This window comes from Vicugna pacos, chromosome 11, assembly GCF_048564905.1.
Source record: "Vicugna pacos chromosome 11, VicPac4, whole genome shotgun sequence".
NCBI lineage: Eukaryota > Metazoa > Chordata > Mammalia > Artiodactyla > Camelidae > Vicugna > Vicugna pacos.
The window spans coordinates 84,697,592-84,985,949 of record NC_132997.1 but is presented as its reverse complement, the minus strand read 5'-3'; the positions used below and the strand labels follow the sequence as shown (position 1 = coordinate 84,985,949).

Sequence of the window (288,358 nt, the reverse complement as noted above, 5' to 3'; positions counted from 1 at the left end):
ATCTTTCCTGCTTCCAAGCAGATCATGCTCCCTCCTACTGAATCACACACACATGCCCACACTTGCCCCAGGCACTATTCTGTCTCCATTCACGGACTCCACCCTCCAGCTGGGCATCAGAGTGAACAGAGCAAGTAGATGCTTTTGAAATGCATGGACTATTGGATTCCTATTGCTAGAAGTTCCCTCCTGGGTCTGTCCATCCTCTTCCATCCTACAGATCAAAAGATGCACACTCAAGAGCTATCCAGTCTGGCATGGATGTAACCCAGAGCCTAGTACACAGCATTAGGCAAGATAAGGTATAATGCCAAGAGAGTGTGCCACCTCCAGAAATTCACAGAATTCCAAAACCTCAACATTTAGGAAAAATTCTAGACGTAAAACTCATTTTCAAAAAAAAATCCAATTTTTGGATTAAAAATTGACTATTTTGGATGACTGTACTTGTCATCAATTGTCTTTCACACCTTGCAAAGCTCTGAGACTTCTGCCACCAAGACTCTAGAGGCCAGGTATAAGGAAGGGACTTGTTCACCAGCTCCCACAGGAAGACAGGAACAAAATCAAGACCAAATGGCATCTGGGTAAAGAGAAAGTTAAATTGGCTTTTAAAATGTACCTTGCTTCTCCAGCAAGCAGGCTCCCTGCAGAGCCAGCCTGGTCAAGAGAGGGAGAAGTTTCATGATAGTTTTAATTCAAACAATTAAGCACATACACTACTGTTCTTAATCAGTGCTGCAGAACTCCAGAGGGCAGGGGCCACATCTTATTTGTCACTGTATCCTCAGGGACTCACTCCACATTGAGTGTCTGGTGTACAGTAGACACTCAATATTTAGGGTGAATTGAGCGGAATCCACCTGAATCAAGGAAGGAAACTAGCTGAGGGTCAGCTAGGTACCAGATACCAAGCAACATGACTTATGAGTTACTTCCTCCAGTCCTTGTATTACCTCTAAGATGAGCATCCTTCCCCTTTTGCAGATGAGAAAACAGAGATTCAACAGGATTGAAAAGTGGCAGAGGCAGAGCTCAAACCCAGGTCTGATGACAGCAAAGAGAATTCTTCCAAATAGTCACTGCCCTTTTAAACTGTTCATCAATGTCACTAAACATCAGATAAATGCAAATCATAACTACAGTGAGGTATCATCTCACAGCCGTCAGAATGGCCATCATTTAAAAGTCCACAAACAATAAATGCTGGAGAGGCTGTGGAGAAAAGGGAGCCTTTTTGCACTGTTGGTGGGAATGTAATTTGGTGCAACCACTATGGAAAACAGTACGGATATTCCTTAAAAAACTAAAAATAGAGTTACCATATAATTCAGCAATCCTACTCCTGGGCATATATCTGGACAAAACTCTGATTCAAAAAGGTACATGCACCCCAATGTTCACAGAAGCACAATTTACAGTAACCCAGGTGTGAAAGCAACCTAAACGTCCATCAACAGATGATTGGATAAAGAAGTTGTGGAATACTACTCAGCCATAAAAAAAAGAATGAAAAATACCATTTGCAGCAACATGGATGAACCTAGAGATGAACATACTAAGTGAAGTAAGCCAGAAAGAGAAAGAAAAATACCATATGATATTGCTTATATGTGAAATCTAAAAAAAATGACAGAAATTAATTCTTTACAAAACAGAAACAGACTCACAGACATAGGAAGCAAACTTATGGTTACTGGGGGGAAAAGGAGAGGGGAAGGGATTAATTGGGAATTTAGGATTTGCAGATACTAACTACTACTAACTATGTAAAATAAATTAAAAGGTCCTGGTGTATAGCACAGGGAACTATGTTCAATATTTTACAATAACTTATAAATGAAAAAGAATATGAAAAGGAATATATCTATAAATGTATGACTGAATCACTATGCTGTACACTAGAAAGTAACACAGCACTGTAAATTGATTGTACTTCCATAAAAAATGTTCTAATAACATAAAGCATTAAATCCTACAAGGTACTCCAAGCTAAAAGCATTTGGGGCACTATGTAATCTGGAATGTTAAATCATTAGAAGTTGCAGTGGTTCATCCAAACGTGAGGGTACCTGGACCAAAGAAATGATGGTGAGAGTGTTTTGCAGGCTCTTGTTTGGATGATGGAAGGGCAGTTCACTCAGCAGGACTTTGGCTGGGAGAGAGTTTTCATGAACACTTGCACTTTGAAAAAGGGTCCAAGCACAGTGTCGGACACCCCTCCACGTAAATTATGGCTCAGGAGAGAAACACAACAAAGCAATTTGCCCCTGTAACTAATTCCTCTTGTCTGTAGCACTGAAGGGGCAATACTTTAGCAGCTGGTGAGCTGGATAATTGGAAATAAGGGCAACTCTCTGAGCGGGCTGACGAGGGCTGGCTTTTATCAACCTTGGACCTATTTTTTATAATGAGTGTCTATGTGCAAAGAATAAAATAAATAAATACAGAAAGGGAAATAAGCAAGACTTCCTCAGCCACCAACACAGGCAAATCTTTCTTTTTTAATGCTATCTGGAAACTCTGTTAAATGACAGTGAAACTCAACTTCTTGGCTTTGGCAGGGATCTTGGAGGTAAGGTTATCGAACTAACACTTTTGCAGATTGAGCAAAACTTTGCCAGAATCAACGTTCTCTCCGATATAGACAGAGAGGCGACCAGGCCAGGACTTTTCTGTAAGGATTTTTGTCTTCTGATTACTAAGCAAGATCGAAGCTCCTCTTTGCTTTTATAGTCACTTGCTGACTGGAAATGCTGGCAGACCTGTGTGCCCGGAGGCCCAAAAGACTGTGTGCACACACACACACACCCCTGCCTGACTCAGTCCCCTCCCCTACACGTTATCCCATACTTTTGTGATAGTAACTAATTCACATCCCAGATCAGGCCAACATCCAATCCACAGTTTAGAAGAGCATATCCTGGAGCCCCCACAGTAAGAATCTGCTTTTATACCCAAGGCAATTTCTCATCCCCCCTTCTCATCAACTCATTTCTGATCTCTGTGGCCATAGATTTTTAAGTGAAAGAGCTACAGGAAAAATGACAGACAGGAGTCTTCCCTTGGGCAAATGATGAAGGGAAACCAGTCCTGGAGCAGGGACCTTTTACTGATTAGAGATTTTACGAATAATTCAACAATTCAGGCATAAACACTGGTACTGCATATAATAGAGAGAGACAGACAGAAAATATTCCAGTCACCATAAACAAACACTGCCTTTGCTCTGAAGAAACAAACATGCTGTGAACCTGCTGAGGGCCAAGGTTAAGACTCCCAAAGCAAGCTCAACACACAAAGGTGACCAAGAAATTACTCTGCGTGAAAAAGGAGCAAGAAGTGAGAAATTTGAACTTGCTGGGGGAAATCCTGGAGCAGGAGAGAGGAGGAGAAAAGTTGATGTTGCTTGGCAAAAAGAAGGGAAAAAAGGACCCAGGTGTCAGGGTGACCATGGAGTGGGTTTAAGCAGAAAATGTCTAATGGGGAATTTTCAGCATTGACTTGCCAATTGTTCTTAATAAAATATCTGTATTATAACATGGCTTCCTGCTCACATACCTTCAGTGACTTTCTGTTGCTTCCAGGATACAATTCGAAAGCCTCCACCTGCTGTCCAGGGACCTCCCACTCCAGGCTGGTTCCAACTGTACCCCAGCTCCTGGGCCAGTACTCCATCCATGAGGATGCTGCAGGCTGATGAATCAGCACACGGGGATCCAGCCCTGGTCCAGATGCCCCTACCTTGAGCAACCACTGGGTACCTCACTCTGCTCCAGCATCAAGTGAGAGAGTCATGCAAACTGGCCTGGGAAGGCCCTTTCTTCTCCACACTCCAGGAGGGTGCCCGACTCACAGACCATCTGTTCTCACCTGCCTCTACTCTTCTCTCTCTCTCTTCTCTTATCAGTCAATCACACTATTGCTCAAATTACCTTTCCCTGCTTGCCCTCCCCCTCTTTGAGAACTACCCATCCTTTGAGTCCCAGCAGGAGTCCTACCAACTCAAAAACCCCGAGATGCTACAGCACACGGGCACCACACCCTGCTTAGAACCTCTGGGGCCGCCATCACCTGCAATGTCACTTTTTTGTTCTGCCCACCCCTTTGCATCATCACTCAACCTTACCCCATGGCAAATTCCTGCTCATCTAGATCCTAAACCCTCTGGAGGCTAAAACAATTTGATGTTATTATTCCTACCATTCTAATATCACCAACAAACTTTTGTACAACTCTGCGCACCAAATAAATACGAAATAAACCAATGAGCAAACGAATGACGTCAGTTAATTATCCTCTCTCCGCCAGGCTCAGGGGTTTTGGCTCAGATCCACGGGCTCCCTTTAACTGAGAACTTTCCCTTTAACTTTCTGGGACTCCACCTGCTGGAGAAAAACTTGGTTGCTTTTGCAGGGAGCCTGCTGGTTCCAGATCTGGGCAGCCAATATCAGCCCCTGGGCAGGTATTTATATGAGTGCAAGCAAAACAAAGGCGTGGATGTTCTTTTGCAAGCTGCTGAATAAATAGCTCATGAGAGTTAAATCACGGCTTCCAACAACAGCTAGAATCTGATGCTTTGCCCATCCTGGGGGCCACAGGAAACAGGGACGCGGTGTCTTTCTCCCTCCCCTTCACTTGGGGAATCTATGTTCTGCCCCTAGAATGAGAGCTCCTTGGGAACAGAGTCCTGGTCAGCCTGCCTCATTCACCACTGTGTCCAGCACAGATCGGCCCCTGATGTGTGGGGGGAAGGCCTGAGTTAATGAACAAGTACGAGCACACTGAGAACCCTGGAGGATGTCCACAGCCTTCTTCCTGACAGCCCCGGTCGGATGGTGGCTCTCTTGAGAGGCAGTGGGGGCAGGAGATGTTGAGCACTGGAGGATGCTCAAATTGTGCTAATTTCCTCATTAGCAAAATGCTGCAGCTGTAGGGTAGTGTTTCATGCGTGGCTGACTCCAGGCTGCAACCAGAGTGGGCTCTGAGCTCCTGCCATTTAAAGACGTTAGAAATGATGCTAGGTGACCGGGCAGCTTCCCTGCAGGCTTAGTGGGGTCCTGGGAGACCCCCATCCGTGTGGATGAGACACGGCTCCCCTTGGATCTGGAAAGGTCCCCCCTCTTCTCTCACAGGGCACAAGTGCTGAATACTAAAGTTTATCCCATTGGGGTAAACGATGACTGCTTTCATTTATACCTCTTTGCATTTCTGCTGGGAAGCACTCTCCAGGAGATGCTTCTCCACTTTGCCTCATCTGTCTCCTTCTTCCTTAATCTGCTGCCTGGTCACGTGCACAACCTAAACAAGTCTGAGAGGAACCCCCAGAAGTAACCCAGGCACCTTTTCCTCAATGAACCTCAGCCACTCAGGATGGGAGCAGCATGTGGATGGATCTCATAAGAGATAGTCTGGATGGTTCCTGAACACGTAGAGCATGTCAGGTGAGTCCCCCCACGTGCCAGGTGGTGTGCTGAAACTCACACACACACTCTATGTCATTTCAGCCCACAACAGATCAGGGTGTTACCTGTAACCCTTTGGGTACAGGTGTACAAACTGAGGCCAGGGGCTCACAAATCCTAAGAGGCTAGTATTTAAACTCTGATGAACTGGCTCACATCCCAGCCTCCTTCCTCTTCACCTTGGAGAGTGTGAGATGAAGAGGAGGCCATTTTTGAGGATGGGGAAGTAAAAGCAGGACAAGGCCAAAATGGAAAACACAAACAAGTCCGTCTCTTTGGCAAATGGATCTCATGCCTGGTCCAGCTGGTTCATATGGAGGAAGATGGAATTTTTTCACTGTGAGAAATCTTTCGGAACACTCCAAGCATGACCGATCCAGAAACCACCTGGGGAGCTGGTTAAAATGAAGATCGCTGTGTCCCATCTCAGATCAACTGAATTAAAACCTCCGGGGACCCGGAAATCTGCATTGTTTGCAAGCTTTTCCCAACCCCCAGGGATTCTGGTGTCCTCTCGAGTTTGAGAACCTCTGTCCTAGAGGCAAAGGATGAGGTCCGCTGCCCTGGAAAGACAACAGGCCCTGCAGAGGGCAGAAGGGGAGGGGACACCACATGTCCGGCTCCACAGGTGTTCCCCCAGGTGCTGCAGGAAGGCCTTGAGAGACTGGCCCAGAGAATCTTTTTCCCAATCATACCTGGCCTCCCTCTTCAGAGACGTACCAACCTTTTCTCAATGCCAGAACCACTAAATGCGCATATGCACTTCCCAAATTCAGGCTCAGGATCTCATCTTGTCTTAAATTAGAAAGATCCTGTAAACAAAAATTTCTTTTTTTTAAAGAATTTATTTTTATTTATTAATTTTTCAGGGGTGGGGCGGTTATTAGGTTTATTTATTAATTAGGTTTTTTTTTAATGGAGGTACAGAGGACTAAACCCAGGAGTATGCGCTCTACCACTGTACTATCCCCTACCTTCCAACAGAATTTTCTAGGACTAACTCTCTCTACCTGCTTGTGACCGATGGGGTTGGGGCAGGGGGCTAACTGGGAAAAGGAAAAGCGTCAATGTGTGAACTATGACTTAATGTTTCAGGGGTGGGCAGTCCTGTATCCTCCGCCAAAGAAGTTTCTTGGTGAGTCTCGATATCGGAGCGTTAGCACAGAACAGCACAGAGAGCAAGTCTCACCTAGTTCTTCTGTGGCCGCACAACTGAAATTCCAGCAAACCACGGATAACAGCCTAAGAAGTCTTTTTTTAAACTCATCCTCCAATCTTCTCACTGATTACGTCTCTCCAGCCCTGCCATCCCAGCCAGCCATCAGGCCCACCTGATGTCAAACCTGGGCACGAAGCACTTTGGCCAAAAGCATTTCTCTTTCTTCTTGCTTTGTCCGAGGGATGTAAAGGCTCGGCTTTTAAAATGTTCCCTAAGTTGAAAAATGTGGTATATAAACTCAGTATCCAGGGAAATGAAACTTGCCTTAGTGTAGATTTAGCCATTTTTTACAATTTGTGGGAAAGGCAAAGAAAAAAAAATATTGAACTTCGTACAATTTTTATCATGTCGTAAAGTGAAAAACCACTTTCCATTTATACGAGGAACTCTGGCTGGTTCCTGGGTCCCTTGGAAGAAGGCAGAAGCCAAGGAGCCAAGAACAGAGCTGAATGTTCCCTGAGCTGCATAGACAGTTTCTGGGGAAAGGAGACTGTGAGAAACTGTTTCTGCGCGAACACCGCACGGTATTTAAAAAAAAAAAAATTGCGGGCCTTTTGCTTTCTTTGGAAAATAATGTCTTACAGGTTGTCAACTGCTCTGAGATGGTGATGTTTGGATTTTCTTTTCTCTGATGCGCGTTGATCATTTAGGGATGGGAACGCGACGGTGGCAGGATTTCTTGGCCCCATCTCTCCTCTAGGACAGGGCTCCCAGGGCTTCACAAATTGAGCTGATTCAACTCATTGCCAGGTGCCAGGACCTCCACTCAGGGATAAAGAGATGCACTCCCACTTCTGGAGCCATGCTCTGTGGGCATGGGCTGGAAGCTTTGAAAAATTAACTCCCACTGGGCACACGTGCTGGTTTCTATGGCAACGGCCATCAAGGCTTGGCCAAGGTTATTGGACTTAGTGAGTCCCTACAGAGACTAATGACAACTCCCAGTCTGGTGCCTTCCCAGGGGCGATTTTTCCTCTTCCCCAACCTGGCTTCTGATATCAGGTCATCGACAACTCAGTGTAACACCCATGCTTCTGCCTCCCTGATAAATTCTATAAATTCCGACTTCCATCAGGCTGTTTTTCTGCTTCTAAACAAGACTGCATCACAATGTAGCAAGTTGCAAACACAGCATGTTTTATCTAACTCGGCTTTATTGAAATAGAGGGTTATTTACACCTGTTATTACTATGCACTACTGTTGAGTGAGCACCTGTGATATGCCAAGCACTGTCCTACCCACTCAACATGCACAATTTCATTCTTTAAAATAGTCCTACAATATCTGTCACAATCCCTATTTCATACATGATGAAACTGAGGGCCAAAGAAGCCAAGAAGCACGTCTGATGTTCCACAGTCCCATGCAGTGGATCCAAGATGGGAACCCAGCCCTTCTTGATTTCACCAAACCCATCTTACCTTTCCATCACTTTCTGCTGCCCTCCTTGGACAACAGGTACCTTTATCATTCTTCTTAGAAGATATAAGAACTTGGCAAAAGTCTTAGGGTATTTCCAAGTTTCTCCCCTGTGCTCTAAATTACATCTCCTTCGAGCATTTCTAATGAGTTACAGGTTTCTGTTCTTTCTTTATCATCCTTTCATGAACCATCTTAATTTTTCCACTTTCCTCTATTGAGAACTAAATGGGAAAAATTATCTTAATAAGACTAATGGCAGTTTTCAGATTTGTACTTTTCAATGCCACGGCCTATAAAGATCATGGCCTTCGGGATGTCTCATGCAGAATTATTTGAGTTATATCTGTTCTGACAATTATCTTTGGGGTTTCAACCTTCTTAAGGAAACAGTGGCAGGGGAGGGCCAAGGAAAGATGGGCAAAAGAACAGAGATAAATGGTCCGGAATAATTAAACATCTGATGCATCAACAGGTAGTGGAAATAAAAGGAGTCCATCTTATAAACTATTCTAAAGCAATGGATGAAGAATGCTCACTGAACATCATAATTCAATGCTAATCTATCATTGGGGATTAAGCCTGGCATCTTTAGCCACTTGCAAAATGTTGCCAAGTGCCAGCATCCCAGACCAATGATCACAGCAAATAGGCTGTCTCCTAAGTAAATTTCACACCTGCAAACTCAATTGTCTCATTTTTCAGGCATTAAGGTGCAAAAAGACTGAGAATATTAAAGCCATCTCTCAGAGCAGTGGTTACAGTGACTAGGCTGGAGCCAGTTTCAGGGTTTCTTCAGTTTTATAGAGTTTACCTTTCCCTAGGCTGTGCCTTTATTTCTTAGTCCATCCTCTTTTTATTGAGCTTGTTGGCTTTGGCTTTTGCTTACAGGTTGGCCTCCGTTTACTGGGCCCCAGCAAAGGTTGTCATCCAAGCTCCCCAGAGAAACACCACACTCCTGGACATTAAATCAGGAACACAGAAATCATCCAGTAGCTTGGGATGGTCAAGTTCTTTCTGCAAAAGACCGACTTTTCAGTTCACAAGAAGAGAGGGATGACACCAAATCAGCAACCATTTAGTCCTTGTCAGAGTCATTACATTTTTTTAAGCAGAAAATAAAATGCAGATCCCTTACCCTGCCTACCAGACACGGGGTATTCTGAATCCATCCAGTCTCTCCCATCCTCTCTTCGCTCCAAACAAAGGAGGTGCTTTGCTCTGATCTAATAACAATTAATAATTATTGAATCATTACAGTGTGCCAGGCACCGTGTGAAATGTCACTTACATGGGTTATCTGAAACTATTTCCTGCTGCAGACGAGAAAACTCACACACAAAGAGGTTGGCCCAGCACCACACAGCCCTCGAGATGCAGAGTCAGATTCCGGACCCTGGAAAGTCTGACCCCAGATGCCGAGCTCTTTACTGTGATGTCATTTTGCCTCTCAAGCCACCCAGGATAGACTGACTTTTCCCCTCCAGCCACCCAAATTTTGACCTTCAAAGCCCTGCTCCAATCCCAGTTTCATGACATCTTCTCTGTCCACTGCAAGGCCATGGCGATTCTATCTTTCTGGATCTCTTCAACTACTTGCTGTCACCATGCTGACCCTGGCAATGATGCCCTGCTGACTTCTGTTCTGGGACAGGGCAGGACAGTGGAAAGGATTGCTCTTGAATCACACAGACTTGGATTCCAAACCCACCTTGGGCACTTCCTAGCTGTGTGACTTTCTAGTCCATCAAGTATTCATTTAGCACCTAATTTGTGATAGACTCTGGGGTCTCAATGGTGAGCATAACACAGACCAAACCGTTACAACTTTCCTGGATCTTGAGCGAGTGATCTCATCTCTTTGAGCTTCAGTTTCCTTAGCTCTAGAATGGAAATAATATTACCAATCTCAAATGCTCAGTGGCGAGAAAGTATCAAAGTACCCTATAGAGTGCTGAGCACATAATAGGTGCTTAAAAAATGGTAGCTGGTGTAATAGCTACCACTAAACTACTAAATTTTCTTAGCTTCACTCTTATTTCCCTAACAAAGCTCTACCAAACACTTGCATGGCTTGAATACATGACTCCTCTCTCCCTTTCTCTCTCTCTGTCTCTCTCTCTCTTATTTCCAAATGGCAAGTCAGAATTTGGTGAAGAGAAAGAGACACTCATGGAGATGGTTGCAGTGGTGGGGCTCCTGTGACTTCCGGTAATCAAGAGTTGATTGCAGCCCATGGGGCTGCTCTTCCTTATGGGTAAGGCTGGCCCAAACCTAAAATCTTGGGGCTGCTCCAACCTGATCAGCATTTTCTATCAGCTTCTATTGGGCGGTAAGTACTCCCCAAGTCATCTCTTGGTTGACATTGTTCAAACTTTTTGTTTTAAAGGGTGAGGGCTCTCTAAGCTCCAACCATTAATCATTTAATTCACCCATAAACTCTGGGCTCCTCGTGGCCACCATTCCATGATACAGAAGTTCCCTACAGTCACAGCTAAATAGCTTAGAGGTAAGAGCATAGCTGTCCAGGCTCTGGGTTTAGACTCCAGATTAACACTGCTCCACTCAGAAACTGAAGATGCGCATGTCCACCCCAAGGCTGGCCATCTCACAGCACATGTGACTGGTCCCTAAGGAAACAGGGTGAGAGATAGGGGATTCATTTCAAACTCATCCCACCACCAGCCAACATGCTCTGCTGGTGGTAATTCATCTCCATTTGCAAGTCGTATTGAAAAAAATCAAAACATAGATGCAGGTTTGATCTAGACCTTCACATGCTCAAAGGCTTGCAACTCTCTGGAGGATAAGACCCCAGTTCCTTTGCAGGCAGCCACTGCCTTTTCTCACCCGGGCCCTGCCTTCCCTTCCGGGCTTGTTTCCTGCCAGCTCCCATCCCTCACCCTCTGCACTCAAGTGCATTCATTCCAAACCTCTGGCTGCCCCCCTCATACATTCGCTGCTTCTCTCCCCTACCTGGTAAATTCCCTGTTGGTTCAGGCTAACTTCATAAATGAAGTCCTCCTACATTCACCCTGGGGAAACTAACCACTCCCTTCCTTGGTCCTGTCCCTCTGTAATGGTTCCCACCATCCTGCAGGACACTTAGGTGAGATAGGGGAGAGGGTACCCCCAAACACATCAGATGTCAACCATATACCCCACACACCAGCAGCACTGTCTGTAAACTCACTCTGTTGTTTGCATAATCCTTCCCCGATTAGATTACAAGATAGTTGAAGGCGGGAATCACTTCCTTTTTATTACAGCATCCCTCATGCCTGGCACTTCGTAGATATCCAAGGATCTCTATAAATTTAAATTCAACTCCCAATACAGTTGACAACTGAATAATCAATGACTACTATGAAAGTGTCCAAGTGGTTACAGTTTCATGTAGTGAGACCAACAACAGAGCAGCTTCTATGCCTTCCTCCTTAGAATGAGCCCAGGAGGCCCACTTTTAAGGTCAGCTTTCAGGGCTGAGAATAACGAAAAGAAGGAAAAAAAAAATAAACAAAAAGCTCTCACTCACTGAAGTAAACAAATATCAACTGCAAAAAGAAGGCAAGAGATAAGAAACGGGTCTAAAGATTAAAGCGATGTCCTGGAGAATTCCACCCGAGCAGCCTCACTGCTGCGCTCTCCTAGCTGGATGAGCGGAGGCATAATTTATATGCCCAGACTTCATCATCTTGATTTTTTTTTTAAAGGTGATAAGTTGTTTTAATCAACCTGGCTTCTTCATTTCTCCCCATGTCTGATACAGTCGTAAGCGAGAAGGCCGTTTCCTGCAATTCCTCCTTCGATTTGGCTGATATATTATGCTCTCTTCCCAGCTTTTCTCTGGAGAGCACCCCTCTTTTATTACTTTTCTTCTCAGTTCTTATAATGAAAGTTTTGCAAAGCATGACTACTGTTTTTATTCCTGATCTAAAAGGGAGATGGTACAAAATAGAAAGAATACGAGTACAGCTGGAATGATTTTTGAGAAAAATATGGTGTTCTTAGTGGAAAAACATCATGCAAATTAGAGAAGCCAGGGGTCACTGCAATTAGGGCACAATTAATTAGGGAGAAAGTCCTAAAGAGAAACAAAATGAAACCAGGAGGCAACCTGCCCTTCACTTAGGTGATCTGTCTTCTCCTGCTGCTTTATAAATTACTGTCTTTTTTTTTTTTTTTTAATGAAGGCTGTATCCATGTTTATGCAGCACTGTGCTGGCTACACTGTCAGCACACGCTAAGGTTTTCACTTCATTAATGGTAATAATAATCATGCAATATAAGAAACTGTCAGTCAACTTCCCACAACTTTATTTATCAGCTCCTTTACATATTTTCTGAAATCACCAAAAAGAAAAAAGTCTTCATGTGCAAACACATCCACCTCTGTCTCAACCACCCTACTTTCTCTGAACACCAGATGAATTTCCCCAGAAGGCAAGGTACCAGGAGGAAAGCACAGTGGTCCTGAAGCTCTATTTAAAACACTCCTCTAATTCTGCTGCGTGTTCCTGAGCAAGTCACCCAATGTTCTAAGATGGCTCTGCCTCCTTGCCTGCAAACACGGGTCGCCACCTCTGGTCGTCTGCCCTGTCGGATGGCTCGGCCTCGGGACCAATCACACTGACCAGTGAAATAATACTGCCTTTGATGATCTTCCATGGAGTTTCTTGTACTTGTCTTCTCTCTTGCAGGAAAGGGGTTTGAAATAATGCTGGTCGTATTTGCTCACTGCATGATCAAACCAAACTACTGAATTGCTCCTCTGTGGTTAATGCATTATTCATTCCTAGAGGCTCAGCCCCACAGTCACATCTTCGCAACTTTTCTCATAGGTCCACCTTGTATTACCCACACAGATACACACCTTCTGTTTAGACCAACATTTAGACCTCAGCTTAATACTGGCTTCCTGTCTATTTCCTCCTTGAGGGCAGAGACCATGTCTTACTTATTTTGGAGTGCTTTGCAGCAACTTCATGGAGGGGTGGCTGCAAGGGTTCAAACAGTGATCGGCTGTAGAAGCCAAAAATGTTATGTACATGGGTGTCTAATTAGGTGGTGATGCCATTCAAGGGAGTTTACCTGAGCCAAGCTATGGAACAGAAGCCAGAAACTATGACATAAGACCAGATAGGAACAGAGGACCTACTGGATATTAAAACATATTCTAAAGCCTTTATGAATAAAATGTGCTTTGAATCTTTGATAGGCAGGCAGACCAATGACCCAGTAGAAAACCCCTAAATAGATCTAAGCATATATGGCAGTTTAATATCTGATAAAGGCAGTAACTCAAATAAATGGGAAAAGATAAGTTTTAATAAATGATGTTGAGGCTATTGGATAACCATTTGGAAAAAAACCAAAATATTCATTTCTCATATCATACTTTAGGATAAATTCCAAATGGAGTAGAGATTTTAAAGTTTTAAAAAATAAATGAGGAAAATCTGTCCTAGCTATGACTCAAAATCTAAAAGCAATAAAAGAAAAGATACAGAAATTTAAGGACTTTTTTTTTCTTTTTTACAAAGGCTGTTGCACAGCAAAAAAAAAAAAAAAAACAAAAAAACAAAACCTGTAAAGTCAAGAAAATGGCAAGCAGGAAAAACACTACAATGAATATCACAGACAAAAGACTAATATTCCAAATACATGAAAATCTCCTAAAATTAAGAAGAAAAAGACGAACAGCCAAATTTAAAGTAAGCAAAATATATGAACCAGCAATCAAAAAAATTTAATTTAATTAAATAAAAAGATACTTGACCTTGTTCAAAATCAGAGCAAATAAAACTACATATGTATGCTGAAAGAGTTGTCTCTAGAATAGAAAAGAATTCCTAAAATAATTGAGAAAGAGGCAAAACAATCTAATATAAAATGGGCAAAAAACCATCAACATTTCACAAAAGAAGATATTCAGATGACTATGAAAAGGTACTGAACACCATTAGTCACTGAGGAAATACAGATAGAAATCACGACGAAACTTCACTGCATAACCACCAGCATGGCTAATATTTTAAAAGCCTGATAACAAGTGTTGGCAAGGATATGGAGAAATGAGAGCTCTCATAGGCTGCTGGTGAGGCGTAATGTTGGAAAACTATTTGGCAGTGTCAGCTAACGGTGACACGTGCCTACCCCATGACCCAGAAATTCCACCTTTAAATAAATATCCGAGAGAACTACATGCATATGTCCAAAAATGATATGAACAAAATGCTCACACTAGTGTTATTCAAAAAAGCACCCACCTCCCACTAAACTGAAAAAAGCCCAAGTGCCCATCAACACAATAGCCATGTCATAATTTATCCATAAAGTAAAATATCACACAGCTGTAGAAAATAACCAACATGCTACATATAACTACATGGATGAACCTCACAGATGTTATATTGAGTGAAAGAAGCCAGAAATAAAATAATACATTTTGTGTTTTTTTTATATGAGGTAAAGGTATCCATGGTGCACAAAATCAGAATACTATTTGTACTAGCAACAATGTTGACTGAGAAAGAGCAGAAAAAGAAGGTTTCTGGATTCTGGGAATATTTTATATCTTGACAATGATGATAATTACAGACATTTATGTAAATAAAAGTATATCAAACTTTACACTAAAATTAATGTACTGTATATATTGTGCTGCTTTGCATATCGGACCTCAATAAACTTCAAGGATACCAAAAAAAAAAAAGAACTGAAATACCATTTCTCACCTATTAAATTGATAAAAATAAGTAAGTTCAACAACACTCTCTGTTGGTGAGGTTATGGTGAAATGGGCACTTCATACATCACTGGATTGCTGGTACAACTTGTACAGAGGAGAACTTGGCAATGTCTAGCAAAATCATATATTCAACTATCCTTTCACTTCACAATTACACTTCTGGGAATCATTACTGTCAAAAATACAAAATAGTGTTGTACAAAGGTGTTTAATGACAAGAGATTAGAAACAAGGTCAGTGTTCATTAACTGGGAGTTTGTTGGAAAAACAATGAAACTTCCACATGATGGAGGACCACACAGTATCAAAAGGGATATAGAATACTTTCCTGGCTATAGTCTTCCATGACAAAATGCTCTTTAGAGTATGTGATTTGTCATTTAGAGTATGTGATTTTAGAGTAGTGGTTTAAAGATAACTATGAATTCTTTCACATTCCTTTCATCCAGAATTGGGGCCTATTTTCTTTCCTTTTGAATCTGGGCTGGTTTGCAACTACTTTGACCAATAGGATATGGTGGAAATGATACTCAATCCATCAGTCCCCAGCCTTTGAACCGCCTGGCAGCTTCCACTTTACCCTCATAGAACCCTAAGCCACCACGTAGGAAGTCCTACTGCCCTGCTAATGAGACCACCTTGTGGGAAAGTCTTGAAACCACTTGGAGAAAGAGGGCGGCCCAGCTGAGCTCATATTTCAAGTCGTCCTTGCCAAGGCCTGAGGCATGTAAGTGAGCTATCTTAACTCCTCCCGGCCAGCCCGGCCAAGCCCAGCCACGACACAAGTATCATTGACACCACGTGGAGCAGAAGAATTGCATGCAGTAGGAATACATACATTGTTATTTTTAAAGTGATACATGTATTTTGTAGCAAATAATCAACTGAACTTCATTAGGAATCAGAACGTTGAAAATAAAAGAATATAAGTAAAAGAAATTAAAGAAAGACCCAGTAAAGTTAAATTTGAATGGAAAATACCAGTAAGTACTCATATTTTTTCTGTTGCTAAAAGTAAGTATTTTCTAGTTCTATTTACTGAAAAGGCCTATGACAATCCAGTGGCAATGAGCAACCCTAGTGCCTAGACTGTGCTCTCTAAATATCATTACCCACAGAAGGCACTAGGACTTCTCATAGGGAGGACTGATGCCAAGTCTGATGCTGGAAATACACAAGATGAGCCTAAGATACCTTGCTGTACCAGGAAGGCAAGGGAGCTATCAAGGACAAATAGAGTCATGCCTAAAGGTCACAGGAGCCAAATCAAAGGCTCACAGTGGCCTAAGATGACATCATGTGAGAAAAAAATGATGACTGCAATGGACTGAAACATACCAAATGTATAAAAATTAATGAGTTCATCATGATACTAAAAAAAAATCTCATTCATCACCACTGGAGGTTGCTAAGGCACCAACTTATTACTCTAAAGTTTGATAAAGTGAAAGGATCAAACATTTATTCTGCCTTTTCTGTATGAATTCTATTTCAGAATAATGAAAAGATTACTGGGGGAAAGTTCTTTAATACCGAAAAACACCCAGGTAATAAAGGCGAAAGAGTGGTGGAATTTGAATATCACCATTTGGCAACCCCATTGAACTAACAGATTTAGGCAATAACTATGAATGGATGCCAAAATTCATTAGCTCTAACGTTGATGGAGAATATTATAATGGAGAGATACCACTTAAACACACAAATCTATCTTTGCAACACTAAAAGTGGGAGAAACATACACTATATGCTTCATGATGTATTACACTGCAAAACATATAGTTCTGCCTATGAACCTATGAAATGCTTAATAATAATAATAATAATAATAATAATAATAATAATAATAATAATAATAATGACTCTGCTCAATATCTAAGCAATATAACAGGAAATACCAGGAATAGAGTAACAAGCTAAATGACATAATGAGACAGTAATCAATCAAATCAAAAATGTGGAATATTCTGCAAGCCAAACGTTCTGGTTCCTCCAACAAATAAAATGGCATAAGGCGGAGGGTAGGGGTGAGTAAGACAGTCTGATAGACATAAAAACCAAATGCAATGTGTAGATCTTCTTGAGATCCTATACAACTAACTGCAAAATGACCTGGGGGTCAGAGGAAAGCCTTTGAATTCATCAGTTTCTTAGCTGACAAAGTAAAAGTTAAACATTTACATGCCCTATGACCCGGAAATTCAATCCATAGTTATTTACCGAAGAGAAATGGATACATCCACAAAAAGACGTGTGCAAGAAAGTTGACAGTCATTTTACTCATGATAGCCAAAACGGAGGGGGGTGGGGAATGCTCATCAATAGGAGAATGGATAAACAAATTCTGGTATATTTTTACAGGGAATACCAGTTCTTAAAAAAAAGGAGTGAATTACTATATACACAACACGTTTAGAGCTCACAGATAGGCTTAATGGGAGAATCCAAACACAAAAATATTGTAGGAGCCCCTTTATATGAAGTTCTAGAATAAACGAATTTTTCATGAAAAAAGTAAGAAAACTGATTGCTTCTGAAGGAAAGTTGACTGGGGAGAAAGTTGAGTGGACTTTCAAAGGTGATGGAAATGTTCCATATCTTGACAGGGATGTGCATTACAAGAGAGCATGCACTTGTCAAAACTTGTAGAAATGTACGCTTAAGATATGCAAATGTCATTCTAAGTAATTTTTTAAAAAGAACTATAAGCAAATGTTAACTGTAGTCAACAGGTTTTCTTTTCACAGTGGTAGATATGAACAATTCTGAAACTGCTTTTGGTATATCCAGGCTTGGACAAATAAGTAAATACACTGAGGATATAACATACATTGAGGGCCAGGTTTCTCAGGTTTGGAGGATGGAGACATAAATGTGGAAACGGGAACAACCAAAAGGTACTGACTGGGACTAGAGGCATCAATGTTAAGTTACAGGTTTTAATATTTTAATTGTAATAATTTACAGTTTTGCATATACAATACCTGTGTATGCGTGTATTTCATGTCTCTGTCCACTGAGGCATCGCAGAAGGAATGAGAGAACAGCAGCAGTGAGCACCCCTAGCACCCAGAGCTTGGCTTCTAAATACTATTCTTCACTAAGAAAGGATAAGAACTTTTTGGAAAAGCTGATTCCAGATCCAGAACAGGGAAAACACAGGGGATCCTGGAACACCTCCCACCAGAAATTAAGGGGAAGTGCTCAGAGAACACAAAGCTCCCTACTGGTTACTTATTAAATAACTGTAGAGTGGAGAAGACTGGGGACACTATCTTAACCTCATGATCAAAGTCAACATCACCAAGAGTCTCCTGATATGATGCACTGAGACCAACACAACATCACCGCTTCAGTATTGCCATCAAAAATGCAGAAGTTAAATCTAATCATAAGGAAACTTCAGACAAACCCAAACTGGGGCCTTCTACAAAATAACTGGCCTGTACCCTTAAAAAAAACATGACAAAGTCAAAAAAGATTGAGAAACTTTTCCATATGAACAAGACTACAAAGATATAACAACTAAATGAGTGATTCTCAGTCAGCTCTGGACTGGAAGGAAACACCTAACTATAAAAAGAACTATTGGAAAAATTGCCACATTTTGAACGTGGACTAAGGATGGATAATGGTATTAATATCAGTGGTAACTTTCTGGCTCTTGATAATTATACTGTGGTTATATTAAAAAGTGTCTTTGCCTTCAGGAAACGCACACTGAAGTGTTCATGAATAAAGGGGTATAAGCTCCAGTATATGATCACATAATTCAGAAAAATAGATACACATCGTAAATCCAACAGAGCAAAACATAAGCGTTTGGCGAATTTAAGCAAAGGGTATAATGAGAGTTCCTTGAACTCTTCTTGCAACTTCTTTGTCAGTTTTAAATTATATATTTTTAAGGTAACAAACCAAAAAATAATTCTTTCATAAATCAGAGAAATGAATATGGACTGGGTTAGATGATCTAAAGCAATTCTTCATAATTCTGAGTCATGTGATAATGACATAGTGATTATATTTGTTTTTAAGTCTTTGCTTGTTAGAAATACATACTGAATTACTGTGGGTAATATGACATGATGTCCAAATTTGCTTTAAAATATTCCAATAAAAGCAAAAAGTGAGAGGGATAGATAAACTGGGTGATGGACATAGGGAATTTCAATTTACTATCCTCTTTCTTGTTGCACGTAATTGAAATTTCCCATTAAAAATAAAAAAGCTTGCCAGATATGTAAGGAAAGAATTCTCCAAGTAATGGAGAGGGAATTATGCCTGGGTCCCAGTTTCCACTCCGCAGTGGCCACAGCAGGAGCTGCAGCGAGGAGATGTCCATCTGGTTGGCTCTGCCTGGTCATTTGCAAAATGAGGCTGGCAGGAGCCTGCCTGTCTCACTGTCAGGGCTTTTCGGCGGTACAGAGTGAAAAGGGTTTGCCAAGTCTCCCAGGCAGTGACCACGTGTGGGAGGGCGGAGCTCTTGGCATGTGGCTGCCCCCTGGCCTGCCATTCAGGTCAGCCAGGTGGGTTGTGCCCAGCCAGGTGGACCCCGCTGGCCGCCTGAGCCGCTGGTCTTCAGGGTCCCCTGTTGGAGGGCTGCATCCCGCATACACACCTTTTGCTTTTCCAAATACTTTGGCTGCAGGAAACGTATGGGTGGGAAGCAAGAGTGGGGGCTGCAGTAAGCCTGCCTTCATTTTGGAGGAAATAAATATATCAAGAGTGACTTTTCTCTCACAGGAAGAAATTAATTTCTAAATGAAATAATGAGTTTCCTGACAGTCATTTGCAAGGTTTGGAACCTTGGAACCAGGCCCTCTCCCTCTCTCTGCTCACCTCCGCCCACTCCCTCCACCAGCTGATTAACTTGCTCTGCCTTGTCTGCGGATTAATGCCTCTTTCCCTGGCTGAGCTCACCCTAGCGACACGCGAGCCCTTCTCAGTCCGAGAAATGGGATAATGAGACGTCCAATTAAGGTGAGGTTCCGTGAGCGCTGGTTCCAGAAACCATGGCCTAGCTCGCAGGAACAGATGACCTTGGGACCACCGTCCTTCCTTGTGCCAGAATGGGCCATTCTCAGGGCAGCTCTGGACAGGCACAGCTGCCAGGTAGGCAAAAAGTGGCTCCCTGGCAGGTGAGGGAGATGACCCCAAAAGGCCCTCTTGTTGAATTAGGGTCACTTGGGTAACCAGATGTCTTGCTGTTCTGCTACTGGCACCACCACTGATGCCACATGGGGTGGGGAGGGAGCTAGGTGGCTCTCAAAGCTGAAGGAGCACTCCCTCCCCTTGCCCCCCAAACAAATAGAGACAGAAGAGCTGCATCTACAGTAAAAGTAATCATCTATCATTCATTAAGGGTTGAGTTTGAAATGTATTATTCATTAAATTCCTCTTAAAAAATAGATATTTATTATCTCTACTTTTGTTGTATAGTTTTGAAATATTTAGATACGTTTATTACCTCCAGATGAGAAACCTGAAACTGGTGATCAAGTGACTTCCAAAGGCACAAAATAACAAATGGGGAAGTGAGCTTTGAACCTAGAGCAAGTTTGAGTCTTAAGTTCTAGCTTTTAACTTCTGTGCTCTACTGCTGCCAACTCTTAGGGACCAAAGCCCAAATTGGAATGACCATTACCCAGGGACCACCAGCTCCAGGAACGGAGGACTCAGTCAAGGGGAGTGTGGAATTCTGGAGCAAGAAATGTACCCTGGTCCCCAGGCACAAGGCTAACATCCAGACTCTAATAAGCCACCAGGCAAAAAGCCAGGGAAATGGGTCCCACATGACACTCCTCCTGGTCATTCAACCCTAAGAGGGGGTTTCTTGGATTCATGAAGGAGAACCTGTCAACCTGAAAGATGATCTGAACTACCAAGGATTGTCCACCCAGGAATAGAACCCAGGCTCCAAACCCACACCCAGCAGCCCAGCCGTCCCTTTCCTCCACAGCAGACCTCTTCCTGGGGGAGCCGAGGGACAGCATCGCCACCAAGTGCTGCTCAGGGCATCATGTAGCCCTTTTCATAAAGCAAGACCCACAGTCTAGTGACTTATTTCACACTCTTTGTTCAAAACGGATCATAAACAGAGCCCACTCACCAGCAGCCCTTGTGGCTCTGGCTCCCCTGGATCCCCACGGGTGGATAACTCAGTAAGTCCCTGTATTAGTTTCCTATTGCCGCTGTAACAAATCACTATAAACCTAGTGGCTTAAAACAATGTAAATATAGCCTCTTAATTTCTAGTTAGAAGTCTGGAATCCATTTCACTGGGCTAAAGTCAAGATGCCAGCAGGGCTGAATTCTTCTGGAGACTCTAGGAGAGAGTCTGTTTCCTTGCTTTTTCCCACTTTCTTGGCTCATGGCTCCTTCCTCCATCTTCAAAGCCAGCACCATAGCATCTCACTCCCATGGTCACATTGCCTCTTTCTTCCATAGTCAGATCCCCCTCTGCCTCCCTCTTATAAGGACACTTGTGATTACCTTTTGGGTCCACTTAGGCCTCCTGATCTCAAGATTCCTAACTTAAATCACATCTGCAAAGTCCCCTTTTGCCATACGAGTAATATGCAGAGGTTCTAGGCATTAGGACCTGGAGACCTCTGTGGGCCACCATCCAGCCTACCACAGCTTATCCAAATGGGGGGAGGACACAACTCAAGACCTTCCAGGCAACCTTCCCAGGGCAATTAGGTTAATATTAAAATTACTGGTTTTCCTCAAGTGAAGACAGGCAGGAGAGGAAATAAGAAACAGAATTTGACTGAGCATGGGGCAAGAAGACTAGCCTCCTATTGAACCAAGAATGGAGTTGACCCTTTCAGAGGCATCAGATACCCCTCTTTTTGAGAACAGAATGAAAGCTTTAACCTTCTCCTCAAAAAAATGCACAGACACCCAACATAGCATTCTGTATACAATTTTAGATGTTTCACAGATCCACGGTGGCTCATCAAGGCTAAACATGTGCTGTGTACCATCAAAGCTGACCTAACAGATGTGACTGGGTGTTCAGATCATGGAGTCTCCACATCCTCAACTCGCTCCTCCTTAGCTCACGTGGCCTATGCTGACTCTGTGATGGGTAGCTGAGACTGGCCCACCAGTCAAGACCAGCCATCAAGAAAGTGATGTCTTCAGGCTTTTGCTAGTAAAGGCTCCAACTGGAATACACCAAAACAAAACCAAAACTAACAAAGCGATTTTGGAAAATCTAGCTTCACTCACATAAGTTCAATTTTCATAAATGGCACAATGAAAATGTGAAATGAAAACCATTCACGTGGTTGAGGGCATTTTATTTTCAGAATTCATCATATTAAAGTCAGACACTTCCCTAGGATAAATTAAAAATTTTCATACACTATGAAAAAAAAGACAGAAAACCCAATAGAAAATAAATGGGCAAAGACTTGAACAGATAGTTCAGAAAAGAGAATAATAGGGCTCAATTTCATTAGTCATCAGAGAAAGGCAAATTAAATTCAGGAGATAACACTGCATAACATCCAAATGGTCAGAGTAACAAAGAGAGAGAGTAATCAAGTGTCAGGATGCGAAACAAGAGGGATTCTCACATGATTTTGCAGGGGAGAGAGATGTACATTGTACAACCATTTTGGAAAACTGTTGTCAGTATCAGCTAAAGCTGATGTGCACATGCATGCTGCATAACCCAGCAGTTCACACAAACATACACATGTTTTTCAAAAGACATATATTAGAATGTTCATAACAGCACAATTATTTTTTCCTTTTCTTAAATTGTGGTAGAATATATGTAACATAAAATTGACTTGCAATGTATTTTTAAGCGTGCAGTTCAGTGGCGTTAAGCATATTCACATTATTGTGCAACCATCACCACCATTTATCTCTAGAACTTTTTTCATCTTACCAGACTGAAACTCCGTACCCATTCATATAACTCCCCATTCCTCCCTCTCCCAGCCTCTGGCAACTGCCATTATATTTTCATCTCTATGAATTCTACTACTCTTGGTACCTCACTTAGGTGGAATCATACAGTATCTGTCCTTTTGTGACTGGCTTATTTCACTTAGCATAATGTTTTCAAGATTTATCCATGTTATAGCATGAGTCAGACTTTTCTTCCTTTCTAAGGCTAAATGACATTCCATTGTATACATAGACCACATTTGCTTTATCCATTCACCCATCGGTGGACACCTGGGTTGTTTCTACCTTTTGGCTATTGTGAATAATGATGCTATAAGTATGAATGTACCAATATCTGTTTTATTCTCTGCTTTCAGTTCTTTTGGGTAGCTACCCAGAAGTGGATTTACTGGATCATACAGTAATTCCATTTTTTTTAGGAACCTTCACATTGTTTTTCATAGTGGCAGCACCATTTTACCTTCCTACCACTGAAAGTGTTCCAGTTTCTCCATATCCTAGCCAACACTTGGTATTTTCTGTTTGTTTGTTTGTTTTTATTATAGCCATGCTAATGAGTGTGAAGGGTATCTCACTGCAGTTTTGATTTGCATTTCTCTAAGACTAATAATGTAGAGCACCTTTCAAGTGTTTATATTTCCTTTGCATATCTTCTTTGAAGAAATGTCTATTCAAGTCCACTGCCTATTTTTTGAGTTGTTTGGTTTTTTGTTGTTGTTGTTGAGTTGTAGGAGTTCTTTATATATTCTGGATATTTGGATATTAATCCCTCAGCAGGTATATAATTTGAAAATGTTTCCTCCCATTCTATGCATTACCTTTTCACTCTGTTGATAGTGTCCTTTGATACATTAAAGTTTTAAATTTTAATTTAGTTCAGTTTATCTATTTTTTCTTTTGTTGCCTGTGCTTTTAGTGTCATATGCAATAAATCATTGCCAGATCTAATGTTATGAAGTTTTGCCCTATATTTTCTTTGAAGAGTTTTATGGTTTTAGCTCTTACATTTAGGTCTTTAATCCATTTGAGTTCATTCTTATATATGGCATTAGGTAAGCATCCAACTTCATTATTTTCATTATGTATGTCTAGTTTTCCCAATACCGCTTGTTAAAAGACTATCTTTTCCTCACTGAATGTCCTTGTTGAAAATCATTTGACCATATATGTAACAGTTTATTTCTGGGATTTTTGTTCTGTTCCACTGTTCCATATGTCTGTCAACAGCACCATTTTTAGGAGCCCAATAGTAGAAACTACCCAAAATGTCATCAATAGCAGAATAAATACATAAATTGTGAGATAGTTGTACTGTGGAGTACTATACAGCAATGAGAGTAAAAGATTTATAACCAGTAACAATACTGTGGATGAATTTCACAAACATACATTGAACAACAACAACAAAAAAAGCTGTGTCACCTCCTTTACAACTGCACAAAAGAATACTTACTCTATGATTTCATTCACACAAATTACAAAAGCAAGCAAGTTTCATTAATGCTTCTAGAAGTCAGAATAGTCACTACTCTTAAGGGAGGAAGACAGGAAGAAGGTGTGGAAAGGACAGGAGGGGCTTCTGAGCTGGTGGTGATGTTACATTTCTGGATCTGAGTACTAGTTCCCTGAGCATTTTGAATTAATAAAATTAATGAAACTATACATCTATAATTTGTGCATTTTTCTGAATGGTATATTTTGTTGCAATTAAAGTTTCTTTTTAAACAAGTATTCTATAGATATAAAACCTAGGAAATATCATTTTACTTCAAGGATCACTATCACAGCCTGAAGGTCTGTCACAATCAGCTGACCTGTCAGAAAGCTCAGCCAATCAGAACTCAGCAATGCCCAGACCGGTCCAATCACATACATGGGTGGTGGTCAGCTGAAAACAGCTCATAAAGCTCCTAGCAGCAGCTCATCCAGTTCATGTTCTGAGTTCATAAAGCTGATATAAACAAAGCGCATTATCCATGATCAGTGCCTAATATTAAAACAATAAGATTATACCTGTTGCTAATACATCTACGGCTGGGAGACAGCATGACAAGGGCAGACAATTAAATCAGGATATGCAGTAAGTTAATCCTGGGAGACTCTGGAAGAATGAAACGAGGCTCATCTCTGACTGTCACCAGGAGCCTTGTGAGTCACTCCAAAGCACCTCTGGCTGCAGGAGCCTCAGGAAAGCTGCTTTTCAACCTGTTTTGCCCCTTTGTACTGCTGCATGCAACGCTGTCTTGCCTTTGACCCCTCACACCCTTCAAATGATTCCCTCTGAGATTTGTGAGCACTCACCTCATTCAGACACGGTGCTGAACACTCTGTGTCACCTCCTTTACAACTGCACAAGCACCCTGGAGGTAGGGGCGACACTACCCTCATTCAAAGGGAAGAAGATCGAGGCTTAAAAACGGTAAGCACATGTGGGAGGCTGTGCCTATAAGGAGTGGGGGGGAGGGGTGGTATATGAGAAATCCCTGTTCCTTGCTCTAAAAAAAAAAGCCTTAAAAACAAACATACCTAAGCATCATGCCCAAGCATAACCAGTAAGTGGCAAACTGGGATTCAAAATAGGTCTTTCCAACACTGTAACCTGCCTCTTGCACACGATCCCACAGTGCGTCTGTATCCTGATGTGTCCCCAGGCACGAAGAATGTGGAGCCTTGCTGAGGAAATAGACCTAAAAGCACAAAAGGAGGATCCCCGGTGTTCTCAGTGATGCTGGGATCCCCTGCTGTCTCACTCACTAAGTAGGTGATAAGTATTTATCTCCAAGTCCTCGTACAGAGAGCAGGGCACAGAGTGAGCCCAGCAGAGGAGGCGCTTCCTAAGTGTCTGGTGACTGAGAGGGAGGGAGGGAGGAGCTGTTCCCTTGACAGTAGACCATGGAAGAGTCTAGAAGCCATCACCACTCTCAGAGCCCCGCAGGGCAGGAGAGTCGCAGTCTCCCCCACCTACACAACAGGGAATCGGAAGCAGAGTTTAGGGGTAGCTTGGTGCCTTCAGACCCTGGCTTTATTTAACAATTCAATATTTTGTTCAAAAGGGGTTTTCTCCCTCTAATTTTTATTTTTTAAAATATTGCCTTGAAACATTACTTATCTTGAATGTTATCTTTGGATACCCCTCACATTTCACTCCTGGGCGAGTGCCCAGCTCTCCTCATCCTAGTCCCAGCACTGCACTATCTTAACTCTTGAAGCAAAAGGCACACTCAGGACACAACAGTTTTGTGAGTGCAAACAGCATGCACTTCGTTCACAACCACAGAGTTCGTGCCCGGAGCATTCAGGCCCTGCCGTCCTCAAGCAGTGCACACGCATATGTTGGCAACTCCTAACCAGTTGAGGACGATTTGAACAATGTTTCAGGGTTTAATTAAATTCCAAGAACACCTGTTTCATCAGGTTATAAATTCCAACTGAATTTTAAGAGGCTTCTGTTTGGCGCACAGAGCTTTTATTTTCTAGGCTGTAACCACAGCAACATTTATGCTTGATTATCCATCCTTCACTCCGGCCACACACACTCCACCCTCATCCCCTGCCTTTGGTGGCCGCAGACAGCTTACAGTGGCTTTTCACACTCCCCAATCAGCTCTCTGGTTGGTACAAGAGCATTTGGGGCTGTTGGATTCCCTTTTCTTGACAGCTCACCTAAAGTTGGGACTTTTGTACAAGAAAGCACAGTGCTGTAAACTGAACTTCCTTCACTACCTAAAACCTAAGAACTAAAACAGCTGTCCTTTTTTTCAGCATCTCTAGCACCTAATCCAAGCGCTTGGCTGGGTGTCTCACATATATCTGTCCCCTCTTCTCAAAGCTTCAGTTCCCTGCTCTGTGAAAGGGAGGTGTTGACAGTCACCCCCAGTGCTAAAACCCATGCCTGGGGTCCGACCTGGCCAGTTGTTAGTTCTAAATCTAAATGGAGTTTTCCAGGTGCTTTCAGGGGAAATTTATTTTGTGGAATTTTATTTTTCTATTCCAATCAGAGCACCCTCTAAAGGGATTTTTAGCAAAGCCTGGTGGTTCTCCTTCCTTTCCTGGAACAGAAGGCAGCCAACTTTCATCTTCACTCTTCTTTTTTTTAATTGAAGTATAGTCAATTTACTATGTGTTAATTTCAGGTGTATAACACAGTGATTCATTTATATATATATTTCTTTTCATTATAGACTATTACAAGGTATTGAATATAGTTCCCTGTGCTATACAGCAGAAACTTGTTGTTCATCTGTCTTATATATAGTAGTAGTTAGTACCTACAAATCCTGAACTCCCAATTTATTCCTCCCCACTTCCTTTCCCCTCTGGTAACCATAAGTTTGTTTTCTATGTCTGTGAGTCTGTCTCTGTTTTGTAAATAAGTTCATTTGTGTCCTCACCTTCACTCTTAAGCCTAACTTGTGGTCCACTTCTTCATTCCAGTTGATTTTCTAGAGGCTGCAATTTCTGTGTGTGTAGAGGCCACGGCTGACCCTCCTCTACCAAGCCAGCCCTCTTCAGGCTGGGAAGGGCTCATTTCCCACACAGCCTGTACACATGCAGTGACTCCTGCTGGGGTCAGGCTTTGCCTGTAGGCCTCTCATTTCTTTGGAGCCTTGCCCTCCCAGGAAGCAGGAAGCCAAAGCAGATACTCAACTTCAGCATCACCTGCTTCCCAGTGCTGCCAGCATTGATTCTTCTGACCCCTGGGCTCCACAACTGCTTTCATACACCTGTGAGACTTGCAGTGTCCCCTACCTTAGCAGACTGTCTTAGACCTGACTTCGTCCATTCCTGTTTGTCCAATGCTGGACCACTTGCCAGGCAGGTCACACTCCTGGTCCCGGCTGCAGGGTGTATCTCAGGAACTCTGGCCCCTGAAATTAGGCCAGCTTGGGTTCCAATCCTAGTAACCCTATTACCGGCTGAACTCCACTTTATCCATCAGCAAAACAGGGAGTTCCATAAAGTTAGAAAACAGAGAAAAAATATTATATCATTTTGCAGATTGAGCATTCTTTACGACATTGTGTGTATTTACCTGGACTTCTAAGCTTAACAGACATCCAGTGATGGTAATAATACCAGTCGCAGGGGACTATCCTGAGGATTAAGGGGGTTAATATATGCAAAGTGCCTGAATTCCTGCCAAGTTCTCAGAAAAGACTAAATAAATAGTCTGTCCCCTCCGTCTTTAGCTCAAACTGGTCCTTTTCCCACCTATGCCATTTTAACTTGTGTTACATCACAACTGCCTATTACGTGTCCTCTAGCCCCGCGCTGGATGGTCTTAATTATAGTACTCTCGGTCTTTCTATGCAACTGTCAATCAGAAACGTCCACTTGCCCAGAGGGGAACGAAATCAGGGCTGGCTGTTGTCACTTGCACCCAGGCTTTTGGAGTCCCACGGTGCTTAGGATTTTTACAGCAGTATATCTTGGCAGTTGCAAGTGTCTCATGCTAAAATTAAGAAGTCAAGATGCTTATTTCACGGAAGCCTAAATTTCTGGCAACAATCTGTACCCTGTCTATTAGGAGAAATGAGTGGGTCTCTATATGACTTAGAGCCTCTGTGGAGGTTTGGTTTAGATTGTCTCCAACCATGTGAAAAGGTACATTTTCCAAGCCCAAGAATTTGTCAGCATTACCTACATCTGAAAACCTGTCATTTATGGATTCTGTACATTACTTTGAGGAAAAAAAACCTGCTTTGTAACTAGAATTTTCCTTTTGCTTGATCGTAGCTGTGGGCTGAATTAATGTGACAAAGGGGGTTGTTGGAGAGAGCCTATTACAAAGGTGTGGTAATGATTGCTTTCCAGAGGAAGTAACTAAATACACTCTAGTCTTGTTAAAAAAGTACACGTCTGATAAATATACATGTGATTTCAATGGAAGAACAGTTCAAACTTGCTTCGGTTTTTAAACAGCAGATACAATCTAGTTCAGCCTCTCCCCATCCCCCAATGAGAACCTTACAGATTATTTCAGTGTCTCGTATCCCAAGGACAAGATGCATATACGTCTGTGAATAAGTTTGTCTATATGTGCGTGCACTGCCCACACTGTTCCATTTTAAACCTCTACTTTTCTCTGCTTGGGAACAAAATAAACCACCAGGTGATGGCTCCTAAGCACAAGGATGGGAGCATGGCGCTTATTTCATAAACGTCAGTAGGTCCATAGGAAGCGGCCTTGCAGGGAAGACTCAGAAACGCTTCTCCTGACGTGCTGTCAGCCTAACCATCTGAGGCCCAGGGAAGACACAGAAAAATAGCAGAGGCCACTCAATATTGCCCCCAGCACCCCCACCAAAGTTCTATAACTCACTGCTGCAAGGGAGACTAGCATACACCTCAGCGTTTCCCAAATGTGTTCACCCCACGATGTCTTTTGATGAACCGTCTCATAGGATTAATATTTTGTGAACCAGTTTGAAATTCATTGCTTGGCCAAGGATGCCTCGACTAAGAGGATGATTTGGCAGAGAAAGAGAGGTCATCCCAATGTATTCTGACTTCTCATCATCTGGCAACCTTGATCGGCTTTTCACTGAAGTCAGAAGTGTAGAGATGTTAAAGGGCTTAAGCGAGCTCCTCTGGGGAAATCAAATTCTCTAGAAAATAACCACAAGACGAAATGGCCTCCCGGAGATAGAGGCTGGAACACTCCCTCATCTGGAGAACCCATAGCTAGGACACACTACTGCACAGCAGCGGACGCCCAAGTATGTGTTGGCTCCCTTGTTGGCATATGATTCATTTATAAGAGAGGAAACCCATCAGCCACCTTACCCTGCCAGCAGGGCTGGAACAGGCACTCATCTCTGACCTTGAAGCATAAGCACTAACTTCCTTTTTGTGGCCCAAATGTGACCCAGGGCAGGCCAAGGGGAACCATAAAATTTGTGTTCTTGGCCATTCCTGGAAGGACAGGCTGGGCACTGGGAGAAAGCTTATCTGACTGCCTGTGACGACACCTAACATCTTTCCCACCTTTGAGAAATTAAATGGTAAAGTACCAAACAGGAGCTTGACTTCCTTCCACTGGGCTCTCCTAGACCCGCTACAGTGGGCTCCAGCTGCTCTGGCTCTTACACTGATTTTCAGATTAATTTAGATTCCGATTCCACTCCTCCCTGGGCCCCCAATCCCAGGAATACTAACTGAAGGTTAAGACTTCTCAGGGACAACACCAGTTAAATCCACTTGTCCCTTCCTCACCCCTTCAGGGACAGGATCAGGGCTAAATGTAGAGATTAGGGAATTACCATTTGGTAAAACTAGCTAACTCACCCAGATAAAACCAGCTGGGTTAACAAAGGTACCTAACAAAAGGAAAGTTTGCCAAATTTGACATCTAGAAAATGTCTCTGTTAATTTGGTGGTGAGATTGAAAGTAAAACGAGAACCAGTAAACCTGAGGGAAAAAAGCTCCTGGAAGCAAGTACATTCAATTAGCTGATACAGCTATAGCGAATGTTCCCTCTTTCTGTGAGGCTAAATGAACTCATGACAGAACAACCCCATTGAAGTAATAGTTACAAAATAACACTAAGAAAAGGTTAACTTTGAGGACATGTTCTTTGGGCAAAGCACTCTTGCAAAGCTTTCTTTATGGGCAATTTTATTTCATTCTCACAGTGATTCAGTGACAGTCATGATATTTCATCTTACTCAACATATGAAAAACTGAGGCTTAGGGAGGTCACCCAGCTATTAAGTAATGAAACTGACATTTGAACCCAAATATGGATATGCTCAAATCAAAGCTTCCAACCAATATACTCAACAAGACATAGGCTATAACTTCCTCCTAGAGCTGCGGCATTTAGGAAGGATCAGACCAAAGTCCCAGTCTCCTTTTCACACAGCTAGTGATTATCATGTGCCTGCCATGTTCCAAGTACTTCCTTGGGTGTCCTACATCCATTGTCACTGAATCCTTACAGTACTGCTTTGATGTGGGCTGTATTTCCATTTTACATACAGATAACTGGGGCTCAAAGAGATGAAATGTCCCGTGTCACCCTGTTAAGAAGAAGCAAAGCCAGTCCTTCACCCCAAACCGTGTTTCATTCCAAAGCCTGTAACTTTCACCTCCAAGCTCATACTTCCATACTAGGAGTCACTATTTACAAATTTGGAAAAACTTGAGATGTGTGGAACTATCAGAGACCACTGAGAATCATGACAAAGGTACCTCATAAATTACCAGACTAATCTCTTGGTCTCCCCAGTTTTGCAAATCAAGCAACCAGCCCCAAGCAACCAGCATCAACTCAATATGTTAGTCCCTCATGCTGAAATTTAGTAAGAGAATATTGGTGACAAATGATTTTCAAGATACAAAACCTCACCCTGGTAGTGTCTCGGATCTCGGATCGTGGAGGCTTTTATGCGAGTCTGGGCCTCCCTCCAGCTCTTTCTAGGGTTCCTGCTTGAATTCCTACACTTATGAATTGTTAGCTTTTAGAGCAGGGTGAGCGGAGCCCTGCGGAGAGCTGTGATATCAGGTGCCAGTTGTCTTAGCAACTAACAGATGTGTGCCCTCCGCACTTTCCTCTCCCGACCACCCGATGCACAGTGAGTTTTAAACCCTTCTCTCCAGTTCCCACTCTTACTAGCACAGGGTAGCTCAGGATCCTAGCTTGGGGCCCAAGTGGATACCTGGCAAAGAACTTGGCTAATTTTCTAAGAATTTCTTCTCCTGCTCTCCCAGACTGGCTTCATCTGCCAACTGGACAAGTATTGGCAACTCTCAGCACAGCATCAGGCTCTCATCTCAGAGGACAGCTTCATGATGGGGTTGGTGCAGCCCACTCTCCACCCTGTGCGCTTGCTGTCATCAAATATTCGAGTGGAACTAATGAATGCCTTTCACGTCTCTTGAACATAAAGAGGCTTGAAGAAATCGAACCACCAGAGCCTGCCAACTTCTGGGAATTAGTCTGGTCTTTGAGAAAATGTATTTGCCATCCCCACCCCCCAAAACAGTTCTCAGTTTCTCGTGCCCACCTAAAAGGATAATAATATCTTCACCATTACTATGCCAGCGAGAAAAATGTTTCTTTCCCCAGGAGGCAGAAACACATTTTCTGACTGAGCCTAAGAGACAAAATGTTAAAATTTGAATTTACTGTCCTTATTATATCTTTAAACTATCTGGGATCTGTCCCTGAGTTAGATGCAGTCAGCAGTTTCCCCAATAAGCTCATTTATTTTTCATGCTGACTAGAAATAGAGTTTGATTTTCCCCAGTCCCATTTCTAGCTCCCCTGGAAACTTGCAGAGGAAGGACCTTGATGTCTAGGAGAAGAGCAGCTTGGAAGAGAAGTGTGGAAGGGATGGCCATTAAACAGAGCCCACAGTTGTGTCTTGAGGAAGGCACCACTGGAGAGCACATCCCAGTGATTTTGCTCCACTTCCTTTCCTGAAGTTCCCCAGATAGAATGCATCCCTGAGAGAGATCTGGGGAGAGAGCTCTGAGCACCTGCTCGCAACACTTCATCACACCACCTCACAACTGTAAGAGGAAGCAAACCCAGCTGGTGCAGGACGTAGCTGACACACTTTCTGCAGGCAGAAGCAGGGGAATCTGCTATTGAGGGGAACAAAGAGGGGGCCATACCAAGGCTCTTGTCAAAACTCTGAAAGTATCGGTGTCCTGAAACACAAAAGGAATCATTCCCCTTACCTGAGGCCCAAACCACCCAGAACTATGGGGTTGCCTTCTCTCAAATTTTGGAGTTCTAAAAGGACAAGGATGCAGCCTATTTGAGAATCAGAAATTAATCTACTAGTCAGTCTGTCCTCCTAGCACCAAAGAGCCCAAGTAGGTAAATAAAGTATGAAACTGATCTCAGATTTTTAAAAGGGTAGTTGTTGCTATAATTGGATCAAGGCGTTGGAGCTGTCCCTGGTGCTGCCTCAATGGCTACAACAGCCTGGGCACCCAAAGAGACTTTTTTTTTTTTTTAATTGGAGTATACTTGATTTACAGTGTGTGTTAGTCTCTGGTATACAGCATAGTGATTCAGCTGTACACACAAACACATATTCTTTTTCATATTGAATATAGTTCCCTGTGCTATAGAGTAGGACCTTGGTGTTTATCTATTTTATATATAGTAGTATCTGCAAATCCCAAACTCCCAATTTATCCCTCCCTGCCTCTTTCTCCCCTGGTAACCATAATGACACAAGTGAACTTATTTACAAAACAAAAACAGACTCTCAAGAATCTTGCCTTTTGATCTGCCCATAGCTTCTGTCCATGTCCAATCCTTTATCACTGTTCTTCTGGTTATATAGTCCCATCCTTTACAATCACACCCATTCTTAATCTCTACATATTCTGTCACACTCCCATCCTCAGTGGATTGAACTCCATCTACTGACTGAGATCCTCTGCCAACAACCCAACCCACCACCATCTGAACACAAACATACCCGAATTTCATCCTGAAACTGTGATTGAAGGGTTTTAAGTAGAGAAATAAAGCCAACACATTTGACGTTTGGCAACATCATGCCTCAGTGCAAGGAATGGATGAGGAAATAGGAAACTACTTAAGAGTCTGATGCATTAACCAAGGCAAAATATAATAGACTAGGAAAGGGTAGTGACAGAGGAACTAGAGAGAATGGATGGTGGATTCAAGAAATGTTTAGGCATTAAGAGAAACAAGATGTGGCTGAGGAAGATGTGGCTCACGTGGAGGAAAAAAGAAGTGAGTGTCAAAGATAACCCCAAAGTTTCTGGCTGGACAATAGGCTGGACAGCATTACCAAATACTGAATTGGGAACACCAGAAAAGACACAAATTTTGACGAAAAATATGTCAAATTCAATTTTGTATGTATAGGGTTTAGGGAATTTGTGAGATATCCATCTGGAAATGCTCAGTGGACAGTTGACTATAGATACAGAAATCAAGAGACACATATGAACTCAATATAGAGATGTTGTAATTGTCAGATACGGTGGTGATCAAAGGCATGTGGTTGAGTATGAATGATCCAAAGTCAAAAGAGATCCAAGGAAAGAACCCCAATGAACCCAGCACTTGCTGCTCTGGAATATGATTTTTTCAAGACGATTAATAAGTAGTGAGGAGACAGACAGGAGATGCACCCAGAGGAATGTGTGTCAGGAAAACAAAGCGAAGAGAATGTTTCCCTGAAGAGAGATTACATAAGATTAGACTTGAAAATGTCCACAGGATTTAATGACAAAGAAATCTTAGGCAACCTTCATCTGGCTAGCCTTTCACTGCAGAAAGCGTGATACTAACACCAATTTAGAGTGAGCTGAAGAGTAAATGGAAGGTGAGGAATTGGAAGACCAAACGGATACAATTATTTCAAGTTTGGTTATGCAGGAAAGGAAACACCAGAGCAGTGGGCTGAGGACACTGTGAGGAGTTTTATTTTTGTTGTTAAGATGGAAAACTTAAATATATTTAAATGCTGATGGCATTGAGCCAATTGAGAAGGAGAGGTTAAAGATGAGAAAGGAGATGACTAGTAGATAGAGATTCCTGAGGAAGTAGGGGTAGAGGATCTGGGATCCAAGACACTAGCATGTCTTTTCTGGAGAGAGAGGTACAGAGGTCAGAACTTGAAGATCTACAAGTAAGTGGGTCGAATAAGTGGCTCAAAGTTAGGGAGTTTTTGCCAACTCTGCATCAGATGCCAACAGTAACACACTCTCTCCCTACCACTTCATCATCTAAAAGAAGATATAAATTTGTTCTATCAGAAAAACTGGAACATATTGGTGGGTGTTAGGAGGAGGCAGATTCTGATTCAAGAGAGAAAGAAATCTGCGAACAACTGGAGCTGCCCAGCGACAGAATGGAGGCTGTAGTGAGCTGTCTATCAGAGGCAGTGTTCAAGCAGAGAACAGAATGCTGTAGGCTTCCTGGCCAATCTCAGTGAATCTTGTACTGGAAAGAGGCTTGAGCTAGGTAGGGTCTAAAGACTCTTCCAACTATAAACTACTTCTGCTTTCAAAGTAGTCCCTGACTCTTTCCCAGGAATGCTGCAGTTGGCTACTGTTTTGCCCATGAGGGATCATGGGGGTTCTTGGGGCACCAGTGCTAGAGCTGTCATTTGCAAAGGTGCCCCAAGAGGGTATTCAGGAGACAAATTTGTCTACTAATAAACAACCCCATATCCTGTCATTTCACTGTTGAAAATGTATTCGGTGGGGCCGCAAGAATTCCCTGTGGAAATATAAACATAATTAGGAGGGTTTCTGTTTTACAGTGGCATTGGCCAACATCTGGAAGCAGACCTCTACGACAACAGGCAGTCAGCCCTTTGTCATGGCTGAGAATGGGCTTCTAGCATCACACTGCCAGGGTTTGCCTCCAATCCCATCAGTGTCAGCCATGCTGACCATTCGGCGAGTTACTTAACCTTTCTGTACCTATTGTAGAGGATCAAAAATCCAGTACTTAGAAAAATGCCCAGCACATGGTGATCACTCAATTAAATATTTATTAAATGCATTAATGGGGCAATGATACCAGGAGGCTGGGACAGAGTATAGTCATGGTTTTTGAGAGGATGTTAAAGAAATGGTATTTACTTCACTATCCTCTATCAAAATTTATAATTTGAGATTTGCCCAAATCCCAACCTTCTAAAGGATATTCTTTCAATGTTACAATTATTAGCTGACTCAAAAAAAAAAAAAAAAAAAAAGGTCTGAGCTGTAACGATTGACCGAGAAAGTAGGTTCAGGTTCCTCTTCATTATGCTCTAGGGGAATCATGAACCATTTCAGCTCAGCAAAGGATGCTGTACTGATTTCCACCCAAATTATACTGGTAACTGACACTTTTTTAGAACTTACTATGAGCCAGGCAGCTTAATTACATATGTTATCTGTAATCCTTGCAAAACCCCTGCAAGGCATATTTTAGTCCCATTTTACAGATGAAGAATCTTGATTTAAGGAAGTTTTAGCAGTTTGTCCAAGGTCACATAGCTAGTAATTAGCAGGGTCAGGATTCAAAGTCAGATCTCACTGACTATCAAGCTCATGTTTGTTACTGTGCCCAATTTCTTCTCCATTAAAGCCCCTAGTAGATGGGAATCTTCTTGCAGGCAGGATTATACATTGGTTTCCCCTGTACTGCCTAGCCCCATCACATAGGAAAGGCTTAGTAAACAATTGTTCAATTAAACTGCCAAGTACATAATAGAAACTTGGTACTTTCCAGAATGTTAGCCATTGTTGCTGGATCCTATGCTTCACCTAACTTCCAAAAAGCAACAGTCTACTAATAAACTTGACTTCCAAAGCCTCTTCACTTCTGTTTTGCCCATGGGGGACCCTTAGGGGCTCTCTTAGGGGATTTTCCTAAGAAAGAGACCTTGGACATCCTAGAGCCCGTAAGAAGTCATCCTACTGCTTGTTTTTGAACCTATGGAGGAGCTACACTTCCCATCCTCTGCAGTAACCAGCTCTGGAAATTTACCTAATATTTGACACAGATGGAATCGAGAAAAGCCAGGGTCAAAGGCATGTAGAACAAGTACCAAGCCTCTAGGGTGGCTGAGACCAGCACATTGTAGGCTTTTATCACCCAGCCTTCTCTGCATCATGCCTCTGCACCTCCCACCAGGATGCTCTCCAACCTGTGCCCTACACACGTCTTTTGTGGTGTGATTTATAGCACTTCCTTCCTCCAGCATGCCTCTTCCCACTACTTCGTCCATTCCTATCCGTGCTTCAAAGATCACCTCCAGGAATCATTTCCCGACTGTTCCATCCCTCTCTAATCTTTGTCTCTTCGTTTTTAACTCAAAGCAGAATTTAAACCATAACTATGTGTAGCCTCTCATCAGTCATTGACGCTTCATGCCCATATTCCAAGTCCCCACAAGTAGACTGAGCATCCTTTGCAAGTAATAACAATGCTTTCTATTCTTCCCTCCCCAACGCCAGTAGCCAGGTCATTGCTCAACGAACCCAAAGATGCAGGATATCTTCAAACCAAAGTTTCTGATGCTGCAATACTCAGGGTGCTCCACCCTGGTAGGCATGGGAAGTGCCCTTTCCATCAAAGCCAAGAGCCATCATCATCCCATTGGCTTTCCTACATTTTCTCTAACCAGATTATCCTTCTCCCACAGAACACAGAATCCTCCACAGAGGCCCAGATGGACGCTTGGCCCCAGCTCTTCAACTAATTGCTCTCATCCTCTTCCGAAACAAAGTAAGGAATTATCTTTGCCAAAGCAGTATAGTCCTGGAAAAACATTAGTGGTGACTCATGCAGGGATGGGGGTGAGGGGCAGAGAAGAATGGGAGAAAGAAAAGGGAGAGCATACAGGCTGGTTATGGAGCCACAGAATGAGGCACATTAGCCAATTTTGCCAATTATGCAGCTGAAGCAATTAAATAAACTCACAATGGTAGGAGGAAGTGTAAACAAAGCCCACAACACTACCCTGTGGGCCAAAAGAAAAACAAGCTTGGCTGCTGTGGTGGGAAGTCATGCCTTCATCTCTCCAGCATCCCTTTCTCCCTTTACCGCTGATAGTAGAATTCCTCTACATGGGGAACCTATCCCATGCATTGGGGGTTGGGCTCACCTCTTGGTGAGGTGGGCACTGTACCAAGATTAGCTGAGAGTGCCTTCTGCCAACCTCATTGGTTAACTCCAGGGTGGGTGTAGACCCTAACTGAGCTGATTAGAACCATGCCTGAGAGTGGAAATAGAAATACGGAAAGAAGTCAGTTCCTCCTCCTTTTGGACTGTGAACTTTGAAGATGCCAGCTTGGACTACCAGTAGCCATCCCTCGTCCCACACGGAGAAAGTCTGCCCAAGAATAAAGGCAAAATGCCGAGGGGAGCAGAGCAGAGGGGTGGAGAAAATGTGGAGCTCAGGTGCTTCACCTGAGCCCTAGGTCCAGCCATGCCTTAGCCCTGGGACAAAAACCTCCTCTTGCCCTCTAATTAGAGATGGACTTCTAAATATATTTTGTTCTGTTTCTGTGAAACAGTGACCCAACCAATGTAGCCACCGAGACCGGGAGTTGATATTCCACGGGGGGAAGGATGCCAAACATCAGCGACATCTATAAAACAGTATCACCCCCAAATTTTACTGAAGCAATTCAACAATTTGGCTGAACTTTCAGCCTCCTGCACAGTAGAAGCAACCTATCAAACTGTACTTAAACCAACGAAAGAGAACCATAAGGCTCAGAGAAGAATGCTGAAAGGGGAATTCTCTCAGTCTTCCCCTAAAATCTAATCTAATCTAAGCCTCTGGCTGGAAGTGCAGCCCCAATTTGACCAGAGACCTACCATGAGCTTCTGTGCACTCCAGTCCTGAACCTGAACATCTTCTGAAAGGCCCTCACCTAAGCCCTGAGTCAGCTTTTTTAAGGGCCTGCCTGGATGCTGACCACCATGTGAGAATTCCCACAACCACTTTCCAGCCAGAGATGTCACCAAGTCACTCTCTTGATGGCCTCCCAACGCATTGCTCTTCTCTCATCTCCCAGGCAGAATGCCAATGAGGCATCCACAGCTCCCTGGAGGGCCAGCAACAACTTCTTAATTAAAGGAAAGATCTATACCTTCAAAGAGATTTACACAGGGACCTAATCTTCCAGTAGTGGGCACTCACACACACAGCAGAGGGTGTCTGGGCAGCCCTGTCATCAATGCAAAACTGCTCCAGTATTGCCTTGCATACTCTCCACTGGAAGGCCCTGCAGGCCTGGAGGTAGAGTACAATTCACCCACCGGTGCCACCAATACACGGTGGTAGTAGAATGCTGATTCTACATGGGACTTCGAGTGAAGTCAGAAGGTAAGGGAGCCTGAGAAAGACAAAAAGACAAGCCATTTTCTCTGGGAGCTGATCCTTGGAGTTCAGTTTGGGACGCCGCATTCTCTTTCACAACCACAAACTAGAGCCAACATAGAGGTTTTCAATCCTGGATATAAACTAGAATCACGGGTAGCATTAAAATTTTTTGATGCCTGAACCCCACCTACACCAAAATCAGAATTTTCAGAGGAATCACTCCAGGCAGGATTGAGAACCACTGAGCCAAGAACATCATTCTTCATCCACTTCCTGTCCCTTCCAAGGTACCCTCAGCACAAGTGGTCCAGAGAAACCAAAGATGACATCAGGGTCCCCCTTCCTCATTCCTCTCTCTGCTTCCTGGAGACACAAGCTTCCAGTTGGCATTAAGCAGGACTTCACCCAGAGCTGAAGATCCTTGAAGCCAAAGTGCCAGGGAAAAGAAAACAAGCCCTCCAGATCCTTCTGTAGGACAATGACCTTTTTTTAATATGTTTTATTGTTTTATTTTATTTTCAGGGGGGGGACTAATTAGGTTTTTTAAATTTATTTTTATGTATTTATTTTTTAACACAGATGAGCACCATCACTGAGCTATACCCTCCCCCTGCCCCAGGACATGACTACTGAATGGACATCTTAGAGGGATGAACGGATGGGCAGAAGCGCTGAGTGGAGAGTGGGCTTAGTGCTCGGTCACCCCGCCCCTAGGCATAGCAGACTGGATGGGTGGGCCAGACAGACTCTTCCCTGACATTGGAACACAGTTCCTATAGCCAAACTCAGTTGCTGTTTAAATGGCAGAAATATTTGGACCCATGTGTAGAGGGAATTAAGCAACTGAGAGAGAGAAGGGAGCAGACAACAGTAAGAAGCAGGAATGAGCCAGAATGAGGAAAGTTACTCCTTCTCTTGGTGCCTTTCAGGCTCTTGCTTCAGCCTGTCTGGAAGCCCAGCAGCCATCCCTGTCTTGGGCTTCAAGAAACGCCCCCAGCGGTGAGCAAGGAAACCAATGTCAGAGTCTCCTGACTGAACACACACCCCAGCTCTCTGCCCTCCTCACCACGGGGGCCGTTTAGCACAGTGGAAAGAAAGAATCTGGCTCCAGAGTCCAGATAAGGGCTTTCCCTGGAGAGACCCTGGGCACATTTCTTAACTTGTCTAAGCCTCAGTTTACATAGCTACAAAATGGAGGCTTGGTAAACATGAAAGGAGTTAGTACAAGTCACAGTCTCCAGATGGTGCCTGGCATGTTAGCCCTTGAATACATTCCAGTGAAAGTCATATTTTACTTCTCTCTAGGATCAAGTACTCTTTCCTTTCCAGTCCTAGGAAGGAAAACATATTGTCCAATAACCCAGTGGGTAAGTACACTGGCTTCCCTGGGAGTATATGGTGGTGTCTTACAGTTTGTAACTCTACACAGCTCTACAGTGAAATCATATCACCAATAGGTCAAAGATCTCAACGTTTAGAGTCGAATTATATAAGTCATGACCCTGGCCCTCAGGAGCCTCGCCTCCTGGTTGGAAAAATCAGGTATGCACAAGAAAAGGAAAAATCAGAATGAATTCCCAGTGACACCGTAGATGGTAAATACCAAGGCTGAGGGGCGCGGGAGTGGGTTGGCTGAGAACAGTCACTGAAAATAGCAGGCCTGACCAGCCTGGTCCTGGAGGCTTCACAGAGGAGCTGGGTTGCGAGTCACCACGCTGCATGATGCCAGGCCCAGCAAGGTGGCCACAGTGCCCCTTGGCCACAAGCCACACCATTCCTCCTGGGAGAAACTGCAGATGCTGCTGAAAGGCGACTTCCACCGTGTTAAGATTTCTAAGGATTATACTTCCACTGAGGCCCACCAGATCTGATTTTTATTTTTATTTTTTAATTTAATTCTTTTTTTTTTATTAAAGTGTAGTTTATTTACAATGTTAGTTTCAGGTGTACAGCAAAGTGATTCAGTTATACATATATATACATATTTTTTTTCTTTACAGATTCTTTTCCATTTTATGTTATGACAAGAAATTGAATATAGTTCCCTGTGCTCTACAGGAGGTCCTTGTTGTTTGTTTTACACACAGCAATGTGTATCTGTTAATCCCAGACTCCTAATTTATCCCTCCTTCAAGGTCTGATTTTTAGATGAGGAGGTTTGGGTTTGCAGTTAACCGAAAACCACTGTCTGTTTTGCTCCTGGAGGTGGAGCGGATTTGGCCACGCCCATGCTCCCGCCCCCAGGCCACCTGCAGACAGTTCCCACGGCGGCTGGCTTCCTGTGTCTCTGGGTGCACGCTCTGCCATTGGGCCTTGCTCAGCCATGCCCAGGGAAGCTGTGAGTGCCAGCGAGTCAACATCCCAGGTGCACCTCTCCCCAGTGAAGGATGAGAGTTCTTGACAAAAATCCCCATACTCTCTCCCCTCTTTGTGAGGGGCAAGACCAATTCCGAGGTGTCTTCCACACAGTTTCTCAGAGTCTCCAGCAGGGCTGAGCCCCCGCAGCCCACAGAGGCTCCCACTCACTAGCTCACCCTTTCTTGGGTCTCCTCCGTTCCCTGTCTCACTTCCCTAACTCCTCATGGTGGTGCCTGAGACCACCTCCCAAATGAACTGCTGGCATCAAATCCTCATCTCAGGATCTATTTTTAGAGGAACCCAACCTGAGCCAAGAGGGGAGCAGACCCTAATGGCCCGGTGGGGTGTCGGTTACTCTGAGAAAACATCTCAACGACCCTCAGGTGAGCTTCTCCTGGTGCAGTCTGCAGCGTTTGCTCCTGCCTCCCTCCTGGGTGGTTTCTGATTGTGTTTCTTCCTGTTCTCTGCTAGTCAACAACATTTGGTGCTGCTTAAGAGGTCTCTGGACCTGCAAATGAATTAGCAATATTTCCTAGATGTTTTTCTGTTAAGCATCTTCATGGGGGTTTTATGTTTGGTACTACACTTGAACCAAAAGAACTATTAGTCATAGAGAAGAGAAGGCAGCCAAGTCCCTGAACAGACCCCTCCTAGCCCCACTCAGTGATTCATTGGGGAGAAAGTGGAGCCCAAGTTTATGAGGATTGAAAATCCTTACAGGTAAATAAACTGGCCAGTTTGCCTGCTTAGCATGTGAGTGCTAGTGAACAGGAGCAAGCCATTAGCCTGGTGGCTGCAGCAACCCAGCTCCCTAATGAGTGGAGACCCCACAGCCCAGCTACCAGGGTGGGAAAGGTCAGGATGTTGGCTCAAGGGTGGTGAGACAGGAGAGATGGCCGATCCCATCCTGGGGATGGATGTGATTCCCTGGGCAAGACTCTGTTGGTGGATTTCAACTCTGGTTCAGTAAATGCCATCCCCCTTTGAAGACAAGAATGACAGGGACTCAGAAGTAGCCACATTGACACGAAAAATCAACCCTGCCTCCTGGATGTACTCAGCCGTGCTCAGAAGTATTTTGCTCCCAGGACAAGAAAAGAGGAGAACATGATGAATCTGGGGGCACAGGGTTCACAGGTCACCCAGGGACTCAGACCCTGAGACTGGGTCTGTTTCCTTCCCCCTGTTGCATCTACGTATGTGCAGAAGAAGGTTGAAGCCAGGAGGGCTTGAGGTGGGAAATAAGGACACCCCTCGAATCATGCCAGGATCTCCAAGTCTGCCAACCTTAGAAGGAAGTAGGGAAGGGGAAGAGAAGGGAAAGCAGAGGGGGAAGTCAGAGGAAAGCAGCTGAGGAGACAGCAGAAGTAAAGCCATCCAAAGGGCAGAATCCCTTCCGAGCAGATACTAATCAGAACTGGCGGTCCCTTCATTCCACAAATCCCAACTGAGCGCCTGGCCCATCTCTGAGCCACGTGCTGGGAATATGAGGTCAACGCAGTGCATCCCCTCGAGCGTCCTACCAAGAAGAAAAGAAGATTTTGAGACAAAAAATAAAGTCAATAAATGTCAAAGGAGGGTCATCTAAGTGGAATTATCGGGAACACGGAACAAATGCTGCAGGGAGTAATCTCTTCCCGCTGTGAGGCAAGTTCCCCAGAGTCTCAGAATGAGGGCGCAGAAAATGAGGAATGAGCAGGACTCAGCCAGAAGGAGGCTGGGAGAGGGGGATTTTCCAGGCAGAGGAAAGGCATGGACAAAGGGTCTCAAGGCCAGAAAGTATGGCTTCTCTGAAGTCGCCAAGAAAATGCAAGTGAGAGGATGGGCGAGAGCACTGGGGAGGCCGAGAGAGGCTTAAACGTGTCTGGTTAAACTGCAGACAGATTCAACGAAAGAGGGAATCAGGGAATGAACATTTCAGCTGTGAAACTTACTCAGAATGCCACAGAGAGAAGCCAGATGGGGAATATGAAGGAGAAGTTAAGGGGGCGTGAAAGAAAGAGCAAGAAGTAAGGAAGAGAGATGATGGGAGAAAGGCGATCTCCAAAGACATGACAGCGGGGAATTCGCCAGGATTAAAGAACGATTCCTCAGATTGAAAAAGCATTAGTCATGCGCCAGATAAATTTCAGTCGTTTCAGAATTGCTAACCCCTACCCTTGGGAGAAGCCAATTTACCAATTAGAGTATTACGTTTGGTGCAATTCTTTTGGCCTTTTTTTAGCTAGATAAAGTATCCACTGCTTTTCCAAGGTAACTTGGGTCAGCTTCTTCCTTCCCCACACTCCACAGTGTAATTATGGGATTAAATACACTTAGATTTAATTTGTTCCAGGCCCTATTCCGACTCTCTCCTTAACACATGCACACACACACACACGCACTTGGTTGGTTTTTTTAATTTACAGACAATAAAATATATTCTTTGTAGTTTGCAGTTCTATCATTTTGGCAAGTGCACTGTCATGTGCCCACCACCACTGTTCCACACACAACACACCTACCTACGGTTTGGGGACTATACTAATGGTCCCCGTTTTACATATGAGGAAACAGAGGCACATAGGGGAAAGTAACTATGCCTGAGGTCGCCCAGCTAGTTCTCATCGAGCTGTGCTTTTGCTTGGGTGATCCTGGCCCCAGAATACCAGCTCAAACTCCCTGTGCTACACTGTCTTGGATTTCCACATCCAGACCAAGTCTACGAGAACATGTGATCGCCAGAAACCCTGTCACCAAGGGGTCCCAAATGTGTATCTGCTGGAATCCTCAGTCACAGGCCCTGCTAGGGGCAAGTGGAAAGCTTGGCCTAACTTTCTTGGGGGGAAAAAGTCATTAGGACAAAAGTGGCACCTTCTTCAAACTGTCAAATAGTTTGGGATTGGGTAGCTTGAAGGGGACAGGTTTTAACCTCAGGCTCAAGATTTGCTGAGGATGAGTTTAATCCTCCAGCCTGTGACCCTTTGAAATCTCAGATCTCATCTTATCCAGTTCTATATCCCTAGTACTTAGTACATGGCAGGTGTTGAAGCAAAATTTATTGGGTGAATGTACACATGAGTAAATAAAAGATAATAAATTTAAATATCAAGAGGTACCAGAGAAGAGCTCGAGCCACAGGACATGATCCCTCTTTCAACCGACATTCAACATCCTTCCTCATCATATGAGAAGACTTACACAGTCCTCCCAGTGTTACGAACAATGTCTCAGGCATGACGGTCCCCACACTTGTAGTGCAGCAGAGGCCGCAGACGTGCCTGAGCTGCTAGCCAAATCATGGATAATGATGTGGGGCTTAGTGCTTCTCTGTAGTTTCTTTGCAGTGTTTCTTCTAGCCACATGGAACTATGTGGTGATGCAAGGCAAAATGAAGCCAACACATGGATGGATAATGGGTGAAAGATGAATGGATGGATGGATGGATGGATGGATAGATGGATGGATGGGTGTATGTATGTATGGATGGATGGATGGATGGATGGATACATGGGTGGATGGATGGATAAATGAATCGACCAAAAGACTGCGCTACATTTAAGAGCTACACTTACATACCTCTTGAGGACAGAATTTTTTATTCTCCTTTATTGCCGTACCCCTAGGCCTAACACATTGCTTCACACACTATAGTTTCTCAATAAATGTGTGCTGAATAAAAGAGGAATGAGAAGGAAGTGGCTGACAAGCAGCCTGCCTGTGCCAAATGCTAAGAGAGGTAGTGTTCAGAGCTTGTCCATATACTCATATAAATTTGACTCCTGTGTCTCAGCTTCTCTAACAGGTTTTACTAATGCTGATGAGGATAATTAGAAGGCATCCCCTCCTAGGCTGATTTTGTTCACACAGCCTACATGAGTTAGGAATACCTAGAAGTTAAACAGGCTTTCTAAACCCAGTAGAAGTACTCAGAGCAGAGGGGGCATGACTTTCCCAAGGGTCCCTCAGAAGATGTGCTTGGATACCATCAACTGTCTTCATGGCACCCTCAAGAGCCTACAGGCAATGATGCTCAGAGGCACAGTGCTCCTTACATAGTCAGAAAATAAAACATTGCTAACAACATCCAGGGAGACCCTCAATAGAGGAAGCTGGACTGAAAGAGCATGGAAAGGCAAGCAGCCAATAGTCTGTGGTGGCAGATGTTCTGGGCTTGACAATGTGAAACAGAGAATCATATTTTTAATGTGCATCACTTTCCTTTTGTCATGTCGGGTTCTGGGAAGGGGAGGGCATGTTCCCCAGTCCACTCTGCAGCACAGTCTTCCATTCAATAATTGCTTATGCAGGATCATGCTTATTGAGTCAACAAGAACATCACACTGTCCTTGAAATCGGTGTGAATATGCTTGACTTAAAAATAACTGGAGTGTTGCTTGGTCCTCTGGGCATTCCCTGAAGAGCTCCTGCCAAGGAGAAGCTCTGCTCTTCAGGGATAAGAATTTATAAGGGACTGAGTTTTATACATCATAAAATTATGCCCGCAGAAGCAAGCTTTTCTCTCTAGGACACATAAGACCACAACGAATAGCCCAGCTTTGAATAGAGTTCTCCATCCTGCAAATGCTGAGTCTCTGAATCTACAAATGAGGATTTGAGACACCCTACTTGTCATGGTGGGGTAGGGCTTTGTTAGCAAAACCCAGTTCCACGGTTTTATCCAACCCTTCGGGCGCACACCCATGAATCACTGATGCCAACTCTGGAGAGACTGTCCACTGTAGAACCTGGTATGCTTCTCATGGAGTTGTCCTGAGGATTCTCCATCACTCAGTTTCTCATCCTCCACCAGAGGAACCTTTGCTTCCCTGGTCCCTCAGAAAGACAAGGCCCTCTCAGAACAGTAGACAGCTCTGGGGCTCAGGGAACACAGAGCTTGTTCACAAGCACTAAACTCACCACTGAACACACAAAGAGCCAGGAAGTCTGCCTCGAAGTTTGCTGAGGTCTTGCCCTGTCACCGTCTGCTTCCCTGGGCAGATGGCATGACAGTGTAGTTAGGTTGTGCCGGTCATTCTCTGTCCTTCTCTGCTCCAGGAACTGCATCCCCAGGGCTAGCAGCTGCCTTACAATGGGCTCACCCAGTGCAGGCACTGCCGGATTATCCTTCCCCTCCCTGTCTTTGCTTTGGGCCACATTGTGGAGCAGGGCTGCCTCTCTCCACACCTCAGCCCCTGCCAGGTGGCTACTTCTCCACTCACAGCTTTCATTGGGTTCCAAAAAGACCATCCTCTCCCCTTGACCCTTCAAGCCTAGAGATGGTGGGAGCTTCCTGCTCTTGCTCATCTCTTGGTACCTCAGCATCCTCTGTCGATTCTCATAACCCTGCCCATTGCTCTGTAAGTCTCCACTTCATCAAATCATCCAAGAGGACTTGTGTTTCCTGGCAGGGCTCTGGCAGGTAAACAGATGTGACGGAAAGGGTGTTAATCTTGGATTAAGAGAAACTGGGTTCTAGATGCTGCTCTGCTTCTGAGTCACCGTGTGACCTTGACCAGACCACTTCACCTCTCTGGACCACAGCTCCTACCTCATCGTCGGGCTCTGCGCAGGGAAGCGCAGACCACCCTCTGGGCCTCCCCCTTCACACAAACAAGCCCTGCACCCCCTGGCACCCTTCCAGGACCCCGAGGCTCTGAAGGCCAAGCCAGAACCACGAGTCATTCTGGTTCTTTCAGTGACTTTGATATTTGAGAAGCAGAGATTAGATGGTCTTCTCTGGGGAATTAACACAATGGTTAGGACAGCAACTCACTCAAAAGGGGCTGTCTGGGGTTCACAAGGGACTCAGGCAGGGAAGCCAGTTGCACCAGACATCGGCCCCTCCTGAGGCGAGGAGGCTGGCCTTTCCCCTGTATCCTCACGTGGTCTGCCACGCCTGTGGGCTGCAGGTGGTCAGCGATCTGCGAGGAGATGCCCACTCCTCCGAGGGCAGGTCTCAGGAAGGGCACAGCTGTGCACCCTCGTGGTCAACACTCACAGCCATTGGCTCCAGACGGACCTGCGTGGGGCATCAGCAGCGGGCGCAGCACTGACCCTCCTGTTTCCACAGCACTTTATGACTTTCCAAGTGCTTTCCCAAAAATCATCCTCTCCCTTGACCATTTGGCAAGGACATTTGACAATTACACTCAATAAGTAATGGACAGTGTGTTCAGGGAAAGTGAGTCACAGAGGTATTTCTCAAAGTTGCACAGCTAACTAGGGGGGAGCCGCAACCACAATCCAAGCCTTAGGTATCTTTTATGGAACCATATATTTGATTTGTGTAGATGATTATACCAAATTACTAGCTTTAAGGACTTTGCATTTGGAATGCGGCCAGCTCGCATGTTTCTATTCATGATGAAAAGCACGTCCCCTGGCTGTGCTCCATAATGTCACAGGCTTACCAGGAAATAAAGACAACCCTCTGGGAACCTTGGCCTCTTATCCCTACTTTCCCACATGCTTTTGTGAACGTTGTCTCACACAGGTGGGGCCGTTTGGGCCAAAGTCACACAGCTGTTTGGCCCCCTCAAGTCAGCTCTAGAGCCCACATCCCTTGATTCGAAGTCTGGTTCTGATTCTACCTCCTTTTGATGCTTCAGTCATTCAACAAACATGTACTGAATCCTAGCATGGGCTGGGCCTGGGACTGGGTGAAGGAACAGTGGCAAACAAGACCCAGCTCCTGCCCTTAGAAATGTTTAGATTCTGGTGAGAAAATTGATGCATGAACCACTGTGGAGGCCCACGGGGATTTCTGTGGGGAAGGTGTGGGCCCCAGTGTGCTGGGAGCACCAGAGGAGGAGCCCCCCAGTCCTTCACGGGGGACACTACACAGAGGAGCAGGGGAAGAGCTGACATTTAAAGGCCTGAGGTTGAGCTGGCCTCCACCAGGAGTGGTGCTGCAGGAGGAAACACGGTTCTTGGGCCCAGAAGGAGCTACATGGGCAAAGGCATGAGTGAGCATGGCACGGCCAGGCAGCTCAGCGTGGCAGGAGCCCCACGAGCAAGGCTGTAATGGACCCACACAGGTCATCAGGAGCCCAGGGAAGGAGGGCTCTCCCCAAGTCCACATAGAGATCAGTGATTTCCGGGGGTGGGGGGCCACCATGACACTGGGAATCATCAAAGTTATCAAAGGATTTCAAAGGAAGCCACAGCAATTTATTCTTGGCAAGACCCGTGTGATGGCTACCCAACCTGGGAGCGTGGTACCCGATGACTTCCAAGAGCCTCTCACCAACAAGGACAAAAAGCAACAACAACAACAAACAACAAGAGTAATAATACCACAGCAGCTGTCTAGCCTGCCCGGCACCAGCATGAGCCCTCCCAGGGTTAAGAGAACAGGGTCAGAGTTGTACTGCAACATCTGTTTGACTCGCCTTGCTCTGAGAGATGAAGATGTGAACGTGCTTTAAAAGCAGAACCAGTCCACTCTCACGGCCAGTCAGGCGCAGCTCCTGAAGGAAGCTGCTCTGAGCCGAGAGGGTGAACTCATCCCTCCGGGTGTCCTGTCCCCTGGCAGGGCACCCATCCCACTCTGTCTGGCGTGGCTGAGGGTTTCCTGAGTTCTGTGACTGGGCTCCTCGGCGAGCCTGGGGCTTCTGGGGCCAGAGAATACAGCTGTACCTTCACAAGACCGAGCGCCACACCGTATACATTGAGGGTGTGCAGTAAACAAAGGCTTACAAAGGCAGCCTCCTCCCCTCCCGGACACAGCGATGCAGTACAAGAAGTGCGTGCGCTTCCTGACAGCTTGTCTGTCTGTTCGTCTCCCCAGGAGGGACAGCAATTGATTCCCTGGCATCTTACCCTCCCTGTGATCAATTTCTCCTGGCATTTGTCAGACACTAACACCTCGTTTGTGGCCCTCTGAGGGCCAGTTCTGTTCTTAGAGTCTGAGCACAGCTCATTTGAAGAGAGGTGCCTTTTTTCCCCCTCCACTTCTCAGTGGAAAAAAAATCAAGATAAAGGAGACCAGAGAGAAGAGGGGCAGAGACCCAAGAACACAGCTGCAGCATCTCAAGTGACAGCGAGGGTCACAGAAGCCACAGTTAGCAGCTTCCTGCATGGTGACTCTCTTTTGATAAAAAGCTGTGGCTTTCTCCCCTTTTCCTGACAGAGCCCAGCATTACACGTCAGGGAGCCAGAACCATAGAAGCTGAAGGTTTTTTCATCTCCAAGAGTCTCCCGTCCTCTGCCAGTAGCCAAGGAAGGGGTTATCAAACCATAAATTCTTAGTAGCCAATAGTTCAGAAATAAATTAATTTAGCAGATCCTGCTGATAATTTGGCCCTGGAAAAGCAGAACTAAGGTAAGCCCTACGGGGAGGGTGAGGCTCCAGTTGGGTAAAAGATCAGAAGGGAGAGATTTTCAACTCACCCTGTCTAAGCACCTATCCCATGCCAAATGCGTAACACACGCGATCCATTTTCACGGCAATCCTTGTAAGAACAGGTGCCATTATCTCCACTGACAGATTTAGGCCGATGTACTTGGCCAAGGTCGTAATGGCGAGGATAGGGCAGGTGTGGACTTGATCCCCTGCTAGTGAGCAAAGAGTCCTATGGGGAGATTTTCAAAACAGTTCTCCTGGCCCCATCCGAGAGATCCTGATGCATCAGTGTGGGTAGGAGTCCAGGAATCTGCATTTTTAAAAACTGAAGTATAGTTGATTTACAATGTTGTGTTAGTTTCTGGTGTACAGCATAGTGATTCAGCTATATATATATACACACACACACACACATATATTCTTTTTCATTATAGGTCATTACAAGTTATTGAATAGAGTTCCCTGTGCTATACAGTAGGAACTTGTTGTTTATCTATTCTATATATCATTGTGTGTATCTGCTAGTCCCAAACTCCTAATTTATCCCTCTCTTACTTTCCCCTTTGGTAACCATAAGTTTTTTTCTATGTCTGTCTTTCTGTTTTGTAAATAAGCTCATTTGTGTCTTTTTTTTTAGATTCCACATATAAGTGATATGATATTTGTCTTTATCTGTCTTACTTCACTTACTATGGTAATCTCTAGGTCCATCCACGTTGATGTAAATGGCATTATTTCATTCTTTTAATGGCTGAGTAATATTCCAGTATGTATGTGTGTGCGCGCGCACGCACGCGCATGGGTGTACACATACTACATCTTCTATACAGGAATCTGCACTTTCAACCAGCACCTCAAGGTGACTCTGATGTTGTGGATGTCAGGTGGTGGTCTGTAACCTGAGCCAGGTTAGAAGCCCATCTCTGGGAGGCTGAACAAGTCACTTAAGCTATCAAAGCCCCAGCTCCTCCCTCTGAGGATGATGCAGTGCTCACCTCACGGCTTTGCTGTGAGGCTTACAGGGAGCGACACAGGAAAGTGCTGGGCACAGGTTCACCCCTGACATCCAGGGGGCCGAGGACAAGACTAGAAGCAGGGGCCCCCTGGCGTGCAGCTCACTGCCCTTTACTTCCCACCCAGATTCTTTTCTACACCTTTAGGATCTTGTCAAGTGGGGACATCCCAGAATGCATCCCAAACTTTGTCCACATCCCCTGAAAACAGGGCCCTTTGGGCCTAGGGTTGTGCAAACTAGCAGCATGATCTGACCTCAGGAATATGGAATCAGGGAAGAGGCCTGCCCAAGTGGGCAGGAAATTCTAGAGTTCCCGGTACCTTCCCAGAATGAAGGCTTTTGATGGGCACGTTCCATTGGTCCACAGACACCCCACCTCTTGGGGAGGGCGCAGCAGGAGGACAGCCAGTGCAGGGCCCTCTAAAGGGGCCCCAGCAGCCCAGGTCTGAAGGCAGGGGATCTAGTGCACAGCAACACTATGTCATACCCTTGAAAGTTGCTGAGAGGGTAGATCTTAAATGTTCTCACCACCAAAAAGAGTTGGGAATTATGGGACGTGATGGAGGTGTCACCTAAGCTAAGGAGTTAATCGCATGACAATAAATATATGTATCACATCCACACATTGTACACTTTAAACTTATACAATAGTATACGTCAATCGTATCTCAGTAAAGCTGGGACGGGGCAACAATCCTACTTGGCAAAGGGTTAGCACATTCAAAGGGCCCCAAAGTCACATCGCTATTGCCAGCCCTGACAGTGGCATCGGTCTTGGTGCCTCTAGTGTTGAGCTCACGCTCTTCTGTGCCCCAAATGTGAAGCCACAGGCAGAGGCCCATGGCACCACTCACAGTGACACAGTGTAGGTCATGGGGATCCAGGGATGCTGAAGCCTTTTCTCAAGGGAGGTGCAGAAAGGAAACGTGTGTAAAGCACCCAGCTCCAGTGTGGCTCTTAGAACCCATCACTGCCTTCTCTTCTGTGCTCTTTCGTCCTCTCAGTATCCCTGTGGGGAGGATGGCAGGGAGACAATCCCCGTTTTATGGATGAGAAACTGGGAAGTGAGAGAATTATCACCATTTTGGTATTGATCACTCTTTGTCTTTTAAGGTTTGGAGTTAGATGGACCTGAATTCAAATCCTGGCTCTGACACCAGGACCTGGGGTGGATTATTCACTTCCTCCAGCCTCAGCTTCCTCATCTGTGAGATGGAGAAATACATGCTCCAAGTATTATGGAAACTGAAGTCACTAATATATGAAAACCAACTAACACAGAGCCTAGCAAATACTGAGCGCTCAGTGAGTGTAACTTACCTTGTATGATCTCCCTCGTTGGGGAACAGGGCTCATCCATCTGACTGAGCGGCAAGGCCCTGGAGAAGGGCTAAGACCCCTCTAGGGCGGAGCACAGGGGACTCAGCAAGCACTGGATAAGTGCGGGAAGAATGAGTAACATAATTTAAAACAAATGAGAAGGAGAGAAGAAAGAATGGCCCACAAAGCCCACGATGCACTAACCCAAGCAATGTCGAATCAACCAAGCTGCCAGGAGAAAGGGCAGGGCAGAAAACCCTTAACCCAGAGCCCTAACTGCTTCCGAGACACACCGATTGTAGGCCAGGCCTGACTCAGGCTCCAGTGAGGCTGGGGGGGGTGGTGTGAGAAGGCTCGAGAAGGATCTGGGAACGCGGCTAACATTCAGTGACTCATTTTCAAAAGCCACCAAGCTAAACTGGAAGCATATAGTGGATCGCATGGATAATATACAATTTGACTGTGCATATGCATATGTTTATTCAGTTTCCTTGGACAGTTTGACAATCCCCTCGGGACCCACTTTATGACAGGAAAGCTATTTTCAGACAGAGATGTTAGGAAACCAAGTCCCTGCTGTGGACCTTGGCGTGCACCCCTGGGGCTCAGTGGACTGGGTGGGTCTTCCCCTCAGCTCCTCCAAAATGACCTGGGCATGGCCTCCCTTTGCCTCATTCAGAGCAAGGCTAGGAGCCTAAGCCAGGAAAAAGTTCCCAGAAGAGAGATGGGTCATGGAGGACGAGGGCCAGAAAACTGGAAGAAAGATCAAGTCTTTGAAGGAATCTGGAGAATGAAGTGACTTTATCTCCACAACAAATCCATTTAGGCAGCACACACATTCATCCTCTTTCAGTCTACTTTTGAAAAATAGCCATATTAGCCCTGGAAAAGAATGACTGGGATAACGCTCAAGTGATTCAAACACGACCCGCATTTCCAGTGCATTTTCCGGATTTGAAGCAAGGCTGAGCGAAGGTGAAAAGTAAGTCAGAACTGAGGGCTTAGAAAAATAACAGAAGTCCCACCCAGCCAAAAGGAGGCTTGTCCCACCCTAACTCTCTCAAATGCCCCAGGGGATCTCCTTAAGCGTGAGCCTATGGACTCCACACCTCCCCAGCCCACATCTATAGTCCTCGATACTCTGAGCATCTGTTGGAATCACCGACAATGAAAGTGTCCGACTGTGATCCGTTCCAGGAGGCTCCTGCTTCTCTGTTCACAAGAAGTGAGGTACACAGCCAGGCCTTCTTCCCTTGGTAGGCTGCAGGGCTCCCAATCCCCCTCTAACTCTTCCTCTCTGGGATGCCCCTGTCTGCCAGCCCCTCCCACACACAGAGCATCCATGCCCCCAGCCAGCCCCATCCATGAGCTCCCTCTGGGCTTCGCCTCCAATCAAGTTTTTGGATCCTTCCCCCAAGACATGCCAAGATGCAGTCTGGGGGACCTGAGGGAAGGACGGAAGAAGAGAAAGGAGGAAGGAATTCAGAGAGCAAGGGAGGGAAGGAGGAAGGAGAGGGGGAAGGAAAAAACCATTTCTTGAGCGTCCTCCAAACAGCTCCATGAAGTGATCCATCTTATGCCCTGATTTACAGAGAAGGGAGCGAAAGCCCAGAGAGATTACATAACTTTCAAGGTCACACCTGATCAGTGCAAGAGCTGAGAGTTTAATGCATGACTTCCTGGCTCCAAAGTTCACATCCTATATATTTTCCTGAAGGGTCAAAAATGAATTCATTTCTGCGATTCTTAAAAAAATAGTCAATTTCCTGGGAATACAAAAATCATCCAACCACAGAGAGTGATTCCAAACTCACCACGCTTTCTGTCACACATGCTGCACCCAGCCGGACCCAAACTGAGGACGTCTGGTGGACCAAGGTCACGGTAACCCTGTCTCCACACTGGGAGTCGCAAGGAATTTCCGAGCTGCTTGTCACAGTACCCTGAGCCCTCTGGTGCGTCTGGAAAAGACCAAACTTTCCCAGAAAGATTCATTTTCCCCTCCTTTTTCAGGAATTCCATGGAAAAGTAGGCCACAGGTAGCCTTGATACATATCCCAGGGCTTGGATTTCATAAAAGTAGACAAGATTCCAACCTCCTCAGGGTCTAATTAAAACTCTGAGGCCCCGGTAGCCACCCCACATGGCACTCTGTTATATAAATGTGTGTAGCTATAAATAGATTAATATTCATGTGTACTTTGTTTCATTTTAAATCTATTATATCAAAACATATGCATTTTGTTTTGTTTCAAAATCTATGTTATCACATATAGGTTTGTGGATACAGATGTAGATATAAAGCAAAACATACATGGGATGGAGGGTATAGCTCAGTGGTTGAGCGCATGCCTGGCACGCATGAGGTCCTGGGCTCAGTTCCCAATACTTCCATTAAATAAGTAAATGAATAAGCCTAATTACCTCCCCCGCACAAAAAATACACATGGAGTTCTGGTTGGGGTGCCTCTGTCTGGCTGACACGTTAGCATGTATTTAGGTGTATTTAGGCTGCCTGTGGACCAAGTCAACGCCATACTACCTAAAGCTTTCTTCCCAAGAAAATAACAAGAAGGGCAGGAAGATGGATGGAAGAAAGCCGCTTCATCGCACAGAAGAACATGCATCCTGGTACATCTGTACCTCTTCTTAACTTTCTGGGTGCCCAGGAAGTCTATCGATATTTAAATCAAGGCATGGAACTCCTGGGTCCTCTCTCAGAAACCGTTTTATCCTGGCTCACTTTCTGAACACAAGCTGCCCAGCGTCTGGATGGGAAAAGCCCAAGTGAGAGGCGCCCTCACAGACAAGAGACGTGGGGTCTCCACTGGTGTCCCCATCCCTCTCATTAAAGGAGCCAGAGCTCACACATAGTCACTCTGACTGTGACTCCAGCTTGTTTTCATAATTGAAGAAAACTGCATTCATGATGTTCCAGGCCCCTTAGAGGCCCACACACACAATATGGTTTCCCTACAGTAAGACCCCGACGCTGTGACTTCGGCACGAGCTGAAGAGAAACAATGAAGACAGGTAGCACCGGGTGACTGTATAGACTGCTAACGAGCTTGGGATTTCTCTTCACGGGATGTTCATTTTTAATTCAGACTGTGTTACTTGAGTATATCACTTTCTCTGTAATAAGAACCTCCCTCTCCATCACTCACTTTCCTGGTGCGGATACAAACTCAATAAATTCACCTCCTCAGATGCTTCCCTCCCCTCACCTCTACATCCACTTCCACACCCACACCGCCCAGTACCTTAAGGAAATACATATGCGGAAGTAGCACTGGAAGGCGCCAATGTGAAAAAGCAGGTGTGTGACAGGTGTATCTGATATGGAAGGTACAGAACACTTTATCCCGATAGAGAGGAGTCAGACGTGACAGAGGTAGGAAGCTGATTCTCAACCCAGGCTGGTGATGGGTGGGGATAAAAGACTTGAAAAATCAACAGGAGTTAAGATGAAAAGAGGAGAATGGAAGAAGAGTTGGTTGATCTAAGGCCGGCTAGATTTAAGAGGATGCAGGTCGAAGACTTTGCCTGAAGCCTCTGTGGCTCTCCAGGCTAGCCAACGGGGCAGCAGAGAGAACGTCTCCCAGATAGATACAGGAAACAATGCAGGACTGATCTCACAGTGTCTCCAAATTTAAATATCGCCCACCCTAAACATTCTCGACTTAGAATCAAGTTAAGTTGTACAGCAAATGGGCAGTCTTGGTATCACCGCTGTATGACCAATGCCTGTGGGTCCAAGACACCCTCTGAGGGAGCATAAAGGAAGACTCTAGGCTCAGAGTTTAGTCTAGCTTACCATGACCTCCTGCCAAATGTCTTGGACTTGGCAACTTTCCTGTCCTACCTGGAGAGAGTGGCAGAATTCTCCCTCAAAACTGGATTCCTTGGCCTAATTTGAAACCACGTGTTTGTGTGTATATGTGTATGTTTCCTCTAATCTAGACTCCAGTGAAACAAAGTAAGCCCACTAGGGGGGTGATTTCCTGAGAGGACAAGCCAGGAAAAAGGGACGGACAGATCTTGCATTGGGAGCAGCCAGGGGCACCACAATGTGGGAAAAGGAGACTGTCCCCCTACTTGTTACCCTCAAGCAGTGGCCTTTTCATGAGAAATCAGGTCTCTTAGGCAGGGGACCCTAACACCTGCTTCTCTCTCCAGCTTGAAAACTTCTAAGCAGCTCAGGAACAACCCCTCCCAGAGAATGTGCACTTCCAGCTGAGCCAAGCAAGGAGAGAGCCGCAGGACAGACATCCTGCCATCAACAACAGGCCGCCTTGCTTCTCCAGGGGCTCCAGGCCCAGGCAACCGACATGCAAATGAGCCTGGCAACGTCCCAGAACCACTGAAACGGATGACAGGTGTGAGTAATGAGCCATGAGGAGGAACAGGAAAGGCCAGGGCAGTTCACTCAACAGAGGAAGAGACAAAATGAAGGTGCCTCTTTCAAGGGGATGTGAGCAAGGAACATCTTCTTGTTCCCGTGAAAGTCAAAGATGGAGGGTAACACCTTTTTCCAGTAGCTACTGTGACTCCAAAAGATGTGCTTGGATTTACAGCAAGAACCATGTAGAGGTTCACGTCCTTTACCCAGAAATACCATTCCAAGGATTTGTTTCTAAAAAAAAGTCAGCAAACTAAAACAAAAAGGATATTATATGGCAAAAAGACATCAATTATGGTATTATCTAGAATGGCCCAAACCTGGAAATAATCTGCCAACTAAATGGAAGTGGGTTAGTCATAGTGGTTTGTATTTGCATTAAAGACCATTATCCAGTCGTAAAAATGACAAGTTACGGAGATTGCATTAAAATATGCACTCATGTTTATGATGTCATTTAAGGTTGAAAATGGTTTCTATATATTGAGCACATGCAATGAGCTCAGCACTGTTACGCAGTTTGCGTGACTACCTCCTTTTCATCCTCATGGAACCCTGTGGGTGGGGAGGGTGCTATTACTGTCCTTGTCATAGAGATGAGAAAATGGAGACAAAGTTGCTTAGTAATTTTCCAAAGTTCACAGTTAGCAAAGCAAGCCAGGATTCACATATAAGCTGACTGACATCAAAGCCATTTCTCCTTATTCAGTGTGCCACGAAAGCCCTAGACCTCAGAGGATAATAAGATAACAAGCAAAGTTTATGTGTCTAAGTATATGTACGAAATAATGTAGGACTGAAATATAGATATTCATATTTCATCTATTTTATGTATTTATGAAAATAGGAGAAATAACAGGATAAATGGAAAACAAGTAACAAGATGGTAAATTTAATTCCAATCATATTGATAAAAACAGTAAATGTAAAAAGCAATGTACTATTTGTTGTAAGTTAAATGTAAATAGTCTAAATGGTCCAATTATAAGGAAGAGATCATCAAATTGATAAAAATAAGTAAGATCTAACTATACACTGAGAAACTCACTTTAAAGGCAAAGGTCTACGTAAGTTAAAAGAGGAAGGGTGCCCCCCCAAAAAAGTTTATTTCTATATATTAACAACAAACAATTGGAAATTAAAATTTTTTAATACCATTACAATAGCATTAAAGAAAAAAGAGTATTTAGGAATAAATCTAATAAAATATTTGCAATATCTGTATGCTGAGAACCACCAACTTTTACTAAGATAAATTAAAGACTGAAACACACGGATTAGAAGATGAATATTGTTTAGATGTCATTGCTCAACAAAATAACCTGTGGATTAAATGTTATGCCAATCTAAATCCCAGTGGGGTTTTGTATAGAAATTGGCGAGATGATTCTAAAATTTATATTGATGTGGAAAGAAAGGACTTAGAAGACCCAAAACAATTTTGGAAAAGAGTAACAAAGTTGGAGGACACACATTAACAGATTTCAAAATTCACTCTAGAGCCACAGAAATCAAAAGTGTGGTGATGGCATAAGAATAAACATACAGATGAATAAAGCAAAAAGAGTTCAACTGATTCTTAACAAAGATTCCATGTTAATTCAATAGAAAAGGGAGAATATTTTCAACAAATGATACTTAAACAGTTGGATATCAATAGACAGACAGAAAAAGAAAGATTCCCAACCCCTATCTCACACCATATACATAGATAATACAAGAGCTAAAACAATAACATTTCTTGAAGAAAAGACAAAATTGTATGACTATAGATTACTCAAGACTTCCTAGATAGGACCAAAAAAGCATGAACCATGAAAAAAAATGTATGATAAACTGGACTTCACCAAAATTAAAAACTTCCATTCTTCAAAAGACTATTATGAAAATTAAAAGAAAAGCAACAATTGGGTGAAAATGTTTGAAAAACATGTATCTCAGCAAAAAATTATGAATACAGAATATATTTTTAAAAAACTTTTACAACTCAATACGAAAAAAAGCAGTGAGAATGCGCACATAATTTAAACAGATAGTTCACCAAAAATGTTTACAAGAAGTCAATAAGCACATGAAAAGATGCTCACATCACTCACCTGTAGCTAAAATTTAAAGGACTGACAGCACCAAGTGTTAACAAGGGTGTGGAGCAACTGGAATCCTCATACATTGCTAGTGGAAATGCAAAATGATACTGCCACTTTAGAAAGCAATATGGCAACTTCTCATGTTTAACATATACTTACTATGCAACTCAGAAATCTCACTCCTAGTTATTTACCCAAGCAAAATAAAACCTACGTCCATTCAGAAACCTGCATGTGAATGCACACAGCAGTTCATTTATAATAGCTGAAAATTGCAAACAACTGTCCTTCATCTAGAAAATAGAATAACTGATTTTAGTATAGCTCTCCAGTAGAATATTATTCAGCAACTAAAAAGAGAACTACTGATACATGCAACAACATGAATGAATCTCAAAAGCATTATGTTAACTGACAGAAGCTAGACACAAAAACTCCATACAGTATGATTACATGTCACTCACATTCTGCAAAGGATAAAACTCTAGGGACAGAAGACAAATCAGTGGTTATTGGGCTCAGAATGTGGAAAGAAAACTGATTGCAAAGCGACACAGGAAACTTTGGGGAAGTAACGAAAATATTCTGTATCTTTTTTTATGATTTAATGAATCAAATGATTTATTGACATACAAATAAATATTTTATTATAAAATATGTTTTTATGCAAAATATGAATGACTCTCAGACACATAATAAAAGAAGACAAACACTTTAAAAAAAAGACATTTTAAGATTCCACGTCTAACAAAGTACAAAACCAAAGTTAATCTATGCTCTTAGTAGTCATAATGGTTGTTATCCTTGAAAAAGAATGGCACAGAAATGGGGGCAAGAGGAATACAGATGCTCTGTTCATTGATTTGGGTGCTAATTACATGGATACGTTTAATTTCTAAAAAAAATTATCAACCTATAAGCTTCTGTGCACTTAAATTTAATAATGATTATTTCAAAAAATTTTAAAATCAGAGCATATTCAACTAAAATACAGAAATCACAATGAAAAACCTAAAAAAACCCACAAAACATTTAATTTCATAAACAAGAAACTATCACTTTATTTTTTTAAGATTTTACAATTGTTGTAAAGTTACACAATTAATGTAAAAATGTTGTAAAAATTCAAATAGAGACATATATTCTGTATCTATATTGTTGTGGTGGCTACAGGACTGTATACATGTGACAAAACTCATCAAATTGTAAACTTTACAAGAGTGAATTTTGTTGTATGTAAATTATGCCTCAATAAACCTACATTTAAAAGAAGTGATGGAGTTTGTCAGGCATGTTAAATATAAACACCATTTTACTTTATAGCAAATAAAATAGACATGAGAAGGACTTTTTCTTTTTCTTTTTCTTTTCTTTCCTTTTCTTTCTTTTTCTTTCCTTTTCTTTTCTTTTCTTTTCTTTTTTTGGCCTAGCTTGGAACTCCCTTGAACCTCCTGAATTATTAGCCTCTGGGCTAACACTCAAACTTTGGACAAAGTAGTTTGCTGTCCACAGAAACCTCTCTGCTTTGCCTTCTTTGAAGAGGCTCAGAAGATCCATATTTCTTTAAATGGCACTTACTAATCTACTGAGCAATGTGTTAACTGTAAGTAAATCACAAGCATGTAGACTTAAAAGCTCCTTGAAACAGAGACTAACATTTAAAAGGGACAAAAGAGAAAAAAAATTTAAGTAGCATATGTGGCAACTGAACCAGGAAATTATGATACCAGAGAATAACAGGACTGTTCCACAGAGTCCCCACACCCTGCCTCTCTCAGCTCACCCTGGATGAGAGGAGACCCATCACCTACAGTTTCTTGTTGGGGATCATGGTGACGTTGATGACAGCAGCGGTAGCACAGGGCCAGGTTATACCCTGAGCACTCAGCAAATTTGCACTATGAATTTGTTACATATTCTCACTCAGAGCACAAGACAGCCCCACGAGTAAGCACTCTAATTATCCCACTTTACAGAGGAGGAAAATGAAGCACAAAGATTTTAGGTAACTTGCTCAAGTTCACAAAGATCCTAAGTAACACCGCTGTTGTGACTGTTAATTTTATGTATTGACTTGACGGGACCACAGGTTGCTCTGACAGTTGGCCAAACATTATCCTGGGTGTGTCTGGGAGAGTGTTTCTGGATGAGATGAACATTTGAATCGTAGACTAAGAAAGGGGATTGTCCTCCTCTAACATGGGTAAGTCTCAGCCTGACTACTGAAGACCTGGGTGGAACAAAACGGCTGAGTAAGAGAAATTTGGTCTTTTCCAGACTTGGGAATATCGACTCTTCTTGGGTCTCAATCCTGCAAACTTTCAGATTGGAACTTACATCATTGACTCTCCTAGGTTTCCAGCTTGTGGACTATAGATCTTGAGATATCTCAGTCTCCAAAATCATGAATCAATTCCTTCTAATATAGAAATTTACTAGAAAGAGTTGACACATGAGATGTCCCAAGACTGATAGAGATGATAGAAATAGATGATAGATAGATAGATAGATACATACATACATAGATACATAGATAGATACATAGATACATAGATAGATAGATAGATACATAGATAATCTATTGATTCTATTTCTCTGGAGAACTCTAATACAGCTTGTCTCTGAATCTATGTATCTCTGACTCCAAAGCAAGAACTCTTAACAATGCAGCAATTCTTAAACTACAATACATTAATGAAAAATCCACTTCTTTTCCTAAAAGCTGAGTATCTTCTCCAGATTCTAGGATGCCCAGTTTTGTTGTTGTTGTTGTTGTTGTTTTACATCTATCCTTTACTTTCCATAGCTTCCAAAACTCAAACATAAAATGCCTTGGATGTCCTAAATCCCAAGCTAGGACTTATAATTTCTCATCCATTTGTAATAACTTCACAGTTCTCCCTGAGTCCCAAGTCCCAATAAAATGAGGGCTTCCAGTTCAATTTGAACTTTTTGTCCAAAGCAAGCATATATTGGGGAATCAAGTACTGAGACAGAAGGCAAAGTGGCTAAGGGGTAAGTGATTGAGATCTAGGACAACACAAAATTATGGTAAACCTGAAAAATAACTCCCATTTACCACCTCTAGGCTCTATGACCTATAATCATATCCTCCAATCTCCATCCTTAACATCAAGATCTACATGAAGGCAGGAGAAGAATAGGGATTAGAAAAATGCCCAGGAAATGAACCAGGAAGAAAGACCAGGATCTCTGATACAATGAGAGAGAACAAAATGAAACATTTTCATCTCAACCAGATCCTCCCAGAGTGGCTCCTCCAGCCTTTAACAGTAGGGATCTATTACCTGTGAATATACCTGGTCCTTCTAAGAGGGCCTATTTCTGGACAATGCCACTCCTTAGGTCAGATGCTTACACCCTACTGGATAATGCTGTACCTTCTTTGAAATACCTAAAATGAGCAACTGAATTTGTAAAATGTTTTACAGTTCTTATTCTTGTATGATCTCATTGTCCCTGTTCTATGGCCATGTGACTAGCTCTGGCCAAACAGTTGTGAGCAGAAGTAATGTGTCATTTCCAGGCCAAAGCATTATATTGCTGTACAGGATGTTCCCTCTGCTGGAAAACTGCAGTGTTTGGGACGGGCTGCTCCACCATCAGCCTGAGTCTCAAAAAGGAGAATCCTGAAGCCAAGTTCCCAGAAGATGTGCAATGGGCATGTGATGTGAGTTGTTACAGCTGCTGAGATTTGAGGGTTGTTTATTATTGCAGCAAAACAGAGACTATCTTAAATGGTACAAGTAGTTAAAACTACTTCTTTTATGCCTCAAAAGGTATATTCATGAATTAGATGAGCTAGTTCTTGATGATCCTTCTGAACCATTCATGAGTTTTAGAACTTGATCAAATCTCTTGTCAGGTTTGGTATGTCTAGTCTGAAATACCCTAGCACTTAGAGGCCACCCTGATTAACTTCCTCCACCATTATCACCACCTAGCCCACTCATACACACACACACACACACACACACACACACACACACACACTCTCTCTCTCTCTCTCATGCACTCCCACATACACACTTTCTCCTCCATTTAATGGTGCCAGCTTGGCAACCTGGTACCTTCCTTGTTGCATTGGTTGAAAGTGACTTCACAGAGCTACAGGAAGGATTTAACATAAAAGAAGTGTCTAGAGAGAGTGGCCCCTTTCCTTTTACAACTATGTGGCTGAAGATGGGAAAACAGAGCAGATGGGGCTTGGACTGTTGAACCGGATGAAGCAAGATAAATTGCAGGAACTGTGAGATGAGCCCTGGAGTCAAGGACAGAGAAGGAATAACACTGTGGAGATTTAAACAAGTTCCTAATCAGGAAAATCATCAGATATTCCCAAATTAGGCTGCCCATCAGAACCCAAGCTAATGCTTGTTAAAATACAGTTGCTTCAGCCTCATCCTTGATGTTCTGAATCCAAATCCCTAGTGATAAGAACGGGGAATATGACATTTTAGTGATCCTGCAGCAGATTCTGATGGTGAGCCAGATTCGTGGCCTACTGGATTAGGTGAACTATGAAGCCCCTTCTAATTTTGAAATCTCATGGTCTATATGTAAAGCCAGGGATATAAGGAATCAGTGTCCCCAGATATGAAAACAAATGCTAGTTTGTGCTCAATACTATAGAGCTACAGTCATCAAGACAGCATGGTATTGGCACAAAAACAGACACATAGACCAATGGAACAGAACAGAGAGCCCAGAGATGAACCCACAAACTTTTGGTCAAACTAATCTTCGACAAAGGAGGCAAGAACATACAATGGAATAAAGACAGTCTCTTCAGCAAATGGTGTTGGGAAAACTAGACAGCAGTATGTAAATCAATGAAGCTAGAACACTCTCTTACACCATACACAAAAATAAACTCAAAATGGATCAAAAACTTAAACATAAGACAAGATACAATAAACCTCCTAGAAGAAAACATAGGCAAAACATTATCTGACATACATCTCAAAAATTTTCTCCTAGGACAGTCTACCCAAGCAATAGAAATAAAAGCAAGAATAACCAAATGGGACTTAATGAAACTTACAAGCTTCTGCACAGCAAAGGAAACCAAAGTAAAACAAAACGATAACCTACAGAATGGGAGAAAATTTTTGCAAATGAAAACAACAAAGGCTTGATCTCTAGAATATATAAGCAGCTCATATGACTTAATAAGAAAAAAACAAACAACCCAATCCAAAAATGGGCAGAAGACCTAAACAAGCAATTCTCCAAGGAAGACATACAAATAATCAATAAGCACATGAAAAAATGCTCAACATCACTAATTATCAGAGAAATGCAAATCAAAACTACAATGAGGTATCACCTCACATCAGTTAGAATGGCCATCATTCAAAAATCTACAAATGAAAAATGCTGGAGAGGCTGTGGAGAAAAGGGAGCCCTCCTACACTGCTGGTGGGAATGCAGTTTGGTGCAGCCACTGTGGAAAACAGTATGGCGATTCCTCAAAAGACTAGGAATAGACTTACTGTATGACCCAGGAATCCCGCTCCTGGGCATATATCCAGAAGGAACCCTATTTCAGGATGACAGCTGCACCCAAATGTTCATAGCAACACTATTTACAATAGACAAGACATGGAGACAGCCTAAATGTCCATCAACAGATGACTGGATAAAGAAGAAGTTGTATATTTATACAATGGAATACTATTCAGCCATAAAAACCAACAACATAACGCCACTTGCAGCAACATGGATGTTCCTGGAGAACGTCATTCTAAGTGAAGTAAGCCAGAAAGAGAAAGAAAAATACCATATGAGATTGCTCATATGTGGAATCTAAAAAAACAAAACAAAACAAAACATAAATACAAAAGAGAAACAGACTTATAGACATAGAATACAAACTTGTGGTTGCCAAGGGGGTGGGGGGTGGGAAGGGACAGACTGGGATTTCAAAATGTAGAATAGATAAACAAGATTATACTGTATAGCACAGGGAAATACATACAAGATCTTATGGTAGCTCACAGAGAAAAAAATGTGACAATGAATATATATATGTTCATGTATAATTGAAAAATTGTGCTCTACACTGGAATTTGACACAACATTGTAAAATGATTATAACTCAATAAAATATGTTAAAAAGAAAAAGGTATAAAGAATTTTAAAAAATGGTAGTCTGTGCTCAGATAAACCTTTGTTCATTAGGTGAACTAATGAGAGGCTTTGCCAAATGTGAATGGTAAAATGTTTGGAGAAAGGATAACAAAAATGGCCAGGGTTATGAGACAGGAGGGAAGGGGCAGAGCACAACCATTAAAGAATGACACAGCAATTGAGGATATGAGATACACTGGTTAGAATGACTGTCAGAAGACTCAATGGCCAGCAGACCTGAGCCTCATCATACAGGGTAAACCGTAAGTCAAATCTTCTGCCATCTTGGGCTGAGTTGGTTCTAAACAGTTTACGTCATATCCTCAATTGCTGTGTCATTCGTTTGATGGTTGTGCCCTGCCCTCGTCCCTCCTGTCTCAGTTAGACATGAGGGGGAACTTCCAGTGATGAAGACAGTCTGCCAGAAACTAAGCTAGGCTGCATGTGGTAAGTAACCTGCACGCCTTCAACTGGCCATATCCTCTAGTTGAGCCAGGGTTGGCTTCACATGTGTGTGACATGTGCACTCACAGAGGGACTCACTTTCAGAAGGGGTCCATGCTTGATTTACGCTTTACGGCTGCTATCTTGCAATTCTTCCTAATTTTTTCACTGAATGTGAATTTTGTAAGCAAAGTCTGATGAGACGACGGAGGATGCGTGGAAGCAGAGAGGAGACGCCAGGCAGCAATGCAGGCCAGGGGCAGTCCAGGATGTCACGGGACCCTGAGAGGGGAGCCAAGGCTGGGACCTGAGCCCAGGTGGGTGGCGGCAAAGGCAGCGGCAGCAGCCCCAGCAGTGGGAGGCCAGCCTGCCCGTCAGTCCCCGGAGCTCAGCCCTGTGACATCTGCACAAATGGGAACTGTCTGTCCTGAGCGCCAGGACAGGAACTGCTGGTGCTTAGGCAGTAAACTCTGTCAGTAAATTATTACAAAATAAAAATGTACACGTGGACATCGCAATAAAGCATATCCAGGAGTTATTAGGATTCTTCAAAGAATGCGTTTTGAAAATTGCTGCGAAACAGCAAAGCAAACAGACATAGCCTTAGAAATAGAAATTGAATGTAAAAGCTGTCACATTCAACAGAAAAGAAGCTTTGAAGCTTAAATGAACCAATCTTAAGAAGAAGAACAGCATTTAAGTTAATTTGTCCTTGTATGAAGGAAGACAACAGACTATATGAACAAGCATTTTCAATTACACACAAATTTCATTAAACCACTTTCAGTTGCTCACAGAATCTCTACAAGTTATAGGAAACACCAGAGACGACATTAAAATGCCATTGTGAAATTTTACATTTAAAATGAAATGCAAACACAACAAACTAATTTGTATGAAGAGTTAAATCTTTTTAGAAAGCCCATTAGACAAGAGTCATCTGCTCTAGATATACTGGTCTATATTTCAAAATAATTTTTTAGAAGTTTATCCTAATACTATTTTTCCAATAAGATATTCTTAACACTTAGTAACAGTCGGATCAGCAGAAAGATCCTTCTCGAAATTTAAAATTATCAAAAATGATTTGTGATCTTATACTTGCAAAGAGCAATTCACACTGCTTTCAATTATATCAACTAAAAATAAAATTGCTTAAAGTATAAATTTTCATAAATCTGATAAAGAGATTTCCAGAAATGAGAACCAGAAAATCTTATGGTCAATCAAGATAGCACATTGACAAAGTATTATTATTTTTTTTATCATAGTATATAAAACTATAACAACAAACCTATTTCTTTTACTATTTATGTGTTGTTACTCATACATTACAATTACACCATTATCTTTTAAAAGGAAAAGTTTTCTATTTTAATACCTTTAACTGTACTTTTTCTTTTGTAACAGAGGCTCCACGTTCTCATTTTGCATTTGGCAAATTCAATGGTGCCACCACCCTGATCAGAGGGGAACTATTTGAGGCTTTGCTGGAAACTTCAGGATGGGCCTGAGATCCTCATCCTGCCAAAGGTTTTTAGCAATTCCACCAAGTACAAGAGAGTACAGTATACCCTGGAACCCAGAAACCAGGAACTTTATAGCAGCTACATTCTCAGTGTCTACATTCTTAGGCATTCTAGGCTATCCTTGACTTTGGGTTTCTCCTTTTGTACTAAAGGCCCTCGTCTTCTGAAACAGAAGGAGCTGTATTTCAAGCTTTCACCCAATGATTCATGGTCTCAGCATCTTTAAACAAAAGCAGGGCAGGGAGGGGGGAAGCATCAGTCTTCTTTGAATTTGGGCCAGTGTTATCAAATGCAAAATACTCCACAGCCAACTGATTTCCCCTGGCTTTGTAGATAAACAACAAGATGACCTTTTATGTCAGAAAGGAACAGTGAAATTTCTATTTCCATGTGGAATGTTGGGTTTGAAACCAAATTTCTCTGGATTTCTTCTCAAGATAAAAACCCTCAAAGTTCCCCAATAAATGCAAATTATGGGATTCCTGCAGCCAATCCAGATGTTCAGACAAATGGTCTTGCCTCTTTCCTGAACAAAATATTACAATCACATCCTTAAGAACGTTTCCCCGCAGGATGGAAATCCCCCCTTTCCCTGCAGTGTTGCCTCCTGGGGCTCCTGAGAAGTGCTGCTCTGGCCAGTGGCTGGGAAATTGAAGGCAGGACAAGCCCTTGCTCTCCTTCCAGCCATGTCAGAAGGAACTGACGCCATGTCCCTGACTCCTTTCTGGGAAGAGGGGAGCAGGGAATTCATTTTTCCCAGCGGGGAAAAAGGGAGCCATTGTCCAGTCTTTGCAGAACTTTTAATCCATCTTCTCTTCTTTTCTTATTCCCTAAGTTCTATAAGAGTAAAATCCTGATTCCTAGGCCACCTCAATCTGGGGATAAACCAAGATGGCTGTGAGAGTCATGTTCCCACCCTCCTTTAAAAAAAAAAGACCCTGCTGTCCCCGCCAGCCTTAACATTCAGGGGGTTCTGGTTATTCTTTTTACAGGATTTCTTTAAATAACAACTCTTCGGGGGTAAACTTAAAATAGAACTTGAGTTACAAAATTTTGGCTTAACATGCAATCTTCCAAGACTAGGTCAAGTACATGCGATAAGGGGTCCACACATGATTGTTTTGCTTTTAATCTCTTGCAAAAGTTTTAGTTCTGCAATAAAAATGCTGAGAAAAAAGCTACTTTTAAAAAACTTTGTTGGATTCTGTTTAATTTGCTTTTAAAATAGCCGTGTTATAAACGCTCTTTGTCAGAGTTCAAAACGCAGAGGGAGCTTTCTGCCAAACTATCCAGTAGGGGAGAGAGAGAGACCTTGACCTTGGGGATATGAGAAGGAATGGAAAAAAGTGGACTAAGTGACAGTGTGTCTGTCTCTGATCCTTGACATCCATCCCATCTCTACCTGCATTATCAATACCAACATCACAGCAAGTCCACCAAAGCAACAAGCTTCTACGTTCTCACCAGCACTAGCAGTTTAGCAGTGAATCAGGCACTGTTGGAGGTACAATGCCCACCTATGAATTTGCCAGAGGGAAGTGGATTCTAGACTGATAACAAGCACTGCCGTGACCATGTGAATCCACACAGCCAGACACAGGAACCGTGCTTGGCCCAGAGCAGCCATGTAGTATCTATTTATTGAGTGAGTCAATAAGTGGCCTTTACCAACTAGTTAAAGATATCAGAAACATGGACAAATTCTACCAAAATTTGGATTGGAAGAGCAACACATGAGTGGGCCAGACAAGAGCTATGTCAACTCAAAGGAAACAGAGAGTGAGCTCGGGAGGTGCTTTAGAAGGAGGACAAAGCTAAGAACTTCACCCAAAGGCAATTCCAGACAGACTTTCATCTGCTCTCTTGTCACGCTGAGAGGGGGGATGACGATGCTACCTCTGGGACTGTGATGAGGACGACTTCATGGGTGATCCTACTTTATAGATATGAAACAAATGGCTCTGGTTGAGGGGGGGGTCCCCTCAGCATTAGAATTCCCTGTTCACTCTCGGTGCCTAAGTGTGGCAAGGCCTCATCCTCCCGAGGCTTAGAAGCCACAACAAAATCATGACAAAACTGCTCCCTTTGTAAAGAGCTGGGAAACGTACATGGCATAAGAAACTGTCTTCAGAGCTACCACTCCTACAGACTCACAGGTGGTAAAAAAGAGGAAGATGAAGGAAAAGAGCTTTCCCTCCCATCCACAGCTGAGCAGAGGAGGCTGCCAATGAAGTCCAAGCAGCACCAAGGGTGGCCCGGGGAGTGATGCTCTGGCCAGTGGCTGGGGAATGTGAAAGCAGGGCAATGGCTGGAGGATGAACCTTCTGAACCGGCTTTCCTGAGGACGGCTCCTTGACCAAGCCAGAAAATTACTGTTCATGAATCATAGTAATTGTTCTCTGCTTTTATTTATACCCCCACCTTTTTTTTTCCACTTGAGTAGTTAATAAACCATTTTAAATGAGTAATTTTAAAAGTATATGAGGCTGTCATGTCACATACTAGCTGGGTACCCAAGCAAGCAGTCCATTCACCAAAAATATCTCCAGTAGGAGCTGTGTCACCCAGCGTCATCCCTGCACTCTTAAACATACTCGCCACGCCAAAGCCAGACCTTCACATAGAGACCGTAAAACATTCACACATCAACCCCCTCCTCCACGCACACACGCACACGCGTGCACACACACACACTGCATGAATTATTTTATGCCTCATTTAAGCTGTTCATTTGTTTACAATAACCAAGATGACACAGGGAAACTGGAAGAAAATTGGGAACTGGACCATCCTTCCATACTCCTCTCACAGTACAGCCCACATGAACTGAAATTCCAAAGGCAAAGCAGTTACTTCCCTTAAGAGAGGAAATGGTGGCTTGCTCTTTTAAGTAGAGAAACAGCTGCTTTATAGTCTTTTTCCTAGTCATCTGACTTCTAATCTCTATTTTCTTTATGCCAAAAGTTGTCATCTTTGCATAACAGGGGAAGTAAGGTAGAGGGTTGATAAGCCTTATATTTCAGGAAAAGAAATTTAGTCTCTTCCAATGAAATTTTACCTGCGTAACTGCCGGCTGCCACTTATGTGTACTTAGTGCTGCGTTACCTCCAACTTCATGAAAAGATATGAAAGTTCAGTTTATGTAGAGACATAAAACCCTAGGATTCTAAAATAAGAAGAACTTAAGGGGTCCTCTAAGGCTGATTATTCATCCTATTAAAATGATTAGCCCTGGGTTCCTTAAAACAACAAGCTCCTTGTGTGTCTTTAAGGTGGAATTTAATTACAAAAATTGAAACCCACATAAGGACGCTCACTTTTCCAGGAATATGCCTACTATACATAATTAAGTGGACCTATAACATTATTTGCTTTATCTTGTGAGCGCTATAATGCAAAAGGATAAAATACAAGATGAAAGTTGCGTGGTCATATTACCATGAAGAAAAGTGTGGTGGTTCCTGCTATCGAGCCTGCTCCCTCCCTGGGGCCTCTCACTGCTCCTCCTTCTCCCCAGGACACTTTCTTCCCCAGAATATGAATATGTGACTCTTCACTTCATGCAGGTCTCTGCTCATATGTTCTCAGAGAAATTTCCCTGGTCGTTCCAGCTAATAAAGTTGTCCCCACATCCCTCCTCTCCCCAGTACTGCCTTATTTCTCGTCACCAGCCTTATCAACCACCCGACTTATCGGAGCTCTTCATTCATCACTCCCAACTGAAGCGTAAGCTCCATGGAGACAGGGCTGTTTCTCTGTTCTGTTCTCTAGTGATATTTCCTGCATCTAGAACCATGCCTGGCACACATATACGTTAAAGAGCACTGAGTGAGTGAGTGAAGGAACAAGCTAGCAGAGGAGTACTTGGACATGCCTGCAGCAGACGCTGGAGGACCTTCAGAATCTTCTCACGCTGCCGCACATCTGTGATGGTCTCAAATGTGACATTCCTGCAATGTGAAGGGACTCTCCCCCTTGACAACTCTCTCCTGGATGGTGGTGGGTACAGAACGGGCCGTGTGATCCTTCTGCCCTCTATTATTTCACTCATCGGGTTAAATGATTAACCATCTTCCCTCCCTGTTTCCTTGGCTATTCAAAAAACACACTTGCTATGTGCCAGACAATGTGTAGAACAAACAGGGAATGACTAAGCAGTGAAGTAAGAGCCAGGATGAGAGCGAGTGTCAGGGAAGAAAATGTGAGCCAAGCAGGGACCATGTTCTGAAGGATGAATCAGGTTCGCCAGCCAAGGATGGAGAAACGGGCATTCCAGGAGGAGGAAACAAAAGAGTTATTACAATAGCAGAAATGATGAAAGGAAAGAAACTAGCTAAGAGATAAGACAAAGAAGGGGAAGAACTATAAATGAAATTTCAGTTCCTTGTGCTGGGTTAACAGAAAGTCTTTTGTAAGGGTCTAGCCCCTAATTCCCTTAACCCAAACACAGACTGTTCTGCAATGATCCCTGTTGGTCTCATATGCATAGCAGCCTGTCCAGGCCATAACTGCTGGAAGCCCTCACAAAAGGCTGGACAGTTGATGTCCCAGGCCGTGGAAGGGACAGAAACTGCTGTCTGAGCAACCAGTCCTGAAAACTGTCTGATGAAGATAAGCCTCACCTGGCAGACTCCCTAGACTTTCATAACCATGAATTTGATGATAACCTTGGTAGAGATCATCTGCCTGGTTTCATTTACTGGTCTGCGAACAAAGAGGCAAGAAATGATACAGAGAGTCATTTGGGCACTCAGGTCCCCTGCAGCTCAACTCAGACCTGAACACACTCAGCCCATAGTTTTACGCCTGCCTTTATAAAGAGACCCTATAGATGACTAGAGAAACCTATCCTGTATCAGACATGCTACCCAGTGCTCTTGAGGACAGCGTCTCAATTAGACCTGACAGTAGCTGGAGTGAGGTTGGTAACGCATCCCTACCTTACAGGTAAGCAAGCAGAGGCTCTGAAGAGGTACCATGACCCTCCCAAGAGTACATAACTGCTGAGTAAAGAAGCTGAGAGCCTCGATGTGCCTGACATCCAAAGAACCTGCTTTTCCCACTTGTATCTGGTCCCCTGGACAACAAGATATCTTTCTAAAGCCAGGGATATTTATTCATCAAGATGCAAAGTCAGGATATGATTTGAGAGAATGGATGCAAGTGCAGTTGTCAGAGAGGACACCACAGTTGTCCTCACAGAGCCCCAGAGCCGTACTTCCCACAGCTCAGTGTCCCCCAGGCTCCCCATCTGCCAATGCCTCCTCAGCACCTAGGCCAAGTCCTAGGGTCTGACTCCATCCCTGGCCTTGTTCTTCAGCCAAAATATACAGCATCCAAATAAAACAATGTTCCCAAGGAGTTTTTAATGATGAGGGAAATGGTTTTGAAACAAAGTGAGTGAAACAGAGCCAATACAAAATTGAGACATTTATAAGCTTTTTTTTCTTTTTCTCTTTTTGAAAAAATACTCTCTGCCTCTTCCATCGCTCTGAAATTTGTAGGAATGAAGAAGTGTGCCTTGATAGAGTAACTGGTGGGGGGCACATGCCCTCTTACTATAAACAACTAGATAGTTGGAAAACTACATACACAATGGTTTCCAAATATTGAACAACAGTCATTACAGGGCTATGATCTCTGAAAAAATGAAAAGTAGATAAACCCTGGGTTTGCTCTAGCTCTTGACCAGAGAACTTCACAGACCATAGATGGGGAGGGAAACCCAAGCAGGCTGACAGCCTTGCTAGGCTGAGGAAACAGAGATCTGAATTTGAGTGGGCTGAGACAGCTGGACTTGGTGGAGGAAAAATTCCAGAGAAGAGAGCTATGCAGAGAAAGAGCTTCAGAAAGCTCATAAGAGTCCCCTTCCGTTTGCTGCCAAATACGAAGGTGTGCATTCACAGGGTAAAACTCCCCAAAGCCAGTAACATAATGGCCAGGGATCTGTAAACTAAACATTTTGACAACTGAAAGAAACTTCAGTTCTGGCCAGCCAGAGTAGTGACGCATCATTGGTCACCATTCAGTTAGAGAGTCCAGAAGGACCATGCCCTAGCAGTGGGGCTAAACCAGATCTAGAGGAAGGGCTTCTATAGACTTGCCCTAGCAAAACTGAAAACAAGCCTCGGAAGGACTGGGCTGTTCCCCAGCAACAACACTCCCTGCCAGAACAAAGCCTCATTAAATTGTACTCATTAAAGGAAAATAAAACAAAACAACAAGGAATGTTATGGACTGATCTGTGTTCCCCTCAAATTCATATGTTGAAGCCCTACCCCCATTCAGTGTGGCTGCATTTGGAGATAGAGCCTTTTAAGAGATAATTAAACTTAAATGAGATCATAAGCCCTAATCTGATATGACTAGTGTCCTCATAAGAAAAGGAAGAGACATCAGGAAGCAAATATACAAAGGAAAGGCCGTGTGACTCAACTGGAGAAAATGAGTTGAATGAAACAGATCCAGAAATGATGGAAATGGTAGGTAAGATTTTTTTAAAAACATCTATTATAAACACACTCAAGAATAAAGAATAACATGAATGCAATAAGTGCAGATATTCAAAACATGAAAAAAGAACCAAATGGAACTTATGGACATGAAAAATATATCAAAAATGAAAATTTTTATGAATGTAATTATATTAGTATTCTCCAGAGAAACAGAACCAATTGGAGATGATAGATAGGTAGGTAGGGAGGGAGGTAGGTAGGTAGGTAGGTAGGTAGATAGATAGATAGATAGATAGATAGATAGATAGATAGATAGATATTGATTTAAGGCATTGCCTTGCATAATTATGGAGACAGGCAAGTCTAATACCTGTAGGGTGGACCGGTAGCCTAGAGACCCAAGGAAAAGCCAATGTTCCAGTTCAGGTTTAAGGCTGCCTCCTGTCAGAATTCCTTCTTGCTCAGGGGAGGTTAGTCTTTTGTTCTATTAAGGCTTTCAACTGATTGGATGAGGCCCACCTAAATTATGCAGTGCAATCTGCTTTCCTCAAAGTCAAGAATTATGTCTTTAATCAAGAAGGCATAATCCTAAATCCATACATACACAATAAGAAAGCTTCAAATTACACAAAGCTTCAAATAATGTAACAAACCAAAATGAAAAATAGACAAATATTGAATTACGGTTAGAGGTGCTAGTAGTCTTTTTTCATTTATTAAAGTAGAAAAAAAATCAGTAAAGATACAGAAGATATGAAAAACATTCTGAAACAACTTGACTTAATTGACATTTATAGACACTCCACCCATTAACAGTAAAATATACATTGTTCCCAAGTGCTCATGGAAATTTCACTGAGATAAGTAATCTTCTGGGCCATAAAAATGGATTTCAATAGATTTAAAAGGATTTAAACATTCAGAATAGGTTCTCTGATCACACTGAAGTTATTAATAAATAAGAGAAAATATGGAAAGTCTTCAACTATTTAGAAATTAAGCAAATAGACTTGTGAATAACCCATGAGCCAAAGAAGAAATTACCAAGGAAACTAGAAAATATTTTGAATGGAATGAAAAGAAAAACCAATGTATTAAAATCTGTAGATATAGCAAAGCAGGGCTTAGAGGGAAATTTATCAGTGTAAGTATGTATACAAGAACAATCTAAAGTCAAAGTCTAACCTTCCACATGAAAAGCCAGAAAAAGAAGAGAAAAGTTAAGTCCAAGTAAGTAGAATAAATGAAATAAAGAACAAAAATTAATGAAATAGAAGCTGATGAAAATAGAGAAAATCAATGAAACTCAAAGCTGGTTCTTTGAAAAAATAAATACAAATGAGGGGAAGAAAAAAACAGAAAAGAATGCCCCAAAATATTAACATGCTTTTCCTTAGACATTTAGATTATAGTTGTTTAATTTTATCCTTTATATTTTATGTCTTCTAAATATTTTTAACAAGCACAAGATAGGGTCATAATCAGAAAATCAATCCTATTTTTAAAATTACCACTTCTGTGTTTATTTCAGAAGAGCTTCAGTGTCTTGCTCTCCAAGGCAAGACAGTTGACTTTCCCAAAGTCTGCCCAATTCCATTTATACAAAGTATGTAAAATAGTCAAATTCATAAAATCAAAAAGTGGAATGGTAGCTGCCAGTGCTGGGGGAGGAGGAACCAGGGAGTTACTGATCGTTGGGCATGAAGTTTCAGTCAAGCAAGATGAATCGGCTCTGGCGGTCCGCCATGCCACATTGCACCATTGTATCTAGAGTCAACAGTGATGTACGACACATTCCAAAGAAAATCGCTTAGAGAGTAGATTTCCTGTGATGTATTCTTACTACAATAGAAATGTTTTTACTTTTTAAATAAAGCATGTCAAAGGACACAGGGGCCAACCTGAAAGAGCTCCCCAATGACCAATGCTCAACAAATTTGAGCAACAAAATAAATTAAAGCAGTATGGAATTATAACACAGAGAATAAATATCCATGAGTCCATACTAATTCAAATAAATGAATGAATAGGACAAATCTTTTTATAGAAAAGTTCCAGTTGAAAAAAACATAAAGAATGAGAGAGAAAAACTCTATCAGAACACTTCAGTAACAGTTGCTGCAGGCAATAGTCATTAGTGAATGCTAAAATTAATGGGTGAAGCTTAAAGGAGGAACCAGATATTCGCATAGCCTCCAAGTATGTCTCCTAAAATATTGATTAATGACTGTGGAAGTTTTAATAGGTCCACAAATTCTTTGATACTCCTCCCTCCAGGAGGTGGAGCTTATTTTTCCTCACTTTGAGTGGTGGCTGGACTTAGTGACTCCCTTCTAATGAGCAGAGGATGGAAAAGGAAAAATAGCCATTGTACACTGTAGGAACCCTGGCACACACTGCCTTCACTACTGATCAAAGTTAATAACACTAGCATTTTGTCATATTGACATCATGTAATCCGTGATATGATGTAATGAGTTACCATTCTCGGAGGTATTCTTCTCCAATGTCCATAACCTAAGTCTAATTATGAGAAAATAGCAGACAAAACCAAACTGGGAGGAACGCTCTACAAAATACCTGATCAGCACTCATCCAAAGTGTCAAGGTCACAAAAGACAAGAAGAACCAAAAAAATGGTCACAGGCTGGAGGAGACTAAAGAGACATGACAACTAAATGTAAGGTTGTATCTTGGACTGGATTCAAGAACAGGAAAAAAAAAAAAAGGATATTTGTGAAAAAACTTGGGGGATGTGAAAAAAGTCTACACTATAGTTAACAGTATTGTACCAACATTAATTCGTTAGTAGTAAAAAAATGTACCTTGGTTATGTAAGATGTTAACATTAGAGGAAGCTGAGAGAAAAATACTTAGGATCTCTCTGTACTACCTTCAAAATTATTCTTGTAAATCTAGAATTACTAGAAGATATATATATATATCTTCAATCAGCAAAGCCAAAAGTTGGAATTTGAAAGGTTGATAAAATTGATGAACTCTTAGGACAGCTGACCAGTAAAAGAGAAAATGCAATGAATAACAAAACAAAACATTAAATAATGAAACAAATCAACAGGTCTTTACATTGGATACCACAACACATTATGAAATGGGTGAACAAAGACTGAAATAAATGGAGGGATATATCATGTTTGTGAATTGGAAGAGTCAATGTCGTAAAGATGTCAAATTCTAAATTAATCTACAAATTGTGTGTAATCCTACTCAAAATTCCAGCAGGTTTTCCTTTGGAAATTGAAAAGCGATCCTAACATCTATATGGAAATGTGCAGAGAGAAAAAAAGTCTTGAAGAATAACCACAAAGAACTTATATTACCCGAAATCAAAGCTTCAGTAATTAAGACAGTGTGTATTGGCACAGGGACAGACAAAGTGACCAATGACACAGATGATCTTCTAGGAACATAAATACACAAAGATGCAGTCATCTGGTCTATAACAAAAGTGAATACGCAGTACAGTGGGAAAGGTCACTACTCTTCAATTGCTGATTCAGTCAGATATCTGTATGGGGAAACAGATTAGACCCCTACTGTACACCACGCACAACAGTCAGTTTCAGAGAACTGTTGATCTGAATGAGACAGGTAAAACCATAGGTTTTTAGAAGGAAACAGAGAAAATATTTTTATTACATTAGGGTAGACCAAGATGTCTTAAACTGGTCACAAAAAGCACTAGCCAGAAAGGGAAAAAAATGGACAAATGATGCTACATTAAAATGTAGAACTTCTGGTCATCAAAATATATCATTAAGAGAGGTTTTTGTCAAGTCACAGATATATGTATTTGCAATACATAGACCTAACAAAAGACTCCTCCAAAGTATATAAAGGAATCATATCATCGTTAAGTAAAAGACAGACATTCCAATAAAACAATAAGCCAAAGACTTGAACAGGTGCTTCACAAAAGAGAATATTCAGATTAGCTAAAGCAGAGAAAAAGATGATTGGCTGTGTTTAGTCATCGGGGAAAATAAAATTAAAAACCCACAGTCAGATGCCGCCACGACCCCCCACCACCCTGAATGGTTACAATGAAAAAGGCAAACCAGGCCAAGTGTTAAAAATGATGTAAATCAGCTGGGACTCTCATACACTGCTGCTGGTTAAGAGTGTAAATTAGTACAACTATGCTGAAAAACCATTTAGCAGTAGCTGCTAAAATTGAACGTACCCATTCCTACAGCCCGGCAATTTTACTACAAAGAACATGCCCGGCAGATATATGTACATATGTTCACCTAAACACTTGTACGGAAATGTTCATAGCAGCGTTACTCATAATACCCCAAAATTCAAATAACTAGAATGTCCATCAATAATAAGATGGATATTCATAAAACACGGCATCATAAGAATGTTCAAACTACAAATAAATATGACACAGATGAATCTCGTAAACATGATGTTGGATCAAATAAGTCAGAAACACACAAAAGTATAACTTGAAGTTCAAAAACACGTCAAACTGATATAAGGCATTATTAGGCAGGATCGTAGGCATTCTGTGTCAGGAGGGTGGGTGAAGGGAGACAGATATTGACTGGAGGAGAGCAGGAAGGCGGCTTCCAAGGTACTGATAATAGTCTGTGTTTTGATCTGGAGCTGATTCCACAGGTATGTTCAGTTTGTGAATATTCATCAAGTTACCCATGAATGATTCGTGTAACTTTCTAAATGTATTATTGTACCCATTAATAAGTTTACTGAAGGACAAAAGGCTATATACATGCCCCCAAAAGGCATACACACAGGTTAACTAGAGAGATATGAGCACCGTTCAGCACACACTTTACTGATCAAATGGCGTCCCAGAGGCCGTGTCCGGGCCAGCCAGTGGAAACAAACTAGAAGGAAATAAAGATCCCTGATCAGTGGGATAGAAATCTCCAGTTAGGTACAGCTCCTTTTTGGCAAGCAGTCCTTGCCTCAGTCATCCCATCTTTCCCATTTCCTCTCTCCTTTTCCATCTCTCGTTCTTTTTGCCAGAGAATAGAATTAGAGAGACAGATCACACTGGGTGCACTCCATCCTGAACTGCACTTCCTTTCTGGGGGAAATGCAGTGCCAGAAAAACCAACTCTAGAGACCAGAGTAAATGGAGGCAGGTCACAAAGCCTTGTGAGGAAATGAAATGTGAAGACACTGGGAAAACATGTTCTTTTTGTCAGCAATAAACTTGCTATCAATCAAAGTATCTTGGTGACTTCATCTCAGAAAAAATACTCGCTCTGATGACACTTGCGTCAGGATTGAAGAATGATGTGTTGCAGGAAGCTCTAGGATCAATTAGGATCGTCTGAATTTGTCCTTAGATCATCAACTAAGTTCTGGTTTAATGCCAAGTTCTTTCAAATGGAGGAACAAGCAGGACCATGTGACTGGCTGGGAGAAAACTTGAGTTGACCCCTCTGTGACTCCCTTGGACCATCTGTCTTTAAAGTGTCCCCTCCACTGTCTGGACTCCAGTGGCATTTCATGAGTCAGAATGTCCCAGGAACTGAGCTACTTCTTGAGTTACCGATACACTGGTGACCGTTTTGCATCCTCACCTGGCATTCGTTGACATAGTTTTCTGGTCGTGGTCTCTCTGGGGATTTTTCCTGCCACACTCAGGACCAACTTCCCTTCAGTGCCCTTCCAACCACCCCTTCCCCCACCCTGCCTCTCCCCATGGCACCCCTGCGACCTGGACACAGCTCTATCATTGCAGAGTCACATGATGGCATGAGTCCTTTAGTGGTTTCTCCCCTACTAGACTTTGACCTTTACAGGGGTGGGGACAATAACTTACATGTCCTGTTATCCACAGCTCCCTGCACAGCCCTCGGTATATTTATTGCTTTTTCTGATAACACATGTAATACAAGGCAATATAAAATTCACATCTTAGAGAAACACAAAGTGTAGGCAATGAAACTTCCCCCAGAACCTTCCTGTCACAAGATAACAACTGTCAGTTTGGTGTGTATTTTGTCAACAATCTGTGTATCAAAAAATATAAATTATTAATATTATACTTTTTTCTAAAGATGAAGTCATTGCCTACATCCTGTTTTACAAACTGCTTTTACCGCTAAGCAGCATAAGACAGGAGCACGCATCCTTGATGAAGCACATGGCTTTGCTTTATCCATTTTAATAGCTGCATAGTATTCCATTGTACGGAGGGCCTGTGGTTTACTTATGTACTCTTCTATGGAAGGACTTTTGCATAATATCAATTTCCCTGGCTATACAAACAATACTACCATAAACTTTTTTGTTCTTGTTGCATATCTCTTTGTGCCCATGAAGGGGTATTTTTCTAGGATAAAGTCTAGAAGTTGGAATTCTGGGTCCTTACAGCTTTCCTTTACCTCTGCAGAGAACTGGTACAGCTTCCGTAATCAACAGTGCCCCAGAGATGATCCCTGACTGATCATACAATGGGAGCCAATAAAAGAAATCATCCTAAAAGCACGATTTCTGTTTCATTGTAGTGCAGCTTTTGGAAACAGGCTCCTTGTGAGGTACTTGGTCCCATAATAAAAGGATTCATGTGATAAACTCCTCCCCACTAAAGGCAAAGATCAGGTCTTATTTGAATTTGTTCAATTCACGAAATATTTTCTGAGCCTACCCTAAACTAGAAGCAGGGGATGGAATTACCAGCAGTAATTTCTGATAAAAAGTTGATGTCCCCTGATGAAATCCTGAGCATCCTTTATTAGCTAATTTTCCTTTATGCCATATCTGCTGGGAAGTTCAACACTCAGGGCTGATAAGAACTCTCTCTGGCCCCAGATTCCTGCTACGTGCAGTTTTCCTTCTTAGTTTTCCATCACATTTTTTGGTTACATTTTTAAAGACATATTTCTATACTTCTATGGTGTATGCAACTGAACTCAGGTTCATATGAAGGGTAATAACAATAACTAATTGATTTATAAAGAATTTACATGTGTTATATCACATAATCCCTCTTTTTTAAAAGTTGTTATGAAGGAAGGACAGGGTTTATCACTGTCATCTCAAATTTTCAGGAAACTGAGGGTCAGGAAGATTAAGTGACTCCCTCAAGACAACATAACCAGGAAAACACAAATTGGAGAATCTAACTGGGGTCTTATGATTTGGTAACTGAAAAAAAAATTAAGAAAAACAAAATGAACATAAACACAGAGGCATATGAACAGCTGTATCCTCCCTTCCTCTTTACAGTTAAGCACAATCGCCGTCTGTCACCTGGGCACCCACATTCTCTGAACAAATAAGAAGTTCTCGGGGAGAAGCAGAAGTTGAACCTTGTAACAAGATTAACGCTGCCACCCCCACCCCCACCACACATATCACTGTCTTCAGCTGCAATCTCTCATGTTGCACCATAACACAGCTATTTCTCTAACATCTCTTCTGACTCCCACCTCATTATTCCAGAATCTTCCAGAAATGTTCAATCACATGACAGAAGGAGTGAAGAGGGAGGTTGGGGGAGCAAGGGATATATGGGAAAAAAGAGAAGGGGTGGAGTGGAGGGAAAGAGAGAGGGAGAGAGAGTAAAAGAAAATGTGACTGTGGGATAGATTCAGCCAGTGAAAGATCCTTTGCAACATCAAACAAAACCCTCCCTTTTCTTCCTAGCTTCTCTCTGCTTTGTTTTGCTGTTTTGTTGGGGTGGGAGGAGTGTGCTTTTTACACTTTTTGTAGCAAAACAAATAGAACTATGAGCTACATTTCACAATTTATGTAGCAATTTCATGTCATTCTGAAAATCTATTAGAGTTCCAACAGTTAACTTTTTTCCCTCCCTAGAGAGTTTAGGAGGCACGGACGCCGCCATCCTCCCCAGCACCACATTTATGACCCGCATCCTGGGCACTTCACAGGCTGCTTTCTATTGATTTTTCCCCACCAGCCTCTCTGAATACTTGACTCAGGGCTTTTCCCTGCTCATCCCTAGCATCCTTCATCTCTTTCCTTGGAGCTTGCTTACCTGACTCTCCGATGACTTTTGGAACCCACGGACCGTCCTCTAGACAAGACCTTCAGGTGTGTGGTCTTCATCTGCTTCCAGCTGATGACCAGCCCTGGTACGTGATGCCTGGTGACCACTGCCTGCTGCCCCAGCTCTACAGATGCCAGTATCCAATGGTAATGGTTAATTTTATGTCAGCTTCTCTCTCTCTCTCTCTCTCTCTCTCTCTCTCTCTCTCTCTCTCTCTCTTTCTCACTCAGTCTCCCTCCCCTCCACTTCAAAGGGGTTTGAGACACCTGGTATTCAAAGTCCACATTGATAGAACCAGTGTTTGCCACTTTTGTGGATCCTGCCTGGCACCTGAAGTGATAATGTTCTTTAAGCGAGGGAAGCCCAGAGTCAAGAAAAATCTGTGCTAGCAAATGGTGAGATTTCCAAAATGTATCTCTCTGGGGCAGATCCATGTTCTGAGTACCAGTCACACATATCACTTGCCTTCTTGACAATTCCACTTGGATGACTCAAGGCAGCTTCAGATTCACAAGCGCAAAATGGAACCAGCCATTTTCTCCATCTCCACCATCTCCAGGCTCCCCAGCCCAGACAATGGCATTTCAAAGAAGTGCCAGCGTCATCCTGACACCCCCTTCTTCCTCAGTCATAAAGTTTACCTGCCGCATATTTCTCCAATATGTTTATGATCCTCCAACCTCACTACCATCACCCCTTTCAAACCACCAGGACCACATGCCTTGGTTACTCCCGGCTAATCTTCCTACTCCTCACTCTTGACTCTCTTCAATTAGCTTTGACATTAGAGTGAGCTTTTAAAAACACAAACCATTGCATAAACCCTCCAATGGCTTCCTACTGCCTTCAGAATTAAGTACACAGACTTGGCTTTGGCTTACAGAGCCCTGCATCGTTCTGACCCCTGCAAACCTCTCCAGTCTCAGCTCTCACCATCTGATACCATGTTGGCCCTCTCTTGTTTGCTCAGATGCGTTCTGTATTTCCTGCCCCCAGAGCCTTCGCACGTGCTGCTTGTCAATGTCTGCACGGAATGCTCAGCCCCTGTTCAAAGTGACTCGGCCAATGCCTCACCAACCCTCAGGTCTCAGCTTAAATGGCACCTCCTCGCGGAGGCCTTCCTGACCCTCTAGAATGAACTCTCACAGCGTCTTGTACTTTTCAGCAGAATTGATGACAACGATCATTAATTATCTTTGTAATTATTTATTAAACACCTATCTCCCCCTCCCTCACCCCAATTCCCAAACCGTAAGCTCAGTAAGAGACTGTACCAGGTGCTAGCCTACATTCTACATATACAACCATGAACAAGATAAACACAAAGAAAATGCTCAGTAAAGATTTTAGGGAGGACAGATGGGAAATGAAAGAGGGAGAATAGGAGAGAAGGACAGTGGTTTGCTCTTTTCTGAACTGATTTCTCCTTTATGTTTGGAATAGAGGAAACAATGGTTTCCTAAATGACTTAAAGAAAAATTATTTTTGAAGAAGTATGTGTATGCATAAATGTACCTTCTCTCTTCCTCACTACTTTAATAAGGAACCCCCCCAAAATCCAAGCTTAGGCTTATACATAAAACTTGATAAACCACTTGAATAAAGGCATGAAACAAAAATAAAGACTGTGTACAGAAAACTCAATTCACTGTGGCAAAACCCCATTTTCCTGGATTCCAAATAACCAGGATAAGCAAAGAACTAAAGAAATCCCTAGTGTTTATTTCACTTTTTGTACGATAATCTCCTTTTAACAGTATTTCTTTCCTCTTTCCAAAATTTGCACAGGTCCTTTGGGGTTATTAAAGATTTTCAAAATCTTTGGCAGAATCAGTGCAGTTCTAGAATTCATTGCTGTGGGACACCATCAAATCTGTCAAATGAAAATGAGGAATATCCAAACCTAGCTGCCAGTTCAGAAAGTCTGTGCAGCGGGGTTCATGCCAGTCCAATGCTTCCCGGGCTCAGGGCTGCCGAAGGCAAATGAGACCACGGGACAAACATCCGAAAACATCCATTCCACAGCCAGCATCCCCGCCACAGCTGTCCCTGCTTCCTTCTAATACAAAGCTGCTACCCAGGCCAGTTTTGCATCTACCTTTATGTACTTACAGTGGTGGCTAATTTTACCTGCTGAGGTTCAAAGAATGAGGGTTTGGGGAAGTGTCTGAAAGACATTTGGGGTCATGCCTGGTGCAGAACTGAAGACCAAGCTGAGTGACACCATGTTTTGCTTTTCTCAGCAGCCTCTGCATATTGTCAAGGACATAGAAACTCTTGTATCTCATTTGGCTTTTCTACAGTCACCTCCCAAAGAGGACTCCTTTCCTGCAGGCATTTCTCAGAGAACTGTCTTGAGCTGTAGACACACGTAAGAAAACTGCTCTTATGTTTTCCATGAAAGTATGGACCACATGCATTAGAATCACGGGGTCAAGGGAGCTTGTTAAAATGCAGATTTCGGAGCCCCATTCTGAACCCATAAGGAAATGAAACTGAATGCACTGGTGGAGAATAACAAAGGAGGCTGACAAGGATCCTGACAGGGCCTAAAGGACGAGAGACGGTGCTGTGGGAGAAGCGGGAGGCGGCGTGGTCCGGGCAGGGGAAACGAGCACAGGAGGACTAACATGGGGACGTGCTTCAGAGACGAGAAGGGGGCAATTAAGTGATTCCAAAGAGTTCACTGGAGGAAACTGAGGAGCCCCTGGGGAGCAAGCAAAATACCACCTTGCGTAAACTGTTCCCCGGCCTCGGGCGACAGCTCAGCCTCTGCGCCTTCCATGAGGTTTCAAGAAGGCAGGCTTGACATCAAAAGCCTTTGGCTTCCAGAAGCGGAGAGTGATGAGTGTGGCTGAAGGGACACGTAAGGCCAGAAAAAGAAAACAGTCACCAACTCCGAAGCACCTAGGAAAGGACGCGATCGGGGACGGAGACTGGGGGCTCACCCCATCAGCCTCCGCAAGGAACAGTCAAGCCCATCTGGCCCAGGGCCACACGCAGGGCAGGGGCAAGGCGCAGCGGGGGAGCTTTTGCAACAGTCAGGAGCTGGAAAGCTCAACCCGAAAAAGGGAGCAGTCCTAGCCCAGGGACCAAGCCATTACTACCCAGGAGCCATAACAACCGGGTGCAGGCGGAGAGGCGGCAAAGGGCAAGAGCAGGCTGGCTGAGGCAGCGCCGAAGTGGCCGCCAGCCCCTCCCCATCCAGCCTGATGGAGTGGACTTCCCAGCCCTCCAGGTAGATTGCCTGCAACCTCTCCAATCAGAAAGAAGGCGACCATTAGGCTTGAAAACGTTCAGAAACGCTGGGACTGGTACAAATGTCATTCTACAGCTGTAATCACTGGCCAGAGGGATGTGAGACAATCCCATTATCCTCTCCCCAAAACTTCCACCATGCAGCGTTTAACCCAGGCCCTGGCCACAGCGCTGCATCGCCACTGACACAGGAAGGTGTCAGTCCCATTTCTAAATTATCTTCCAGCCCTAAGCCGTTCAAACATGCAATAACCTTGATTATCCCCAGTCAGGACTGCAACTGAGGAATGAAATCAGTACCCAGCTGAGGAAAAGCAGAAACAAGCCTTTCCCTCACACGGCGATGACCAAAGGAGCGTGACTCCTGTCTTGTAAAAGGAAGTTTAAAGAGGCAGGGGTTGAGGAGTTTTTAATTTGTTTTTCATTTTAATTTTTGAGACACAGCAGGATGTAATCAGCTTAGGAGTTAAATAGCAACACCTGTCTGGTTCTACCTGCACCCGCCCAGCTTGCTGTGCTTAGCCCAGAGTGCTTTTTAATAATGCAATAGGATGAAGACACAGAAATATGCACAAACACCAGAAGATGGAGAGTGGCACCCCCTCCTTTCCCTTGCCCTCCCTCGCCTCCCCTCAATCATTGATTCCCTGCTACCCAGGAGTAGAGGCCCTGCTCTCTCCAACAGGTGAGAACCCATGGCCTGCCGACAGCCAAACTTCATCTAAATATCATGGCACCTGGAGGGGCAAAAAAAGGCAGCCTCTAGAAAAAAAAAAGTCCTTCAGGATGAGGTCTTCCCTGTACTGCTCTGGTTATGGATTCCCGATACTGCTGCCAGCATTGGACACCAAGGGCCAGGAAAAAGCACTCAGTCGGTCATTCAATGGGTATTTACTGAGCACCTACTTTGTGCCAGGCCCTTTGATAGATGCTAAGGAGACAAAACGTGATAGACACAGAAGTGACATACAAGTGGGAGCAGAAATCACAAACAAACCGGCAGAGAGATAAGCAAGGTTAAGTGGAGAAAAGGTAAAGGACGATGGGGAAGGCAGAGCAATGGGAGAGAGGGTTACTGGGGGACAGGTGCTTGCTACAACAGTCAGGGAGGGTCGCTCTGAGGACCTGATACTTGGTTCAAAACCTGGAGGCTGCAAAGAAGGCAGCTTTCAGCAAAGGGAGCAGAAAATGTACCATGGGCACCGGCATGCTCTGCAGGGGAGCCATTCCCAGCCCTGCAAAGTGAAAAGGGAGAACAGACAGAATTATGCATAAGGCAGTTCTGCCCCATCCACACGCCTGGCAGCATGCACACATGTACATGCATATTTGCATATAAGATGTCCCACATTCCTTCCACAGCAGGAGAGCCCATCTGGCTTTGTTTAGCAAGCCCAAAGTGGCTCCAGAGCATGGAAATAAATGGTTAGAGGGACATACCAGTTCCCAGGCCGTGGAAAACCATTCTGCACTGACATCGAGGCTGCCAGCTCATCTTCACTCTGAGTGTAGCATCTCCTGTCCACCTCTGTTTTGTTAGGGAAACCTATTGGTCACCCATGGGGAGCAAGGCACCTTTCCGTCCAAACGGTCTGGAGTGGAGACAGAGCTCCCTCACATTTTACGATGCAGCTTGGGGCTGGATTTATGCTGGGTCATTGTGCCCCATTAAGGTTGCCATGGTTACGCCAGACCCGTGTTACCTGGGCTTTTGATGTGCTGGGTGCAGGGGCAACACTGCTTTGCTTCTTTTCTAATTTGCCAGGAAGGGGGCAGAGAGGCTCAAAAGGTAGAAATGCTGGAGGGGCCCCAGAGTCTAGAGAGCCTGCAGGTGGGAAGGACACACTCCCTACCACTGAAAAATTAAGGCTCTTGCCTAAATCCTCCAGCGCCAGGAGGGCAGGGACCCAGACTGATAAATCTTGGTCTCCCCCAGCACCTAGGAGGAGGCCTGGCACAGAGCAAACTCAATAAATGTGATTGATTCACTCTGGGACAAGGGGAAATACTTGCAAAAGAATGCAAAGGAAGACTCCACCTTGGGCTCCACCCTCTTTAGGGGTAAGGAGGAGGTTACAAGGAAAACTATGTGCTTCTCACAGCAAACGGGAGATCACAGAGTGAAACTTCTCCAGATAAGGGAAAGGCTCTGAACGTGTGGGAAGGGAGGCAAGTCAGTGTCAGTCCTGCACAGAGCAGATGACAAGACAGCATTAGATGTGTGAGAGATTTATTTCGGGGAAATGCCTGTAAAGGATAAAAGGGGAGGAAGCAGGAGGTGGAGAGGAGAGACTTCAAACCCCATCAGGTCTAACACCCAGGAGAGGAGGGGTGGGGGAAGGAAATTTTGATAGGAAGAGCCTCAGACTACCCGGCAGCTCTGGAAAAGCCTCGACCAGGCTGACGGAGAGGCTCTGAGAAAAGGAGGTCTGTTAGAGGAGCCCCTCGCTGAGCAGAAATGGCCAACACTCTGGACCCCGCTGCACTCAGTCACGGGCTGGGCGGGCCCAGGGATTGTGTGGTCTCATCATGAACATCACGGGCAATCCAAAGGTGGGCAGCTGAGGCTGTCCGGCAGCTGTGCTCCCTCTGGCACGGAGATCTGAGCAGGGCACCTCCGTGACCACCCCGGGGTGGGGGATATTTGGGGTGGGTGTGGGAGTCTGGAATCAACGTGGCTGGAGGTGTGGAGAGTGTCTTCAGGCCACAGAGGCAGGGCGAGGAGGTGGCTAGGAGGAGGTGGTTGGCTGCCTCCCCAATGTCTGCTCTGCCCTTCCTGCCCAGAAACAGCCTGGACTCCCTTGTAGCTAGAAGTGGCCATGTGACCCAATTCTGGCTGCTGAGATGGAAGCATGGAAGCAGAAATCTTCCGGATGTTGATTAAAAGGGACCAGCTCTGCTGGCATGTGCTCAGTGCTCTCCCCTCTTCTCCCTCTCCCTCCCTGGAACCTGGGCCTGAGGCCGGCAGGGGCAGCAGTCCTCTTGCACCCATGAGATTATAAGCCCGAGGATGAAAACCATGTGCTAGAGATGGTGGGGTATAAAGCCTGGGAAATTGACAGCATGGTGGAGCTGCTGCATGTGGGAAGCCCACCTCCAGAATTCTGGTTACAAGAGAAAAATAAACCCCCATGGGGTTAAACCACGAAAGTCAAGCTAGCACCTCACATGGCCAAGCCCCAATCCTAAACAATCCAGAGGAGATTCGGACAGAGGGCCACTCTGAGATGAGCCATGGAACCCCTTCCCCTATATTTGGACAAGACATTCAGTAGAATCCACTCCCCAGTGCTATCGGTGGCCTTGGTAGGGTCGGGGAGGGGCTGCTAGAGGGAAGTGGGCATGACAAAGTGTGTTTAAAGCATGTGGAGGACAGGAGGAGAGGCTGTCCCAAACAATCGGTCATCTGTACTACAAACGAACACGTCCCTCACCTGGCCCTCAAGTTGTTTGCAATCTAACTGAGGAAACAAGGCAGAGAAATTCTACCTTATTCTAAATATTAACCCTTATGTTGTATGGTTTCATCCCCAATCCCCTGTTTAGTCCCATGCCCACCACCCATGACGGACATCAGTAACAATCTCATCACTCTTTCCCCTTCTGACCCAGGGAAGGCATCGTCCCTGCCCTCAGGCAACCCCAGCCACTCAGTTGATGTTGGCCCTGGAAATGAGACCTATTTACCTGGCTTGATATCACCTGAAAACTTGAATATTTTAGGCCAAAAAAGAGAGTTGATAGATATAAAATAGATAAACAACAACGACCTATTCTATACCACAGGGAACCATATTCAGTATCTTGTAATAACGTATAATGGAAAAGAATCTGAAAAGGAATACATGTATGTATATATGTTTCTGAATCACTTTGCTGTACACCTGAAACTAACACAACATTTTAAATTAACCATATTTCAAGACAAAAAAATGGTTTAAAAAATTGCATGTAGCACCTAGCAGGTGCTCAACAAATTTATTAAACTAAAGGGGGGGAAAAAGGAGAGTTGAAGTATACTTTTTTTCTCATCTCAACAGACTTAAGTAGGACAACTCCCCCCTAGGGATCCCCCACATATGATTTCCCTTTCAGATACCAGTGAACATGAAATAGGCACCCAAACCCGCCCATCTCACTCTGGCCAATGTGAGAAAGTGATCCAGCCCTTCAACTGGTCTACCAGCAGGAACTCCTGCTTCTGCAGCTCTGGGAGGAGGACTAGCCCAGAGCAATTACCCTGACAAACACGGTACATCTGCAGTGATAGAGGAGAGATTTGCAGGCCACACTTCACTTGTCAACATGTCAATCTCAGAATGTCAGCCGAGACGCTCACTTACCACCACGGCTCCGTGGGTCAGACACTGGAAATCGGATCAGGTCTCTGTGTTCTACGAAGGCATGGCTCACGGTCCAGAAAATTAATTAAGGCCTCCAAAGGAAACAGAAAACTCTGGTCTTTAAAAAGTGAAACCAATTGCCCTCTCCTCCCTTCACATCCCCAGGAGACTCACATGAAGTCAGTCTTCTCATCTAAGCACAAGTTCCATGTCCTTCTCCAACTGCCGTAACAGGGAAAATTTCCCCGTGGACCTTTTCTGTTGTTTCTTCAATCTGGAGAAAATACATTTGATTAATAGTCATGTAATTACATTTCCAATTCAATGACCATTAGCATTGGATGGGGCAACCTGGGGGCTTCAGAGATGAAGTCCGTCTGACAGGGAAGAGTCCACTAGAAGGGGTGTCATTGGTGATGGGGGAGGCTTTATGAGTATCATAGTCACCATGTGGTTATAGGATTAGAGTCCTACCCTTTTGCAAACTTTTTCTAAGAACCAACTTACCTCTGTTAAGTCAAACAGGTGAAACTAGGAAGAGAGGCAAGCAGATGCTGGTCCCTTAGAAAAGACGCCCAAGAGGAGGCAGCACAGAAGGCAGCTGCTGTGTTCTGCTCTCCCCAAAACACCTCCCACCCCTGCTGCCAATGCCCAGGTCACTAAAATGCCCATCACCAAGCACAGCAAGTCTCACTTTCGGATGTTGAACTCCCCACGCCCTCATCAGGACCTAATATCCCAGCCATTTGCCCTCCCTGTCTGCTTGGCTCAGTTTGCCAACTGCCCATCATTTATTCCTTCACAACCTCCACCAGGCTGTGTCACCTGTGCTATTATATAGTGGGCTGTCCTGTGTGTCACCTGGCTAAACAGTCCCCAGTTATTCAATGAACCACTCTCTGGGTGTTGCTATGAGGGCATCTGTAGATGTGATGAAAGGCCATCATCTGCTGACTCTAAGTGACGGAGATTATCCTAGATGATCCAGGTGGGCCTGATTCAATCAGTTGAAAGACCTTAAGAACAGAGCTGAGGTATCCCAGAAGCAGAAGGAATTCTACCTGTGGAAAGTAGGATCCGCTCAGCCTGCCCTCCCTGACCACTTGCCCTATGGATTTCAAACTCACTCAGCCAGACTCCACAACCATGTGAGCCCCTTACAATATAATCTCTTAACCCATACATCCTACTGCCTCTGTTTATTTGGCTATACCCTGGCTGATATGTACAAGATACATGTAATTAAGAATGTTTTCTTTCAATCCACTCATCTTCTTTTACTAAAGGAAATTTATTCTGTAGACATTTGTATGCCTACCATAAGGGGAAAACCTGTACCACCTGCCATAATGGAAAGAAACCATAAAGACAAATACAATAAAAACAAAAGCAATGCATGGAATTCCAGCTGGATGCTATAGCCTGCCAAAGGCTCTGAGCATGAGGCCCACCCTGCTAGTGTTAGAAGGAAAATGAGAGAGTGATGATTTGGTGCTGGGATGTGTCTACATCAGGGACAAAGTCTCAGGGAGATGCTGATCAGAAGGACTGATGGAGAACTGAGAAGGGAATATGTTTCTCACCACATGCTCCCTGTACATCTGAGTACTTCTCGTCTGAAATCCTCTCTTGTGTAACCAAGAGTTTCCATCCAGCAGTTGCAGATACAACACTGTTGGTTGTGGAAGAGCAGCCTGGGAGCACACAGATCTCTTTCCTGGTGATCAGTCAGTGTCCAGAACAACCAGTCTTGATTCAACTGTAGGCAGTTGTCAGCTCTAATCATGGGGACAGTAGATCAACCCTCCTGCCTCATTTTTCTTATGCACCCCGAGAACAGAGCCTGGCAGAAGGCTCCCTAATGACATACTGGGGTGGCAAGTTTATGCACCTTCCATGCTTCCTAAGGAACTCACTCTGCACCTATCAGCCATGCCACAGTTCCTTGGGGCTGACTCCCCATGGACAGTAATCAGATTTGCAGCACACAGCAGAACTCTTTTTCTAGTCCTGCCTGTGTCATTGGATTACTTCTTGCTCGACACTTGGCTCCAGTTGTTCACCAGTAACCTGTAGGAATCCAAGCCCGCAGAAAAGACACAAAAGGTGCTCTTGAGAGAAGGACAAGGTCAGGCCCAAAATAGGCCAATTAATAGGAAGAAGATGGGGTGAGGGTTCAAATCCCAGTTCTGGCACCTCCTCGGGTAGGGGAGATCTTCAAGCAAGTTACACAAATTCTCTGACCCTCAGTCTCTTCATCTATGAAATGTACCAATAATAGAACTGTGGTAGATGCCTGATGTTTAGTCTCTTTTGGATTAAAGGGGCCTGATCGTCTTTGGGAACACCATCCCTCCCCACTCTCTGTCCATGTGCTATGGATGGGGTCTACTTTTCTCCTTCCCCCAAAGTACCTGGGATACACACATGACCCAGCTCTGGCTGCTAATCTAGTCTAGCTCCCTGGTTTAAATTTGTGAACTATCCTTAGAGTAGTCCACTCAGAATGAATGCTGGAACCACTGAGCAGAAGAACTTTCTTTCTACTTGGGTCTCTGTGCTGGGAGGATATAAGCCAGAGGCATTGGTGGCCATGTGCCTCATAGAGAGTTTCTGCTGAGAACAAAGACAAGATAAAGGAAGGCAAAGCAGTATGAGGAGAGAGAGAGTCCAATCATATCATTTGAGCACCTGGATCTAGCCAGACCTGAAGCTATCCAGATTTAGCCCAAAGAGTTTTTTTCAGTTTCACCATCCAATAAAACCAGCTTGGACATTGAAGAGAGCTGAGCCGAGTTACTAGCACTTGCATCCTCACTAGGTAACTACACCTCCTAAGAGGATATGAAGATCAAATGAGAATGCTGTAAAAATCACTGAGCACAACTTGATGCACAGTAAGCGTTTGAGAAATACTAGCTGCAGGTTTAGGAGGCCTCAGCTGAAATAAGGCACCTAAAGTACTTCTCCACTTGCTCACACAGGGTTAGCACTTAATAATGACGGTTGTTAACTTCTCCATAGAAGCCCCCTGAAGCACCAGTTCATTCATCCAGCAGCCCGACCAGCCCACAAGGGTGTATTGCTGAGGCTCCACATTTTAGGCTCCAGAGATAAAAAAACTTAATAAACTGAAAAACTATTTTTTTGTAAGTGGAAAATCTCATCGTAGTCACCATTCAGCTCTATGTGGCTTGGTGACCCTCGGCAGAGCTGTTCAAACAGGAAAGTCATTTTGCTACTGATTAAGTCAAGACAAGCTCTGAAGAGTAACCATTAGGCTCCTGCAGAAGCTGAACTTTTCCAAAAGGGAAAAAAGGGGGCCAAGGAAAAAATTCATCTTGTCTCTAAAATCCAGATTTAGACGCTGTCAAGAATTATGCATGACACACAACCCTACTACATCTTGATGACAAGAAAGATTTAATAATTACTTTTTTTTTGAAGGTTTATGTACTTAACCATTCTCCCAAAAATACCAACGAAGGGAGGGAGAGGGGGGAAACAGATGGAAAGTGACAAAACGCGTCAATTATCCACATCATTTCACAACACCAGCAATTGGAAGAAGTCAGTCTGCAAGAGATGGGACTGGCATCTTTAGATCCAGCTACCACTGGCAGATTTCACTTGTACCTGCTGCAGACAAGCCCCATACTCTAAAAGAAAAAAACAAATCTGACAGAGAAAACATTGTGGAACGAATGTTGCTGGATAAACTCTTTTAAAATGATCTTTGGTGACTTTTGAATTCTTTCAAGGTCTGTGTCACGGTCAGGCAACTTATGACATTGGTTACATCTTGTCGGGGTGAGGGCAGGAGAAAGGTTAGACATTAACACTTATTGAGCAGCTACCGTCTAAGTTCTCTCCTTTAATCCTCACCCCCACCCCATAAGACAGGTAGACTGTAACCCCACTGTAAAGATCTTGAGTTCAAAATGGTTAAGCAATTTAGGTCACACTGGAAATGACAAGGACAGGTCTGTCAGACTCAGGAAAATCAGCCTGAAGTTGCAGCAATAACTGCTAACGTTTTTTGACCCAGGTACTTACTATCTGCCTAGCACTCTTTTAACCATTTCATTTATATTAACTCAGAGGACCTCCGTAGCAATGCTATGATTGGACATTATCATCATCTCCACTTTACAGGTGAGTTCTAAGGCCCAAGGAGGTAAAGCCACGTGGCTGGGATCACCCAGCTGACAAATGGTACAAACCAAAGCAGCTGGCCCCGGAGCCCACGCGAAATCTAAATCTGCCACAGGAGTCCTCAGTGCCTATGAGCGCTATTCGAAAAGCGTCCCCTAAACTGTGATCGTCCGAGACTCTGGGCACATCTGGACAAGAGGGCTTTGCCTGAAGAAGCAAGGAGTCCAGGAAAGGAGAAGAGATGTGGAGTTGCTCACGTCCTCTCTAAACAGAATAAGCCCGTGACAGGATGGGGAAGGGGCTTCACGTACAGCCGCCCATCAAGCCATCCCCCTGTCCAGTCCCCAAAGATTCATGAATCTCGGCAACGGAAGGTAATATTACAGAGCTGTTAAAATTGCTAGAACCCTGGGTAGACTCAGTTGCTGCCGAGGGCAGCACCAGATGCAGACATTGTCCTCAGTCTCCAGAGTGTTGGTCAGGAGGGCACATACAGCAGACAGCAGGGGCAGCCAGGAGATGAGAGGCAGAGCCACCACTGCTGGCATCCCCAGGATATGAAAACCAGAGCAACAGAGTTGGAAGAACCCTTGGGTACCAAGAGGAGAGTGGGTATGTTTATGAGTCCTTGGAGGTGGGCTGGCATTTCCATAGAACACATGAGGCAGAGACAGAGAAACTCTTGTCACCATCATCAGGACCTGACTTTTACCCTGGGCTGGTATAATCCGGAAAGTACACTGATGTTTGCCCAGGGGAAAAAAAAACAATAAATCACACATTGCACAGGTATACATGTGTGTGTGCAGACCTACGTGGGTTTTGTATGTGGGTATGTGTATAGACATGTGTACTCCTGTTTCTTCATTTATAATTTTAACAAGTGGGTACATTTTCTCCTCTGAGTCACTGAATCTTTTGAAAAAGTAGAGAAGAAACTCTTAACCCTTGTGGTGATTCTTCTGTTTCCTGAACAGAGCGCTTCCTAGAAGAGTCTTTCAGGAGAGAACTACTCAGAACAAACTTCTGGAACTCAACGTATAAAATGCATCTTGCCTGTTTTCAAGATCCTGTGGCAGCAGCCCACCGTCCTCATTCCCACAGCCCTCTTCCTCCACACCACACATGCTCTTCCTTCAGTCACCAGGGAAACCCGCTTCACCTCCCCAACCTGCTTGTAAATCCCTTTGGTGAAGGACAGGTTCACCTACTTATTTCACTCCCATCCCCATGCCAGGCAAACAGCAATGATCCCTGAAAATCTTTACTCAACATGTGGAGGTTGAGATTTGAGAAGTCGATCCCCTGGTGTCAGCTCTGTCTGGGTCATCCCACCCCCTTGCCTGCTTCACCCCTGAAAACCCTGGAGATGGAATGAGCTGGAAACCAAGCCAAGTCGGAGAAGCAGCGTTGAAAGGCGCCATGGAGGTCTGTGGTTCCATCATTGATTCAGCAAATGCCAGCTGAGCACTGGGAGAATGCTAGGCAATTCTTATACCCTGGGGGATGGTCAGGCAACGAGATTAGCTTATTTCCTCAGTTGTCAATCTCTTCTGTTTTTGCACACTTTTAAATCATTAGAAATTTCATTCACATAGCCAATCAAAATCTTCCTCCTGATAATTTATCTCCTTTGATTTGGATATTAGTTTAAATGACATTGTAATTAAACTATGAAGGTTTAAGTGTAAAAGCAAAACCTAAAATGTACCCAGGAAAAAATATACATAGACATATAATCTTAGGTCTGGAGAGATTTTTCTCACTATGACACAAAAGGAAAAGATAGTTTTTTGATGGATTAAAACTTACATGAAAATTTTTATGGATTTGGCAATATAAAAATTTGAAATATGCATACACTAAATCAAAGGCAAGAAGCAAATTGAAAAGAAACATTTGCAATCTAAATGGCAGATAAAGAGCTAATAGGCTCAACACTTAAAACTTTTCAAGTCAATAAACAAAAGACAATACCAGCAGGAAAAAAAAATGGGCAAAAAACACAAATAGACAATTCATTAAAAGAGATTAAAAAGGCCAACTATGAAAGAAAAATATTTAACCTCACTAACAATCTAAACACAAATTAAAACAAGATGCCACATTTCATTTATCGATCTGGCAGGCTATGTTAAAAGCCTAATACCCAGTACTAGGGAGAATGTGGGGGAACAAAGGTGCTCAAAACACATTGGTGGCACAGCCTAGGGAACAGTTTGGCTGTACTCATCAAAAACAAAAACAAAAAAGTAAAATTCTTTAAAATGTCCATAACCCTTCGAATCTTACAACATCTAGAATGTTATAGCAAAGAGATACTCGAGTGTGCATAAAAATTCATGTCCAAGGCCATTCGTTCCAGCATTCTCCATATCAGAGAAAAATTGAGTGGGAAAATGTACAAAATAAAATTTTGTAAATAAATTATGATAAAATAGAAAGTTTGCAATACTTGAAAATGGCATTGCAGAAAAAATATATAATGACCTTGGAAGTTGTTTATAATAGCTGTTAAGCCAGTTTTCAAACTATGTTCTTTCAAACTGTGCCATATTTTAATATATATGTATAAGTAGAATTGTATATATAATATAGATATAGATATATATAATGTATATTTGCCTAAGGGAAAAAATAGGTTATAACCCAGTGGGTTAACAGATAACTGACAGAGAGAATTAAGAATAATTTCCCACCACTCTCCCTCTCTCTCCCCTCTTTCTCTGTAATTGTCTAAGTTTTCTTGCAATGAGTACAAGTTTCTTTTCAAATCGTGAAATTTTGCATTTAAGATTATATTCAGTGTTTTAAGAAGTTTTACCACACAATTAGTCTATGTTAAGTCTTTCATAAAAAAAAATAAAGCCCAGGGAATTTTTTCTCCTTGTCTTCTATAGCTGACTTTTTGAAACTAAATGCCATCTTTTGCACTTATCCCTACAGAATGTCACTCATCTCCGACGACCAGCCTGCCAGGGTCCTTTTGACTTCTGTCACTGCCAGGGACACCTTAGTTTTCTGGCTCTGTACCTGTGGGAAATTTAATAAGCAGACTTTCTCTTCCCTCCTCCCCTCCCCATGAGCACAGAATTGAGGATGGGCCACCCTGGGGTCATTTCCCCTGTCTGATCCTGTATGGGCAGTGGGTCTGGAAGGATGAGAGACAGAGACATTTACCATGTCAACTTACAGACCGACAGGGAGCAGAACGGCAGAGGAGGGGAAATGGAATCAAAGCAGAGAGATTATATGCAAGAGCCACAGAAATACATTCTGCCTCCAATATGATTACAGAGCCAAAGAAATCAAAGCTCTGGGGCCAGCCCTCCTGGCTGCCCGCCCCACCTGCAGACCCAGGCACTGAGAATGACCCACTCTGCATCACTCACTTAAATGACAACAACATATGACAGACAGAGCGCTGAGCCGTGGCCCCGTGTGTCCCTAATGTGGTTAGAGCTGGAGAAATTATTCATCAGAGAATATACTAAAGCGTTTAGTGTCCCCTGGATGCATTAGGGGCAGGTTCTGTCGGCCTCTGAGAGGCACCTCGTGTGCTTATCCTGAGAACCCCGGAGCTGGCTCCACCCTGATGCCCTCATTACTCAGCCCCATGACTCACAGCCACATGCCTCACTGCAGCCCCTTTTCTCTCCCCGGCCCCTTGCCTCCCTCATTCCTAGGAGCCACAATCCCAGAGAATAGACAAAGGGCTCACACTTGCTGTCCTCACTCTCAACTCCCCACACCCTACCCGCCCAGCTGGTCCCTACTCCCCAGCATCTCCCTCCTGTCCTTCAGGACCTGGAGAAAGCCCCTTCCCTTGAAGTCTTCCCAGCTCTCCTTAGTGAAAAGCACACCCACTCTCCAGTGCTCACAGAGCACTTGCTTCTTTTTTATTTTTATTGAGTTACAGTTGATTACAGTATTATATGTGACAGGTATACAATATAGTGATTCACAATCTTTAAGGTTATACTCCACTTCTAGTTATTATAAACTATTGGCTATAGTCTCTGTGTTGTACAGTATATCCTTGTAGCTTATCTAATACCAAATAGTTTGTACCTCCCACTCGCCTCTCCCTATATTGCCCTCCACCTCTTCCCCCTCCCCACTGGGAACCACTAGTTTGTTCTCTGTATCTGTGAGTCTGCTTCTTTTCTGTTACGTTCACTAGTTTGCTGTATTTTTCAGGTTCCACATATAAGTGACATCATACAGTATTTGTCTTTCTCTGACTTATCTCACCTAGCATAATGCCCTCCAAGTCCATCCATGTTGCAGCAAATGGCAAAATGTTGTTCTTTTTATGGCTGAGTAGTATTCCATTGTGTGTGTGTATCTGTATCTGTATCTATATCTATATCTATATCTATATCTATATCTATTCTTTATCCAGTCATCTGTTGATGGATACTTAGGTTGCTTCCATATCTTGGCAATTGTAAATAATGCTGCTATGAACATTGGGGTACATATATCTTTTCAAATTAGTGGTTTTGGTTTTGCAGTTTTTTTTTAAAGATATATACCCAAAAGTGCAAAAGTGGAATTGCTGGGTCATATGGTAGTTCTATTTTTAGTTTTTTCAGAAACCTCCATACTGTTTTCCACAGTGGCTGCACCAATTTACATCCCCACCAACAGTGTTTGAGGGTTCCCTTTTCTCCATATCCTGGTCAACATTTGTTATTTGTGTTCTTTTTGATGACAGTCATTCTGACAGGTGTAAGGTGATAGCTCATGGTGGTTTTGAGTTGCATTTCCCTGATGATTAGTGATGCTGAGCATCTTTTCATGTGCCTGTTGGCCGTCTACATTTCCTCTTTGGAAAAATGTCTATTCAGTTCTTCTGCCCACTTTTTAATCAAATTGTTTGCTTTTTTGATGTTGAGTCATATGAGCTGTTTATATATGTTTGCTATTAATCTCTCATTGATCATATCACTTGCAAATGTTTTCTCCCATTCAGTAGGTTATCTTTTCATTTTGTTGATGGTTTCCTTTGCTTTGCATACAGCATAAAACCAAGTACATGGCCTTGGTGTGCACTGGCTGGAGTTTCCTGTGCTCCAATTTCTTGCAAAAAATGGTTCTACCATCATTTCCAACAACCACTATTGCATAAACACTTACCTACCTAACATTCTGAAATCTGAGGTTAGGAAAAGATCTCGACCAAAGAAGCTCATTGTAACTTATTAATAACTATTATTATTATCATTATCTTTATTATTAATCACCTTCACTTACTATGCAGCTGCTATGAACTAGGTCCTGCTCTACGTGCTCTGTCTAATCATCACAGTAATACTTCAAAGTAAGTCCTGACTCCATGTTAGAAATGGGAAGATTAAGGCATAGTGAAGTACAGTGATTTGCCAAACATCTAGTGACTCAGAATTATGGAAGTCCGGACTTAAACCTGAGATCTACTGCCATATTCCTTTTCTCTCCACTACTCAGTGTTTTCTGGTAAACTTTAAGGCTCTTCCTGCAGATTTGGAATTACTGAGCTGTACTTAGGTATTTTTATTGGGAGGAGCAGAGTGTCATTGTTAAGAACAGAGATCTGCCGTCGGGCACACTAGGTTTAATTCCTGGCTCCACTGTTCACTGGCTATGAGACCTTGTTCAAAGCACTCAATGTCTCCACAGCTGAGTTTCCTCATCTGTGAAATGACAAGTTGGCTTGATGGAATCCCAGCTCTTTCAGTCCTATATGTCAAGTATGTTATGGGGCAATGAGTTCATTAGTCCCTGAGAACAGCCTGACAGGAAAGGCATAGTCAACCTGGCAGGGAGATTTCTGAGGTGAAGGGCTGGAAAGAGTTTTGAAACTACCACAACTTTGGAAGATCTCTCAAAAATTTAAAAAAAAAATCCAAAAGTATTTTGTAGGTAATTTGGAAATCATTTTATGGTTTACAGAATGCTTAATGATGAGCACATTTTCAGTGACACTGGGTTTTCCAGTTGTCCTGGCAACCTAGAAAAAAAATCTGTCAGGGCATGAGAGGCAGAAGGGAGCCCTGTGCTTTTAGTAGCTCATTTAAAATCCTTCCTTCAGCAGGTCCTACATGCCAACAGGTAAAAGTCCAATGCCTGAGCTTGCCCTCTATGAATCTTATCAAGCTAGTCTCTGGCCAAATTCCCAGTTTGGTCACCTCACACCCTAGTCTCCCATTCCTGCATATTGTGAGCTCCTACTCACCCTTCAAGACCCTACTCTAAGGTCCCCTGCTCAGTGGAGCCTTCACTGATTCCTTGGGGCGGGGTCACTGTTACTCCATGCCAATCCCCGCAGTCCTCTCGTGTGCCTCTCTTCTGCGGCACTTCCTGCACTGTGTGCTGATTGGAGGTTTACGTGTCTGTCTCCACTGTCAGTCATGGACAGTGAGACGGTGAAGGGTGGGGGTCATGCCTGGTCATATTCTGTCTTTGTATCTCTGGCACCTGAGTATATCAAGTACCAAGTAAATATTTTTGAGTACACACATAAATTAATAAATATCATTCAATGCTAGCAAAAACAAAAAAACAAAAAACCTCACTCCAGCAAAGCAGAATTTCGTTTGATCTTAATAAACAGTAGCTCCCTCATCCTTGTCATCATCATCAAGATGATTAAGATCCCAGCAATACAGCCCATGCACTGAGAAACTTAAGGTCCTCGGTGGAGAGTTTTCTTGCATTATTCTCCTAAATAATCAGTGTCAATCAAATGGTTTTCTTAGCAGTCTCAGATATAATACCTTCCTCATACAGTCAGTCTGCTATGAAATGGCAAAAGCATGAGGACCATTCAAAGATTGGTTTATTGCTCCTGTGGGAACACTGAAGCCTATGTTCACAGGGACAGCACACAGTAGGCATCCTGGTGAATATCAGCATCATGACGAGTACTTATGGTGTAAGACAGCTCTCCTGCAGTGCCAGCTTTGAAGTCATTGTCCACACATCTCTGGTTCAACCACCTCAGTTATGAAGGAATGGGTGGTGTTACAAGAAAGAAAACATTCAATCAGAAGACCCACGTTTAAGTCCTACCTCTGCTGTTTAGCAGCTGGGTGACTTTGGGCAAATCACCTGCCTTTCTGGGAAATAGTGTCCTCGTATGTAAAGTAGAGATAATTTCCCTTGCCTTGCATGCCACAAAAATCAATACATGAGAAAATATCTAACACAGACCTGATGGGGTGGTCCATGGACATCTGTAGGGCATGAATTTGGCTCTGAGCTTTGCTTAACTTTTTTTCCTAACCCTCAGCTTCAGGACCCAGAATTTTATTTGTATCCATCTTACCAGCATCCAAAACAAGACAATGAAGGAGGAATAGAAAGCAGAACTGAAAGACTGACTCCTTGAAGGAAAGGTGCTTTATCCAATTGGACTAGAAAAAGCATCAGGAAGAGAGAAAGCATCAGGAAAAGCCATCACCACCCCTCCCATACACACACACACACACACACACACACACACACACACACCGGATGCTGGTTTTGATACCGGGGACAAATTAAGAAAAGAAACTCAGTTTATTTTGGATCTATAAAATTTGAAAAGTACTCCCCTTATGGGAACTTCCATTGGTGCCCAATTCTATGTCATGCACATTATTAAATATATGTTGGCTCCACTTGGCTATATGTCAGTTCACGTACTGCATCTTCATAATGTGTTGCTTATTTGTTGGAGTAAAACATTTACTATTTTAAAAAATGAAAGGGTATGTTGGCTCTTGTTCATATTTATGACCAAAGAAAGAGCAACTTCAAACATATATATGGATGCACCCATTCAGATGGCAATTAGTTAACAACAACAACAAAAAATGTAAAACAACAAGTGTTGGTCAGGATATGGAGAAACTGGACTCCTTGTACCTTGCTAGTGGGGCTTTTGAATGGGAGACACCGTGGAGAACAGTATGGCAGTTCCTCGAAAAGTTGAACATAGAAAACCAGACAATCCAGCGACTCCTCTTCTGGATATATACCCAAGAACAAAAAGCAGGGACTGAAACAGATACTTATATACCAACGTTCAGAGCAGCATTATTCACAATAGCCAAAACAACCCAAATGTCTATCAAAAGATGAATGGATAAACAGTATGTGGTACATGCAGACGATGGAATGTTGGCCTTAAAAAGGAAGGGAATTCTGACATAATGCTCCAACGTGGATGAAGACATTATGCTAAGTGAACTAAGCCAGACCTGAAAGGACAAATCTTGTAGGATTCTGCTTATAGGAGGTAACTAGAATAGCCAAATTCATACAGACAGGAAGTGGAATGGTGGTTACCAGGGGCAAGGAGGAAGAGGCAATGAAGAATTCCTGTTTAACGGGTGCAGAGTTTGGGATGATGAAAGGTTCTGAAGCGAGACAGTGAGGATGGCTGCACAACGCTGTGAACGTACTTAATATCACTGAATTCTACATTTAAAAGTGGTTCAGAGAGTCAATTTTATGTTGTGTCTATTGTATCACAATTTTAGAAAACTTTAAAAAATGTATGTAGAATTAACTTCTGGGACGCAGTGACTGGAATGGTTCTCGATTTCCCCCTAACTGTTTCAGTAGAATAGCTGGCAACCTGGCAATGGAGGGGGAACGTCCCGTGCTGGCCAGCTTCAGTGCTGTTCTGGAGACCTGCATTTGGAAGTATCCTGAATGGACACTATTTTCAATTCCTCCTCTTGAATGTCCAAAACCCTGCCAGCAGGGTTGGCAGAATGTCGAAGGTGGGTATTCCTTCCAGAGCCTGGGACTCCCTGGCAGGTCTTTGACTGAAAACAAGCCCACCCTATAATGCTGCTCTGCACTTCTGTATCTAGTCACCAGAATGACCAGCCCAGGCTCCTCAGAATCCAGTCGGGTAACTAGAACTAATTCAACAAACTGGTGATGTAGACTTAATAGCTTAACAGGCAACCTCTCCCAGAAAACAAATTTGCAACTTCACTGGGTTTTCTGGAGACAATAGTTTAAATCAAAAGAGCAAATACAAATCCGCTCTCTCAACAAATATCTGTTGCTGTGGGACACAGTGACACAGAAACACAATATTTCTCCTTTCAAAGATGCTCGGATCACATGTTGCAGTAGCTGCAGTTAACGTCTGAGTTCACCTGCCCCAGAAAAAGAACAGAACGCTGGACGCTGCAGAGAACCAAGGGCACCTCTCTGTTTTGTGCCTGTTTCAGCCCATCAATAGTTAGAAATGCCAGGGGGCACTCACCTGGACCCAGGTTCCTCTTTCAGAACCAGTGCTGTGGCTGGACCAGCTTTCATAGCGCTTATTATGGCTGCAAGGTGCCCTCGGCAATGACCATCAGGAAACTCTGAAAGACGGGGTTTATAACTCACAAGTCCTGGAAGGTGCACCTGGGGCCACGTGGGGAGATTAAGTCTCTGGGGCTGGGAAGGGGGTGGGGGGTGGGGAAAGAGAGAAGGGGTAGGAGGCGAGGAGGGAGAGAGAGAACACAAGAGAAGGAGCGCCTGGGGTTCTGCTTTTACTGGGGTCGAGGGAGGGGCCTAGGGTTTCACAGGGTCACTCTTCACTGGTGAATTGAAAACATGAGTGGGAATGAAAGCTCAGAAAGAAAAGAAAAAAAAAGTGGCCAATCGATCAGTTCTCTGAACCAACCAAAGATCTCTAACACAAAGGCACCTGTTGGGGGTGGAGGGCGTGGCCTGGGCATTCATCTAGTTGTGTAACTGGCAGTGTGTTTATTCAACATGTTTATTCGAGACAGCTGTCTTTGAAGTGGATGCCTGAACAGCCAAAGCTTAAATCAGGCACTTACCTCCTCCCAACAAGGAAAACCAACGGTGAGGGCTTAAGGCTACACTCTCTAAGCATGGGTCCTCTCACTTGTAAAGGACGCTCTCAGGCTGCACTCTCTTTTTGGTTCTGAATTGCACTGATTATGCGCTGCTATGATCCTGGCCAGCTCAGCTCCAGCCACACAAGCCTCTCAGGTTTCTCACCTGAGCCACTTCCCAAACAAAGGGCTTGGGAGTAAATAACACTGCTTTCCTGCCCAGTTAATCCCAGCGGCTGCCTGAACAAGGGCAAGGCCAAAGCAGCTTTCGTCCTCAGTGTCATGGTTACTGGGTTACCCTCTTCGTTCCAGTTTAATTCCATTCACTCAAAGCTGGACTTCTGAAACAGACTGAAATTCATTCCCAAAATGAGCTGCAGCCTGAGAGACACCTTATGTTGCTGGACAAAGCAGACAGGATAGAGCACCCCAAAATGGCTTGGGTCCAGAGGTCTAAGGGGCTGACGGTTTAGCATCCTTGGAGGAGGCAGGAAAGAATGGGGATTCCAGGAGAAGGAGGAGCCACAGCAAGCTGCCCCTCCTCTCCCAGCCTTCCTGGGTAGCTCAGGCCACATGAGTCATCCGCAACAAGCAATTCTAGCACAAAAGGGTAAAGATTCTCTGTGCCAGGATAAGGCTCCCACCGCCCCCACAGCCAGCTGAATAACCCCACCCAAGGCCATCAGAGCAGCTGCCCACCCTTAAGCACTTACAGCCAGTCAAGCATGTGCTGTATGCTGTGCAGACGTCATCTCAGTTAATTTTCAAGTGAAACAGAAACTATCTCCTCTTTGTAAGTGATGAGACTGAGACACACGGATGGAGGCTGACTGTGCAAGAAAGCAAATTTACAGCTCCTTGCAGCACCCCCCTAAAATGACATTTTTTTAAAGGCTCAAATCACAGAATGCCTCTCACCCACCATCCTTGAAGCCTTCCTCACTTTCCTAATTAGAAGTGGGTGCCTCTCCACAGCACCTCCAACCTAGGTTAGCATTTGCCCCTGCTTCTGTCCTTAGAAGAGATGTGAACACACTGGAGGCCCCTCTGGACTGGAAGTGCTTGGGTGCCAGGCTCGTTTACCTTGTCCGTCTTAGATCCCATATGAGCTGAGCCCTGGGCTGGAGCCAGACGCCCACGACGCCACGTGGGTGACACAAGAGGAAACCATCAGAACACAGGGTGGTTAACAGAGTGCTGCTTCCCGCGATGCTGACAGTGAAAGGCCCACCGGACACTCTATCCCATCCTCCAGGCCCGAGGGACAGCAGGACTGACTCTTGCTTACAGTCTAGAACTATTACCGAGGCCAAACCTTGGAGCGTATGAGCCCCATGTATTTTCTTGGTCTTATGGAGTCATTTGCCTTGAAAATATCCAACAGCTGTGCATTCCACAGTCAATTATACATTAATCATGCATCATAGGGGGAAATGCCACCGTTGCTTCCAAATCTGCCAACACACAGACGGGCACCCAGCTTCTGAGCTGCTAGGGAATAGAGATAAGCCTCCAAATTCCAGCTGGCCCCTCTCTGCGTGCTGTAAAGCCTCAGACATCTGGCCAGAAAGACAGGCGAACGTGTGGTCCCTTGGCTGTGGAGTGCATGCTTACATAAGGGCTTGGGTGCCCTTGACGAAGCCGTGTTCACTCTCCAGCCCTGCAGTGGTTGGAGGGCGCCCACCTCAGCTCATCCCTCTTCCTTCTCCATTTTCTTTCTGTCTCTGTGTCTCTCATAGTCAGTCTCTCTCTCTCTCTCTGTCCCCCTCTGTCTGCCTGCCTGTCTCTCACTCTCTCCTTCCAACAGTTCAGGGCAGTACATGTTACAAAGAATTAGACTCAAAATATTCGTTTTAAAACAACAGAGCAGTTTCTACTAGTTGAAGACCTACTATGTGCTAGGCCCTGCTCTAAGCCTCATAAACACCCTGCAAGCTGAGCTCCTCTGCCATCTGCCACAAATAAACTGAAGGAACTGGAAATTATGTGACTTTTCCAAAGTCACACAGCTGAGAAGTGGCAGAGCCAGGATTCAAACCCTGACCTGGTTGATTCTCTCATCACACCTTCTTTTCTTTCCCACAATCCTCCTGTCATCACTCTTACCTGGTCAGGATCCCAAAGCTTGGAAATAAAAATGACTCACCAGAGGCCAGGCCAGCTCAGGGCCAAGCAGGGGCCGGGTACTGGGGGATAGCGGGGCAGGAGGGCTGTCAGAGCAGGAGGAAGGTTATGCAGAAGGAAACTGTTTGTTGTGAAATGATTCACTGTTGCACTTGGGGGTAATTTATTATCAGAGAAATTAAGTGATTCCATTAGCCTCCTGTCGCTTTCCAAAATAAATCTGTCCAAATGGGGTGAGGGGGGAAGAGGAGATGAGAGCTGCTGGGTTTTCACTGGTTTGTCTGACGGTTGCCAAGTGGAGGTCCAGGCTCCATTTATCCAGGGGAAGGGAGTTGGCGACGGTCCTGCCTGAGCCTCTCTGCTGCATTCAGCCCCTCTGCAGCCACATTTCCATATCAGAACAAAAAGGAGCCCAGCTTGGGAAAATGGGGTGAGTGCCCAGTCAACGCGGAAAGAGACCAGAGGCCTGGGAGCTGGAGCCAACTCCACCACCAGCCGGCACTGGGGCCTTGGATGACACACTCCCCGGCTCACAAATGAGAATCTCAGATGGTCATGCTCCTCCCTGCCCAGCATCCTGGAAGCACCGGCTAATTCAAACTCCCAATAATCGTTGTGCGGCTGCACCACACCTGGCCCATAATAAGAGTTCAGTCGATGGCCACGTTCTCCCTCCATCCCCACCGCCAGGTGCTACTGCTCTCTGCCTCTAACAGAAGCGGCTCTGAGGGAGCCCATGGCAGAGTCAGAACAGGAACCCAGGTCTCGGTGCTCAGCCAGTGCTCTGAGACCCCGCCCTGCCCTGTCGCCTCCTGTGTGGGCCCCGGGGACATTCTACAGGTGCCTCAGTCATCCCCATCAAAGCAAAGTCCTGTCTTCCTGGGTGATGAGCAATTGAAGGCGAGACCCTGTTGCTTTCTTCTTTCTATCTGAGCTAATCCAGAGCCTGACCAAATGCAAAGATGCCTTATTACTCTTTGTATTCCCAGTGCTTGACAGGTACCCAATATATATTTGTTGACATAATTGATCACTCTGGAATATGAAATTTCTCACTTGGCTGAATGGATAACTAAGAGAGAGAGAACTGGGCCTTTTTCATGGAAAACCTAAATACCTGGAGAGAGAAGAGCTGGGGACGATCTCATAATTACAGTGAAGAGGAGCCAGATTATGTTCCTCTGCCCAAGAGCTCCGATTTCCTCCCTCGTGGCTCCAAGGAGATGAATGCCACCAACTGATTAGGGTGCCAGTGGCCACGGACCACAGAAATCTGCCTCTCCCAGATGCCCGTCCTGGCGGTGGGCCCAGGAGCGGCGATTGTTCTCCTGACCCAGTTTCCTGGTCATTTCCTTGTCTATAACTTGACAAAGGAGCAGCGAGGCTCAGCCCCCATAGGCAGAGACGGGAACTACAGGATACCAAGACCTGTGTTCTGGGCACTGGCAGACACAGGCGCCATGTGAGATCTTCTGGACGGTTCAGTGCCAGGGAGTCAGGATGCTTCCTGGTCCAGACAGGCACCAAGCTCAAAGCCAAAGGGACCCAACTCTGCCATGCACCAAGACACGTGGCTGCCACTATCAAAGAATTATCCCAGGTCCCCAGTCACGTTCTGTGTGCTGGGAGTGAGACTTCCCGATCGTGGACAATGTGCCTGACCCCACCCCAAGCCCACCACCGGCGTTCAGTCTGTAAGCCACAGCTGGAAGAAACACACACCCTGGGTACACAGTCTTAGTGGTTTTCTAAGTCAATACAAATGGTTCAGAGCCAGCTCCAGGCACCTGACCCAAGTTCGGCACATCCTGGTTCCCGCTTTCCTAACGTGGGGTGGAGTTAGAGCCATCCTCATCTCCTGAACAATGGCTGCCTGGACCCCTTACCTCTATCTGCCATTAGCTAGCTAGATGACGTCAAGCATGACCCCCAAATCAGTGTGTCTCAAACTTTACCGTGCATATGAGTCGCCTGGAAAGCTTCTTAAAACATAGATTTTGATACAGTAAGGCTGGGGAGGGGTCACAAATTCTGCATTTCTGACAAGGTTGTTGAGACCACACTTTGAGTTGCTTAGCAATGCTCTAAACCGCCACTCCTAAGAGGTGGCCCTCTCCTTTGCTATGGCTCTCTGCAGGCTTCATAACTGCTCCCTCCCCCAGACCCTTCAGACATGGGTGTGGTAATGGCTTTCTGCTGTGACTAACCCTGAGGTCCTTCATCATCCTGGTCAGCATCCTTTAACTTTGCCCATGCCTTTGTAAATTGTCCCCTCACTGAATTCTCCTTAACTGCCAGCTTGACTGTGGCATCTGCTTCCTGAAACTCAACAAGTAGACCTGGAAATCTGAAGAACTGGGTTCTAATCTTGGCACTGTGGCAGCTGACTCTGGGCTTTTGGCAAGGCCCCTCCCATTCTGGGTCTCAGTCTTTTCCTATGTACCATGGATGACTTGACTAAGTGTCTCAAAGTCCCCTTATGCTTCAAAATTATTCTCACACATCTCCAAGGGTCCCCAGGACAGTACTGTACACAGAGATGGTGCTGGAAACTACTTGATCAAAGGCTGCTAGGGTGGAAAAAGAAGAGTGTCTGGGGAGCACAGAGATATGGAGGAGGGTTTTTGGGGTAGAGATTAAAGTTAATACTACCTTGTTCATTGGTTAAATATGTATATATATTTATTATATTATAATATTATAATAAATATTATATATTTTATATATATATATATAAAATCTGTAGCAGAAGAAACAGGTTGCCGGCGATCTAGTTTTCATGTTCTCTGTGGCTAAAATGGCCAGCCAGGGACAAAGACATTTGGCTGAGGAGAGGTGCACAGAAACAGGACAGCGCAATGGATAAGCAAGCATGGGATGAGAACAAACAGTTCTGAGTTCAGGTCTCAACTGTGCCATTTCCCAGTTTTGTGACCGCAGTTGTTTCATCCTCTAAACCTCTCATCACTCAGCTCAGAGTGGGGATTATATCAACAAGTCCCTCAAGGGACTGCTGGGAGAACGAGGGATGTACGTATAGCATTTATCATGGTGCCTGGAACGTAGTGAGTGCTCAACATATATCACCCATCACTATAAAAGATTCTCGTGCCCAACCAGCTGGACCGGGAAGCAGAGTTCTGTGGTACAAAAACCAGGAAATCCAGAGAACTCACTCCCCACTATGGCCTAAGATGGAAGACAGGAAATGAAACCCAAACTTTGTTAGGTGTTTGTCAGAGGGAACAAGAGAAGGCCTCAATAATCACCCACACCATCTTTCTAGGGAAAACTCTCCAACTTGGGTACAAGCAGAGCATGGCAGTGCCAATGAGCTTAGGAGGCAGAAGTCAGACTCCAAGGCAGCTGACGCAGCTTTAAAGTGCAAAGCAGGGCACTATGGGGAGAAGGCTTTTCAAAGCGGGGACAGAAGTCCATGTGGAGGTCCCCTGGAAGTCTCTGAATGAGGGCTACTGTACACGTGCAGGATGAGACAATCTAACCCTACCAGAAAGTGACTGCTAGCTGTTTGAAAGCCGGACAGATGGTACAGGTTGAAGAGTGCTGATTGACATTGGAGCCGTGGCCCAGCCAGAGCTCTGAGATCTTTCTAACACCTCGTTAACATGCTCTGCATCCAGATGAGACACCAGAATTCAGGGAATTAAAGAAAATATTGCCTCAATGGGTAAACAGATGGGGAACCTCATCAGAAAGAGAAATAAAAAAAACATTTTTAAAAAGAAGCAAATATAAATTATACAACTGAAAATTATCATCGCTGAAATGAAAGTTTCACTAGACAGGCTTAACATCAAATATAAGACAGCAGAAGAGTCAATAAACCGAAAGACAGAAATTATTACTCTGAGGAAAAGAGAGAAAAGAGATTGAAGAAAAGTGAATACAGCCTCAAAGGCCAGTAGAACACTATCAGAGGGCTTCACACATCTGTGATTTGAGACCTGGAAGAGTAAAGAATGAGATAGGGCAAAATTTTTTTGAAGAAATAATAGGAAAAAACCCAAATTCGATTAAAAATATTGACGTACAGAACCAAGAAGCAAAATTAAACAAAACAAAAATAAAAGAAATGACAAAAGCACAGCCTGGCACATGATAGTCAGATTGCTGAATGCCTCACTTTCCTCACCCTTGTCCTGGCACGTCTCCGTCTTAACTAGCCTGGTATGAACATTGCTCTGACTTCAGAGCTTCCCTGAAGCAGAAGGTAGAGTCAAGGGGGACATATCCTTGAGCTTGGTCACCAGAGAGACAGGTGCTCGGGAGGATCCAGAACCACAGGGCCAGCAGACACGAGTGCAGGTGTGTGAGGTGTGACTGCATAGCCAATGACTGGGTCCACATTTATGCCACTGTCCACACTCTGCAGAGCAGAGCTCAGTGCGAGCTTATATCCATGGAAATAGGACTGTCTCTTGGTGAAACAGTCAGGCTCTCCCTGTGCAATCATCCACCTCCACTGCAATCTGAAGCCAGGTCTTCCCCAAACTGTGAATCCTGATTTCAGGGAAGAGGAAGAGAGTGGGATGTACTTACCCAGGGACATTCATGCTTTAAAAGCAGGACCTCTCAGCATTTACGACTTAAAGCTCTCTGAGATCCAGCCACAAAGAAAGCACTCAAGGCCCACAATACTCCTGGGAGGTATCTTCTCAGGTATTTGGGAGACTCAGTATTGCTACACCTGCTTCCCAGAGCACGGAGAGGACAGTACCAAGTTTAGAATGAACAATCAAGCACAACCATCCAGTTCAAGCCGCATCCAAGCAGCCCAGAGGCTCGGTGGGGTCAAAGCTTCCAGAGGAGATTTCACACCTCCATCCTCTCCTGCTTCTGTCCAAGGCTCCCAAATCATCAGGGGAGGTGGGTAGATAGGCAGGGCTGAGAGTGAATACCAAGCTCACTCAAGACCACAGAGGAGACCAAGTTAACCCAAATGGCTCAGGCCTGGCCAGGGGCTGCTTTGGAATCTCTGGAGAGCAGCCATCAGACTGGGCGGGGGTGGGAGGCGGGGGGCTGGGGGCAGTGGGAAAGCAGTTGTAAGGCTTCCTAGGCCTGGTACTCCACTCACCACTGGACACGTGTCAGCTGCCCATGTCAAAGATGGGTGGTGGGTGTTTGATGGGGCCTGCTGTGTTGGGGTGCCACTCACCCCCTCGCCACTGCCAGTGACCTCGAGGGATTACAGCTGTAAAGGGGAAGGTATGGGGGCCTTTTTCCCAGATGCCACGCCCCTACCCTGCCAAGCCCATTCGTTGCTAATGGTGGAATTTCAGGCATCAGGAAGAGAGAATATTGGAGAAAAGGAAACTTTCTTTCACTCTTCAACTTACACTGCCTGTTCCACCCAGTATAAAAGCAGCCCTAATGACTGGCTAAGCTTGGGGACTGGACAGTGAAATAATACAATTACCTGACTGGTCCTTGGGTATCTGTATCAGCCAGGGCTCACCAAGAAACAGAGCCAATAGGCTATGTGTAAAGAGAGAGAGACTGCGACAGAGAGAATGAGACAGACAGATTGTATGAAGATTGGCTCACACAATCGCAAAAGTGTCGAAGTCAGCCAAGTGCAGAATCTGCAGGGTCGGCCGGCAGTCTGGAGACCCAGGGCAGAGCTGATGCTGCAGTTTGAGTCTAAAGGCCGTCTGCTGGCAGAAATCCTTCCTCTTCAGGCTTTTTCTAGTAAGGAGGAGGTTAGTTTATTTCTTTAAGGTCTTCAAGGGACAGGAGGAGGCCTACCCACATTATTGAGGACGATCAGCTTTACTCAAAGCCTATTGATGTAAGTGATAATCTCATCTTAAAAAGCTATCATAGAAACATCTAGAATAATGTTTGATCAAATATCTGTGTCCCACAGCCTAGCCAAGTTGACGCTTAAAATTAACCATCACATCATCGTTCTGACAAAACGCGCCTCCGGAGGGGAGGGCCGTGCAGGACAGAGATGAGCCTGAGGACAGTATCAGTCAGGGTAGAGGGGCCTGTGACGACCAAACTCCAATGTGCTCTCAGGCAGCATCAGCAGACGTCAAGGGACCCATCTGCTTTCAGGGAGTCTGGACCAGAGCTGTCCCGATTCGAATGTGCATATGAATCGCCTGGGATCCCAGGCGGGGGCCTGAGATTCAGCATTTCTCACAAGGCCCCAGGGGCTGCCCGCTGCCAGTCTGTGGGCCACACCCTGAAGAGCAGGGTGGCAGGGTTCAGAGCACAGGCCCTGGGGTCAGAGACCCAGGTCAGTCCCAGCCCTGCCCCCCGACCTGCCATGTAACTCTGAGGAAGGGAGGTACTTACCCTGCCAGAATCTCAGTGTCCTCATCCAGAAAGTGTGGTGTGTGGGGCATGGGGGTAATAACAGTATCAGCTTTAAAAGGTCATTGTGGAATTGAAGAGAAAATGAACAGAAGGGGCATAGGCGTCAAGCTCAATAAATCTCTTGGCCACTACCATTAATATGCGCGCCAGATTTTTAAAGAGTCCATGTCAGGGAGGAGATAAATAAATCTTATATCCATTGATCAGCATGGAGGAAGGACCTAGACAGCAAACCACAGGAAGTACAGTTAATAAAATTGAGAACATTCTCCCTGGAGAAGACTAGATGTGGACGGAGGCGGGGGTGGAGGGGGTGGACAGAACAAGAAATGATTAAGGGCTCCCTGAACACCCTTGAAACAGAGTGCGGAATTGAAATGAGAATTACCCTGCAAGGCTCCATGAGGTTAAACAAAGACCGAGAGATGGAGCTTAAAACGGGATCAATAACAGAGCCTGAGAGTAACTGAAGGTGTCCGAAAGTGACACGGGCTGTGTGGACGGCGTGATTCACCCGCCACAGAGCCAAGCCAGCAAACTGAGCCACCACCCCTCAGTCAGGGGCCAAGAGGCTGGTGCCACAAACCCTCCAAGCACTTCTAGAACGCGGAGCAGCTGCCACGGGTGGCTCTCCTGGGAACGGTCTCCCATGTGCAGTCCCGGCATTCCAACCCTGCTGTCCAAGGGCCTCTCCTGGAGGACACTTGGCACATTGCAAGCTTAGTCATGACGTATCTGCCAGTTCTTTCAGATTTCTTCAATTCCATTAGCAGGCCCTCTGGGAGCCAAACAGGAAAAAGAATCGGTACGTGTGCTGGCCGCCAGAGAAGCATCCGTGTCCAGACAGCCCACCCGCCATGGGAAGAGGGGCCTGTCGCCCTGCAGCCTCTCAGACCAGGGCTGCCACATTGCCAGGATGCTCAGACGGCCACACTGCTCGGGCAGCCACTGGGACACTTTGTACAGCAATTGAGAAAGTTCCCTAGGACCTCCTGGACAGACCCACGGTCTGGCAACCAAACGGTTAATTCCTGGTATGGCAAGGGTCTGGTCTGCCCCACAGCCAGTCACCAGCTGTGGAAAATTTTGCGCATCATCATATACCTGAGAATCCCCTTCATGCTGAGCACAGCCTCCTGGGAGAGCAACCACTGCTTCCCCAAATACATGTAGCACCACACGACCTTATATCCACACCTCCTGCCCCCACCCTCTCCACCCTCCCGGTACAAGAGAAGAAAGCCCGGAAGAGAAACAGAATGAAGAGGGTAGAACCAGGGTGGGGTAGGACTACCTGCGCCCAGCCGCTGGGGTGGAGGGTTGGACCATCTGGGGAGACTCTCTGCCCCAACACAGGAAGGAACAGCCCTCCATTTCCTCCTACCCCTTGGAGGTGAGGTCTCGTTTATCTTCCTGCAGGGACAGTGAGCCCCTAAAGGCCAAGGACAGATTTGGGGGTCAGGCAGATAGGCCTGACTTCAAATCCTGGCCCTGCCGCTCTCTACCCGTATACTTGTGAGGTGACTGAACCTCTCAGAACCTCAGTTTCTTCATGTGTAAAATGGGAATGAGAGTAAGACTAATACATGCCTCACAGGGACATGGTGAGATTAAAGCACAGCAGACCCTTAGCCTGACCCTTGGCACTCAGGACTGAGTAAGTGTGGGAGTTACACCTCCTTGGGGACACCCCTCCGCCCAGCCTGGCACAGAGCAGGCTCTGACTAAAAGTACATCAAACTGAGTCAAGTTGGAGACTGTCAGGAACACTCACCGGCTCCCAAGTCTGTCTTAAAGTGGATTCCTGGGGTGGAGGCAGCCGTCTCCTGGCACCCCCTCACCTGTGTCAGCAGGAGCCAAGGCCAGGAAGATGGGGGCCTCCCCACCCAAGCTCTACTGGGGAAGACAAGAGCTCTGCAGAGTTCCTGAGCCAAGGCTCATGCAGCCGAAGCCACTTCAAAGTCACAGTTCCTTCAGCCCAGGGGCAGAGGGTGCAGGACTGGGGATGGGGGCGGGGGGGGGCTCCCAGCACGCCGGGGGGGTGCTCCCAGCACGCCTTGCTCCCAACTCTTCCAGGCCCAAGCAGCTTTAGCCTGACTGTTCCACCTCTCTCTACTGATGCCCTCCCTGCCCTCAGTTAAAGGGACTTCTCTGCATGGGCTTCTTGTAGTGAATCCAGAAGGGAGTTGCACCCATACCTGTCACTTCTGGCCCCAGCAGCCTCCACTGACTGCTTGACCAAACCATCGAGACAGGCCTACAGGTCTTGGACACGCTAGCCCCTAGCCGGCCTAGGCTCCTGGCTCTGGACCTATTCGAACAACTCAGTTAACAGTCAGGCAACTGATCGTCTGAAGCTTCAGTGGAAAGGGTCACAGGGGCCTGTCACAGATGCAGTGAGGATCTGCAGGGCTCATGAGGATGTTTCAGTGGGGATACAGGACTAGTACCATGTCCATCAGAGAGGTGCTTATAGACCAGTGGAGAAGTGCCCCCAGGGAAGAGGACAGAGATGTCAAGAGAACACGGGTCATTCCTGGTGAGGTGCAGCCACAGGAGAGCTGTGGCTCCAGAAGCACAGACACTAAGGCGCTGCACCTGGGATCCAGGAATGCTCAGAGAAACACGGGCTTGGAGAGAAGTACACCCACCTGCCGTGGTCAGAGGTCGGGGCCAGCGGAAGGAGCCCTGGAAGCTGCTCTCAGACCGTGCTGTCCCTATTCCATGGAGCAGGGGGTGACCTCAGACCTGGAGAACCCCAAGTACTAGTGCAGGTATCCACCCTCTTCTCTGTAAGAGGCTTCTGACGAGGCTGAGCTTCAGGAGGCGGGCCTGATTGCTTTCAGCCAATCGTGGTGGTCCGTTGGGGTCGGGCATGTGATTCCGGCCAATGGAATGTAAGCCTGCTAGAGAGCCGCTGGGCACGGGCTCCTTGCAGTTTGTGATGGTTACCAGATGGGAACCACGTGGATGTGACAGCAGGAGATACTGCATCCATCCAGTGACCCTGAGGGGCACCATCCTGGAGGCGGAGCTGAGAGAAACTCACAGCAGGTGGAGCTGGAGCTCAGGGAACCCCCTCCCACCTCCGGACTCCTCATTATGAACCATAATAAATGTACTTAATGCCCAAGCCCATTCATTCAGTGTTTTGTTACTGGCAGTTGCGGGCTTTCTAAGAGATTTAGGGACCTGCCACCACCTCCCCCATCTCCTCTTCTGTCCCCACATTGTAACTGAGCAGGACCCTGTGGGGCCTTCCAGGGTCAGACCCCACCCCCATACCTTCTGCCATAGCTCCTCTCTGATAATAGTATCTCATGTGTATTTCCTGAGCGTTTCAGATACTTAAAACCACCACCAAAGGGGCGAAATTAACTACTTCATGATGTAGAGCACGTGGCCCTCCAGACCTTCTGGCACCTAGGGGTTGATAGTGTTGACCGCTCTGTTACCTCAACATCAACCAGTCAGAGAATCATGCGCGAGCTGATCACGTACCCTGCCACCCCCTCCCTCACCCGGCCTTAAATATGCTTTGCTGAAACCCTTCAGGGAGTTCAGGGTTTTCTTGGGCATGAGCCACCTCGTCCTCCTTGCTCATCCCTGCAATAAACCTCTCTCGGCTCCAAACTCCAACATTTCAGTTTGTTCGGCCTCACCGTGCAGCGGGTGCACAAACGTGCCTTTGGTAACAACTTTCTTGAGAAACATCCAGAGCCTATCCAAACTAGGGTTGCTGAATAAAACTAAGGTTAGCAAATAAAAATACACAACACCCAGTTAAGTTCAAACTTCAGGCAAATAATGAATAATTTTTCTAGTATAAATATGTCCTGTACTATGTTGAGGACATACTTAGTTTAAAAAATTATTCATTGTTTATCTGAAATTCAGTTGTAACTGGGCATCTTCTGTTTTACCTGTAACCCTACTCCAAATTGCTCATCTTCTCTTACTGAGTAGCATTCTGTGCTCCAAAATGGTTTCCCCAGCCCGAGGGTTTTGTGAGTGGCACCAATACAACCCCTGGGACAACCGAGGAGGTGCTCACAGAGCCCCACCCACTGCCTCCCTCAGTGCTCTGGGGTTAGGGTTGGAACAGGCTCAACAAATGGTCCCAAATGGTCCCTCTTCCCTGCCAGGCCCTAACAAATGGTGAAGAAGAGGAATGAGCAAGAGAGAATATCAAAACACCTGGATGACTGAGAAAGTCAGCAGAGACAGTGAGGGAGGATACAGGGCAGCCGGACAGACCCTTGGATACCTGAGTTCACACTCAGGCTTTCATCCACTTGGTCCTTTCACATATATCCTCATTCCTTCATTCCATGAAAATTAATTACCTCTTCTGCCCCAGGCCCTGTGCTAAGCACTGGGGATAGAAGGGTGAACATGACAACTGTGGACCCTGCCTCCCTGTGGCAGAGCTTTCTCATATTGGGTGAGATGGGCCCAAACAAATATATGAAATAATTGCACATCATGGACAGTTCTGTGAAGGAAACACGAGAGCTGAGATAAAGAATGATGAAGACTCTTGCAGGCCCTTCCTGGGGAAACCTCACAGAGGGCCCTCTGCCTGGAGTGTGTTCATGCACTGAGCTGTTGCCAGTACCAAGGGCACAGCAAGGAGCATTCTGAGCTCATAGGAGCAGTTATGATGCTTTCGTAGCCACTTTCCTACAGTTCTCCACGTGGCAGAACCTGGCCTGAGACTTGTCCTCATTGCCAAACATCTCCAAGTAGCAAGAAGATGCCCAGCCCAACAGTCATTATTGGAGGACATTTGCCCAAACTCACAGAGTCAGTGGCAACTGGGATTTGAACACAGGCAGTCTCATTCCAGAACTTGTCCTCCTAACCACTGGTTTATAAAATACCAACAGAATTTGTGGGGGAGGGTTCAGAATAGACAATCAGATTCTAACATTCAAATAGGAAAATAAACAAACCGAAATATTCATAGAAAGTCTGCAAAGGAAGAGCTATGAAAAAGGACATGCTGTGTAGCTCCAATAATTAGATAAGTGTGTCGCAGCATATGCCCAAATAGCCCAATAGAACAGAATAAAAATGTGAGAAGTAGACCCAGATATGTATAGAATTGGGTATGTGATAAACGTGGCATCTCAGATCAGTGAGGGAAATGTGAATGGACAGTACAATGGTATGGGGCCAACTGGGTGGCCATCTGGAGCAAAATAAAATTGGATCCAAACCCCGCACCTTATACTTGGATAAACTCCAAATGGTTCAAAGATTTAGAACTAAAAATATATGAAATCATAAAATGACTGGGAGAAAACAGCAGGTTTTCTACACAGCCATGGGTAGACATGCTTAACCAAGACTCAAGTTCCAGAAGTCATGAAAGAAAAGACTGATCAACTTGACTAAAAAGAGTTAAAATTTCTGCATGGGAAAAATGATAAGCAATGAAAATCTTGGAGGAAATATTTATAACATAAAGCACAGATTGAGGGCGAATCTCTTTAAAGTGTGTAAACGTTTACAAATTGCTAAGAAAAGGACAATACACAAATGGATGTGAGTAGACAGTAGAAAAGGAAACATAACTGGCCCTTAATTTTAAAAAATGCTCAACCTTATTCATAATAAGGAAAATGCAAATGAAAAGTACATGAAACGATATTACCTAGTAAATTGGCCAAAGGCCCAAAGTGCTCCCTCAGACTCTACTTGTGGGAGAGCCCCCCTCCCCACCGAGGAGGGCAATTTGGTAACATTGATCAAAATTACAAATGCATGTACCCCTTAACCCAGTAGCTCCACTTCTGGGAACTCACCCTACAGGTAGACTTGCAAACATGTGAACTGACGTATTTACAAGGTTATTCACTGTAGCGTAATTTATTATAGCAGAAGAAGAAGGGAAACAGCCAGTGCTCACCAGCAGGGGCTGGCTGAGTAAGTTACGGCCTTCCCACGTGTCCACTCAGTGAAGTACATACAGTACAGCTGTTTGGCAAAAAAAAAGAAGAATGAGAAAGCTTTTCACTGACATAGAAAGAACTCCAAGTTGTATAATGATTAGAAGAGTGAAGAACATGTGTATAATATACTGATTTTGGTGTTAAAAAAATGGGAAGGGGGTAATTTCTTTTCAATTTACATGTATTTTCAAAAGATGAAAACTTAACAAAAGAAACATATAAAAGTGATTGCCTATTCAGGGTGAGGACAAAAACTGTGTAGAAGGGGGGCAAATGTGGGAGGGAGAATTTTCACTGTAAACCTTTTCTTTTAACCATGTGATTGCATTGCCTATTCAAAAAATTAAATTTAAAAAATTCTTTAACTCTGGAAAGCAGGGTATGCCTTAAGAACTGTGAGCGTGGCTTTTGACACATGGAATTGACTGGAATCACACACACAGGAAACTTACAAAATTTTTGAGACAACTGTGTTGGCAAAAGCCCTGCCAACCTCTAAGAAAAGACACTGAGGCTTTGGGGATGTAAAATGACCTCTAGATCCCCAATTTTCTACATGGAAGAAACAACTGAAAAACCTAAAATCATACTTTGGGATGTTCTCTTTACAAATGACACAGGAAAAAATTGTGTGCTGTAGTGGACAATGAAATAAAGATTCTGCTTCTAGGGACCCAAATTAATTCATTAAGACTTTGATGCTATGTTTCCAGCTTTTTCCACAATTTATCAAGCACTATGTGACAACAGACATCTTCCCCACTCCCTCAGCCTCCGCCCGCCTCAGACCCTAGTGTGAGGCTCAGGGACCATTAAAGTGAAAAAAATGAGGGTGAAAAATAACTGCTGGGTGTGTTACTTGGGAATTAAAAACAGCAATTTTCCATTTTATCGAGATGCTATCAAAACGTCCCACATCAAAACGCTTCCCCAGCCCACGCTCTGCCTCACCACACGGGGCACCTTAGAATCACCCGGGAAGCTTTAAAAAGAAGACCATTGCCTCGGCCCCACACCGAAACAGTCAGATCAGGCTGGACCTCCTGTGGTACCCACTCCTACCACGGGCACTGGCTACAGTTCTAACTGCACATCTGTGCATGTACTTCTCTGATCCCTGTTTTACTCTCTTGGACAGTAAACTCGTGGGCAGAGGATCTGCTTTTATTTACTTTGCTTACAATTGTGTCCCACGTGTCTCGCAAAGGATTGGTGCTCAGTAAATATTAGATGAATAAATGAATGAATGAATGAATCCTGGGACCCGGAGAAGGAAGCAGAGGGGCAGAGAGATAAGGCAATAGCTACACCAGGAGGAGGCCCCTGCCAGGACCGCTGGGTGAGACCCCCGTAGGCCCAGCAGCCCACAGGGAGAGGCAGAGGATCAGGGCCGCTGTTACTGGGCTGTGACAGGCAACTTGTTTGTCTCCAGGGATATCCATCCTGCCAATGGCCAAGGACATATTTCCCCTCAACTCTGACCAGGTCACTGAAGGCTTTCTGATTGGCAGATGACCCTCTGTGCAGCCCAGACAAGGACAAGGCTGGGTCCCTCTGCTCTGAATACCACTGCTTCCAGGGCCCTTAATGAGACCCATGTCTGCAAAGGAGAAAAATTGGCCAAATAGCAAAATGCCACATGGGAGGTCCTGCCCCTACACTCTCGGCCTGTCTCCTGAGGGAGGCAAAGGGTTCAGGAGAACTGGCCTCTGGGCTCAGCCCAGCATTCACCACTGTGCCCTTGGACAGGAGGCCCAGACTCTCTGGGCCACACATTCCTCATCTGTCCAATGAGGACTAATACCTACGGCTGTGTAGCAGAGCACACACCTGGCTCAGCAGAGGTAGGTAACCAGACCAAAACAGTGTGGGGACGTGGGAGATGCAGGTCTCTCCTCCAGGAAATATCCCCGAGCCCCTGGCATCTTTGCTCTGGTGGCTTGTTGTCCATGGGGGCATCGTGAGTCCTAGGGAGCCAGAGACCAAGAGACACGTGTTAGCAGGAGGCACTACCAAGGTGGACGCAGGAGCCAAGTTTAAGGAAAGTTACTTCCAAAACCCAGACCCAAAGGGTGTAAGGCAGTGGTCCACACAGGCACACAGAAGAGCAGGGGAACCACAGGGGAGGTGCTCAGGGAACAGGGCCATTAGGGAATAGGGGCGGCCTGTGCAGCCCCCACAACTGGTGTCTCCGTGTCGCCCTGTTGTTCCTGTCAAGGGTCTGGTCCCTTTCAGCTCAGCACCCCAAGCGCACCTGGAGCACCCCAATAGTAATTCAGTGCATAAGTACGTACTGAAAGCGTTCTGAGCCCAGGGCTGTTCTAAGCCCTATGTCTGTATTACCTCCAGGTACTGTTATCGCCCCATTTGTCAGAAGAAGAAACTGAGACTTGGGAGGCTAAATGACTTGCTTAAGCCTTTGAGGCTCCTGACATGCAGCTGTTGAGCACTTGAACGTGGCCAGCTTAAATCGGGATGTGCTGGGAGTACAAAACACGCTGCAGTTCGAAGCATGAGAAAGAGGGTGTAAAATATCCCATGAATGGCGTTTGTGTTGATTGCGTGCTGAAGTGATCATATTTGGGTGATGCTGGATTAAATGAAATGTCTGATTAAAACTAACCTCACCTGTTTCTATGTACTTGTTTAACTGGAAAATTTTCAATTACACACATGGCTCACATTCTGTTTCTAGTGGACAGAACCACTTTGAGGTGTCAGTGCAGGGAACGGGCCACAGCAAACATCTGAGTCCAGCCAAACACTTTTTATGCTGGGAACTCATTTTGTGTAACTTTCTGAGGGCGTGTCTGCTTCCCAGATCATCAGGTCGTATCCAAACTGTGCATTAGTGGACCCTCACTGTTGGTCCAGTCTCTCTCCTGAGCCCTGAGCACTTGGAGGGCAGGAGCTCAGGGGAAAACCAGAGCGTGGTGCCGGGTGCCCAACCCAGGGTCAGCAGAGGATGATGACGGCAGTGGCATAGTGACATCCTCACTGCGCCCCCTTGGGGGAGAAGCTCTGAGAGCCGGACGAGGCCATATGAGGCCCCAGCCAGCACAGCCAAGTCCTATGGGGGCAAGTGAAGGAAAGGTCCCGGAGACACTTATAGTGCTGACCTCCTCTCTCCACTCACACTCAGCTCCAAGGGGCCTGTGGACCCCCTTCCCTCCCTGGCCAGTCCTCCAAGTCGGCCTGCCTTGTCCCAAGATGGGATGGGAGATGGGCTAGGACTGCAGCTTTGGGAGGAGTTGCCCCCCCTCCCCGCCCTTCCAGTTAGTCCAAGAAGCTGAGTGTGAGGATGAGATGGGGCTACAGTCCACTCACCTCCAAAAGATGCCACCTGGCACACAGACAGACACATCTACTAAGTCTACAGCTACCCCTCACAACCAAGAAAGGAAAAACTGTGTCAACAAACACCCCACATTGCTTGCCCCACAGAGGCCAGCCCTGCACTGAGCACCAGATGGGCTCAGCCTCCCAGAGTTGGGATCTGGCAAGGGAGGAGTGCAGCAGAACCCGCCCCGACCCAGCGCAGAGCTCCAGGCATGGTGGCCGTTGTGCACATGGCTCCAGCCCCTGCACACACTGTTCCTTGCCTGGAACAGCATCCCTACCACCCCCTCTTCCTTCAAGCCTCGCTCAGGCCTCTCCTCCTCTGGGATACCATTCCTGCCCTGCCCCCGCGGTAAAGGCCCCTCCAACCACTGTCCCACCCACATCCCGGGTGCTGCCCTCCATCATAGCAGCCAGCTCCGTGCCACCTTCCTGCTCCCGGGCTGACGGGGGTGATTAGAGACACAGGTCCTGCCTGGCAAAACCAGCTCAGCTGTGACACAAGCAACGGGAAATAAGCACTGTTTTATCTCAGCCTTCCCTTTTTCATTCTAAACACGGAACAGAGAATTCTTATCAAGCACATTTAATCACCTCTCTTCCCCTCTTCTCTAGTTACAATGAAGGTGATTTAAACCTCGTCCTTGACAGGCTAGAACAAATGGGACTAGAAATTCAAGTCATCTTACAATACATCCCGGAGTTCCTTCATCCTCACGTCAGAATTCACTCCATAAACCTTCACCCAGATCCTTCCATGGGCCAGGGGCAGTGCCACACTGCAGGCCACACAGTGGCCCCCGCCCTGCGGTGCCTGATGGGCTAATAAAGAGCGAGCTTGTACGTCCTGAGCTGTCTGATGATCTGTCTCCTGCTGTCCTAGGGAACTGGACGTTGTGCTGTGGGAAAACAGATGACAGAGGAGCTGGTCTGCCTGGAGGTGTCATGGGGAGACTCCACAGAGGAAGTGACATGTCTGCTTAGTCTTAAAGGAAAAGAGGAAAGGGAGAGATGTTCCAGGCACAGGTTACAGCATGTGCAAATGCAGGGAGGTACAAAAGGACGTGGGTTGAGGAGACAAGGAAAGAAAGTTGGGTCCAGAATTCAAAGAGCCACATATGTTGCCATTGCTAGAGGCAGTGGGGAGCTGCTGATGTCTGGTTTTAGGAAGCTCACTCTGAAGCTGAGTAGAGGCTAGACCATTCTGGAGTGTGAATGGGGTTGTGCTGGGCACACTGTGCTGGAACCCTGTGTAAGGTGACTGATCTTTTATTTTAAAGGACTTTTGGCTACAGACTGGACAAGCTAGGCTGGGGTAATTTAATTTAATCCTCTAATTAGGGGATAGCACAAGTGCCACTGCTCCTCTCTCCCATGTCCATGGCAGACATTGCTGATCAATCACAGCATCATCCTCATCCTACAATTGAGGAAATAGATAGGGGTGGAAAGGTGGGCCCAGGACCCCACCAAGTTAGGAAGCAACAGAGCTAGGACTGGTGTCCACAATCAGAGGAGTCAGTGACAGATGTGGCGAGCTTGAGGTTCAAGCAAACGTGGGTGTATATCCAGGTATTTCCACTTACTGGTTGAATGTCTGCTTCATCATTTACCTTCTCTGAGCCTCGGTTTCCTCAGCTGTAAAATGCGATAATACCGTCCCTTCACAGGCTGGGTGGAATGGGATAATGAAATGTAATGGGTGAATTCAGAGCCAGTAAGTGCTCAATAAACGGTAACTATTAGTATTATTAGTAATACTGTTATTTCTCACTGATAACACACCATCCCTCCAAATGTCTTGCCCAGTATTCTTCCCTCCCCTCACCACAGGGTCCCCATCTTTTCTATCTTTCAGCATGCTACCAAGGAAACTGGGTGGGAGCCACTAATTCTTTAAATAGTCATGGCACAGACAGACACAGTCTGCTTCAGATGGCTGTTTTGTTCTAGATGTGCCAAGAGACATCCTTTGCCCTTTCAGCAGTCAAGGGCAGTGGGGAAAGGCAGCTGCAATGGGCTGGGGTCTGACCTGCTGTCGTCCGCGCCATTGCTCGTATTTGTAGATCTGTGGTTTCTAAGGGAATTCTCCTGGGACCTTAGCAATATTAATATGTGACCAGCCAGGCAGCTGCCTGGAGCTCCATCTGTACAGAACACAAAAAATCCCACTGGAAATTTAATGTGCTGGGGAATATTTAAGGGAGTTGCTTTCAAGGCAAGTCCTATGACGTTGGAAGATTTTTTTGGATAAGTGGTTTTGGATAATGAACAGTCTCTCACTGGTGTGTTCTGAGAACACAAGACGGTCCCTAGACAGGCTGGAGACAGCTCCCTGATGAGCTTTGGGTTTGCTGGTATGTTTGGAGCCAGAGCTAAATGGTCTGGGGCATTGGAGGCAAGGCTGAGGACCACCATCCCAGGTCCTCTCTGAACCCCTCTGAATTCAGGAGGAATTCGTTTTTAAGGGGTACCTAATTATTTGCCAGCCTGGGGCAACCACATCCTTTGGTCAGCTCTGCTTGGCACCAACTAGGGCAGCACAGGCCTTGGGGTTCAAGGGATTGCTGTTGTGGGGTCATGGAGGGCCCTCCATGGAAACCCAGGAACCCCCTTTCCAGGAAGCACAGGGGCCTCTCGGTCATGAGTCTGGGCAGAAGCAGAGAAGGTGGAAAGAGAGGAGAGTGGGAGGCCTCCTGCGTGTGGTTCTCTGGCTCCGACACCATCCAGCAAGTGTCCAGCCCCAGCCTGTGCTAGGCAGATGTCAGTGTTAGGCAGATGTTGCAGGAACTTCCCAAGTGGATGCCCAACTGGGCTCTGACCAGGAAAAGTCACCCCGTCAGGAACTCAGGTGGCCCAGGAAGTGGGGCGCTGGGCAGTGAGTGTGTGTCATGAAGGCCGCTGACCCAGAGGCCAAGGCTGGAGGAAAACTGACCCAGTCTGGTCCCAATCCTACAGGATCTTTTCGTCATTTCATGGGCCTGCGGGGTGACCATGGGTGATGACACTTTGGCATAGCACTGCTTCTCCCCGTGAAAAAGCATCACGCTTCACTTCTCAGTGAAATAGCCATCTCCCGGCCATAAGAGTGAGCGATGGGTCCGGGCAGCTCGCCCTCCCTGCGGGCTAGGAAGGCCATCGGCTGGATGTTAGCTCCCCTCACATGACACTCCCTGGAGACGGTGAGCGGACTCCCAGACGACAGCCAGAGTGTGCTAAGCCCCCACCGTGTGCCATGTACCCTGCTAGGTGGCTCCTATTGCCTGCAGTCTTTGATCCTCCAGACAACCCTGCAAAGTCAGTGTCAGAGACCCCATTTTACAGAGGAGGAAACTGAGGCCCAGGTTAAGGACTCAGCCCCAAGCTGGCCGGGGACCCTGCCCTGGGCTGGAGGGAACCTCCCACCAGTGTCCTACAGCTCTAACAGGGACAACAGATGAGGTTTCCATACCTGCAGGGTCCTGGTGGGGTTTGCAGAAACCCCCTGTTCCCCGTGGGCCAGGGAACTCAGGACTCACAGATGCTGGCTGTGTTTATGTGTGGAGAACTGGATTCCTAAGCCCAGCCAGGTGATGGGTTCTCAGCCTGTTAGGGAACAGCCAAGGCTTTGCACACTGAGGTGATGGGGAAGCCAACACGTGGTTGTTTGGGTGCCCAGAGTGGGAAGGGGTCCGTGCTCAGAGGGGTGGGGTGAGACGCCTTCTCACTGCACCTTGCAAGCTGTTCTAAAGCTGGGTTTCGGGAGTTCTGGACACCAGCGGCCAGTATCACTTCCCTTCTGCTTCCTGGGGTGGCGCCAAGGAAGCGTGAGAAGGGGAGGCCGGCCCTGGGCAAGGGTCAAGTGCAGAGGAGGGGGGATCAGAAGCCCAGCGTGCAATTTACTTGTCCTATTTGCTTATCAAAGGCCACAGGAGAGCTGCCTGGCCACCAGAGCACAGAGCCCAAATCTTCCCTGAAACTTGAGCCCTGCTCTCACTCTGGAATTCTCCGCTGGGGAAGGGCATGGGGAGGTGCTCGGCGGGGGGCCGGGGGGGGTGGCTCTCACCTCTTTCCTAGCCGGGGACAGAGCCCGGCCTTCTTGGCCAGATAAGGAATATAGTTGCACTCCCCCTGCCCTTGGGAACTTCAGCTGGACGATTTCTTGTTTACATCCGCCTTTGCAACTCCTTTCTCTTTCTTCAGGGAAAGCGGAAATTGGAAGGCCACACTTACGATGGCAAGGCCCTGAAAATGTACAGTCTCCAAGTGTGTGGCAGAGAGAGAGACACGTTCGTGCTGATTACTGTGTGATTCTGCTGCTTTGTAGGAAAATTAACCCCAAGAGACTATTTTTTTTAAAAAAAAATAGTACCTTCGCCAGGTTGTGAGCTTGATTCTTCCCCAGCAATACCTTGGGTTTATTTTGAACACTACTTCGCAGGAACTTTTACATGAAGTTTTCCTAGCTGGTTCTGCTTGGTTTGGACTAATGTCAATGTTAGGTTTTATTTCCCTGGGGCAAGAATGGCCAAAATGCATCATTTCATGTGCCACCTCAGTGAATGGGGGTGGCTACCTGGAGCTCTGTGTTGGGATAAAATCTGTGGCCAAGACCAGACTCAGCAGGAAACAGTGCTGTGATTGATTAGCAATGCCTGCCACAGACATGGACATGGGAGAGAGGCGCACTTATGCTATCTCCCTATTGCGGGGATTAAATTAAACTTCCCCACCCTGGCCTGTCCAGTCTGTAGCCAAAAGACCTTTAATATAAAAGACCAGTTGTTTTATACAGGGGATCCAATACACTGGGCCCAGCACAGCCCCCTACACACTCCAGAATGGTCTAGCCTCTACTCAGCTTCCAGACTGAGCTTCCTACAAAATAGACATTAACAGCTACCCCACTGCCTCCAGCAACACGTGTGGCCCTTTGAATTCTGGACTCAACTTTCTTTTCTTTTCTTCTCAACATGTGCCCTTTTGTACCCCCTGCATTTGCACATGCTGTTCCCTGTGCCTGGAACGTCTCTCCCTTTCCTCTCTTCCTTTAAGACTCAGTAAATATATTACTTCCTCTGTGGAGTCTCCCCTGACCCCTCCAGGCAGACCAGCTCCTCCGCTAGCTGTTTCCCACAGCATGACATCCAGTTCCTTAGGACAGCAGTGCACATATCAACAGACAACTCAAGAAAAGCATCTTGTAAACAGCAAAGGACTGTGACTGCCGAGCATCTCCTGGTGTTCCTGATGAATTAGAGTGAACTCCCAAGGAAACAGTCACTCCCCTCTTTGCTCCTCATGACCTAAAGGCCCTGGTCCATCCCCTTCTCCTTGGAAATGCTTTCTGAAATAAACAAGCTCTGTTTCGAGCTCCAGTCACGCCAACTTCAGGTGCCTTGAGCCCTAAGTCCTGATGTTCCCTGGTTCATGCCTGCCCCCGGGTGATTCAGAGCAATCACGTGCCGACACGCGAAGCCAGGTTACACAGGGCCCCAATGTAGGGGAATGGCTGGATTTTTCCCATGTGAACAAGAGACACAAGACATGAAAATAGAAATGGGCAGAGGAACTCCACCCCGCTGCTGATTGGTCTTGCCGAGCTAGAAAGGAGAACGGGGTTTTAAGACCCAGGCAAGATCAACAATGAATTGGCATGTTGGGAGGAAAAGACATGGCATTTTCTTGAGCTAAAGGGGCTAAAAATAGTGTGAGGTTTTCCAAGAGGCTACAGTGGTACTTCAGGATGTGGGTATGAAATGTTTATTTCAACAGTTATTGGAGAACTCAAAGCCAAGTCCATTCACAGTGACGGTGACAACTGCTCACCCAGCTCCAGGGACCAGCTGAGAGCCCCAGCTTGCTCCCAGCTCCACATCCTTCTCATGCAGTGCTCTCCCTAGAATGCCCTCCCTTCTCCCTCACACTGAGTCAAGTCACCCCACATCCTGAGTTCCAGCCACACCTCCAGGGAACCTTTTTCAAACTTTCTTGCCAAAGTATCCCAAGGGCAGAGAAGAAATTGCAGTGGCAGGATGAAGCGGGGAGAGGAGTGAGATCCGGGGCTTGCCTATAGAGGCTATCATGAGCATGAAGTCCCCTCCAAATCTCACTTTTATCCTAAGAATTCACCAATATATCTCACTCTACTCAAATAATAATAATAATCATTGAAGTCTGTGTTAGTTTTTAAAAATCAGTGTGCTCTCCAATCTCACAGTTATGTGGTCATCCTAGAAAGTAGAGTTGTGTTTGTCCTGTGACATCAAGAGCCCTGAGGCTCAACACTGCTGGTGTGCAGTGCCCCACAGGGACAAAACGAGGGCCTTCACTGAAGACTTCAGTCTCAGCACTCCTTCAGCCATTCAGGTAAATCAACCATCCATCCATCCATTCAACAAGTATTTACTAAGCTCTTTCTTCAAATTGAAGTATAGTCTGTTTACAATGTTGTGTTAGTTTCTGGTGTACAGCACAGTGATTCGGCTACACATATATATATTCCTTTTCATATTCTTTTTCATTAGAGGCTATTCCAAGCTATTGAATATAGTTCCTTGTGCTATACAGTAGGACCTTGTTATTTATCTGTTTCATATATAGTAGTTAATATAGTTAGTATCTGCATATCCCAAACTCCCAATTTATTTCTCCAGTCCCCACTGTCCCCTCTGGTAACCATAAGCTTGTTTTCTATGTCAGTGAGTCTGTTTCTGTTTTGTAAGTAAATTCGTTTGTGTCATCTTTTAGATTCCACATATAAGTGATACCATATGGTATTTGTCTTTCTCTTTCTGGCTTACTTCACTTACTATGACCATCTCTAGGTGCATCCATGTTGCCACAAATGGCATAGTTTTAGTCTTTTTTATGGCTGAGTAGTATTCCACTATCTACAATAGCTAAGCTCTTTTTAAATGCCTTGAACTAGGAACAAAGCAAGGGGGATCCCAGCCCTCCAGGAAGGGTCCCATAGAAGAAATAGTTGAGACCAGGCATTCCCTGGCTCTGTGACAAGTGTCCCAACAGGGAAGAAGAACCATAGGCTTTGGGAGCACGGAGGTGGAGACGGAGAAAGCCTTCCTTCTGGGGAAAGCACAAGTCAGGCTGCACTCAAGCCTAAGAGTTAAGATCCATGTGTCCTTGAGCAAGCCAGGTAACCACTCAGCTTCCTCACCTGTGGGCTGGGTCAAATCGCTTCATACCGTTTTCATTGGGATTAAGGGAGTGATTCAGTGCAAAGTGCTTCAAACTAAGTGTTCAATAAACATGATATATTAAGCTGGGACCAGAAGAATGGATGGAATTGGGCTGCAAGGATGGGGCAGAGATAAAGGAGGAGGGAGCAGAAGAGTGTGTTCCAGATGGAGGGACAATGCGTTTAAGAACAAATATTCCAATAAATAGTTGTTGAACTAATAAATTCTTCAAAGGAAGTGACAGTAATACACTCTCCATAAACCACATCCTTTATCTATTGTTCCCCGGTGCGTGCGTGTGTGTACGGAGCTGGCACTGAGTGGCACCTCAGGCACCGGAAGGCAAGCCCGCTGCATTTTTCTAACCAGAGTGCCAGATTCTTAAAGGCAGAGGTTGTCTTTCCCCTTTTGAAGCCTCACAGCCCTGAGTCTTTAATCCCCCCCTCCCCGTCCCCCACTCCCTCTTTCTGCTCTGTCACCAACACTTCCATCCTAGGGAAGAGCCTTTGCCAAGGTCACTGGAGAGAGCTCATGGATGACCTGAGAAATGCAGGCAGGGGGGCAAAGAACCCTGAACTTGTGGTGAGAGGGCCTGGATTCAAGCCCTCGCCCTGCCAGCTGGCAGCCTTGTGACCTTGGGTAGGTAATCTGGGACTCCAGTCCAGAGAGCACACGGGGCTCCCACAACAAGCTGGTTCAAACAGAGGACCAGGGCGCAGGGTTCCGGGGGTAATGCAGTACAGTGACACATCATCCTGGTCTTCATGGGACTCAGAGATTTCCTGGGATTCAGGACTTTCAGTGCCAAGACCAGGAAAGTCTCAGGCAAACAGGATGAATTGGTCACTCACAAGTTTGCTTCTCCCCCCATATTCTGCCTCCTCTCCTCTGCAGACATGGGTCACAAGTCAGCACAGGGCAGCATCTGGGCCCTGTGGCTTCGAGGCTGACCCATGGGCGGCATCTATGCAGAGGGAGGGAGGGAGGGAGAGGAGGAACAAGGCTTTGGTGTTGCCAGCATGAGGTTTCCACACCGGAGACTGGCAACAGTCCATTGTTTGAGATGGGAGGATCAGGCCAGAGTCTCTCAGAGATTCAATGCAGGGCCAAAACCAGGCTGGCCAGGTGTCCACAGGGCTGGAAGGCAGGGGAGGTTGGTCCGCATGGCTCTCCAAAGGGTTGGGGGCAGGGACTGAATTTATGAGGACCTTGGTGGCACTGAGTTATTGGGCTGGGGAACCTGATGCTGACCTGTTAGCCAATGAAACCCCTTTGAGAGGGGGATGCTCTCAGATGGACTCCAACCCCCACATACTGAAAAAGCCAGGAGAGCCCCTGGGGCCCCTGCTCAGACCCCCATAGTGTGCCCCGCCGTGGAGATCACAGCAGGCTTCCTGTCGCTCCATCAGAGGGACATCTTGTGTTTTCAATTACCAGTCCACATTTATGTCCTGGTTTGGGCTCGAATGCCAGGCTATATTAGGTCATGCAGAGCCGGCCCTGTTGTGCTTTCTCATTAGCTGCATCGCATCATATTTTTAGGGGCAGCCAAGACTGAGACAATGCCAGAGGGCTGCTTTTCTTCCTGAGTCCCCAAACACCAGCTCCATAAAGAGATTACACTTGAAGGTCCAAGGGCCCCCGTAGTCCCAGCTACAGTCTGCAAAGGCGTCAGCTCTGAGAACCAGGGCGAGCGCCTGGATAAGTCAGAGGCAACGAAAGAAGACGTCCCTCCGCCTGTTTTCCATCCTCTTCAGACACCTACGCTTACCATCTCCAAGCCACACTGATCTGCCTCCTCGTGGTCCAGTGTCAAAGGACAAAGGCCTGCTTCCTCGGAGCAGCCTTTCCTGTCCCTCCCGTCCCTCTGCAGACCCGCAGCACTGCCATGGGGGCTCCTGTGCTCCGGCGTCTGGCGTGTCCATCATCACTACAGCAGGAGCATTACAGTTTGCAAAGTGCTGCCTCACCCATGCTCTCGTTTGACTTACCTGGGGGGGGGGGGTAGGATGCCTATTTTACAGGTGGGCAAGCTGAGGTAGTGAAAAGGGAGCTGATGTGTCCAAGCCACAGAGATAGTAAGTGGGAAGATCGGCACTCGTGTGGCCTCAGGGGTTTGGCTCAGAAGCCAGGCCCAGCTGCTCGCTTATGCCCACACACTGGGCCAATCCGGAGGAGCCCTCGTTCATTGGCTTCTGCTCCTGAAGCGCGCTGCTCACTGCTGGGAGTGAGGGGTCCCGCCAGTGCTCAGGCCCTCTGTACATCACTCCCACCCCAGCCTTCTCGTGCCAGGACAGTCGCCATCCACAGGGCTGGAGGCCAGGCAGTGGAGAGAGAGTACTTTCTGTGACTTTCCACTTGTCTCTGCTCCCTATTTCTGTCCAGTCTTAAATCAGGTTGGAGGGGGAGGGGTGAGGCTATTCCTCTGGGGAGCGTCCATTTCTCCCCCGGCCAACAATCAAGCACAGAGCGAACGCACAAGGCCAGTGGATGAAGGGTGGCTCCCAGGGAGGGGGTAGCAGTCGTCCTGGGGTCCAGATAGTAGGGATGAAGGCCCATTTCAATGCAGCCACTTTGGGAACAGGGCTGAGACCTTCAAGATTCCTGCATCCATGAGCTCCTTGGGATAAGGCTGCAGACAGACAGTAGAGGGTCAGGGCCAGATCCAGGTGCCTTCCACGCTCTCTGTGCAGGACGGGCAAGGACAGGCGCTTTGCCCTTAGCTCCTTGGCCTCTAGCCCTTCCATGTCAGTCACACATCATGGGTCAGGACCACCCAACAGGGCCCACCAGGGGAAGAGACAGCTCAGGGGAAAGACAGCAGACCAGCAGGTCAACCCACCTTGTGTAAGTAGCTGTGGTCACTTCTGCTTTTGCCTCAGACCATGAATCCAGGCTCACTCTATGGAGGCTCAGTGCAGCCCAGGGGGAACCTGGACACAGACTGGACAACAGAGCAGGGATTTAGCCTGCACCATTCACTGGACCCTTCCTCCTTCTTCTGGCTGCTCCACCTGTACCTCCTCTCCTACACCTAATGTCTGGCCTCAGACTCTTCCCTCACACTCACTGGTCACCCCCTACCCACTGACAGCAAAGGCCCCAGGGTCGAAAGGCCAAACCAAAGACCCTCTAATTGCAGGGCATGTGATAGACACTGGGGGGTGGGGGGGTGGGAAGAAAGCAAGACTGATCTGCAGAGAAGTAAGGCACAGTCTTGAGCTGCTCAGCAGTTTCAGGCTAGTTCGAGAAAGGAAAGGCTCACATAAACTCCTGTCCCCTGCTGAAGACCAAATAATACGGCAAGATGAAAATCCAGAATTCATCTCCCTATGTCGTGGAATTAAACAACCCAGAAAGATCCTACGTGAGGAAAAAAGCATGGAGGAATTTGGAGAGTTGGTGACACCCTAGCCTGCCTGGGAGAGACAAGAGAAATGTGGTCCGCTGACATTCCGCTCTTTCTGGAATCACATACCTTACAAGGAACACAGGTCGCAGGCCCCAGTGCACACACTCTTGACCACAACACTCCTCCATTTCTCACTAGATCTGCATACACATGGAGCTGATTCACAGATAAGATTGGCACTTACAGGATTCATGCCCAATCACCGTTGCACAGTTTTGAAGGCTGAACATCCATAAAAATGTGAAAAGAGGCAGAATGTAAATGCAGAAAGCTGGAAGCCCAAATGGCCCATGCTCTCAGCTCATATGGCTTCATTTTGCCAACTAGATCAAAGAAGAATATCCTCGAAACTCAACATGCAAAAATACACACATGTATCTCCACAACCTCTAAACCCGCTTCCTAGAAGGCTCAGCCATGAAATCAATCACTGGGTGGCAACAGCTCCTACTCAGGGACAGTCAGGATTTGGGTCATGAACTCAGCTGCTTTCAGTGATGATGACTGTGTTATACTATTTGCTCAGCCAGGAAACCGTTGTGAGAACAACTGTTCTGTCCTCCTTAGAAACACATGCAGGGTAATCCGGATCCTGGGAGTGGAAGCCCAGATGACTAGCAATCTTCCACCTCCCACCCACAGCCTAAAAGAATTCCAGGAATCAATGTATGACTGCAAGTTCCCCTCGTTCATCCAGGGAGTTGTATCAGCTAATCCCAGGCGTTCAACCTGTTGGCTCCCATAGGACCACCAGTGAGTTATGGGCTTCCAACTTCCAGACAAGTTCAGACAAGCTCAAAGAACAGTTTAAGGCTGTTGAAAAAACCAAAACCAAAAGTAATCTCAACACAGTTTGGATGAGAATGTTGATCATAACACAAGGACCAAGTGACACCCAACCAAAGAAGCCAAACAACTAAACTCACTCCAGAGTCATACAGCCTATGAGAAAACTGATGAGGTGCCTCTGACCCAAAGGTTACAGGGCTGTATCCATCAGGACCTTCCTGGCTGTGAGTGACAGAAAACCCAAGTGAGATTGGCTTACATAAAAGCAAGAGAATTTATTCACTCAGAAAATTTTTAAAAAGTCTAAAGGCAGGTCTTCACACACTGTTGGATTAAGGGCCAAACTGATGTCATCAAGATTCCATCTCGTTCAGACTCTACCATCTACCACGGTGAACCCAGGTGATAGATGAACCCAGCAGGTCCAGTGGGAAAGTACACCTGCCTCTCTCCCAACAATGCCAGCTGAAGTCCTCTGGCATTTTACTGGCTCTGACAAATTCAGACGGAGCTATGACTGTGATGCTGTAAATCCCCCCCAAATTCTATGTTGAAATCCTAACCCCCAGTGGGCTGGTGTCAGGAGGTGGGGCATTGGGGAGGTGCTCAGGGCATGAGGGCCTAGCCCTCATGAATGGGCTTAGTGTTCTTATAAAAGGGACCCTGGAGAGTTCCCCAGCCCCTTCTACCATGTGAGGAGATGATGAAAACTTCAACCCAGGTAAAGGTCCTCACCCAACTGTGCTGGTGCCCTGATCTTGGACTTTCCAGCCTCCAGAACTATGAGAAATAAATGTCTGTTGCTTATAAATCACTCAGTCTGTGGTATCATGGTCTGTGTCATAGCTGCTTGAATGGACTAAGATGATGACCCAATCACGGTGGTCAGGGAGGGGGACACACAGGCAGGTTCCAGGCCTGGCATAGCTCAGATGGTCACCTTGGAGCTCACCACAACTACATGGACTGAGATTGGAGGGGGTGGTTATGGCCAGAAGAGGGAACAGAGGCTGGGAGGGAAATCACAGTATTCACCCCAGGACCTATAACAACTGATCACTTTGCACTCGTGGACTCCATCATACAGACAGAAACCATCGCCTCTGCTCCCTCTGCCCGGTGCAGGGGGGTTACTCCTGAGGGTGCTGTGGCAAAGCCGGAGATATGCAGAGGGTCAAACAAAATGTCCAGTCCCATGAAGAGCTTGGAGGTGGGACCTAGCAAAGAGCACCCTAAATCCACTCTTCTCCCATGGTCCTCCCCCTCCATGGGAACCGTCCAGCCTCATCTGCAGAGCTGAGATCAGCAGAGCGTGAGTCACTCCTGTCAGCCTCCTAGCAAGGCCCCAGGGACCGGGTCAGGGGGGCCTGCCCAAGACATTCTCCACGTGTTGCTGGGACAGAGAGCAGACATCACTATTACTGTGTATTCTTGTCTTCATCAAGAGAAGCTGAGACCCAGAAGGCAACAGCAGACGCCACATCCAAAACAAAACAAATTAAGCGACCATAAGCAACCATGTTGGGCACCAGGACAGCCAAGAGTAAGACACGACAGCAGAGAGGCTAAGTGAGTCGCAGTGAGTGGTTCGACTAATACTATGAACAGTGAACACACCAGGAGCTGCTTGCCGGTGAGCGAGCGTGATGACAAGGAGGCTCAATGGGGGATGGCACAGCTCAGGTGGTGGAGTGCATGCTTAGCATGCAGGAGGGCCTGGGTTCAATCCCCAGTACCTCCTCTAAAAATAAATATATAAACCTAATTACCACCTCCCACCAAAACAAAAAAAGAAAAAAATTCCAGGAGGCCCGGGCCCTGCCAGGGCCAGGCCACACGACAACATAGAAGTGGCTATTAATACATGCCCAGAGTGACCCCGACTTTGAGGCTCTCCTCTCGCAGTCTCCATGGGGAGGGGCATGGAGGAGTGGAGTCACCCACAGAGCAGAACGAGGGCTGGCGTCTTCGTTGCACACACAAGGGATCCTCAGGAATGTGCTTGTGAAGCCCTGCGCCCCGGAGCTGACTAGTTCTGAGCCTTTTCTTGGTCCTTCCCTACGGAGTCAGGACCCGTCTTAATGAGCTGAGACCACCTTTTGTGTGGGGGCCAAAGGCTGGGACAGGAAAACCTGCCCCCACCAACGCCACTGTCCTGAGCACAAACTCCTAGATCAGGGTTCTGTTTTAAACCAATCTACGATGGCTAATTTTATATATCAACTTAGCAAGGCCCTATACCCAGATATTTGACTAAACATTATTCAAGATGTTTGCTGTGAAGGTGGTTTTTTTTTTTAGATGAGATTAACATTTAAATTGATAGATTTTTGAGTAAAGCAGGTTGCCCTCCATAATGCGGATGGGCCTCGTGCCAGTCTGCAGGGGACCTTCATGGAAAAAGACTGACCTCCCCCAGACAAGAGGGGATTCTGCCAGCAGACCACCTTTCGACTCAAACTGCAGCTCTTCACTGGTACTCCAGCCTGCCAGCCACCCCTGCAGACGCTGAACTTACCAGTCTCCACAACCGTGGGAGCCGATTATCTAAAATTAATCTAGATAGATAGATAGACAGACAGACAGACAGACGGATGGATGAAGAGACACTCACATTCTGATGGTTCTGTTTCTCTGGAGAACCCTGGCTAATACACCATTTCTTTGGGTTTAAAAGCTGAAACCCTTTCCTATATCCCCACTCATCCCACTGCCAAATGAGATGCATATACGTACAGATATATAGAGATACACACATACATACACACACACTCCTCTGTACCCCCAAGGCCCTGCACAGAGGCATTCTCTCTGGGGATCCCTCCTTGTCCCTCCAAACTGTGCTCATCTCAGGCCCCCAGGGACCTCAACAGCCCCAGGGTCTGTCCACATACCCTGGCCCACCTGCTTTCCTCCTCTAGTCACTCCAGGCACCAAAGCACAGCAGAGCTGCAGTTCTTGGAGGTGGATTCAACCTGAGCCCAGAGAAGAAGCCTTTTACAAAACCGATCTCAGCTGAAATACCTTTAGGAGAAGGGACTCATCAACCTGGAGACAAGTTCTACCCTGCTGGGCAGCATGCCCCCTGTTCTTCAGGAACGTAATCCCCTCTGTCCTACCCAGCGGGCGCACACGTGGGGGGCATCACAGAGTGTTGCCCCCGCTTTAGGCTTTCCCTTCCATACCTGACATCATGCTTTCACCTTTGCACCCTCCATTCAGTGTTTTAACCTGGTTCTCAATGGTCTCATCTACTGACCTGGGTGTTCGCCATCACATGAAGTGCCACTCATTCTTCAAACAGATGTTTATTGGGTCCTACTATGGGTCCAGCAAATAACAAAGTCCCTCCCCTTATGGAACTTACACTCTCTCAGCTAAAAAATAAACATGTAGATATGACATGATAACCAATGCGGCCACGACACAGTGGAAATGGTACTGCTTTACCCATTCTTCAGAGAAGGACTTGGAGGTTCTGGAAAATGAAGCAACTTGGCCAAAGTCACACAGACAGCCAGAGATGGAGCCGTGGTGTGAGCCCATGTCTGTCTAATACCAAAGTCCAAGGTCCTCTTACCCAGCTGCGGGAGAACTTGGGGGAACTTGTGGGCTAGGGGTGGCTGAAAAGGGAGATATCTTTCCAAAAGCAAAACAATTGCAGTTCTCATGTTCTCCTCTTAGTTTATGTCTGAAACTCTTCTGGCAAAATTTCTCCCGTGAAGTGGGTGCAGTAGAGTTTGTGAAGACACCAGTCCTTGGCCCCAGACCATTTGAGCAAGAAGAAAGAGTGGTGAAAAGGTGTTCCCTCGGAGTCTTGAAGGATGAGCTGGGTAGGGGACAAGCTCAGGAGCAGCCCCTTTGAGCAGCAGCTTGGCACCTCTCCCCAGGCACCCCCAGTGGGCATTTGCCACCTTCAGGGACAGGGAGGGACGTTCACAGGGAATTAGACCAGGGTGTTGGCCCTGAAATAACTGATGCTAAACCCCAGGTTCTTCCCACTATTAAAATTAAGAAGTGTTGTGGTGCAGCTTGGCTTTACAGTTTGGGTGTGATTTGGCTAGGCAGCTGGAGAAGAGTTAATGTGGCATTCCACTCGCAGGAGAAGAGCTTGGGCAGAGTTATGGGGGCAGGAACAAGAGTGTTATCATCAGGAGAGAGTAAAACCAGCCTAGGGGGCAGCAAGGCAGGGAAGAGCACCAATGTGGGCATCAGGAGACCTCGGTTTCAGGGCTGTTTCACAAGAAACCACTGTGGTCATCATGAGTCTTTATGAGTCTCGGAGTTCGTCCAGTCCCGCCCTCTTGGTCTAATAAAGAACACAGGGGGAGAAAAAAGAAGAAAAAAAAAAAGAAAAGGAAGAAAAATAAAGGAAAAGGAAAAAAAGAAAAAAGAGAAAAAATGAAAAAAGAAAAGGAAAAAGAAAAAAAAAAAGGTGGGGTGAAGAATACAAGGGCTTTTTTTCATCAGGCTGGGTAGAGAGAAAGCTAAGAGCCTGCCAGGTCAAATCCCTGTCACAAACCACCCTAAAACACCAGCTCCAAGGGCCTGATGCTGGCACCACCCAAACCCGCCAGCCCAGCACAGCCCATCTCAGCCCAGAGCAGCTTCGTAAGCAAAAACAAGCCTCCATCTCCCAAACTGGAGCAGAAAAGGCTCGCGCTCCCGCTCTCTGCCCGGTGCCAAGCACTGGCCCAGGCAACTCACCAAAACACTGGGAACCATGCGCTGTAAGTTACAGGTGGGGAAAACGAGGCGTGGTCATCCGTTTTAAGTTCAAATCAAAGCAGTGTGATGGAACCAGAACTGTAATCAGGTCTGCTGACTCCACGTCTGAACTTTGAAGTGCCCTTCTCAGAAACGCCAGCCGTTTCCTAGACCTCTTCTCTGGAACCTGACGCCTTCCCTAGGACCTCCTGGGAGAGACAGCTTGCTCGCAAACAAGCCTATGTTTGAAAGTGCAGAGACTGGGTTTCAAGCAAACAAGCAAGCGTGGAGGGTCAGAGGGAAAGGCCCGCAGGAGCTGGGGGTCTGCAGCTGAGAGCTCCTCGTGGCCAGCAGGGCAGACAGGTGTGCTGAATGGCGGCTTTCCTGAACTCCTTGCAAACAGAGGGTTTCTCTCCTCCAGGGGGCTGGACCAGCCTGGTGCAGGGTAAGCGGGGCGGGTCCCAGATTTGGAGCTGATCAGGTTCTCTGATCCCAAGCAGAATCCATGGGCTGCTCAGGGCCTCACACTCTGGTTCGCTCTTGCGTTGTCAATGAGCATTTGGGCAACTCAGTAAAGTACGCAGCCTGCTTGTTTTCCGTGGTCTCCTCTAATCCGCCCTGACCTGTCATATAAGCTAAGGCAGCTGAGGTTCAGCAATGAGAGGTGAGTCAGCCCAGGTCCCACGACCTGTTAGGTCTCCATACAACCAAGATGGACTGGGTTAACTGTCTAAGGTGTTTTCCCGTAACGGAGAACAGGAAGCTCTGTGCCTGGGAACCACCCCCTAAAGCTGGAAATTCACAGTGCTGTACAGTATTTTGCAAGCAATGGCACCTCTGAAATCCCAGTATCTGGGTCTGCAGCAAGACTGGCACTGCCTCTGGGTGACCTCAGGGGAGGGAGGGCCCTAGGCTTTCCCGAGTGTCACATCAGCACAGTAGGCAGGCCATTATTATCTCTAGCTTACTGCTCCCAGCACACCCCACCCCATCTCCACCCAGCAGCCAGAATATTGTTCCTAACAAAAACAAAATCTGATTATGTTCGTCCTCTGCCTAAAACCCCTCCAGTGGCTGCCCACTGCTCTCACCATGAATCTTTCCAAGCAGCAGCACGGTCTGGCCCCAACTCTCTCCAGCCTCTCCTCTCTCCTTTTGGCCTCTCACAAGGCATGGTTCAACCCACGTGGACTTCATTTAGTTCCTTGAACATATAGTACTCCCCTTCTCACCCCCAGGCCCTTTTGCCAGACCTATTCCTGCCCACCCCTCGGCTCTCATCCTGCTGTCACTTCTCCGGGTCCTCCTCTGACACCTGAGCCCGGGTACCACTCTTGACAACCTGCTTGCCTCTTCCCGGTACCCACTTAATATCTGTCTCCCCCTCAAAAGAAGAACCTGTGTGGGGTTCCCACTCTGCCCACAGCACCAAGTACAAATAGAGAAACATCAGTGACATTAGTTTGGGGAGAGTGTCAAAAAATGGTTGTTGAGTGAGTGAGTGAATGAAGAACGGAGTCTATCATTCATTAAAACTCTCAGGGCCTCCTCTGGAGCCAACACACAAAAAACAATCCTGGAGGTGTGTATATGCCGAGAAAGAAGGTAAGCGGAGCCAGCGGGTGCTGAGGAAAGAGCGCTAAATCCCTAGCGAGCCCAGGGGAATGATGAGATCCCTGCCTCAGGCCCCAGCCTCCTGGCTCACCACTGCCCAGCCTGTTCCCCAAAGCGATACCTTTCTCAGGGTTGGGGTCTTGCCCTGGAGAGTCCCCATCTGCCCCTGTGGCTGCCACCCCGGCCATGGCCCCCCCTGCTCAGAGCCCTGGAAGGCTGTCCCCAGGAGCTGCTCCCCTCCCCTCCCTCTCTCCCAGGCTCTCTGACTTCTGGCTGAGGGCAGACACCAGCAGATATGGGTGCGGCAGGGAGAGAGGTCAGGATGTAGATCCTCCGGGCCCTCTCCCTGCCCAGGTGCCCAGGTGCAGTTTGGCAAAGGCTACAGAAGCCCTCGGCCAACCCCGCCTGCCAGGCGTCCCCCCCCCAGACTGCAGATCTAAAGGTTGGGGTTACAGCTCCCTCCCCTCCCCCCTCACAGCTCCCACCTGCAGGTCTCAGTGCTTCACCACCCCTTGCCCGTTCAACCCTGCTGCACCTTGTAAACAGTTCCTCCCCGATCAGTCTTCACTCACCTCTTCTCAGCGCGCCATCTTGTTTTTCTCAGAAGCAGATTCCAAAGAGACCCCGAGTTCTGCCCTTGAGCAGACTGGGAAGAGCGTTAAAGGCCCTCCCATCTGGCCTCCCGCGCCCTCCTGAACTCTCCGGTGTCGCAGTTCCCCTTCCATGGAGAGCAGGACAGCCCGGCTGCTAAAGAACAAGCCTGCTGGAGAAGCAGTGTGGGCCTCTCCGAACACAACACCCCGTCCTCCTTGCCTCCTCCTCAGGGCTCAGCTCCACTCCTCTGGTGGGGGAGGGGGGAGCCATCTCTCAAGTTGGGGTGGGGGCTATTATAATTAGGATCGATGGCACCACACTGCTCTCCCCTGTGTTCCCCTTGTGACCTCATCACGTCCACTCTTAGCACCCCGCATGCTTCCTCCCCAGATCCTGGCGAGCAAAGTATCTATTTAAAATAGGCTGTACCTGTTCACACACCACACACACACACATTCACATACACTTTCACACATGTCCACACACACTTGTTCACATGTCTGTCTATACACATACACAAAGGCAGAGTCCACATTTGAAAAACACACCAAACCCTCACTTTTACCCTAGGCTTCAGTAAGGCCACTGTTTCTTAGAGCCAGCCGTCCCCAAGAACATACATTCCTGAGCCAGTGTGCCTCACCTAAGGCAGGGACAGAGGGACACAGCAGAGCCAGCATTTCGTAGAATCTCAAAACCGATCAACAGAAAAGCCCACTGAGGTCCATGAGCCCAGCGTGATCCAAGTGTTCCAGCAAACATGATTCACTGAGATGCTCAGTAAAAAATGAAATTCTGCGATCCAGGAAGTTTGGGAAACACAGCACACCACGTCATCCCCTCTTGGAGAATCACACTCTCCACTGGCAGAGCCAACTGCTCCAAGCCCTGAAGGAAAGGTACCTTTTAAAGGGCACTTAACTCGGCATTTCATCAGCTAGGTGATGTAGGTGGATAGACAGACAGACAGACCCAGAGAGAAAGATTCTGTAGTTACGTAAACGCCACAGAACACACTTTTAAATAACATGGATCCAGACCAACCATTTTCATTCCATAAATGAAGAAATGGAGGCTCAGAAAGGGCTTTGCCCAAGGTCATGCCACCGGTAAAAGGCAAAGCTGGCACTGGAACCCAGGCCTCCTAACATGCAGGTCCAGGCTCTTTCCAACAGGCCTTCTTTCCTTTTTTGTTTAACTCTAAACCCCAGGATTTCTGACAATCAAAGAGATCGATGCTGCCTTCAGAATAAACGCTGGTGTTTGTGATCGCACTCAGACTTCGCAGGGCTTCCCTCGCAGGCCTGCCCTCTGCTGAGGAAGGTGCCCTTTCCTGCATCCCAGGCTCCAGGCCCACTGAGGCGATGGCAGAGCCCAGGGCAGAGGCCTGCAGGTGAGGGGGAGAGTGAGCCTGGCTCTGGGCACCTGGATCCGGCTACTCTGCTTGAACTGGGGAGGTAGGCCTCCTGATGGGTGTCCCCAGGTGGGCACATTTGCCAGCCCCGCCTCCCCCCAGGGAAAGCTGAGGCCTGACTTAGGCCTTGGGGCACCGCCTAGGCCTGTCACTGCTTCCATGAGGTTTGGCTGCTACAACCAGAGCTGCCTTCCCAGCCCCTCTCCCTCAGCCAGAGTCCTGAGTTCCCAGCCACAGCGACCTCTCCCGCACTGCACGCTCACGGCACAGATAGATGCCCATTACCCTCGGTGGACACCCAGCCCCACCCCCACCCCGCCACAGCATATCCTGTCTTCCCAGGCAGCCTTAATGCCTCCTGGGCGCAGGGCAGGCCCTCATCTCTGCTGACTCCCCAGGGACAAGTGCTGGGATCTGCAGGGCACACTCGTGAATGGAACAGTGCCTCCAGGGTGCTTGGGGTTGATAGCAAGATGGAATTCCTGGTGAAGATCAGCAGCTTCAGACAGACAGAGAGTCATGGGGCGGAGCGGGCTCGGGGGACCCCAGGAAGCCACAGAACCAGTCTGCTTCTCTGCGTCTCTGTTCCCCTGACAGCAAAATATGGGAATTATGTGGGAGACGCCTCTGGCTCTAAGACTCTGATTCCATTCTCAAATCATAGGAGAAAGCCTCAGCCGCTTCATTACTCTCTCCTCCAGCCCTTTGGCACAGAGGAAATTGAACAAGGTCTTGCAGGCAGGACGGTGTGCTTGTGGCCGGGCTGCCCGTCCCCCAACTCAGGGTGCCTTATGCCAGTGAATCTGACAAGACACACTTTGGACCCAAAAGCCAGTGGCTTTTGATACCCTGACCAAAGTCACACAAAATGGAAGATTCCACCACAAAGACAGGCCCAGATAATCAGGATCGGGTGTGGACAGGAAGCTGGAGGGCAACAGTCTCACCTGCTGATCTTTCAGCCGAAGTACCCTCCCCACCCCAGATCTTTGCAACTGTAGCGTGAGCCCTCGGGAGTGAGCACTGGTGCTCCCAGCATCCTAGCCTGGGCTCTGGCCCTCTCTCCCCTGCTCTCCCCAGGCCCCGTTCATCTCTGAGGCCTTTCTGCTGCTGGAATGCAGGGAGAGGGGAAATTGACACTAGAGGCTTGCCCTCTGTGGCACGAGTGCCCACACTTCTCCCTTTCCCAGGGAGCAGGGCCTCTGGGGATGAAGGCAAGACAAACGCTTCCCTGAAGGCAGCAGAGCAGAGAGTTAACAGCAAGCAGTGTTTGCATCTGCGGCTGCGTCTGGGATGCACAGCCCAGGTCCTGCAGTCCTGCCAGGCTGGCCTATTGTCTGGCACTGTTTGCCTTTGGGGCAATGGGTGCCTTGAGCCGGAAGGGAGAAAGAGGCCTCAGTAGGGGTGGGGAGCAGGGCACGGCACCACACCAGGCAGCCTTGGTGCCAACGGTCATGGCTTGTGAAGCTCGGGGCAAGGGTCACTGGAGCCAAGTGCCTGCCCACCGTCCTGTCTTCAGGCTTTGATGACCCTGATGATTGTGGACACCTTCCCACCTCCCACAAAACCCCTCAGAACCATGTTTTTCCTTCTCCCAGGCCCCTCAAAGCCCAGATCACCTCTCAGGGCTCTGAGCCCTCCCACCCCTGCACACAGACCCTGGCCCCCACCGAAGAAGTTAATACTATAGAGATGTATGGGTACTGCCCTGGGGGAAGAGCTGGAGGAGAGCGGAAGACCTGCTCCAGGGCATCCAGGGCCGGTCTGCATGTGCGTTGTAGGTGGCTGGCCTTGCAAACCTGTCTTTCCCCAAACCGAGACCTGTCCTTGTGATTGCCCCTTAAACCCAGCCCTCCATCAGCGCTGACTGCACCTACCCAAGGACGACTCCACTCTCGGTCAGCTGCTTCCTACTGCATGTGCCCCAGAGCTGTGGGACCCCGAGCAAGTCACTTCCTCTCAGAAGACGAGGGGTTGGATTCCAGATCTCTACAGACCTTTCCAGCTTCAAAGTGCCATTATCTTAACCACACGGTTAAGACAGACCGTCTAGACCCTCCTAGACATCAGGACTGGAACTCGTTTGTACCACACGTGGTGCATATACCATACTATGGGCGTATACCACCTGTTGCGTATTATCACACTGTAGGGTGTGATTGATGCACATTTTGGAGTATACGGCACACTTTGTGGATGTACCATACTTTGGCAGATACACACACTTTGAGGGGTAACCCACTTTAGGGTATAAAATATTTTGCAGTATGTACTTACTTTATGTATATTTACACACTGAGGACGTATTCCATGCTCTGTGGGTATAGTACACCTTGTGTAGAGACCTCACTGCTGTGAGCAATCTGCAAAGTGTTATTGATGTAAGCCTGACAAGGCTCTGGTGTGAAGAGTAAAGACCCTGGAACCTCATCGTGCATTCCCACCGCTTGCTGTTAACCTTGAGCAAACCACTTGCCCTCTGAGACTCAGTTTCTTCACCTGTTAAGTGGGGATCATAACAATACCTACCTCATAGGTTTGGGGGAAAATTAAATGAAGCAAGAGCTTCTAACAGACTCAACATTGTGTCCAGCACAGGAGAAACACTTGGTAAATGGCAGCTTTGTTATTGCTTGCATTTTTAAAGGGGTTTTATAATGCATATGTATTTTTTTAATTTCAAATATATATAAAATCAGATGGTCCTCAAGTCTTAACACTTTTGAAAACTCAGATAACAGACAATTTAATTCATATTTATTTCACATTTGCTCTGTAAACTTTTTATTAAAAAAAAATCCGCTGACATTAGTTTTTCTTTAGTGAAATAAGAGTGCAGGCCTGAAAGAGTCTTTGTCTAAAACATGTGGAAACTTGAATGTAAACAAGGTCTCTGCCCTCCTCCCTAAACTCTGGGAGCTCAGCAATGACTTGAGCTCAACCAGAAAAAAAGGGAGGAAAAATGGACAACACTTTGATACGTAAGAGCTCTTGGGGCAGGAACTGTACAGTCTGGCAGGCCCATTTGTCTTTTCAAACTGTTTACCTTGGGCAAATTGTATCAGGTTTGCTTCTTCCACATAATTTCCACTTCTCTGTGTCTAAAAACAGCAGGTAAAAGATTTCGCACAGTCAGCACTTTGGGGGAGTGAGGAGTGCACATACATAAAAGATGGAAACATACATATACTTCAAGCAGTGGCCCCAGAGGAAAGGAGGGAGGGGACACTGGAAAGAGGTTTTAAAGTGAGGTACGGGGGCGAAGAATGCATCAGAGGATAATGGCTTTATACACAGGGCTGCTGCAAGGCAGAGTTTCATTTACTTCTTTCTTGGTCCATCATTGTAATATTTACATAGGAAAAGGCAATTATGCTGTTAGGCACAGGGGGAAAAGTGGACAGAAATCTTTCCCCCCTCAGGAAATCTCAAAGCAGGTCCAGTCCCAAGGGACAGTCACCAGCTGCTGGTGAAAAGGACACAGAGGGAGGTAATGACAGTAGAAAAGGGATCGAATTGCAAAGAGGCTTGCCCTGAACTAGACACCATCGTCTGCCTGGAGGGCATCTCCAACAGCCAGGATTCCGACCTCAAAAGCCAAAAGATATTGGGGACCACCCCCCAACCCCCATGTACTATCAAAAATAGTGTGTGTTTACAGGGGGTGGATGGGAGGGCGAGCAGGGCTGCCCTGAGCGTTTGTTTAAAAATAGAGTTGGGGGAGGGGAGAGCAATTAGCCAGGGCTGGGAAACCCCCATCCATTAACCTTTTGTGAGCCATGCCCGCTGGGATCAACTGCTTGCTCTGAACTGCCATGAGAACTGGACCTTGGGAGGTGAAAATACCTTTAGGAAACAATACTGCTTTGGGGAGGCCCAAGAATCCAGGCAGATCGCTCCGCGTGAGGAGCGGTCCAGACAGCAATTGGGGACCCTCCCCCTTGTCAGGACTTTCTCTGGTAGGGGAGTACAGATGCCGGCGGGACGCCCGCAGAGCAACCCTCGGGCCAGGAAACTCAGAATAGGCTGGACCCCGGCTTCGGGGTGCTGGGGCTGCATAAACGCGCCCCTCGATCCCAGCTGCCTGCGGTGGGCGCGAGTCTGTTCGCGCGGCGCGGACTCCGCGCTCACACGATGCGCTTTCTGTCCCCTCGGCAGAGGATCTTCTTGAAGGCGCGGCGGAAGTCGTGATTGAAGATGGTGTAGATGACCGGGTTCAGCGAGCTGTTGCAGTAGCCGAACCAGAAGAAGAACTTGAAGAGCGTGCGCGGCACGGAGCAGCCGACGGCCGTGAGCGTGTAGGTGAAGAAGAAGGGGAACCAGCACACCACGAACACCCCGATGACCACCGCCAGCACGAAGGTGAAGCGCTTCTCCCGGTTCTGCCGCCCGCGCCAGCGCGACGCCTTGGCGCCCCCGCCGCGCTCCTCCCCGGGCCCGGCCGCGGGCACCCCCGACCCCGTCGCCGCCGTCGACACTGGTCCGCGCCGCGGTAGGCTGTCCCCGGGCTTCACCTGGCTCGCCCGGGTCTTGCCCTTGGCCCGGGGGCCGCGCTCGGACCTGCGGGGCCCCGGGGGCCGCTCGGCGTGCTCAGACGACGAGCTCTCCTCCAGGTCCAGCGCGTCTGCGTCGCGCGGCCCCGCCGGCGCGGGCTCCCCCGGGGCACCGTTGAGCTGGACGGGCAGCGGCTCGGCTTCGGCGCCCACGGGGCCAACGCCACGCTCTGGGCCCAGGCCGTTGGGCCTGCGCTCAGCGCCCCCCGGCAGCGCGGCGGCGGCCTCGGGACCCCGGCGGCTGGGAGGCACGCGGGTGCGGCGCTTGGCGATCTGGTAGATGCGAACATAGACCAGGATCATGATGAGGCAGGGTGCGAAGAAAGAGCCGATGCAGGACGAGATGACATACCACTTCTGGTCGTTGATCTCGCAGCGCGGCTCGGCCGGCTGCTGGCCACTGCCGCGTTTCTTCTTCTCGAAGGAGATGAGCGGCGGAAAGGAGATGACGGCCGAGATAACCCACACGGTGAAGATGATGGCCTTGATGCGACGTGGCGTGCGCTTCAGGTTGTATTCGATGGCCTGGGAGATGGACCAGTAACGATCCAGGCTGATGGCACACAGGTGCACAATGGACGACGTGCAGAAGAGCACGTCGAGTGCCAGGTAGATCTCACACCACGCCTTGCCGAAATACCAGTAGCCCATGACCTCGTTGGCCAGCGAGAAAGGGATGACAAGCGTGGCCACCAGGATGTCGGCCGAGGCCAGAGACACCAGGAAGAGGTTCTGGGGCGCCTTGAGCGCGCGGCTTGTGAACACGGCAATGATGACAAGCACGTTTCCGAACACAGTGAACAGCATGAGCAGGCCGGCCAGGCACACCAGCGTCAGCGTCACCTGCAGGGAGTAGGGGGTGGCCCGGGCGCCGGCCCCCGGCGCCTCGGTCCCGTTCCAGCTTGCGTTGCCCGCGTCCGGCTGCAGGGAGCCCATGGGCGCAAAGCTGCCCTCGGCCAGCGGCTGCTCCTGGCGGAACATGAACGCGGGTGCCCGCTCGCCTGGGCCTGCTGCCAGCTGCCTTCCGGCCCGGCGCCCGTGGGTCCTCCTCTTCCTCCTGCGCCCCGCTCGCCCCGCCGCGCCTCACATGGGGAAGGGGCCTCAAGGAGGCCGGCCCGAGCTGGGGGATCGCTAGCGGACCATGGGCCGGGCTCCTGCCAACCGCGCCCCGCCCGTGCGTCGGGCGCTCTGGGTCGGCGCCTTCTTGCTCCCAGCTCCTAAACAGAGCCAAGTTTTATTTCTAAGCGGCGGGAGAGAGTAGGTCGAGCCGATGGGGAAAGAAGAGATTTATTCTTGAAGAAAGGAGAACAAAAATCGTCGGTGTCCTGATGACTCGGAAGGATGACAGGAAATTAAATATATCTCTATCTATATCTTTGACTCGAGCCTGAGCGAAAGCAAGAGGTCTTACCGTGTGCGGGGCCCGCCCCAACCCCGGGAGGCAGCCGAGGGGTGCTGATGCTGGCTTGGGGTCCTATGTCTGTCTCTTTACATCCCCGAAGCAATTACCGACTCTCTCGCTTCCCCTAGACGCGGCGGGGCCGGTGGGGCCCGAGCTGGGGCCAGAGTGCGGACTCTGCCGCCTCTCGGAGAGCCGCGGGACTTCCAAAGTTGCGTGCCCTGCTGGGGCTGGGGCGCAGCGCGCGGAGCTTGGGGGCGGCGGCGGCGGCAGGGTGAGGGGTGTCGGGGCCGCATGAAGGCACCCCCGTCCTCAGGCGGGCCGGGGCAGGTGGGCGATCGGCTCCAGGAGCCGCGGCAGAGGTAGAGGGGTCTCCTGGGCGTCGGCCCTGCGAGCTTTGGGCGCTGAGCGCGACCGGACTGGTCGGGGTCCGAGGGCAGCGTGAGTTGGGGCAGCAGCGCAGGGCTGAGGGGAGAAGGTGCAGGGGGTGGCCGGGCGGCGGCGCGCCGGCTGCTGGGCGTCTGCACCGAAGCCGGAGCCGCTGCTTCTCCGCGGCGCTCGCGGTGGGCTGGTTTTATAGCCCCAGGATCAAGCCCGCGTTGCCGAGCAGCCGGCGTCAGCCCCCACGTGGGAAACCGACCCTCCCCGCCCCTTGCGCCTCCCCTCCTCGGGTCTGGAGCCCGCGTCCCGCGCGGGACCCACTGGAGCCTTGCCCCCTTGGCGAGACGAGCCCTTTGGCCAGGGAGGGAGGGGTTACCCTAAGCGAGGGATTTAAAGAGCTTGCCCAGGGAGTGCGGAGAGGTCCCCCCTGGGAATTCGCCGAGCATCTCCAGGCCGGCCGAGCATCGCATCCAGCACCTGGGAGTGTCCATATCGGGTTGAGTGGGACCCGGGAGGAAAGCGTTTTGGGGACCCCCAGCCGAATGAGGAGAAGCAACCACCGGTAAGGGTCGCATCCGGAGCAGCCTCGCCCTGGACCGGGCTGCTCTCGTCCGCAAGTGCTCCCGGCGGCGGGATGAGTGGAGCTGGTGATAGAGGAAGGCACAGGTTCGGATCCAACCCCTGGGGCTCAATGGGAGGCACCCCGTGAGGAGCGGGCCCCGTCAGAGGTCAGAGCTCTGCCTTGGGGAGAGGCGGCCACATGTGGTCCCAGCCACAGAACTGTCTGAGGGATCAGGGAGGCCCGGGGTGCGAACCTCACCGGCTGGACAGCGGTGAGGAGGGGTCGTGGAGGCGGAAGCGGCGCTCGCTGGCAGAGCGAGGGCGCACTGACACCTGCCGGCCGCTCGGTGTCACCGCTGTGAAGCTACTCGCCGGTGCCGGGAGCCTTCTACCGCTCCTGCAGTCCTTTGCCTACAAGCACCTTCTCCCATCTCAGGGCAAGTTTTTTTTTTGTTTTTTGTTTTTTGTTTTTTTTTGCCCAAGCTCAGGAAAGGAGAACCCAGATTTTTTAAATAGCACTTTGTCGTGTTGCAGAAATCTTCCTAAAGCATACCCTCCCACCGGCGGGAGTAAGGTTTCATCTGATAAAGCCACATCAGGAAGGGTTCTGCAGGCATCAGAGCCCAGAACTGTCATCCCACCCTGGACCCGCACAGGCCAGCCCACCCTTCCCGCAGACCCCAGAGGCCTGATCCTGCCTGGCTCGTTGCTCAGTTCTGGTCTGCTCTGAATTATTGTCTTTGTTGAGGCCAGAAAGCTAGACTCCACATCCCCATTTCGGATGCACACACATTATCTTTCAGTAAGGGGAGGGTGGTGGCCAAGAGAAGAGAGAGTATTTTCCATGTTCTGTCTGCTAGGAATAGCATGGAGTTGGGGGGGGGGTGAATGCAGTTTTCCTCCGTGTACTAGATATCCTGTGATAGATTTGCACGGTTGCCAGAGTACCAGCTTGTATTGTGCTATCTGTACTTTCCAAATAAATAGCAGGCAGTTTAGGGGTAAGGCCCTGGAGGATAGGAACTGTCAGCAGGAGAGAGGTTAGAACTAAAGAAAAATTGTCTTATTTAAAGACCCACTAAACCGAAATACTTTATGTAGTCAACTAAGCTGGAAATTGGATTGAACAGACTGCCTCTCTGCCCAGTAAGGTTCAGTCTCAGGGGCTGAGGACTAAATGAAAGACCTTGGGCATCACCTGCAACCGCAGCTGAGCTCTGCAGCCCCCACCCGTGATACAGGCCAGAGATACAGTGACTGATGCTTTTGCTCTTGATGTAGATAGTCCTGAAGTCTGCACTTCTCAAAGTACTTCCCGGGTGTTCCATGTGACTTCAGTGCCTGTATCTCCCAATCTTTGCTCCAGTGGGATGATCTCCTCTTCTAGCCTTAATTCTGAGGAGTCTTTTATAACCCCCTTTTCTGGAGCATCTAAAGAAAATTTCCTCCATCTGTTGAGTCCATTATTTCCCATCTTCTAACCAAGTCTCAGCTCTGTGTCTCTTGGCAGGGAGCAGAGACCTTGCAGTAGGCTCAGTTGGAAATGTGGTTACACTTATCTTTGTGCGGCAACCAGGAGCCCCAAACCTCAAGTGTATAAATGCTAAGAGAGACAAACATCAAAGCCCGTGGCAGTCTGCGGTTCACCGTGTTGCTCACAGACCTTAGGGGCTGAGTTCTGAGAGGCCATCGCCTCCCATCACCACTCCAGCTGCGAGCATACATCTCTCCTTTCCCATCTCATTTCAGAAGCAAAGAGGGAAATGAAAACAGAGGCCAGGGTGCTTTTCTTTCTTGGAATCTCTGCTGCTGGCCTGTGTATGACACCTCTTGTCACATTTTCTAAACGCTTCCCAAACAGCCAGTCGATTTCTTAATTCCTGGGTTTGGAGTCGTTTCTCCTAAAATGGAAAAACAGGCCTTCCAAGGAGCTAGGATCCCTGAGACCAATACACAACAATTATTGATGACAACAATAGCTGCCTTTGGTTAAGTGCCTAGTGCACGCTATGTTCAGAGCTACACGCAGAGCCCTTTTAGATGCAGTTCTTCCTCTTAACACATGTGCCTTATCACCAAGGGTTCTGCCTCCTTAGTTTGACCCACAGGGTCAGTATCTCTGAGATTTAAAAAGCTATGTGGATGCCATTATCGTTTTTTGTTTTTGTTTTTGTTTTTGTTTTTTGCTAGAAGACTTAATCCTGTGCTTGCTGAGTGAAACAGCATTGAGCAGAGAGATATTCACAAAGACAATAATTCTTAGCCAGGCCTGTATATCAGCATTGCCTGGGAAGGTGAAATACACTTACCAGGGCTCCACCAGGGTAATTATGATTCATCAGGTCTGCAATGGTTTGTAGAGCATGTAACTTTAACAGAGCTCCTTGGAGATGCTAATATGTGCACTCAGTTACGACTCACTGCTCTAAAGCAGTAAATCTTAGTAGGAGCAGGAGTGGTGAGCAGGTACCTTTGTGGGGGTGGGTGTCCAAATGACCTGGGGACTTTTATCAAGCCAACCTGAGCTACCAAGAATGGGCCCCAGATTGACAATAATGCCCTGATTCTCCTGGGACAGCCAGGATGGTGTCACAGCCCTCCAGGGACCTGGGGCATAACAACAGTTGAGAGCCACTGTAAATACAGGGGTTGGCTTTCTTGGCCTGAGGAGAAGTCACCTCTGGACACACAAATGGGGGTCCACTATGATTTCTACTATTAATAAACCCTAGAGAGGATCTGAATAGACATTTTCCAAAGAAAACTTACAAATGGCCAATGGGCACATTAAAAGATGCTTAATATTGCTAATCATCAGGGAAATGCAAATCAAAACCACAGGGAGATATCATGTCACACCTGTCAGAATGGCTGTCATCAAAAAGATCATTAATAAGTGTTGGTGAGCGTGTGGAAAAAAGGGAACACTTGTAAACTGTTGGTGGGACTATAAATTGGTGTGGCCACTGTGGAAAACAGTATGGAGACTCCTCAAGATTAAAAATAGAACCACCATATGATCCAGCAGTTCCACTCTTGGTTATATATCCAAAGAAAATGAAAACACTTATTAGAAAAGATATATGCACCCCTATGTTCATTACAGCATTATTTACAATAGTCAAGATATGGAAGCAACCTAAGTGCCCATCAGTAGGTAAGCAGATACAGAAAATGTGGTATGTATACAGAGTGGAACATTACACAGCTATAAAAAAGAATGGAATCTTGCTATCTGTGACAGCATGTAGGACCCTGAAGGTATTGTGCTGAGTAAAATAAGTCAGAGAAAAAAAATACTGTATCATTTTGCATATAAGTGGACTAAAAAAAAACATGGATAAACATAAAATAGAAACAGCGTTACAGATACAGAGAACAAACAGGTGGTTGCCAGAGAGGAGGGGATTGGGGGGAAGAGAGATATGGGTGAGGGAGATTAAGAGGTACAAAATTCCAAAATAAATGAGTCATGAGCATGAAATGTATAGTGTGGAAAATATAGTTAAAACTTTATAGTTAGTAACTATATATTACATGGTAACTAGACTTATCATGATGATCATTTTGAAATGTTTAGAAATATCAAATCACTATGTTGTGTAACAGGAACTACCTAGTGTTGTAGGTCAAATATACTTCAAATCAAACTCATAGAAAAAGAGATCAGATTTTTGGTTACGAGAGGCCAAGGGTTGGGGTTGGGGGGATTGGATGACAACAGTCAAGAGGTACAAACTTCCAGTTATAAGATAAACAGGTACTAAGGGTGTAATGTACAACATGATCAATATAATTAACACTGCTGTATGTTATATATGAAGGTCACTAAGAGAATAAATCTGTGGTATATATGAAAGCTGTTAAGAGAGTAAGTCGTAAAAGTTCTTATCATAGGAAAATTTTTTTCTGTTTAATTTGTATCTGTATTTAATTTTACATCTAGTTTTGAGATGACAGATGTTCACCAAACTTAGTGTGATAATCATTTCATGAGATATGTGACTCAAGTTATTATACTGTACACCTTAAACTCACATAGTGTTATATGTCAATTATATCTCAATAAAACCAGATAAATAAATAAATGCTATTCATTAGCACTGACCCCATGCCAGGTACAAAGCTGAGCAGTTTATATACTCTATTTTATATAATTCTCAAAACAACTCTATAATGTAGATGTTATTATTACCTGCCCTTACAGATGGGGAAAACAAGGCTCAGAGAGGCCAAGCAGATAGCCCAGTTAATAAGGAGCAGGGTCGGATCTGGACCTCATGTTTCCCGAGTACAAGCCCAGTGAGCTTTCTAACTCCTTTCTGTGGACCTCGCCCTTCACCACACTGACAAAGGGGAGCTTGTAAGGGAGAGTGCCATCGAGTTAGCCAAGCCTCCCTACTTCCCAGTCCTCCCAGTCCATCTGTGGCTACTACAGCAGGACAGAACAGGGCAAGGTGTGTTCATCTTCCACTTCTGACGTCTGCTGGTTTGAAGGAAACATCAGGCACCCTGCACAAGGCTGAATACTTCCCAGTGACCTACCTGATGGAGAGCCAGTGTTACACCACTTGCTGTGCAGCCACGGACCGGCTGGCCTCCCCCGTGGCAGAATCAGCCACTTTCTTTGATGGGACCCACACATATTTCCTCCAGAGCATGTGTGAACCTATCACCCTAGCTTACCTGTTCATTTGTACCATGGTCTAGCAGGGGGGAAAGACTGTCCTGTTTATCTTTGCATTCCCAGAGCATGTCTAAAACAGACTTTTTAAAAATCAAATTCCTGGAACCGATTCCTTGGAGATTCAACGGGACTAAGGAAGGACCTAGGCATTCACTTGTATTTTTTAACAAATACCTGAGTAATTCAAAAAATACCAAAACGTAAGACGTGTTGCCATAGATATCTGATAAGTGTTTGTGGGATGAATAGATACTACTTACAATTAAGTTACCCAAAAGTAAAGAGGCCCAGAAGGTGGCTAAATTTCAAAATCAGGATTTAGTTAACCAGTTCTAGGATATAGGTATAGGATTCTTTCTTTCTGTCTGTCTGTCTGTCTGTCTATCTTATCTATCTACCTATCTATCTAATTTTTCCTGAAAGGAACATGTAAATAGTGGGAGATATTCTATTTATAACTATCAGCCAGACAGTTTACCAACAAATTAAAGCTGCTTAAGCTAAATAATGTTTATCCTGGAATTACACGTGTAATTAAAATGTCAGGGAACACCAAAATGCTCCTAGACTTCATCTAAAAAGAGCAGAACTGGGGAGGAAGTGGTATTAACAGCTTATTTATTTATTTTGGAGACTTGACTAAGAAAAAACTCCAAGCCCCATTAGCTTGGACTCCTAGGCTGTGATATAACCTTCACAAATAGAACTTCAGACACACACACACACACACACACACACAGGCACAGGCACCATACTCAAATACACACCCTCACCCTCACCCTCACCTGTCTGAACATGATGAGCAGGTGGGGAACACAATGTTCCCACTGCCGCCCATGCCACGGGCACAGCTGGAGCCAAATGCTGCAGTAAACTACAAACATCTGTCAAGTCTCTGCATTGCTGACATGGGGGTAAGCGGGGGAGCAGTCGCCAGAAAAAAGGTCTGTTGCTTCCTCTGAGCTATTGTTTAATTCCTTCACTTTCTTGTTACCAGTGCAGGAGCCCTTTGCAATCACATTGTTATTGAAGGCGAATGTAAGCCGAAAGAAAAGCATCACCTCCCAGAGTGTTATTGGAAGGAGCTGCCTTATTTACCACCCTACGTGTTTCTCGCCCCTGACTGCCAGATCATTCCTGCTAGTCCCACAAAAACAAGTATGAAGTCTCACCGCTGCCTTCGTCTCCTTTTTAAGGTGCTAGCCCATCCTGCCTCCTCCTGGAAGATGAAGCCAGATGTTCTGCCCCTGCAAGGGCCTCTGGCCAAGATGGAAAAGACAGCCGTCTGTGCCAGGATCTACTCTACCTTCAGGACGCCAAGAAAGGCTGGGCTCCCGTCTGGCTCTTTGCTGCTTCCTGATCCTGCAGGTGTATTTGTGTTGCCACTGAAACAAGACTGCTGAGGGCTGTGCGCACACATGAAACTTACCATCATCTCCTGAGTCTTCCCAGTCAGTCCTCACAAATAAGGGCCCTTTCCCACCTCATCCAGGTATTTTATCTTGCCTACTTTGTCCAGAAGCATAAGGAAAAGCACACCTTGAATCAGTTTTGGGGAGTGATGGCTATTTGTTCTCAGGAACAACAGGTGAGCTAGAGCCACTGGCCCTCGGGTATAAAGGAGATATTTGTCACCAACACTAATAACTTTAAAACCAACATTCATTAACCTAGGTAGGTAAGGCGAATCACCCTTAACATTTACCCAAAGAAACCATGGAGACCCCATGCCTGAAACATACCACACACACACACACACACACACAAACACACACACACACGGTTTAAAAGGTGATCTGGTCATTCTGCTCCCTGGAAATGATTTGTTTCCATTTGCCCTAGTTAATGACACCAGCAAAGCACAAGCTCTTCCCTCCTAAAGAGGCCCCTGCCTGCAGGTTCTGGCAGGTATTAGAGTGAAGTCATTAGGAATCCGGGCTTTGTAAGATAAACCTGGGCTCTGGTCCTGCTTCTAGTCACTTAATAACTGTATTAACTTACTTAACCTTCTGGACCTTGGTTTTCTCATATGGAAATGGGGAAAATAGTAGCAAGCACCTCATGCATGCTCTTCAGTGAATATTAAATGAACGAATACATGGAAAATACATAACAGAGTGTTTGGTATTTGATAGGTGCTTAACATATTAAGTATATTTGTTTATTTGGCAAAACTTTCTTCTTTATTAATCTGATTCTTCCTCAGACAGATGCAAAATGATCATACAATCTACCCATCTTAAAGTTTCATTGTTAATTATTAAATTAGCATAGAATGAAGAATTAAAACCAAAATAAACATAGGAAAATATTACTATAATGGGTTTTAACAAATATTTATTACATTTGTGTGTGTGTGAATGGCAAGGGAGGGGGTGGAAGTCCCTTGCCCTGAGACTACATCAAATTAAAAAGCGTCTGCATACCAAGGGAACCGTCAACAAAAAGAAAAGGTAACTTACCAAATGGGAGAATATATCTGATAAGGGGTTAGTATCCAAAATATATAAAGAACTTATACAAATCAATCACAAAAAATATGAACAATCCACTTTTTTAAATGGGCAGAGTATCTAAACAGACATTTTTCCAAAGAAGACATACAGATGGCCAACAGGTACAACAAAAGGTGTTCAATATCACTAATCATCAGGGAAGCAAAACTCAAAACCACAATGAGATGTCACCTCACACCTGTTTGAATGGCTATTATCAAAAAGACAAGGAAGGAGACCCTTGCCCACTGTTGAAGGGAATGTAAATTGGTGCTGCTATTATGGAAAACAGTATGGAGGTTCCTCAAAAAATTAAAAATAGAACTATCATATGATCCAGCAATTCCACTTCTGGGTAAAATACTAACTCAAAAAGATATAGGCACCCTCATGTTCATTGCAGCATTATTTATAATAGCCAAGATATGGAAACTACCTGTGTCCATCAGGAGATCAATGGATAAAGGAAATGTGATGTAAACATACAATGGAATACCACTCAGCCATAAAAAATAAAGAAATTTTGCCATTTGTGGCAATGTGAATGGACCCTTAGAGCATTATGCTAAGTGAAATACATCAAAGATAAATAAATACTATATGATCTCACTTATACATGTGGAATCTAAAAAAAACAAAAAGTCCATAAATACAGAAAACAGACTGGTGGTTGCCAGAGATGGGGGATAAGGGGTGAGCAAAATGGGTGAAGGGCAAAGGGTACAAATTTCCAGTTATAAAATAAATAAATCATGAGGATGTGACATATAGCATGGTGACTATAGTCAATAATACTGTGTTGCATATCTGAAAGTCACTAGGAGAGTAAATCTTAAAAGTCCTTATCACAAGAGAAAAAATTCGTTAACTATGTATGGTGATGGATGTTAGCTAGACTTATTGTAGTGATCACTTCACAATATGTACAAATATCAAATCATTATGTTGTACACCTGAAACTGATATGTTATATGTCAATTTATGCCTTACTAATAAATGAATAAATGAATGAAGAATGAAATAAATTAAACCCAAGACAAAGAAGGAAAAATAAAAACAGAAAACTATGTAGAAAAATCAATAAAACAAAAAGCTGGTTCTTTGAAGAGATCCTTAAAATTGATCAGTCTCTAACCAAAACAACCAGTGATACAACACGCAAGGATACCTACTGGCTGCAAAGAGTCAGGGCAAGTTCATTGACCTCTTAATGGTCGATCTTTCACTCCTCAGCCTGTTGCTGTTGAAAGACAAATTTTCAACTGAGGCTGAATAAAGCATGAAGACAAAGTAATTGTAGCACAATATTTCTAAGCTAGTGGAAATTCTTAAAACCTTTAGGCCAAAGAAACATCATCATAAGGTGATGTTAGGCTAAAGGAGGCAGAAGTAAGTTTCCTGGCTATACCTTAAAGAGATGTCTGGCAAGTACTAAAAAGACTTTCACCTTGCCAGACTTTAAATATTTTGGTTTCTAATAAGAAATAAATGAAAATTATTTTTTCATCTAGCTAGTTTTTTGTGTATATGTCAATCACCAAATAGCTATTTTTGTAACAAAAACTACTTAAAATAATTTCAAACTTACAAAAAACATAAGAATAATGGTACAAAGATTCGTATGCCCTTTACTCAGATTCACCCTTCTTAAAGATTTTATACCATTTGCTTTATTATATATTTTCTATGTACGTATGTATGTATGTGTGTCTCAAACACACACACACAAATATTATACAATATTACTTTTCAGAACTATCTAAGTTACAAATATCTTGGCACTTCACCTCGAGATACTTGTGTTTATTTTCTAAGCATAGAAATGTTCTTTTACAGAATCACAGGAGTTGTCTTCAGTTGGTACATTACCAATCTACCTTTGTATTTCAATTTTGTCGATTGACCCAACAGCATTTTTTATCCAATACAGAAGTCAGTCTAGGATGATGTATTACACGTACTTGTTATGTCTTTATGTAGCGTGGATTACTTTCTACAGCCTTTGTCTTTTTATAACCTTGACATTTTTGAAGAACAGGGTTTTGTTTTGTCTTTTAATAGAAGATTCCTCACTTTGGGTCTGTCTGATGTTTCCTCTTGGTTATACATTTCCAACAGTTTATGTGGTACTGTACTATATGTGACATTGTGTCCATCTTAGTATATCACATCCAGAGTAACATCATATCCGTCTGCCCCTCACTGGTGATGTTAATTTTGAATACCCAGCCAAAGTGTTTATTGGATTTCTTTTTTATAGTTACAATTTTCCCCCTTGTGACAAATAAGCAATCTGTGGGGACCCATCTTATGGTCATGCAAATGTCCTGCTCATCAAAATTCCCCCCTAGATTTATCATCCATTGATATTTGCTTGAACCAATTTTTACTACGATGATTGCAAAATTATTTTCTCAGCACCGCCTCTTCATTTACCACATACTACAAGACTCACTTATTCCCTATTTATGTATCACTGATATGGATTACCAACTTCCTACTTTTTCATAATTTATAACTAATTACTGCTCTTATTTATTTTGGTGTCCAAATGCTCCCTTCAATTTGAATTAGTTTCCTCTGGATATATGCTCAGAAGTGGGATTGCTGGATCACAGGGTAAGTCTATTTACAGTTTTTTAAGGAATCTCCATACTGTTTTCCATAATGGCTGCACCAAACTGCATTCCCACCAACAGTGTAGGAGGGTTCCCTTTTCTCCACTCCTTCTCCAGCACTTATCATTTGTGGACTTTTTAATGATGGCCATTCTGAGCAGTGTGAGGTGATACCTCATTGAGTTTTGATTTGCATTTCTCTGATAATTAGCTATATTGAACATTTTTTCATGTGCCTATTGGCCATTTGTATGTCTTCATACACATAACCCTCTCAGACTTCAGACACTACTACAAAGCTATAGTAATCAAAACAGCATGGTATCTACACAAAAACAGACACACAGATCAATGGATCAGAATAGAGAGCCCAGAAATAAACCCACACACCTATGGTCAAGCAATCTGTGACAAAGGAGGCAAGTATATAAAATGGAGAAAAGACAGTCTCTTCAACAAGTGGTGTTGGGAAAGCTGGACAGCTGCATGTAAATCAATGAAATTAGAACACTCCCTCACACCATACATAAAAATAAACTCAAAATGGCTTAAAGACTTAAACATAAGACAAGACACTGTAAACCTCCTAGAAGAAAACATAGGCAAAACATTCTCTGACATAAATCTTAGCAATGTTCTGCTAGGGCGGTCTACCGAGGCAATAGAAATAGAAGCAAAAATAAATAAACAGGACCTAATTAAACTTATAAGCTTTTGAACAGCAAAGGAAACCATAAATAAAATGAAAAGACAACCTACGAAATGGGAGAGAAAATATTTGCAAGTGATGTTACTGACTAGGGGTTAACTTCTAAAATATACAAACAGCTCATACAATAACAAAAAAACAGACAACCCAATCCAAAAATGGGCAGAAGACCTAAACAAACATCTCTCCAATGTAGAATTGCATATTTTAAAGAGCTGGTGTTTACTACATGGTATTCAAATGTGCTAGAAAAGCTGGAGAAATGTAATCTCAATGAAGTGTGTGTGTGTGTGTGTGTGTGTGTGTGTGTGTGTATACATAGAAACTGAAAAAAGTAAACCCTAATAATCAGACATCCATCTACAATAACACCCAATTAATGTGTCAAGCCTAATTTTGTCCTGGGAAAAGTAACAGAATAAGTTCTTACTGTACAAAGGCACAAGACTAGAAAAATTTCTCTTTTAGTTTTCAACTGCAATCTGAATAAATTAGGAGTTACTTAGAATTCTTGACTGTACCGTGTTCTTTTGAAGTTGACATCAAAGGCCTAAATGTGTAGATTATTACTTGCATCTACACTGGTGTTCATAGAAGAAAATAAATCACCAAACATTTTGGGGAAAAGTGGTAATCATTCCAAATCCAGGCTCATCCATAACTCTGCATAATAATATTTTATTCTCTATACACATTCTCTCTAGCAGTACTTTTTAAAAAGGCAATCAATGTACACAGTTGCCTCAGGATGGCCTTTATTAAGTAGTAACAAGAGGTGCTCTGGCAGAAAAATTGAACTCTGAATGAGATTGGCTATTCTTAATTTTTTTTCAAGTAGATTATTCAAATAGGTGTGAAGTCCATTAGATTGTAATCTCCTCTGTGGCAAAAATTTGTGACTGTAGTGTGCGTCTGACAAGAAAACATTTATGATAAACATTGTTTTCCACCAAGAAATAGTGCTAGTTAAAGACATGGAATCTAAAATAAAATTCAACAAAAATAACAACCCTCCAGATCAAGGAAAACCAGTGAACTTCTTTACAAATCAGTCACCCGCTTGAGTTGAAACACATAAAATTCCCTTCATTTATGTTTCCACCATTGTGCTTTGTCTCTCTCACATTCATATATATGTACTCACATACATGTATTATATATCTTTACAGTTCAGAAATTCCCCAACACTGAACATTAAAACCCCTTAAGGAATAAATTACATTAAAATTAGGTTTTCTAATTTTCAAAGTTAGAGATAAACAAATCCCCTAAAACAAAACCCTCCAACCATTCAGACTCTTACTCAGATTCTGTCAACAGCTAAATTCAAAGTAATTATAGTTATTCAATGAAGTGAAATCTTTAAAAATATTTGGATATTCACAATACCTAATTTTGAAGGTAATATTTATAACATATACTCTCATTAGACAATTATTGTACTTGTAATTTAAAGAACTTATCCAGTTTTTTAAAATCTCAGTAAAGAATAGTTTGAGTTGATAGTCTAATCACTTTAAAAAGCCAATAAATCAATCACTTAAACTTAATCTAAATATTCTTATATTTTATAATGGTACTTTTCTCAAGTCGGATTTTTTTTTGCATAGATTTTAGAATTGTGTCCCTTCAAAATACAGACCCTTCTCCTCCTGTGTCTGATTTTTCCCAGCAGGGCTAAGATCATAAAAATCTAGTTCTTTAGCTAGACCAGATAAGCCAGTCTTTATCAAAGATGAATAAAAAATCAATATATATATTTGGCCAGTTATCTCAAACTTAATTTATTCCACAAGATAATTTAACTACAAAGTAAATAAAGGGTTAAACAGGAAAAAATGAAGGGAGAGAGACCACAATAAACCAGTTGATCGAATACTTAGAATATGGAAAAGAGCAAACAATAAAAATTTTTTTAATCAAGAAAAACAGGTTAAATCTTTAGGTGACATTTCTAGAGAAGAATTTTAAAAATCAAATTTAAATAATAATGTAAGAATCATGTAAGATTATTGGAAAAACCATTAAGAGCTGCTCTTAACATTTCTCATTTGGTGCCCTCCACCCAGTCCTTTGGGAAAATAAAGTTACACACAGCCCCAACCTGAAGAACAAGCACTTAGTGTAATCTCTGTCTCAGCTTCAGAGCTGAAAACTAATCATGGAGAAAGAGCAGCTATAAACTAGAATGACTTCCAAAAGAATTTTCTGTGACAGAAATGTTCTGTATCTGCACTAGTATAACAGCCACTAGCCACATATGGTTATTAAGAACTTGCTATGTGACTAATGTGATTGAGGAATTAAAGTTACATTTTCGTTTAATTTTTATTAATCTAAATAATCTCACGTGACTAGTTAGCAGCAACTATTTTGGATGGTGCAGAGTCCTAGAAAAATAGGCACAGAAAGTAAAATGGAATGGAAGCAGAATACACTGAGGGATTAGAAAATACTGAACTCAATGAAATTGACTATTCTATTTTCAAAACACCATATTCCTTATTTCCTTCACGATGCTACTACAGCCACTTAGGCTTCTATCTATGCAAAAGTTAAATGCTGGAATTCATCAGTATTCCATCCTCTTCCCATTCTATATAATCTCCCTAGGAAATTTTTACTTCAATTACCATCTATACACCAGACCATCTGTTTTCAGGCTAACTTCTAAGCACCAGACTTACGTATCTAGTTGCTCACTCCACATCTCCACTTAACATCCCACAGGTACTAGAACACATCTTCCCCTTACACCCAAACTAAAAAACGTGTTCCTCCTACAAGTTTCCATGGTTTAGTAAATACTTCCAGATACTTAAGCCACAATCCTGGACATAACCTTTGATTCTCTCACTCACTGTTCCCAACCAATCATCAAGGCTTACTAATTCTTCCTCCTACAACTCTCTAAAATGTTTCTTTCTTTACATCCCCAATGCTACAATCCCAAAGCTACCGTTGTCTCTCACCCGATTACTCCAACAGCCACCTATCTGGCTACTTGACCATTAGTTTTGATTCCCTTCAATCCATTCTTCTCAAGGTTGCCAGAGTGACTTTTTAAATATACATATCAAAGAATGTTAAAAGGAAAGATGATTAACAATCACATTGTGCGCTGGACTAATAGTTGTTACCTTCCCTGGTAAGTTTTCTTCAGCCAGTTAAATAGTTCCATGGGGTAAGGTCTATTTTACTGTCATAGCTTTGTTCTCACGAACATTTAAAAACACAACTTAATGTTCTTTATTAGCCAATATTACAACTTTTCTTTTTCTAGGAATCCTGCACTTACTTTCTACCTTTAGTTACCAAGACATCTTAAACAGCAGAGCAGACTTTCTTATAAAAGGTTACAAAACAAAAGGCATTTTCTTCATGAAGGCTCAGAGAATGGGGGAATTACCCCTAATAATTCAATGTCTCTATTATAGGACAGTCTTCATTATAGGATTATTTGTTATACACTCAAATTGTTAAAAAAGAAACCTATAGTTTGAGATTTTATAGTCAGCATGAATAATACAAATAACTATATTAAAGGTCACTACCGACCATATAAAATATTTTGTTGCATGTTTTGTGCATCTATTTTTGTACACCTTATGGAATGCTATTTGCTGTTTTACTTAGTTTTCCAGAAGATTAAATAGTAATCATTTCCCTCAGTTCCACATTTCAGTGGTTCAATGACACTGCAAAGATTAATTTCATGTCCAACTTTAGTTACACATAGGATTGGAACTTTTTAAAAAATTCAGTGGCAAAACATTTAAGAATACATTATTTATACTGAATACTACAGAATGACTGAAATTAAGGTTATTTTTATATAGCCAAAATAATCAACACTATAATTCAGGTTAAATGTGCATTTTCTGAAGGCTGTTTATACCTTTTAGCCTTGAATCATAATTCAGAATAGCTTAAGTATTCATCATAGCACAAACCCTGTTAAACAGCAGTGGAAGCCTGATGTTTACTGGAGAAAAGTCAAAACTGTTAAATGCTGTTTTCAGATATCGTGTAGTGTTCTGCATATGTCTTGTAAACTGTACTGTGCAAATTATCATGTATCTAATTAAAAACAATTTCTGATGTACAGATTAAAATACAATCAAAGGACACGATTCACCACATAAAATACTTTGTTACATTCTTATTTAGCAATTACAAGATAACTTTTTTAGAACTGTTAAAAATGAGTTTTGAGGTGAGAAAAAACCAAATAAGTGAAAATATATATTAGATATACTTTCTTGTTAAAGACAGATACTAAAATAAATGATTTGAGCCATACACGAAACATTCCCTTTAGCAGTGGACACCAGGTTTAACTAGACTTATTGAAAAAGAATTTCTACAAAAAAAAAAGTATAGATGACTAATGCAAATGTTATCTGTATATTAAGCCTGATCAGAACAGTGTAAGTTTAAATTATCCAAATAAATAATACCAGTAATAATAAAAGGTATTGAAATCTAAAAATAACGGTCACTGATAAAGCACCTATAGGCTCTAAGTAGATTTTCAGAGTAAGTTTCTTTTTAGTAATACCTATAGCAAATTAGCTGCTTAGAACATTAGTCAAATAGTATTCCATTGTTATTAGATTGTTAGGATGGAGATCTAATACTTTGCATGAATATCAAATCTCTCCACTACCCTACACAGTATGAGTGTGCAAATGAGGGGGGGAAATGCTCCTTCTTCGAGACTCTTTACTTCCATTTGTCAGAAATTTACATAATATATTGATTTTATGAGAACAAGGCACTTTACTGCCATCTGCTGAAAACTGTCACAGTAAGTATACAAATCTGTGATGTGAAACACCCCCTGTGCCCCAGCCAACACGTAGTGGTGGTTGTGTGCTGTGCAACCTGCAAAACCTGTACCTGACAGCCCTGCCCACAGTACTCTCAATAATGGGCACTAGCCCTCCTACCAAACTCTGAAAGTCCCCAGTGTGAAACACTATCCAGTGGAAGTCTTGATCACTATCAGGTATCTACATTCAAAAATGTTTATATTTAGAATGCATGATATCAGGGGAATAATAACAAGTGTGTAAAGAGAAAGTCTTTTTTTTTAAGGTACTAATGACCAACTTCAGTTTTAAAAGTTAAAATATTTTTTAAACCTTATTTATATTTTAACTTATATTTCAAAGTTAAAAATAAACCCACAAATGTTTCCTTAGAATTAGTGTTATCAGGTTTAGAATTAGAATGCATTCTATTCAACAACAAAACAACTTTCTCATAATACTTTCTTAATATAACGATATTCTCCCTTAGATACCAAATCAATATCACAATTCTTGCATATCAGAATTCTCAGAGATTTGATAACCAAACATTGTCATAGGTATTCCAGTTACCCAAATTGGCCCTTAAAGGCTAAAACTAACCAAAAGAATAAAGCAAGAGAAAAGTTTTAGTTAAAGATACGTGGTAAACCACCTTATATGATCTTGTCCTCTGATACAGGTAGAAGGAAACCTTTCTTCACAAGTTATTCATCTTAGTTAAATTTAAAACGTCAGGAACTTATTCTTTCGCTTATTTTGGATTGTATCATTTGCTTTCATCTGATGTTTAATCACTCAAGAGTAACTGTGTAACCACCTGGTTTTCCAAAGACAGTTTTGATGTATGGCTGTTGGCCCAACATAACAACTGATAGTGCCCCCTTACCATTTCAAAGTGTCCCACTTTATACACTTTAACCATGACCCATTCTTACTGATAACCAAGAACAAATTCTGTAAGCTAAAATTTGGACTCAAAATGTACCTATGGCTTAGCAATAACAGGGATGAAAAGTAAAAGTTATAACAAAAGTTATCAGAGAAAGACTAGATAAATTGTGATGTAGAACAGTTTATCTATTTTAAATGATTCAGTCTTTACAATGAGATGAATTAGAAATATGCAACGTTTATAGCGTTCATTCCAATTGCATCACCCACCTTTTAATAAAAGTACAAATAAAGGTTTTATGTGTATTTTCTCCTCTAAGAGCGTCTATCTTCTACTGTTTTCATTTGTATCCATCAAATCCATAAATTATTTAGCATCTCCCCCTTTTCTCTGTATGATAAAATCACTTGGGATTTTAAAAGTATTAAACTACCAGAAAAAGGATTGTTTGACACTGTCTTGTCATTTTGCTACTTTATATATTAACAAAAAGCAAAGTTTAGAGCTATGCTTTTATAATGTAACATTCTATGCCATAATTCTTTTTTTATTTACTGAGGCTTATGGAGAGACCAAACCTAATTTCTCCCAAAGGACAATTATTGGACATGGCAACTAGTACCACTGCAGTTTTAGGAAAAATATTAGTTCATATGTAGTCATTCAACAATATCCCTTATGGTATTCAAAGTATTTAAATATTAAATATCCCAATTTCACAAGGATATTCCAATTAGAGTCCACTTTAGTTTTGTGTTAGAAGAAGTAATGAAATTCATGAGCCTTTGCAAGGTGACAGTCATACACATGACATATGTTTTATGCATCTTAAAAAAAATTAAATTCCTCAGCTATAGATGGTTTGCCTTTGACATCATGTTCTACATGTAGGATTGTGATCACTTTGCATTTCTGTTCAAACTAACATAAATGAAGGTAGGGGAACCAAAATGTTTAAAAAGTAGTATCTATTTTCATTTTTAAGAAACAACAACCATTAAAAAAAAAGACATTAGATTACGGCCTTTAAAATTCAAGTTCCATCATCTTAATATATAAACACACCTGGATATGAGATTTTTAAAAACCACACATACACACAAGCTCTAGGTAGAGCTGTAATAAACAAATTCCTTTTATAAACAAAACTTTAACTGAAAAGCCACAGTAGATGGAAAAAAAGAAGAAAGGATATTACTTTGTAAAATCCAGTGACATCTACAATAGTTTTACAGCACATTTAAGCATTCTACGGTTTTATATCTTTACCTGCCTTCCACTTCTTAGTTGCTCCTTAAAAAATTGCCAATTACAAATATCGGTTCAACTTCAAACTTACTCCTGATTTTGAGTGCCAGGAAAAGCAAAACAACACTCCGAACTTCTCTCTCAATATTATAGTCTTACTTTAAAAATGGTTTTATTTAAAATACAATGCCCATCTAAATGGAAAAAAAAAACAAGCAGCAATACATAATTATACATAATAGTTATTAATTACATGGGAAGTGTTTTTTCGGATGATATCTAGAATGCACTTGCTCTGTGAGTTTCTTCAATAATTAAATCAACTTAGACTGACACTATCGAAAGTAAGAGTTCTATATAAGGGGCACACATTTACAATACTGCTAGCCTTAAAAGCAGTAAAGCAAAATAAAATATATCAAATAGCACATGCACATCTTACAGAACTTCCACTGAACTATCAATGGCTTCTATGCAATGTGCCTCTTTTCCATAACTGTATTAACAACTACCAAAAAAGGAAAGATGAGATTGAAATCAATGGTACTGAACTGAATTGTTTGAAGCCAGTGCCCCACATGTGGGGGAAAAGTGCATTTAGTTCAGCAGCAATATAGCACAGTGTGAAGATATTGTGCTTAGACGCAGATATTCCAGAACTGAAAGATGTACAAGGCAAGTCAAGATATAAAACCATAGTACACTGTTAAATAACCTTGAAACATACATATATTGCAGTGTTCAAAGAAAAACATTCATTTCATTGTACAAGGCTAGGGAGAAATCCTTAAAGTTACCTATCGTAGTTTATGATATAATAAATACATATCTATATAGCATTGTATATACATATATAGAATGTGTGTTTATGTGTATCTTTTTCTTTTTTTTTTGCCAAATTATTGTTAGTTTTTGTGGATCTGCAACTTTCAGGAAAGAAAATTCCTTTGCACTACCAGTTTCTGTTCCCCTAAACTTAAGAAAAGATATTTATACTAAAAAAGGTCTCAATACCTTCCCCCAACCCAAAGACTCACTTCAGATATGTTGCTTCACAATTGATCAGAGAAACACAATTAAAGGAATTCTAGAATTTTTGACTGTATCTTTTCACTTTGCCAGTTATTTCAACAAGCAAATATCTTTCAATACTTTAATCAGCTGATGCAAATTCTTTAGGATATAAATTCTAAATTTGACTGATTAAAACAGAGCAAATCAAAACCAAAAAAAAAAAATCCAGTGATTTACTCTGACTGTAAACAATATATAAAATTCAAATCTCAAATTTCAAAATAAGTTAAAGAAAAATTCTACCTTTGGGGCCTACAATACTATAAAGATCTGACAATTGGTAAGGGGAAAATATGTATGAAAAGTTGCAACAAAATTGTTTGCCCATTATTTTCGCTAAGAGAAAGTATATCTAACTATACTACCTCTGGCCCTTAAATTTAATAACTTCATAATTTGTTGGCAAATGTTTTAAGCAAACTGGCGTATCCTATTACACAACAGAAAAACATCCATCAAGTTCAGCAAAGAAAACTTATATAAGCCTTTTGTACAGAATTTTAAAAATCTAAATGGCTATGATTCCTCTATTAGCAGAAACACATAATGCAGTCTTTATAAATCTGCCAAATATATCAATATCTACATAAATAGATACAGATATAGATATGAAACATTAATGGCAGTCTATTTTTGAACAGTGTGTGGGACCAGCAGATTTGTATCAGACCATGGCACGATATGGACCCTGCATCTTTAGGAACTGAATGATGAAAGAAGGACCCCCAGCAACAATCTGAGGCGGAAGGTGACTGAGTGGACAGTTCTCAATACTCATGATTGAAAGCTTGCTGCAAAGAGCCAGCTCAAAGGGAAGGCTATGCAGGTTGGGGTTGTCATTCAAATACAGTTCTTCTAGATTCTCCAGTGTACCTGTTTTAAAACAAAAAGAATTATTTTTAAAAAAATTAATTACTATTTAAAAAGTTCAACTGGGCATGATGCTATCCTGGACATTATGTATACTAAATACACATTTCCTCTTACTCTCTTCTCTTAGTTTTAAAACTCTCTACAGCTGTGGATCTCAAACTTCGCTTCATACTCAAATAAACTGGGAAGATTTAAAGAATCCTGATGTCCACCAGAATCTCTTCCTTTATGGCTAGTTTTCAAGCTTGGAATTTTTAAAAAAATATATACTTATCTCAAGAGATTCTGTTTGGAACACCTTGGCATCCATGTGTATTTTTTCAAAATTCCATGGGTAAGTTTATTATATAGTCAGTCCCTAGAATCACTTTCTTGTTGGAGAAAATGTGATGATCCCCTTATTAATTTCTCATGAGAGGTTTTTGTTACTTTGTATAAATCTTTCACTGAATTATCACATACTTGGCAGTAAGCCAAAATCAATTTATGTAATTTAAAAATTTTTTCTTAGACTGTCTTAGGATACTCATACTTTCTAGGCAAATGTCTCAAGCAATTGCATGAGGCCAGCTGAATAAATATACTAGAAATAAAAGTGTAAAGTTGCCTTGTATGTTTCCAGTTTTTAAATGTCAAAATTTGTAATATTTGATAGTGGTATATAGAAAACTAGTAAGAACAGCTACCAAGTAATGGATTTGTTTACATTTAAGATTTTGTTTATTATTCAGTGCAATCTTGCTATGAGGGGTTACTATTATCCTTATTTTACAGGTAGGAAACTTGACGTTTAGGGAGTTTCTGTACCTTATCCAAAGCCACAGAGCCAAAGCCAGTAGGCAGAAGAGCTAGATTTTGAATTACCTATTTTACTCCAAAACCATTCTTTTTTATTTTTTTACCCAGTGGAGGTATTTAGGATTGAACCCAGGATCTTGTGCATGCTAAGCATGTGTTCTACCACTGAGCTATACCCTGACCTGCCCCAAAACTACTCTTGACCACTAATCTATAGTGCCTCTGGGACAGCATGGTATAGATGAGAGAACATAGTACATGGGATTACTAATTTAAGAACTACTATGTGACCTTAATTGATTAACTCTCTTTGTAAAGCACTGCCAAAAATTCAAGGTGTTCATGTTGATAATATGAAATAACAGATATGAAAACACTTAAAAAAATTCTAAAGTACTCAACTATTAATTTTAATCAAATATTAATATCAATCTTAAAACCGCATAATGAAATGTTCTTTTGGCATAAGACTAATTTAATTCAAGCCTGTGTAATTTTTAAATTTGGAAGAAATATAAAATAACTCTTCAAAATTCAGGTTAAAACTATTGAAATATAAGTATGCTAAAACATTCTCAAATACTATATTAACCCTAACACCCCATAAAGAAACCTAATCAAAACCAACCAACCAACCAACCAATCACTACTGGTGCTCTATAAAAAAAAAAATTCTGAGCTTGGTGTAACCTGATTAAGTTGACAAAAACAGTAGATTCGTTGTATTTATCTGAAATACTACTTGAACACAAAAGCAATTTATTAGTACAGAGTCAAGTGTCCAAAGGGTTCATACCAATTTCCTCAGGAAGATGAGTAAGTAGGTTCTCTCCAAGGCCTAGATGTGTGAGATTGGTAAGGTGACCAATGCCTCTGGGAAGAGTGGTCAACTGGTTGTTTGTCAAGACTAATTTCTAAAAGATTAACAAAATAAAAGACGGTTACATACATATTTCCTACAACTGATGTAAGTTTAAAAAGAATACAACTACTAAACCAAAAAGATAAATTAACAGGGAAATCAGATTGGATAAGAATTATTAAATAGTTTTCTTTCAAAAAATACCATTTGTTAGGAAGACAAAAGCAGATAGATTACATGAACATAAAATTCAGCCCTAATGCTATAATAGGAAAATCTACCTGCTCCAAGAACAGGAGGAAATGTGCAATTTGGAATGCATTCCCAAACTTTAATCATCTATCTATAAAATCATCAAGATAGTATTTTACCTGTAAATCTTTAAGATAAGCAATTTCATTTGGCAAGGATTCCAATTTGTTCTCCTCTAGATCCAATTCTCTTAACTTCCTAAGGTTTCCAAGACCATGGGGAAGCTTCTTTAGAAGATTGTTTGATAATATTAGAACCTAAAGAGAAATTACTGATAAACGTTTGGCAGCTCATGAAATAGAATTATACAATACCATTGTGTGACTTAAAATTTACTGAGTGACACTAATTTTCTAAACAGTGAATATTAAGGGTAATGTTTAATTATGTAACATAAAACATTAAACGTATTATTCTTTAAAAAAAAATCACCAGTTACTAGAAACAAAACATTTGATTTAAGTCAAAACTAATGAAAGCAAAAGGAAAAATTTAATTTTAACTAAATTACAAAAATATAAAGTTATTAACTACTTACACTAAGGTTCATATAGTAATGGTATTTTGATACTAAATAGTTACAAATATCTAATAGGAAACCAATTATTTGTTCAAAACTCCTTACAAATCACCATTTAAGGGAGATAACAACTGACTTCTAAACTGCCCAATATCAATCCATTACAGTTGTTATTTGTGGTGTATTTATTACATTGCAAGGCATCCTGCAATATCTTGAAGAAGGAAAATAAACAAAGGTCAAAGACAGTAGTCCTTAGTCTCAGAAAAGTTACAATGGAAGAGGTTTAGGTAGGGAAACAATACTGGCTAATGGGGATAGTGAAAGGAGCGCTGAATGAAAAGATCTAAATCAGGTTCTGGCTGATTTTTTATGACCACATATTTCCCTCAAAGTTGTACCACTATATAATGAAATAAAACATACACAGTAAGACCAAGAAAATAATACTAGCAGCTATCACTTACTGAGTTTACTATTATTTGCAGGGCACTAAACTAAATGCAAAATAATCATTATTGTATTATTATTGCAAACTACAATTTTATGAGGAAAATACTATTATTCCCATTTCACAGTGAGGAAACTGAAGCCTGTGCATGTTCAATCCACAAAGAGAAATAAAAGTGGAATTGTTTGATTTCTGTTTGGTTTCAAAGATCCTGCTTTTAACATTATTACACCATACTATTTTACCTCACCAAATACAATAATAAAAGATTAAAGAAGTTAGATTTTTTTTAAAACATGGATACAGAGGACATTAAAAAAATACTTGTTTACTATTAGTAAGCTTTTTCTTCAAAAGAATGAACATTCTAGGGACTCAGAGGCAGGAGAAATCATTTCTGACTGAGGAGGTGACAAAAAGATGGATCTTTAATTATGAAAAATAATTTAAAAGAAAAACTTAAGGGGATGAGAAGAGAGTTCTAGATATTGAGAACAATAAGACTAAATGTACAGAGCTAGAAATATGCCCACATTTCCAACAAAAAATAATCAATTTAACTAGTAAACAAAGGAGGTGGGTAATCAGGATGGAAAAGTAGGTTAGAATTAAACAAAGGGTTCTGAATGCCAATCTGAAGAGCTCATAATTATTTTGGTAGACAACGGTACAGCATTCTTAAACAGAGTTAAGGAAAAAAAAAACAATGTTCTAAAAGGTGCTAAGTTTAAAAAAACTCTTTCTTTCAGATACTTTATAGCATTCAAACCTACCAACTTTTAGTGGGCAAAGATAATTCAAAAGCATTGAGCCCAGATTAAGTTAACACGTCATCCTAATAGGGTTGCATGTTTAAGAGAGCACCAACATTTTTCTTTTTCTTTTTTTAAATTAATTTATCTATTTTAATGGAGGTACTGGGGATTGAACCCAGGACCTTGTGCATGCTAAGCATGTACTTTACCAATGAGCTTCACCCTCCCCCAAGAGAGCACTAACGTTTCTAATTGTGATCTTTACCCACTTAAAAATTGTTTATTTTAATTGGAAATTTCATGAGTGAGATAACTAAGGAGTTCTAGATGCGCTTTTGTACTCACTTCAAGAGAAACCAGACCAGACACATCCTCAGGGATCTTTGTGAGCTGATTAGTAGCTAAATTCAATTCTACCATACTGGTCCAAGTTCCAAAATCCAAGGGAAGTGATGTCAGCTGATTGTCCTGGCAAAGACAGAAAGAAGCATTCAAGATAGAACCACAAAAACAAAGCTCCACATATACCTCCCTACAGAAAGAGAATTCTTAATTAAGCAGACAAATTCACTTCCTTTTGATGTCTAATTATAGAAAGAAAAAAAAAAAAACCTCTAAGCCTCCAAAGTTTTTCATGCAGTATTTTTAGGTTTTTATTTTAAGGTTAAACTTGAAGTCTGTCCCTATGTGATTATCTGTACGGATATGGAAAAATACACTATACAGACCAACACTTGAGATTTCAAAGATCCCGGTGATAAATATGATGTTTTCCCCATTTCACAATAATGTATAGAAATCACTGAATAAAACGTGGATGCTCATGAGCACAAAGGAAGAAGAAACATCAAATCATAGCCCACAAAGAAACCAGACAAGCTCAGTAACTCAAAGTATCCATGATTTTACTTTAAAAATCCGTAAGATGATAAAAAAAAAACCTATTTACCATTGAATAATAACAAACGATGAAACAATATGATCTTATGCTTGTTTAAAAATTAGATATAGCTAAACACAGAAAAAACTGTGAAATATATACCAGTGATTCACTAGTTTTTTTTCCTGCTTCTTTACATCCACTAATAAAACAACTCTTACCTCACTGTTGTGTGTTGGGGGTATCGGTATTGAGAGGCGACCATCAGCACCCCATCCCATTTGGGTATCAATGATATACGCCAATATGTTAACAGTGATATTACCTCTCAGTGGTGGGAATTTTTTATTTTATGTCCTTTCTGTTCATCTGTATTTAAATTTTTTTCTGCAATGTACATGAATTACCCAGTCTCATTTTACACAAAATCATCCATACGAAATCCCAAGGAGAAAACATCCATTTGAAAGCCAAGTTTTTCTTTTATTATAATATTTAAACTTATTACCTATGTATTTTAACATTTAAACTTATTATCTACCTCTGCCCAAACTACTGATTGTTAATAGTATAATAAAGCATTTTCATTAAAAAATTTACTATGGGTGTTTATATAAGAAGAAAATGTTAAGCATTATTTTGACTTCTTTCAAGAAAAATTTTTGTTAAACATTTGTCACAATTTTGAAGAAAAATTTAGTCGAAAGCTCTATGCAAAGTTTTATTATTTCATTGAAAGCAGCAAGCCTTTCCAAGCTAACATATTACAATAACATCATATCCATAAAAATGTTGAACCAAATGAACACCTAGACTGCTGTCTAAGCCTCGTATTATAAACTGAACATTCAAAACAAATGCCATTACCACTGCTATCATATATACAGACTAGTTAATAATACATTTTATACTTGTTTAAGATTATCTTTAATTTTCACTAGTTTACTTATTATATACTTCCAAACAACTACTATAAAGAATACATATACTTATGAACAAGTATAGATAGAATTTAAAAACTGTACATTTAGACTGTAGTTTAAAGGATCGCAATTATGTTGAAATGGTTCATCAAAGACAAAAGGATGTAGTACGATATAATATAAAGAACACTATACCTGGAAGCAGGAAATTTAGGTTTCCTGGATTCCTACCTCAGCCATGAATTAGCTATATGGCCAATTTACTTACTACCTCTGGGCTAAAGTTTATTTGCTACAAATTAAACCCCTGCACAAATCATTTTTCATTTCTTTCCTCCTTTTGCAATAAAATTGTTTTTCCTTATTACAAATGTGACACTCATTCTCTGTAGAGAATACAAATAAGCAAAAAAAAACCAAAGATCACCCATCAGGAGAAAATATTTGCAAATCATATATCTGATAAGGGATTAACATCCAAAATATGTAAGAACTCATACAACAGCTAAAAAGCCCCAAACAATCCAATTAAAAATGAGTAAAGGATCTGCATAGACATTTTTCCAAAGAAGACTTACAGATGGTCAACAGGTACATGAAAATGTGCTTAACATCACTAATCATCAGGGAAATACAAGTCAAAACCACAATGAGATATCACCTCATACCTGTCAGAATGGTTACTGTCAAAAAGACAAGAAATAACAAGTGCTGGTGAGAATGTGAAAAAAAAGGAACCCTTGTGTACTGTTGGTGAGAATGTAAATGGTCAGCCACTATGGAAAACAGTATGGAGGTTCCTTAAAAAAATTAAAAATAGAACTACCATATGATACAGCAATTCCATTCCCAGGTATTTTTCCAAAGAAAATGAAAACACTAACTCAAAAAGAAATATGCATCCTCACATTCACTACAATATTATTTACAATAGCCAAGATATGGAAACAACCTAAGTGTCCATGAATGAATCAATGGATAAAGATGCAGTATGTGTATACAATGGAATACTATCCATTCTCACTTGTTGAGGACATGGATGAGGGCATTATGCTAAGTGAAATAAGTCAGAGAAAGAAAGATAAATATCATATGATCTCACTTATATGTGTAACCTAAAACAAACCACCAACCACAAAAACCAAGCTCATAGATACAAAGAACATACTGGTTGTTGCCAGAGGCAGTGGGTAGAGAGTGGATGAAATAGATGAAGAGAGTCAAAAGGTACAGACTTCTAGTTATAAAATAAATAAGTCAATGTACAGCAAGGTGACTATAGTTAATAATATTGCATTGCATATTTGAAAGTTGCTGAGAGCAAATCTTAAAAGTTCCCATTACAAGGAAAAAAAATCTCCAACTATGTATGCTGATGGATGTTAACTAGACTTACTGTGGTGATCATTTAACAATATATACAAATATCAAATCATTATATTGTACGTCTGAAACTAATATAATGTTGAATGTCAATTATACTTCAGTTTAAAAAGACAGAAAAAGAAGTGCCTACCCATAAATAGTTCTGATATTCAAAGATAAACATATTTTGGTAAACACTGGCCATATGTATGCATATAATATCTATAGTTATTTAATATGTAATTGAACACATTAAAAACAGCTTTTAAAAACAACGTATGCAAAGAGAATCTTATATGCTTAACTTCGTCCTATGTAATAAATTAAGTATATTTCAACTGGTATTTAATATTCTTCTAAAGTATTACTTTTAATGGCTTCATAGTGTTCCACTGATATAATACTTTTAAGAAATGAAATCCCTATTAATACCAAGAAGTCAGTACAAATTAAACAGAAGGCTCTATAATAAATATCCCTACAACTATGCTTTTCTGGACATTCACGAGTTTTTTAAGACAAACTGCTAACAGTATGTATGGTTCTAAGCTATTTGTTATCTAACACAAATTGTCTTGAATTAGCCTCATTATCAGTTTCAAAACCATCAGCAAGAAGCAAGTACCCATTCTCCACACTGATAAAACAAACCATAAATACTAGCAGAAGTAATACTAGTCACAGCAGTTTTTTCCCCCAATACAAATAGAAGCTTACCTTCATATTCAGCTTACTTAATACTTTTGCTCTGGAGAAAATTCCAAATGGGATTTTATTGATTCGATTGTGTTCCATGTTGAGGGAATAAATGGTGGAAAACTGAGATGGACCACCTACTGGATATAACTGGAAGCAATTTCTAGCTAAGGTCAAACTATTCAGTTTCACAAGACTTGATAAAAGACTCTGTAAAAAAATGAAATAAACATAAGAATTAGAACTGTAACAGGACTTACTCTGTAGAGTACAGAGCAACAATCCCAAACAGAAATGCTTCAAAGGGCCTCGCAGGTAACAAATCACAGAGACTGGATGGGCCAGTTCTGTGATGCCTCATCTAGAATGAATACTCAGCTCTAACTAATTGTTGCCTTGCAGGAACATGGAGCCAATGTAGTCAGATTTCCAGATTTTACAAGAAACATGGAATTCATTTACTTATATTAAATCTCCTGATTTTTATGCGTTGGCTTCAACTTATTTAAAACACTCTATAACGTAAAGAAAATACGTCTGTGGGTAAGAGGTGTTTCATGGGTGGCCAGTTTGAGACCTTTATAAAAGCAGAAAAGTTGGTATCAGAAAGTCCTAGGTCTGAGTCTTGGCTCTGCCACTTGCTGTGTGACCAGTCTTGTCCAGGCCTTAAGTATCTATCTCTCTAAATTATTATTAAGATTGACATAATGCAGAGTAAGTTGTCACTCAGTGATTTAATGGTTCCTTTTAGGAATATTAAATTCAGAAGATAATAATACTTTCTGATATTGTATAATACTCTGCTTTTCTATACGGTAAAATTTCTGAGGGAATACATCTATCAAACAAGTATTTACTTAGCATATACCCATTCCTTCTTACTTTGGTCTCCCACCATATAACCACAGTGCTAGGTGTTTAGGTATTATAAAAGAATCCTTGCCGTTAAGAAGACTAAATTCCATTTAGAGAAATAGAGCACACATACAGGAAAAAGAAAATAATACAAAACTGTATATAATCGAAAACAAATTATATAGCATAGCTTCTTGCTATACAAAGTCTGGTTCAAGGAAGCGTTAGCATTCCCTGGAAGCTTGTTAGAAATGTGGGCTCTGATGCCCCTCTCCTACAGAATTATCCTATGAATCTTAACAAGGTTCCCAGGTGATCTGTATGCTCATTAATTTTTGAGAAACACTGGTACAGGCTATAAAATAGTTTTGAATCCTGGTCCCATCTTTTAGCAGCTTGTTACTCTGAGCAATTATTTCTCTGAACCTTAGTTTTAGTCACTGTAAAATAATGATGCCTTGTTCTATAGGATGTAGTGAAGACTTTTTAAAGAAATAAAATACATAAATAGCTTTATAATACCTAGCATTATAATAAGTACTCAAATTTTAAGTCCCTTCTTTATTTAAATTCAAAGAAAAGAAGAAATACTGGAATAACTGGGAAAGCAGGAAGGAGTCTGAGAGGGAGCCAGATCCTAAAGGATGAAAAAAATTTTAAATACTCAGAGAAGTAGAAGAAAACATTTTGGATTGATGTAAAAGCCCAAGCAGGGAGAAAACAAACACTGTGAGGTGTGTGTTTTAAGTAATGTTCAAATTTCAGCTGTCTACCATGAGGAAATTGAATACTTAGTACCTGAGGTGTCAGCTGATCTGCAAGGCCTGCTGAAGAAGTAAGATAGCTGCATAACTGAAGGTGTAATTGCACAGTGAACTGAAACTTGTTCTTTATGATCAATGTTAAGAAACTATTCAACATTTGTTAATTGCTATAAACAGAAACAAGAAAAAACACAGAAAGAGAAACCTTTACATGACACTCAAATTGGGAGAACTGTCTACATCCTGCTTTACTGAAAATAAAGTTCTACTGAGTCTCATGGCAAAAATATTATTTCTATTATTCTTACAGTTGACTTGCTTTATTAAACTGATATTCTATGAAAACATGTTAACATCTGAGGATATTTGAAAAGGGGCAACAAGAATGTGCAGCTCTCCAACCTTTCCTGCTTAGGTCATATTATGAAGCTTTGAGATAGCTTATCATTGCTTTAGAGTCAGACACGTCTGGGTTCCCACCTCAGATCTTCTACTTACCACTGTTGTGATCTTTGGTGAATTAATTAGATAATCAATATATCTCTCAGGATATTCCCAGAAAAAATATTTAAGGTGACAAATTTAGCCAAAAACATGACTTCTCTTAAGTCTTATTTCCCAAGTTGATGAGAATACCCCCAATAACTGGTAGGATTATTAAGACTTAAATGGAATAATACATGTAGAGCTCCGAGCCTTATGCCTTGAGCATATGTGCTTAAATTTATTACATTCCTTTTCCTTTTATGTTTATGTCTACATTAATACCAGCCTATTTTTGGATAGTCTTCAAATGCAAAAGTATATCCTCATTTTGCCAGCTCTGATTTCAGCAATATAATGAGTCCCAGGTGGAAACCACTTTCTTGATTTTTCTTGCCTAGCCCAGCTTGAATGTCTACTAAGTGCTATCTAATGGATTTTGTTGTTTTTCTTACTGTGATTACATGCAGATAATTACACATTTGCATTCGGAATATGCTACTTCCAAAGTACAGACTACTTTTAAATAAAACTTAATGTTTTCCCATATTTGAACCAGGCCAATCAAGGATCTCCCCCATAGCTTCCCTATCTGAAAACGGGCCTATTTAAACGCACACACACACAAACATACACACTCTCTCTTCTTCCACAGCCAGATTGAAGAGAGCTGTCTTCTTTATAATTCTCTTATTGAAAATAAATTCTGACTTAATTCAGTCATAAAATATTATATATGAAACACTTAGCACAATGTCTGTATCCTAATAAGTACCTCATAATTATTAGTTTCCCTTCAACGACAGTATGACTGGATATATAAATATTAAAATTTCTCACTTGGTGAAATTTGATATACACCCAGTCTTTATATTTAGACACACTGACATTGTAAAAGGAGTCAGTTTTACTTAAGCTCATAAATCACACCCTAAAAGAATCTCAACAAGGTCTAATTAATGTGCTAATTATTTGCCTTATGGTTCTGACACTGTTAGAAAAGAGGATGACATTAAACAGTAGAACCTCACCCATTTTGATCATTCTAAATTGCCACTCTCATAGAAAGACAAAAATCCAGACAGCCCAGCTGTCAGGGCTATAACTACACTCTGTGAATTCTATTCCTTATCCCACTTAGACTACTACTAACAATGGTACTCTTTTGCCACAGGTGAGATGCTGTCATAGTAGCTTTGGTGAATTGGTCTAACCTAGAAACTATAATTCTGAGAAACTTATTTTTGTACTCTGATCAAGCTGTTTTCTGAAAACCCAAGCACCCAGATTAATAGGAATCAAATTAATACGTGCTACTTTATTTCTGTATCTCTAGAAAACAAATCAATTGAATAAATGTATTTGATAAACTAACTGCTACAATCCTATAGTTTTACCTACTCAAACTGTTCATTATAAATCAAAGCATATATCTGAAAAACATTTATCCAAAGAAACTTTATTTTTTCCCCAGACTTCAACTGAAATCATATTTTAAACATAATATATACTGTTAAATATCCAAGTAACTTTTCTTTAGATAGACAATAGACAGTTAAAATTCTTTTTTTCCCTCCTTTTTCAGTTTCATTAGGTAGAATTATTACAGTTGGACTGCACATACACATTATGCATGTCAATACATATAGACAGTATATTGCACTTTTTTTAGTTTACATATATGTACTAATTATTGTTTCTAAGAACAGATTAATCTTTAGCTTTTTAAACTTACATAGTTATCAAAGGAATAAAGTCAACTACAAAATAATAATCAACAGAATGCGGTAAGCTAATCATAAAGGAAAGTCAAATGTGAAAAGCACCTTTATTCTTAATTCAAATACACATAAACTTGGGAAAATCAATAATAGCCTAAACATAATAGGGCCACTTCTATAAGATAATTTTAATTATTAGAAAAAAAGATTTTGCAAAGTTCAATCAATCCATAAATCCACAATTTCTTTCTTTTAGTTGTTAGAATACTGCTGTAAGATATTATGCTCGAATAACTACAAGGAAATATACAAGTTGTTGTGTGTGCTACAACAGTAGGTAACAAAACAAGAAAAGGTAAGAGTAAGACAAAGTTAAGAAAGACAATTTTTAAAAAAGTATTGCATCTTGCCCAATTAATCTGTAAGCGAAGTAAGTGAAAATATTTTTCTAATAGGACCAATAAAATCCAAATTTAAAATAATGTGTTAAAAAAATAACAGATTTTGGTAACTGGTATATGCTGAACAGGATTTAATATTACTCTATAAACAGGGTAATAATTTGGGTCAGGAAGGTTGCAGCTAGTATTAATCTTGATAATAAAAAGTGCATTCTATGTAGTCTATTCTTTTCACTTATCATCTTTCTACAGTATCTTTTTTTATAACTGAACTGGGTTGGTGTAGTTGAGCTTTAAAACCCGCCATTCAACTTTTCCATAATAGCTTTTATTGTCAAGTCCCAAATAACATAAAAAAGATTTACATGGTGCTACAGGGTGATTTTCCACCTTGGTTTCTGTTCCCATAGTTACACATACTCTTTCTTCTTTGGAATTTTTATCTTAGTGGTGGGCTATATGTCCACAGCATACCCATTATTTAAGCAATCTCAATCATCAAATTATTTACCCGGTTGTAAAGACTGACTAGTTTTCCCTTCATTATCTTGCAGATTTGTTTCAACAATTTACACAAGGGGAGAGTGTATAGCTCAGTGGTAGAGTGCATGCCTACCATGCATGAAGTTCCCGGTTCAATCCCCAGTACCTCCATTAAACTAAATAAGTAAATAAATAAACCTAATTACCTTCCCCCCCAAACAAACAACAACAACAAAACCCAAACGTATATTTAAAAAAAAAAAAGTTTACACAATCCACTTCTTACCTCTGGTAAAGTAGAAATGTTATTGTTCTCTAAATTTAATTCTTCAAGTGCACTGCATTTGGCCAATGATCTGGGTATTGCAGACAGTCTGTTATATCTCAGACCAAGACGACTTAAACTGGACAGGTTTCCTGTGAACACAAAATGGGGAATTCATTTTTTAAAAATCTGATGAGCCTGTCACTGTCTCAGGCTATGAACCAGGTATTTATGAATTACTCTGAAGCACTATTTCAGCAAGATTCTTAACTTCTAGTACCAAGAAACTACATATTACACTCTTATTAGGATGAAATTGAAATCACTTTTTTAAAAATGAATTATTAGAAAGTATTGGCATATTTTAATAACATTAACCTTTAGATAAGGCCTAATTGAATAACATCAAAAGTAGTGGATAGTTTTAATTTATAATAGTTATCCCATTTGCATCTATGTGATGATGATCAAATATAGAACAAGTGGTTATATATAAAAATAGACATGTAATTCTGAAGAAATTTCTAAATTTCTAAAATGAATTTTAGAATTTCTAAAAAAATTCTAAAATTTCCAAATTTCTAAAATTTCAACATATAAGATGCACAATTATTTTGTAAGATCAGAAAGGTTCAATATTTTCCATGAATTTAAATATAAGCATTCCAAAATTTCTTTGAAAAGTTAACCTGATGGTAAAAAGTTTCCCAAAATAATTTTTTTAATTGCAAACAGAAGTGAAAGTTATAATCTCTCCTATTATCCAAGCATAGATATCCAGCTTGAACACAAATTTGCCCTACTGAATACCTAAAAAAGCAGTGCAGAAAAATAGGCATTTTCTAGTTTTATTGTCAAGACTACATGGCAAGTTACATGTAACCTACACAGATGAAAATGGTATCTACTATCATAAAAGGTTTAAATCAAATTTAACTTTCCAAACAATATACATCTTTTAAAAGTTCATTTTAATACCAAAAAAAGGTAAGAGTAATGAGAATTTAGTTCAATGTATTTCACTGTCATGGTTCATTAATTTCTTTTCTGATTTCAAATTGCAGTTGTTGCTGTAACATTTTTAAAACAGGTTAAAATGTCAAATGTAGCCTCTAGTTTTAAATTAAACAGTATTACCAGTGTTAGAAATTACAGGAATACTTTCTTTGCACTTCACTTTTTTGTGCTTCACAGATGTGGCATTTTTAATGCACTGAAGGTTCATGGCAACCCTGCATTGAGCAAGTCTATTTGTGTCATTTTTCTAATAGCATTTGCTCACTTAGTGTCTCTGTAATTGGTAATTCGCGCTATATTTCAAACGTTTCTATTATTATCATACTTGTTATGGTGATCTGTGATCTTTGATGTTAATACTATAATTGTTTTGGGGGTATCAGCAAGACAGTGAATTTAATTGATTAATGCTGCGTGTATTCTGACTGCTCCACTGACCAGCTGCTCCCCTGTCTCTCTCTCCTCTGAGATGCAACAATATTGAAATTATGCCAGTCAGTAACCCTGCAGTGGCCTCTAACTATTGTGAAAGGAAGAGTTGCATGACTCTCTAAATCAAAATTTAGAAATGATTAATTGTAGTGGGGAAGGCAATGTTGAAAGCCAAGATAGGTTGAAAGTTACGCCTCTTGCACCAAACAGCCAAGTTGTGAATGCAAAGGAAAAAGTTCTTGAAGGAAATTAAAATGCTACTCCAGTGAATATATGAATGATAAAAAGGAAAACAGCCTTATTGCTGACATGAAAAAAGTTTTAGTGTTCTAGATAGAAGATCAAACCAGCTACAACTTCATTTAAACCTCATCCAGAGCAGGGCCCTAACTCTCTTTAATTCTATGAAGGTTGAGAGAGGTGAGGAAGCCGCAGAAGAAAAGTTAGAAGCCAGCTGAGGTTGGTTCATGATGTATAAGAAGCCATCTCCATAACCTAAAAGTCAAGGTGAAGCAGCAAGTGATGATGTAGAAGCTGCACCAAGTCATCCAGAAGATGTAGCTAAGATAATTAATGAAGGTGGCTACACTAAACAACAGGTTTTGAATGTAGACAAAACAGCCTTATATTAAAAGAAGATGCCATCTAGGACTTTCACAGCTAAAGAGGAGAAGTCAATGCTTGGCTTCAAAGTTTCAGGCAGACTGACTCTCTTGTTAGGGGCTAGTGCAGCTGGTGACTTTAAGTTGAAGCCAATTATGACAAACCTAGGGCCCTTAAGAATCACAATAAATCATATTCCACCTGTGCTCTACAAACGGAACAACAAACCCTGAAATGACAGCAACCCGTTGACAATATGCTTTACTGAATACTTTAAGTCACTAGTTTAAGACCTACTGCTCAAAAAAAGATTCTTTTCAAAATGTTACTATTCACTGACAAAGCACCTAGTCTTTGGAGATTATAATGAGGTGGAGATTATGAGATTAATGTTGTTTTCATGCCTATTAACAAAATAATCATTCTGTATCCCATGGATCAAGGAGTAACTTTGACTTTCAAGCCTCAGTATTTAAGAAATCCATTTCATAAGGCTAAAGCTGCCATAGATAGTGATTCCTCTAATGGATCTGGGCCAAGTAAACTGAAAACGTTCTGAAAAGGATTTACCATTCTAGGTGTCATTAAGAACATTCATGATTCATGGGAAGAGGTCAAAATATCAACATTAACAGGAGTTTGGAGGAAGTTGATTCCAACCCTCATGGATGCCGTTGAGGGGTCCAAGACTTCAGTGGAGTAAGTCACTGCAGATGTGGTAGAAATAGAAAGAGATCCAGAAGTGGAGTCTGAAGATGTGACTGAACTGCTGCAATCTCTCAAAAATAAAACTTCTAAGGATGAGGAATTGCTTCCTATGAGTGAGCAAAGAAAGTGGTTTTTTGAGATGGGAACTACTCTTGGTGAAGATGCTGTGAAAACTGTTGAAATGACAACAAAGAATTTAGAATATTATGTAAGCTTAGTTGACAAAGCAGTGGCAAGGTTTGAGAAGACTGACTCCAATTTTGAAAGAAATACTATCATAGGTAAAATACTACGTTGTATAGAAAGGGGGAGTCAATCAACACAGCAAACTTCACTGTTGTCTTATTTTAAGAAATTGCCACAGCCACCTCAGCCTTCAGCAAACACCACCTTGATCAGTCAGGAGCCATCAACATCAAGGCAAGACCCTTAAGACTCATGACGATGTTAGCATTTTTTAATCAATAAAGTATTTTTAATTAAGTTATATACATTGTTTTTTCAGACATAATGCTATCGCACACTTTACAGACTACAGTATTGTATAAACATAACTTTTATATGCACTGGGAAACCAAAAAATTTGTGTGTCTCACTTTACTGAGATACCAGTTTTGCTGCAGTGGTCTGGAATGAAACCTGCAACACCTCCAAGGTATGCCTGTGTAGAAGTGGATGCCTGGTCATACTTAACTTTGTGGAGAAAAATATTTTGATGCCTTTCAACTTGCAGCAACTTTTTGATGTTTATCTCTTTCTTTTTGCTTTGACCATCTTTCAAGAAGTTGTATGAATAATTTTCTTTCTTAGATACATTACCCCAATGCTTGTAGAAAACATACATTATCCTATAGTATAAGCCTTAAAAGCTAGAAAGCCAGTCACCATGCCTCATAACTCTTATCTAGTTATACTCCTTTGCTGCCCTCCCTCTTGCTGAAGAAATGAGTGATTAAAGTTCTAAGAAATGACTAAATGGAGCTAATTTTTACCCTTTACATTTTCAAGGTAAGAATTAGTTACTGATATTGGAAATACTCTGATAATTCCACACCATAAGTCTAGCCAACTTAATGCAGAAAAACTTAGCAACCATTTCAATTGCTGCTATTAGAACTATTCTATTCATTTACTTACTTCCTTACAGGAGTATTTGGAAACTGGGCCAAGAGCTTGCTGGTTCTGATTCATTAAGATCCCAATAGGCATAAAATTGAATTAAAAAGCAAAAATAAATACCACTTAGCAAAGACAAACAATTTTGTCTTTAAAGTACTTTCTAAATTAACTAAGAATGTTTCACTAGTGTCTTTCTGATAACACTCTAATGAGATGTGTCAATTTTGGAGGGGAGGGAAAAAAAACAAGCAGAGGATTAGAAGACCTTCCAAAGCTCCAGAGAATTTAGAGGTCAGTAACAAGGGCAACAGTAGTATTTACTATTGCTATCACTGCGCTATGACATTGACTATGATATAAATGTTACTTAGAAGTTAGGCTGGCAAAAAATAATCTGCTTCAGGATGAAATATGTTAATTTACAGTCATATTTCTAATAGCAAAAGATGGGGATCTATTTTATTCAAAACAGATGAATAATTATTTAAATTGGAGGCATCAATCACAGTGTAATAGAAAAACCAAGGATATTATAGTATCTATGTGACACTGGGCAAGTTTCTTAACTGAATCTATTTCTTCATCCATAAAGTATGGATAATGCCAAATATCTGACAGGGTTGCTCTAAGGATTAAATACACTGTGTGTAAGATACTTAGCACAATGACTGGTATGTAACAGATCTTCAAAACATGATTTGGTTCTAAGGTATTTCTATATTTTATATTCTGTACCTCTTAAAAATATTATCATTTTTTTCTTAAATTGTAATTTTTTATACCATCCTCTTTTTGAGTGGATATTTTAAATCATGGAGCTGTTTTATACTAAGATGTTTGGTCACTTTACATTGTAAGGCTAATCTTCTTCATACAGTGAGGATATGAGCTATGCTGTGAAAAAACAGAGTAGAGTGGTTTGAAGTTTTAGATAACGACCTTGATAAAAAAGACAAGAGATGAGAAAGATAACCAAAGCAGCAGCAGTAAGAGTCATCTGAGAGTAATCTGCATGGACTTCAGCATAAGATAGATGTCAAAGTCACCAACTAGTTAATGACAGAGCTAGAATCAAACTCAGTTGGCTCCTTATCAAGTAATCATTGTTCAGGAATTTCACTGACTTTGCTCCAATTAGCTTGTTTCCTCTCAACACAGAAGCATGATATGTTCATTCTTGCCTCCATGCTGTTTGACTGTCCATGATGTCTTGCTCACAGAATACACTTTTTATTCCATACTGAGTCCAGCACATTTGTTCATGAGGCTTTCCCTGGCCATTCTATCAGTATCTTAATGATCTCCCTATAAACTGAACTCATGGCCACATATTGTTTTCATCATACACTGGCATTTACTTATATTCTTATAGTCTTATGTTCTTAGTTGTTTCATGGATTAGTTAGCTATCTCCCTCAACAGACTGAAAACACTTTAAGTGAGGGAGCTTGCTATGTATTTACATATCCCCATAGAATATGTTTCAGTGCTAAACACACAGCAGGCATTCATTCATACTTTCTTACTAAGTATAGAAGCTAAAATATTTCACTATTTGTCCTCCTTTCCATTAAAAACAAGATGCAAGAACTTAAAATTATATCAAAAGCTCATAAAAATCTCTTTTCCTTGACCCATTCTCACTTTATAAAATAGCATGTCTACAAAACACAGACTTGAACTGGACACAATTAAAAAATACATAATCAGACTTGCCTAGTCTATCTGAATACAAACTAGTTTTTCTACAAATATTTGCAATAACTTTTTCTGGGATACCCAACTTCTAAGCAGCCCATTTTTGGATATCAGCCAGAAAACTAACTATTCCAACTCTTTGTACTCCCCCCATCCTACCAAACAATTTAATTACAAAATATATAAATATATCTTGCTCTCTTCCCTAGATAACAATGGTTTGTAGTCTAATATGTACCTATTGAGATTTCTCTCTAAGCATTTACTTAAACATATACAGGGTTTGTTTTTTAATGTCTGCAATGTTTGTTTTTATATAAATGGGATCATTCTATAGACACTTCCCTCCATATAGCTGGCCATAGAAATATTTTCTTGTGAGTAAATATAGCTTTATTTTATTTAACCATTATATTCTATGATACATGTACCATTATCTATTTAATCATTCTCCAATTGACAGAATTTGTTTTTAATTTTTAAAAAGGAATTCTCTAATGAACATCCTTATATATCTTTGTGCACTTGTGAAAATATTTTCTGTCTCAAAAGACAGAAATATTTTAAATCTTGATATAGTACCACTAGGCTATAGCAATTTCTTTCCCACCATGGAGGGCAGTGCCTATGTTACATCCTTTCAAAATTGGGAGGGAAGGAAGGTATCAATTATTTCATCACTTGACTATCCCATGCCCATGGTCACCATAGCTAAAACAAAACTGGTAAAGGTGGAAATCTTCCTACAAGCAGTGATAATGTGTGATACAAAGAACATCAAAATCTTACACAATTTTAATTTGCAGTACAAAGTTGAAGATTAAAAAAGGCAGTCAATCTTAAAAAAAAAAAAAAGAGAAGAGAAGAGAACTGGAAGTAAATAAGTCCATCTCTTTCTCCTCTTCATACCACTGCTTTCCCTATGGAAGCTGTCCCATTGTAATAAAATGGCTGAAGCATTCACCAAGGGGTTTTTGAAATCTGCCAGAAGAGGAAAGGGCTTGTTAATAGTGGAAGGTCTGCATACTTTTGCTCCATCAACTGACATGCCTCAATCACTGTTTACAGTAGAACAGTAGACAAATACAGTATTTTAACCAGTTTTTATTCTCATTGAAAACCAAAAGCTTTCTCTGGTAACAAAGATTAGTATCGTAACCAAATTCTAAATGCTTATCAATTCACAAACCCAGGAAATAGAACCAAATTCCTGAAATTTCCCTTCCAAAAGCAAAATAACTCATAAGTTTCTCATTTTAAAAATCAGAATTGGTTTCTAAAATTTAAAAATTACAAAATGAAAATGATGTAGTGAAAATGCCACATGAAATTAGTACCTTTTTTTGGGTAGAGTAGAAGATGAACTTTAAAAAATGTCTATGAGACTATGTGCTTCTAATAAAGAAACTCATGTTTGCACACAATTTGTTACTTTCTTGAGAGCATGGTATGTTCAGAGAGTTGTCCACATTTTGCCAAAATCCATTACTCAGCAAAATAAAAGAGGTGAAAAAAATAAGGACAAAGTATTAATACTCTCTTATGCAAGAAAAAAAAAAAAACCTGACATCAGAAGTCTGGCATTTACTGTGATTCACCCCCTGCAGTGGTTTCAACTCTAACCTCTTTCAATAAGTGGTTTTAACCACAAGCTAAACTGCAATCTAGAAATCAAGCCATAGCTTGCTTTAATGTTGAGCCATTGTGACTAAGATGTAAAATCAATGTTGCCAAGCTTCTGTGTATAAATGTAGACTGATCACTGCCAATCACTGGCATTTAGCTTTTTAAGTGCTTAACTTTGACTGTAAGTTGCTCTGTGCTCCGCTCTGACAGCTTGCTTTCTTATGCTGTCAGATTTTTAAAATATGGAAACATCAAATGGTTATGAATTAAAATTAGATGCTTTCAATTTCAGCAAATATAATCAGCATCTTTAGGTTTATTTAATATAACTTTTAAGTAAGACTCTAACTCAAATAGTCTTGATCTTATTTTAACAAAGTAGAAAAAAAATTATTAGCAAAGACACACAAGTTCAAACGATGAAATAATGTCAAAGGTACAATTTTTTTCCAGAACCATTAAACTGAGAAACTGAAAAACAAGCAATACAAAAATTATTAAAGGTCAAAAACCCAAAAGAATGCCACCTTTAGAAAGAAAACTAGTTAAGCTGTTATATGTAAGCAGCACTGTAATTACCTAAAACTAAATTACTAGAACTCTGCTTGTTGATATATCCATAATTACTATAACATTTCTTCAGAGCCAAGCGCAACAAAAAGACCTCTGTGAATTGTTCTGTGCTCCAGCCTTGAAGCCAAGGTCTTGTTGCATATTTCTCTATCTCATTTTAAGAAGAAATATAGAAAATAAAACATTTTTTTCCTACTTCAGATCCTCCCTCCTCTCCCTGATTTCATAAAACCATCAGAGACCTCAGAAGGCTTTAAGAAATCAGGTTCATAGTTTGAAACAAAATAACTCTTATAAGAAGCTTAATATTTTCTTCAGTTTACCGCTGATTCTTAAACTAGAAATATTTAGATGAAAGAGAATACAATTTTTATTCTTCAACAAGGCAGACTAATGGTTAAATCAGAGAAACCGTAAATACGTTTTTAAGCATTCTTTCAAGTAACTGCAACCAGCTGCCCCTCTCCTCATTTCCTTCTGCCTCTTCTCCAAATCCTATGAGCTGTCAGTGATCCTGGCACTGCTCAAATAAATGGCAGTGATTACTGCCAAGGAGTGATAACCACCCTAGAAGTATTCATGTTAAATAAAGAGAGGAGTAAAAATATCTCAGTCTACTTACAAGAAAAAGAAAAAAAGAAAAGGCAAAGAATAAAAGTGATTTTTGGAAAAATGATTGCAATGTGATAGGAGATTTGATTTAACTGTAAGTTTAGGGCAGCAAGTTTCTTTAGCGCATGTAAAAGAGAGCAGGGCAGATGCTGCAGGACTAGCACCAACTCTCCAGGATAGGCACTGGTTTTTTGGTTTGTTTTTCATTTTAAGTTGTACTTTTCAAGAAGACCAGGAAAAAAGAGGAAAAGTATCAGGAGAACTATATTCAAATACATTTGTCACTAACACTTTGGGATGAATTGTTCTTTTCCAATAGATTAAAGGGAGAACAACAAAGGTCAATTCAGACTGTTGAGATTTGTAACAGACGATAACGATACCCAAGTGTTCAGATTTCTCATCAAATCTCATTCAGCTATATAATCAAAATATGGGGGATGAGAGGGGTGAAGAAAGGCAAAAATAATTATTTTGATAAACATGGTATATGATAAATGACTACAGTATTATTAAAATGTCAATAAACATTACCTATTCACCTTGCTGTTATTTGGAGTAACAGCTGTACTCCGTTGACAGCTATCAAAGAGTATTAAAAAGAAATAAAATACTTCAAATTTTTATTATTGTTAATGTTTTGGTTCTTATTGATTTCTAATACACAGTTGTGATCTGACCATGTAGAATGTGCTGGAAACGAGGCACTTGTGTTATTCTGAGATAACATCTCAACTACTAGAGATTAATAATGAAGTGAAATATTTTCATATTAATAAACACACTTGAAATACAAAAGAATTACTTCTGATAGAAGAGAGAAAAGAAATGTAAAATTAAGAAAGCCAGGAGAAAAAAGGGTACATGGAGAAGTTACCCTTTGTGAGAGGAAGTGAATCCAAAGGACCCTAGTCTGAGCAACTGGAAGACTTTATTGTCCACCACCTATAGGGCTTCCTCTGTTTGCCAAGACTATTCATTTTAATACTTTAATTGCATCCCCCTTTGACAGTTATTTAACAAGGTAGGGATTAACAGACCCATGCATAAAACATTAAATAACAAAATGTTGTTAAGACTATTTGAGAGTAAGACAGGGCTGATGATCATGCCCTTTATAGAACTTTATACATCCATTTGATCAGTTGAAGGAGTAGAGGAAATTATGTGTATATTTAGGAGAAAAAAACTTCTAAGCAGAGAAACTGAGAGGTATGAAGACCCTGAGGCTAAAACTTCCCTGTTATGTTCAAGGAACAATAAAGTATTTGCGTCTACATATCCTAAGACATGCACAATAATTAAGCATCAATGAGAGGTAATTTTATAATATCTCAAGCATCTTTAATTTCCATTCCCCTGTCTGACATGCTAGAGTAAACAATCTTTACTTTATTTCTAAGACAGAGCAAGCCTTTAATTTTACAAAAGAAGTTTTTTTAAGTGTTTTTATGTGACATTCTACTGAAAACTGATCATGTTAAGATTATGTATTATTCTTTTTCTCCTTTACTATTCTGATCAGTTGGTTGTTCAAAACAAGCAAACTTACAGACATATATCAATGTAAGAACACACCACAAAGTAAATATGTCAATATGTAATTCAAGAAAACTGTATTGAAATAAAAATTAAACCTGTACGTTGAATTGGCTCAGAGTATTCCAGGCAAAGTGGCCCAGAAAGATCAACACTGAGAAATATAATAGAGTTCTTAAACTTCAGAAATAAAGAAGTAACACTTTGGGTGGCCAGGCAAAAAGATTAAGTCACTTACAATGGAAAAAAAAAAAATTAGACCGGCCTCGTACTTTTGTCCATTCAATTCCAGAAGACAACAGAACTACCTCTTAGTTCTTCTAAGATGCTCAAGAAAAAGAAGTTGAATCCAATGATTTTTATATCCCTCCAAACTGTTCTTTTAAGTCTAAAGGTTACAAACATACAAGAACTAGGGAACTACTGCTCATGAACCATTACTGAGAAAACTTCTGGAAAACTGACTTCAGCCAACCAAGAGAAGATTTAGGCAACTATGGCAACAGTACTGTTGATGAATATTAGGATTCAAACAAAAATAGAGACTGGCATAACAAGATACACCATTAATGTTCCATGTCCTGACAACGTAGCTGGTAAAAATTAGGAGAAAAAGAGACCAAAAGGGCAGGTAGTAGAATTAGAATAAATTCACTCATTGCCTTACCTATGTTACTCCACTCAACAGAAGTAGAATACACGTTCAGTTGCACATGGAATACTTATCAAGATGGACCATAAACTGAGCCACAAAATAAGTCTCTATAAATTTAAATGTTTCAAGTCACACAAAGTATGTTCTTGACCACAGTGGAATTAAATTAGAAATCAGTAACAGAAAGACCCTTGGAAAATTGTCAGATGTTGGGAACTAAATAACACGATACTAAGTAAAACAGATCACAGAAAACAAAAAAGTAAATTAGAAAATATTTTGAACAAAACAAAAAAGAAAACACATGTCACAATTTGTAGGATTCTGCTAAAGCAGTATGTAGGAGTAAATTTATTGCACAAAATGCCTATATGAGAAGAAAAGAAAGGTCTCAAATCAATAATCTCAAGCTTCCACCATAAGAAACTAGAAAAAGAAAAGTAAGCAGATGAAAGAATACTACAGGTAAAAGTGGAAATCAATGAAATAAAAACCAGAGAAATAATAGAGAAGATCAATACTCAATCAATAAAACTGATAAAATTGATAAACTTCTAACCATACTGATTAAGGAAAAGAGAAAGAGAAGATACAAGTTAACAATGTCCAGAATGAGAGAAGTGGCATTACCATAAGTTCTATAGATATTAAAATAATAAGGAAATATTATGAACAATTTTATGCCCATTAAATGTGACAATTTAAATGAAATGGACACATTCCTGGAAAGACACCAATGGCAAGTTTTCTCAAGAAGAAAGTGGTAATTTGAATAGCCCAATGTCTATCAAAGACATTGAAACAGTTTTTTTAAAACATTCCTACAAAGAAAAGTCCTGACCCAGGTGGCTGCACCAATAAATTTTACCAAATATTAAAGGAAGAAATAATGCCAATTTTATACAAACTGTTCCAAAAATTGAAGAAAGCTAAGAAGTATCCCCTTCCTCACATGTGGCCAGCATTAACCTGAAACTGAAACTAGACAAGGACAGGTTTTATAACATTATGTGTGAATATATTGTTTATTCAAAATAAGTAAATCTAATTTCTGAAACTTCTACAAGAATGGATCTTTTTAATTTCTTCTTTGTAAACAATTTCAATCCTTTTGTCTGGATTTTTGTGAAGTTCAGAGAAATATTATAAAATTATATTTTATTAGCTTCTTCACTGTCTTACCTCTGCTCTCTTTCTAGAATTTCTAGTCCTGTTGCCCATGACTTTTTTTTAATTTATTTTGTTTTTCTTTTTGTTCTAGATTCTAGGGGACATGAATCAGAAAGATACAGGTTCTAATGGCTAGCTGTCGTATCTTGAAGTCTCATTACTTTTCTGTGAATTGTTGCAAAGTAACCAAAGACAGTCTATTATAACTTACTAAAAAATTCCTTAACAATTGCTTCTGTTTCAAGTAATGGTAGACTAGGTAATTCAAGCAAACCCTCCCACTGAAGAAAACTACAAACAATTCTCAAACAAAAATCAAATGCTAACAAGATGACTAAAATTACTAGCCCAGAAACCAGCTGGGGACCCAGAAACAAGCAAAACACTGAAGATTTTGTCCTTAGAGCACTTGCCTAACTAGAAGATGCAGCTGAAAGGCTAAGGCATATTTCTGCCACCAGTCAAAATCTAGAGCCTGCCAAGGGTGGGGTATCTAGTAATCAGTATCAACTGGGAGCTGACAGGGCTGCACCCTAGTGCAAGGGGTGAACTGGAATTAAAACAGGCCTCCAATTAGTCTGCAGCTTGCCTCTGAATCACTTAGGGGAACCAGTGAAATCTCAATCCTTAGAACATGGATGGTTTGAAGTGGTCACCCTAGGTACCTGACAGAAGCAAACAAAAGTCCTTCTGGAGAAAGGTAACATCATCAGAGACCTCATATGATTTAGTAATAGAATCTTGCAAATATTCATTACTAAAGTTATATAAATTAAGAAACAGATGTAATTTTTAAAGTAAACATTATAGTATCCTTATACCATACCAATTACTAAAAATTACCCACATTTTTTATAATTCCCTTTACTGTTTGTATAAATTTGGGGGCATTTAGAAAAATAAACAAGAATATATAAATATAGAACATAGTAAGTGCAACTGAACTTTTTGCAGTTTGGCTATGTCTTCAAAACATACTTTGTACTTTGAGACATCTCTTCTTTTAGTACCTCAATATTACAGATGAACAAACTCTAAGATATACTGGCCATGTTTTAAAAATTAAACAGCAATGGTTTTTTCAGTGTGGTCTATTTTAGCAAAGATGGGACCACACCCTACACAACGGCATGCAACATTCTGAAATAAGCAAAAACAGAAAATACACCCATTTTGCAATTTAAGCACAGTTATAAAATATATACATATGATTCAATATTCTATCTTCTTTATAAATTAACTGAGCTCATTTCCTAAAACTTAATTATTTTCTTTGCCAGGAAATAGAAATAAAAAATGATTTTAAAATACTATCTTTCAGAAGATTAACCACTTTGACAATGTTGAATTTTAACCTTTTAATCTTATTATCAAAATGGAACAAAAACACTCTCTTTAATGTCTGAGTAGCTATAAATGATGATCAATATCTTTTTTCTCCTCTCATACCTATAGTATCTGGGAGGTCTAGCAATTCATTGTGCTGCAAGTCAAGGTTGGTTATCTGCGTGCAGTTTCCAATCTCCTTTGGAAGATGTTCAAGTTGATTGTGAGCTACATCCAGCGTAATGAGGTTACATAATTCACCTGTAAATTGACCAACATAAAAAATTTAATAAGAATTATTAAAGAACATATTAATGAAAGAAAAACTTCATTTTCTAAATCATTATTGTACTCTCTGAAAAAGTAAAATTCAAACACAAAAATCTGAAACTGTCATTTGAAAATGACATCTTACAAATATTGAGTCATTACGTTGTACACCTGAAGCTAATGTAATATTATGTCAGTTATATCTAAAGAAAAAAAGAAAAAGACATCTGATAATGTTAAAATATTGATTGTAACTATCAACCAATGTTATATATATTTTTAAATTTAAGTAACTAATTCAACCACATTTATGTTTGTATATTCCATACTTCAAAAAGAGCTCACTAATTTTTTAAAACAAATGCAACACAATAATATCAAGATACACCTTGAGTTTAATCTGAGGGTCACCTTCTATGTCAAAATACATATGTCCTCAAATAAACATATGTTCTGATGTTTTATAAATATATAAATTGAGACATAAATAAAAACTCCTCATTTAATAGTACTTCAAAAGGATAGAAAATAAGGTATTTTTCTCCTCACTCTAGCTGAAAGGGCTGTATTGGCAACTTAGACTATTCTTAGTGTTTTTCTGTATCCAAAAACTTATACTTATAACAGATATATTAGCTCTCTCATGATTTTCCTATTTTTTTTTTTTGGCAGAGGTTGGAAATACTGAAAAAGTAAGATGAGCAAGGAAAGTGCATAAAACTCTGAAAAATGGGTGTAGAGCATATATTATGAAGCAACATATTACAAACATAAGCAACAAAAGAGAAAATAGGTAAATTGGATTTCATCAAAATTTAAAATGTATGTGCATCAAAGGATGCTATCAAGAGAATGAAAACGTAACTCAGAATAAGAGGAAATATTTGTAAATCATATACCTGCTAAGGGATTAATATGCAGAATATATAAGGAACTCCTATAATTAAACAAGAAACAACTCAATCTAAAAGTGGGCAAAGGACTTGACATTCCTCGTAAGGTATACAAACGGCCAATAAACACGTGAAAAGACGTCCAACATCACTAATCATTAAAAAATGCAAATCAATATGAGGAGATACCACTTCATACCCACTAGGATAGCTATAATCAAAAAAATAGGAAGTGACAAATGTTCGCAAATATGTGGAGAAATTAGAATCCTTGTGTTGTACCTCCAGGAACCCCACACTCCAGGTTCTCAATGTGAAGATAAAAGAAAAATTCCCTCTTGTTTTCACCTAGGCATATCATACTCAAACTACAGAAAATCAAAGACAAAGAGAAAATTTTGAAAGAAGGTAGAGGGGGAAAACCCCTTACCCTAAATAGGAACAAGGATGAGAACATATTGGACTTCTCTTCAGTAACCATGCAAGCAAGAAGAGAATGGAATAAAATATTTAAAGTGTTGACAGAAAAAAAAATCACCAACCTAAAAGTCTGTATCCAATGAAATTATCCTTCAAAGTAAAGGAGAAATAAAGACTTTCTCAAACAGAAATTGAGGAAATTTGTCACCAGCAGACATGTCTTGCAAGAAATAATAAAAAAGTTCTTCAGAAAGAAAAAAAAATGATATAGGTCAGTAACAGATCTACATAAAGAAAGGAAGAGCATTAGAGAAGGAATAAAGATAAAATAAAAATCTTTTGTTTTCTTATTTTTAACTGATCTAACAGGTAACAGTTTGTTCAAAGTATTAATAGCAACAATATATTGCATGGTTACACATTAAGGATAAATGAAATGAATGACAGCAATGTCCTAAGGGACAGGAGGAAGGAATATTCAAGGTACCTACACTACCTATGAATGGTATAGCATTATCTGAAGGTGGACTTATATTAGCTATAAATCCACACTGCGGAATCCAGGGCAACCACATACATACATACATACATACATACATACATAAAAACATACAAACAAAAAAATTAAAACAAGTATAAATGATATGCTAAGGAGAGAGAAAATGGAATAACATAAAACGCTCAACTGAAACCAGAAAAGGCAAAAAAGTAGTGAAAGACAAGAGACAAAGAACAAGTTCAATTAATAGAAAATGAGTTACAAATATGTACCAAATAAAAGACAGAGATTGTCAGAGTGGATTAAAAAACAAGACCCATTAAATACTGTCTTCAAAAAAAACTCCCTTAAACTACAGACACAGGTGGATTAAAAGTAAAGGAATGGAGAAAAAAATACAATGCTAACATTAATCAAAAGAAAGCTGGAGTAGCTAAATTAATTTCAGACAAAGTCAACCTCAAAGTAAGGAAAATTATCAGAGATGCAGAAAACATTACATGATAAACTGAATAAATAAATGGGGGAAAGGAAAAAAATGAATAAACAACACAAAGAGACAGGAGAGATATCTTTAAAATACTGGGGGGAAAAAAAGGAAAAATATCAAACTAGAATTCTATACCAGGAAAAATAGCTGTCAAAAATGAAAGTAAAATGAAGACTTTCAGACAAACAAAAGCCTACAGAATTCATTCTGAGCAGACTTGCACTACAATATGCACTAAAGGAAGTTCTTTGGGTAAAAAGATATATACATGGGTAAGTATTAAAGAATTTTTTCTATATTTTTTAATTTCTTTAAAAGATAACTGAAAAGGAAGATGGTATGTCAGAAAGCACAGGAACCAATCTAAAAGAATTCACAATAACCAAAGCTAAAACAATCTGACCAAAAAATATAAAAATAATATTGGCTTGGAACCCAAAGAATAGACTAAATGAATCCAGAGTAATATAATTAGGTAACTGAATAAACAAATGGGGGAAAAGGGAAAGCTCTTCCTTAAGAAATTCTTTTTATATAAGCATTTCAATTAATAAATGAAAAAGGAGTGGGGGAAATTTTAAAAATCACCATTAGAATACAGTGATAATTGTTTCAGAGGAGAATCACCAGTGAATGCTAAAATTAGTGAGCAAAAGATTATGGAAAAACAAGATATTGGCATAGTCTAAAATCAGTACTTCCCAAGATAATTTTAATTATAAAGAAAAAATTATTAACTTCAAAGTGAAGAAGTACAGCAGAAACCACCATAACCAAGTGGTCTAGATCAAAATTACCAGTAATGAGACATCTCAACATCATTTATCTCCTGATATGTATGATTCACTGGGAAAGGCAATCACCTCTGTGGTTTTCTTACCAAAACTGCATAACCTTAAACTAGTCATGAGAAAACATGACACAAACAAAAAAATGAGTGATATATAATACCCCAGCAGTACACTTCAAAGGTATCCATGTCATGAAAAACAGAAAAGACTTCAGTCTTTCCTTTCAGTCTTTCTGACTGTTACTGGTTGGGAGACTATGACTATGACTACTAAATGTGGGATTTTGAAATAGAAAAAGGACATTAGTGGAAAAACTGGTGAAATCCGAATAAAATTTGTAGTTTAGTTAATACTATTGTACCTATGTTAATTTCTTGGTTTTAATCATTGTACAATGGTTATGTAGAATGTTCATATTAGGGGAAGTTGGGTAAAGGGTATATGGGAATCCGCTGTATTGGTTTTGCAACTCCTCTTTTAAGTCTAAAATTTGTTCAAAATGGAAAGCTTAAAAAATATGAAGTTTAAAGTAAAAACAATATCAATATATTATTATGGGATTGATAATATATGAATATATAATACATATGAATAACATATTTTCATATGAATAACACATCATATATTGTATGATAATTGCACAAAGAATGGGAGAAATGGAAGTGTTCTACTGTAAGACATGTTCTTAAGACATGTAAAGTTGTATAATATTATATGAACGTAGACTATGCTAAGTTATAATATGTAAATACTACAGCAGATACTAAAAAAAGTAACAAAGATGTATAACTAATATGCAACAGTTGAGATAAATGGAATTTATTTAAAAACACTCAATCCAAAAGATGGCATGAAATGAGGGGAAAAAGGAAAAGCAACAAATGGCACAAACAGAAATTAGCCAGACAGCTGACAGATTTTAACCTGATCATATTGATAACTATATTAAATGTCAGTAGTCTAAATCCTTCATTCAAGGCAGAAATGAACAGGATGAAAACACAAGACCTAACCATATGCTGCCTACAAGAAACCACTTTAAGTACTATATAAAGACACAGAAGTGTAAGTATGGAAAAGATATGGCTGTATCCATATCAGATAAAAATAGAATTTAGAAATACTAGCAGGAATATTACCAGAGATAAAGATAGATATTCCACAATGATACATTGCCTTATCACAAAAAAAAACCTAAGTAGGTATGTATATATGTATGTGTGTGTATGTATATACATATAAAACCAATCAGAGTCTCAAACTGTAAGAACGAAAAAATAATAGCACTAATGGGAGAAAGACAAACCTACTTTTTTAATTTTTAATTTTTGGGGGGGAAGTAATTAGGTTTTTTAATTAATTTTTATTTTTATAGAGGTACTGGGGATTGAACCTAGGACCTTGTGAATGCTAAGCATGCACTCTACCACTGAGCTATACCCTCCCCTGCAAGACCAGTCTACCATTATAGTTGGATATTTCAATACTCACTTCTAACTGAAGAAAAAAGTAGACAGAAAATCAGTAAGGGTATAGAAGAAATGAATAATATTATCAACCAACTTGACTTTGCTCCAAAAATAACAGCAAAATGCACATATTTTTCAACTGCATATAGAACATTTACCAAGACAGACCATATTTTATAAATCAGTGACAAAAAGTATATGAAAACATCTCTGAAATACCTGGAAACTGAACAGTGCACTGCTAAATTATCCATGTATTGGGGAATAACAAGAGATAGTTAGAAAATATTTTGAATTAAAGAATAATGAAAATACAACATATCAAAATTTATGTGCTGCTGCTAAAATAGTACTTGGAGGGAGGTTTATAGCTATCAACGTTTACATAATGAAAAGATCTAAAATCAATCAACCTAAGAAAGTAGACAAAAAAGAACATATGAAATCTAAAGTAATAAGGAACTAGATAATAAAGGGTAGAAAACAAAAAAAAGGGAAAATAACAGAAAAAAATAATAAAACCGAAAGCAGTTTTTTTTTTTAAAGACCAATAAAATTTATACATCTACAGCCAGACTTACCAAGTAAGGAGAGAAGACTCAAATTACCAGTGTCAGGAATGAAAGAAGAATATTACAAAGTATATATTACAAACTTAAGAAAAAAATAAAGAACTATTACAAACTTGACGTTAAAAATGTTCAGCAAATTAAATAGACAAACGCTTTGCCAGATAAGAAACAGAAAACCCAAATAAGTCTCTATTAAGTAAAGCAGTCATTTAAAACCTTCCTACAAAGTAAACCCTAGTTCCAAAGTGCATGACTGATCAATTCTCCTAAACATTTGGAGAAATAATTACTAATTCTATACAAACTCTTCAAAAACATGTAAGAGGAACACTTCCCAACCCATTCTATGATATGAAGCCAGCACTGCTCTGACAGCAAACCATTACAAAAAAAAAGAAAAAAAGGAGAATTATGGATAAATATATCCACGATGAGTATAAATGCAAAAATCCTTAACTAAATTTTAGTGAATTAAATCTAGCAACATATAAAAAATCCATATTAAATATATATCTAACAGGCACTCAAATATCAGTAAGTAACTAATTTAGGTTTGCTCCATAACTTATGGTCTTCTCTATACTATCATTAGACTCACATTAAGGATGTTTATATTTTTAATATAACTCTGGTTCTTGAACTTACAAGGTTATTTTTCAAACATTCAGAGTTTAGCTATATAAAAATCACATCAAATTTTACTAAAATACATTTGTAAATACTACATAATTAACAAGGGATGGAAATACTTGTCACAGAAGCTTGAACAGATTTAGGGACTTAGGTGAGAATACTATTACATTACTTAAATTTGTCTTATAGGCTTAATTCTCCCTTTCACTGCAAAGAAAACTTTGGTAATTCTTCTAAGCAATTGCTTCTGTAACCAAGCAACATGCACAATAGTGTCTATATCCTTCGATGTATAGTATGCTGTCATTTGAGTGCAATGATTACCCTCTTCCCTACATTCGAGCAGTGTGGGAAGTCAAATGTATCCTATGATCCTCAGATCTAAGATTGTTCAAGTGCTATTTTTTTCCTCTGCACTCTTTCTGCCTTCTTTAGCAATAATAATAATTCTTTCAGGTTTCTGTTGTTTAGTGAAAACACCTGACAATTTGATAACAATCAGCTAAGTTAATAGTTCGTTTCTGGGTCTCTAAGGTTTCTTGCAGATTTCCAGTCAAAAGGAGTTATTTATTAACAACTGCGAGTTCCCTTTCCTGATTTTTTCCTGCCAAACTGAGTTACTCATTACCACTTGTACAAAACACTCAAAAAAGATCATTAAATAATGCTACCTGGACCACAAAAGCCATTGTAGCACCTCTGGCAGTCCTGAGAGAATTTCAAGAATTTTAGGGACAAAGGGTTATAATTTGAGTTAATACTGAAAAATGGGTAATAATATTGGGCTTCATTAAATTCACTTCAAGCCACATTCATTGAAAACCTACCATTTATTATCTACAAAAATACACAGAAAATGACATAATAGGGAATTGAACAAAATCTGTAAGATCCTTCAGCTTCTAAAACATTGCTGATTCTGTTCTTCGTATTTTTATACATTTGGGTTATGTGTATACATACACATTTATTATATATTAATTATACTATCACTTGACATAAAATATAACTGCAGTACTGCAGTGCATATAGTAGGAAATCGATTTTGTTTTCAATAAATTTTAATGACTTAAATGGGTTAAAAAATCTGAATGCTGTGAGAGGTTTTTTACTGGGTAAAATTAATCTGGGTTCTCAAAAAGCAAACAATTTAACACAGCAGATCATTCTCCTAAGCAAAAAGGATTATTTTAACAAATTCACATAAAATTGTATGTGATATAAATGATGTAGCATCTTATTGACCGTATAATATAGGATAAGTAGATTAAAAAAATATTCCCTCTAACTTAGCTGTTTTTTTATAAGGAATAATAAATAGGGCTCCTTAAAGAAAAAGAAGAAATTCTCAACTAGCCTTTAATTCAACAAAGGAAAAAAAGTTGTAGGAATAACTCTAAGTAATAAATTAGAGACAAAGATGCAGTTTATTTCTGGTTTCAAAGAGCAATCATTTCCTTTCTAGAAGAATAAAATCATTTAAAACTCTATTGCCCAGAGTTTCCTGAACTAAAATGATTAATTATTCAAACTGACTACCTGAAGGCCTCACCCTAGTCCACCCAGGCCAAAATAAATTTACAGAAGTACATCTCTAACATGAAACTCAAAGGAACCAAGTTGGGGGAGAAGGGGAGTGGTTATTTACTGTTTTCCCTCTGAAAACATGACTTCTTGACTGTCTTGGTGTTCAGCAAAGAGTCTCTTTCAAGATTACAAATGGTGAAAGGAGGTATGGGCATGAAGAATGAAACACTGATCTATAAAAGAGAGCAATGACTAAGGTTTCCATCTATGTACTTACTACAAAAAGATAGGACATTTGCTTTATTTCTCCATGTCTTATCACACAAAAGGAAAAAAGTAAATAAACATTACTAAATGAAGGGTTTTCTTGGCTACTCTAATATATTCTGTCTAGCTCTTCACGTGTCTTCCAGTATCTTTTTACTGTTTTCTGCCAGTGTTCACCCACTTGAATATGTATCATTGGTATCAAATTACATGGCATTAATACAGATACCATTAGCGCTTAAAGATACAGGTATTCAGACTCTAATTTCCCTATAAAGGCAGTAGCATAGCTGCTAAATTTCAAATATGTTATTTAAACTAAATAGTAGGCTATGTTTCAAAATCTTCTAATTTCTCTCATTCCTCAAATATTCTCCTGAACACAAACTGGATGGCATGATTGAAAGTGGTATACTCATAAAAAACAACAAAGAAGAATAAGCACTTAATATGTATGCCTAATATATATCTATAATAATGTGGATCTAATATGTATAAATGGAAGTTTAACAAAATGATAATTAGCACATATTTCAAACTGTAAATTCTCTTGTTATGGGTTTCAGCAGAAAATCAAATTACATTAAGGGTGTATAATACTTTAAAAACGGTCAAATTCCATTTTGTTTGATCATGGTGCATGGGTCTTATTTTGCAAACATTTTCAAAAGAGCTCAGTATTTTACTTTTTTTGTAACTAAAAAAGTAGTAAAGCTAGATCTGCGTCACATAAAATATTTCTGTCTTTATAATAAAAGATAGCTTTCAAGAATTAAAAACAAATCTATAATAATCACTGAACTATAAATCAAATTATAATGAGATACCAATGCACACTCACGGATTGGCTGTAATAAGAAAGACTGATAATCACAAGAATGCTGAGGATGCAGAGGAACTGGAACCCTCATACACTGCTAATGGGGATGTAAAATGGTGCAGCCACTAAAGAAAACAGTCCAGTAGTTCCTCAAAAGATTAACATGCAGTTACCGTATGACTCAGAAATTCCACTTCTAGGTCAGTATATATCCAAGAGAAATGTAAACAAATGTCTACACAAAAAATTGTACACAAATGTTCACAGTAATTTTATTCATAATAACTAGAAAGCAAAAACAGCCCAAATGTTCAGCAACTGATGAGTAGATAAATAAAATCTGGTATATTCATACAATAGAATATTATTCAGCAATAAAAAGGAATGATGTACTGATACATGCTACAATCTGGATGAAGTTTTGACAAAATTACGCTAACAGAAAGAAGCCAGTCACCAAAGACCACATATTATATGATTCCATTTATATGAAATGTCCAGAATAGGCAAATCTATAGAAACAGAAAGTAGATTAGTGTTTGCCTAGGGCTACGGGGTTGGGAGAAAATAGGAGTGGGGTGACTGCCAAGAATAGAGTTTCTTTGTGGAGTGATGAAAATGTCGTATAATGGTAAGAGTGAACAACTCTGTAAATATGCTTAAAAAAAATTTGAATTGTACACTTCAAATGCATGAATTGTATGGTATGTGAATCATATCTCAATTAAGCTAACATCCTTCCCCTTCAAAAAAACAAAAAAAAAAACCAAAAAACTACTGCTATGGCTTTCAACTGCAGCTACACACAGAATAACCCACCTTGAAAAGTACAGACCCCCTGTACCTGTTGGACCACTAAACCATAACCTATGGGAGGGAACCCACTCTTCTAAGACTAATGGGGACAGTATAGTGAGACCTAGATTCAAACTCTTGACTCTGCCAAGAGCATGATCTTCAGTAAATTATTTAATCTCTCTGTATTTTCAGTTCCTTCTTCAGTACCATGAGGGGAGAAGTATCTACTTCACTGGATTACTACAAGAACTTAATGAGATAAGTATACATATACAGAATAATGTATGGTATATGACATACTGTGGTCAAACAACAGCTATTCTTATTATATAATTATGTTATTTTTACTGGACCTTTATTTTCTTGTTCCCTAATAAGGAAACAGATAATGCAGACTTCTGCAATATTTGTCCCAAATCCATTCATCTAAGTTAAACCTTATAAATCTTAACTCCTTATAGAAAATAGTAAGTTTTATTTTTAGAAGCAGTTTACTTTCTATCTGATGCCATGCTTGGAATAAAATAAATAACACTTATAAAGTTACTAATTTATAGAAATACAGAAATTACAAGAACACAAACTTCAATGTCACTAATGGTGGGAGGGTACCTACTGAAAAACAAACTCAATGGTTATTTTTAAAATTATAAACTTAGGAATAAAAGTCAAAAGACTAGGCAGCCACAAATGTCAACCATTTAATTCGCTAATTAAATTTGCCAATTTTTAAAACACATTCACTTTTTAGCAAAAATGCTATATTTATATGCTCAAGAACAAACTGACATAAATTTAAAATCCTATGAAATAATTTCTTAGGTAAGAAATACATGTTCCTAATTCCCAGGTAATTTGATAACATTTTTTCTACAGGAAAAAAAAATCCTTAAAGAAAGACTCTGATATGAATTAAAGCCAAAGTTTTAGAATGGAGTGTAACACGTGCATAAAACAACAATAAGAACAAAGACAAGAAATAACATTTTATATTTCTATATAAAAATTTAGCATTTCTTTCTCCAACAGCTTATAATTCTATTCCACAAATATTTGTATGAATTACAAACAGGTCAAATTTCGACTGAATCTGGTACAAAATCAAGTCATTCAACAACCACATTTCTATCTAAAGACATGGAAAGGAACATTTCCATCCATATTCCTAGGGATATTTTAATATCCCATAAGTGTGTCATACTTTGTAAGCACAAGAAAATTGATCATGGACTTTCTACATATATATTAACCCAAAATTAAATTAAGATTTTAAGTGTCTGATTAGAGTTAAATGTAGAATATCATACTAAAATTTAAGCTGCGTCTTTTTCAAAGCTAAATAAAAATTTTAAAACACCCACAGAATATTATGTCTCTACAAAGCTACACAGCCTAAAACAAAGTTTCCTTTATCAATCGTAAGATCAATGCTCAAAGCAACAATGTATTTAATTGACCTGTTTTATTCAGAATAAACTTGCCTTTCACACGAAAAGGAAAACTTTCCTTAAAAAGTTGTACAACTAATTTTTATGTCAATTTAAAAAAAAAAAACTAAAAAAGGGCTCAAAGATAATACCTTTATCAATTTCTCAAAATTGGTAAGTTAATGGTTTACAATATTCCAAACACTTCTGAAAAATGTTCTATAATTAAAATATCAAAACAACTTAACTTGTTTTTACTTGCTTATACATGTATATTTCCTATTTTTTACCCTACTACCCATTCTTTCAAAAACATTTTCCCTTTGTTTCTGAACAACTTAGCTTTATATATGAAGACAAGAATGAAATCTACCAAAATGTTAACAGTCTTGCATTTACTGACTTTTCTACTTTTCTGTATTCTTGGATTGTTTTTAATGAACATGTAAGTACTTTACAAATGAAATGTTTTTCATTTTCTTACATACAGCTTCTTCACAAGGCTTTGATACGCCAATCGTTGTGGTAAATTATGTAGAAAAGTAATGTGAATTTAAGCAAACATTTTTCAGGTAAAGAACAGAATGTCAGAGAATGGGAAAATACAGCCTTAAAGCAGCTTACATATCTGCAAATACTTTAAAAATAGGCAGTAACAACTTAATAATTAGGCAAAAACCTTTGTTCTAATTCAAATTTACTTTTTCCCCCAATGATGAAAGCAAATTAGGTCTGTGTGAAAAAGAACCAATTATAGGGGGAAGGGGAATATAGCTCAGGGGTAGAGTGCACGCCTAGCATGAACAAGGTCCCGGGTTTGATACCCAGTACCTCCATTAAAATAAATAAATAAATAAATAAAGGCCTAATTACCTCCCCCCAAATAAGTAAATAAAAATTTTAAATGTGAAATTATAAAAAAAGTTTTTAAAAAAAGAACAATTGATAAAAATCTTCAGGCCCACTTACAGCTACACTGTAACTCATTTTCTAAGTCTATAAAATAATCTCAAACCATGTACTATTAACATTGCTAAAACTGATTAAGGTACACCATAAAGAAGACAGAACTTAGAAACCAGCTATTTTTAGGCAAGTATCAGACATTTCTGATATGGAAAAGCACTGAACAGAATTATTTAGCATAACAAATACTACAAATAATAATAGTAATCAAAGGCTTCTTACCAATTTCAGCAGGTAGTTGTTTGATTTTGTTCTCTCGAATGCTAAGCATGCTGAGTTTTGACAGGTTTCTGATGTCCTTTTCCACAGTAGTTATACGATTAAAACGAAGGTAAAGAGTGGTGAGAGAATCTAGCCTATACACCACTGAAGGAATTTCTCTCAGTTTATTATGCCGTAAATCAAGCATCCGCAGCTTCTTCAAGTTATCAAGAGAGTCAGGCAAACTGGTAAGTGAATTTTCACTTAGAGCCAGTGTCATGAGATTTACCAGACATCCCACTTCTGCTGGGAGGGACTGCAATTTGTTGCTATATAAATAAAGCTCTGTTAATTGAGTCAACTCTTTGATTGATGATGGCAATATGTGTATAGACCTCTTGGATAAGTCCAAACGCATTGAATTCTCTTCTCGGCATTTGTTGAGCTCTTTAATCACCTCTGCATTGCTAGACTTTTTTCTAGTCCCAGGTGCCGGATTTGGCCGTTTAATCGTATTATCAACTGAAAAAGCCACCCCTGGTTGGGCAGCACTGGAGTCCTTCTTTCCATCTTTGGCATCTTTCCCTTTGGTCTTAGGTTCTTTTTCTTTGCTCTCTTTCCCGAAACCTCCAGAAGCTTTTGCCTCCTTTTCTCTTTCCTTTGCTGATGGTACTTTGGGATCTTTCTCTTTAGAGTCTTTTTCTTTTCCTAAACTACTACTCATGGTGACTCAAGCTTGGGCAAAAACTACATGAACTCCTTTTGTTCGCCAACAGTAGAAATTGGAATTCAAAGACGAAGAGAAAAGATCCTACACAATCAAAAAAAGTGTTGGCTTGAAGAAGTAATCACCATGGAGTAACAGCCATCTGTTACATGGTGGATCTAAAAGCAGTATGCCCATTTCTGATAACTCATTCCAACTGGTAAAATGATGCTGGTCAATCAATGATTCATTAGAATTCCTGGAATATAATACAGAAGAGAGAGTATTAAATTACTTCAGATTATAATTTATGTTAAGTACATGGGCTCTGAAAAACAATCTTGACTGACAATTGTCATTTTCCTGTGATTTGATACAGTAAATATTTATCAAACACCTATTTCATAAAATTCATTGAAAAACTATAAAAATTACAAAGGTAGGCTTTATCTTTAAGGAATTTACACTCTAACAGCAAGAGGTAAGATAAATATACAAGTTACTGAAGTACAAAAGTCTGTAAGTCCTGAAAAGTGGGAGAAATCACAGCAGCAGCTAACATGTGAGTGCTTCCTATGCACAAGCTCTACTGCAGGGAATTTACAAATATTAACTCATTTAATGCATATAAACAGTCGTAAGAGGTAAATCGTTAGCCCTACTTTACACACAGGGACACTGAGGCACAGAAATGTTTTTAAGTAACTAGCTTTGCACTCTTGGAAAAGTAACAGAGTTAAGATTCCAGTGTAGGCAGTAGGTACCCACAGCCTATGCTCCTAACCACTTTCACTAAAACTGCTCGATGTGCAGCTAATTATCAGATAGTTGCAGGGAACAGGAAAGATATGAAAGGCCAAAATGACAGAATAGAGAGGAGTCTGGCAAAAGAACAAGATAAGCAAAGTGAAATATGCATGCGGAACAACAAATAACTCAGGAAAGGGGCACTACAGAATCTACACTTCAATGAGCACCCTAGGTGACTCTGGTGCAGGTAAGTCTAAGGACCACCCTGAGAAACAGTAACAAAGAGCCAGCTCCAATCATGTCTACATTGTGGGAACTGAAGAGGTGGTTTTTCAGTTGCCAGCAAGAAGGATTAAGGGTTCTTAAAAGTAGAAAAATTTCACTGATAAAATGACTGACCAAAATGATCCACAAAGGTTGAAAAGATGAGGGAAGATGGAAGTGAGAAAGCACCAGCCTAATAAGGTCTATTCTTGTTATTAGACTATAATGATAATCATCACATATAAAAATTATTCACCTTAAAAAAACACATCAATCGGCCATATAGACTAAATGTGTTCCCTAGTCTTAAACACAAATGTGAAAGCTTTACAATATGGGACTTCAGTGACAATAAACAAGACTTCTGATTCCAGACAAGATGGAATAAGCCCATTTAATCCTGTTCTTCACATTGATTACAACCCAAAACCCTGACAAGATGAATAAAACAACTAGCAGAAGATTCTGAAAGGTAGAGAAAAGAAGGTATACTGCTTAGGGACCTTGAATGAAGGATGACCTACCTGGTGGTAAGTTCTTTGGTTTTTGTGTTTTGGTTTGGTTTTCTATATATTACGGCCTGAGTAGTAGAGAAGTCCATAATCCAGAAGCACCAATAGGCATTGACCAAAACAAAGTCCAAGAAAAGTCCATTCCTTCTAGTCAAAGGACTATGAAGAGAATAGCACTGCAGGATGGAACCCTTTTCCCTCCCAACTGGCAATGAGGCCGCAAAGACTGTGGAGCAAAACTCTGCCAACCATCCCAGCCCTGCACTAACTTAGATAGAAGCAGCACATATCCCCCTTGGCATCAGCACTGTGGTCATGGAGATTGTGGAGAAGAGCCCTGTTGACCATCCCCACCCTGCACTAAGCAAATGTTAGCAAAGAGGTAGCACACCACCCCTTCACAACTAGACGGGGAGGGAGAAAATTATGGAGAGGAGGGAGCCGGATAAAGGAATCCTTTCAATCTGTGTATTCCCAGGCACACTCCATAGAAGCCCATGTATGAAATTAACCAGAATCAAAACAACAAATGCTTTGGGAACTGAACTACAGTGTTAATACCACCTATTTTTCAAATTGGCCTTGGGGTGGCATACAAGCAAGGCAGACTAGAATACCCCTAAGAAGACTGTGAAAACTATACTGGAACCAAAGACCACAAAAATGAGTCAGGATGTGTATTCTGAACCAAAACAGGTTGACTGCTAAAACAGACTGTAAAAGAAATCAAAGTTTCATAACAGTCTCAAAATGTCCAAAATACAATCCAAAATTACTCATACCAAGAACTAGGAAAATATCTACCTGAATAAGAAAAGACAATTAACAGACACCAACAATGAGATGACACAGATGTTGGAATTATCTGACAAGGATTCTAAAGCAGCTCTCAAAAAAGCAAAACCAAAAAAATGCTCCAACAATTACATATACTCTAGAAATGAATAAGCATAAAGTCTCAGCAAAGAAATAAAAGATAGACAACCAAATGAAAATTTTAGAGCTATATTATGTAATACATAAAATTTAAAACTTACTGGATGGGCTCAATAGAAGAATGGAGATTACTGACGATTGGGTGAACCTGAAGAAACATCAGTAGAAATTATCCAATCTGAACAACAGAAAGAAAATAGATTTTAAAAGCTCAAAAGAGCCTCAGTGAGCTACAGAACAGAAATAAAACATCTAATATTTGTTTCTTCAGAATCCCAGAAGGAAAGAAGAATGAATATGTGGCTAAAAAATTATTTAAAGAGACAATGGCTGAATCTTCTAAAATTTGGTAAAAAGCATAAACTTATGGAGACAAAATGCTGAGCAAAAACCAAACAGGAAAAATTCAAAGAAATCCATTCCCAGAATATGATAATCAGACTTCTGAAAAATGTAAATCTTGAAGTAACAACAAAAATCTACAGGAGAACAATTATTTGAATGTCAGTGAATTTCTCATCAGAAATCATATAGGCCTGAGGAAGTGACAAACATTTTTCAAGTTTTGAAAAAAAGAACTGTCAACCAAGACTTCTTTATTCAGCATAAACATTCTTCAGGAATGAAGGAAAAATAATGACATTCTCAGATGAAGGAAAACAAAGAGAATTTGATGCCAGTAGCCCTGCTCTAAAAGAACTGTCAAAGGAAGTTCTTCAGACAGGAAAGTAAACAATGAAATTTAGAACATCAGGAATGAAGAAAGATCAATAGAAAGGGTAAGAATACAGATTAATACAATTCACAATTCTTCTCTTCTTCAGTTTTGTAAATTCTGTTAGACTGTTGAAAGCAAAGAATATATCTCTGAGGTGGCTGTCAATGAATATAGAGATACTGAGACAATTATATGATAAAGGAGTGAGAATGAAAAGACCTAACTGATAAGAAGATTATTACATTCTACCTGGAGTGGTAAAATGTTGATACTAGTAGACTGTGATAGCTTAGGAATGTATATTGCCTAGCAGCACAGTAAGGCAAGAAAAAGAAACAGCATATAGATTACAAAGGAAGAAATAAAACTGTTTCTACTTGTAGATGACATGATTATCTATGCAGAGTCAAAAAACCTCATAGAATCAATAAGTGAGTTTAGCATGGTCATAGAAAATAAGGTCAAGACACAAAAATCAATCATATTTCTCTATGTTAGAAACAACTGAAAACCAAAATTAAAACAATACCATTTGCAATCCCTCCAAAATTTAAATACTTAGGTATAAAGCTAACAAATTATGTACAGACTCTGTATGCTTAAAACTACAGAACACTGATAAAAGAAATAAAAAATGACCTTCATTTAAGTTTTCTCCATGTCTTTTTGGGTCTGGACCTTTTATTGCTAAAAAATATTCCATTGTCTGGATGTCCCACATTTATTTATCTATTCACCTACTGAAGATCATCTTGGTTGCTCCCAAGTTTTGGCAATCATTAATAAAGCTGCTGTGAACATTCTTCTGCAGGTTTTCATTCAGACATAAAATTTCAACTTATTTGGATAAATACCAAGTAGAGTGACTACTGGGTTGTATGATAAGAGTATGTGTAGTTTTGTAAGAAACTACGTTCCAAAGTGGCTATATCATTCTGCATTCCCATCAGCATTGTTGCTCTACATACTCCCCAGCATTTGGCAATGTCCAGCTGATTTCTAACAAACGTGTAAAAGCAGTTCAGTGGAGGAGAATAGCCTTTAAACAAATGTTGCTGGAGTAACTAACTTCTATAGGCAAGAAAAACACCTCTGACCTGAACTTCATACCTTATATAAAAATTAACTCAAAATGGATCTAAGATCTAAATGTGAAAAATAAAGCTATAAAACTTCTAGAAGAAAACATAGGAGAAAAATTTTATAACCTATGGTTAAGCAAGGAATTACTAGATATTAGTAATTCCAATACTTAATAGTGTAAGACTCTTCCAATACTTAACTGTGTAAGACTCAGTTAAGAGGATGAAAAGACAAGCTACAGCCTGGGAGGAAATATACCAAGAATATATAAAGGACTCCTTTGAACAGTAAGAAAATAATCAATTCAGTTAGAAAATGGGCTAAAGACTTGCAGAGACATTTCACCAAAGATACAAATGGCAGGTAAGCACACGTAAAGATACTCAACATCACTAGCCATCAGAGAATTGCAAATATAACTATATACCTATTAGGAGAGCTGAAATTAAAAATACAGGTGATACCAAGTACTGAAGAAAATGTGAAATGTGAAATGAGAAACTTATTCATTGCTGATGAGAATATAAAATGGCACAGCCACTCTGGTAAATGATTTGGTAGTTTCTCATAGATAAACATACACTTAACCAACCAACCAACTGCACTCTCAGGTCCTTACCCTAGAGAAATAAAAACTTTACTTTCACACAGAATGGTCACAGCAGTTTTATTTGTAATACCCCCCCCAAACTAGAAACCACCCAAATGTCTTTTACTAGGTGAATTGATAAATTATGTTACATTCATGCAGTGGAATATTAGTCAACAATAAAAAGGAACAAACTATCCTTGCACACAAAAACTTGGGTGAATCTCAAGGGCATTATGGTGACTGAAAAAGTTACCATCAAAAGGTTACATACTATATTATTCCGTTCATATATTGTTAAATGACAAAATTATAGTGATGGAGACAAAATCAGTGATCACCATTGGCTTAGGACTGGGGTGAGAGTGTGGCTATAAAGGAACAGCATGTGGGAGCTTCTCTGAAGTGATGAATTAGGTCTGTACTTTGTGGTGGTTAGAAAAATCTATGCATGCGATCAAATTTCATAGGGCAATCAACCCTCACCTCCCCCACCTCCACAAAAAAGAGTGCATGGAAAAACTGGTGAAATTTCAAATGAGGGGTGTAGCTTAGTTAACAGTATTGTGCCAATGTCAATTTCCTGGTTTTGATAACACCTTACATAACTATAGTACAATTTCCATTGGTGAAAAATAAATGAAGGTATAGGGAATTTCTCTGTACCAATTTTATAAATTCTAGGAGTCTAAAACTGTTTCAAAAGAAAACGTAAAAAATAAAATACAATGAACAATACAAATCTATCATATGTAAATTACAAAGTATACTGATTTTTTCTTAAATAAGTGGAAGTTTAAAAACTACATTTTTGAAAAAATATTTTGAAAATAAAAAAAATGTTAAAGTAAAAAATAAGCAGTCCAAATTGTCTGCAAAAAGATTTCTCTCAATCTTGTTCAATATCAGATGTAAATATACCTGCATAGATACCATTGGATTTGGGAAGGTACATATTTCATAAATATTGCCAGGAAAAGAGAAGGGTCTTTTTTTGAAGTACAAACACATGTAAATATACTTTAGACAATGATCATTCATAAAATAATGGTGAGTAAATCAGGAACATACTAAGCATACAAGTTCTCTATCTTCCAGATAAAATTAAAAGATAACTAATTAAAATTAGTTAAAAAATTGGGCTATTATATATCAAAATAACTGGTAATTCCATTTTGACTTGTCACCAAATCTAGCATAAACTGGCTGGGCTATTACTAAATAAAAATTTCAGTGGGAGTGGAATGAGGGAAAACATCCCTGATATGTGCTACCATCAACCTGAAGGTATAACGTATTTAGTAAGCAGTGTTGTGCTGATGTCACACCATTAATTTTAGAACTTGAGGGTCAAATTAAAAGGATAGCTGCAATAGTTTTTTTCTTGGAAATAAAGAATTTCACCATTTTGTAATTCATTTGATTAAAATTTAAGTACAAGTGACATATCTGACAGGTATTACAGAATCAAAGATGAACATTACTATAGAAAAATAAAAGGTAAGTAAATTATTACCCTATTGGGCCCAAGAGAAGGGGACTAGAGACTATTCTGTGTTATAGTTCTGGTAACACATTAAAAGAAGCAATGCACAAAAACTTTATTTATTTAGGCATTTTTATAAATGGTACATGTATAGAAGATGAATACTAGTAAGAATTATATAAACAGTTCCTAAATGGCAGTCCAAAGAAAACTTCAAGCAAAAGAAATACTATAATTATGTCATTTATACATTTAACAAATATTTATTAAACTCCTCCATGTGCCAGCCATCAAGACTAAGTGCTGAATAAATAAAAAAGACATGTTCCTGCCCTCAAAGTGCTTACAGTCAGGTAGAAAAAAGAAACAAGCAAACAGCATCCTGCAAAGAAAAAATAACATGTAAAGCTGAGATATACAAGAATATTGTGAAACAGGAACTAAATGGAGGTTAATGTGCCCAGACTACACATGAGGGAGGATGATAAGGGATCAGACTAAGGCAATTAAGAGAAGGACAAGATTATCCATAATGAGCTTAGATTCCCTTCTAGACCACTGAATGACTGTGAGAATAAAATGATGTATGTTTTAAAAGGATCTCTCACATCTTTGTGTGGAGAATGGATTGTTGAAGGAAAGAGCAAAAACAGGAGAGCAATTAGAAGACTACTGCAACTAAGTGAGAGTTAATATCTTACACTAAAATATTACAGAATGGATGGAAAGTGGGTACATTCAAGAAATATTTAGGAGGGAAAACTGACAAACTCAGTATTACACTCTATGTGGACAGGGAGGTTGAGGAGGAGGATCCTGAAGCTAAGAGGTTTGAGGTAGAAACACATTTGGAAGGCAATAGCATATTGATGGTTTATAACACCATGAGCAGGAAGAACAATAGAAAAAGAGGGGAAAAGAGTTTAAGACTGAGGCTCAGGATACCTGTTAAAAAAAAAAAAAAAAAAAGACCTGGGCCCTTGGCAACTACCAAACTTACAGGTGAGGCAGAAAAGGTTTCTTTCTGAGGACAAAGAGTAGGCTGGAGAGAGAGGAAGCAAACTCAAAAGAATACAGTATGGTGTAATAACAAGTATTAGCAAGGATGTAGAAAAACTGGAACCTTAACTCATTGCTAGTGGGATTGCAAAATAGTTCTTCGAATTTGGAAAACAGTCTGTTACTCTAATAACAAGAATAAACTCTAGCCACATCAAAGTAGAACTAGGAAATTGTAACCAATTAGATTCCCTCAGTGCACTGTGTAAAAACTAACCTTCGATACCTGCCACGTGAATATTATTTATCTCAACATTCTGCCAATACAGTTCAACTACAGGGCCACCATGATGGAAAATACTCATGTCTTGTTTTAGATTAAAAGCGATATAATATAAAAATCAAAATTAGAAAGTAAACAAAGCATATACTTTCTCTTGGTAAAAGAAATTATCAATCATATTTATATCAGCAACATCAAAACTAGAAAAAACTGTGAGACCCATCACCCTTCCACCATCTGGTCATTCACCAAGCACCTATGAATTAGGTGCTATACTAGTATATGGGGCTAAAAAAACCAACCAAAACAAAAAGCAAAATCTTTGTCTTCAATGATCTTACAAAGAGAGTAAAACAAACAAGTTATAAAACGACGGAAAAAACAATATGAGAGCATAGGGATCGGGGAAGTGGGGGGTGGGGCAGAGGGTAACTGTGATGATACTAGAACTGAAGCCTGAAAGTTGTTGAATAGGGGGCTCACAAACTCATTCTGTGCACAGAAACAGCATGAGAAAACTGCTCAGACAAGGAATCACAAGCAGTTTTTTTTACAACTAGAGTTCAGGTCCCAAGATAAGGTTGGGAATGTAGACTCTCACATCTTAAAGAGGCTCAGCATTCAAATTCAGTAATCTGGACTTTATTCTTTAGTACCATGATTTTCAAACTCAGCTCTCTAAATCCTGTCCCAGGACGGTAGATTCAGGGGCTACCAAGTGTTAATATGAAAAGCCACTAGAGGATTCCTGAAGAAGAAAAGGGGATGATCACAGGCATATTTTTTAAGTTTTATCTGATAGTGTTCAGAATGATTTTAAAAGGTCAGGGGTTCAAGAAGCAAGACAGAAAAACTAGCTGGAAGGCTACTACAATACTCTAGTAATTGATTCTCAAATGCTCAAACAGTGCCAGACATGGTTTTAAAGTATCATTTGGGGAGCTTAGAAATCCTAAACTCTAACCCAAAAATGCTAACAAAATAAGTATCTGTGGTAGGGAACAGTAATTTGTATATTTAAAAAGTTTTCCAGGTGAAATTAAGACTAATGAGAATCCTTGAAGTACATTTTGATGAATAATTTTTTAAAAGAGCAAGAAATCAGGAAAAAAAGAAAATATGGACTTTAAAAGATTATTTTATAACATAGAATAAGTAAGGGTGATTAAGCCAAATTTCTATTGAGTAGCTAGCTATGTATTACTACAACACATCAACGAGAAATCTGGTTCCACTGAAAACCATTCCCACAGCCCTCTGGAATAACAAGAGGAAACTTAAAACCCTTTTCAGTGCTAATGCGGTCAGTACAAGGTCATTTTATGGTTTTGCTCTGTCTTATTTGTCAATATTAAATTCAAGAACAGTAATTAAGGAGAAAAAGTTTTCCAGGTGATTCCAATGCAGGGCCAAATTTGGAAACCAAGCAATAAAGCCATGCCAAAGATGACAAGAGTAAATTTCAACTACTTTATTTGGGAATATGTAGGTTCACTTTATGTTGTCTCAGTATTTAGGAAAGTGCTGCTGGCAGGGTCTGGAGATGTGAAAAACTATCTTTGCATGCTGCACAACCTTCAAATGCCCACCAGACATAGAACCAGATATATAATTATTTGTTTATAATTTTGAGCACCTAGAATCTAATTCCACTTTACATGTAAATTCCAATTTTTCACACTTTAAGAAGTAAAAAGAATGTCTGCATTAAAGGAAAGCTACTTTGTTTAGTTTAGAACTTTAAGAATTATTTATTATTTCTAACAATTACTGACACACATACTGATCTTGGTTTTTGAGTCACCAATAAAATACACCTATATAAATTTGCATTTGTAACCATTACAATGATACATATGTAAACTTTTGTTCTTCATCATTTTCTAGTATTGTGCCTGACCATTTTCATATTCACAAACAAAATGTATAATAAGTTCACTGTTTTCTAAGTATTATTATGCTTAAGTATTTACAAATTGACATACAAAATATATGATATATTCCTTTCATTTCTCCTTTTAATTAATTAGGGTATTATATTGACTTTTGAAAATATACTACTATAATTTCAGAATAGTAAGAGGTGTTACAAAATGCTTGTTACATAAATGGGACATCAGGTCTAAGGAACATGAGAACTGCTAGTTTAACTTAGAAACAGAGGTAACAGGAGAGGATGAGAATGATTCAAGAGATATTTTAACGACAGAATCAACTGTTGGAGGTGAATGGGAGTAAGGAGAAGGAAGAGATCCAGAGTAATGTTAAGCTTCTGGCTTAAAACACCAGATAATGTAGCATGATTATTCAAGTTAGGAAACCAAAAAGAAAAAAATAAAATTTTGGACAAGCTTATATTGAGGTTTCAGTGAAATCATCCAGGTATCTAGTCCACATATGAAAATGGGATTTAGAATAAAGTAGGAAGGTCTGGGCTACACATAAAGATATAACTTTGATGTCAATAGTTTGGTTTGTAATGAGAAAATCCACAGAGAGCATATGGAATGAGAAGATACTGGTACGCTGGGGAAGATAAACATTTAAGAATTGATGGATGAAGTGCCCAATAGATAGCTTGTTTTCTTGACTTTTGAACAAAGTTCCACGCTTACCTAAAAAAGATTGCCCAGATGTCTAATTTTGCAGGTCAACCTAATCTTCTTTCAATTAAACAGAAATTTAAAAATTATATCTAACTTTCTCACAAAAGGAAGCTACTTACAAGATATTTCACTGATAATATGTATACATTTGAAAGAATACTTTGTTATTTAAGAAAACATTTTCCCAGAGCCAAAACTTTTCTTTTTATTTCTCATAAGCATGAAAGATATCAAAATAATGGTAATATCGGGTAATAAAAGCAGACAATCTAAATCTAAACAGATTAAGGGAAATTTAAGATTTAAAAATTTCATTTTATAAAAGATTAAAAATAACTTTTCTAACAATGTAAGAAAAACTTTTCAAACTACGAAGTATTAAGAGTTACTTTTTTATACCTTAATTTCAACACATTTTAGGACAAGGAACCCTTGATGAAATACAAAGGTATAAAACTAGCAAAAGTGTCATAGGCCACAAGGCAAAGAGGCAGAATTGCCAGTAGTTTTATCTGAAGCAGCAAAGTGGTCTTAAAGAAACAGATTGTAGAAGTCTGTTGCACCACAGAAGTCACTTCAGGCAATTAGGCATATATGGATAGTAGGTGAAGATACACAGATGACTCTACAAAGCCCACATTTTAGTAATTTTAATCAAAGCTTCATACTACCCATATATTTAATGAGGATATTCCCACTATTTATATCTCTTGTCATATTCTATAACTATGACAATTAATGTCTAAATTATATATAATTGTTTAGTTGTTTCTTGTCTTTATACTTGTTCCTCTTCCCAACTGGAATGTAAGTTCAGTAAGAGCAGGAACTTTATTTTTTTTTTTTTGGAATTTCTTTTTACACTTTTTTATTGAGTAATAGTCATTTTACAATGTTGTGTCAAATTTTAGTGTAGAGCACAATTTTTCAGTTATACATGAACATATATATATATTCATTGTCTTTTTTTTTTTTTCACTATGAGCTACCAAAAGATCTTGTGTACATTTCCCTGTGCTATGCAGTATAATCTTATTTATGTACTCTGCATTCTAAAATCCCAGTCTGTCCCTTCCCACCCCCCACCCCATGGCAACCACAAGTTTGTATTCTATGTCTATGAGTCTGTTTCTGTTTTGTATTTATGTTTTTTTTTTAATCTCTTATATGAGCAGTCTCATATGGTATTTTTCTTTCTCTTTCTGGCTTACTTCACTTAGAATAACACTCTCCAGGAGCATCCATGTTGCTGCAAATGGCATTATGTTGTCATTTTTATAACTGAATAGTATTCCATTGTATAAATACACTACATCTTCTTTATCCCAAACTAACATCATCTTGTTAATAAATAAGCAAAGCAGACTAATGTAGGAAAAAAAAGAACAATGTTGAATTACAAAGAACTGATATGCTCAATTTTTTTAAAAACCAAGACATTGTTCCAATTCATATGTTCCTTAAATTTTTTCACCCCATAGTCAAGTAGAAATAATATCTGGAAAACCTAACAGTAGTGAGTGACCTTAGCTGAAACCTGCTTGACACAAAATGAGAACAACATATTGAAATCCATAGCTTGCTGTTTCCTTAATGTAAGGGGAACTAGGTAATAAATAAACCACTCTCAGTCTTTTGTTGCTAACTAGTCCCTAATCTTATGTCACTGGCTTCATGTTAATTTATCCTCTCAGTTTTTACCTTCCACTGATTATATCAAATCTCAACTGTCCATACTATACTGTATAAGAGGCCAAAACAGCCTTTTCTCATGCCTTTCTCAAGTCACTAAAGTTCCAAGCGTTCCCCTCCACCCACTAGATTTCTACATTTCATTCTCCTTTGTGTTCTTAGTCTTCAGGCTCAGTCATCTTCCCATCGGTCCTGACAATGTAAGACTTAAACTCCAGAGCTGTCAATCAATCTCTTCTTAACATCTTAACACCTCAGGTCACAAGTCCCACTTTAGGATCTGAGCTTGCTGATAATTTCTCCTTTTGACTATCCCATCATTTCTTTAACAAATTACCTCTTTATATTCTTAATTTTAAATCCTAAACAACAATCCAATCTCTACACCAAGTTTTAGGTTTTTCTATTTCTTTTTCCTCTGGCTTCCTCAAATGACCAGTTCCCAAGCCTCTCATCTCTTTGTTAGTTCTTACTGTACCCAATCTCCACAACTCTTGCCATGTTCTTGACTTCCACTAAGTTATTACACAAGATTCCAAATTCATCTCCCTGACTCTAGATTCTAAACAACCACCCTTCTCCATCCCAACCACTGATTGTAGACTAAGTGTCTTCAGGCTAAATCACTGATTTGAAATCACTCCTCTCCTAAACACACACACAAATATGTACACATACATATATCTACACATATGTATAAATACACATTGCATTTCTCCAAAATCAGGCTCCAATTTATTTTTTTCATATTTACCATTTATATCCTTAATAAACTCTCCATTCCATTCTTAAAATGCTATTGACAAAGAAGGCTTAAATTGCTTTCATATAACCATATCTTTGCTCAGACTGCCCCCTCTTCTTGGATGATCTCTTCCTCCTCTCCACTTCTACTCCCTAGTCCCCCAGGCCACACCCTTTATACACTACCCTCATCAGTAGTCTCAGTTTCCTGAACATAAGATTTCCTGCCTCTACACCTATACTCTTGCTGATTCCTACTCTGCCTGTATGCCTTCCCCTATGTCCCTCACCTCTTCCTTTTCCAGGCACCACCTTTCCAGATAAACCCATAAAAATCTTTTAAGATTTCTAGGAATCACTTTTTTCAGAAAGTCTTTTCTATGTTCTTCTGATTAGGTTAGGTACCTTCCAATAGCATTTATGAATATCTATATATTATTGGGTTTTTTTAATTACTGGTCTTATTTTTGGTACCTAGGTAAATCTTTACACCTCAAATTCTTGTTAACTTCCACAACAGCAGTATACTTGTCTTTTATATGTTCTTGTTTGTTTCTTTTAGGATCTTTATTTTTCTTATTTCTTTAGTAAAACTGTAATAAAATTATTGTGTCATAAAATTAAGCACATCCATCCCCTATCCTGAACAAGTCAATACTAAAGCAACTGAATGTTGCAGAGCAAGGTGGGCATCCACCTCAGTGACGGTAGGAGGTGAGAAGTCAAAATGTCCCATAGCAGAAAGTTAGAGCCCATACAGTTTAAAGAGGGTAAAAGTACAGAAGACCCAACCCATCTTGGATTTCAGAGCCTGAATGAAATGAGAAAGGCATTTCCACAAAAGGGTAGCTCAGTGGGGGTTATCAGGGCCCGAGAGGATGAGGTGGATATCAACACATACTGGAAACCCACAAAAGGTGTCAGAGACCAAGCAAGGTAGAGATGGGTATACTCACAGGAGGAATGGCTCAGCATGGAGGATCAGAGCCTGACTGGGCTGAGAAGAGCATCCGCAGGTGGTGACAAATCAGCGTGGGAATGATTTGGTGAGGAAGATATCTACATGGAGGGGTCATAGTTAAGGGAAAGGTGGCATAGCATGGAGAGTTAAGAGTCCAAGAAAGGTATAAAGGGCATCCATGCAGACTTGCCTGGCAAGGGGAGTCAAAGTCTGAGTGAGATGGAGGTGAAGGTTTGGTAGAACATCCAAACACAGGATGTTAAATCCCAAGTGGAGGTGACATCAGGGAAAACAGCACAGTAAGTATCTCTAAAATTCTCTCCTCTGTAAAAGCAATAAGAAAATTCACAAAAACAACTGGAACAAACTTTATCAGAACTCTCAAAATTAGCCAAAAGCTTGCACCCAGGGTGCAGTTACAGAAGGAAAGAATCTCAGTAAAAACAAGTTTTGTGACATTTTAACTTGCTCTAGTCCCTTCCCCTCCTCTCCATATCCATGGTAGCCTTGAAAAACTATAGTCCACATTCCCAGTACAGCTATCTAATAGCCTAACACCAGAGGGAGGAGAAAAAAGTTAGAGCTCATTTAAAGCTTCATTCCCTTTCCACCTACACACCAAATGATCACTGTCTAGAGCTCCCAGAATATCCCATTTGCAGCACTATCTGTATTTAACCTGACTGAGAGCTTGCCCAGTGCAGATTTTTTTCCCCAAGGGGATGTTTGTTGAAAACAACTACAGGCAAGTGTTTTATCCTCACAGCTGCTTGAGGCAGTAGATAACAGCTGGAGCAAATAAACTAATCAAAAAGCTTAAAAGGAAAAAATGGGAATGAGATATCACAGGGACTTTGAAAAGCTCTAATATATTCCTGGGAATCTAGAAGCTGATGTACATGCTTAAGGATGTGTGTATGCCCAGAGCTGTCTGTATGCTCAGCAAAGACTGGAGAAAGCGCCGAGGTCTCACTTTTGACCAACTTTGGGGCTGTGCACAAGCAGGAAGCAACAGCTAAGGCAAAACTGTCAACTGCCTGGATGACTGCTGAAAGTATGCCCTAACATACACAGAGTTCTTTGGCAAAGACTGGGAGATTTACTGGTTCCAGGCATTTAAAGAAACTGCTGCCCAATCATTAGCCAACCATTAAGCTAACCAAGTAGAGACTTCAGTAACCACACACAATAGAATTATTTCAGAAAAGTCACTAAACCAAAAACCACCACAATAAGCAGCAACAAAAAAACACCCCTGGAAAGGGGGCAAAATTAATTTCCATAGTTGCCACATTTTGGTATTTAAAATGTCTACTAATTGGATGTGTTTATGTTATTTAAAATGTCTATGTTATTTAAATGCTCATTTATTATTTAAAATATCCGAATGTAATTTTTCAACAAAAAATTACAAGACAGACAAAGAAACAAGAAAGTATGGCCCAAACACAGGAAGAAAAGCAAACAAGAGAAACTATCCCTAAGGAAATCCAGATGTTGGACTTACTAGATAATGACTTTAAGCCAGTTACTTTAAATATGAGCTAAAGGAAAACATACCTATAGAACTAAAGGAATGCATAAGAAAAATGTCTCATCAAACAGAGAACAGGAATAGAGAAAAAACATTTTTTTAAATAGAAATTCTGGAGTTCAAAGTACAATAAGTGAATTGAAAAATTCATCAGGAAGATTCACTAACAGATATGAGCAGGCTGAAGAAACAGTGAACTCATAATAGGTCAACTGAGATTATTCAGCCTGAGGAACAGAAAGAAAAAAAAAGGGAGGGGGAGGGACAAAACCCAACAGAGCATCAGAGATCTGTGAACACATAATTGGAGTCCCAGAAGGAGACAACAAGAGAAAGTGGCAGAAATACTAGAATAAATAATAGCCAAAAATTTCCTTCCCAATTTTGAAGAAAACCATTAATCTGCACCTCCAAGCTGAACAAATTCCAAGTAGGATAAACTTAAAGAGATCTATACACAGGCACATCATTACCAAACTGCTGAATGACAAAAACAAAAACAAAAAAAACCCATGAAAGCAGCCAGAAGTGACTCATCGTGTATAAAATGTAATGAAATTAACAGCTATTTCCATTTGTCATTTCTTATCAGAAATTATGGAGGCCAGAGGCAGTAAGAGGATATATTCAAAGTTCTGAAAGAGGGGAAAAAAAAAACCAAACCCTGTCAACCAAGAATTCTGTATCCAGAAAAACTACCCTTCAATAGAGATGATTTTATTAAAACATTTCCTAAGCAAAAACTAAAAGAATTTGTTGCAGACCTGCCCTATAAGAAATACTAAAGTGTGTTCTTCAGGCCAAAATGGAAGGACACTAGACAATAACTCAAATACAAATAAAGATACAAAGATCACTGGTAAAAGTAACTACAAAAGTAAATATAAAAGACAGCAGTAATGTATTTTTTGCCCACAGCTTTTTATTCCTATCCAATATAAGAGAACTGTACAAAGCGATACTTAGAAATCTGTGTTGATGGCTGTATAAAGATGTAACTCTGTATGACAAGTACAGCAAAGAGTTGGGGGGGTGTAGTGGAGCTAGCTATACAGGCACAAAGTTAAAGTTCACTATTGAAATTAACTTGGTACTGACTCAAACCAGATTCTTAAGACTTGATATGTTAATTGTAGGACAGCCACTAAGGAACAACAGGAGTTTTAAAAGTACTCTAGAAAAAGCTATTTAACACAGAAGATGACAGTGATGGAGGAACAGAGGAACAAAAAAGATATAACATATAGAAAACAAATAGAAAAGTGGCAGATGCAAATTCTACCTTACCAATAATTAAATGAAAATGTAATTAAACCCTCAAATTAAAAGGCAGAAATTCAGAGAATGGGTTTTAAAAGTGATCTGACTACATTCTGTCTACAAGAGACACAATTTAGATTTTAAAACATGAATAGATTGAAAGTAAAATGAAGAAAAAAGGTATACCATGCCAGTAGTAACCAGACAAAATAGACTTTGAGACAAAAATTATTACTAGAGACAAAGGACATTTTATAATAATAGAGGGTAAATCCATATCAAGCAGACATAACAATTACAAACATATGCACCTAACGGAGCACCAAAATACATTAAGTAAAGCAAACGGAATTGAAGGGAGATCTAGACGATTCAACAATAATAGTGAGCAATGTCAATATTCTACTTTCAACCCTGGATAGAACAATTAGACAGAAAGTCAGCAATGGAATAGAAAACTTGAACAACACTATACGCCAACTAGACCTAAGAGACATTTATCGATGTTCCAGCAAACAACATACTCTTCTACATACTCTTCGCTAGTGAACATAAAACATTCTCTAGGACAAACTATATTTTAGGACATGAATCTTTAGGATTCAATAACTAAAAAGAAAAATACATTTTTCCAACCACAATGGAATAAAATTAAAAATCAGCAACAGAAAGAAATTTGAAAATTCACAAATATGTAGAAATTAAAAACCACGTTTGTAAATAATCTATGGGTCAGAGAAGAAGCCACAAGGGACATTAAAAGCCCAAGCAGATGAGAAGAGTGTTCACACAAAAAGGTGTCCAATTCCCTAGCAAAGGAAATCAGAGCCTATGAAGCTGAGGTGGGTGTTACCACAGGGAAGTGGCCTGATGTCAACTGTCAAAACCTGAGTAAGTTAAAGAGAATATATAGCTCTTCAGACTTGGATATTAGGCAGACATTTTCTTGAAAATGAAGCAATGAGCCCATCACTTTACAGAAAACAACTGAGAATATTTGCTACCAATGATAAAATTAGACTTAAAAACTAGAACTTTAGAAAAAAACATATTCTCTATCATGAGCTTGAAAAGCTACTCAATATTTAAAGACTTATCCAATGAGATCAGTGGCATTAACAAATGTGGGTTTTTAATATTGTATTATAAAATGTGCTAACATTTAGAAAATCTGCATAACTCAAAAAACCAGTATTTTCCAGCTGACCAATGTATGATGATTCAAAAATCACACATGGGTAAAAGAGTCATTCAAATTTCAAGACAGATGTATGAATTTTATTTTAACAGAATAAAAAGTTCCTTGGATGGTACTGGAAAAACTGAATATCCATAGGGAAAGGGAAGGGGAAGGGGAGAGGAAGGAGAAGGAGAAAAGAAGGGAAGGAAAGAAAAGGAAGAAAGGAGGAAAAAGAAAAAAAGTACCTCAACTTAAATCTTACACTGTATAAAAAAATTCTATTAATTTAAAATTAATTAAATAAAAACTAATTCAAAATTATGGATTTTTAAAAATGTAAATATAAACCTATAAAACTTTGAGAAGTAAAGAAATGAGAAAAATCTTTGGGACCTAAAGCCAGGTGAAGATTTCATAGGCAAGACAGAAAAAGCATAATCCATAAAAGAAATTAATAAATTGCACGTCATAAAAATTTTTAAATTTTGTACTGCAAAGACCCTGTTAAGAGGATCAAAAGAAAAGCAATCAAAGTATTTGAAAACCACAGATTCAGCAAAGGTCTTACATCTAAACACTAAAAGAACTCTCAAAACTCAACATTTAAAAAACTCAATTGGAAAATGTGCAAAAGATACATGTAAACCTTTCACCAAAGAGCAGATACATATGGCAAATAGCATAAGATGTCCAACATCCTTAGCTATTAAGGAAATGCAATTAAAACCACATTAAAATACCACTATACATCAGAGCACCTTAAATAAAAAAGTTATAATACCAAGTGCTGACAAGAACTCAGAGAAGCCAGATATCTTACATACTGCCAGTGAGAAGGTTTAAATAGAGGTGGATACTGCAATTCTGAAAACTAGTTTAGTGATTACTTATAAAATCAACCATATGTCTACCATATAATCCAGCATTTCACGCTTTTGCATTTACCCCAGAAAAATTAATGTTCACACAAAACCTGTACACTAATGTCCATAACATTTATTTGTAATATTTTTTAAAAATGGAGTCAACTCAAATGTCCTTCAGTGGGTAAATGGTTAATTAAACTCTGATACATTCACACAAGGTACACTACTCAACAACAAAAAGAAATTAACTATGGATATGTGTAACAACCTGCATGGATCTCAAAGGTTAATACCTTTAAAATGAAAAAGTCCATCTCAAAGTTACATACTTTGTAATACCATTTATACAACATCTTTGAAATGATGAAACTATACAGATATAGAACGGAGTAGGAATTGTCAGGGGACAGGGATAAGGTGGAGAGGGAGAATTCCTCGGTAGTAAATTAATTATTCTGTATCTTAACTATGGTTATGAATCTATACATGGGATAAAAATGCATAGAATTATAGACAAATCCAAATGAGTATCTAAAAAATGGCAAAAAAATTAACAAAGTCTATGGTCTAGTTAATAGTACTGTATTAACGTCAATCTCCTGGTATTGGTATTGTAGTACAATTACACAAAATGCTAATGTTAGGGGAAGCCGAGTGAAGTGTTGTCTCTACAATTTCCTAAAAATCCATCATTATTTCTAAATAAGAAGTTAGGAAAAAAGGTTTATTGATATAGTTTTAGATTCTGCTTTGCCATTAACCAAGAAATTATTTATCACTGCCACTTTGAAGCAGTGTCATTGAATATCTTCAATTATCTGAAAAGGCTACTAAAATATTCCAACTATGTATCTGTATGAGGCTTTATTTTCTTCATACTCTTCAGCCAAAATAACATTTTGCAACAGACTGAAGCAACTATGAAAATTCAGCCATTATCTATTAAGGTAAATGTTAAGGAAATGTGCAAAACAATGTAAAACAAATCTACTTGTTTTGAAAAGTAGTTTTTTTTTATTAACAATATTTGTTACATGTAGTAAATTTTTTAAAGAATAATTTTTAAACTTCTTAGTTTTAATTTCCAATATAATAAATATGGATAAATATAACCCTTATATAGAGAAGTTCTGAAGTTCCAAATAATTTGTTAGGACTGTAAAGTTGTTCTAAGGCCAAAAAGTTACCAAATTTCTGCACTAAAGTACTCAGGCGGATGATGGTGCATCAGATGAACAACTTATTCTCAATTAATTTGGGGAAAAATAAGTTATTTTACTGAACTCCAAACTTTTAAGTTTGTGATCATTTAACAGTTTTTAAAGATTAAAAAAATAAAACAGAAGCAAAATAAAAGAACATGCTACAGACTAGGAATAGATTTTCGTTAACTCGTATTTCTAAAAAAGGACTTGTATCTAGAAAATATAAAGAAGCTTATCAAATTGCTAAGAAAAAGACAAAATGTGTGCAGGCAATTCATGGAGAAGATACTTAAAAGGCCATTAAGTATTTAATATCACTAGTAATCAGAAAAATATGAAGAGCTATAACTGTTATCAGGTTAGCAAGTGAAGAAGTCTGCTAAAACCAACTCCAGAGAAAGTGGAGCTGTGAGAGAACTCACACTCTGCAGATAAAAGCATCAACTGTTAAAACTACTTTAGAGAGTAATTTGGCAAAAATTTGATCAATTTGAAAATGTCCATATCTACCCATTTGATCCATCAATTTTACTTCTAGGTATTTACAGTATGAGAACTTCTACACACTTGCACAAGGAGCCACTGTGGCAAAGTCACTCTACCCAATGGAAAAATAAATCACTACACCTAAAAGAAGCAACAGAGACAGATCTCAGAAACAATGGTAAACAACAACAAGAAAAAATAAAATAAGTTGCAGAATGATAAAGAATGGTTCTATTTATATTAAGTTTCAAAACATACAAAATAATAGATATATTGTTTGTGAACACATACATACATTTGGACACATAAAGGACTGAGAAACATCAAATTTAGGATGATGGTTTTCAGCTATAGAGCAGGGTAAAGACAAGGTAAGGTAGTATGCTAACCCAATGTTTGAGAAATGAATTTCATAAAGTCCAAAGTTATGTTTCCATTTTGAAGCAAATGTTCAAATGAACTCCGGGTTCCTCCTTTGGCTATCTGAAAGATCTAGAAAGGCATCTTCACTAGTTATTAGAATATTTATTTAACAAATAAATGAGAAATAATGTTATATCTATCAAATTGGTTAAAAAATAAAAAAGAGCAGTGCTGGTGAGGATTCAGAGAAACTGACACTCTTACAAACTGCTGATAGGCATACAACCCAGAAAAGACTTACTAAAAATGTAGCTTCTTCAAAGTATGATTAATTTGGCGGTTTTTGCTTGAAGAAAAACACAAATGTACATGAAAGGTACACATCTGTGTAAGAACACAGAAAAAAATTTAAAAATACACCCTCAAACTATTCATGTAAGTGCTTACTTCTCTCTCTGGAAAAGACATGGGAGTTCGGGGCGATGAGACAGAGACAAGGAGAGTAAATGGCAGGGAATGAGGTAAAGAAATGGAATTTGAGACCAAATCATAAAGGGTCATGGATATTAAGCTAAGAGTCTGGACTCTGCCATAGATTGTTCATATAGGATCTTATGAGCACTATATGGAGAACACTGATGGAACAGATATGCATTTTGGGTCTGACTTATCTGGAAAGGAAGTTATGTGTCTGCACGCATCTCAATTTGCCAGTATTGAAGGAAGACAGATCTGTCTTCAAGCCCTCAGCTAAACCTTTCCCAAAATGCAGATCTCCACTCCCTCTGCTTTTTACCTTCTCAGTCCTAATGGTTAAGACTTGTTACCTCAGCTCAGGTAGGTTGAGAAGTTTATAAACTACCACATGATTACATTTGATTTCCAAAATAACCCTCCATGAAATAGGCACCCCAGTAGTGTTATTCCCATTCACAGATGAGTTAACCAAGATTTATGGAAGTTATTTGCCCAATAGTATGCATGGTGTGAATCCAAAAATAAAACACCACTAGCAGCAATAGCACATATTTATCAAGTACTACACTTATCAGGCACTGTGCTAAATGCTTTTAGATGTTATCTCATTAAATCCTTGCAATCATTCTGAGGCAGATTAATCTCCATTTACAGATCGGGAAACTAAGGGTAAAAAGCAATCAAATGGCTTTTATTAGAGCCATTAAGATTACACAGACCATAACTGGCTAAGTCACAAGACTAACATAGTTCTAACTCCAAAACCCGTGTCTTAACCACTATACTATTTCAAAAGACATTAAGTAGTTAATCAAGATTAAATACATGAACCAAAGAAACTTACTGACAGAACAAGATTTGAAAAGGTAAGATTACTTTCTACAATCTGAAGAAATGTTGACTAAAAAAAAAAATCTAAATTTTTTAAAATTATTTCCCCCTTCATATAAATCACAGTAATAGTTTACTTATCAATTTGGCATTTAAAAGAGAAATTTCTTCCAATAATATATTTCTTTATGTCTAAATGTATAATTCATATAAAGTCGAGTTCAATTATCTCGAGTGGAATCTTTCTGAAAAGTATAATTTAAAAAAGAATGTATTTTATAAATTAATTTGAATTCAGTACCTTAGAGATTAACTCTATAACCATTTAGGTCCACTTTTCCACTAACAGATTATATAAATGCTTCTGTAACCGAACACTAGAAAGTGACGATGCACCTCAATTCAGAAAAGAACCTGATTCATGTGTCCTTTGCCCAAACACTAATTATTACAAACTAGTACTGACTATTCCCTTAGAGTAATGTTGTTAAGACTATATGCTTATTCTTAAACTACTTTTCTGCTGCCTAGGATAAACATAATAATTCAGATAAGTGAGAGAAGAACTGGATGTCCAGAGACTTGAGTTCTATCTATGTTAAATTTGACCCACCTTATAATCTAACTCAGTCTCTACCCTGAATTCTCATGTTAAATGAAGGTATCTCCTGGCTAATTTCTGTCTTATAAGGAATGTGGTTAAAAGTAATATACTGAAGGGGCGGGGGTGGGGGTGGGGAATGCAGTTAAAAAAAAGAGAGAGAGAGAGAAGAAAAGAAAGAGGTTAAAAATCCAGAGCTGTGGGTTTGGATTCCAAATCCCTTGATAAATTACAGTGTGATCCTGGGTGGGCATAGCTACGTTTCTAGGCCTCAGTTTTTTACCTGAAAAATGAGTTTGGGGAGCTACATGATCTCATAGGCACTTTAAAAGCTCTAAAACTCCTACTGCTAAGTCTTAACAGAAAGTAGTTCCAAAGACCAATTTTGGGTGCTCAACACTTGCCTTCAGAGTGGAAGACTCATTCCAACAAAATGTCCAGGTCAAAAAACAAACCCTCAGGATTATAGAAAAGGTACTACCATAATTATGTTCTGAGTAAGTTTACATCCTGGGACAGTAGTTATTATTTATCTATATTAAAAAGGCTATTAGGTCCCCTTGGCTATATGTAATCATAGCTGCAAATGTTCTGAAATACTCTTACATGTTAATCAGAAAATGTTCTATAATAAGTCTCAGCATTTCCCAAAATGTATTTCTACAACATCTGGTTCCATGGCCAAAGAGGTTTAGGTTAAGATGTTTTTCTGCTATCTTTACAGCAGAAATTATCAGTGCTTTTAATACAGCAATGTACTCTGTGATGAAGAATGTTATATATATATGATTTCCCAATTTATTTAGAGCAAAAACTTTTTCTGAGGAACATCTATAATACCTCACAGTTTCAAGTACTCGAAGTACAAATATTTAGTAATAAAAAAAAGGTTAACTGTTAGACAAATTAGAACACTGATAGAACTTTACAGAATTATTTAAAATTTTGAGATTTTAAAAAACACTAGAGTGATCAGTAATTGGAGCAAAGACATAAAACTGGAATCTCCAATAATCCACCAGGCATTAAAATTTTCTGAGCCTATTACAATGTGCTTTTGTATTCGGGGTTAACAAAGTAATATATTCACTCACATAGAAGGAACAGGGTGGGAAAAAAAATACCTACTTTCTTTGAGCTGTCACCCTGTTACTCTTGCTAATAGACAAAGGATAGGTAAAATAGAACTGGGTCAAATGAATATATGAATATGTTCAAATCAGAGAACAGAAGAAAGCTTGCCCACCAGCTATCAAGATTTTGGAAACATATTTCTTTTATTAGAGCCATTAAGTGAGGAAAATAAATAGACATTTCCCTTGAAAACAAAGATGCCATTCAGAATACCAGATTATTCCAGAACTAACATTATTACGACCAAAGAATTTAAAAAGTCTAGTGGTAGCACCTAAACATAAAAGTTCAGTTTTTTTCAGATTCAGTTGAAAAAGGAATTAACATCTAAGGTAACCTAAAGAATTAATGAGCACTCTAATTCCTAACTACAGGCATTAGTTTCTAGTCTCATTAATGCTTTCTAATGTACAAGGCTTTGGGAATACAAATTAAGTGGTATAATCAAACTCAAATGTTAAACTGTGATTTTTGTAAATTAAAAAAACTGACCTCAAAGAACGTCTGTAAATGAATTGTTTTCAGCTTTCAGAAAACTACATCAGCACATATTTTATTCCTTACATTTTTAAATTATCTTAATTCTTATAGAACTGGACCTATAGCTTTTATGATTTCTGGTTTGAAAATGGCAAGGTAAAAGATGATGCGGCCTCTTTCTCCTCTCGAAAAAAAATCTCAAAACTAAGAAAAGAATGAGAAACAGAAATACAAACTACATCTCCATCCTTAACTACACTAGGAGACTTATCTAACCACACATATGAGAATGCAGTGAAGTTAAAGAGGGATGCTGGATGATCTCAAGCAAGGGACCAAGCTTGCAGCTTCAAATCTCAACACTATCATAGCTCAGTTCTCTAAAGTACTTGGCATGGCCAGAAGGGCAAGCCCAACAATCCCGTTTGGAATATTGGAGGTTTTCACAGATTTCATCTGGCATCACTGAGACAAAGGAGAGTCAGAACTGAACTCACTGAGTTTAAAATGGCAAATATTTTCCTAAGAAAAACACTATTGTACTTGAAGGTTTCAAAAAAAAAAACTCCTTAGGAATCTAGGCATACTCATTGCTACCTAAAAATGAAAAGGAAGAGGGAGTCATTGCCAAAAACAGTGGATCAATACGTATAATCTACAAAGGGAAAAAAAAAGACTCAAGAATTAATAATGTGTCTAACAATACAGTTCAGTATAAAAACAACAGTTAAATATTATTAAATATGTGAGAACTAAAGGAATGTTGTTACTATGAACTGCTCTTAAGGAAAACATTAATTAATAAAGTTCAATCATTCAAAAACAAAAAACCCCAAAAAACTATGACCTCCTGGGCCTCAGCCCCACCCACCAGTGAGCTAACACCAGATCTGGGACCCCTGAGCCCCACAGCTAGAGACCCCAATATCTGGCTCTACCCACTAGTAGGCCAGCACTAGCACCAGGACTCAGCTTCACCTACTACTGGGCAGGCATGAGCCTCTGGAACCCTGAGGCCCCAACCCCACTCACCAGTGGGCAGACATCAGCCCAAGGATCACTGCAGCCCACAGCCAGCCATGTCAAGTAGCAGTCCACCCACCAGCAAGCCAGTACCACACTGGGACTCCTGGCCATGTAGCCAAACATGCCAGGACCTGGCACACCCACCAGTGGCCAACAGCCTCCACAAAAGGCAGTGCCTGGCAACCAACCAGACTGGGGGCCAGCCACACCTGCAAGGGTGTCCACAGTAGTCAGCCCACCACAACAGAAGGGCCAACACAGCCCACAGAGAGCATACTCCTAGAGCTTATAGTTTTGATGATCAGAGGGAGTGTGCTGCTGGGCCCCATGAGACATCTCCTACATAAGGCCACCATTCCAAAATCAAGAAATGTAATCAACCTAACAAATATATAGAACTAAAAGTAGCAAAATGAGGGGGATAGAGGAATATATTTCAGACAAAGGAACAAGATAAAACCCCAGAAAAACTAAGCAGAGATAAGGAATCTACCTGATAAAGAATACAAGGTAATGATCATAAAGATGCTCAAAGAACTTGGGAGAAGAATGGATAAACACAGTGAGAAGTTCAATACAGTTAGAAAATATGAAGAGCAACCAAACAGAGATGGAAAATACAATAACTAAAATAAATACCTTAGAAGGAATTAATAGCAAATTAGATGATACAGAGCAATGGCACTAAAGATGTAGTAGTGGAAATCACTGAAGTTGAAAAGAAAAAAAAAAGGAAAGAAATGAAGACAATTTAAGAGAACTCTAGGACAAAATCAAGCATCCACATTATAGGGATACTAGAAAGAAGATGGGGAAATGGGAGTAGAGAACATATACAAAGACATAATAGCTAGAAACTTCCCTAACCAGGGAAAGGAAACAGACATTCGGGTTCCAGGAAGTACAGAGAGTTACAAACAGTATGACCCAAAATACCACCACACCAAAATATGTTGTAGTTACAATCACAAAAATTAAAGAGAGAGAATATTAAAAGCAGCAAGGGAAAAGCAAGAAGTTATCTACAAGGAAACTCTCATAAGACTACCAACTGATTTTTCAGGAGAAACTAGTAGGCCAGAAGGGAATGGCATGATATATTTAAAGAGATAAAAGAGAAAAGCCTACAATCAAGAATACTCTACGCAGCAAGGATTTGATTCAGATTTGCAGGAGAGATCAAAAGTTTTACAGACAAGTAAAGGCTAAAGGAGTTCAACACCACAAAACCAGCTTTACAAGAAATGTTGAAGAAAAGGCTATAACTAGAAATATGAAAATTAAAAAGGAAAAATCTCATTGGTAAAGGAAAATACACAATAAAGATAGATGAACCACTGATAAAGCAAGTAGGAAGGTTAAAAGATTAAAGTAGTGAAATCATCTATATCCACAATAAGTAGTTAAGGGATACATAAAATAAAAAGATGTAAAATATGATGTCAAAACAGTAAACAATGGGTAGGGAGTAAAAATGGAAGGTTGTTAAAATGCATTTAAACTTAAGAGATCAGCAACTTAAAATACATATACAGGTATAAATATACATAGATAGACAGTTGTATATAAACCTCATGGTAATTATAAACCAAAAATCTGTAATAGATACACACACACAGAAAAGAATCTAAACATAACACTAAAGACAGTCACCAAACCACAAGGGAAGGAAGCAAAAGAAGAAAGGAACAAAAAGAACTACAAAAACAACCCCAAAACAATGGACAAAATAGCATTAGGTACTTACCTATCAATAATTACTTTAAGCGTAAATGGACTAAATGTGCCAAACAAGACACAATAGTGGAATGGATACAAAAACAAGGCCCATATATATGCTGCCTACAAGAGACTCATTTCACATCTAAAGATACACACAGACTGAAAGCTAGGATATGGAAAAAGGTATTCCACACAAATGGAAACAAAAAGAAAGCCATGGTACCAGTATTTATATCAGATGAAACAGACTTTAAAACAAAGACTGCAAGAACAGACAAAGAAGAACATTACATAACAATAAAGAAATGAATCCAAGACAATGACATAGGAATTGTAAATATATATGCACCTAACAAAAGAGCACCTAAATATAAACAGCAAATATTATCAAATAAAGAAACTGAGAGTAACACAATAATAGTAAGGGACTTTAACACCCCACTGGCATCAATGGACAGATCACCCAGACAGAAAATCAATAAGGAAACACTGGCCTTAAATGATGCATCAGACCAAATGGACTTAATAGATACATGTAGAACATTAAATACAAAAGCAGTAGAATATACATTCTTTTCAAGTACACTTGGAACATTCTCCAGGATACATCACATGCTAGGCTACAAAACAAGTCTCAGTAAATTTAAGAAGACAAATCATATCGAGCATCTTTTCCACTCACAAAGCCATGAGACTAGAAATCAACAACAAAAATCTGCAAAAAAAGAAAAAAAAACCCACACACACATGGAGGCTAAACAATATGCTGCTAAACAACCAATGGATTATTGAAAAAAATCAAGACAAAATTAAAAACTACCCAGAGACAAATGCAAATGAAAACATAATGACTCAAAATCTAAGCAAAACAGCAAAAACAGTTCTAAGAGGGAAGCTAACAGTGTTACAAGCCTACCTCAGGAAACATTAAAGAAATCTCAAACAACCTAATCTTACACCTAAAAGAACTAGAAAAAGAACAAACAAAATCCAAAGTTAGAAGGAAAGAAATCATAAAGATTAGAGCAAAAATAAATGAAATAGGGACTAAAAAAAAAAAATAGAAAAGATCAATGAAACGAAGAGCTAGTTCTCTGAAAAGATAAACCAAATTGATAAACCTTTAGCCAGACTCATCAAAGAAGAGGAGAGGGCTCAAAAAAATAAAAACAGAAATGAAAAAGGAGAAGTTACAACTGGCACCAAAGAAATACAAAGAGTCACAAATGATTACTATAAACAGTCAATAAAATGGACAATCCAGAAGAAATGAACAAATTCCTAGAAAAGTATAATCTCCCAAGACTGAATCAGAAACAGAAAATATGAACAGAACAATTATCATAAATGAAATTGAATAAGTAATCAAAAATTCTCAACAAACAAAAGTCAAGAACCATATAGATTCATTGTTGAATACTACCAAACATTTAAAGAAGAGTTAGCACATATCCTTTTAAAACTATTCCAAAAAAATTACAGAGGAAGGAGTGTTTCCAAAGTCTAAATTCTAGGAGGCTAGCATCACCCTAATACCAAAACCAGACAAAAACACTGCAAAAAAAAAAAAAAACTGGTCAATATCATTGATAAACAGATGCAGAAATCTTCAACAAAATCCAACAATATATTAAAAGAATAATACACCATGGTCAAGTGGGATTTATCTCAGGGATACAAGGATGGTTCAATATCCACAAATCAAACAATGTGATACATCACACTAAGAAATTGGGGAATAAAAATCATATCGTCATCTCAATAGATGCAGAAAAAGCTTCTGACAAAATCCAGTATCCAATTATGATAAAAAAAACTCTCAAAAAAGTGTCTATAGAGGTAAGGTATCTTAACACAATAAAGGCCATTTCTGACAAGCCCACAGTTAACATTATATTCAATGGTGAAAACCTAAAAACAAGTTCTCCAAGATAAGGAACAAGACAAGGATGCCCACTCTCACCACTTTGATTCAACATACTATTTGAAGTCCTAGTTGTATGAAAAGTTTTTAAAATCCAAATTGGAAAGGGAGAAGTGAAACTGTCACTGTCTGCAAATGACAAAGAAAATTCTAAAGACACTATCAAAAAACTACTAGAACTCATCAATGAATTCCATAAAGTTGCAGGTTTACCAAATTTATAATCAGAAATTTCTTGTGTTTCTATACACTAACCAAACTATCAGAAAGACAAATTAAGAAAGCAATCTCATCTGCAGTAGCATCAAAAAGAATGAAATATCTGGGAATAAATTTTAACTAAGGAGGTTAAAGACATGTTCTCAGAGAACTATATGACTCTGATGAAAGAAACTGAAGATGAGACAAACAGATGGAAAGATATACCATACTCATGGATTGGAAGAATTACTACTGTTAAAATATTAATTCCATACTACCCAAGGAAATCTACATTCTACACAATCCCTATGAAAATAGCAATGGCAGTTTTCAGATAACTCAGATAATTCTAAAATTTGTATGAAAATGCAAAAATTATCCCCAAAAGTCAAAATAATCTTAAGAAGACAACAAAACTGGAGGTATCATACTCCCTGATTTCAAATATACTATATATATATTTTCATTCAGTTAACATTTTATTTCATACTAAATGCCATGCACTGTGCAAGCTAGTTATGTGATAATAAGACACAGTCCTTGACTCCTAAGCTTACAAACAAGTGGAAAAAGCAAGAACACAGTGTGGTAAGAGTCGCTGTAGCACAAAGAGAAGGCACTTAAACCAGCCTTGGAGTTTGGGGGAATCAGGAAAGGCTTATTCTTAAAAGAGATAACATCCAAGGAGAAATCAACTAAAAAGAGTGGAGGGGATCAGGAATCCTGGAGTCGTCCTGATTCCCCTCTGTCCTTCAACTCTCATATTCTAACAATCACCAAATCCTACCCATTCTTCCCCTAAAATTTCTCATAACTCAACTTCTCTTCATTCTCATTGCCACTCTCCTGCTCCAGGGTACATCAAAGTCCTCTACTAGCCTTGTAACTGGTCTCACCACATCCACTCCTCATCCTGTTCCTAATCTAATCACTACACTGTACTTAGTGTGATCTTTCACATACTCAAATTTAATCAAGCTGCTATCCAATTTGAAACACTTGGGGGTGGGGGTGGGGAAGAGTCGGTGGCCCCACAAACATGGCTCTCAGGATAAAATCCATGCTTCCCTATTTAAAACTTCCCCTATCAGAACATTCATCATACTGTATTATACTTGCCAGGTTAGTTGTCTGATTCCCTCAGTTAAAGTAACGGGAAAATAGAAACTCTTCCATCTTTTTCACAATTGTATCCTAATATTTAGAAATAATACTTAACAGTTATATTTGCTGAAAGAAATAAAAATATTTGTTAACTTGGCTTTAACTACCCTACTAGGTAGCAGCCTCCTTACAATTTTTACTCTACAAAACATTTTACTATTTCAAAGATATTATGAACTTTTTATTAAGCACACAATAAACACTTGTTAAGGATAGGTGAACCACAGACAAAAACAAAAAAATCTTGTCTCTTTGCATAGAGTTCCCCTATACTCTACTTAAAATTAAATCACTCAGATTATGTCATGAATATCTAAAAAGTGGCAAGATTTCAACTGTATTTTCCTTTGTCTACAAAGATCTGCAATGCTGCTTATTCTCTTACATGTTTAAAGGACAAAAAAAAACTGCTCTCCTCTCCAAATCACATAAAGCTAGTTTAAAAAGGAATCTTTAAAACTGGATGATCAAAGATCAAGAAAGCACCCCAAATTAACATGTTCAAGGGAATGTTACGTTCAAGAGAGAAATGGAAAAACACATACTCAAGCAGCATAAGTGAATATGAGGTAAAATTAGCTTTTATGGAGGCTAAAGAAATAGATGTCTAAATAATAATAATAAAATGCTCTATACTAGTCTGTGTTAGTTAGAATCATGCCAGGAGTGTACAACTCATAGCACCTTTAAATTCATTCATTTAACTTTGGTAAGGAGGCAAGATGAAATAGTTTGGACTGACGTGGAGAGAGAAAGGACTAAATTTTATGTACTAGCAAACACATGAGAGTTTTGCAAGAAATCTGGTGTTCTTTCTTATGGGAAAGCATAAGACTTCTGTAATTTTGATTATGAGCAAACAAAGTTTTGAGCAAAGATCTGAAAATCCCTGTTTACCAAACCTAAAAATTAAACTGTAATTGAGATTACAGCTCTCTCGTACAACACTTCAACTCACCATACACAAAAACTGCAAGGGGGAAGATATAGTTCAAGTGTTAGAGCACACACTTAGCATGTACAAGGTCCTGGATTCAATTTCCAGTACCTCCTCTAAAAATAAATAAACCTAATTACCTACCCCCACCAAAAATATAAAATACATAAAAAACCGCAAGACTCTCCAGCAAAACAAAAGGCAGGTGTAGGGTAGGAGAGAATTAAATGTCTCAGTTTAACCAGGATATAATAATAAACATTAAATATCTTAACCAAAATTTATCTGAAAAGCCCTTATGCCACGTACTCTCAAAAAAAAAAAATTTACCTGTGAATATTTGCTTAAACTGCCTTTCTTTCCAAGGAACTCAAAACATGTTACACATAACTTAAGTATTACCAAAATATACTTTAGTCTTCACTTAACATGGGCTAATTGGCAATAAGTCAAAACGCTGGTTACCTAATTATCAGTGTAGAGCAAAAGAGATAAAATGTAATTCTATCTTAGGTTATATGCACTAAAGTGACCACAGTATTCAAAAAGTATTTTCAATTTAAATGATTTTCAGTAATTTTAAGCTAAAAATTAATTACATTTAACTGTTTTGTCTATGTATAAGCCCACACATTCCTTCACTAGGTTTTATCTGATTATAAATCCTTTCCATTACTCATTCTACAAACTATTTATCAGAAATTGTCAGAAAAATATAAACAAAAATAAATGTACTACACATAGCAAGATTAGAGGAGTGTGTGGTCTCAAGGTAGGTATCTTACATTTAAAAATCAGTATTTAGTAAGTTGCCATTATTATAAAATAAATAGCCTTCCTCAAGTTTAGATGTCCATTTTTGAGACTATTTAGATGAAGACAATATGCTCAACTAATTATGTTATTTATCTACTTATCCTGATGATAGCTGTTAAAATGGGGAGGTAATTAGGTTTATAGATTTATTTTTTAAGTGGCAGTACTGGGGATTGAACCCAGGCCCTCATAAATGCTAAGCATGCATTCTACCACTGAGCTATATCCTCCCCTTCTCTGTAATGTATTTTTTTAAATATTCCAAAGAAAAAAATCGTCCTCACACAAGATCAAAGGAAATATACTGAACAGCCAGGCCCAATTTAACTTAAAGTTAATAAAGAATTTCTCCCATCAGAAGCTACTCAACATATTGAAAGGCAGCCCTTGCTTATATTTTTGAATATAGATTTTAAGAAATTTATTTCTGTAATTTAACACATTGAATCTAACCAGTTCCCAACTTGTATGTACTGTCTACTATCATGTGACTGTAACTGCAAAATATGATTCCCACCTAGTTTACAGTTTTGATGTGAAAAATTCTTACATCACAAAAACGTACATCATTTAGTAACTTGCTGGTAGCAAGTGATTTATTATTTAAATCATCCAGAAAGAAAAAGTATTATCTGGCAATACTTAATTTAAATTACTCTCAGAGGCAACTCATATATGATCATATTGTTAGTTATAAAAACTGGATAATGATATAGTCAGAAAAAAGCTGTGCCAATTAATAAATTATTTTTATTCTTAGCACACAAATCTACATTTGTGGATTATTCATTTTCAAAGAATTTGAATATAATAAAATATAGCAAAATTTCAACTACATAAAACTTAATTTCAACTTTCTTTGATGAAACAAAATTTTCAAGATCTTGCCACAGGATTATTATTATATTAATTATCACTCTGTGTGTGTGTGTGTGTGTGTGTGTGTGTGTGTGTATGGAAATGTCAGGTATAAGTGAACTCCAGTTGAAAAAAAGCCAGGTAAGTTTTTTATATTTTTGTATGCAGATAACTAGTTATGCATTAAAGAGTTACTGACAGAGTTAACACTACAAGAATTATATAGCTGACTTTTAAGGCAAATTTACTATATGCTTTCTTTTCACGTCACAGAAATCTTTAAACTAAAACACTTAACTCTAATATTCATTTGCCTGATATTACAATTAGTGAAGATCAACTCAGCCCCTTTTTTAATTAACAAAATAAACTGGTAAAAGTCAGTTTTATCAAATATCTTTACAACCCTACTGAACAATGGATATAGACTAGATTTTATTCTTTACAGTCAATTTCTAATCAGTTTCAGTATCTGGTTCTCACAGTCTGACATAACGCTGCAATTTAAATCATCCAGATTTAATTGGGTTGCACAACATTCTGGAGAAAATGTTTAAAATTATTTCTACTAAAGTTTTTAAGTCCCGTACACAAGCATCATGGAAATGTTTACATCAGAGTTGTCAAACTTTTTAAATAAAAATGTTAATAAATTTTAATACAATTTTCAATGTCTGTTTCAAAAATACTAACTCCATTTTTAAAAAATCATTTTTCTTAAGTCCATAAATAATCCTTGCTTTTCATGCCCTATTTGCAACCTAAAACATTACTATCTGATTTATGTCACTCACACATTCACTCACTATCATTACATGTCATCATCTTTAGGTTCTTAGTGCCCAACCCAAAACCCGACACAGTCTCACATATTTGGGGGGCTTCAATACACTTTGTTCTTGTCCTAAATACTCATGTTCTGTGTGTACTACTATAAGCTATTATATAACAGGAGGTGGGAAAAATTAAAAAATACTGCAGCACTATAAGCCATTTAGCATGCTGAGTTTCCACAGTGGCTTAGTGGGTGTTCTGAAACTAGGCCATATTTCTAGTATTAAGAATTTCAAATCACTACTTCCAAAGTACAGAAATAAATGTTTTCAAGATTAAATCATAAAGCCTTACTATTTTAAGCTGCCTGGTATATAAGCATCCCATTTCTATGAGTTTAAAACTGTAATTAACACATGGCAGATAAACCAATATTTGTTTTAGCAGCAAAATAAGAAATAACTAGCTCTTTACCTATCCTTATATAGTCACAGAATTCAACAGATTACAAAACTAAGACAAAATGCAATTTATCTGAACTAGAACTAAAGCCCTTTAGTGAAATGTCAAATTCTTTATCCCAGGAAGATACAGAAAACAAAACTGAATTAAAGATAATCCATTTCAAGTTACCCAAGCTGTTAGACTCTACATACTTATAACAAAGAAGTAATTATGACCTCCGGTCTAATTTTTCCAGTCCAGGTCACCAGAAAATGCCAAAAAAATAAAACTTACTGTCTTTAACAGATAAAAAGCTGTGGAAATATTTATGCCATTTTGTTTTACCATTGCAACAGGTATGTTTTCATTTAAAACTGATGACAAAAACATATTATTACTCAATTTTACCTATTTCATAGCTAAGTACACAAAGAAACACATGTAAAACCTACAAATTGTAATGTAGTAATTTTTTTAAATGTCTTCTTTATAAATTTTTTTTCTATTGAAGGATAGTCTATTTACTATTTTTAATCTTTTTTTTAATGGAAGTACTGGGGATTGAACCCAGGACCTCGTGCATGCTAAACATGTACTCTATCACTGAGCTATACCTACCCTACTACAAGGTAGTAATATTATATTGCACTGATTCAGTAATTTCAATTATTTGCTTCAACTTAATTTTACTCAATAAATACTGATAATGCCTACTATATTTCATTAAGCAAATCTTTCCATTAACAAAAGGTTAACACATTAAAAATTTCAATTGTATTATTTTAGACAGAACCCTTTCTGAAATATATACTCCTGTCATCTTTAACAAAATCTACTAACAGTAATTAATGTCTTTGTCATGATCCTATATGAACTTACACTGCTATAATGTTCTACATGTAAAAACAAATGGCATCTTAAAAGATTTTAAATGTTTATCACATCAAGTTGCCTTAAACTGCTATTAAATGTCTTATATCTGCTCTTTATGTATCTTCCCTTTGCTATTATTTTCAACTCTCATATGGCCTCTAGGAGTACCCCAGTCCTTTTTACATTTGGTTACCAAACGTTTTTAAGTTGTACATTATGAGAGAGAGAGGAAAAAAAAAAAGCCCCCAATTAAGGCCTGAAGAGTTCTAAGAGCAGGAAATATGTATAAGAGCAAAAGCACTATGACATCACTGTCTTTTTTAGTGGTCCGTTTGTTTGGGGGCTCTGAACTATTAATTTAAACTAATTTTCTATTAGGAGCCTACAAGGTCTAGACATTGTATACTGGAGAAATGGTAGTAAGGAAGGTAGACATAGTTGATGCTCACTATGACGCTTACAGTCTAGCAAAAAAGACAGACATTAGACACATCATTACAAAAACGGTGAGTTTCATAAAAGGGGAAATACAGGTGCTACGGGACCTTAAAAGAGGAGCATCTAACTAGAGATCAAAGAAGGCCTTCCAAAGGATGTGTTAATGAGGTCTGAAGAGCAACTAGGAGGTAAGCCAGGTGAAGAGTGCATGGGGTTGTATCCAAGGAGGTGATAGCAGAAAGTTTCAGTTTCCTTGAGATAAATGAAGTGCAACATTTATAAGGTAATTACTAAAATGTGAAAATTTTTAAAAGGAATTTCTCAGATAATAAAAATAACTGGAAGGATCAAAATAAACGAAAAGAGATTTAAAATGGGAAACAGGCACTTTGCAGAGAATGAAGTTTGGAATGGCAAAGAAGATCCCCTTATTGTGCCCTCAAATAAGTATTAAATCATACTGTATAAAAAATTACTTAATATACAAGTTCAGAGAACTTTTACATCATATAAGGCCACACAGACTTGTACCAGGATATAACTGCTGATCATAGTCTGACTTACATAAGTAAAAAGTGGCATTTCGAAATAAGGATGGAAAGAGGTTTTTTAAATGTTCTCAGAAAAATGTATTTTAAATGTTTGTATAATGAAAACTTACCATCAGTTCTAAGGAAGTTCATAAATGTTACTCTTAACATGACACATAAACGCTGAGAAAAAGATATTTAAATATTATTTTAAAATATATTATCATATCATTACACAAGTTCTAAGCCTGGGAATTATTCCACATTAGGTTGATATGTTCTCTTGGTATTTAATTAAAATATTAATGGAAAATACACTTACTTAAAAGTTTTAAATAATCTGGAGCAACTCCCTAACATTAATATAGACCCATAGTTCAAGGCTCAAATTAAATGAGGCACACAAGCAGTAATCTCTAAAAATATAACTTTAATGAAAGCCTACTGTGTCACCTAAAATATTAGGTCATGCACGGACTCCAAATTGTTATTAACCTGCAATTCTCTAAGTGGACCTTAATATTTCTAATTTCTACGCTTGTTCTACCTTCTACCTATCCTACTATTCCTCAAGAGTTAGTTCAGGTCGTATCCTCAAGGAAGTATTGCTGGTTATATATACAGTCTAAGTCTTAACTCATCTGAGTTCTTCAGTGTATACAGCTATCAAAGCACTTGTCACATTGTAAAACAATTAACTACTGATTTGTCCCATTCATGCAACAAACCAACCTACTGAAATCAGGAAACATAGTACATTTATCTTAGTACCTTCAGTCTGGAGCACATATGGCATTGAGTAGTAATAAAAAGTCTATGACATTAGTAAATATGAAACTGTAATTAATAAATATTTACTGAAAATGTAAAGTTACTTTAAGACTATCTGCAAAACTGTTAAATGTCCTGAAAGCAGGAAGGAGTGTTGTTCACACAAAACTGAGGAAGCCCAAATTTAACTGATGAAATTAACTCTATACTCTAGACATCAATGTCAGAACAAGTCACTTTCACTTCACCTCCAAGACATTAGAAAAACTAAAAGAAAAAAGATTTATCTGTCAACTGTGAAACTACTTAATTAAAATTGTAGGATTTATAAATAGTGTTTGAGGGCAAATAAAATGCTTAAATTGTGAGTGTTCACAGTGCCATAAACATTAAAAGACAGGCATGCCAAAAACTTCATAAAAGTCTTTCAGGTTCATTTCACATAGGGACTAATTATACTCTATTTAGGTCACCTGTAATGTTTTTCCTTTAAGCAATATGTTCATTCTTTCCAATAAAAGAACCCTTACCTTTTACAGCATGCACTAATTTTTGCAATCAGTTCTGATCTTTAGCAAAGTTTTTCAATGAGATATGTAGTGTGAAATAATCTAATTAGTTCTTTAAAATCTTGGTAATGAGAATGTCACACTTTCTCAAAAAGCATGTATGTTACAAACATTGCAAAAGCTGAAGAGCCCTTTGTAATTAGAATACTCTTCATATGTTAGAACTTTGAGTTAAAGATGTGCTAAAACCTGAAAACTAGGGGGAAATGCCAAACTATGATAGAAGGAACATTAGTTTACCTTAAAATAAAGCAATTACATATTTTAGAACATAAATCAGTTTCTTAGAGTTATACACGTTATTTTCAACCTTTACTGACTGACAACTACATTTCAGAGCACTCTATACCAAGTTTAAGCAAACCATAGGTCACCCTATAACTTAGAAATTTTTCAGATTTTAAAAGTCAGCGTAGACAGAGGTAGGAAAATACAAAATTTTAACTACTACATTAACAGAGAAAAATATTTCCAGAAAGCTATAGAGCACAACTTTGAGGCAATGTAAAATTCAGAAGACAGGAATAGCAAAATTTACATATATATTATTTAGTCTATGTAAGATTTACCCTCAAATTATAATATGCCTAATGTGTCATATGTAATGCATGAAATGTAAGTCTAACAATAAGTGAAAATAGCGACAAACTTTACATTTGAAGTACTCATTTCTCAAGTACCACATAAAAGTACTAAATCTATCACTCTGCTGATAAATTATAGCCAACTTCTAATTCAACAACAAAATATTTGCCAATTCCCTACTAGTCTTATTAACAAATGTCAAAATATTTATTTTATATCTATATTTCCTCTCCTAATTGATATTTTATAAACCAGTTCAAGAACACTTCCACCAAGGCCAAGACAAAAACCTAAGAATTCATTTAAGGACTTGTGGGTTAACATAGTTTGTTGTCTTTTATTGTTTGGGGGGTTTGGGAGTCTTGTTTTTTAAAAATTATTATAAGCATGGATTTTATGTTTTTCATACATGAATGATACAGGAAACTGAGTCCTAAAGATACAGTATTTCATTTAATCTTCAAATTCCAAAAAAAATCATCCTTATATACTCATGTACAGGTTAGAGTATATTTTTTATTAAAAAACACAAGAGTTTGATTTTTTTCCTCATAATACATTTAAAATCTAAAAGCTATTTAAATTGTTTAATGAACATGAGTCTTACTGAAATATTAAACAACAGATATTGATAATCCAGCATATTTCCAAAACAAGTATGACTGCAATTTAATGGTCTGGATAACAAAGACTTTCAGTTTCATTCACCCTCCCCCCCCACAATTCATATAGGTAAGCCAAGGCAAAAAATATACCAGCAGCTTTTCAGAAGCCATCTTTGGAAGCATTCCACATAGAATTCTGATTCATATCTCTCTGAACGTGGGACAAGACCTGTCCCAAGTCACTGAAGAAACAGTAATATTTAAAAGGCATAATTCCAGCAAGTACAACAAAACAATTTATAATTTTAGTGTTTCTTTTCAAAAGTGGAAATTTTCAAATTTCTGACTGGTTTCTAGTTCACAAGTTGCTGTATGAGTCTACCTGCTACAATTATCAAGACACAGCTCTAACTTTTTGAGTATGGTAGCTTAAAAACTGGAAAAATAGATCCAGCTGTGAGCTATTAATGTATTAAATATCCTTCTTTAATCCATAACAACTTATAACATATAACAGAAAAATTTAAGCTCTTGAAAATTGTATTACCTGTCAGAAGTCAGAAAACAAATGTTAACCTGAGATAAATGTTTTCTTTCAAAACTGAACAAACACCTTGAGAAAAGTAACCTTAGGGATAGGCTAAGTCCGTATCTCCCAAAATAACGTTTCAAAAACAGTTTTATATTTCAGCTTTATGTTACATGTAAGCCATTTGAGTGTTAAAAACCTTAGATAAAGCCTTTATTTGTTTGTGGTCTATTTCTCAAATACATATTCATAATTAAAAAAAAGTTTTACAGTACACCTTACATGTCCAAATTAGTATTTAAAGAATTTATCATATCCGTCTAAGATCCTTATGTAGGGAATAGTCATTTACATACTTATTTCAAATAATTATTGTCACATAGAAAAACATCAACACTTGATACATTCAAACTACAAATGTAAGCCTGCTGAATGTTACAAATTGCACCCAACTGCTAACTCTCTTCAAATACTTAGTAACAAACAGTTACAAGGGCTATGGCGTGGAAGGTTGAGGGTAGAGATTAGTAACTAATAAACTAAGGTCTTTAAAACTAAGACAACCTTTCAGTGTTGATGCTACATTTGGTACAAAAATACTTGGTTACACAGATGTACACTAGGATTCTGAAAAACAATAGTTTTAGATAAAATAATCCATTACTCTGAGTAGATACTAGAAGGTGTTGACATTTATGAAGAAGTGTACAAAACTGCACAGGTGTAAGATCAGCTAAAGGCTGTTGGTACTTATCGTGATGGAGGCAAATACTATACAGCCCACATCTGCAACCCAATTTTGCTTAAGCATCCCCAGAGACTTAGAAAACATTTCTTCGGGTAGGTTGCAAAATACCGCTTCCTCTTTTATTCTCATCACCCCCATTATGATACAAAGCAACAGACAGACAAGAAAATCAAATCAACTCTAAGGATTGAAACCTTACACACACACACACACACATACACACACACAAGCATCTTCTTTACAACTACCAAAACGGTATTCATTTCACCTGTTTGTAAATTCATGCTAACACAATTACACCATAAACCCGCAGCTGATTTTTAAAAGGGGGGGGGGGGACACGATTAAAGGTTCGAGTCATTCTTCTTCTACCTAGGCAAGGGGCGGGGGAGGGGGATGGTACAAAACAATGGAAACTGAGGGGCTGGGGAAAAATCGTTTTGTCCTGAAGCCTCTAACGTTTAGAGCGGGATGAGGCGGGGGTGGGGCAGAAGAGTACTTTTCCTCTATCTCTAAAAGCTACCAAGGAAAGGTTGCCATTAAGCGTGTCCAACAGAGCAGTCTTGGATGCCTACAACTCGCTTCACCAAGCAACACACCCAAAGCCGACTCACCACTCTACACCGAAGGGAGAGGAGCCAGAGAAGCGCGGTGGGCTCTGGGGAGGGGGCGAGGAAAGACTCCACCCCGTATCACTACCGCTGCGCCAGGGCCCCCGCCAACGATTTCCACGCCCATAGGGCGCCCCGCAGCCCGGGCCCGGTGACCCCGGGAGTCGAGTGGAGCAGGACCGTCCGCCGGGCGCCCCCAGCCCCGGCTCTAGCGACGGTTAGTCTCCGCCGGGGCGCTGTCCCGGCCGCCCGCCGCCCCTGCAGGCCAAGCCCCGGCCGCTGTCAGCCGGCCGGCTCTCTCTTGGCGCCGGGCTGCGGGCCCAGCGCGAGACCGGCTCCGAGAGCCCGGCCCTCCCGGAGACAGCACCCAGGAAAGCGGCGGCGGCGCCTCCCAGGGCCCCAGTCCCTCGGGCCTCACCCCGGCCCCACCGGCTCCCGCCTGTCAGGGCGCGCGGGGCCTCCCCCTATCGACAGCCAGCCCGACCGCCCGACGGGCAGGAAGGAAGACAAGAGGAACCGGCCAACAGGCACCCTCCCGCCTCAGCGGCCCCTGGTTACCGTCAGGAGCCCCGACTCCGCCATCCTCCTCTCTCGCCCTCCTTCCTCCTCCTCCTTGGAAGCGACGCTGCCCAACCGCCGCCCCCCCGGGCCCCCCTCCCCCGCTCGCCCCGCCCCGCCCCGCCCGCCTCTCCACACACTCTCTCTCCTACCGCCCCGCCCCACCCCTCCGGCGCAGGCCCGTCAATCGCTGGGGAAGAAAAACGGGCGGAGCCAGGGCAACCGACGCTGCCCAATCAGAGTGAGGCGCCACCGCCAGCGACGCTACCCAATCAGAGCGAGGCACAGGCGCCAGCTTCCCTCTCTCCGCCCTTTTCCTTTCCTGGGTTCCTCTACGTCCTCTCTCCCGCCCACTGGGCGCCGCTGGCTAGCTGGGCCACAGAGTGAGCCTCCAGGAGGGTAGAGTGACAACTCTCAATAGGAAGTTATTGTTGACGCTAAGGCAGCCATAACTGGTAATGGCAACGGGAGTTTCCTGGCTTCCTGTCTCGTGTGACGTAGTTTTCCTTTCACCCAATCTCACAGTTGCGCCGTCTGGGAAGGGATACATCTGTAAGTAGGCCCAAGAAAGGTACAAAGGTGACCAGACATCCCATGCCAAACAAGTTTAATTCATATTCCGGAGTACCTGCCTGGGTTGGAGGGTAGAGGGAGCAGGTTTCCTGGCCCTTATTTTGCTGGGACGTCTGGTCACTTACCTAGGTGGACAAGAGTTTAGAGCTCCGAAAATCCCTGTCCTGCCCGGAAGTTGCATTTGACACTTCCGAATGGGGTCATGGCGGAAGGATGGGAGTAGCTTGCGTCCCCTTTGTCCCAGGGAGTACCCATTCCGACTGGAGTCGCGAAGCGAGGTGAGTGTCCCTTGATCACGAACAGGCCGGGGCCTGACGGCCCCTGGGAGACGGAGCGCCCAGCAGGCGAGCGAGTCTCAAAGCCGCTTCCGCTAGAAGAAGGTTTTCTTTCCGGGCTCGCGAGGTGACGACCCGCCCCCTCCCTCCCTCCGCCCCTCTGAGGCTCCCTATGGGGCGAGGCCGCCCGACCGGCTCCTCTCGCCCCGGCTGGCTGCAGCTGGGACGGGAGGAGCCTGGGCGCGGGCCGCCGGGCGGAGCCCGTAACTCCCACAGCGTGGAGCTCCTGACCACGCCCTCGCAAGTTGTATTACGTACTTTCACCTCCTGACCTTTGAGGACGGAGAATTCGGGAGCTTGAGGAAAATCATTTTCCATTCTCAGCTATGGAGGAAAAAGATGGTCCTCTGCGGCCGCGGCAACACCTCTAAATCTTACTTTCTCACTCCTGTCTTCAAATTCTGAATCTTCTCCCTTTTGTTTCTCCTCTCTTGGGGGTTTGCAAGGATTGACTGCAGTTCTGGACAAAGGTATACTGCCCTAGTTCTGCATGTCTACGGTTTATGAAACAACTCAATGTTTGTGAATATTTGTAAAAGTATCACATTACTTTTATATGGCTTTTTACAAGAGTTGTCACACATTATCTCATGTAGTTTCTTCTGTAGGTTTGAGTCAACACCTGTCACCCATCTTGGTAATAACAGGTTGGATCCCTAAAGCTGCGGGGAGAAAGATCAGGAAAACTTCAGGTAAATTGCAAATTGTTTATATCCAGCCAGTCAACAACAAGGGTACAAAGCTACCTTTTTGCTTAATTTCTTTCTTTCTTAGAACTTATGTCCAACCAAAATGAACTATTCTTGTTTCTAACAAGGTTAATCACTAAAGCACCAGTCTTTTGTGATTCTGTGCTCATATCCTTGAAGATGTGATTCTGTGTTCATATCCTTGAAGATGTGTTTCTGGGTTCTCCCCAGCAGGAAGTAATTTCCTCTGAGCTTACCTAGCATCTTTTGTACCTCTTTTATGACAATGACTGTTTCATGTAACAGCTGTTTATGTGCTTAGTTTCACTATCATATTTATTTCTAAATAGAATGATTTGTATTATATTTATCTGCCTTATCATTGTACCCTGCACGTGATACTGTTTTGGTAAATACTGAATATATTGAGTGTCTCCTGGATGCCCAGGATACTGCCAGCAAAATTTTATGAAACTTCAGTTTATCAGAAATTATCAGAAATGCAGTATAGTCTGTTACTCAGCCTTATCTTAGACTTCTCTGAAGTCTTTTCAACATTTCTTCCCCTAATTTTGTCTTAAAGAAATATTCTTGCATTAAAAAGTTTAAAGAATACAATAAACTTTCATATACCTTTCATCTGGATCCAACTGTTGTTAACATTATGCCATATTTATTTCATCCCTTTTCACACACTTTTTGTCACTGAACCATTTGGAAATAGGTTGCAGACACCTGTTGTTAAGCAGACATCCCTAAAATTGTATTTCCTAAGAATATATTTCCAATATGTATTTCCTAAGAAGTATAAAGGTCTCCTGCAAAACCTATCATCACAACTAAGGAAATTAATAACTCTGTAATCTTTAAAATCTAGTTTATATGTACATTTTCTCATTTGATCCAAGAATGTCTCTATACCTTCTCCTTTCAAAATAATAATAATAATAAGGATCTAGTTATGGTTTATGTTCTGTATTTGGGTATTATAAATCTTCAGCCTTAATCTAGAACAGTTACCCTGTCTTTTTTCCCTTGTGACAGTGGCGTTTTGAAGAGTTCAAGCCAGGGGTCTTTCTGAATGTTTCCTTTGTCTTGTTTCTTATAAATCAGAAGTTGGTCTGGAGGTGTTCTTAGATTCAATTTAACATTTTTTGCAAGAATACTTCACAGTATTCATATTTTTCCAATCATTAAGTCTTTTCAAATGCAACTACGTTTACCTGTGCCATGAGTTGCTAGTTAAATCCATCCCACTTTTCAGCACACCACCCTTCTATGATGTCCTACAAAAAAGAATTTAGCGTTTAATCCTCCTGTCTTTGTAGAGTATGTTAGTTCCCTGCACTGGCAACGTAGACTGTCTACCTTTAATAAAGTGTTGCTGCTACTTTGCCTACACTTGGAGCTGATGCAATGTAATCTACAGCAAAGGGTAGTGATGTCAGCATAGTTTCATGAGTTTCAATTCCTGGCACCCTGAGGACGGTTAATGAAAGATGTGTGGGCCCTGCAGTTCAAATACAGATGAATCTTGATGTTATCAAAGCAGATACTAAGGCAACAGATGGCCATCTGGCCACATTCCAGTTTAGGCAATGTTATTTTTCTCCCTGAAATTCTCTTGCAAGTCCTAATTGGTCCTGATGTTTTTGTGATAGCTTTTTGGTAGCATTCATCAGAGCCTATTAAAAGTTGCAAAATCAAGATTGTACTTAACACTTACTACATTAGGAACATTCTCTGTCTAAAGGATAAAGAAGTGTTTGGAGAACTTACTTCATAATCACAAAAGGAGAACTCCCAAGACTGCAAAGCATATGTACTCCTCTTATCCTAGACTTACATTTGATCATGAATGATAAGCAGAAGGAAGAAATGCACTAAAGGGAGCAGAAGAAAATGCTCTGGGAGGGCAGAAACTCTTAGATTAATGTAGAATGTTTTTAGCTTTCATAGTGAAAGTTAAGTGATGCACACCATCAGTCACTTATTTTGTGTAGAAGGAAGTTTGCTCATGTGGGACTATGAAACAATTTTAAGTTGATTCCAGATTCAAGCAAGGCAAAATAATATGCCAATTAAGACTACAGATTTTAGGTTTCAGGAACAGGGACGTTCATTAGCTAGTGACTTTGGACAGTTTACTCATTCTGTTTATCGTCTGTTAAATGGAGCCATAAAACCTCTTAGGATTGTTGAACAGAATGAGTCAAATATATATAAACTGCTTTAGCATGGTGTCAAGCACATGATATATACTCAGTGTATGGTAATTATTATTAATAACTTCTTAAGCAGTCCAATCGGAGGACATTATAGGCATTAAATATTTATTTGTTGAATGAGTGAGTGAATGTAAGACTGATTCTCCAAGTTCAATATGGGGAACTTAATTAAAAATTAGAGATTCTGGTTCAGTGAGTCTCGGGAAGGCTCCAGAAATATTTGTATTTTTAGTAATTGTCCAGGGGATTTTGATGCAAGTGATTTGAAGACCAGACTTTGAGAAACACTGAGTAAAGTGTCAAACAATTCTTTATTTCCCTTTCCTTGCATACTGTTGAAGTAGTTATACATCTTTGATGCTGAGAATATAAAAAGTTCTTCAGATATCTTTTTTTTTTAAAAAAGGTTGAACCTTTTTTGAAGGTTAATAGCTAACGTTTTTAGGACCAATTTCTAGTAATGAATTTTGAAAAAGCAAATATTATTAGAAGAAGTCATTTTGCATGAGTAGGCTGTGTCATTTTCTACTAATGTAACAGTAATGTCTGCTACTAGAGTATAATAACCAAAGGCATCATCCAAGTTCACCCAGGAAGAGCAGTCCTGTTCTTAGGCTGAGGCACGTTTTAAAAGCTAGACACTGCGCATTTTATTCGCATGAGTCTGGATTAATAAGCCAAGTTGAACATGTTAAAACATTTTTCTACCAGCAGATACCACATAGCAGCAAAACACAGTAGAATCTACTACTGTTTCCAACTACACGACATACGATGTTATTTGGCCTCTCCAGCCAAACATTATCAACCCAAAGGAAGCACAAGCTGGCGGGCAACTGCCTGAGTGAGAGTGAGTGGTACTACTTTATGTCTGCTGACAAATACTTTCTTTTTTGGGCTCCCTCTTTCACCTTTTTCTCATGTTAGTTTGCATTCAGAAATCTAGTGGGCATTTGAGAATTTTATCTATCAGTCAACCACAGAAGTCTTAAATAAGACAAAAGATAAATTTTTTTGTTTTTGTTCCTACCATTCCTGCTACCTCCATCCCCAATCTGCACTAGGCATATTGCATTTACTTAAAAAGAATCAACTCAATACATAGTCACAAAAGAAAAATATCCTTTACTGTCTTTTACATAAACAGGGTTACTTCTGGGACATCCCTCAGTTCCCAGAGATTGTATTTTTACTTCTTAATTCCCATTAATGATTAAATAGGATAATCTGGTATATAATATACTGAGTGGCGCTGCATTTTACTGAAGTTGCAAGGTCCACGGGCTTGTAGTTGCTGGCCAAGTAAGGTGAAAGGAAACAACAGGCAGTAGTGGGGATTGGAGAACTCCCATGCTCACCTAAATGAGGCATCACTTCCCAGCCCTAGCCAAATTTTGCTATGTGGGAATATGGGCCTGGTGTTACCAGATTTGTCGAGAGGAGCTAAAATTTGGACTTCATGTGAAGTCTCCTGATCTTTCAACGTTGGTTCAAATACTTCTTAAACATTTAGTAAGCCAGCAAAACATTTTACTGGGAAGGACCAAGGACTACGAGTTTACAACCTCTGTGCTTCTTACCCAAAAACATAATTGGTACTTCAGCTGAAAATCTCAAAATGCTTTAGAAATGCTTTCTCTTTGACTTATTTCAGGCACATTTACTTCTTTAAGTTAGGGAACAAGTCGCTTGTCACCTCCATCAAAAATTCAAGATAAACTGTTATGTACACCAGGGCCTATTTCCTTGATAACAATTTAAATGATTTTTACTCATTTCCACCAGCTTAAAAATTTGTTCGTATTTTGTCAGCTTTGAATTACATTTGGAAATACGTTTTTTATCATATTTTTAAAAATATAAGAACACAATTTGGTAGCATATGCTCTTTAAAAGTAAATAAGTAAAACAGGTTTTTCAAGGAAAACATCTTTAAATAGATCATGCTATTTTGTAGGTATCCCAGTGTTGATGAGGATTCAGAGGATTTTTAAGTAACAGAAGGCACTTAACAGGAAATCTGCAAGTCCTTTATTACAGTGATTTGAAAATTAGACCTGGAATAATAAATGTCACACTATATTTCTAAGCACCTTTACATCCCCTTTTCATTTGAACCTTGCAACCCAGGACAGACATTAAACATGTTTTTATGAGAAAATCAAGCCTCCAGTGAGTTAGGAGATATATTCCAAGTCACACAGCCAGGTAGCAGTAAAGCCAGGGTACAGCCCATGTGAAGTATGAACGCTGAAGTATGCTGACCCCCCAAAATGAAAAAACTAACAGAAAACGCCAGTACAAGCTTCTGCTTGTACTGTAAATCATACATTGGATTTTACTGTCTCAACTTGTTTAAAATACTTGGAATTCTAGAATACTTTGAAGCCTTCAGTTTCAAACTTTAAAAATGGGGTTTTGTACAATTAGGATAAGCTGGTAAGTTTAGTTGAATTAATGGAGGGGAAAAAAGAATTATGATGAAGAGCTCATGGTGGGTTAGAAGTTGTAGGCACATATTATGGAGGATAACCATGCTGACCCCCAAAAAGGCTCTTTTGGGGCTCCTAGCAAAGATCAATTATTAGACTAAGGAGACTTTAGTATGATATAGGAGGATGATTTAAAAACATCCAGATCCTGGCCTGAGCATATTTAGAAGCTAAGACTTGACTTTGGAATCCACGGTATGTTTTCATTTTGATATTTCTGATCCATATGTATATCCTTTGAGTTACCAGGAATGGAATTTGGATTTCAGTAATCCATTCCCCTTCTGCCTGCCCCCTATCTGACTGGAGCCTACATTTTCCAGCTTGCTAGATGAAAATGAGGTACTATCTAAAGCTAATAGTCCTGTTTAGCTATTTAACCCATGATTTTGATCTCATCCGTATGTTCTTATATAAGCTAGTCTATGAAAAAAAATACAAAACTTGTAAGCTTTTAAAGTGTTGCTTACTTCTAATTAAGCTTGAGATTTGAAAGTTCCAGTGGCAGCATCTTTTAAAAAATAATACTAATGCTGTAAAACAAATCCACAGATAAAAAGCAGTATTTTTTCCCTGTTAAGAGATTTGTTTTCAGGGTGATACCAAACATGACAAGTGGAGTGCTGACTCAATTTATGGAGAAAGAGTAAAAGAAAGAAAAACCACATGTTGGTTAAAGCCATACATTGATCTGATTATGACACAGTTCTCCAACTAAAAAGGAAAAAAAAAAAGTAGTGCTTTAGTCAATATGATGCAATTATATATTTATCCTGAGATTTATTGTCTGATTCATATTTTATGTTCATCCTCCTTTGCAAAGGTCATTAGTGAATTCAGACTTGCCCATTTTCAGTAATTGAAGATCACATGTTACTTTAATCTTTATTGGCTTCTACACACCATACTCTACTCTTACCTATCATCGTCTTGAATGTTGGTGTTTCTCCAATTGGGTGACCCCAAATCCATGTTGGTCTTCAGGCCATTCCTACAGATGCAGCATGGAGAACACTAAAGAGACCAGGCTTTGGAGTCAGGCGGACAGGAGTTCAAATCCTGTTTCTCCACTTATCATATATGTGATGTTGGGAAGATAACTTTTCCTAGATCTGGTTTTAGTCTATTAAGTTTAATAATATACATATGTATGTATGAGGGGATTCAAAGGGAGGTAGGTAAGTGGGTAATTCAGTTCTAAAGTCACCTCTTAGGGTAAAAGGTGTTTATTTTCAAAATTACTGTAGAAAAGCCCCTTAAAGTGTTCATATAATTAAAATACATGATTTTGTCCTTAAGCGCCATGCTGTTATTATTAAGCAAACTTAAACTTAAGAGCCACTATGCTAAAGGAAGGAGCTAAAATAGATGTCTAGGCATTGAAACTATTCTTCCTTTAAGATAACATTTAAAATAATATGGGTGTAAAGGGAATAACTCTAATACATGTCAATAGCCTTATTTTTTCTAAGAATCTAATTTAATAGCAACATTGTAATGGTGCAGTACAGTAAGCATCAGGATATTCACTGAGCTCTTACCATGTGCTGGGGACTGGTCTAATGGCTTTATGTGTATTATGTCATTTAATATACTATCTAAAGTTAATGCTATTATAAGCTTTATTTTACAGGTGAAACTGAGGCTTAGAAAAGTAAGTGATTGGTTTAAATGGCTAACCTGACTCCAGATCTTTCTCTCAATTGCTACACTGTACTCATCTCTTTTTACCACCAACCCTACCACCATTTACCATTGTTGCACATCCTTGTTAGGTGATTATATCCACTTCTATAGTTTATAATACTGTACTCTCTAGGGCTCCAATTCTTTTTAGCTTCCTGGTGGACTTCCACACTCAGTGAGTCTGAACTTGATTCATGGTCTTTACCCTTCCCTCCTAACCTATTCCTCCTCTGTGTTCCCAGCTTAAATTAAGGATACTCAGGCATATTAGCTTGAAATCTCAGTCATCCTTGATATTTCCTTATCACCCAGAGACGGGGTAGAGAGTGGTAGAGGAGGTTTGAATCTCAACTTCTTATATCCTTGAATACCTCTTGTATCTTCTCCTCTTAATACCTGTTATTACTGCTTTTGTTCGTATCCTCATCATCATACCTAAACAATGGTAGCTTCCTTACTAATCACCTTGCTTCTGGTGTCTCTTCTGTTTTTCCTTTTTGTCTAGAATATGTGTTTCCAAAAAACAAATCTTACGTCACATACCCACTCAGAGCCATCCAATTAACTCTCCCCTGTCTATAGGATATGAAGTCCAAACACAAGGCATGGCATTCAATGCTGAGCATGAACTGACCTTCATCTCGTTGGTCCCACCACAATATGTGTGCTGTATGTACACTGTAGTCTAGCCATGCCCCCAAGCTTTTTTTTTACTGCTGCTTTCTTTGAGCATATTGTTCACTTTATCTAGAACACCCTCCCCTTGCTACACAGCCACTTCTCTGCGTAGTAACCCCCTATTCATCCTTCTGGAACTAGTCTCGATGTCGTGTTTAGTAATGATTCTTCAGAGATCAGCCACTGTTTCCTATCCTGAGTCAAGTTATTCATGGTTTTGGTTTCTTAAGGCACAATAGATATGCTTTTATTAAAGTATGTTGTATTCAATTGCAATTGTTTACTTACACGTGTCTTGCCTCTATCTCTTCCCCCAAATTCCTGAAGGAGAAGAACTGGTTCTCAATCTACTACATCTCCCTCAATTAGCCGTGACTGGTACATTATAGACATTTAGTATGTTTGTTGAAAGAAAAAATCTGTTTGGATAGGCATATATGATTCTAAGTTTCTGTTCTTAATTTTTCATTTATTTTCCACTCTGAAAGAATAATTCCCTTGTCAACAAAAAGAGCATCCTTTTCTACTCCAGTCTTTACTGTCCAGTGTTTATTTCCAAAGCTTTGTCCTTATTAACAGATATGTAGCCATTAACTTTATTCTTTATGCCCAGTAATTATATTATCAATGTGTAATTTTTTTTTATCAGTTTTCATTAATAACTGGAATAACCGAATCCGGAATATTTTTAAGTTTTTCATTTAAATTTATAAACATTTATGTGCAGAGAAGTTATGGTAGGATAATTACTAAAATATGTTCAAGCATGAAAACATTACACTTGAATAAAATTAAGTGGAATGGAAACAGAAGTGTAGGGAGAAAAAAGATGTAAAACTTCTGATTTAAAAAAAGAGTTCTTTATTTTTTTTAATCAATGGATGATGGTAGCTATCAAATTGCTACGGTATTTTATTACATTGTGTATATTCTTAAAAGACTGCTATAGCGGTTATTTTTAAATATGCTGGAAATTTTATCCTTTGTAACTAACCTTATGATAACAATTTTATATGTCTATTTAGAAATGTGTAAAAGGGTACCTAGTTTTTCAAAATCTCTTTGGGGGTTATGCAAACATAAAATTTGAGGACCACTGGTGTACATTCTCAAGGTTCAAAAGGATGCTTTTGTGCTTTTGTCCAATCCTACATGCACAATTTAGTTTGGTAACCAAACTAAACCTAGGGGTTTTTAACTTGTCCAAGTCGTATGACTAACTTATGTTATCAACGTGTGTGATTGATTCAAAGTAGTAATCCTGCCTAGACATCAGTGTCTTTCAACTCTTACTCCTACAACTTGTTCAAATTTTCATGACAAAGATTTGGTTTCCCTCCAGGTTCTTCTGCATTAATTTTAGACATCTAGCTCAAATGGCTATGACATGTTTGCTTACTTTATCATGACTTTGAGATGTACCATCCGTCAAAACCATTATCTCTGGGAGAAGTCACAAACTAAAGAAACTGGGGGAAAAGGAAGCAACAGATTATTTTCCAATTACCCAGACCAAAAGCTTCAGAAATTGATTAATTGACACTGCTTTCTCTAAGCTTTAAAACTTTGGGTTCTGTTGGTGTAAGAATTTTATTTTTGCAGTTTAATGCTTTCTCATAAAACATGCCGTGATGATCTGTATCATTTTAAAATCTGGCATAGAATTCCATTGTATGACTTACTGTCCCATAATTTATTTAACCTGTGACATATGACAACATTTAAATTCACCTGTTGCTGAACATTTTGCCATTCAGTGCAATGCCCTAGTGAATATTCTCTGTATCTTTATATACTCATGCTCTGTTTCTTTAGGTCTCATTATTAGTAGTAAAATATCTGTATCAAAGAAAATGTGCATGTTTGGTTTTAGTAGATACTGCAAAAAAATTAAAAGATACTGCAAATTATTCTTCTAAAAAAGCTGTACCAACAAACCCGCCCATCAACAGAGAGTGCCCATTTCTTACACATGCCCTAAGTGTGGATACTATCAGGCTTTTGACTTTCTTGCAATCTCAAAAGACATTAACACACACACCAGAATGAGACCACAATGATTTTCACTTTCTTAATGAGGCCATAATGATTTTCCTATTTAAACTGTAAATTCTACCCACCTCCCCCAGAACTCCTACATCCCTTTAAACTATTTTATTTCCTATAACACTTAAACTACTTTCTAATAGCATTCTGTTACCTGTTTCTTTCCCCATACTCTAGACTGTAAGCAAAGGGTTTTTGTCTCTTTTGTTCACTAATGACCGGTGCCGGGCACATGGTAGACATTCACATATTTATTAAATTGAATGATGTGGCATTTGTATAATACACATGAATTTCATCCGTAGCTGGTATGTTTCTTCTTTGGCCCATCTGTCCCTGTTGTTACACACATCTTACCTTACCAATAAGAAAGTACCTTTAGGAGTAGCCACAACTCCTTAGGGCACATTACAGCAGGCAAAGCGCCCATGTTTGGCTTTTAGCAGGTCACCTGGAGAAAAATATAAATGTTCTTCATACTCTGGGCTTCCTGAGCAGTTGATTATCAAGACAGTGTAGCCTTGCCAGTGCTGGCCATCCAACTACCACTTTGCTTATTTTAGCCCTTCCCTTCCTGTTTCTCTCTTGCCGATGCCTAGAGGGGCCTAGGAATAAGAACTAACCCTAGTAGATACTACCCCCCAGGCAACTGACGGCACTGATCTTCCCCACACTAGGCCCAACCCACTCCCTTTGGCCCCACACCCTTTCCGGTAACAATGGCAGCTTAGTCAGAGAACTAAGGTTTGGTAGAGCACCAAGTTTCATTGTTTTCCTCAGTCCAGATTTTGGATGTAAAAGAAGTATAGAGAAGAGAAAGCATAAGATAGTGATTAAATTCTAGAAGCTGGAGTTGCTACTCTATAAAACAGCTAAGATTTAAGTATTTGTTCATCCACCATTTTAGCATTTTGGTGATAAAAAATTTGATGATACAAAAACTCCCCGATTGCCAGGACCCGAGCTGGGGAGCCTGACTAGGGCTTAGAGCTCTTACTCCTGTGGGAGGGCCTCTGCAACTTAACAAATCTTCATCTTGTGGGTCACCCACTTGGGGGGTTTGGGGCCCAATAATATCGTGAGCACTCCCCTCCTACCATCCTGCAGTTGTTCCTTCTTTTATGTTTCCAGCTGCAGAAGATCTTTTTTGCTAGGTTCCAGTCTTTTTTCTATGGCCGTTTAGCATTCAGTTGTGGTTCCGTTGTAGTCGCGAGGAGAGGCAAGCTCATGGTTCTACAACTCCGCCATCTTGACCAGAACTCCCTTGATGATACAAAAGCTCTTACCTGCTATGCATTTCCTTTACATTTATCAACATTTATGTTTCTCCTCCTCTTCAGTAGCATATCATTTCAGATTTGCACCAAATAAGGGCCTAATGAATATTTTCATTGTGATATCTTTAATGAAGAAGCTAAGTGTTGTTTATTATAGTTATTTTCAGGCTAATCAGGGGTCTGCAGTGTTATTAGCCTTCAACATAACCTGGGGGGAGAGAAAGGAAATGATTACTAGTTACCCCTAGCAGGCCTAAGTAACGAAAAGGAAAGAACATGGCAGAAGAAGCTGTGCATTCAAAGTAAACTGTATATTGCATTTTTCTCAGATCCTAGTTAGTGATGAGTTGCTTTATTCCTGGTCCATTCCATACTTCATCTTCATTCCCAGACAGAGTAGTATAGGGGTAAATTTTGATGACAGTTCTGGAAAGCGGATAGAGCTTCCTCAGGAAAATTAGATGTTCCAGAATAAGGAATTTGAACAAGAGAAGGGGGAGATGCTTGGTGGATGGAGAGTAGGAAGCTTTTATTAGTAATGTCAGTTAGTAATGTAGTAATGAGAATCACTAAGACCAGAAGCAGCTTCACTTGACTTTAATTTGCAGAGGGTGGTAAAGGCAGGCACTAAGCCAGCATCACCACGTTGTAAATAATAAATCTTTCTTCTGTGGTGGTGATGTTGTGAAACACACAGGGTAAGTTGCATCAGTATGGTGAAATATCACAAAATGGGCGCGACTGTCTGGAGGAGCATCTGTGTTTGGAAAGGGATCAAGCTATAAATTACAGTCCAAGACACCTTGAATATACGTAACCTGGCATAAACTGAGATATAACACTGGGAACAGATGTCATCAGCCATGGATGACATATATGCTAGGATATTCATAACAAAATACTCATGTAAGGGTATCTGCTGGCACTTCAGCATATAGTATCTTTGTGTTAGAGGAAAATAATAAACTGAAAAGCACACCTCACTTCTGGTATTCAAGAGCCTATTTCAGCCGTTTGTGTTGCTTCCTTACACATTGCAGCTGTGTAACCAGTAACTGATCTGTAGGATGCTTTTTGTCATTGTAACAAAGAAATTGGCTGTTAGTTCCTCCTTTCCCTAACAACCTGCCGTACTCCACTTCCCAAATTGTCATGTCTTTTATGTCACCCACCATTCAGGGGAGATGCTATCAGTGAACCAAGATGGCTGCACATAAATGCCTTTGTTTTCCCTCAGCTGGATAAATACCTATTAGATAATTACCTTTGTCTGCAAAACTTAAGCCCTACCAGTTTTCACTAGGTGGGGTAAAATTTAGAACACGAATCCTTCCAAATCCCACCACCATTGATGAATGAAAATTGACAAGATCTGGATTCTTATATGAACTATCTCAACCTTGTTTAAATGAAAAGACACAGATAACTAATGGGAAAATTAAGCAAGGATAGTATAGTTCATTTTCTATAGAAATTGTGATTTTACTTCTTCAGCCACAGTGGAAATAAGCAATATGCTTTGGGAATTCATTCTTGAATAATGATAATAATTGATTTCTCATTGAAGGAAGAAACTGCATCAGATATGGCAGAAGTGAAGCCAATGTTCCGGGAAGTTCTTCCAAAACAAGGTATCTAAGTCACAAATACTTAGATCATAGAATATTTTAGGGACCCAAACATCTATGCTATTAGCTAAACATCTGTAACTATTTTACGTTCTATATGCCGCTACATTTACTGTAGGCTTTTAATATGCTTTTGTCGTGAGTAGATTGCAAAGAAATAATCACTTTTTTCCCAAGTGAAAGGATGTAAAATGAAGGTTTGATTGTTTGTTAAATGTAGAAGTCCTGTTATACTCAAGATTGCAGAATTACATTAAGAAATTTTCAGTGAAAAAGATAAGACCATAATTTACCATAATGTTAATAAATAAGGTCTGAAAGTGGGGGAAAAGAAACCTAAATCAAACATTGTAAGAAAAGCTGAAGGCTTAAGTTAAACTTCCAGTAATTTGAATTCTTTCTGTTGGGTTAATACCATACTTTACAAGTGCTTTTATGTACATTGTATTTCTCCCAAATATTTTTTTTCAAATTAAACATCTGACACAAAAAGTTGTGTATCTCATGGTAGCTTAGCATCTTAGGTTGGAAGTTCAAAATCTGTCTTCCTCATGAACTCCCTAGTATTAAATGTTGCTTATATTTTTTATATTGAATAAATGTTGCAGGGATAACTATGAGAGTAAGAGATTTTCAGTGACAGAGGATTAAGTTTGGACCTTCATCCTAGCTGCCAGTTGAAACCACCAAACAGCTGTGTTATCTCACTCCAATTAATTCTTATTTCTTTTTAAATGTAGGGCAGTTGTCTGTGGAAGATATAACCACAATGGTGCTGTGTAAACCCAAACTTTTACCCTTAAAGTCTCTGACTCTGGAAAAACTGGAGAAAATGCAGCAAGCAGCACAGGATGCAATTCGCCAACAAGAAACGGCAGAAAAGGAACAACAACAAGTAACTCAGTGAATGATAACTTAGGACTTCTGCAGAACACCCTACCATACTATTAACAATAACTAGAAAATAATCTGCATCAGTATGCTGAAAGCAGTATGTGTTAATACAGCAGATAGTATTCATATAAATAATATAAAAATACTCAAGACTAATAAAACTTGTGCTGTGAATTTAAACACTCTGATTTGTATTGGACATAAGCAATTAAAAAATTGATCAAGTCCTACTGTATAGCACAGAGAACTATATTAACTGTATTCAATAGCTTGTAATAACCTATAATGAAAAAGAATACATTTTTAAACGTATAACTGAATCACTATGCTGTACACCAGAAACTAACACGACATTGTAAATCAACTACAGTTTTTTAAAAATAGTCATCCTAATATAAATAAATAAATATTTTTAAAACTGTGAACCCAGATTTTTGGTTTTTTTTTTTTAACCCAAGTTTAGAACTACAAATTATTGTTCACCATTCCTACTATGATCAGTTTTGTAGATAACATTTTACACACGTGACTCAATGTAGTTTTTATAGTCAGAGAATCCTTTATATGTTTATTAAAAACTGATTTTGAAGTTACATCCTAATGTTACATAAAGTGTGTATAGTAGGCTTTTACACTACCTCATTTTTTTTCTTTTCATTTTTCTCTTTTTTAAATTGAAGTATAGTTGATTTATAATGTGGTAGTTTCAGGTGTATAGCAAAGTGATTCAATTATATACATATATATAAATACTCATTTTCAGATTCTTTCTCATTATAGGTTATTACAAGCTATTGAATATAGTTCCCTCTGCTACACAGTAGGTCCTTGTTTCATCTGTTTTATATGTAGTAGTGTGTATCTGTTCATCCCAAACTCCTAATTTATCCCTTTCCCAGTGTTCCCCTTTGGTAACCATAAATTTGTTTTCTATGTCTATGAATCTGTTTCTGTTGTGTAAGTAAGTTCCTTTGTATCACTTTTTTAGATTCCACATATAAGTGATATATGATATTTGTCTTTTCCCTGACTTCACTTAGTGTGATAATTTTTAGGTCCATCCATGTTGCTGCAAATGGCATTATTTCATTGTTTTTCATGGCTGAGTAATAGTCCATTGTGTATATATACACCACAATTTCTTTATCTGTTCATCTGTCAATAGACATTTAAGTTGCTTCCATGTCTTGGCTATTGTAAATAGTGCTGCTGTGAACATTGGAGTGCACGTATCTTTTTGAATTAGAGTTTTATCTTTTCTGGATATATACCCAGGAGTGACATTGCTGGATCATCTGGTAAGACTATTTTTAGTTTTTTAAGGAACCTCTATACTGTTTTCCCTAATGGCTGAACCAATTTGCATTCCCTCCAACAGTGTAGGAGGGTTCCCTTTCTTCCACACCCTCTCCAGCATTTATTATTTATAGATTTTTGACAATCGCCATTCTGACCAATATGAGGTAATACTTCATTGTAGTTTTGATTTGCCATTTCCCTTATAATTAGCAATGTTGACTTTCTGTATGTCTTTGGAGAAATGTCTGTTGAGGTCTTCTTCCTATTTTTTGATTGGGTTGTTTGATTTTCTGATACTGAGCTGTATTAGCTGTTTATATTTTGAAAATTAATCCCTAATTAGTTGCATCATTTGGCAGTATTTTCTCCCATTTCACTTTGTTTATGGCTTTCTTTGTCATTCAAAAGCTTTTCACTTTAATTAGGTCCTATTGTTTACTTTTGCTTTTATTTCCTTTATGGTAGGCAATGGATCCCAAAAAATATTGCTGCAATTTATGTCCAAGAGTATTCTGTGTATGTTTTCCTCTAGGAGTTTTATAGTATCCAATCTTACATTTAGGTCTTCAATCCATTTTGCGTTTATTTTTGTATATGGTGTTAGAGAATGTTCTAATTTTGTTCCTTTACATGTAGCTGTCCAGCATCACTGATTGAAAACTGAAACTGAAAACTGAAAAAACTATCTTTTTTCAGTTGTATATTCTTGCATCCTTTGTTATAGATTAATTGGCCATAAATGCATGGGTTTATTTCTGGTCTTTCTATCCTGTTCGATTGATCTGTGTGCCTTTTTGTGCCAGTATGATACAGATTTGATTTTGTAGTTTTGTAGTATAGCCTAAAGTCAGGGAGTGTGATTCCTCCCGCTCCATTCTTCTTTCTCAAGACTGTTTTTGCTATTGGGGGCTATTTGCTATTTATGTTTCCATACAAATTTTAACATTTTTTGTTCTAGTTCTGTGGAAAATGCTGTTGGTAATGTGATAGGGGTTGCACTGAATTTGTATATTGCCTTGGGTAGTATCATCATTTTAACAATATCGATAATTCGAATCCAAAAATATGTCATATCTTTCCATCTGTTCATGTCATCTTCAATTTCTTTCATCGGGGTCTTACAGTTTCCAGAATACAGGTTTTTTGCCTCCTTAGGTAGGTTTATTCCTAGGTATTTTATCCTTTTTGATGCATTTGTAAATGGGATTGTTTCCTTAATTTCTCTTTCTGATATTTCATAGTCAATGTACAGAAATGCGACAGATTTATTTATGTTAATTTTGTACACTGCAACTTTACCAGATTCATTGATGAGCTCTAGTAGTTTTCTGGTGTCATCTCTAGGATCTTCTATGTATAGCATCATGTTATCTGCAAACAATGATAGTTTTACTTCTTATTTTCCAGTTTGGATTCCTTTTATTTCTGTTTTGTCTCTGATTGTTGTGGCTAGGACTTGCAAAACTATGTTGAATAAATGTGGTGAGAGTGGGCATCCTTGTCTTGTTCCTAATCTTAGAGGAAATGCTTTCACTTTTTCACCATTGAGTATGATGTTAGCTGTGGGTTTGTTGTATATGGCCTTTGTTATGTTGAGGTATGTTCCCTCTTTTCCCACTTTCTGGAGAGTTTGTATCATAAATGGATGTTGAATTTTATCAAAAGCTTTTTCTGCATCTATTGAGATGATCATATATGGTTTTTATTCTTCTGTTTGTTAATGTGGTGTATCATATTGATTAATTTGCAAATATTGAAAAACCCTTGCACCTTTGGGATAAATCCCACTTGATCATGGTGTGTGATCCTTTTAATGTATTGTTAGATTTGATTTGCTAGTATTTTGTTGAAGATTTAACACGTTTGTGTTCATCAGTGTTACTGGCTTGTAATTTTCTCTTTTTGTGGTATCTTTGTCTGGTTTAGGTAACAGGGTGATAGTGTCCTCATAGAATGAGTTTTGAAGTGTTCCTTCCTCTGCAATTTTTTGGAATCATTTCAGAAGGGTAGGAGTTAACTCTTCTCTAAATGTTTGGTAGAATTCACCTGTGAAGCCTTCTGGTCCTGGACTTTTGTTTATTGAAAATTTTTAAACTACTGATTCAATTTCATTATAGTAATTGGTCTGTTCATATTTTCTATTTCTTCCTGGTCCAGTCTGAGCAAATTGTAAACCATTTCTAAAAAATGGTTCATTTCCTCTAGGTTGTCCTTTTTGTTAGCATATAGTTGCTCATAGTAGCCTTTTATGATCCCTTGTATTCCTGTAGTGTTGGTTATAACTTCTCTTTTTTTGCTTCTGATTTTATTAATTTGGGCCCTCTCCCTTTTTTTCTTGATGAGTCTGAAGGTTTATCAGTGTTGTTTATCTTCTCAAAGAACCAGCTTTTAGTTTCATTGATCCTTTTTCTTTCTCTCTCTAAGTCTCTATATTCTTTATTTCTGCTCTGATATTTATTGTTTCTTTCCTTCTACTAACTTTGGGTTTTGTTTGTTCTTATTTCTCTGGTTTAAGGCTAGGTTGTCCATTTGAGATTTTTCTTGTTTCCTGAGGTAAGCTTGTATCCCTATAAACTTCCCTCTTAAAACTGCTTTTGCTACATCCCGTAGGTTTTGGATCATCATGTTTTCATTTTCATTTGTCTGTAGGTATTTTTTGATTTCTTCTTTGATTTCTTCAGTGATCCATCTATTGTTTAGTAGCATATTGTTTAGCCTCCACATGTTTGCTGTTTTTGCAGGTTTTTTCCTTGTAATTGATTTCTAATCTCATAGTGTTCTGGTCATTAAAGGTGCTTGATGTGATTTGAGTTTTCTTAAATTTAATGAGGCTTGCTTTTGGGCCAGAATATCATCTATTCTGGAGAAAGTTCCATGTGCATTTGAGAAGAATGTGTGTATTCTGCTGCTTTCAGGTAGAATGCTCTATAAATATCAATTAAGTCCATCAGGTCTAATGTGTCATTTGAGACCTGTGTTTCCTTATTGATTTCCTGTCTGGATGATCTGTCCATTGATGTGAGTGGGGTGTTTTGGTCCTCCACTATTATTGTGTTGCTGTCAATTTCCCTTTTTATGTATGTTAACAGTTGCCTTATATATTGAGGTGCTCCTATGTTGGGTGCATATATATTTACAATTGTTACATCTTCTTGGATTGATCCCTTGAGCATTATGTAGTGTCCTTCTTTGTCTCTTGTAACAGTCTTTATTTTAAAGTCTGTTTTGTCTGATGTAAGTATTGCTACTCCAGCTTTCTTTTGGTTTCCATTTGCATGGAACATCTTTTTCCATCCCCTCACCTTCAGCATGTATGTATCTCTAACTCTGAAGTGGGTCTCTTATAGACAGCATGTATACAGGTCTTATTTTTGTATCTATTCAGCCAGTCTGTGTCTTTCGGTTGGAGCATTTAATCCATTGTTTAAAGTAATTATCGGTATATATGTTCTTATTACTATTTTGTTAATTGTTTTGGATTTTTTTTTGTAGGTCTTTTTTTCTCTTTGTTCTTGTCTCTTGTGGTTTGGTGACTATAGAACGCTACATTTGGATTCTTTTCTTTTTTGTATGTGTTATCTGTTATAGATTTTTGGTTTGTGGTTACCATGAGGTTTGGGTATAGAAGTCTTTCTATATACATGATTATTTTGTGACTGATCTCTTAATTTCAAATGCATTTTAGAAACCCTGTGTTTGTACCCTTCTCCCCTCACGATTACTGTTTCTAATCTCATATTTTACATCTAATTGTTTTGTGTATCTTTTAACTGCTTCTTGTAAATACGAATGATTTTACTACTTTTGTCTTTCAACTTCTCTATTTGTGTGTGGGTGATTTCCTACCTTTTCTGTATATTTGCCATTCCTGGTAAGCTTTCCCATTTTGTAATTTTCTTGTTTCTAGTTGTGGCCTTTTCTTTTCTACCTAGAGAAATTCCTCTCACATTTGTTGTAGAGTTAGTTTGGTGGTGCTGAATTCTTTTAGCTTTTGCTTATCTGTGAAGCTTTTGATTTCTCCAGCAAATCTGAACGTGAGCCTTGCGGGTATTCTTAGTTGTAGATTTTTCCCTTTCATCACTTTATATCATGCCACTCCCTCTGGCCTTCAAAATTTCTGCTGGAAAATCAGCTGGTAGCCTTAAGGGGGTTCCTTTGTATGTTATTTGTTGTTTTCTCTGTTGCTTTTAGTATTCATTCTTGACCTTTAATTTTGATTACAATGTGTCTTGGTGCATTCCTCTTTGGGTTAGTCCTGAATGGGACTCTGCACTTCCTGAACTTGAGTGACTATTCTCTTTCCCAGGTTAAGGAATTTTCAGCTATTACGTCTTCAAATATTTTTCTTGGGCCCTTTCTGTCTTTTCCTTCTGGGACCTCTATAATTCAAATGTTAGTGCACTTGATGTTGTCCTGGAGGGCCACTGCCCTCATTTCTTTTCATTCTTTTTCCTTTTTTTGGTTCACAACAGTAATTTTGTTTTCAAATTGCCCTCATTTCTTTTCATTCTTTTCATTTCATTCCCCATTTAGTCTGCTGTTGATTGCTTCTAGTGTATTTTTCATTTCAGTTATTGTATTCATCTCTGTTCTTCATATTTTTTCACTCTTTGTTAAAAAACATCTTAACTTTTTGCTCTGTGCATTCATTCTCCTCCTTAGTTCTTTGATCATATTTACAAATCATTATTCTGAACTCTTTCTCAAGTAGATTACCTGTCTCTGCCTCCCTTAATTCTTGTGTGTTTATCTTGTCCCTTCATCTGGAACATATTCTTCTGCCATCTCATTTTTGTCTTAGTTGCTATTTGTATTTTTTATGTATGTGATAGGTGAGTCACTTTTCTCAACCTTGGGGAAGTGGCTCTCTGTAGGAGACATCGTGTGCATCCCAGCAGTGTGCTCCCCTCGTCACCCAAGCTATATGCTCTAGGGGTCCCCCTTAGAGAGCTGTGTGGGTCCTGTTGTGGTAGGTGGTCTGATAGACTTGGCCCCGAGTCTGCTTGTTTGCCAGGTCCTGCCTTATGCAGGTGCTGCTGGCTGCTCTTTAGTGGGGCCTGGTCACAACATGGCTGGTTGTGGAACCCTAGGGGGCCCTGGGCTAATCTGGTTCACTGGTGGGCAGAGTCAGGGTCCCAAAGACTCTGGGGCTGTTGCCCACCCACTGGGAGGCAAAGCCAGATCCTGGAGGAGATAGTGTTGGACTACTGCCAGCACGCAGAGCTGGTTCCTGGGTCTGGCTGTAGGGCCCAGGGATCCCAGAGCTTGTTTCAGATCATTGGTGGCAGGGGCAGTTCCTTACAGTTGGGTATGGGGTCTGTGGTACATGAAGGTTGCAGTGGCCTTCCCACTGCCCAGCAGGTCCCAGGATAGTGTCTGGCCCACGTTGCAGGATTGTAGTTTTCTTGCTCATGGTGTCTGCCCCCAGTGGGTGAGGATGGTCTAGAGACTTATGCAGGCTTCCTGCCAGGGATGCAGGTGCTTGCTCACTGGTGGGTAGAGCTGGGTCTTCGTGCTCTGCTGGGCAGGGCCATGCCTGGGGGTGGCTGGGGGCTCAGGAAATCTTTAGGCAGCCTGTCTGCTGATGGTGGGGCTGTGTCCCTGCCCCGTTTGGCCTGAGTCTGTATGTCAGCCTCCAAGAGTGTCCACACTGTTGAATGGTCCCTAATGTCTGCCACCAGTGTTTATGTCCCCAGGGTGAGCTGCAACCACTCTCCTACCGTCCCTCCCCCTCTCCAGAAGACTCCCAAGACCAATAGGTAGGTCTGGGCCAGGCTCCTATCAAATTCTGGTTTTGCCCTGAGTCTCAGAGCATACGTGATTTTGTGAACACCCTTTAAGAGTGAAGTCTTTATTTCCCCCAGTCCTGTCAGGCTCCTACAGTTAAGACCCACTTCTTAAGAAATAGTTTTGTCATTAACTAGTATGATCATTGTACTTCTGATTTAAAAGTTCACAAGAAACAAAGTTTAAATTCACTAGGTTCAAATATGCTCCCTTATATGATTTAAATTTGCTATGTGAAATAAGTTTTTTGAAAGATCTAAAATAAATGTACTCCCAATAAAGAATCAACACTGCTTCATGTTTTATTTTGTCATACATTCTTCTAGAACCGGGTTCACTTTTCCAGTTTTGTAGAAAAATAGATGTTCCAGCCACCATTTACTTAACTACCTAGTCTTTAAGACCAATCAGTATGTTCCCTGTAAAGATGAGAAAGTCTCATGACTAACTCATTTTTCCTAAAATTCTTTAAGACAAAGAAATAACTTTTTTTTTTTTTTTACTCCCAAAGCACAGTATTTCAACAGCAGCAGCCAACATGGGGTTTTAGCAGCTTAACTTCACCCCCTAAATAAAGCTTTGTATAAACCAGTGATTTTACTACAAAAACACTGTCCTTGAAAGAAAGGAGTGGCAGTCAGACATCAATGCAAAACTTGGAATGATTAGGTCATAAACATGGCACTTACAAAAGGTAGCTTATGAGAATATTCCACTTAAGAAGTGGTTACTTTTCTGTCCATCCTTTATACCCTCAAAAAAAGAAAAAGAAAAAGAAAAAATACTTCCTTTAAAAATTCCCCTTAAGTGTAAGTTTACAAAATTTCAGAAATGCCTTGTACCCAAAACAAGTGCTTAAAAAAAAAAAAAAAACCTGTGCTAACAACTCTTACAATTCAGATACATATTTTTGTATAACATCTAAGACTGCAAGAGTTCGCATATTCAGTAGCTCTCTGGTTTAAGACGACCTCCATCTCCTTCACTTACAAAACGTTTTCTACCCCTGGAATGAAAAGAACACAACATGAAAACAGACACAAATTCTTAGAACAGTCAAAGAATTAAAAACTTCATCTTTTTTATTATTAAGGTTTGAAGGGCTCGGGCAGGATTAGCCCTTGTTCTCTGACCCTAACCAACATGCATAGGCATTTGAGGCCACACACAAATGTGCACTTTGCCCAAGTAAGCAAAAGGACAGGATAAAAAGTGAAAGTTCTTTGATATACACAGAAAGTTTAGATATCTCCTCAAATGATCCTTGAAAGTAAAGCCACAATAGAAATAACCAGTTAGACTTTTGAAAAGAGGCTGCAAAACTTTTAAAAATTAAAAAGCCAGTGCCAACGTGTTGACCCCTTCTCATACTAAGTCTAAGTGGACCAGCCACATTTTCCTGAATATAAAAGACTTTACACTTCATACTGTAATATTACGAGACCAAGGTTGGGAATGAAGCAGTAAGTAGCAAGAAGTCTTGGCAAAGTTGACAGCTTTTACTGATATATACCACTTGGCACAGTACATCAGTACATAAATGATGCCATCACCAAGCAGAGATTTACATTTTCAAACATTTTTATCAAAGCCATTAAATGTATATTCCACCATTATCTTTTCCCTCTTTCTTAATGGTTTCTAAACTTTGTAGAGCAAAGGATACTACCAAGAAGGTATTTTTTGAGATTTCTCACAATGCACTTAAATAAAAATACACAAAGGTTAGAAACTGTTTCATCTAAAAATTAAATAAAATAGACATTAAAATATACATTATAGATATTAAATATCTTAAAATATACATTAAAAAGACCCACAGAAGAAGTTTATCTGTTACTAAACCTTTATACAATATAGTGAAGCTTATATTGTAACAATAACAAAAACTCCTACAGTTTGATCCTAGCAGCATATGTATAATACCTCCAAAGAATCACACTAGAAAGGTAAAATCCAATCAGCCCTAACTCTCCATTCTATAAGGGAGTAAAAGGAAACTACATGAAGTACTGGAATGAGCCTATATCTTTAAAGCCAGAAAAAGTCTGGATTCTTCTTTGGCTTCTACTATGTGTAACCTTAGAAAAGGTACATTACAGCTCCGTAAGCCTCAATTTTCTCATTTTATTGGTGATATCTACTCTGAAATAACATTTAAACTACTTAGAGCCTGGTACACGGAACTGCTCCACAAAATTAGTTTTCCTTCCAGTGATCTAGAGCTTCATGAGGTAGTCCTGTGCAGATTTACAACTTACAAGAGAACAGAATCAGCTTTGCCCTTGTTTCTCTATAAACTCAAAATAGATGGCCTTCACTAGTGAACGACTTCAGGAAAGATACTATTATTTTCTAACAGAAATGAAATGATAGAAAATTAGCTTAGCCTTCCCAAGCACCTCACTGAGAGTTTTACATTGAGAAAGTAATAAAGTACCTTGAAGGACAAAGATCTCTGAGTTGTTTGGAAATTATTCCAGCCTGAAAACATTCTTCTACAAATCGCTCAAGCACAGAGTATGAATGTGGAACATCCAGATTAATGTCTGGAATTTCATTGTAAATTCTCTCATAACCCTATAACAATGGAAATATATACAGAATTGTTAGCCCATATAAAATACAAAATGCCATAAAACCCATCATAGTTACCAAACTATATTTAAAGCCAAATGTTCATATAATTAGACTAAAGTCAGATCTGCACCTTGAAAAGTACAGAGTAAGTACATTTGTCACAGAACATTTTCTTTAAAACTGTTCTCTCAAAAGAGCTTCAGGCAGACATTGGATATCAGACACATTTCTTCCCCATCTACTTCTCTATAATACATTTCTATATTTAAAAAAAATAAAAGGCAAGTAAGAACTTCACCAATATTTTAATAACAATGCCTACAATTATAAATGGGAATAAATTAAGTACTTTACAATTTGTTAAAAGCTTATATTTCTCTCTAGATATACAAAAAAATTTTATCTTAGAACTCTTGAAGAATACACAACATATTTTTCAAAATACAGGTTAAAAAACACTGAAATACTACTTTCCAAGAAATGGATTAAAAGGTTCAAACAAACAATACCATTTAAAAATATATAAAGGCATAATATTACTGAACATACCTGAAAGAAAATTCCACTGACAATTCATAATCCATATTCAATCATTATATATTTAAGGTACAGGCCTAAAAACAGTTCAAAAGGTTATACTTACTCTTTTCATTTGGTCTAGAGTAATGGTAGAAGATTTCCAAAGGGATTTTAATAAATCCAAAATCATCTTAAATGCACTTTCTCCAGTTGACTCTAAAACCATTACAATGGCCTAAAAATTGAATGAATGAATGATTGAATTTTTGGTCATTTTCATATAAGAAACTGCTTCTAAAAATCTATCAGATTTCTTTTCTTCAATTTGTTAACTATAAATATAAAAAATTTGAAAAACTTCTCCGTTAATATTAAAATTTCTAAAAAGAAAACAAAAATGTATGTTATTGAAGAAGCATTAAGTCACTGTGATGCAAAAAGGAACACCTATTCTTTTTATGGCTGAGTAGTATTCCATTGTATACATATACCACAACTTCTTTTTTGGAAGGGGTGCAGAGGGAGGTAATACGATTTATTTATTTAGTTAGTTTTAGAGGAGGTACTGGGGATTGAACCCAGGACCTCATGCATATTAAGCATGCACTCTACAACTTAAGCTATTACCCTCCCCCTCAACAACTTCTTTATTCATTTATCTGTTGATAGACATTTAGGTTGCTTTCAGGTCTTGGCTGTTGTAAATAGTGCTGCTATGAACATTGAGGTGCATGTATCTTTTTGAATTAAGGTTCCCTCTGGATATATGCCCAGGAGTAGGATTGCTGGATCATATGATAACTCTGTTTTTAGTTTTTCAAGGAAACTTCATATTGTTTTCCATAGCGGCTGAACCAGTTTATATCCCCACCAATAGTGTAGGAGGGTTCTATTTTCTCCACATCCTCTACAGCATTTATCATTTGTGGACTTCTTAATGATGGCCATTCTGATTGGTATGAGGTATATACACACACACATATATACACAACTGAATCACTATGCTGTACACCAGAAACAAACGCAATATTGTAAATCGACTATATGTCAATAAAAAAAAAAGAGAAATGAAAAAAAAGCAACACCTAATAATCCCCTTTGGAATGTCAAAGTAATCTTACTTCATATACAAGCTCGTGGTGAAAATGAGGTACTTCCAGTTCCTTAAGGCAATGTTCAGCTTCAGATATGTCTCCAGAGAGTAAATACTCTTTCAGCAGCATATCAATCTATTAGATTTAAAAATTGAGATGTCAGAGTTCTTGATTTTTTCTAAAATTGTGCTTTGCCAAAAGGATTTATTTACCCTCATCTCAATATATTACATGAAGAACTAGGTCACAAATAGATGTCTAAGAATAGATTTGACAATGACACAATCCTAACAGAATTTCTCCATAATTAAAAAGTAAATCCTCAATTTTTAAATGGTTAACAATCATGAAGGGAACACAGTGCTTTGGTGTGTTTTAATAATCACTGAGATCTATGAGTAGACTTAAGATGTGCATGCTTTGAGTTGTGACCATAATGCTTCAATGCTCTCTGTAAAACAAGGAATCCTAAATACCACTAGAGGGCACTAACTGAAAGTCTCCAGATAAATTTTTAAAGTGGCACAAATTCATTTCCAACAGGATGATCTTAATATTGCACTGGGAGCCAAAATATGACAGATGATAATAAGGCTTTAACTAGACTTAGGTAAAGATTTCCATATAGTTTTCTTTGTTCTCTACAACTGAGGATTTGAGACCCATTTTCTAAAACACTCATCAGTAATTCAGTTTTCAGTTATAGCTAAGAGGCAAGTCTTGACCCTCCTGTTCAAATCTGCACAATAACATCTATGGCTCCAGAGAAAAGGAGGAAAGGTTTTTAGGCACAAGAACTTCAACTAGGAATGTTCTCCCCTAGACACTGCCTGTTAAAATTGCCTTTGCACCTAGCAGACACTCAATGAATGTTGGCTGACTGAATAAAATAATCTCATTATGTTCTACTTCCAACTATTACAATGGTTTCTCATAAAAAGTAAAAGTTAATCAACAGAATACATCTTGATAAATAATTCCTATTATCATGCTTTAGGAAAATAAATATTTAAAGCATGGCACTTGAATAAAGTATTTATAAGCTAAGACATTTATTATTTAAATCATATCACTTAGCTTTTTAACCTTGTTATTTTACAAAGTATTTAAATGTTTCCCATTGGGTTCCATGTATTTTTTGAGAATGAAAAATTATAAATATATGTATATATTTATAATAGTCCTCTTTGTCTAACTCATCCTTCCATGTAAAATGAGTATGTCAACCTAAATAATGTCAGCCTCAAACACATTTACTGGTAGTTTTATTTCATTTTGATCTTGACCATTTTTTTGCTAAGATAATTCACATACCATAAAATAGTTTGGCAGGTGTATTATCTTAACAACATTAAGTCTTTCGGGCCATAAACATGGGATATCTATTTATTTAGGTCTTCTTTAATTTCTTTCAATTGTTTTGCAGTTTTTTTGGTGCCCAAGGCTTGCACTTCTTTTGTTAAGTTTATTCCTAGGTAATTTCATCTTTTTTATGCTATTGTACTAAAAATTATTACTAATTTCATTTTAGATCATTTATTCATCGCTAGTGTAAAGAAGAACTAGAACTGAATTTTGTATATTGATCTTGTATCCTGTAACCATGACAAATTCATTTATAAGTTAAGAGTGTGGTGTTTCTATTTTTGTGTGTGTGGATTCACTTGGATTTTCTGTAAACAGATCATGTCATCTGGGAACATAGTTTTACTTCTTTTCCAATTTAGATGCCTTCTATTTCATTTTCTTTCTGAGTTGCCTTGATACCTTGACTGTTTTTATACCTTACAAAAAATTTCTAAAAACTTTTTAATTTAAAAAAATAGATTTTATAATCATGACATTAAAAACACCAATTTACATAACTTAACATACATAAAAGCAAAAATGATCAAAGCTCTAATTGTATTTTGAGCTCCTAAACAAACTTGGTATACATATCATTAAAATAGTCATTAAATATCAAATCTATAGTCACATGAAAAGATTATACTCAAAAATCAAAAGCATATGTACTATAAATCTTCTAATTTTCTTAAAAACCTACAAATAAGAAAATTAAATACTTTTTTTGGTCTCTTACTATAGAACATCACTTTACTGCCAGGAAAAAAAAAAAATCCAAAGATTAAATCTGGTATTTATGCAAAAAACAATTATTTTTTCTTTTAAAGCATGCATATAGGTAGCAAACTTCCTTATAGAAATCTACCACTCTCATCTATTCTTGTGTTCATAATTCATAACTTATTATCTAAGACCATCCAGTTTCAAGTCGCTTTTATAAAAATGGACATTTATTGTAACTACAAAACAAGAAATTCTTATTTCAACAGTATTTGAAAAATTTTAAATATTAATTTAAGAAAAAGACTTCAGGTATTCCTTTAAGGTTCATATACAGCCTTCTTAAAATTATTCATGAAAGCCCTTTTAACCTAACATAGTCTTATTTTTAAGTCAGAGAAACTGAAACCATGAAAGTTTAATAATTACATAATTAGTACACAATTTATAGCAAAAGAGCATAAAGCCAAATATGGAAGGATTTTCTAGTTGCAGCTATAAGAATGAACTTAATTTCTGTCCAACAAATACCAGCTAGAGGGCAGAGTTTATTTCCGTAGAAAAATACATACAAATTTTTAAGTTAAAGATAATATTTAACAGTTACCTCTTTAACAAGGTGATTAACAGACTGCTGCCCACCTCCAGAGCCCCACACACTGTCTTTGCGCTTTCCACCTTTAGACATACTCAGGAGCACAGTAGCCTTGTCCAGAGCAGCTCTACCCAAAAAAAAAAGTTAACTTTGATATTTGGACATGCTTGAGGTTGACCAAATTATGGCTAAGACTGGGGAGAGAAGGAAATCCATATACACTAAAAGCTTTCACATATAACATAAAGCAACCTAAAATTCGAGTCTCAAACTATTTTTCAAAACAAAAAGTTGAGAATAAAAAAAGAGTTGCTTCTCATATTAATATTCTCATACTCACTTATTTCCATTTCTCAGTCAACAAAAATCTAACATTATTACATTGAGAACATTTTACCTAAAACTTTTACATAGATCCATGCGTTCCCACTAGGGCAACCATTCCACTGTGACCTGAAGCAGTCCTAGAAAATTAATATCTACACCTATGAAAACCTTAGACATAAATAAGACCTCAGACATAAATAAGTCCAAATCTAAGGTTCCTGAAAGTTGTGAAAAATCATAAAGTATAACTCAAATATCATATTTAGCTTGTAATTATACCAAAGAACAAAAGTGAAAAATATTTCCTAAAATATAAAATAAAATTGAAAATTGGGCTCCTTTGTTAATACTGTCCATCTTATAATTATAGAACACTAAAACCTGAAGGGACCTTAAAGAACATTTAAAGTCCCATCTTTTCATTTTATAAATAAGGAAACTGAAGCCAGGAGAAAAGTGGCTTGAGGTAGCTAACAGTTTAGCTAAAACCCAGAACTTCCACATTATGTACTGTCCTCTTTGTTATATGTCCAGAATCTCTCGATTTTGTTTTAACGGTGGAGAGTACACTCAAATAACAGCGATGTCCACAATGTCTGATTAATTCAAGTGTTATTTCAATAGGATTGTAGAACTTCCCCTATTTCGAAAGTCTAAGTAGGAAAATCAATTTACTTACCTAGCCTGTACACAATCTACAGTTCCTTTGTAACTATCAATATAGGTATTACATAAAATTCCATCTCCAACAGCTCTAGCAATAAACTGGCCCACCAACTATAATAAGGGAAAAAAAAGAGCTATATAAAAAATCTAAAATGAACCTTTACAGGACACAATTTCTAAATTCATAAACAATGAAGACTGGTTGAACTACACAGCCAATACCTAAGACATGCTGGACTATTCAAAAAACACCTATTTAAATAGCACCTACTAGTTGTGCTTGGCATACATTCCCCATCTTAACCTTCAAGTTAAGTGCCATGGGGCAGAGCTGGGGCACATCTGTTTTGCTCACTACTGAATCCCCAACACTTTGCACACTGCCTGAAACAGTGCATGATCAAAAATACTTGTTAAATTAGTGACTTAGAAGTCAAGAGAAACCTCTCTTCTGGGGAATAAAAAAACCAAAACTGGACTACAGTCTCTCAAAAAACTGATTAAAGGAATTTAACTCAGAGGGAAAATTTGTATAGCAATAGTTATCTTAAAGAATGTTCACAGCATTATTTCTTATAGAAATTGGAAACAACCTAGTGTCTAACAATAAATGTAGACAGGTGTAACAATAAATATAAGTAGGTGTAGTTAAATGTATATACCTAAGATGGTATACCATGTGGCCAGAGGGAAGTGTGTTTACCACATTTGTAAGAAATGTGTAGGATTTGTAAGAAAAATCAAGTTTACAAAATAGCATAGATGGTATGATTCCACTTTTTATTAAAACAAGTGAAAAATGTAAGGATATATAAAACCACACATTGATATATACCCACAAAAAGTAGAATGGAAGATTCAACACCAAAATGTTAACAGTTAACTGATTACTTCTGCTGGCCTTTCTTCCTTTTGGCTTTTCTTTATTTTTCAAAACTTCTGTAATGAGTATGAACTTGTGCACAATATTTTTAAGTATGGGTCTTGGTATAAAAAGAAAAAGAAGTCCACATTTGAATCACAGCTCAACACCTAACACGGACTACTGCCTACCACAGGGAAGTATAACAGAAACAGCATTGAGGTTAACCTACCTGTATCTATTCCTAAATTAACGTTTAAATAAAGTGTTCCTACCTTGCTTTAAAACTTTGGTCAGGTAAATAGCAACGATTTCACACATTTTCAATTTCAAACCAGAAAGTCCTATAATAGTGTCAAGTATGTATTAAATCTAATAAAAGTACAAGGCTTTGAGGACAGAATCTAAACAAAAGCATACACAGGTCATGAATTTTCTAATTATTTCCCCACAAAGCTACAGAAGAGAACAACCTTATTTACGATTATTTTTATAACAAACATTAGTCAAGCAAATTCAATCCTCAATTATAACAATTTACTTTTTTTTTTAAATCCTAGCTCAAAAAACAGCCAAGCTACATATAAGAGAAGATTATACAGAGAGGAAAAAAAAAAAGACCTTAAAACTACACAGAGCATGGGAAAAGTAGGATATAAAATTACAGTGTGACAAAAATTACATTTGGGGAAAAAAAAGAGCTGAGGAAAAATACACAAAAATGTTAGAGAACTATTTTTGTGTGGTAGGGAATATGGGCCAGGTTTTCCTCTTTCATCTACTAAAATATCCTAGGAGCATGTATTAAAGTTCTGTAATGCAAGGGTACTAGAGGGAGAGGATAAACAAGAAGAATCATACAAACCTGTGGTGCTCTAGGAGTATCCAATGCCAATTCGGGTAGATCTTTCAACAATTTATCAAATGATTTTTCTACATCATTTGTGCTCATTACTGTCCCACACAGGTCAGAAAGAAGCTTAGATGTCATTTCTCTATGACTAGCTTTTCCCTCCAACGCCAAAGACACTGCCAACACTGGTACTCCACTTTTCATTTCACCAAGGTTTAAATCTCTTAGCATTTCCTATTCCAAAAAAAAAAGGTATGTCACTGACTATAGTTCAGTTTTATTTAATTTTTGAAAAAAATCAAGCTTTTTTCTACATATCCTTACCTTTCCCTGTTTGGAAATAACAAGAGAAGCCATCATATTTTGGGGGATAGAATACATCTTTAAATGTAATGCATATAAATTAGATACTGATCCACTTAAGTCAAGCTTTATCTCTCAGAACATCACTAAACTCAATAATGTGAATTACACCTATATACTTTATTAAACTATATAATATTGCTAAGTTTGGTGTTAAGAGTTAACTAACCCTTATATTCTGTTATTTTTAGAAATATTGTTTTATGAGCATTTCTGGAGAAATTCATTTTACATTATCATAAGCTGTATTCCACTTTTCTTCAAAGCTTTCTCTTCACGCAAGTACTTTATACTTCCACATAAAGTCTAAAATAAGATCTTAAACTCTTGTTTTTAAGTAGGATTCTCATTTTAAAAGCTGGGATAAAGTAAAATTTCCTCTTAAAAATATAATAGAAGTAGCTAATACTTTTGACCACTTATACTAACAGCCACCTTATTTTATATTATCTTATTTAATACTCAAAACAACTCTTTGAGAGAGGTATTATCATCATATTCACCATACCCAAAGCACGGAAAAATTAAGTATTTGCTAAGGGCATCCAGATGGAGTGACCAACTTGGAAAGTGGAATATAGGCAGGATGACCAGAAGCTAAATTCTAACTCAGTTACTTAAGAGTGTCTTCCTTTTTAATTAGCTTCTCAGAATATTTAAATCATCTATACTACTAAAAGGGTCCCAGAACTGTTTTCTCAGCCACCTAACTGGTGTCCTTGTCAGTAGTCTCTTTCCACTTCCATTTCATCTTCTTGGACTGCACTTGAACAACTCATTGACTTTAAACATGATACTCCTTCCTGTAAAACCATCTTCAATCATCTTACCTGGGCAAACTCCTAACCATCCCTAGACAGCTCAGAATCACTCACTACTCTCCATTTTATGCTTCCAAAACACTCTGTTCATAGTACTACTCAGTTAATAAACACACAGTATACCACTGGTCCCATACTAGGTAGGTAAGAGGATTTCAAAGTCCCTGCCCTCAAAGGACTTAGCTAAACTCTTCCTCTATAATAGAATGTTTAACAGTGTAATAATCTATTCATGTATCATTTCCTTCACTTGACTGACTTTCCAAAGGGCAGGAATCACCTATTACAAATACCTCCACATGGTATGCACTGAACAAATATTTGTTTTATATTCAAATCCTATAAAAAAAAATCCAAAGATATTAAACCTCACAGTATCAGACAAACCAAGAAAGCCCAATCTGAATTAAAAGAATCTAAATTAATGAAGTCTTCTACAGAGATAAAATTTTATTACTCTGAATCAGTAATACTAAACTAGACCAACAATTTACCCTTTCAGATTTTATGAACAATTCATAACACAGTTAAGGTTCCCATACAAATTATCCTTCAAAAGCACTTTCGTTGTCTTGATTTCTGTATACATTCTTTTTCAATCTTTACATCTGTGTTCTTTCTTTTTGGGGCAGAGTACAAAAATAAATTTTATCCTAATCCTGAGCATTGAATGAATGTCAAAAAAATGGAACTAAGGCATTTTTAACTAACACCACTGAGGTTTCAGAAGGTACACAAATGCCTTGAAATTGTTAAAATTATATTTTATAAACTACCAATTATAAAAATATATGTTATAATTACAAAAATCATTAAAATATTGTGTTGTGCCATTTTTCAGAGAAGGAAATGGCACACAGCCCTCATCAGATCCCAAATAGGTAAGAAGTGGTCTAAGTTAATAAAATTTTATTCACTTCTTATTAGAAATTCATTTATGCAGAAGAAAGTGCTTAAACTTTTTCAGTGATCCAGATCATTCTGGATATGATGTTTTGCTTTTAATAGTATTTTCTCTCCTATATTAAATAAATTATACTTTTAACTATAAACCTACCGCAACTTCATTAGTATCTCCATGCTCAAAATATTCTTGTATGATTGGTGTTAAAGTCTTCTCAAATGCCATTTCATCCAAAGGCAAAACTACAGTTTCATAAACACAGTTCTCCTGAAAGAGGAAGAAGCGGGAGAAGAGTTATATATTAAAGAACAAAATATTCAGAGAAACTGAAATTGTTTCATAACATTATATTCTAACTGTTCAGTAATCCCCATTCAGGGCAAGAAAAAGACATGCTACATGCTTTGATCACATACTACATATTTTGATCACTTCGATAAAAACAGAATCTATGTCACTGTTCTTTTACAAAATCTGAATACGATAAACCAATATACAGATTAGAACCACTAACCACAGCAAACATATGACTTGCTCCTGATCCCCTATATCTTCTGTTAATTTTTTTATCTCTCCCACAAAACAATCCTTCAGTGAGCAAAAAGCTTTAAGATGGCTTCCTATCATACCTAGTATTTTCATTAAAACTTCACTTAAAAAATAGCAGGAACCAAAGCCTTCATGATTAGTATTACCATAATAAAAGTCCTTATAACAAGAAGCAATGCTGTAGTGGCCAAAAATCTCTAAGGAAAAGTACTATTCAACTGAAATTCAAAAAGAATAAGATGCCCAATATCCCCCTTCTCTGCAAAAAAAGCCCTGAAATATTTATATGCAAATTGTGACTGGCTTCAGCCTAACAATATACACTTTTAAGTCTTTTAAAACTATATTAAAATTAGAATATTTAGCAAAGACTCTGTAGTATTTGACTCCTACTGGTTTTAAAATATATTTTCTCATGTTCTCGTAGAAGTATTTCCATGTCCAACTATTAAATTAGATGAATACATACCTATAAACAATACACAATAAAAACAATCTAACATATACCCTGATAATTTCCTGTCTAAAATTTTCATCACCATGTCTTATCTTATGCAAAGACAGTACTTAAAAAACATAACATAGCACCTGGAATTTGCTTCAAAATAATACTGAGGACAGCGGGGGTGGGGCAGACACAAGAGAAAGAGTAAACAGAGGTACATGATAAAACAGAATTGGCCATGACATTTTAATTGAAGTTGGTAAAGTGAGAGATAAGCACAAATAGGTTCATTACACTATTCTGCTTTTGTGTAAGTTAAACTTTTTCCATTACAAAGATAAATACATATAAATTCACCACAAAATCTATTAAAAATTTACATTTTCAACACTGTCCCTAGAAAAAAGGTCTACGTGTTCCAAAAATAAAATTCACCATATAGTTACCATCCTAAACTATAATATTTTAAAAGAATTTAGTTTCCATAACCCTTATGATGTTGAAAAGAATATATCCTTCTCAATTATCAGTATGATAGGAAGTATATTAACTCAACAGAATGTATCGAAAAAATGTCATTTTAGTAATCCTAAGCAAATTTGTAAAAACCCACTTTTGACTCACTTCAGAAACCAAGTGAAAATTATGCATCCATTACTATCAGTTAACTTGGTTTCCTAATCCAAAATTAAACAGTCTGAAAGTACTGAGTGTATATATATGACTTAAAAGTGTGCAACATGTGTACACACATATATACACACTCATGTTACATACATATTATATATAATCACACATAAATAAAATATGTACTATATGTAACCACACATATATGATTTGACAGCTATAGACACAGAATACATGATTTGGCAAATATATGAGTAAACTATAAACATGAGGTCAAAAAAGTCTATAAGCATTTTAAATGTATATATAAATAAAAAAAAAAACATTTATACCTGGTCATCATCATAGTTAGGATCTTTCACATCCACCTCCTCCACATCATACACCTGCCCAGGTGTACCCCAGACACCTTTGCCTCCAGCACCGCCTGAAAAAGTTTAGAATTGAGAAAGGAAAGAATATAAAGTAATCCATATTTCATAAATTTTAACTGAAATCTGAAATAATTCTAGATGTTCAAGTGTTAATAGCAGCTAAAAACTGTATTTTAATTTCTACACCAGTTTTTTTTTTGCCAGCTTAGTTATACTTTAAACCTCTTTTTATTCAGATCACTGCTTTCTCAGTAATGATTAGATTTTACATATTTTATAACCTATTTCCAAAGCATGAAGTTGAAATAGCTTACAAAGTTAAAACTAAAAAGGCAGATGCTTTAAAATAAAAGCAAAAGCAAACCAAAAAAATCATAAAAATAGCTGTATAAGGCACATGATACTACAGTTAAGCTCTAAATTTTATTTGATATTTCTTGGCAACAAAACAAAATATGTTGAGCCAGTACAACATGGCATAGAAAATTCAACAAAGGAGAGATTATTCAACAAAGACAACAGTGATCATCATCAAATGTTTTAAAGTCAAATATTTTTTAGATCTGAAAGGACACATTAAACTATATTTTACAAATAGCAATATGTTACAAATAATTAATTGCTATTTAAAGCATTAACAGAACCAATCATCATTTCTACTTCTACATAGAAATTGACCAGAAGTTTAACAATTTCAACTTTCAAGTTGCTTTACTAAATAAACTTATTGAAATGTTTTTATAAGGCTCAATATCTTACATTACTTTTAAAGAACTTTACAGTATCACCAATTTTTTTTTTGGAGGTTTTTATTTTACACCTAGAGTATAATCCTTGGCATCAGAGCAAGAAAGAATCTGGTAACTAGGTTTCATTTTGACCCAGCCAATGGTTGCAGAGCCATTCAACAAGAAAAATAATTTTTGACAGGGCACAAAAACATTTTACAAGAATCCTACACCATAATTTGAGACTCCCACCATTTAGAAGCTGATGAAATCTCTAAACTGTATCAAAATCCTACTACAGACAGAAGCCGACAGACCCCTGTACATGTAAGTATCTACATTGCTAGTCACTACTTCAGGCACTGAAGATACAGCACTGAAACAAGATCATTCCAATTCAGTATCTAAAATAAACAGAGAGACAGAGAAAACTCAGAACCATATCTATGAAATCATTAAAATTCTGTTCCAGCTATTACTAATCAGGTTTATATTTACCATGTGTTCTTAATAATGGATATACTTAATCACATCTATTAAAACATAGGCATGATGAATTTCTGATTCTACCTCTTTCATGCAGAATTAGAGATTCATAACTGTGAAAAACACTGTTGCGTATTTTGGTTGCAATGAGATAAAGCTCTGCTCAAGTAAACTAAATCTAACCAAACAAGGAAAAAGGTCAACCTAAAAAAAAAAGTGGCATGGTCCTCAGATGATTACTACGTAAAAATATATACAAACCACAAAACCTTACATTATCAGTTTAAGTTTCACTCCTAGAATAAGGAACCTGCAGTACAAGAACCAGACAGTATTTTTTCCGTTTGTTTCTTTGGATGTGGTATATACCAACCTTTCTTTGGTAGTCCCCTTCCTTTCCCAGATCTGGATCGCCTATCTAGCAACCTTCCCTTTGGACTGTTCGGTACAGTGACTCCAGTCCTAAGGCCTTCACTTCCATTATCACTGACCGAATCGCCTCTGCCGGAGTCCCGGGATGAATTTTTTCGTAGTCGCCTTTTTGCCTTGGCATTAATTCTAGCTTCATTAATGGAGGATGTTGAAATCCAATTTCCATTTATCTCATTTTTTATTTCCTCAGTCCCAGCATTTTCTTCATCTCCAGAAAAGAGAGAGTCACTTAAATTATCAGGATCTTAAGAAGAAAATGAAGAAAATAAAATCTAAGTAATATAATCAGGGAGGGGCATCAAGAACAGAATTAGAACTAGGACTTGCTATAGTTAGAAAACAAGAAGTATAAAACTTAGAGCTATGCTGTTTAACAGAAATATAATGCAGGCCAAGTATGTAATTTTCAGTTTCCTAGTATCCACATTAAAAACTAAAGCAAAGAACTCAAATGAAATCTAAGTAAATGAAAAAAATAATAAAAATAAAAAATAAAAATAAGTAAAATTTATTTTAATATATTTTATTTAATCTAGTAGATCCATTGTATCATTTCAACATGTAATCAATTTAAAAAGTTATTGAGGATTTCATCTTCTCCCTCTCATACTAAGTCTCTTGAAATCTGGTATGTATTTTGCACCTACAGTACATCTCAGTTCAGATAAGTCACAATTCAAGTGCTCAACAGCCTTATGTGGCTACTGGACAGCATACTGGAAAGTGCAGAAAAGAAACAATTACCTATCTGTGAAATATATTCTTAAATTGTGTTATTATCATCCCCACCACATTAAAGCAGGGACATGATACCCATTTATAACCCTAAAATACAAGCACTCATATAGCTATTGATTACAGCAGCATCAAAATAATCATTAATTACTGTAGAATTTTTTTTCAACTATAATTTTCTAGCACACTTTAAATCACATTTGTAAATACAAAATAACACTTTCAACTTCAAAGTGTCTGTTCAGATCAAAGAAAACTATATAACTGGACACAATCATGAATTAGAGTGATTGAAAAAATGAAGCTGTAGTGTTAAAAATAAAATATATTTAAATTATAGAAAAGAGATCTTTTCAATGTTTATTATAAAGCAAAGAATTATCTAAAATACACCAATATGAAAAGCTCTGACAATTCAGAATAATTCAAAATTCTAATTAACTCTCTACAAAGATTATTCTGAAAGCTATATACACATTTCAAGTTGTCTGAAGTTATTAAGCTTTTGAATATCTATTCTGCAAAACCATTTTACAATAATAATGTGCTACCGAAGCATCATGAAAAAAATCAGGGAAAATACCCATAGTTAATTTATAATATATAAATTATTAGTTAGGAAAGAGATCAATGATACCAATATAGTTTATATTGTAGAAACCACTAGTGAGCTCATGTGAGAATAGTAATGAGCAGGCTCGCTATTCTTCTCCCTTCTGCACCATATAGTTTATTACAAATAGTGGAGAATAAATGTATGAAATGTGAAAGGATGGGCAGAAAAATACAACAGTGATCAATTTCCATAAAAATAAGAATCACAAACTTGACTATAAAAACAATATGACCTCTTTCCTTATAACATGAATAAGATGGCTTTGAAAGTAAAGACAATTTTAATATCATATTTTCACAAAATCTGGTATGGCCTGAAACTTGCTCACAATACAGTCAAGGTTCAAGATATTATCAGTTACCTGAAGGGTTTACGCTCAGCATCTGCTCGTTTTCTACATCCATTGTTCTTTAATTCCACTTGCACTGATTAAATTACCAAACAGAAGTCTTCCTTTGGGATGTGTTTCTTTAAAAAGAAAAAAAAAGCTTCAACATCTTCCAAACTGATATAATTAAGGTAAATTCAATTTACTTAATCAGACTGTGAAAAAAAAAATCACCACATAATTCCTTTTTTTTTTTTTTTAAGAGTTTACTTTCAAGTAGCTTCCCTTAGTTAACATTTGGTTTCAGTCTTCTTGACAAGTTTATCTGTGTCAAAATTACATCAATTTCTGGACGTGCCAAAGTACCCCTTTAACTTGAAATTAAAAGATATATTTCCTATACACGTTTACTTCAAGTTAAAGATGCATACACACATTCTAAATTTTTTAGGAGTACCAGGCCTCATAATTAATCTGATATACATAGTTCATTGGTAACGAACTATCCAATATCTATGAGAACTAGTACTATAAAATGCAAATGACACAGTTTTGGTTAATCAAGGATATCATGATTGTCTTATTTTTCACACTAAAACATATCTGAAGGCAGATAAATCTGCCATTTCATCACCTAGGTATCTATAATTATTATTATAAGACTTCAAGATTGGGAGACATTTTTTTAAATTGGCATTTTCTATAATAACATTTTTATAATCTGAAAGCCAACTTTTTAAATTCTTACCTATTTAAGAAAGAAGCAAGCAGAATGATATTAGCATCTCAATATTTTAGACCTTGGTTTCAAAATGGCTTAAAAATTAATGCTGGAAGGTCGTGATGGATGAAATCAGTTACCTTTTATTTAAGCAATTAACTTAGTGATAAAAATCCACTGTCATTTGGAAAAAAAAAAAAGACTATCAAAATATATTTTCACTAAAAACTATCACCAGAAGGTGTAACCAAATATGATTCAGAATCTCTCTGGAAATATGTTTTAAATAGTGGTTCAGAGTACTTAAGTATTTATCTGTTTAAGTCACATAGATTATATATGTCTTTCCAGGCATTCATAATCATTTCACCAGCAGTGTGCTCTTTTTTAAGATATAAAGTGCACAAAGTAATGAAAATGACTACCGAACTAATTACAAAAAGCATTTACTTCTCATATAATATAATCCACTTTCAGATATCATTTTAGAACAATGACATATGACGCCTCCTGGAACTTAAAGGGGGAACTGACTTTTAAATTCCTCAGTATATACTATTTTAACATCTTATAAGCTTTACAGCCCTTTTCTCCAGAAAAGGGTATTATTTTGTAAAACACAAGACATACCTTATGGTAAAATTATAAACTTCTTAATATGGCATAATCCTTAGGCTACTAAGATGCTATCATGGATTGCTTCAGAAGAAAACGGTGAGACCACTCTAATGCTATTCAGAATAAACAGCCATATGTGATTCTATTTAAATACCTTTCAATATCATAACTCCTACCAACTTTAGATTTAGGGGAAAACAATGAACCTTAGAAATATGTATATGGAGATACACATAGATATATGAACAAAAATAGTTTATAAATCTAAACATTTAGGGTCCTCCACAGCTGAAAATGCCGTTTCTGTTTCAGTATATGAATCACACATTATAGGAAAGCAAAAATGTCATAGGTCATGTGTATAAGTTTTTTAAACTAGAGCTACAGTTCAAAAGTCTTTTTCATACCTGACACAAGTAGAATCTTCAAGAGAATACTTTCTGCAGAGCCTAGCTAATAAAGGAAATGATTATGTTTATAAAGCCCTTTATAAATCAAAAGAATTTTACATGCATTATTTCATGTACCTCTAACAACCCTAAAGTAGGAACTCCACTTTGCACACAACTAAACAGATTCAAGAAAGTAAGTGATCTGTCCAAAGAGATAGCTGCTAGTTGGTAGAACCAGGATTAGAACCCAGACCTTCTAAAGCTACAACTGTCTGCACAAGTTCAATACAAGATTTTAATACCCCACAGGAAGATTCTTTTTTAGGGTTAATAGAGAGGAGCTTATTAAAACACAGATTCCTACTCTTGTATCAAATTTTTAAGTATTTTTAAATGCTTTTCAAATGTTAAAAATATTAAACTATTAAACAAAAGACATTCAGTGAGGAAAGAAAATTATCAGGTAATGACTACAGATAACTTACCAAGCTTGTTTTTATTAAGTAATTATAACAACAACCAAAAAAGCTCCGTCTGGGTCTTCAAGTAATGATAACACATTCAAGAACTCGGTCACACTTGATAGCAACACAGATGTTTTAAAAGAGTTTAGAGAAGGATAAAGATATGTTCCATGTTTTTACTCTCTTCAAACTAGTGAGGGTTTTTTCCAGTTATTTAACAATCCTTAAGGTTTTTAACCTAAATTTTTAAAATGTAAAGCAAAAACATCTAAACGCCACATCCTTCATACTAAACTATACAATTTTCAGTAAGAAAACAAATCAGACAAAATTAAGGCTGAAATTAAAGTTTTCATTTCTTCAACGTGCTTCACAGAAACATACAATCAGAAGTATTCAACTGCCAAGACATTTTCTAAAAGATAGAGCCTCACCCTCCACCCAATCCCTCAAAAAATCTATTTCCTAAAATATACCCCATAAACCACTCTGACATTTTTCTGGAGTCAAGTTTGGGCCATATGTTAACTAGGAAAGTACTTGAATTCATTCCAGGGCTACAAGCACAGCTAATTAGCAACTTAAAATTAGCTAAAAGCATTCAACTACAATGATGCAAAAAATGGGCAGCAGAGAAAATATCAAAATATCTCTTTTTTTTTGCACTCCTAGCAACTATTTTTCCTTTTGCATTACTACAACAGAAAAACCAATCAAAGTATAATTCAAACATGCCTGCTGAGACAGTAAGGAATTCAATAAATCTATAATACAGGATGGTTAAGGGCATAAATACCAAAAATTAAATTTAGAACACATCTGCAGTGGTCCCTTTTTTAAAAAGTGCATGGTGGATTCCTAAAAAGCCTCAGGTTAGCAAGAATGCCAAAAATCTAAAATTTAACAGTGAAAATACAAGGAAAAACAGAATGTGACACACACCCCCCCCAAAGGAAGCTGCATTTCTAATCATTTTAATCATCTACAGATATTACACAGTTGCTGGCTACGTCGTGAGCTCTCCCTAAAGCATGGGGAGATGGGCAATTTTGACGTCTGCAGAGTTTTGAAGCTTTTGAAAAAACCCCCTCCCCGTGTGCACTGCAGTACCAAACTGACAAACGCAAAAGACATAGCCTTCGTTTTACAGAAAGAGGGCTCCCTTCCCGCCTTTGTTTTCTCTGGGAGATTTCATTTAAACTGAACAAGCGACCCTTTACACCGACCCCGGGCGCCGCGAAGTTAGCGCAGGGCCGGGGTGGCGGGCACGTGTCCGCTTCCCAGCGGCCCCTCCCGCAGCGACAGGACCCGCTTCCCCGCCGCGGGCGCAGGCCGACCCCCGCAGCCCCCAACCCAGGCCGACCCCCGGGAGTGACGGACCAGGGCGGCCTGGCCGGGGCGCTGAGGCGCGGGCGGAAGGCCCAGGTCTGGGAACGCGGGGCCCGGGGCCGCATCTTCAGGGGGGCCCCCAAGGTCAGGGGGCGGGGAGGGCGCACACCTTCCTCACAGGATTTTGGTCAGAAACACGCCTCCCGACGCCCACTCCCAAAGGAAAAAGAAAACTCGGCCTTCGCGGGGACGAGGAGCCCCCCGCTGGCGAGAGCCCCGCGCGCCCCGCCAAGCCCGGAGGGGGGTCCAGGAGGGGGCGGGCCCGCGCCGCCGCGCTCCGGGCCCGGGCCCAGAAGGAGGGAATGGGGGCCGGCCCGGGGCGTTGGGGCGGGCGCGGCCGGCCCCGCGGAGCTCCGAGGCGGCGGCGGACCCCGGCCCCGCCGGCTGGGATCTGACCGGGCCGCGGCCTCCACGCCCCCTCCCCCTCCAACGAGCGGCTGCCTCCGAGGAAAGACGCGGGCTGCGTGAGCGGGCGCGGTCCTCCTGAGCTCCCGAGCCGCCCCGCCGCTACTGACCCCTCGGGCCGCCGCGGATGCCGCTGCTCGCCCAAATGCTCGGTCCACCGTTCCCGAACCAGCACCTCAGCCTCTGCCGCCTCGGCGCGTTTTTGACCCTGCTCGCTCTGTTTGTTTTTGTTTTGTTCTACCCAGTAACACGGGGACGACAGGGCGGCGTTTATTGGCCGAGGCGCGGGGATCGGCTGGCCAATCGTGGCGGTGGAGCGGGAGCTGCCGAGGGAAAGGGAGGGAAGTGAAACGTGGAAAGTTGGGCAGGGGCGCGGGAGGGCGCATGCGCATCTGGCTCCCGTGACTGGCTGGAGCGGGAGTGGGGCGGAAAGCTGAGGGAGGCTGGGAGGCGCGGCTGGATGGAAGCGTGGACAAAAGGGCAGTGCCTGGGGATGCGGACCAGGCGGAGGATGCCTTGGCCCGCTCACCCGTTCCCCTCACAGGGCGGTCAGCAGACTCGCCTAAAGGAAAGGCTTTCGGCTTCCTAAGGGTCCCTTTTTCAATTTCCCGACACTCCAGTTGGATACCCTTAACCTCTCCGGTTCCTTTTCCCGCTGGCCGC

The 288,358-nt window shown here is 40.4% G+C and overlaps 5 protein-coding genes and 1 long non-coding RNA gene across 22 annotated transcripts; 3 read left to right on the top strand and 3 right to left on the bottom strand.

Moving 5' to 3' along the window:
• The first annotated feature begins 24,734 nt into the window (after positions 1 to 24,734).
• On the top strand, positions 24,735 to 43,344 carry LOC140699432 (uncharacterized). 2 transcript variants are annotated; one of them, XR_012077593.1, is made up of 3 exons: positions 24,735 to 25,206; positions 36,930 to 37,012; positions 39,924 to 43,344. It is a non-coding gene; the product is annotated as an uncharacterized lncRNA (long non-coding RNA). The 2 variants fall into 2 exon arrangements; XR_012077592.1 differs by lacking the exon at positions 39,924 to 43,344 and adding an exon at positions 37,804 to 39,113.
• Positions 43,345 to 142,527: 99,183 nt separating this feature from the next.
• On the bottom strand, positions 142,528 to 145,326 carry ADRA2A (adrenoceptor alpha 2A). Its single transcript, XM_072971875.1, has one exon. The coding sequence runs from the start codon at positions 145,324 to 145,326 to the stop codon at positions 143,920 to 143,922; it is 1,407 nt and encodes a 468-aa protein (XP_072827976.1). The 3' UTR covers positions 142,528 to 143,919.
• Positions 145,327 to 145,486: 160 nt separating this feature from the next.
• Positions 145,487 to 153,603, top strand: LOC140699920 (uncharacterized). Its single transcript, XM_072972404.1, has 3 exons — positions 145,487 to 145,592; positions 146,024 to 146,687; positions 152,570 to 153,603. The coding sequence occupies exons 1-3, from the start codon at positions 145,487 to 145,489 to the stop codon at positions 152,574 to 152,576; spliced, it is 777 nt and encodes a 258-aa protein (XP_072828505.1). The 3' UTR covers positions 152,577 to 153,603.
• A 10,408-nt stretch (positions 153,604 to 164,011) lies between these two features.
• SHOC2 (SHOC2 leucine rich repeat scaffold protein) lies at positions 164,012 to 245,954 on the bottom strand. Of its 5 annotated transcripts, none has more exons than XM_072971868.1 (10): positions 245,822 to 245,932; positions 206,964 to 207,040; positions 203,716 to 204,659; positions 191,775 to 191,912; positions 178,595 to 178,725; positions 173,623 to 173,811; positions 170,083 to 170,205; positions 168,131 to 168,268; positions 167,694 to 167,811; positions 164,012 to 166,099 (listed from the first exon to the last, which is right to left on the bottom strand). In XM_072971868.1, exons 3-10 carry the CDS (start codon positions 204,416 to 204,418, stop codon positions 165,891 to 165,893), a joined length of 1,749 nt encoding a protein of 582 aa, XP_072827969.1. In that variant the 5' UTR covers positions 204,419 to 204,659; positions 206,964 to 207,040; positions 245,822 to 245,932; the 3' UTR covers positions 164,012 to 165,890. The 5 variants fall into 5 exon arrangements, with proteins under 5 accessions (XP_072827969.1, XP_072827968.1, XP_015091435.1 ...); XM_072971867.1 differs by lacking the exon at positions 245,822 to 245,932 and adding an exon at positions 245,124 to 245,190; XM_015235949.3 differs by lacking the exon at positions 206,964 to 207,040 and having other exon boundaries at positions 245,822 to 245,954.
• On the top strand, positions 245,432 to 259,829 carry BBIP1 (BBSome interacting protein 1). 8 transcript variants are annotated; one of them, XM_072971874.1, is made up of 4 exons: positions 245,432 to 245,578; positions 246,640 to 246,723; positions 258,695 to 258,758; positions 259,496 to 259,829. In XM_072971874.1, the coding sequence occupies exons 3-4, from the start codon at positions 258,713 to 258,715 to the stop codon at positions 259,660 to 259,662; spliced, it is 213 nt and encodes a 70-aa protein (XP_072827975.1). In that variant the 5' UTR covers positions 245,432 to 245,578; positions 246,640 to 246,723; positions 258,695 to 258,712; the 3' UTR covers positions 259,663 to 259,829. The 8 variants fall into 8 exon arrangements, with proteins under 8 accessions (XP_072827975.1, XP_072827974.1, XP_015091439.1 ...); XM_072971873.1 differs by having other exon boundaries at positions 246,628 to 246,723; XM_015235953.3 differs by lacking the exon at positions 245,432 to 245,578 and adding an exon at positions 245,596 to 245,675 and having other exon boundaries at positions 246,628 to 246,723.
• A 7,183-nt stretch (positions 259,830 to 267,012) lies between these two features.
• PDCD4 (programmed cell death 4) lies at positions 267,013 to 287,960 on the bottom strand. Of its 5 annotated transcripts, XM_072971871.1 has the most exons (14): positions 287,806 to 287,917; positions 285,453 to 285,498; positions 284,455 to 284,604; positions 283,740 to 283,846; positions 281,969 to 282,271; positions 280,340 to 280,434; positions 278,540 to 278,653; positions 276,311 to 276,532; positions 274,597 to 274,694; positions 273,603 to 273,717; positions 270,956 to 271,063; positions 269,959 to 270,069; positions 269,176 to 269,315; positions 267,013 to 267,741 (listed from the first exon to the last, which is right to left on the bottom strand). In XM_072971871.1, exons 4-14 carry the CDS (start codon positions 283,780 to 283,782, stop codon positions 267,681 to 267,683), a joined length of 1,410 nt encoding a protein of 469 aa, XP_072827972.1. In that variant the 5' UTR covers positions 283,783 to 283,846; positions 284,455 to 284,604; positions 285,453 to 285,498; positions 287,806 to 287,917; the 3' UTR covers positions 267,013 to 267,680. The 5 variants fall into 5 exon arrangements, with proteins under 5 accessions (XP_072827972.1, XP_072827973.1, XP_072827971.1 ...); XM_072971872.1 differs by lacking the exon at positions 285,453 to 285,498 and having other exon boundaries at positions 287,806 to 287,931; XM_072971870.1 differs by lacking the exon at positions 284,455 to 284,604 and having other exon boundaries at positions 285,453 to 285,494; positions 287,806 to 287,919.
• Between the last annotated feature and the right edge of the window lie 398 nt (positions 287,961 to 288,358).

What these genes read in the sequence shown, in the direction of transcription:
- LOC140699920 (XM_072972404.1), top strand. Translation starts at nt 145,487, where the DNA reads ATGGGCCGGGCTCCTGCCAACCGCGCCCCGCCCGTGCGTCGGGCGCTC. An exon ending in CCAAGTTTTATTTCTAAGCG is followed by an intron (nt 145,593 to 146,023) that starts GCGGGAGAGAGT and finishes CGGCAGGGTGAG; the next exon opens with GGGTGTCGGGGCCGCATGAA.
- SHOC2 (XM_015235949.3), bottom strand. Translation starts at nt 204,418, where the DNA reads ATGAGTAGTAGTTTAGGAAAAGAAAAAGACTCTAAAGAGAAAGATCCC. An exon ending in AGACCTCCCAGATACTATAG is followed by an intron (nt 178,726 to 191,774) that starts GTATGAGAGGAG and finishes TTGTGTTCACAG; the next exon opens with GAAACCTGTCCAGTTTAAGT. An exon ending in CTTATCTTAAAGATTTACAG is followed by an intron (nt 167,812 to 168,130) that starts GTAAAATACTAT and finishes TTAATCTTTTAG; the next exon opens with AAATTAGTCTTGACAAACAA.
- ADRA2A (XM_072971875.1), bottom strand. Translation starts at nt 145,326, where the DNA reads ATGTTCCGCCAGGAGCAGCCGCTGGCCGAGGGCAGCTTTGCGCCCATG.
- PDCD4 (XM_006200208.4), bottom strand. Translation starts at nt 283,782, where the DNA reads ATGGATGTAGAAAACGAGCAGATGCTGAGCGTAAACCCTTCAG. An exon ending in GAGATACTAATGAAGTTGCG is followed by an intron (nt 276,533 to 278,539) that starts GTAGGTTTATAG and finishes TTTTTGGAATAG; the next exon opens with GAAATGCTAAGAGATTTAAA. An exon ending in ACCACGAGCTTGTATATGAA is followed by an intron (nt 270,070 to 270,955) that starts GTAAGATTACTT and finishes TTCAATTTTTAG; the next exon opens with GCCATTGTAATGGTTTTAGA.
- BBIP1 (XM_072971874.1), top strand. Translation starts at nt 258,713, where the DNA reads ATGGCAGAAGTGAAGCCAATGTTCCGGGAAGTTCTTCCAAAACAAG. An exon ending in GGAAGTTCTTCCAAAACAAG is followed by an intron (nt 258,759 to 259,495) that starts GTATCTAAGTCA and finishes TTTTAAATGTAG; the next exon opens with GGCAGTTGTCTGTGGAAGAT.